Source organism: Macaca nemestrina, chromosome 1, assembly GCF_043159975.1.
Source record: "Macaca nemestrina isolate mMacNem1 chromosome 1, mMacNem.hap1, whole genome shotgun sequence".
Taxonomy (NCBI): Eukaryota; Metazoa; Chordata; class Mammalia; order Primates; family Cercopithecidae; genus Macaca; species Macaca nemestrina.
The window spans coordinates 28,778,317-29,066,674 of record NC_092125.1 but is presented as its reverse complement, the minus strand read 5'-3'; the positions used below and the strand labels follow the sequence as shown (position 1 = coordinate 29,066,674).

The 288,358-nt window shown below is 37.8% G+C and overlaps 4 protein-coding genes and 2 pseudogenes across 11 annotated transcripts in view; all 6 read right to left on the bottom strand.

The window, feature by feature from the left end:
• LOC105484401 (flavin containing dimethylaniline monoxygenase 2) overlaps nucleotides 1-7,650 on the bottom strand; it is a 22,833-nt gene extending 15,183 nt beyond the window's left edge. Inside the window, exons 1-2 of the mRNA XM_011745941.2 lie at nucleotides 7,546-7,650; nucleotides 7,059-7,196 (exon numbers count right to left, since the gene is read on the bottom strand). Of these exons, the coding sequence (XP_011744243.2) occupies nucleotides 7,059-7,190 (132 nt within the window). The 5' untranslated portion in view covers nucleotides 7,191-7,196; nucleotides 7,546-7,650. The remainder of the gene's footprint in view (nucleotides 1-7,058; nucleotides 7,197-7,545) is intronic.
• A 3,996-nt stretch (nucleotides 7,651-11,646) lies between these two features.
• Nucleotides 11,647-12,650, bottom strand: LOC105484400 (peroxisomal membrane protein PMP34 pseudogene; annotated as a pseudogene).
• A 30,205-nt stretch (nucleotides 12,651-42,855) lies between these two features.
• Nucleotides 42,856-67,880, bottom strand: LOC105484399 (putative dimethylaniline monooxygenase [N-oxide-forming] 6). Its single transcript, XM_011745939.3, has 8 exons — nucleotides 65,858-67,880; nucleotides 60,804-60,992; nucleotides 57,974-58,136; nucleotides 56,755-56,897; nucleotides 54,762-54,961; nucleotides 52,282-52,637; nucleotides 50,331-50,403; nucleotides 42,856-43,820 (listed from the first exon to the last, which is right to left on the bottom strand). Exons 1-8 carry the CDS (start codon nucleotides 65,987-65,989, stop codon nucleotides 43,478-43,480), a joined length of 1,599 nt encoding a protein of 532 aa, XP_011744241.2. The 5' UTR covers nucleotides 65,990-67,880; the 3' UTR covers nucleotides 42,856-43,477.
• Nucleotides 67,881-86,740: 18,860 nt separating this feature from the next.
• Nucleotides 86,741-110,373, bottom strand: LOC105484398 (flavin containing dimethylaniline monoxygenase 3). 5 transcript variants are annotated; one of them, XM_011745936.3, is made up of 10 exons: nucleotides 110,270-110,355; nucleotides 108,692-108,821; nucleotides 108,452-108,589; nucleotides 100,323-100,511; nucleotides 96,869-97,031; nucleotides 96,485-96,627; nucleotides 93,373-93,572; nucleotides 89,903-90,258; nucleotides 87,992-88,064; nucleotides 86,741-87,172 (listed from the first exon to the last, which is right to left on the bottom strand). In XM_011745936.3, the coding sequence occupies exons 3-10, from the start codon at nucleotides 108,581-108,583 to the stop codon at nucleotides 86,830-86,832; spliced, it is 1,599 nt and encodes a 532-aa protein (XP_011744238.1). In that variant the 5' UTR covers nucleotides 108,584-108,589; nucleotides 108,692-108,821; nucleotides 110,270-110,355; the 3' UTR covers nucleotides 86,741-86,829. The 5 variants fall into 5 exon arrangements, with proteins under 5 accessions (XP_011744238.1, XP_070931667.1, XP_011744239.1 ...); XM_071075566.1 differs by having other exon boundaries at nucleotides 110,287-110,311; XM_011745937.3 differs by lacking the exon at nucleotides 108,692-108,821 and having other exon boundaries at nucleotides 110,287-110,373.
• Nucleotides 110,374-116,151: 5,778 nt separating this feature from the next.
• LOC105484925 (tRNA (carboxymethyluridine(34)-5-O)-methyltransferase ALKBH8-like) lies at nucleotides 116,152-126,013 on the bottom strand (annotated as a pseudogene).
• An 8,225-nt stretch (nucleotides 126,014-134,238) lies between these two features.
• On the bottom strand, nucleotides 134,239-265,994 carry LOC105484396 (maestro heat like repeat family member 9). Of its 4 annotated transcripts, none has more exons than XM_071075536.1 (23): nucleotides 265,872-265,994; nucleotides 256,499-256,560; nucleotides 254,505-254,551; nucleotides 243,655-243,734; nucleotides 242,598-242,733; nucleotides 239,717-239,803; nucleotides 236,511-236,615; nucleotides 229,913-230,048; nucleotides 218,148-218,263; nucleotides 214,906-215,055; nucleotides 211,610-211,758; nucleotides 209,295-209,460; nucleotides 206,138-206,280; nucleotides 205,024-205,161; nucleotides 203,376-203,496; nucleotides 186,275-186,412; nucleotides 184,194-184,367; nucleotides 175,255-175,407; nucleotides 175,037-175,153; nucleotides 174,778-174,810; nucleotides 174,065-174,167; nucleotides 136,472-136,534; nucleotides 134,239-134,540 (listed from the first exon to the last, which is right to left on the bottom strand). In XM_071075536.1, the coding sequence occupies exons 2-23, from the start codon at nucleotides 256,521-256,523 to the stop codon at nucleotides 134,299-134,301; spliced, it is 2,622 nt and encodes an 873-aa protein (XP_070931637.1). In that variant the 5' UTR covers nucleotides 256,524-256,560; nucleotides 265,872-265,994; the 3' UTR covers nucleotides 134,239-134,298. The 4 variants fall into 4 exon arrangements, 3 of the variants coding, with proteins under 3 accessions (XP_070931637.1, XP_070931641.1, XP_024649411.2); XM_071075540.1 differs by lacking the exon at nucleotides 265,872-265,994 and adding an exon at nucleotides 259,875-259,931; XM_024793643.2 differs by lacking the exon at nucleotides 174,778-174,810.
• Nucleotides 265,995-288,358: the final 22,364 nt, after the last annotated feature.

Below are 288,358 nucleotides of genomic sequence, written 5' to 3'. Positions count from 1 at the left end.
TACACACTCAAATTTTTTGTTTGTTTTTTACTCTTCCTATATCTAACCCCTGGGTGATGCAATTGTCTTTGGTTGCTGTGGTGTGATGACAATGTTTAGGTGATGAGTGCAGTCTATGTGTTCCATCAATCATTCTGTGATGACACCAGTTTGTTGCCTGCCTGTAACACTCACTGTGAGGGGTAGGAGTGATGTGGCAATGGTGAGGTTGGGCACAGGGACAATTATTTTGGCACATTGCAAGATATTAGGATCCTGGGTCTCTATCTATTTAATGCCAGTCTTTGGGACAACCAGCTTACTTCCTGAATTCCCCTTGGGGAGGCTGTATACACCCACCAGCTCTTTAGAAACCAGTAAACCCTGGGACACTGGGCAGAGAACATAATAGAGAATTTCAGTATTCTAAAATGAATACTTTTGGAGGAAGGGAGTTTGCACATTTTGACACATTTTGATTTGAATCCCTTTACACAAATCAATCATTGTCAAGTGATAAAGGTGAGTAGCACTGATATCTTATTTATTTATTTATTTATTTTTGAGACAGGGTCTCACTCTGTGGCCCAAGCTGGAATGCAGTGGCATGATCATGGCTTACAGCAGCATCAACCTCCTGGGCTTAAGTGATCTTCCCACCTCAACCTCCCAGGTAGCTGGGACCACAGGCATGTGCCACTACACGGGCTATTTTTTTTTTTTTTTTGTAGAGATGAGGTCTTAACCATGTTGCCCAGGCAGGTCTAAACTCCTGAGCTCAAGCAATCCACCCACCTCGACCCCTAAAAGTGCTGGGATTACAGGCATGAGCCACTGCGCCCAGCCCCAAGACCAAATAATTTTACAAGTAGCATAGAGTAGAGATAAATAGGAGGGTTCTGGAGTCAGACTGACTGTGTTGATGTCCTAATTCTGCCACTCATGGCTTCGTGACCATGAGCAAGTTACATAGGTCAGTTTCCTCATTTTCCTCTATAAAATGGGGCTCACTAATAACTTAAACATGCAACAATTGTTCCAAGGCTTTAATGAGAGTGAATAAAGTACTTAGCAGAATGTCAGGCTCGAAATACATACTTAAGAATATTGATCTCTTTTCTATTATTATTGGCCACTAGAGTTAAATTTACTAAGCCAACCACAGTTTTGAATCAGTTAAACTAAGACGGTTATACTACAGCCAAAATGCTAGTTTTTAAAAGACCCAACAATTTGGCTTGAAAATGTGGTTGGCTCCTCTATCAGGTCAATTTTAAGGGAATTTTGAGTGATGAGAAGAGCTGATTTGATGTCTGAGGCCCTACAGTAATCTTAGGGCCGGGGCAAAACTTTGGGAGGTTTTATTTTGCTTGTGTAGTCTGTCAGCAAACAATAATGACCTCACAATTCTTTCTCTGAAGATCAAGTGATAATCCTTTCTTTTTTTTTTTTGAGACAGGATTTTGCTCTTGTTGCCTAGGCTGGAGTGCAATGGCATGATTTCGGTTCACCGCAACCTCCCACTCCTGGGTTCAAGTGACTCTCTTGCCTCAGTCTCCTGAGTAGCTTGGATTACAGGCATGCGCCACCATGCCCAGCTAATTTTGTATTTTTAGTAGAGGCAGGGTTTTTCCAAGTTGGTCAGGTGGGTCTGGAACTCCCAACTTCAAGTGATCCCCACCTGCATCAGCCTCCCAAAGTGCTGGGATTACAGGCATGAGCCACTGCGCCCTGGCCAAGTGATAAACTTTCATTGTTGGGTTAATTGGTAAATAGCAGCTAAAAAAAGAAACCCTTGTCTTTATATGTACTTCTTTCTACATTTAGTTTGCTAAAGTAGGTGTCTGTGTATTTAGAGAAATCTGGGTAAAATTGGCCTAGTTTTCCTAGTTATGAAGAGATGATTAACATTGATTTAATAGACAAGTATGTATCAAATGCTTATCCTGACCAGGGCCTGGGCTTGGAGTTAGGGATAAGATGCTAACCGTACAAACATAGTTTATATCTTTATGGAGCTTATTGTTGTATTGAATTAAAATGCACTTGAACTTAGAGACGTGAAAGTGGAGATAGAGGATTTATTGTCAATCAAGAGGAGGACAGAGACAGTTTTCAAAACCGATATATTTAACTCACATATTTACTTAAGTACTCGTACTGCCTGGATAACATTTAAGCATAAATATAGATAGTCTGAATTTCCTTATATATAGAATTTGCCATAATTTTTTTAAACATAAATGATCATATAATAAAGAATTCTTCTAATATAGAATTTTCAGAATGTCAGAAAACTCTAGCAAACCAAGTTAATTCAGATAGCACTTATTTAGAATTTATGATCTTTTGATCACGATCTGAATTGAAGTTTGTGTTTGACTTCATGACAATGAAAAGGTTGTAAACTAAGTTTAAAGAAGATTATAAGGGTAATATTTAATCTACTCAAGGGAGCAAATTTATAAAGCAGAAACAGATTCACTTATTATAAATGTGAATTACAAAAACTTACAAATTAAACTTTTTGTTTATGAAACATCATTATATTGACCCTTACCAATCAATAATTTTGCTTTCATGGGTAGTTATCATAAACAGTTAGAAGTAATAAAATGCTTTTCTTTAAAAATACTCTGTGATTCTGTCATTTCAGTCTTTTAGATGGACCTTACATCTATGTGCTCCATTACTCGAATTGAATATGTTTGAAACTCTTCTTACTTCCTTGTCCTATAGTTAGAGGCAAAATTACAATTCTCAAATGCCAGTCAGTGGACCAGTTGCATTAGAAGATGGGTCCAGATGTGTGGTGGCACAAGGCTGTAATCCCAGCTACTCAGGAGGCTGAGGTAGGAGAATTGCTTGAAGCCGGAGAGTGGAGGTTGCAGTGGGCAGAGATTGCACCAGAGTCCTCCAGACTGGGTGACAGAGTGAGACTCCATCTCAAAAAAAAAAAAAAAAAAAAAAAAAAAAAAAAAAAAAAAAAAAAAAAAGGCCCAGATTTCTGTATTTTAGAAGTGCTCCCTAGCTGCTTCTGCACAATGAACTTTGTGAACCACATCTCTGTTAGAGTATTGCTATCTTCTGTCATCTTTCATTAGGCTGGTGTCCCCCTTGATCACTGGCCTTGATCACTGATAGAGACCCCTAATTAAGCTCCCTGGCTCAGGTATTTCCCACCTTTTTTTCTGCTGCTTTCAGGGTAAAGGGTATACACTCATTGGCAATATGTTTGGAATATTGGATCTTGGGGGAGCCGTATTTTAAGAGAGAAAATGATATTTCAGATTGAACTTAGAGGAAGAAAATCAAGATTGAGATATGTCTAGAGAGTATTACGTGAAAATTAAAATAACTAAACATATACATCTGGAAAAGGAGGAGATCAAAATCCAAATATTAAAAGAAAACCCAAAGAAAAAAAAATGTACATGGTAACTCCCACGTGACTACAAGGTATTAGGAACAATAAAGGAAGCAGCAAAGGTTAGTGGCTGAAAGATGATCATGTTTTCCTCTATCAATACTTCAGCAAGGTTATTAAGTGTGAGAGCTCCAAAATTATAAACCCTCATTTTTTTTCCCCACCACCTATGTTCCCATGAGCAAATTCTTTATCTGAAAACTGTTTCTTCTTCATATGTAAATAAAGATAATTATACGTACTTCCTAGCAGTATTGCGAAGAAAAGAAGGTGATGCTTGCCAAGAGCTTCCCATTGCTAGAAAGAGCTAAAAATACCTACCTGTCCCACGGTCCATATGTGCCACTAGGGGGTGCTGGAGAGTTTGGAAGAATTCTGTGTTGTCTGGGTTGGGCATAGGACAAGGATTCTTAAATTTACTTATTTATTGTTAATTTGTCACCACCAAATATGTTAAGTAATCTCAGAAGGATTTGTATAAATATAAAAATTAATAACCCATTTTAAACATTGCTTCTGGATGGTAGAGTAGTGAAGAGGCAGTTTCCCAGGGAAGAGCATGGGGCTCCCAGCATCCTTCCTGAAACTCAGTCACCTGGTAACCAAAACCCTCACATAGCCCTACTGCAGGCAGCCTGTGAAATTTTGCTTATTTTATGTTTCACTTTGAAGGGAGACTCTTTGGACTCTTTGACTTCGTTGAGTGGAGACAATAGTTTACATTCCTCTATTGGATATAGTTTTAAGAGGAATTTGAAATGTGATACTGTTACAAGTTCCACAGTTATATACTTAAACTTTAATATTCAATAAAGTCTAATTAGGTTTTAATCCAGTTTTTCTAGTGAATAGGAAGGTATCTCTAATCTGAAATTTTAGATACTGGCAATAGGATAGTTGGAGAAGTATTTTACTGAAGAAAATACCTTCCTAGAATTCATCAAATCATATTATTGGCAGACTATTCAAGCTCACTCTCATCTCTTTTGCTGACAATAAGTCCGTGGGATGTGAGCTTGCAAGGATTTTGGTATACTGGGGGAGGGAGGTTGTGGAGCCAATCTCCTGCATATACCAAGGAACAACTGTAATTTCTACATTTCTTGTTTAGGTTAAGAATCTACCGGCTGGGTGCCGTGGCTCATGCCTGTAATCCCAGCACTTTGGGAGGCTGAGGCGGGAGGATTACAAGGTCAGGAGATCGAGACCATCCTGGCTAACACGGTGAAACCCTGTCTCTACTAAAAATACAAAAAATTAGCCGGGCATGGTAGCAGGCGCCTGTAGTCCCAGCTACTCGGAGGCTGAGGCAGGAGAATGGTGTGAACCCGGGAGGCGGAGTCTGCGGTGAGCGGAGATAGAGTCACTGCACTCCAGTCTGGGCCACAGAGGGAGACTCTGTCTCAAAACAAAAACAAAAACAAAAAACTCCCAACTGAAATCTACATGTGAACCTAGAGTGGACAAAAATATCTTTGGTTAAGACAGGAATGACCAGCACATTATATCACCATCCCAGGAAAAGCTAAAATGATGTTAATCACCAGGTTTTAATAAGAAATGAATGTGATTTAAGCTGTTTTCCTTTTTGCAAAGCTACCTGTTTTACAGAAGAATACATTTCTCACTTCTCCATTATTAACTCTGAGTGTGTTTAGATAGTAGAATGATCAGATTTTTAAATTAGGTGTTTGTGTAACAATTACCAAACTTAAAGGATTCATTTGAGATGTTTATTAAAAACCCCCAGAAGATTTTGATTCAGTAGGTCTGGGATGGTGCCCACGAATCAATTTTTTTTTTTTTTTGGTGGCAGGTTTGTTTAACCAAAGGAGTCAATATCTTTAAGAAACTCTGCATGGCTGGGAATGGTAGCCTGGGCGATAGAGTAGGACCCTGTCTCAAAAAAATATTAAAAAGAAAAGAAACCCTCTAGGTGTGGTTTATGGTCATATGTACTTGAGAAGCCTAATGTTGAATGTTAAAAAAGATCCCTGTTGGCATGAGATTAAATTTGAACTGACAAAGCACGTGCAGGTCCTGGATCACCTTGCTATCCTCCTAACTAATCAGCCTGCAGGGAGAACCCTTTGTGCGGTCTCTGCTGATATGAGTTTGATTTTCATGCAGTCAAACCTTTTGCTCCCATCTGGAATATTCTTACGTGTTTTAATATCTCAGAGATACCTGATTACATAATTAAACTTTTGAACATAAACTTTTGTTTAATCTTTTACATATGTGTTTTAATATCTTACACATGTGTTTTAATATCTCAGAGATACCTGATTACATAATTCTAAAGTCATTGCTTTTGGAGTCTGAACGTAAACTTTTTGTTTAATGGTTGTAAGTCAGGGCTTATCTGTTTAGAAGTCATAGAGGCCCTGGTTTGAAGGCCAGTTCCTCCAGTTGTGTGGCCCTGGCCATCTCACTTAACCTCCCTCACTTTCAGTTTGCTCATCTATAAAATATATAGTTATTGTTAGTAGCTAACATTTATTGAATATTATGAGTCCCAAACTTATGTAAGTTCTTTATATGAATTATCTCCCTTAATCTTCAAAATAGCACTATGAGATAATCACACTTTCCTGTTGTTATATCCATTTATAATTGAGTAAACTGAAACACAGGATGTAAATAACTTGCTCAAGATCTCACAGTTAGAAGGTGGTAAGCTACTACCTATTGAGAAGTTGTGGGAAGGAATAATTATAAATCCTTAGAGCTGTCTATGCAACTTTCTAATTTTTATACAAATTGTGAAGGACAGCGATATGGTTCAGCTCTGTGTCCCCAACCAAATCTCATCGTGAATTGTAGTTCCCACAATCCCCACGTGTCATGGGAAGGACCCGGTGGGAGGTAATTGAATCAAGGGGGCAGCTACCCTCATGCTGTTCTCACAACAGTGAGTGTGTTCTAATGATATGATGGTTTCATAAGGGGCTTTTCCACCTTTGCTCAGCACCTCTCTCCCCCATTGCTATGACTGTAAGTTTCCTGAGTTCCTCCCCAGCCATGTGGAATTGTGAGTCAATTCAACCTGTTTCCTTTATAAATCACCCAGTCTCAGTATTTCTTCGTAGCAGCATGAGAATGGACTAATACATACAACTAGCATTATCAATATTTGGTTTGATTAATAGAATACATTTTAATTAATAAAACATATTTAACAAAGAGTTTCACAGCAGTTATACTAGACTGTCTTTGATAAAGCTCAGTAAACAAACATGGTTCATTTGTCAGAGAAAAATACTAATGATAAGAACATGTTCTCTAAAGAAGAATTTGGTTCAATAATTGAAGCAGAAGTGATATCTTGAAGAATCCCTGTTACTTCTATTTTTGTAAAATGTTCTCTAATATTAGTGTATTACAGAATGACAAAAGTATGGGCTCTAAGACAATTGCTGAATCCAAAAGAAGACATATTTTACATGCCTGGGTCAGCTACCTGGGATGGGTTAGTATTGACCAGGGGAGAGATGCCAGCCTATGACTTCAGTTCCATTATGGCCACGTCAATAAATAGAAATAAAATCTGATCAAAGTTGTTTAATAACTTCTCAATATGGCCCATCAGTAACCAAGATTCACCCTGAAATAACACAGCCTGTTCAAGACCCAAGAAAATCTCACTTACTTTGAACCTCCACACTCCTCCAATATCTTCAGTTCTCTCAAAGCAAGTGGGCTCAAGTCCCTCATCCACACAGCACTTCAGAGAAATCAGGCCACTGACCCCAGCTCCGATCACAGCTACTTTCTTTGCCATCAGTTCCTGTCAAGGAGTTGATCAATCGGCATTAGTTAACTAGGACAACAGGTAAGAGAATCCTTATGATGTGGTCAGGTAATTGGCTTTAAACATTGTAGCAGTGGTAATTTAATAAGCAGCACTATTGAAGAAAGAGCCAGTCAAAAATCCTGCTCTCTTCTTGCCTTTGAGAAAAGCTGAGTTGTCTTATGGACTTTGTTGCACACCTTGCTTACATCTAGCTTTAACATTTAAAAGCGACGCATTCAACAAAGCCAGACTATGCAGTAACATACTAGGTATGTGAGCCAAATTTCCAGCTAGAGTTCTGAGCTTTTCCTTTTCAGCTGCTTTCCCCAGCGATCAACCTTACCTTTGTTTTTGCCTTTTGGCACCGTCTCTTGACAGAATAGTTTTCTCCCTTGGTTGTGTGCTGGGAGGCAGTTGGAAGCGTTTTTAAGAGTAGGAGGTGGCTGTGAGAAATGGGAGGAGCTCCGTCTCCTCCAGCATTCTTCCAGTTGAAGCTCCAACGACTTAGCTAGAAGTCCTAGAATTAGGCAATAGGTGCATGCTCTGAGGTCAACAGTAGTGATGCAATATCTTTACAGTAACAGCATATACTCTTACACAGTAGCAACATATACTCTTACAGATAGTTTAAAATCCTTACCGATAGATACTCATACAGATAGTTTAAAAATCCTTTTTATAATGATGTAATAAATATTCACAAATGAACATACAGGGATAAATAACCAGAAGGTTAAGATTACTCCTAACCTCACCACCCAGAGGTAACTGCTGTTGATGTTTTGGTATATCCTTCCACCTATTTATAGATATACACACACACAAACAAAAGTGCAACAGCAGTCTAATTTCCAACTTGATTTTTTAACTTTCTAGTATATCAATATTGTGCACCTATAGCAGGATTTTTCATGGTTGCATGAATCTCATTTAGTTGGTGGTTTAATTATCTAACAAATATTCAGTTCTTATAGTTAAGCACTATTTCTGGCAGATTACCATGCCTGGATGAACAAGACAGATTATGTCCCTGATCTTATGGAATTCACATTTCTGTTCTGGCTTAGTTTTCATAGACTTGATGATTTCTGGGTCCTAGCATACTGTGTTCATCTTTTCCTAGATTGCTCACCCTGTTCAGACTCATACCTTATTTTGATTTTTCTGCCTGTGTGTTTGGTGGCTTAGATGAACCTAGTGGGACTTCTAAGATCTTTCTATCCACTGCTCTCTTTTTGCCTTGATATAGAACTGAATAAATTACCTTTGCTAACAATTTCAGTTATTAGCATGCTAAGGAGACTAGCAAGCCCTTGTATACCTTACGAGTCTAACTGATGAGGTAAAGAACTTTATTTTCCAAACCGAAAGACCAGTTTCTCTAAGGACCCTGAGACATTTTACATAAATTTATTCAACAAATATTTACTGAACGCTTCCTACATACCAGAAACTTTCTAAGTACTGCAGGTACAGCAATGAATAAAAGAGACAAAACACTGCCCTTGTGAAGTTTACTTTGCAGTTGAGGGAGCCAGACAGTCCATCAATAAAATAAAACAAGTGGTGATGACCACTATGGAGAAAAAGAAAACTGGAAAGGGAGGTCTGGAGTGCAAGAGCAAAGAGTTGTTTTATAATGTCAAATAAGATGTTCTAGAAAAACATTTTCCCTGAAATTTCCCAAAATAAATTTGGTCGTGATAAAAGGCCTTCTCTCTGTAATAAGTGCAGCAACTCTAAGACAACACTAACAGATACAACAAAAGTGATGATCAATGACTAAGGAACAGAAGAGCTGAACACATTTCTCAGTTAAAATGAAAAAAGGCAAGAACAGTGGCTCATGCCTGTAATCCCAGCAGTTTGGGAGGCCAGGGTGGGGTATTGTTTGAGCCTAGAAGTTCAAGGTCAGCCTGGGCAACACAGTGAGACCTCATCTCTACAAAAAACAAAACAAAATCAGCCAGCCATGGCAGCATACACTTGTAGTCTCAGCTACTTGGGAGGTTGAGGTGGGAGGATTGCTCAAGGCTCTGGAGGTCGAGACTGCAGCAAGCTATGATTGTGCCATTGCACTCCAGCCTGGGTAACAGTAAGACCCTGTCTCTAAAAAATAAGTACAAAGGATACAAAAGAAAAATTTTAAAAAAAGAAAAAAATCAAGCAACTTCATTGACAGTTGGGTACACATTTTGTTAATAACCTGTTAACAATTCTCCAACTTTATCTTTGCAGTGTCTTCTCTAGTTAGTTATGTTGATGGAAGCCCTGTTAAAAATAATTGTGCCTGACCATCATACAGAGAAAAGAAAATACCGAGGTATAGAAGCAAATTTTAAACTGACTGAACCCTTAAAAGATGATTGAGGCAGATGGCTCAGTTCTCCTCCAGGGATAACTGATGTGGGGATATTAACGCCCTTTTGTGTCAAGTAAACATACACCTGTGTTCATGGTAGCATGCATCAACTGAGGAGCAGGCATCTTCTAGGCACTAGCACCAGTTGAGAAGAACCAGTTTGCTTTATAGAGTTAGCCTTGGCTGGCAAATGGTGTATCCATAGATGAACCATAAAGCACCTTGGCCAATTTTCTATTAGTAGACCTTTAAGTTCTTTGTAAGCTTTTGCTGTTATAAAAATGCTGTGTACGTAACCTAATCATTTTCTCAGGATAAATACCTAAAAACGAGGACTGCTTAATGAAAGTGTTTGCACATTTTTAAGCTTACAAAGCTCCTCAGACTTTAATGTGCAAACAAAACACTTGGAGATCTTGTCAAAATGCAGGTGGGATTTAATGGATACGAGGTGGGCCGGAAATTGTTTCTTGCAAGCTTCCAAGTGATGCCAGGTGTATCCTTAGACCATATTTTGAGTTGCAAGTTTCTAATATGCTTTGCTAAGTTGCCTTCTATGAAGTAGATATGTTTTAACAGTATCTTATGTTTACAAAGTGTTTTAAGTTGTAAAAATACTTTCACATATGTTAATTCATTTACTAGTTCAGGACCATAGGCCTTACCACCCATCCATCTTTTTTGCATGTGGAAATAAACTTGGCTTGGCTACCAGAGAATTTAAGAATAACCAAGATGGCCATGAACTTCTTAAAGCCATGTCACATAAGGGACCACTGAAGAAACTTCTGATGCTTAGCCTAGAGGAGATGTTGAAAAATCCATGATAATTGCCTTCAAGAAGGTTACTATGTGGAAAAGGTCATAAAAGCCTATTTTGGGTAGAAACAAAAGTCTCTCTAGGACTACATATGTCAATGTTACAGAAAAACTGAGTTTGTCTCAATGTGAGGAAGAATTTTCTAGCCAACCATGCTGCACAAATATAGAGTGAGATGTTTTGTAAGGTAGTGAACTCCCTATCACTGTTAAGTATTGAAACAGAGGTTAGATGACCACTTGTTAGTGGATAAGAGAGGAATTCAGGCAGCATGTGAAAGAGGAGTAATGTCACTAACTGCAAGAATCTAGAGTCTGAGATGTGAAATCTTATCAATTAAAGTTTTAAGATAGGCGTAAAAATGCTGAGCAGTCTTTGGATTTGAAAGTACTCTGGTTACTATAGGAGAATAAGAGGGTTTTGGCCCCCTTCACCCCTCTACATGTTAGAGGTCCCATAGTCACCCCGCTGAAACATTCTTGGATGAGTCCAAGCTCCCTTAATTGTGTATACTATTATGAGAACAATATACATATCAGCCCTGGTATCTCCTCCTCCTTTTTTTTTTTTTTTGTGCTGACCATTTACTGGGACTTGACTGACCAGGGCTTGTAAGGATGGACACAAAACTTCAAGTCTTTCGTAATGACAGGATTGATTCAAAGTAAATATTCTAAAAATTATGTCAAACACTAATGAATAAGTGACATTTACCAATAGTTTATAAGAGAATCATTTTGGATGAGCAATTTTCATTTCACAAAATAAATCTCTCATATCCTAAAAAGACACCTCTCCTTAAGCAGGAAAACAAAAGCCCAACAAAAGTCAAGCCATGCCCATGGCACAGCCCTAATGTTAGTTTTAGGGAGGAAAACACCAACACTGAGACATACAAAAGTATTTGAGGAGAATTACATGTTATTAAATTGTCCTAGAACCTGGGGGAGGGTTCAGGGAAAGAAAACAGCTGGTATATTTAAGAAAAATTTAAATAGAAAATATTACACATGAGAGCAAAATAGTCCATTTCTCTTAAGAAAACCAATAAACACAAACTTTCATTTTTAGGTTTTCAACAAGGTTTTTTTTTCATATTCGTACAACTGCCACCCCAAAATCCAACCAGTCAGCATGACAAGGTGACAACAGGTCCAGTTGGCCAAGCTCCCTGTTCACCCTTGGATGCTTTTCAAGCCAATGAGGGTAACATTTGTGGTGGCAGGAGCCAGAGTCAAAGGAGAATCACTTCTCTTCACTCACGAGGAAACCTCCCTCTTGAGAATCTTCGGAATTTTTCATGGGAAGGAGTCTCAGTGTTTGTGTGCACGCTTCAGCCCCACAACTGTGAAGGTGGCAGCTGTCAGTTTCTCATAAACAAGGAACATGAGAGCAGCAGTGAGGACTGTCTGTAGCAGTTTGGCTTCCAGGCCTTTGTAGAGTCCCAGTATTCCAAAGCGCCTTACTCGTTCGTGAAGAAGATAGAGAGTATTCCAAAGATTTCCCAATGTTCTGTTTTCTGGGTTTAGTCTATGACGCCCAAACCTCAGAATTGACTGTACTGTGTGCATGGGATAGGTGAGCCTGGTGGCAGTCGCTTTGGCTACTGCACCAATGATGAACACATCCAAGGAAGAAGCTTCATCCGTTTCTTTAAAAGCTGCTGTTTTAAACCTTCATAAAACATGAACTGGATGGCAAGATTGAAGACCAACAGCAATGAGGGAAATGTGCCATTTCATAAAGCCGAGATTCCTTCATCTGGAATGATCTGATGAAAAGCATCAATGATACCTTTGTAGTTCGTTGGTACAATGTCTTCATTCCTAAATTTTGCCCCTTGCAGCTTCAGTCTGGTGTTTACCACCCAGAGTGGAGTTGTTAGTAACACCTTAACTACTCCTGCAACAAACTCAACTACCAGATCTTTTCCAGTGGTAGAACGTTGACCTTTGACCCAGACTGCTTTGAGGCTATTAAAAGTGTAGAAATAGACAAAATTGGAGCAGCAGAGACTGGAAATCACTGGAAACCACCCTCGATAGGGTGCCAGGAGTCCTTCTTCTTTAATGATCTCCAGGAGCACCATGTGTGTAGTTTTGGATTTTCTTTTCTCATCAACCTGAAGTCGAAGTCTAGCTGTATCCAGGGGAAAAAACTGTCATTGCTGTCACGGCGTGGACCAGGCTTTCGTAGGACAGCACGGAGGCCATTGGTGCGGCTCCTCCAAGACCCAGCCACACTTTTCCCACAGATGCCATAGCCAGTGGAGTTAGGAAAGGCTCCTCCTTCATTTTTAACTTTCTGTTACATATTTCAACAGAAAACTTTAAAACCATGTTGTACTTTTTGAGAAGCACAGAGTTGTGAGGACAAGTTTTCTCATTAAGTTATCTTACGCCTTAGAGAAATAACAAACCAACAAGTTCTCATTAAGTTGCCTTACACCTTAGAGAAATAACAAACCAAACTGGTTTTCTTTTCCCTCACCCGTGACTCAAGCTTTTTTTTTTTTTTTTTGTATGAACTCATCTGCATTTCCTGTGTGACGTATATAGTTCAATAACTTCTGTGTGTCCTCGGTACGTTTTTGGGGCAGTTCTTTTTAAAAATAATCCCTCCAAAGCTTCTGAATCAAGAGTGGACTGAGCAAGCACATTTGCTACGCCTTTCAAAAATCTCATTAAAGTGGTAAGAAAGTTATACAAAAGGACTAAATCCATGACAGCCCTGAGAAAGGGGAAGTGTTCTGTGCATCAGATTTTTAAAAAGCAGTTTGATTGTGATATAATTCATATACTATAAAATACATCAATTTGAAATGTAAAATCCAGTGGTTTGGAGTATATTCACAGAGTTGTACAATTATCATCACAATCAACATTAGAACATTTTTATCACCACCCCCACACCCCCCAAAAAAACCTCCTGTATCTGTCAGCAGTCTCTCACCATTTTGCTTCAAGCTCCCCTCACTCCCAGCCCCTGTCAACCACCAATTTACTTTCCACCTCTATAGATTTGCCTATTCTGAAATTGTATATAAATGAAATTATACAATTTTTTAAAAAACTGTATTCTCTCAGTGTAATGTTTCCAAGGTTCACACATAGTACAGCGTGTATCAGTGGTTCATTCTGTTTTTATTGTTCAATAGTATTTTATTGTACGAATACCACATTTTATTTATCCAGTCATCAGTTGATAGACATTTGGGTTGTTTCTGCTTTCTGGCTGTCATGAATAACGTTTTTATCTAAGTTTGTATGCAAGTTTTTGTGTGGACATATGTTTTCATTTATCTTGGGTATATATTTAGTGGGATTGCTGGGTCATATGGTAATTGTATCTTTGGCATTTTGAGTAACTGCCAAACTGTTTATAAAGCACATTTAACAATTTTTATTCTCACCAGTAATGTAGGAGGGATCCAGTTTCTTGACATCCTCTCCAACTCTCTTTTTGGTTATACCCCTTCTAGTAGATATGAAGTGGTATCTCATTGTGGTTTTGCTTACATTTTCCTATTATTGACCATCTGGCTAATGATACTGACCACCTTTTAATATACCCATTGGCCATTTGTATATTTTCTTTGGATAAATCTATTTAGATCCTTTGCCCATTTCGTGTTCCTACTGAGCTGTGAGAATTCTTTATATATTCTATATACAATTCTCTTATCAGAAAAATGAGTTGTAAATATTTTCTGTCTTTCAAGGCATTGTCTTTTAACTTTCTTGACGGTTTCCTCTGAAGTAGAAAAGTTTTAATTTTGATAAAGTACATTTTATTGTTTTTATTTTGTTTGTGCTTTTGGTATCATATCTAAGAGGTCTTCACCTACCCGTGGACTAGATTTCAATGAAATTTCTGAAATACGGAATTTGCATGGGAGCGTCTTGAAAAACCAGAGTAGAAACCATGCCCCAGAACAGATGAGAGAAGCCTGGAGCAGAGATGGGAGGTATTCTTCTTACCAGTAGAAACTGTGAGAGGCTCCATAATCACTACCATTTATGTAGTACTTATTTACCAGGCACTAAGTTTTACCTAGATTAAGTTGCTTATTACCACAATGTTAATGAAAAGTAAATCTTGTTAACTGCATTTTTTTTCAGTGAGAAAGTTGATACCCAGAATAATTAAGTAAAATGCTGAAAACACAAGAAGGGCTTTAAATCTAGGCCATCTATGCACGACATGCTCTTAATCACTGTATCAAACAAACTCAGAGGAAGCATGTGTGGGAAAAGGAGTAGGTTGTGGGATGTTAATCCAATTAATTAACTAAATGAGAGCTTATGTAACAGCGGGGATTATTTTTCTTCCTTCATGCTTCCACCCATCACCTCCCAGCACGGGGAATGGGAGCAGGAGTATTTGCCTCCAGAATACGTTCTCATTAACAGAGGAAAATTCCAAGTCATATATATGATTCAAGACATTATATTATCACAACAATTTATTGAAGCATATGCATTGCTGTTCAGCTTGCTTTTTTGTTCATAGTTGTTTTTGTGAGATCTGTTTTCTAATTTAAACAACTTTATTTTATTCTTATTATCTTATTCTTATTATTTGAAAATGTCCCTCATATAAATACATTATAATTCATTTAGCTCTTTTCCACTGATAGTTATATTCTCTCCATTTTTTTCTAATACAAACAACACAAAAACATTCTTGTACTTGTTTACTTGTGTACCAATTCAAGAGTTTCTCCAGAGTACATGCCCAGCTGTGGAATGGCTAGGTTGTAGAATATGCATATTCTCAACATTACTAGATGGTGATAAATTGTTTTCTAAAACGTTAGTACCAATTTATGCTCCCTGCAACAGCGAAGGATTCTTTTTGCTTCTCATTCTATCTGACATTATATTGTCAGACTTTTATAATTTGTTTGCTGATTTTAAGATGTGAAAATATATTTTATTGTGGTTTTAAGTTGCATTTCCTTGATTACTAGTCAATGCTATGAATTAAGAGAAACTTGGAGATAGCAGTACAATCAGAGAGTAACTTACAATTGATACAAGAATTGATAGAATGGCTTCTCTCTCTCTCTTTTTTTTTTTTTTTGGAGACAAGACTCACTCTGTTGCCTGGGCTAGAGTGTAGTGCTGCAATCACAGCTTATTGCAGCCTTGACCTCCTAGGCTCAAGTGATCCTCCAACCTCAGTTTCCTGAGTAGCTAGGACCACAGGCACATGCCACCCTGCCTGGCTAATTAAAACAAAAATTATTTGTAGATACAAGGTCTCCCCATGTTGCCCAGGCTGGTCTTGAACTCCTGGTGTCAAGTGACCCTTCTGCTTCAGTGTTCGGATTACTGTGCCTGGCCAGAATTGGTTGCTGCTGCTGCATTTTTTTTTTTTTAGACGAAGTCTTGCTCTGTTGCCCAGGCTGGAATGCAAGGGCATGAACTTGGCTCACTGCAACCTTGGCCTCCAAGGTTCAAGTGATTCTCCTGCCTCAGCCTCCTGTGTAGCTGGAGATCCAGGTGCATGCCACCACTCCCAGCTAATTTTTGTATCTTTAGTAGAGGCAGGTTTCACCATGTAGGCCAGGCTGGTCTTGAACTCCCGACCTCAGGTGATCCATCTTCCTCAGCCTCCCAATGTGCTGGGATTACAGGCATGAGCCACAGGGCCCAGCCCAGAATTGGCTTCTCTTATAGCCCATATACTTAACTTAGACCTTAGAGTCCCTCACCAACTTTTCCCTTAGCTTCTAGGAGGCACTAACCTTGAAGTGAAGGCCAAATTGCCTGTAAAATGCAGGCAATTTCCAATGTCCACCTCATGTGCTGCCTGAGGATTATCCCATTCTCCATTCTGCTGATAATGAGAATTTAATATTCTCCAGGGAAAATCCATTCTCATAAAGAAGAATATCTTTGGTCTCTATGGTCAGGGCAGAACATAATAATAGGTTAATAGAATGAGAATATAATAGAATAACAGTACACCAGCCATGGTGGCTCATACCTGTTATTCTAGCACTTTCAGAGGCTTAGGCAGGAGGATTGCTTGAGTTCAGGAGTTTGAGACCACCCTGGGCAACATAGTGAGAGCCTATCTCTACAAAACACACAAAGTGAAGCAAAACAAAAAACGGGTAGACTGTTAGAATGACAGTAGAGATATCCCAAAGTTGAAGTTAGAAAGCCTCAGCACCATGTGGGTGACTCCAACAGTTGGTGCATACTGTGCTGCCAAGGCTGATATCATTCTACCCCATTCTTTTCTCTCGGAGGACTTCCTGCATATTTCTTTAGCTGTGTTCTCAATTCTACTTTGGTCTCCCGGAGGTTAAATTATAAGTAAACACAAACTCACAGAAGTTACTAAAAAACTGGTTTTAAGCATACATTGGTCTAGCTCCAGATTTATGAAAAAATAAAACAGAAAAACAAGGCTAAACATTTTACCGGGTCTGCATGATTATAGTTTTGCTAAAACACTCAATTTTTATTCCTAAATGAAATATTTGCCTTTTACAAATACAGTTGAATGTGTGTGAACTGGTTCATGTCTGAGGTTATTCATTGAAGCAAAATAATAAAATTGAAAATGTTGGGACTTAGAAACCAATACCCCAAAATATGGCACTTTAACATGCTGAACTGAAGACGACGACTTAGGATCTCTCTGACCTTCCCTCTCTTCCTGTATCTCAATCCTCTGTATCCCCCAAAGCTCTCCCAAAAAATAGGGTGAAGTTGTTCTCTGCAGTTGCCTTATCTGCCTGAAGTCTAGATTTGCCAAAGAAGAAATCAATTACCTTTGGCCCCTTCCCTGAGTTTTCATTAACTGAACTCATACTGCAGGAAGAAAGACAGAAGTCTGTCAACACACCTAGACAGATTTGTCATAAGCCATTGTTTGCACTGTGGGCCCAACATACTTTATTCCAGGCGATTGTATGTTCTTCAAGCCCACTGGGTCCCCCTAGAGATCATTTCATAGTCACCCTAAAATCCACACTTTCTCATCTCCCTGTCACCTAAGAAAAGGGTATACAAGCATCTGTACCTCATTGCATGCTGGGATAAGCATTATGTGATTTTTACCCCCACTCCTGTGGAAGTTAATAAATTTGTGTACATTTTCTTCTGTTAATATTCCTTTTGTCAGTAGATTTTTAGCAAATCTTTAGAGAGCAGAGGGGAATTTTCCGTCAACCGTCCAAAAATTAACAAAATGTCCATCGATAGAATATTGGTCGCATATCTTATGGTATATCTCTATGACTGAATAACATGTAGCTTTGAAAAAAATGACACAGCTCTCCATATATTAGTTGTCAAGGTATATTATTAAATAAGCAAGATACAGAACAGCATGTACTCAATGCTATGCTTTGTGTAAAAAAAAGGGAAAATACATTTTAATTTTCTCATATCTACATAAATTTGGAAAAATATTGCAGAAATCAGTAAGAGTGGACACTTGAGAGGATCAGGGGGTGGGAACTGAAGAGAAGAGTGCAGTGTTTAGGCAGGTAGCGGCTGGGAGTCAAAGTAAGATTTTTTTAAAATCTTTTATATTTTATTTTATTTTATTTTATTATACTTTAAGTTCTAGGGTACATGTGCAAAACGTGCAGGTTTGTTACATATGTATACATGTGCCATGTTGGTGTGCTGCACCCATCAACTCGTCAGCACCTATCAACTCGTCATTTACATCAGGTATAACTCCTAATGCCATCCTTGCCCCCTCCCACCTTCCCACAATAGGCCCCAGTGTGTAATGTTCCCCTTCCCGAGTCCAAGTGATCTCATTGTTCAGTTCCCACCTATGAGTGAGAACATGCAGTGTTTGGTTTTCTGTTCTTGTGATAGTTTGCTGAGAATGATGGTTTCCAGCTGCATCCATGTCCCTACAAAGGACATGAACTCATCCTTTTTTGTGGCTGCATTGTATTCCATGATGTATATGTGCCACATTTTCTTAATCCAGTCTATCACTGATGGACATTTGGGTTGATTCCAAGTCTTTGCTTTTGTGAATAGTGCTGCAATAAACATACTTGTGCATGTGTCTTCATAGCAGCATGATTTATAATCCTTTGGGTATATACCCAGTAATGGGATGGCTGGGTCATATGGTATTTCTAGTTCTAGATGCTTGAGGAATCGCCATCCTATTTTCCAAAATGGTTGAACTAGTTTATAATCCCACCAACAGTGTAAAAGTGTTCCTATTTCTCCACATCCTCTCCAGCATCTGTTGTTTCCTGACTTTTTAATGATTGCCATTCTAACTGGTGTGAGATGGTATCTCATTGTGGTTTTGGTTTGCATTTCTCTGATGGCCAGTGATGATGAGCATTTTTTCATGTGTCTGTTGGCTGTATGAATGTCTTCTTTTGAGAACTGTCTGTTCATATCCTTTGCCCACTTTTTGATGGGGTTGTTTGTTTTTTTCTTGTAAATTTGTTTGAGTTCTTTGTAGATTCTGGATATTAGCCCTTTGTCAGATGAGTAGATTGCAAAATTTTTCTCCCATTCTATAGGTTGCCTGTTCACTCTGATGATAGTTTCTTTTGCTGTGCAGAAGCTCTTTAATTAGATCCCATTTGTCAATTTTGGATTTTGTTGCCGTTGCTTTTGGTGTTTTAGACATGAAGCCTTTGCCCATGCCTATGTCCTGAATAGTGTTATCTAGGTTTTCTTCTAGGGTTTTTATGGTATTAGGTCTAACATTTAAGTCTCTAATCCATCTTGAATTAATTTTTGTATAAGGAGTAAGGAAACAATCCAGTTTCAACTTTCTACTTATGGCTAGCCAGTTTTCCCAGCACCATTTATTAAATAGGGAATCCTTTCCCCATTTCTTGTTTTTGTCAGGTGTCAAAGATCAGATGGCTGTAGATGTGTGGTATTATTTCTGAGGGTTCTGTTCTGTTCCATTGGTCTCTATCTCTGTTTTGGTACCAGTACCATGCTGTTTTGGTTACTGCAGTCTTGTAATATAGATTGAAGTCAGATAGCGTGATGCCTCCAGCTTTGTTCTTTTGACTTAGGATTGTCTTGGCAATGCGGGGTCTTTTTTGGTCCCATATAAACTTTAAAGCAGTTTTTTCCAATTCTGTGAAGAAAGTCATTGGTAGCTTGATGGGGATGGCATTGAATCTACAAATTACCTTGGGCAGTATGGCCATTTTCATGATATTGATTCTTCCTATCCATGAACATGGTATGTTCTTCGATTTGTTTGTGTCCTCTTTTATTTCACTGAGCAGTGGTTTGTAGTTCTTCTTGAAGAGGTCCTTTATATCCCATGTAAGTTGGATTCCTAGGTATTTTATTCTCTTTGAAGCTATTGTGAATAGGAGTTCATTCATGATTTGGCTCTCTGTTTGTCTGTTACTGGTGTATAAGAATGCTTGTGATTTTTGCACATTGATTTTGTATCCTGAGACTTTGCTGAAGTTGCTTATCAGCTTAAGGAGATTTTGGACTGAACAATGGGGTTTTCTAAATATACAATCATGTCATCTGCAAACAGGGACAATTTGACTTCTTCTTTTCCTAACTGAATACCTTTTATTTCTTTCTCTTGCCTGATTGCCTTAGCCAGAACTTCCAACACTATGTTGAATAGGAGTGATGAGAGAGGGCATCCCTGTCTTGTGCCAGTTTTCAAAGGGAATGCTTCCAGTTTTTGGCCATTCAGTATGATATTGGCTGTGGGTTTGTCATAAATAGCTCTTATGATTTTGAGATACGTTCCATCAATACCTCATTTATTGAGAGTTTTAGCATGAAGGGCTGTTGAATTTTGTCAAAGGCCTTTTCTGCATCTATTGAGATAATCATGTGGTTTTTGTCTTTGGTTCTGTTTATATGCTGGATTACATTTATTGATTTGCATATATAGAACCAGCCTTGCATTCCAGGGATGAAGCCCACTTGATTATGGTGGATAAGCTTTTTGATGTGCTGCTGGATTTGGTTTGCCAGTATTTTATTGAGGATTTTTGCATCAATGTTCATCAGGGATATTGGTCTAAAATTCTCTTTTTTTGTTGTGTCTCTGCCAGGCTTTGGTATCAGGATGATGTTGGCCTCATAAAATGAGTGAGGGAGGATTCCCTCTTTTTCTATTAATTGGAATAGTTTTAGAAGGAATGGTACCAGCTTCTCCTTGTACCTCTGGTAGATTTCGGCTGTGAATCTGTCTGGTCCTGGACTTTTTTTTTGGTTGGTAGGCTATTAATTATTGCCCCAATTTCAGAGCCTGCTATTGGTCTATTCAGGGATTCAATTTCTTCCTGGTTTAATCTTGGGAGAGTGTAAGTGTCCAGGAAATTATCCATTTCTTCTAGGTTTTCTAGTTTATTTGTGTAGAGGTGTTTATAGTATTCTCTGATGGTAGTTTGTATTTCTGTGGGGTCAGTGGTGATATACCCTTTATCATTTTTTATTGCATCTATTTGATTCCTCTCTCTTTTCTTCTTTATTAGTCTTGCTAGCAGTCTATCAATTTTGTTGATCTTTTCCAAAAACCAGCTCCTGGATTCATTGATTTTTTGGAGGGTTTTTTGTTTTTTTTTTTTTTTTTTTGAGACGGAGTCTCGCTCTGTCGCCCAGGCTGGAGTGCAGTGGCGCGATCTCGGCTCACTGCAAGCTCCGCCTCCCGGGTTCACGCCATTCTCCTGCCTCAGCCTCCCGAGTAGCTGGGACTACAGGCGCCCACAACCGCGCCCGGCTAATTTTTTGTATTTTTAGTAGAGACGGGGTTTCACCGTGGTCTCGATCTCCTGACCTTGTAATCCGCCCGCCTCGGCCTCCCAAAGTGCTGGGATTACAGGCGTGAGCCACCGCGCCCGGCCTTTTTGGAGGGTTTTTTGTGTCTCTATCTCCTTCAGTTCTGCTCTGATCTTAGTTATTTCTTGCTTTTGCTAGCTTTTGAATGTGTTTGCTCTTCCTTCTCTAGTTCTTTTAATTGTGATGTTAGGGTGTCAATTTTAGATCTTTCCTGCTTTCTCTTGTGGGCATTTAGTGCTATAAATTTCCCTCTACACACTGCTTTAAATGTGTCCCAGAGATTCTGGTATGTTGTATCTTTGTTATCATTGGTTTGAAAGAACATCTTTATTTCTGCCTTCATTTTGTTATGTACCCAGTAGTCATTCAGGAGCAGGTTGTTCAGTTTCCATGTAGTTGCACAGTTTTGATTGAGTTTCTTAGTCCTGAGTTCTAGTTTGATTGCAGTGTGGTCTGAGAGACAGTTTGTTATAATTTCTGTTCTTGTACATTTGCTGAGGAGTGCTTTATTTCCAACTACGTGGTCAATTTTGGAATAAGTGCGATGTGGTGCTGAGAAGAATGTGTATTATGTTGATTTGGGGTGGAGAGTTCTGTAGATGTCTATTAGGTCCGCTTGGTGCAGAGTTGAGTTCAATTCCTGGATATCCTTGTTAACTTTCTGTCTTGTTGATCTGTCTAATGTTGACAGTGGGATGTTAAAGTCTCCCATTTTTATTCAATGGGAGTCTAAGCCTCTTTGTAAGTCTCTAAGGACTTGCTTTATGAATCTGGGTGCTCCTGTATTGGGTGCATATATATTTAGGATAGTTAGCTCTTCCTGTTGAATTGATCCCTTTACCATTATGTAATGGCCTTCTTTGTCTCTTTTGATCTTTGATGATTTAAAGTCTGTTTTATCAGAGACTAGGATTGCAACCCCTGCTTTTTTTTATTTTCCATTTTCTTGGTAGATCCTCCTCCATGCCTTTGTTTTGAGCCTATGTGTGTCTCTGCATGTGAGATGGGTCTCTTGAATATAGGAAACTGATGAGTCTTGAGTCTATCCAATTTGCCAGTCTGTGTCTTTTAATTGGACCGTTTAGTCCATTTACATTTAAGGTTAATATTTTTATGTGTGAACTTAATCCTGTCATTGTGATATTAGCTGGTTATTTTGCTCGCTAGTTGATGCAGTTTCTTACTAGCATCAATGGACTTTACATTTTGACATGATTTTGCAATGGCTGGTACCGGTTGTTCCTTTCCATGTTTAGTGCTTCCTTCAGGGTCTCTTGTATGGCAGGCCTGGTGGTGACAAAATCTCTCAGCATTTGCTTGTTTGTAAAGGATTTAATTTCTCCTTCACTTATGAAACTTAGTTTGGCTGGATATGAAATTCTGGGTTGAAAATTCTTTTTTTTTTTTTAAGAATGTTGAATATGGGCCCCCATTCTCTTCTGGCTTGTAGAGTTTCTGCCGAGAGATCTGCTGTTAGTCTGATGGGCTTCCCTTTGTGGGTAACCTGACCTTTCTCTCTGGCTGCCCTTAACATTTTTTCCTTCATTTCAACTTTGGTGAATCTGACAATTATGTGTCTTGTAGTTGCTCTTCCCAAGGGGTATCTTTGTGGCATTCTCTGTATTTCTTGAATTTGAATGTTGGCCTGCCTTACTAGGTTGGGGAAGTTCTCCTGGATGATATCCTGAAGAGTGTTTTCCAACTTGGTTCCATTTTCCCCATCACTTTCAGGCACACCAATCAGACATAGATTTGGTCTTTTCACATAATCCCATATTTCTTGGTGGCTTTGTTCATTTCCTTTTCCTCTTTTTTCTCTAGACTTCTCTTCTCACTTCATTTCATTCATTTGGTCTTCAATCATTGATACTCTTTCTTCCAGTTGATCAAGTCGGTTACTGAAGCTTGTGCATTCATCACGTAATTCTCGTGTCATAGTTTTCATCTCTGTCAGTTTGTTTATGGCCTTCTCTGCATTGATTAGTCTAGTTATCCATTCTTCCATTCTTTTTTCAAGATTTTTAGTTTCTTTGCTCTGGGTACATAGTTCCTCCTTTAGCTCTGAGAAGTTTAATCGACTGAAGCCTTCTTCTCTCAACTTGTCAAAGTTATTCTCCATCCAGCTTTGATCTGTTGCTGGTGATGAGCTGCATTCCTTTGGAGGGGGAGATGCGCTCTGATTTTTTGAATTTCCAGCTTTTCTGCACTGCTTTTTCCCCATCTTTGTGGTTTTATCTCCCTTTGGTCTTTGATGATGGTGATGAACTGATGGGGTTTGGTTTGGGTGTCCTTTCTGTTTGTTAGTTTTCCTTCTAACAGTCAGGACCCTTAGCTGCAGGTCTGTTGGAGTATTCTTGAGGTCTACTCCAGACCCTGTTTGCCTGGGTATCAGCAGTGGAGGCTGCAGAAGATAGAATATTGCTGAACAGCGAGTGTTGCTGTCTGATTCTCGCTCTGGAAACTTCGTCTCAGAGGTGTGCCCAGCCGTGTGAGGTGTGAGGTGTTGGTCTGCACCTAGTGTGGGATGTCTCCCAGGTAGGCTACTCAAGGGTCAGGGACCCACTTGAGCATGCAATCTGTCTGTTCTCTGATCTCAACCTCTGTGCTGGGAGACCTACTTCTCTCTTCAAAGCTGTCAGACAGGGTCATTTACATCTGCAGAGGTTTCTGCTGCTTTTTGTTTAGCTATGCCCTGTCCCCAGAGGTGGAGTCTACAGAGACAGGCAGGCCTCCTTGAACTGTGGTGGGTTCCACCCAGTTCGCGCTTCCTGGTGGCTTTGTTTACCTACTTAAGCCTCAGCAATGGTGGGTGCCCCTCCCCCAGCCTCGCTGCCACCTTGCAGTTAGATCTCAGACTGCTGTGGTAGCAATGAGGGAGGCTCCATGGGTGTGGGGACCTCCAGGCCAGGTGTGGGATATAATCTCCTGGTATGCCGTTTGCTAAGACCCTTGGTAAAGTGCAGTATTAGGGTGGAGTTACCCGATTTTCCAAGTGTTGTGTGTCTCATTTTCCCTTGGCTAGGAAAAGGCATTCCCGTCTTTTGGAACCTTGCACTTCCCAGGTGAGGCAATGCTTCGCCCTGCTTCAGCTCTCGCTGGTCGGGCTGCACCGGCTGACCAGCACCAATTGTCTGGCAGTCCCCAGTGAGATGAACCCGGTACCTCAGTTGAAAATGCAGAAATCACCCATCTTCTGTGTCGCTTGCACTGGGAGCTGGAGGCTGGAGATGTTCCTATTCAGCCGTCTTGTTCAGGAGCAAGATTTTTTCACTTAAATTTTTTTTTGAATCGTGAGAACATATAACTGTTAAAACAACAGCACAAACACAACACTTATTGTTAGCCCATGATAAATAAAGCATTGATATTTGGGTTTATTCTGATTTCAGGTTTGGCTAAGTAAAATATCTGAGCACTTGTCTTACATGGTCATTACTGAAATGATAGAGGAATGAGCAAAGGGAACAAAGGGAAGATATGCCCCAAAGGCAAATCACAGTTCCCTCTTCAGGAAGACACATACTAATTGTGCTTGTCAAAGCAACAGTTTTTCAATTTCAGAATATTCTAAGTTCTAGCCTTCATAAAACACTTGTTATGAATAAATGCTCATGATTAATTATCTAACTTACAATGCCCTGCCTCCATCTCCACCTATCAAATTTCACCCATTTTTTTTTCCAATTACCCCAGCCAGGAGTTAAAGCTCACTGTTGCTACTATTGAAATATAACCTACACAAATTACTCTTATGTGCTGTACCTCTTGGACTTCTTTCCAACACTTACCAACTCCAGTTGCTTCTATCAATGTAGTTTGTCTCAAATTTGTCCTCTTATCTCTCTTTTTCCTGCCACTATTGTGGTTCAGATACTCATCACTTCTTACTAAAAGTCTTGTCTCCTCACTCTCAGTCTTGACTTACCACCACCTCCCCACTCCAACCACTTCTACTCCTCCCCCTGCCAATTCATTCTTTACACTATAGCTGAAGTTGAGAGAACTTCAGATTAATTATGGTGGACTGAACACATATTTGCCTCTGCTTCCTCTTGAAATCTCACTAAAATAAGAGTATTTTTAAAAGACATAAACTTAGAGGATAAATGAAGTAAGAGATTGAGATTACAGTAGAAAAGAATTGTCAACACACTATTTGAAGGTGAGAAGTGAGTTGATGAATTATCAGAAAAGAGAAAGCTAACACCAAGGGCTTGCAAATGGGATGCCAACATGAAAAAAGTGAATGCATGCCAGATGATTTTAAGATAGCTTAGTGAGTGATTGTAGGCATCAGGAACTGCAAAGATGTTGGTAATGGGACATGACAGAGGAATTAGTTGAAGGTCTGTTTATGAAACAGATATTTCTCATCCCCATTCTGCAAACAACTATGAGACTGACCTTCCTTCATCCTGGATGGAGACTGGAGGTTTGATCTTTGTGACAATTGAACTGGTAAAGTTCCAGATCTGATAATATAAAAAGGACTCAAAACCAGGGCACTTCACCATGATATTTCAGAACCCCAGAGATAAAGAGATTCCACAACCTTTCAGAAAAGCAAATACAAGTCACATATAAAGGACAGGAAGTAGAATGAACAATGGGCTTTTAACAATACTGAAGCTTGAAGGCAATGGGGCAATGACTTTAAAAGTCTAAGTTAGTATCATTTTCAGCTTATACTTTTACATTTAGCTGAATTACTAATAAAGCATGAGCATGGAAGTAATGTATTTCAGTTATAGAAGAGATATGACACATACCGTTTATTGGTTACCCAAAAGTTTTCAAGTTCACTTTTCTCTTTTTACCTTCCACTAGAGGCTGGAAAAAGTATTTATCATTATTTCAGGTGCCCTTGTACTTAGAAGTCACCATGCAATCTCCATTCTGACCAATGAGGTATAAATAGAATTCTCCCAGTGGATCTCTAGAAAACCTTTTGATTCCTCCCTCCCTTAACTCCCTCCCTCCTCCCTCCCTCCTTTCCTCCCTTCTTCCCTCCCTCCCTCCTTCCTTCCTTCCTTGCTTCCTTCCTTTCTTTGTTTTCATCTCTCTCTCTCTCTCTCCTATCTCTCTGGACATAGCTTATCTTTATCTTATTTGTTTTTATGAAATTAGGATATTTTACTAGATTCCTAATTTAGTGGTGCCCTCTTCTGAAAAAGTAGAAAAGTTCAGATATTTAGCAGTTTTCCTTTTGCTTGTTTTAATGATGATGATTGGGGAAGGGTTTTGAATCCTCCAATTTTATGGTTCTTTTTTGTCTTATAGGACCCTAATTTTTTTCTTCCCTTTTTTCTTCTTCCTCCCTTCACTGCCAAATTGCCACAGGGTTTGTCTTCCTTCCTTTTACCTTTTCTTTTCTCACTCAGAGCTATGCGTTTCAAAGACCAACTTTTAAAATGTAGTCTATCCTTTTAAATCTCACCTGTCTCTTTAAATTGCTTCAATCCTTTTCAATGGCACCTGGTCCTTTAAATAGCTAGTATTTGAAATTACTTTCTAGTAGCCTTTATTAAATGCTTTTTTATAGTTTCTAATGTAAACTAGTTTTAATTTGTGACTTTTTGAATTGAATGTAAAGAGACTCTAGTCTGGCCAACATGGCGAAACCCTGTTTCTACTAATACAAAAATTATCCAGGTGTGGTGGCTCATGCCTATAATCCCAGCACTTTGAGAGGCCAAGGCGGGAGGATCACTTAAGGCCAGGAGTTCAAGACCAGCCTGACCCACATGGTGAAACACTGTCTCTACTAAAAATATAAAATTTTGCCCAATGTGGTGGTGAACGCCTGTAGTCCTAGCTACTTAGGAAACTGAGGCAGGAGAATCGCTTGAACCTGGGAGGTGGAGGTTGCAGTGAGCTGAGATTACACCACTGCACTCCAGCCTGGGTAACAGATAAAGACTCCATCTCAAACAAACAAAATGTAAAGAGATTGACTAGTATTTACCTTTTAGGATGTCAGTGAAAATTAGTGAAAACTTTGAATAATGATTTATTTAAAAATAAATGCAGTATGATTACTTCCTGGTGTGGTGAGGACCTTGGGGAGCACTCTCTTTGCAAATAAGTAATTGTTTATAATTGTTATATTTCCTAAGTTTATGGATTTTATGTTACAATAGTACCTGATTGCATTTTGTTTTCTTCAGTAGTCTGTTTTCCCATTGAAATATTTTTCACTTAATTTATTTACTTTGCAAACTTAAAAACAGAAGTCATAGTTAGCAGAAGTAAATTTTAGCTCAAACTATACCCATGACATTATGAATTTTACATAGAAATTTACTGAGACTTATAAGGAGTTAGTATGTTTATAAAGCTTCCTAGAGAGGGAGATGCTGAATTTCTTTTTATCACTCATTCTTCTTTTAGGTGTCCTCACCACCAGGAAGTTCTTTACTGTGTTTAATCAAATCCTTTAAATCACATGAACAACTGTTAAAACAAACTAAAATTGGCCCAAGGAGGCCTATGTGTGAGTTCCTAAATGCAGCCCAACTCAGCACTTAAACAAACTGAAAACCTAACTTAGGAACAGAATCTCAGCCAATTACAGGCGGCCAATTGTTCAAATCATGTTCAAATAAGACAGATGTGAGCTATGACCAATTGGGCTATCTCTGTACCTCACTGCAGTTTTCTGTATGTCACTTCCTTTACTCTAGTTACGAATATAACCTACACATTTGGTGGGGTGGAACATTCTGGGCCATTTTTGGACTGAACTGCTGCTCAGTTCTAAAGTCACAAATAAAGGACAATTAACGTCTGTAAAACTAGATTTGTTGTAATTTTGTCTTTTAACACAACACATTTCCAATATGACTAGTGTTTAGGAAAACAAACAACTTGAATTTTTGCTGGCTTTCTTCTCTGCAGACATATTCCTAACTTTTAATCCTACTATATTTTGTGTGATTTAAAATTATGTTGTTTAATTTTATAAGTCAAAGATAATTTCTAGTCTATTTTCAAATATTTACATGCTAGGATTGTAGCTCATATTCTATGAGAATATGCTATGGATAAAAGACATTTTTTCCATAGTAACTGGAGGCGGGATGGTAGGTGGAGGTGGTAAAGCCAGTAAATAGGTGTGGTATCTGAATGGGGTGGTATTTTTAAAGAAATGATGAATGTATGTATGTATTTAGTAAATATTTATTGAGTACATATTGTGTGCCAGGTATTGTACACACTTGAACTACTGGACAAATTCTTGCCCAGTGAAAGTTTTTTAAGAATATACTTTCAAAAGCACGTAATGGTTTATAACTAGTACATTAATTGTGGGAATGTGATTGCTTCCACAGTATTTAAAATATTTTGTGTTGTATAATAGTTTAAGCTTTCTCTTACAAAAGTGTTTATGAAATATTCCTTTTATAGATAATGGGACACTTCAGCCATATTCTTGTCAAAATTGTCATAACTTCTGAATTGCTGAAATCAGGCCTGGATTGTTGCAGTGGCTTTTCAATGGGTGTTCTTGTTTGTAGTCTTTCCCATTTACAACACGTTCTCTGCCTTGAAGTAAAATTATTTTCCTATACTGTTAAATCAATTTTTGCTACTTCCCTGCTTAAACACCTCATTGGTTTCCTATTTAAATGTTGTTTTGAGTCATTTAATGAGCTGCAGGTGAAGAAACATGATTTTTCTCTCTACCCTGCATGAGTTCTCAGTTGGGACAGACCTTTGCAATAAAAGATTAATAAGAGAAAAAAACACAGGAGTTTAATCACATGTATATCTTATCTATATATTTTCAGGGAAAAATGAGGAGTTCCCTGGAGTAGATCTGAAACAGGTGGCTTTGACTTCGAGCTTAAATACCATGGTTCCCCAATACAAAGAAGTATGTGAGAGAGACTCAGTTATGACAAGAAAAAAATTACACCGAGTAAAGCCTGTTAAACAAGAACAAGGTTTATTATGCAGATTTTTGCTGATGACTTTTCCCCTGATAAGAATTTCTAATAATTAAGTAATCCTTCTCTTCCTGGTACAGAGAGGGAGATACCCTTACAAATTAAGATTTCCTTTAAAGATACAAATTTTCCTTACAAAAATATCTTCTGTTTTTAAAGCTTCTCTTGTGTCTGCTGTTTCTCAAAATAATCAACTTTAAATAATTTTTGTGCCAAAGAGGCATTCTTAAGGTGGCATATTCTGGTCTCCTACAGTTACATTGGGGTGGTGTGTCCTGAATTTCCTCAATATGTTATAAATATTTTGAAGCAATCACATTTTTGTTGTGTGTAACACATTTACAAAACAAAACCATTATAATATATATGAGTGAAACAGGGAGTCTGATCAACAACAAGCTTTGTCACAACCAGATATTTAAAAGCAATGCAAATACCTGTTGTTCTGCCTATGTTAAAAGTTTTGAGATGAGGGTATAGAATTATAATCTATCCAGAGAAGAGATGTGGGGAAAATCTCCAAATTTTAGAATAAAATCCAATTTTCTAACTATAGTTTTCTTGGCTCTAACTGCAGAGAAAGCAAAATAGCTGTCTTTTTTCTTCTTTTCTACAACCTCTTTCTGATTGCAGATGCTTCTTTATGGCTTCTTTTACCTTTCAAGCCCGTACTGGATGTACTTGTCACAGGACAAAAAATTATGACACATGAGGAAAAGTAGTTGTGTGGACCATTCCCAGATGTTTTCAAAGGATAATCCTTTGTTAACTGGGATAAGAGATGTTAGGGTACTGAGTTGAAAAAGCCGGAGAGAACGGAATTGTTCTAATGAGAAAAGAGTGGAAGCTTGGTGGTGATGGGATTGAGAATACATTGTTTCAAAATGTGACAGCTTGGCATTTGAGAAAACAGCACAAGCAGAAAGTACTCCTTGACTTTCTTGCTGTCTTTTTTCCCTGAAACAGGCCATAAAATAATTCTTTGACCTTCCTCTGAATAAGTCCCTCATTTTGAGGTACCCTCCCTATATTCAGAGGAAAGGAGCATCCTTATCTCTGAAGACACAGGGACACAGAGAATAATCTGAACAAACCAGCCTTGCTAAGTTGCCCACAGTCTATTTCCATTATGTTACCAGCAATGAGTATGGGCAGGGTTCACAGTCCTGGGTTCTTGCCTTCGTGGAAGAAAGAATTTGGCCAAGAGACAGAAGTAGATTTAAAGCAGAAGTGAAGGTTTATTGAAGTAAAGTATACTTGGAACGGATCACGTGGGTAACCTGAAAGACTGAGTGCCCCGCCTGATTGTTGGCTGAGGAATCTTATAGTTACGATTTCATGTTTCTTCTTAGTTTCCTCCCCTCATCCTTCCCCTTGGGCAGGCTGTTGGCTAATCGCAGCATAAGTAGTGACTTGCCAGCGTTTGGGAAGCGCCACATGCGCTATTTGCTAGTTGAAGTCATGTGTATGCTCTTTTAAGGTAATTTCCCCTTACCAGTCTAGTGCATACAGAGAAAGGTTATGTACCAGTCAAACTCTCCTGTTTTGCCCCTCACTGTGCATGCCTGGACATGTCCTCAGAAGAAGGTGAAATGTTGCCATTTTGTCCCTTACTGTGCATGCCTAGACACGTTTGCTATTTTTAAGTTCTTATTGGGAAGTTGTTGCCCACAAGCTCAAGATATTTCCTGTTTGATAGGAAATTTTCCGCTCCCTGGTACTGGCTGTGACCACTTATCACTCCTGAGGAGATGGCCTGACAATTGCCTGACAGTTACCTGACATTGTTTGGGGCCCCATCCTGCCCTATTCATATCTGCCTGTCTACCTACTCTGACGATTGCAGCATGCGCCTTTTGTCTGATCATACTTTTCCTCAACTATCTACTTCATCAAACTTAGCTAAAAAGTACGTGTTTCCCTGTTTCTTTGGATCTTTATTTCTGAAGGCCCTTGTGTCATGTGAAACTTGTATTAAATAGATGTGTATGCTTTTCTCTTTTTTCTGTTTTATTGTTTGTTTTGAGTTTTTTTGGAGACAGGGTCTTACTCTCACCCAGGCTGGAGTGCAGTGGTGTAATCATGGCTCACTGCAACTGACCTCTTAGGCTTAAGCAATCCTCCCACCTCAGCCTCCCAAGTAGCTAGGATTACAGGCACACACTGCCACACCTGGCTTATTTTTGTAGATGTAGTCTTGCTACATCGACTAGGCTTGTCTTGTACTCCTGGCCTTAAGCAGCCCTCTTGCCTTGGCCTCCCTAAATGCTGAGATTATAGGCATGAGCCAGCATGCCTGGCCTTTTTTCTTGTTAATCTGTCTTTTGTTATAGGGATCTCAGCTATGAACCTTGCAATGTGTGAACAATCTTTTCTTTCCTCCAGTGTGTAGATGGTGGGGGAGGCAGTTAGTTTGGAACCAAGGATGGAGAAGCTCCCGGGAGGAAGGGTTGATAAAAGGGTGGGGATGACAAGTAATCTGAGAAGAATTTGAGAGGAAACAGATCTAATGAGGAATTTTTATTAATATTTGCCTTTTGGTGTCAGGTGTATTCCTTTGTCTTCCTATAGAAAAATTGGAATTATTTGCTAACATTTCATTGAATTGGATGTACTTTTAGGGAATAGTTGAGTAAAGTGGGAACAAGAACAGGTTGCCAACAGAATTAACTTATTTACTTTAAGCCCAATGTATTTCATGTTCAAATCTATGTGTGTGTGTGTGTGTGTGTGCGTGCATGCATGTGCATGTGCACAAGTGCAGGTGCACAAATGCTCACATAGGGAGAAGTTCAGGAAGAATATAGATATCTTGTGGTTTGACTTTGCCTCTTCTATTCTCATAGATGTGTCTATTTTCAGATCTTGGTGACCTAATAACTACAAATAGCTAAGAGGACAGAGACAATAAAGGTTATTTGTAAGATTTTAAGCTTGGTGGATCATGATATACTAGTGTCAGTTGAAGAATGACAAGGTTCATAAGTTTGTAAAGGAGAGCTTTATTTCTCGTAAATGGTTATAGCCTGAAGGGTGGCCCTTCTGATCAGCTGGGAAGCATGGCCTTTGGCCAGAAGCTAGAAGCAGACACTTTTGTGAGTAGGGGAGAGGTGGGGCAAAGGGAACATGAACTTATGTTGAGCAGGGTGGCTAAATATGCAAATTCAATATACTATAGAAGGAATCATAAGTGTTTATGAAATGAGAAACATTTACGTGCACAAGTGAACTTCATCTTCCTTCATGGGACCCATGTTCAAAAAATGGCAGGATTAGTATGACCCAAGGGTGGCATTTTTGGCCCTCTGATGTCAAAAGGTGAAGCAGAGGACACAAAACCCTCACTGCACCTTCTCTGCAGACTGGCCAGAACCACTCCGTGGTTGTCAGTGATCTCTTATCAGTCAGGCAGTTGGTTGAAATCAGGCATGGAATCTTTTGAAAGGGCTGGTTTCTACACACACACACACACACACAGACACACACACACACACACAGAAATATTATTCAGCCTTAGAAAGGAAGGAGATCCTGCCATTTGCAGCATGATGATCCTAGAGGACATTATGCTAAGTGAAATAAGCCACAGAAAAAAAGTACTCCACATCTTTCTTACATGCAGCATCTTAAAAAATGCGGAATACACACAAACAGAGTAGAAAGGTGGTTACCAGAGGTAGGGGGAGATCAGGAGATGTAGATAAAAAGAAACAAAGTTACAGTTTTGTCAGATGAAAAAATCTAGAGGTCTGATATACAGCATGTGGACTATAGTTAATAGTTTCACTGACAGAGGATTTTTCTCAGTCACTTTTGCCAGCTGGAAGTGTCTGGCTGGTGATGCCCCAACCTGGGCCTGACTCGGCCCCAGGTCTGCTGCAGTAGGTACTCTACCCGTTTGACAGTGACTTGCACACTGGCTCACCCCATGACTGGCCCAGGAGTGCCCCAGCCCACCTGTATTACAGTTCATACCCGTGTTCAGCAATTCTTGTGTTCTTGTCATGCATCCAAGAGGAATGAGGTTACATTGACAATTGAAGGGTGAGAAGGGCAGAGAAGAGCTTTATTAAGTGACAGAACAGCTCTCAGCAAACAGGGGCCATGAGGGTGGTCCACCACATGAAGTCTGGTGGTCTCCCCTTCAGTGTGGCTGGGTCCAGGGCTTTTATGGGCTCAGATTGGGGGAGTGGTGATTGGTTTGTGAGTATGCAAAAAAGGTTAAAACAAAGGCACAACTCAGTGGGCATGGCAGTGTAAAAAACCAATTAGGGAAGGGTAGGTATATGTAAAATAGGTGAAGGGTAGGGATCATTCAGAGTAAAGTGCACCAAATGGGAAGAGAGGTTCTCAATCCAGTCTGTAGATTTGACTTGTAGCTTGGCTTTCAGGCTTTAAACTGTCTTTGGCTTAAAGGTGGGGTTTCACCAGAGACCTGCCCCTGTCTGCCTATGCGTTTGCCTGCCTCTTGCAGATATCATTGTATTGTACACTAGAAATTTGCTAAGAGAGTAGATTTTTGGTGCTCTTACCACATACACACACACACACGCACACCAATTAGGGAAGGGTGAGATGATGGAAATGTTAATTACCTTGACTGTAGTAATCATTTCAACATGTATATGTAAGGATAGTTATGGGCAAAGAGGAATGAAGACAATGGTCCCCAGGAAAACCACTGTGCAGAAAGAGTACAGATAAATAACAAAGAGCAGGAGTTGTCCAAGGCTGTGGTGGTAGAGATGTGTGTGGGATGATGGAAGATATCTGTGACCAGGGAAACAGCATGAATTGGACAAAAGAGGTGAGGATCATTATGGTATGAGTTTAGGAAATATCACCAGTCCAATGCTACCAGAGTATTAAGAGGGAGCAAGGAAGAGGTAAAAATGATAAACAGTAGAGCCAGATCACAGAGGACCTCAGTTGCTGTTAAGTTTGGGCATTATCCAAAAGGTGACGAGAAGCCTTTGAAGGGTTTTGAGCAGGACATGCTGTGGCCAGACTTGCAGCAGAGCGGAGGATAGATGGGGAGGTGGCAAGGCATTATCACAACCTATGGTCATCTCTTTCCAGATCTCAGCATTGATCTGGGTGATGCATTATGAAAAAAATTACATATATTACCTGGGGACTTTTGTGATTCCACTATTCTTCCCTTGCTCATGTGCAGGGCAAAGAGGCTGAGATCCATAGGCTGAGATCTTTGAACTCCCTTTGAACGTTGAGAATGGTGACTGGAAGATGACAATTCATGTTGTTTTCAGGAAAGGTAAGGAGAAGTTCACAACTTGGACTCAATCTTTTGTTGGCTTATCTACAACTGTGTATTCTGCTAAAGTACATTCTAATGAGTGTATACCTCATTAGTCACAGTCCTCTCTGGCAGTAGCACAATTAATATTGTTATATAATGCACAAACACAATCATCTGAATGCAGGGAGTGGTAACATGACACACAGGACAAAGTAGCGTCATTGAGAACGCAGAAAAGTAGTTTGCAGTTGAGACTAAAATTCATACACAAAAATCTTTCATTTTTCTCTTGTCTTCACAAGGTTCACCAATTGCTTTCTAGACTAAATGATACCTATTTAAAAAATTATTTTCTTAAATATAAAACAAGTCATGTATGAAAACGTCTTCCTTGAAAAAACTCAAACAATACAAAAGTATGTAGAAACAAAAGCACAAAGTTCATACTCCTTCCTCCCATTTCCAGCCCCAATCTAATTTTCAGAGAAAACTACTGATGACAGTTGGCTTTCAGACATTTCCTTTTGTGTATACATAACATTGATATACACATAGACACATGGACTTTACATAAATGAAGAAATACTGTCTATTTTATTACCTGCTTTTTTCATTAAACAATATATTTTGAAAAGAGTTCCATGTCAGTATATGTAGGTTGATCTCAATGTTTTACTGTATATTATTTTATACTGTTATAGATATTTGAATTGTTTCCAGGTTTTCATGATTACAAGTGAGACTGCAATGATTTTCCTTGTTCATCCATCTTTGTGCATTTATGCAAAAATATCTATATAACAAATTCCTAGAAATATTCCTTTTTAAATATTCTATTAAGTTATGAAGACTCTAGTTTGGAATCAGTTTAGTGTTTTGCTTTGAGTTGTTGAGCAGGTAGCTGTGACTTCCGCATTTGAACCTCTTTCTATGTCACAGGGCTGGTGTCCACCACTATGAATGATTCGTGGCTGTACTGGGTAAATGCCAGAGGCAGTCAGTTATCTGAAGGCTGCTCTAGAGGGTAATGAATGAATTTTGTGTCCAAAGAGGTGTTAAAGAGGAGGCTGGATATTGTAGAGAGAACACAAATATCAACCAAGGGTTAAATTAGGAGAGCTTTAAACTCCCTCTGAACCTTGAAAATGGTGGCTGGAAGATGGCAATACATATTTTTTCCAGAGAAGGTAAGGAGAAGGTCTTGAATTGCAGGTTCTTCGGCTGAAATCTGCCCTTACTGAGTTTTCTCCAGCCCATCTAAGACTTACAAATCTTTTTTAAAAAGTTGTTGCTAAACATTAAAAATCCAGAAAATTACAGATGAAAATATCAATACAAGGCTTCTCTAAAAAGTTTAGAAAATCTGGTTGTTGTCCTGGGCCTGCAAATATCTTTGTGGAAGTAAAGGATGATTTCTCTATGTTTAATGTGCCAACAGAATGATTAATATGCAATCTGTCTGCTTTACTCACTTATTTTTTCAGTCTAGTCCCCAGAGGTATCTGGGTTTGGATGTCTCATTTGTGGCCAAAGCTTAATGGAGCTTAAGGATTTTCTTAATACATTAAGAAGGCAGGTATATAACATGAGTTGGTTCTTAGCTACGAAACTCATTTGATGATTAGTTGGGTGGGGTGGTGATGAATCTGTGACATATTAGTAAACCAAATACCTGAAGATTACGTTGTCTTATTTCAGAGAGGAGAAATTAATGAATGTAGTCATAAAGGCTCTCACGATACTTCTTTTATTGTAAGAAAAGGTAATCTGTGAAGCTATCTACACCTTATTAAATCTAAGGAGAGGGCAGTTGAAGGCACCTAGGTCACTGCAGTTCAATGTAAGATGTAAATTTTAAATATATGCATAGAAATTTCAGCTATCATTTCCTTGTGGCTTAAATATCAGCTATCATTTCCTTGTAACTTAAATTTTTTTATCTAATATTCATTTTGCCTTCAAGTACTTTTTACTAAAAAGCCATATTATGACATTGCATCCAGATATACATTTGTTAATTATCAAAGTATTATAATCATCAAAGTAATGTATAAACCAGATTGTGGTTTATGTCCTTAAAGAGATTGGTAGATACAGAGCAAGGTGCCATGTCTAACTGGCCTGCCTGTTGATCTGTGTGGCTGCCCAGTAAGGCCCAGACCCCTGCTGAGTATTTAGTATAAGAATCTCCCTTATCACTAGAGGCATTGCCTTCCTCTCCAGCCTCATTTCTAGCCTTTTCCCTCCCAACTCTGTTCGAAACCATAAAGGATTTTCCCCATTTCTTCAAATGCGCCGTGTTTTTTCTTGTCTCCAGAACTTTGCAGATAGGGGCCTCTCAGTAGGGAGCACTCTTCCCGCCACTTCCCCTTCCCTTTGGCTTTCTTTTACTCATCACCATTCGAGAAAGACTACTTTTTATCATACCCTGCCAGCTTTGCTAATTTTCTATTAAATCTGTTTTCCTAATCTTATGGGTTAAAATGGCATTTTATTGTTTGAATTTGCATTTTTATGTTAATTGAGATTGAAATTTCAAAAATATGTTTATGTTTCATGTTTTCATCCCGTGACAATTTTTTTTTGTTTAAATCCTTTGCCATTTTTCTCCTATCTCCTCTTCCTCATAATTCTTTCAGATGGATTTTGGAATTGTCCTGTTGATGGGCAATTTGTTGGGTTTACTAACTCCTTGAAACTCCTTTTACTATACCCCTGCACATTACTCTCTCCTGATTTCCTTTTCTACCTTTCTAATTATTCCTTCTTAATTCTGTTTTTTCCCTTTCCCAACTAGGGTTCTTTTCTTATTTTCTTCTACAGTTCTTTCTTTCGTTTACTTCTTTCTTTTCCTATTTGGTTCTACACCCTCTCCCTGGCTGGTTTCATCCCTGTCTGTGGCTCCAGTGGCTATTTTTAACCATACTAATCTGAAATCTCTCTTTTCTGCCTTCCAGATTCAGATTTCCAGTTTTCTTGGGGGCATCTTCACAGGCATCTCAAATTTAGCTCATCCTAATTTTTGTCACTATTTTGTACTCAAGACCTAGTCCTTTGGGATTACATAGTACTCAAGACCTAGTCCTTTGGGATTACTTAGTTCAGATGGAAGAGTTGTGATCTACTCAGTTTCTCAATGGAAACAGTAATGTTTTCCTTGATTCTACCGTTCCATTTACCCTGTACATTCAGGTAGACACTTGTCCATCCTCCACACTACTGCCAGAGCTCTCTTCCTACAAAATTCAGGTCATATCATCGCCATTTCCTTAAGATCTCTGTGGTAGACATCATCAGTTACAAACTCAGCATGACATGTTAAGCTCTTTATTGTCTGACCTAGGCTTCCTATTCATCCTTATTTTCTACCACTTGCCTGTTTACATTCTTCACTCTTAGCACTGAACTTGTTTTACCACGTCTTTGAAGAATGTACTCTTTCTGCTGAGAATACTCTTTTTCATCTTCTCCTGCATATTCATAGTCCAGATCAAATGGCACCTCCTCTGGGAAGCCTTTCTTGCGATACCAGGACAAATTTCTCTCGCTCTCTACATTAGTCCCTTCACATCTCCTTTATGATTTTGGACACACACACACACACACACATGTCATATTACTCATTATGAAGTGGGTAATATTCTTTGTAGGTATGATTAAATGCATTGTGCCCATTTTATATACATATGCATATATAGTATATACATATATATTGTGCCCATTTTATATACATACATGCATATTTGTGTGTATTAGATACACATATAGATCAATAAAATAGGCACAATGCATTTAATTATATTTATGAAGAGTACCGCCTATTTCATATATGAAAAATATTGCATAAGTAGTGATATAACTATGTCCTTTTGGCTCTCAATTCTCTCATGTGCTGTTTAGAGAAAATAATAGCCAAATAGTTCTTGGAGAGAACCTTGGATTGGAAAGCAGGAGGCTTAGCTTTGCCTCTATACTACCTCAAAGTTTCAATTTCCTCATTATAAAATATGGCAGAGTGACATTAACAGAGGAAATGCCATATAAATTAATAGATAAATGTTTGTAAAAGATTCAGATGTGACACTATACAAATATAAGAGAGAGAAGAGAATCAACATTAGTGAATTCCTATTACTACAATGCTGTATCTATTATTTTTATTATTTTATTTTTTTTAGTTTTTAGAGACAGAGTCTTGCTGTTACCCAGGCTCTAGTGTACACTGGTGTGACCATTGCTCACTATAACCTTGAACTCCTGGGCTCAAGTAATCCTCCCACCTTAGCCTCCCAAGTAGCTAGGACTACAGTTGCATGCCACCACACCTAATGTATCAGTCCATTTCTAACCAAGCAGCTTGGGTTCAAAGTGCATTTTAAAACTTTGTTTTCTTTCCTCCTTTCTCCCCAGTTTCAAGATATAACTTGGAGAAATCCAGCCTTAGAATGTGCTGTGAACCTCCACTCCCTTTCTTTTCCCATTCTATGCTCCCATGCCTTATGCACATTTATTAACTCAGATGCTTGTTAAGTGCTCACCAGTCTCACTTACCTGGTTATATATTTCCTTAGAAGCTTTGGGAGCCAGATCCTGACAGGGACAAAATAATTCTGGAATTCTCTTCTCAGTCAAGGCCAAAACTCACCCTTGGCTAGAAATTAATTGCAAGATGGACTGCAATTAATTTGTAACCTGGTTGGGTCCAGGATGGCACTGGCCCCTTCACCAAATGGAACAATAATTCAAGATAAGCCACTGGAGCACATCATGCCACTCGACACCTCTAAGCCCTCTTCCCCTCCTGCATTCCAAACCCTTGTCACTTAAAAACAAACAAACAAAACAAAACAAAACAAAACAAAAAGCCCTGCGTTCCTTCCACAAATTGAAGAGTGGAAATTTTGGGGAAAGAATTCTGCCCACTCTTCTTGCTAACACGGATCATAAAACTCACTCTTTCTCTGTCACACTTTGCTCTTGTTATGTTGGCATCTTTCTACAAGCGGCAAGCAGCAGGACCCTTTTGCCAGTTACACATTTTGTGTTGCTATAAAGAAATACCTGAGACTGGGTAATTTATAAAGAAAAGGGGTTTATTTTGGTTCATCATTCTGCAGACAGTACAAGAAGCATGGCACCCACATCTGCTTCTGGTGAGGCCTCAAGATTCTTACAATCATGGCAGAAGGTGAAGGGGTAGCAGGCATGTCACACGGTGTGAAAGGGAGCACTAGAATTGGAGCAAGAGAGAGGAGAGGAGGTACCAGTCTCTTTTAAACAACTATAATAGCTCTCATGTGAACTAATAGAATGAGAACTCACTCATTACCCTGGGGAGGGCACCAAGCCATTTATGAGAGAATCACTTCCCACAAGGCCCCACTTCCAACACTGGGGATCACATTTCAACATGAGATTTGGAGGGGACACACATCTGAATCATATAACCTGGCTAATTTTTTAATGTTAATTTTTTTTTTTTTTTTGTAGGACAGGGTTTTGCTATGTTGCTTAATCTGGTCTCAAATTCCTGTGCTTAAGCAATCTTTGTGCCTGGGCCTCCTAAAATGCTGGGATTCCAGGTATAAACCACTTTTATTAACCCTATTTTAAAAATATGTTAATTTATGCTAGGATTTTAGAGGCAAAGTGAAACATTAAAAATATGGTTTCTTCTGTATCTCATGATGTAAAACAGTAGTTTTTTAACTGTGAGATTTGCTATCAATTTGATTGAAAAGCTGTAATTGTCTTTGGGAATCACCTGGTAAAAGAGTTTTATTTAGTGAGTTTATTAATGGGTTTGTCTGGCATAGTCCTTACACTAGATTCAGTCACAGATTGTATATACACACAAACATAGATTTCACGGATGAGCAGGCTGCCCAATCAGAAGAATGAGGTGCATGAGTTAGCTTTGAGTTGGCATTCTCCCTCGCCTTTTGTCACTCCTTAATGGCTCTTTGTTCTCATTTTATTTTGCATAGTTGGTAAAGACGATGGGAAGAACCATACTTCTGTCTACTTACTACACAGGACCAAATACACAGAGGTTATAAGCAGCATTCCATCAAATTCAATTTAGTGCAAAGTAATATAATCCGTATGATTGAATAAAATATCAAGAAGTCTGAATTACAAAAACGTTTCTAGTTGGCCCAAATAAACTAAGTCTGAAGGGCTCAGCAGTCCACTTAGCCACACTTTCACCACAGTCTTGATTGAGGAGAGCATCCCTCTAGTACCAGGTCTGAGGAGGAAACGAGACTCTCACACCCTGAAACATGTTCCAGAAACAGAGACCCCCACTCAAAATATTATTTTTCTTGTTCTTCCCAAGTGTCTCTCTCCAAGATTCCAGATTAGTCTTCATTGGTAGTCCCCAGATTGAACAGAGGACTCAGAGATATTTGCATAGGATATTTGGAAAATCAGCTTATAATTCTTACAGACTCTTTCTGTTATACAATCTAGCATCATACTAAACACAACACAACACTAGCATGTGTGTTCACATACACACATGTACATGAGAATACTTTGGAGACACATCTGTTTTGAGCCAATTTTGATTAGGATAAATTATATATATTCTAAAAACTAACTGAGATAGTTTGGTATACATTTTTCTTTTCAAGTCTGAACTTCCTCTACTATGTCTTATCCATCTCTCCAATTAGACAAATTGAGTTAGAATGTTCATCCTGCTTTTATTAGATACAAATAATATGGATGTCATAAGCATCAATGTACTTACTATATTCTTTCCTAAGGGAATATTAGAATTGTTCTTAATTTTGACGAAATCCAATTTACACAGTTTTTAAAATGAATATTGTGCATTTAGTAGTGTATGTAAGACATTTTTGCCTAACTCAAAGATTTTCATTTTCTGCTGGATGTTTTAGGGTTTTAGTTCTGTAATACTCTTTCAGTTACTTTTTATATATAGTGCGAAGTATTGACTGAAGGTTTTTTTTTCATATCGCATGATATCCAATGATTCCAGCACCATTTGTTGAAAAGACTCTCCTGTCTTTACTGAATTTTCACCTTTGTCTATATCGTGTGATTCTATTTCCAGACATTCCATTCTTTTTTATTGACCTATTGTTTATCTTCACAACATAACATACTGACTTGATTATTGTAGCTTCATAAAATAAGAAATTTTGAAATCAGAAGTCAGGTAGTATTAGTGCTCCAGATTTTTTTGTTTTCTTTTTGAGACAGAGTTTCACTGTTGTTTCCCAGGCTCGAGTGCAATGGCACTATCTCTGCTCACCACAACCTCCACTTCAAGCGATACTCCTGTCTCAGCCTTCCAAGTAGCTGGGATTACAGGAATGTACCACCACATCTGGTTGATTTTGTATTTTTAGTAGAGATGGGGTTTCTCCATGTTGGCCAGGCTGGTCTCGAACTCCTGACCTCAGGTGATCCGCCTGCCTCAGCCTCCCAAAGTACCGGGGTTACCAGCGTGAGCCATTGTGCCCGGGCTTTTCAAAGTTATTTTTAACAATTCTAGGTCCTTTAAATACCTCATTAATTTTAGAATAAACTTCTATAAAAAAGTATGTTAGGAGTATTGCATTGAAACTATGGATCAATTTGGGGATAATTGACATCACCACAATATTGATGGTCCAACCCAAGATAAGTGTATCTCTCCATTTATTTTGACCTTTAATTTCTCTCTGCTATGTTTTCTAGCTTTCAGTGTATAGATTTTACCTTTCTTATGCTGGCTTATCCTAAATATTTCATATTTTTGGATGTTATAAATAATAGTTTACAATTTTCTATTTTTCCATTTACTGTTAGTATACAGAAATACAATTATTCTAGTAATTTTTGTGTACAGTTCAAAATTTCTGCATAGACAATCATGTTGTCTAAGAATAAAGAAAGTTCTACTTCCATTCCACTTTTGATATCTTTTCTCTTTTTTTTTCTTTATTGCCCTGGCTAGAAACCCCAGTAGGATGCTGACTAGAAGTGGTGAGAACCAAGACCTTTATATTATTCCTGATCTTAGAAATACTGCAGTTAGTTTTTCACCATTGAGTATGATGTTAGTTGTAGGTTTATCATAGATGCTCTTTTTCATGTTGAAGTTTCCTTCTATCACTTTGTTGTTTTCTTCAGGAATGGATGTTGGCTTTTGTCAGATGCTTTTTATGCATCTATTGAGATGATCATATGGTTTTTCATTTTTAGTTTACAAATGTGGTGAATTACATTGACTATTAAACCAACATTGCTTTCCCAGAATAATTCTTACTTGGTTATGTGATTTATTTTATATACTGTTGGATTATATTAACATTTGTTAAGAATTTTTGCATATATCTTCATGAAGGATATTGATCTATATTTTACATTTTTAGATTGTGTTTGTCTTGTTTAGGTGTCAGGGCTTTGATGACCTCGTACAATGAGCTGAGGTTTATTCTGTCCTCTTTAATCTTCTGGAAAATTTTGTGTATAATTGGTCTACTGCCTTCTTAAATGTTTGACAGAATTAACCAGTGAAGCCATCTTGGCCTGTTGTTCTTTGTGGAAGAGTTTTTAAACTACAAATTCAAGTACTTTAATAGATTTAGGTCTATTCAGGTTATATGTTTCTTCTTGGGAGAGCTTTGGCAGTATGTATCTTTTAAGCAATGTGTTCATTTTATCTTTGTTGTTGTCTTGGTATGAACTTAACTCTCTATGTTGATTTAATGTCAAGAACTTCAGTTAATGTGAAAAATACATTTGGTTGATATACTATAATGGACAAAATAAAATGCCTTTACATTTTATTAAACTTTGTTCAGCCTGAAAATCCATGCTCATGCATATTCAACTTCCTGTCTTGTCTTAAGCATCCCCAAATTTGCCAATTCAGCATGTGAAAAGCCTTTTAGAGAACAGATTCCCAACAGAGAGAGAGGCTGAGTATTTTCCATTTTACTTATACTTTAATTCAAATGGGCCAAGACTGATTTTCATATCTTCAGGAAAGGAGAGAGGAACTATGTTGTGATTGTGTGTGTGTGTTGTATTGTGTGATTACACTTCTACTCTGAACTTTGAGACCTCAAAGACTTTCTCATTAATAAAATGTAAGTGTAGCAGCCAGAAGGAGTAATGGGAATGAAAGCATTTTAAGCAAATTGTAAAAGGGGTGGGGTCGCTGAGCTTCACTGACAACTGTTGTCCTGGTTGGCTTCACTGTCCGGTTCCATTGGGTCAGGATGGCATTTCTGGCCCCATCCCACTTCCCTGGTCCCATCAGTCGAAACTGATATGGGCTGCAAGGGCCAAAGTACACCTCCAGGGCCAGGCGGAGATCTGTCAGGAAGAGCCATGGTATGTTAGGCTTGGCCCCTATGAAAGAGCCCAGCTCATCCATATATGTGATGTAATCTGTCTGCAAAGTCTGGCTCTGGCCAAACCTGAGGAAAGAAGAGAACATACTGCAATAAGTGTTACAGTTGCAATTAAGACCATTAATTTCTTATGTTTTCTTTCAGAAAAATAATATTTTAAATGGCAATTCCATTTATACCCCCCTTTTCTACAAAATTGAATTTATTGCTTTTCCTTTGGCTAAGCGAGCTGCTTTTCTCCTCCTTCCTAATCTCTATCTGAGTTTGATGTAATGTTGGACTTTTGCCTTTGGCCATGTGGTGTGGAGTAAACTGACCCTCTGGTTTAAGGAGACCAATTAACTTAGTTTACTCATTAACACATTATTCTTTATAATACATTGCTTAGAATCTGCCCCAATGTTAGACTTTCAGATTAGTTTGTTTAAAAGTGGGATCATGGATGGTTTTAATGCTTCTATAATCTAATAATATACATTGTTTCATACTAAAGAAAACAAAAAATATTTTACTGCAAAATATATACTTCCTCGAAAGATTTTGAGATGGCCATTCAGAGGGCCTGCAGACAGAAATAGCCCTGAAAAGCTGCCTTTGTGAAGGAGATTTTTATCTGTGGGGAAAATAAAGGGAAGTAAACAGAAGATGGAAACTACGTTTCTCGGAGGCCTCCCTTGCCCACTCGAGGAAATATTAACTCGCAGGAGAGAGAGCCTGAGAGTCAGGCACCGCTGAATGTCTGACAGAGAAACTTTCATCATAGGCTACTGACTCTGAGAGCTGCTCTCTGTGAGGTTTCATCTGCAGAACAGGACAGCCTTTGTTTGACATGCTTTCCTCCCTTCAGTCTCCTATATCCTGTGATGTTACCTCTGAAATCACCTTTAAAAATATCATGACTGTGAAAAAAATGTAATCACTCCATCTTTCTTCTAATCTCCAAGTTTCCGTTATTCATTCCTGAGCATAGGCCAAGCTAACTATGGGAGAAATTTAGTTTATAGTTTAACTTTGAAACAAAGATGGTAACAGCCCTTTCCAGAAACAAACCCCCTCCTTGCTTGGGGGTCAGACTGCTCTTGTAGAACTAACAAATTAGCCACAAGGTAAGAAATTAGGGCTCAGGAGTCATGCAGTCAGAAGTCTCCAATTGCTCCTGTGGATAACATCACCATTGTACAACCTAAGATTGGTGCTCAAGATATTTTTCAGACCCTGCATTCTGATGGGCCAGCTGGCACTACCCGGACTGGTAAACTGGTTCATCTTGTCATGTGGTCTCCTCCCAGGAAGACCAGAAGACAAGCTTTGACTCCTTGTGGTTTCATCCCTGATCCAACCAATCAACATTCCCCATTCCCTAGCCCCAGACTACCAAGCTATCCTTAAAAAAACCTAGCCTCTGAATTTTCATGGAGGCTGATTTGAGTAGTAATAAACTCCTGTCCTTCTGTTTAGCTGGCCAGACCCCAAAAGAGGGTTCTTGGACCTCTCACAAGAAGGAATTCAGGGCCAGTCCGTAAAGTCAAAGCAAGTTTATTAAGAAAGTAAAGAAATAAAAGAATGGCTACTTCATAGGCAGAGCAGTGGCATGGGCTGCTCAACTGAGTATGCTTATAGTTACTTCTTGATTACATTTTAAACAAGGGGTGGATTATTCATGAGTTTTCCAGGAAAGAAATGGGCAGTTCCCAGAATTGAGGGTTCCTCCACTTTTTAGACTAGATAGGGTAACTTCCTGATATCGCCATGGCATTTGTAAACTGTCATGGTGCTGGTGGGAGTGTCTTCTAGCATGCTAATTCATTAGAATCAGCATATAATAAGTAGTGAGGATGACCAGAGGTCACTTTTTTCATCATCTTGGTTTTGGTGGGTTTTGGCCAGCTTCATTACTGAATCATGTTTTATCAGCAAGGTCTTTGTGACCTGAATCTTGTGCTGCCCTCCTATCTCGTCCTGTGTCTAAGAATGCCTAACCTCCTGGGAATGCAGCCTAGAGGTCTCAGCCTCATTTTACCCAACCCCTATTCAAGATGGAGTCACTCTGGTTCAAATGCCTCTGACAGCTGTGTGTTTATTAAACTCTCCCTATTGGAAAAACCTGCTGTTCTCAGTGCATCAGCTTTTCTGGGCAGTGAGCAAGATGAATCTGTTGGGTGATTACACCTCCCCCAAAGCACAGAGAAACTTGGTCTGGGCTGCTGTTCTTTGGACTCATTAATTTCCTCTGAAAAATCATTTACTTTTACACTTCCATCTCCCCTATCCCCAGTGAAGAGAATATTTAAACATGAACGAACTGGCCCTCCTTTGAGTTCATGTTTTCTAAGGCTCTTATGCACACATGTGCACATAATAAATCTGTTATGTTTTTCTCTTGTAACCTGTCTTTTGTTATAGGGGTGTTGGCCATTACCTTTTATGACAGAAAAGAGATCACTCCCTTTCTGCCTCTATAGTTCTTTTAGTTGGAACGTGGCCTAATTTGCTTTTTGAAACTCTGAAGAGCAGCTTATCATTTAAGCAATAAGATGAACATTTTAACCTGTTTCCTCATCTTTATTCCTACTGGGCTCTAAAGGAAAAGGTATCAAACTGCATGAATTGTTAGCACATAAAAGTGCCCAGCTCTGAGAGGTGTTCTGTGAACTGGATGAAGTTGAGCAGAGGAGGTTTTGTTGAATCTGAGGATTCCATTTCTTTTCTTCTCTAGGCCTTGAGTGGGTGACTACATTGTGGCATTCAATGTGAGAGAAGAAAAATAGCTCAGAGTAGTCTGCGCTATGTGGGGTATGCAAAATTTATCAAGCTCAGATAGCCAGGCGTATGGGACTTGTCATGCTGCCCTCTACCAATGTCTGGGGGCAATTGTTAAAAGGCATTTTGATTCCTGACTAGCTGTCTCACCCATCATCTTCATGTTCCTGGAATTTGTGATACAAAGAACAGTGTATAGCCAATCAATAGCTTATATAATTTTAATGTAAGTTCTTGGTAAACAACTTAGAAGTTGACTCTTGTTTTTCCTTTAAAAACCTACTTGTAACTGCTGCTAATGGAGTGTATATTCAGGGCAATTTGACTGTGCTCCTGGGTTGCAGTCCTCAAACTTGGCCCAAATCAGTTCTTTTTATATTAAATTTGTCTCTGTGTTTTCCTTTAGGTTGACATATCAACGCCATGTTAAATGTTTGAAAAAGTAAAGAAACTCCCTATATTCAGTTGACTTTGGAAGAACTCAGGGGTTAGGGGCATTGAGTCCTCTTGCAGTCAAAAATCCATGTGTAACTTTTGACTCCCCAAATGCTTAACTCTTATTAACCTACTGTTGACTGGAAGCCTTACCAATAACACAAACAGTTGATTAACACATATTTTATATATCATATGTATTAAATGCTATTCTTACAATAAAGTAAGCTGGACAAAAGAAAATGTTATTAAGAAAATTATGAGGAAGAAAAAATATGTTTACTATTCATTAAGTGGAAGTGACTTATAAATATCTTCATCCTCATCATCTTTATGTTGAGTAGGCTGAGGAGGAGGAGGAGGAGAAACAGAAGGGGTTGGTCTTGCTGTTTTAGGGGTGGCAGAAGTGGAAGAGATGAAGGAGGTAGAATTGGGGGCAGGAGAGGCAGACACTTTGGTGTAATTATGGAAATACATTATAATTTCCGTCTGACTTTTGCTTTTTTATTTCTATAAAGATTTTCTATATAGTAGTAATCCTTCCTCTATCATTTGCTTTAGTTTCAGTGCCTGTATCATAGAAGGGTCTATGTTATAAAAGAAGTCAAAAGCAGTCTTGAATAACTGGAACCCGTCTGCCAGATTATCTAATGTCAATTTATTTCTGGCATGGCTTTTTCTATATCTTCTTTCTCATATGGCACTGCTTTGGAAGCACTCATCTCCATCAAGTCATCTTTTAGTTCCTCTAGTGTGGAATTAAAAGTGTCTATTAGTGGTGTCTATTAGCTCTTGAATTTCTCCATGATCCATATCTTGAAACCCTTCATCCTCGCCTTTTTATTTTGCCATATCCACAATCTTTTTCAAGATTGGCTCTGTTGTAAATCCTCTGAAGTCATATATAACATCTGGACATAGTTTTCTCCAGGATAAATATGTTGTTTTAGGATTGATGGCTTTCATGGCTTTTTCTGTAATAATTAGGACATCTTCGGTGGTATAATCCTTCCAGACTTTCATGATGTTCTCTCTATTGGGGTTATCTTCCACAGCATTGACAATCTTTTCCATAGAGTACGGTATGTGATGAGCCTTAAAGATCCATATGACTCCCTGATATAAAGACTGAATTAGAATGTTGCGTTTGGGGGAAATTAGACCACTTAGATGCCTTCGATGTTGAACGCATGGGGTTCTGGGTGGTCAGGGGCATTGTCTATATCAAAAAAAAACTTTAAAAGGCAGTCTCTTATTGGCAAGGACTTTCTGACTTCAGGGACAAAGCATTGACAGAACTAATCCAGAAAAAGGGTCTTGTATAACCAAAAGAGAGGAAGCTGATATTCATCTTTTCCCTTCAAGGCTTGAGGGGGTAGCTTCATAGATAGGGGTTGTCCTGATCATAAATCTGACTGCATTTGCACAAAACAGTAGTTAGCTTATTATTTCCCTCCCTAATCCTCGTGCTCACTTCTCCTCCTTATTAATAAATGGCCTTTGTGACTTGCTTTTTTTTTTTTTTTTTTTCCAGAATAAGGCACTTTTGTCTGCATTAAAAATCTGTTCAGGCAGATATCCTTCCTCCTCAATGATTTTCATAATGGCATCTGGGAATTCATCTCCTCCTTCTTGGTTGTTAGCAAGCACGTCTCCTGTTATCTTGACATTTTTTAAGCCAAAGCTCTTTCTAATATAATCAAATCATCCTTTGCTGGCATTAAATTTTCCAGCTTTAGATCCTTCACCTTCCTTTTGCTTTGTCATATAATGACTTCACTTTTTCTCAAATTATATTAGAATCTATATGTATACTTTCTTATAGCAATCCTGAACCCACACAAAAAGCCGCATTTTCAATACAAAATAAAAATATATTTTACAAAAAGTGCAAGATGTCATGGCTGCTGGCATAGCTGCACTAGATTCATTTATCTTGAAATGGTGGGTAACTATAGCTGCAGAACTCAATGTATAGTATATATTAAGCAACTCAATTTTTTTCTTATAATGTCATAACTTTTCTCTGCTTCTTGGGAGCACTTCCAACATCATTAATGACACTTCATATGGAGCCCATGGTGTTATTAAAGGCTTAAGGTATTGCACTAAATGTGATAAAAATATGTGAGAACCTTAAGAGATCACTTTTTACTGTGATGCAGAATTTACTGGAGCTATGAGCTGCTCAGGTGAAAATAATTAATGTCACACAGAATTTTAAGTAGATACTCAAAACACTTGAGCTCACTGCAATACCAACAGGAGGTGGCTACAAAATTATTATACTAGTATATCATGTACTACCATTAATTTTATGCAATTATGACAATATTGCATCTTTGTTTGTTTACATTTCTGTTGGCTATGAATGGTGCCATGTATAGTCTGTTAGAGTTTGTATGCATTAAGTTTTGATAAATTTTAATTTTTTAACAATAGATTTGTGTATATTTCATGGTAGTAAATGATGAAACAGACTAGTATCTACATATATTTTATACATGCCATCTTTTTCTTAATTTATTCAATATTTCTAGGCTACACAATTCATCTTTGAGGTTTTTAAATTGCTGCAAATCTCCAAAAAATTGCAATTTTTTTTTTTTTTTCGAGATGGAGTCTCACTCTGTCACCTAGGCTAGAGTGCAGTGGTGCGATCTCGGCTCACTGCAACCTCCACCTCCCTGATTCAAGTAATTCCCCTGCCTCAGCCTCCTGAGTAGCTGGGATTATAGACGCACGCCACCGTGCCCAGCTAATTTTTTTTGTATTTTTAGTAGAGACAGGGTTTTACCATGTTGGCCAGACTGGTCTCGAACTCCTGACCTCAGGGAAATCTGCCTGCCTTAGCCTCCCAAAGTGTTGGGATTACAGGCACGAGCCACCGTGCCCAGCCTGTCATATGTTAATTGAAAAAAATTCATGTATAAGTGGACCCATATAATTCAAATCTGTGTTGTTCAAAGGTCAACTGTAGTCATTTATAGAGTCGTTTCTTAACCTCAGCACTATTGACATTTTGAGCCAGATAATTATTTGTTTTGGTGGACGGTGCTCTGCATTGCTGGATGGTTAGCAGAATCCCTGTTATCTACCCATAAGATGCTGGTAGCATGCCCTCTCCACTCACAATGACCAAAAGTGTCTCCAGATTTTGCCATATGTCCTCTGGAGGGCAAAATTATCACTGATAGAAAACCTCTATTCTTGAGTTACACAAAAGAAGTGTAATGACTGTTTACTCTCTAAATATTGTTTGATTATTGCACGTGTTCGAAAAATGTAAACTCTAATGACAATATTTAGAGCATATAAATGTTTTTCTGCATATAAAGGCACATTTTAGGACTTGCTCTATTAGCAAGTACAATTGCTTACCACTTGAGTTTTTTCCCCATTTTCTCATCAATGTCATCCATCATTTCATTCATAGTTGGCAGGGTACATGAGTCTAGAAAAGAAATGAAGAGAAAAATATTGAAAAACACAAAGACATCAGAAATGCATAATGACATATGATGGAATTCATTTGGTTTTTATGAACTGTATTCCTGAAAATTTTTGTATCAAGAGGAGCTGTCTTTGATATTTTTAGCAAAATACCAGTTCATAGAAACAAAGACCTGAAAAGTTAATGGACCTTCTTTGGGAATGGCAAAGCTGGCCTGTAGTGAGATAGGGACAGTAGAGACAGTCGTAGCTTCAAGTCACTCAGTCTCTTATTTCTGTAACATTATGGAGGACCTAATCCTCAACATATGTGCTCAGTACACTTCATGCATATAATAGCTTAATAATTTCTTCCTTTTTTTTTTTTTCTATATCTTCTTCCTAAAACTTCTCTGAAGAAAGAATCTGGTAAAACAGTTCCCTTTAAGGTTTCTGGCATTTTGGAAGGAAGCATAGGATTTTAAAGATCTTCTGCAGCTATTTAAAGTGTTTTAAGGGGCAGTAGACACTTTTTTAGCTTTTTGCAAATTTCACTACATCAATGCAACTTCTTTTAACTGATGATGGTAACTTATTTGCCTTTGTAACAATGGATGAAAGTTGCTCTAAAATTTGCAATGCATGAACACTTCACAGTCATCGTTAGGCTCTTATGTCAGCCTGGTAGTACCCTATGATTGATATTGGCTGGACACCCTGCTAGAAAGTACGAGGCCAGATTTTTGTTCTGCTTCATTTGTTGTTGTGTCCTAAATGCCAGGTTAGAGTCTAACACATAGCAGGTGTTCAGTAAATATTTGTGGAATAAATAAATGATACCATTTGCTTCATGAAAATGTCCTAGGTTTATGAACTGTATCCAGTCTTCTCATAATACCTCAGGCTCTTGGCATTGTTGTGCCTTTCAAAGGAAAAAGGCAATGGAAGTATTTTGCAGGGAGCACGTTTACAAAATATTTAATGATGGGGTTTATTTAAATAATGATATTTCATGGTATATGTGAAATAGAAATTTATCCACAAAAATTTTAGATAATAGATATATATTTCATGATTGTTATGTTTTACTAATTACCAATAGTGTAAGTTTTTATAGATTAGTTATGTTGGGTAAGTTATACCTATATTGTTCAATATTTTGGAGAATACTTGAGTAAAAGAACATTTTTAGTAATAATGATAATAATAGTATGACTGGAGTAAATTAAATCAATATATTTGAGACATTGCCTTTCTCTATGTCATCCTCATATTCTTGATTTCCTCACATAAGCCTACTTGTAGTCCCTGGAGACCATGAGGTCTAGAGTAGAGGGAGGGAAGAAGACGATTGTCACGAGAATCAGAGTGGCCTGACTTTGTTATTCTGACAGAAGTTGACACCAGTGAGGTTTCTGGCATACCTCCAACACTCACCAGGGCCCTTCCAACCTTCATAATGTAGCCTGACATTGCAGTTATCCTCTGCTAGTTTTTTCTTGCTTAAAATCTTGCAAAGTCCTTCTAAATCCCTATGAGAAGTTTAAGCTCTTTAACATGACTTATAAACCTGTATTTCTTGCCACTCCCTGCCTCTGCTTTATATTCCCTTCCCACCAAAATGTTTCTGGGTCCTTACACATTTCATGCTTTTCCTCACCTTTATGACTTCCTGCATGCTGTTTGCTCTGTGTAAAATAACTCACTGTCCAACTCCTCTCGCTAGAACCCCCCAAATTTCCCTATTATGGCATCCTCCACAACCCGTTTTAAGCTCTGAGAGGTCAAGGAACATGATTGTCTTGTTCTCTTTGTATCGCTAGCACAGTGCTTTGCATATAGCACATGTTCAATAAATGTTCATTGATAAAATGAATGAAAGATAGAATGGCCCGCCTACTTGCAAATACTTTAGCAGCCCAGCAGGCTTGCAGGTCTGCTGTGGGGATGGCAGCTCCAAGGGACTGAACCAAGCCAATCACAGCTAAGGTTGGCTTCTCCATTAGTGGGGGAAAGATGCCTTTAAACAAGGTGACCTCGTTGTTTCTGCTTTTTATGATGGTCTCATCAAGGAAGGGGTAGGAATAATCATAGCCTGTTGCAAAGATGACAGAGTCGATAGCCTCAAACACGGTCCCATCCTCAAACACAGCTGAGGTTTCTGTGAACTCCTTCACACTGGGCTTGATGGACACAAGGCCACACAGGATGCGGGACGGGAGCTCATCATTGAACACAGACTCTTTTCTCAGGGAACTACAGAAATGAGAGGCAAACATCCTTGCTGTAAATAGCTCATTTCCAAGACATACCTGCAATAGCCCATAACATTGAAATGACATCGAGCAGTTAAACATCAGCATGAGTGCTATTGAACTCTCTCCTCTCATGGCAATTCCTTTCCTAAATGAGAATAAAACTAATTTACAGACATAAAGTGGTTAAGAATGCCAACTCTGGAAGCAAATGGCCCAGGTTCATAACCTAGCTCCATCTCTTACTAGTTGTTACTTTTCTGTATTTGTTTCTTTATGTGTAAAATTGGGGATGGTGATGGAATCTTCCTCATAGGTTGTTGTGAAAATTAAATGACCAATTATCCTTAAAGTACTTAAAACAGTTCCTGGTACATGCAAGCACTGTTGTTATAAGTGCACTATTATCATAACTTTAAGGTCTTGCTTACATGGGGGAAGTCAAACTTGCAGTGGTGGGAAGTTTTATTGCCATGTTTGGTTTTCTTTCATCAGCTGTGTCCACAAAAAAAGTATAACAACGTTGATATTGCATTTTAGTTGCCAAAATTCTAGGAATAATATTTTTCAGGACGATATATTTCATTTTGATTTAAGTTTCCTTTGAGATTCTGGAATTTCCTGCAAGTATCTCAGACACAAACTTTGCAAATCCTGAAATGTGTCTCTACTTCCATATCATTTTCTGTCTATCTAATCCTGCAACCTCTTCTTTTACCTTACAAGGTAGCAAAACATAGATCGCAATGAAACCTGTTTTTTCTCCCCCTTTCTCCCTCCAGAAACTTTGGGTAATTGGAATCCTTTCCAAAAGGAAGCTTAGTTTTTAGAATGAATGAATCTCCAAAACTATGTTTTAATTGTCGAAATGGAAAGGCCAAAATATAATTTATAGATACTCTTACAAGATAAAAAAATCTTAACCAGCTCAAGCTATGGGACTTATATTAAGCATAATTTTTAAAAACTTTTATTTTAGGTTTGGGGGTCCATGGTTTGTTATATAAGTAAACTGTGTCACAGGGGTTTGGTGTACAGATAATTTCGTCGCCTGGGTAGTAAGCATAGTACCTGATAAGTATTTTTTCTAATCCTCTCCTTCCTCCCACCCTCTACCCTCAAGCAGGCCCCAGTGTTAAATGCACAAAATCAACATTTTTTTTAAGAGTTATAGCAGTCTGCATGCCTTGGTAGAATAAGTGCTTTGGATTGACAGTTTAGCTCCTAAATCCGGCATTTGTTCTTTTGATTTGCAGTTCCTCCTTTTTCTTAACCTTTCTCTAAACACAATGAAACTTTTGGCTAGCATGGGCTAGGAGATAAAATTTCTCAGTTCTTTCTTTTCTTATCAACTTAAATATTCTTTTTTTCTATTGATATGCTGGTTCTTCTGCCTGGAGTAACCTTCCTAATTAGTAAGTGTTGGGCCTTGTCTCTATAAAGAAGTAAATAAATGAACTGACTAATCTTACGGGCCGTGTTAGTTCTGTGACTCTCCATTGCTTTACGTGTTCCATGCCTCCTTACGGTTCTGCAAAAATGTCAGCATTTCGGGGTGGAAGAAGTGTGCACTTTTGTTTTGAGATGTCCTACTTGCTGAGACATGTTGATTAACACCGTTTTGTTATTTGCTCCTTTGAAGCACATTAAAAAATTTGAGACTAAGAAGAACCAATTTTTTTAAAGCTTTATCATTTTCAAAGCAATTTTTATATTTTTGTATTACTGAATACCACAACCATCTTGAGAAGCAGGTATTATTATTGATATCCCCTTTCACCCATAAGCATGGACAAGATATTCTTCCAAAAAACCAATTTAAGTTTGTTCAGCCCTCAAAGTTCTATGTGTTAGCTTGTAGCTACCACAAATGAATCATGCATGGCAGGGTGATTTATCTGCCAGCATTATCTCCATTTCAGGTTTTTCTATACCCTTTCTGTACTGGACTAATTTCAATAAGGTTTCCAAGCCATGCATGGTCTCTGGGTATATCCTGTCACCTGTGAAACCTTTAGTTTAATGTTACTAGGCTCAATGAGACAACAAAAGTAAGTTCTAGAGAGAATAAATTCACTTAAATGAGTGCCCCCATTTTTGAAAAAAAAATTCTATTTTTAAGTACCCATTTAAAGGTATCAGGCCATAGTTCTCATGCTTAAACCACGTGTTCATCTTCTGGACATATAACCAGTCAGAGACGAATGAAGGAAGGACATTCTGGAGAAAGGATGCAAAGCGGGTAACGTACACCATATCCCAAGGATAGCCATCATCCCAGACCCGACTCATGACCCAGGAACCACTTCTGGTACTGATAATGACCTGGTGGGGAAAGGCAACACAGATTTCAGTATCACTCTGTAAGAAATAAGCAAACACAACACACTTCTTTGGGCACTTCCATGCATTTTCCTCAATATCCAAGTAGGAACACTTTTAAAAGGTGGGTCTAAATAAATTGATTAGCAACCATAAAAAAGAATGAGTTCATGTCCTTTGCAGACACATAGATGAAGCTATAAAAACCATCATCCTCAGCAAACTAACACAGGAACAGAAAACCAAACACCGCATGTTCTCACTCATAAGTGGGAGTTGAACAATGAGAAAACATGGACACAGGGGGGGGAACAACACACACCGGGGCCTGTCGGGAGAGTGGGTGGCTAGGGGAGGGAGAGCATTAAGACAAATACCTAATGCATGCGGGGCTTAAACTCTGGATGAAGGATTGATAGGCACAGCAAACCACCATGGCATATGCATACCTATGCATGGTCTGTACGTGTATCCCAGAACTTAAAATAAAAAAAAAATTTTTTTAAGTCTAAAATTTAAACTAGTAGAGACAGGACTCTCTCACCACCCCTGAGGGCTGGTGTGTAGTTGTTGAAAGGATTAGAACCATACCTCTAAGAGCAATAGGGTTCTGTGTTCAACTGTGATGGTTTAATCTTCACGTACTCATAGACTAACATGGCAAGTCTGGTAGGGACCAGATGATCCAGTGAGCCCCAGTGGCTGTGGCCGGTGATAGTGGGCTAGGTGGGGGAAAAATGTAGCTAAATCTCTAGCTGAAATTAGGCTGATAAGATGTCAAGGATTTAATTCTGTTCTCTGTCCCTGGTTGTCTTTTCCAGTTCTCCCTATACACATACCCCAAGGACTTCTCCTGAGCAACCCAAACCATGGCAACCGCCTCAGCCCTGAGACAAGTCTGGCTGCTTATCTATTTTACCATCTTTGCAAAATAGACTTTAACTTTGTGATAACTGAAGGAAATTTTTAGTTTAAAAAATTTAGGTTTTATTTATATCCCTTTAAGAATTTATTTATTGAGAGCCTATTTTCTTAAAAATATGTTGTTTCTTTAGGGTCTATCGGTGATACATGATTCAGCTTGGAGTCCTCTGGGAAGTCTTCCTTGACCTTATCCAGGCTAAGTTGGATTCTCTTTTCCCTGTGTTGCTATTGCCACACCTAATTCTACTGGAAGACTCACTACCTCCTTTGGTAATAGTCTGTGTGTACCTGCGAACCTCATCTCCATCCATTGACTCTTCCTTGAAGTCAGGAACTAGCTTAACTTATTTATGCATTTATTTTTAGTTTTTCATAGTTCTGACACATAGTAAGCATAGTAAGTGCCCAATATTTGTTAAGCACCTGCTGTTGATTGAATTAATGTTAGTAAATACCAAATCATGCATATCTTTCAGAACTTCAGGGTGGTAAACACAGTGCTTTTTGCATGATAGGTTGTAATTAATACTGTTAAATAAATAAAGATTAAGTCTGACCAGGAACTAGTCTATTTGGAGGTGATCAGAATATAAAATGAAAGCAAGAAATAGACACATACACACTCACCTATACATACACACACTCATGCACTTATCTTTGGATTCAATGGAATGTACTTCCTTACTAGCATGGGCCACATTACCTGGCTTCACATGGAGGATGTCTCAAGTCCTCCTTGATTTAAAGGGCCACATACAAAAAGTGGATCTCTTGTGATGTGACATGTAAGTACCATCTTTAGTGCCTTGGCTGCTGACTTAGTAGCACAGCCCTACCTTAGGTTTATTTCCCAAAACCTTTATGTCATGTACCTGTGTAGCCAGACGGCTGAGCTCAACAGCAATATCAGATCCCGAATTCCCCAGACCGATCACGAGGACCCTCTTCCCCTTGAAGGCTTCTGGATTCTTATAATCCCAGCTATGGAGGTAGTTGCCTCGAAACCGATCCAGGCCTAAGTGGAACATGGTGAGTGGTTTGAACTGATTTTCAGAAATTATGAAGATGTTTTCTTTGTGTCTTTTTAAACCTATTATTGGTTTTAATTAAAAAATTCCCCAGTTGAAGTGTATTTATCCATTTAACATTTTTTGACATTAAGCCCCCTAAAACTTACTTATAGTGTCTTAAAAAGTCTTAAGGCATGAGAATTTATGTTTCGATAATAATAATGGTTAATATTTATTGAGTTAACTCTGTGGGCTAGATCCTCTGCTAAATGCTTTACGTGTTTTAGCCATTTGATCTTGATAACATCCCTGCATGGTAGGCTATTGTCCCTATTTTAAAAGATGAGGAAATTGAGACAAGTTAAGTGGTAAGGAACTAGTGGAATAATAAGTTGAACCCAGGTGTTCTGATCCCATGCTCATAAACATTAAATATACTGCCTGTTAACATTAAGAATTTTAATCTTATTTTCCTTCTGAACCTTCACTCTTTAATTTGCCTTGGCCTACAGACATCATACCTAGATATGGGAACTCTAATATCTTTGAGTAGACTGTGTTCCTGTGGCATGGAAGGCACCTATATGTTGTATTTATTTGAGGTTTGCCACTTTTGGATGGTAACGAAGCGTGCTGCTATACACACACCCATGCGTGTACCCACACACAAATCACTGAGATTTCTAAAGTTTATTTGCAAATTGTGGATGAAGATGAAATTAGAAACTTAGGAGTCTCCTATAAATAACATAAGCCATTTGGCAGTTGGACTCCTTTTTTTGAATGTAACTGTGCTCGGAGATCCCGTGTGCTGTCAGAACTTATATTTCAGTTACTGTCTGTAAAATAGGAACTTGTGTTTGTCTGATCTCTGGCTTGCAGGTCCTTGATTATTTTAATATAAGGACTTGTGAAACTATTTATTACTACATCTATCCTATCATTAAACTTAATTTTTTTTCTTTTGAAATCTTTGGGACTTTAAGAATAATCATTATATAATATCTATAGAAATATATGTTTCTAACTCTTGAGGTTTGCATATAAAGTCCCCAGATTATTATATATTTTTCAAACTTACCAGGAAAGGAATCAGTTGGCAGATTGGGGTATACGTGATGTCCTGAACAAATCATTACAGCATCAAAAATAGTAGATTCCTGTTTCCCATCCTTTTCAGTAACAACAACCCATTGGCCCGTGACTAAGAAGCTGGTACATTTCTTTATACTGGAAACCAGGGTCTTAAAGAAAACCAGAAAATTTATTTTTCTATTTACAATTCTGTATGTGAAAATTTTTTTCCTTTTTGCCTTGTTTCTGTGGAAGAAATAACTGTTATGAGCTCTCTTGGTCATTCAGAGATGTATAGAAAGATATTAAAATTGGAGTCACAGTGAATCTTCAGTGAGTATTTGAATCTCACAAGAAAAATTACTCACTGGAGTACATTTACTTTTTGACATCAAGTTAGTAGATTTAGGGGTAAATCACACTGAATATTTTTGTGAAAGATGTCATCTAACAAATCTGTGTTACTTTCTTATGGCTACCCTCTACTGACTTCCTCCTTTTCTGACCTCGTGTTCCATCTACTCAATAAATATGGGACTATCTCAAGGTTTGATCGTTGGCATCTCTTTTGCTCTGCATAAATACTCTACCTTAGAAATATTAGCAACTTTCATGGTATGAATATACAAATACATCTATCCTTGGTTTCTCTTCTATCCAGTTTAGCTTGACCTTTCCATCTGGAGGGCCACCTAATACTTCCTCATATGTAGCAGGTTTTGATTGACCTACTTAAATTTCCTTTGAAACTGGCTTCTGACTTTATTTCTTTGAATGATGACATGAACCTCCCAGCCACTTATGCTTCAAATCCATGACTTCTTTTCCTTGTTATTTCTCCATCCTTGCCTTATGTTTAAACAATAATTTCTCTCCCAATCTCACGCTTTCTTTCCATGATTGCTAACACTGCCTTCATTCAAGTTCTTATCACTCCCTTGCATGGACTATGGCAAAAACCTATAACTAGCCTGTCTTCAACCTCCCATTTCCTACAAGCCATCCTTTGTCCTGCTTGTCAGATTAATCTTTCTAAAGGACCATATTCATTTCATGTCTCCTGCTCAATTTCTGTTACTTCACAGCCTCTAAAACTTATTCTACATTTCAAATGCGATTACTATTAAGTCCATGCAATTTTGTTCCAATGTACTCTTTTGGTTTTATTTTCTGTTATTCCCACAGACTTTTCTGGAACATATGCTGCAGAGTGCTTCCCTAATGTCCATTCTCCCTTCATTCTTACTAACAGAACCCTGATTTTGTTTGGAGTGACAACATACCCAGCAAAGGGATGCCTTTTCCAGGTTCCTGTGCAACTAGGGTGGCCTGTGAGATATAAGCAGACAATGTTGGACAGGTTTTTCAGGAGAATTTGTAAAAGGGGAGCTGATTCAGCTGGGAGAACATCCGTTTGCCCTTCATTCTTTCCTTTTTTTTTTTTTGGCCTAGAAGGCAGATGTGATGACTCCAGCTTCAGCAACTGTTTTGGACCACAAGGCAAACCTCATGATGTAGGCCTCATGCTAAGAAGGGTGAAGCTGAATCTTTGATGACTTTGGTGCCATCACAGAAGCTCTGGGTGTCCCATCTTTGGACTTGTTTTACATGGTTGCAAAATAATCCTCTGTTTTTCAAAATCACAGTATTTACACACTAGTTTACTGATATATGTGGCCATATCTCATCTTAGCAGATATATCTCCCTCCTAGCCAACTTGGTTTGCCCACTGTTCTCCAAATGAGCAGGGCATTTTCCCACCTCTCTAATTGTACTCATGCCACTCATTTATCTAAAACACCTACTAAATACAACTAAATTTTACCTCCTGTAGAAAATACCTTCCCCCAAAGTGTTGCCTCTTGCTTCATGATCTCCATAGCATTGTTTTATTTATAAACAAATCATAGATAGCTTTAAAAAGTTTTCTCTTTGTTTGAAATTGTTACTGGAATCTTATTACTTACCCTTTATATATTTATTTTGAAATAACTTCTTGAGAGCTGAGTCTTAGACCTCTTTTTCTTTTACATGTAGCACATAGCACAATCCTAGCACACAGTAGGAACTTCATTAATGTTTGTTGATATTAATACTGTGATGGAAGCAAATGAATGTAATGAATGAATGGAATAAAATGACTATTGGAAAATTTTATTTTCACTATACATTTGGGACTACTCCAGGTAAAAGAATGATGCAAATATCATCACAGTTCATAATTCTGCTGATTGTTTTTCCCACTATATGCACGTGTTCTGCATTTAACAGCAGTTAATTGAGTTCCAAACATATGGACAGAAATGCTCAATAAAGAGTCCCAAACAAATGTAAAACATTATTCTCACAGAAACAATGCTGAAATCTTAAGTCTTTTTAGTAAAAAAAAACTTACGAACCGAGTGGGTAAAAATGGGGGCAATGACTATATTTCCCATTTAAGTTGTTAACCTTTTCATAATGTAATGGGAGAATTCCTACCAAATGCTGTGGTTTTTTGAACCACAACTCGTTGGCATTGAACTGACAAAATTCCTAATATATACTAAAGAATTTTGGATTATTTCCAAAACATCAGAGCATGAGGGTGGAAAGTGGACAATGACAGGATAGTTGCCTCCATTTTCTAAGGTAGTCTGAAAGCTCTCAGGGAGTAGTGGACTAATAAGTCTAGTAGAAAAAAAAATTCAATGCATGAATGCTTTATAATCAGAGCCAACCTTTGATTACTGAGGTGCCCAAACATTTGGCTCTAATTTTTATAATAGTTTGCTGTCTCCTTTTCTCTAATCTACACGTATATTAATTTCAACAGTACAAGTTATGACGCCCCTACCTCAAACTGTATGTATCTTAAAAGATCCTTCTTTTGAGCAAATGTCTTTATATATTCCTGGAGCTTGCTGTGGTGCATATAGTTTGGGTAATCATCTGGGTAAGGGAAGTCTGGAAAGCACATCATTTCTTTGGAAGAGTTCGTGAACACAGACTGGTAAATGCTGGCTCTGCCTTCTTCTGTGTGGTCCTAGGGAGAATAAGAAAGCTTAAAGAGAAAGCCAAGAATTGTGTTCCCTTCAGCGAACACAGCGGTTTAATTCTTGGTTGACTAAAGAACCTGTTAATATTTAAAAGCATAAACAAAAATTAAAAGCTCTCAGTAAGATATGGAATGGAAAGCCCTTCGCGTAGCACCTGGCACAGAACTGGAGATCTTTCTACGTGAATCCTCTTGCTGTAATTACACTAGTGTTAGCTCTGTCTTTATAGTCACTTAGTGGTTTTTGCTTTTTCCTGTGCCACCACTGGTTCTGACCTTATACTCAGGTTAAAACAAACAAACAAAAAACAAAACAGTTTACAGGAGGCTTTGACTTCCAGCCTATATATTTGCTATTGGAGTTTAGCAAACTCTTCGTTGGCAACAACCCGATATTGAAGTGGTTTCCCAACTTTGGCATAATCAGAATCACCTGGAGGGCTCCTTAGACCATAGATTCTTGGGCTCTATTCTTAGAATTTCAGATTCAATCTGTCTCGGGTAGAGTCTGGGGTGGTTTGCATTTCTAAGAAGTTCCTGGTGATGCTGATGCAGCTGGTTTAGGAACCACACTTTGACAACCACTGCTCTGTTGTAAATGAACCCTGTTCTTTGGCTCACCAGTTGCTGGCCTTCACTCCTCACCAAAGAAACACAGGAAACCAGAGCCCTTAGAACATGTGTTAGATCTTGGCACTTCATTGTAAAGCCTCTGTGTAATTGAAAAGTGGCTTATCTTTTAGAGGCAGTCAAAGGCTACATTGAAAATAAACATTTCCTCTCAGTCGTGAGGGGAGGGTAAAAGTGCACACAATGTGCTGCCTTGAACATACATTTCAGAGCTGGCAGCTTCTGCTTCCGAGGTCCCGAAGGGACTCTTGTGCAATGGGGGAAAGAGATGGAATGTCACGTTGCTGATGGATTCAAGATGTGTATCTCCCTCTCACACCAGATGACCTCTGGAAGAGGGAGACAAAAAGTGCTGGAAAGGGTTGAGAGGATTGTGTCCCAGTGGGGAAGCAGGCGGCTGCCCGAAGCCTCAGTATTTTTTCTGAAGTTGAAAACCCAATCTTCCTCTATTCATGGTTGCTGTATTTCTCATAAGCATGGAAGCACAGGAATTTAAACTTTTAAAAGTGTCTGTGGAGGTCAGGAAAAGGGTGAAGGCTCAGGCCCAGCAGTTTGGCAGGCTGAGTGCTTCCCTTTCACCCACAACTAGTGCCTTTTACTGATGGTTGTGAGGAGGAGGAGAGGTTGGAAGGCGTTTTTTTTCAGCTGCCCATTGAAAGGAGGCAGGGCTGAACTGTGGGATGGAGCCTGGTTAAAGAATGTGAGACTCTGTTCTGGGAAACAGATGCTAAGGCCTTGGACTATTTCCATCTTGAAATATTTTTATGCCCCTTGACCCCAGGCAATTATAACACAAGGAGAGAAGAGTATGTACACTACAGCTCCTTGGAATTTTTCCTAAAACACTGTTCTCCAAACAAACACAGAAAACAAATGTATTATATAACAAGTCAGTTGCTCCAGGGAGCATGCATTTTTATTATTTCAATATGAGGTGTGGTTTGAGCCAGTAAGGAGGAAATTCAACTTAGGCTCTGCCTCTAGCTGAGGGAGCTTGCCCTAGAACCAGAGATCTAAGCAGCTGTGGGCACCATCTGTCTTAGATGATAACTGTGTTCATCTCTTATCTTTCCCACGAGAACATAAGTAACTTGAGGGCAAAGGCAGAGGTTAATTTCAGAATGTTGTACATGCATCTGAGCAGTCTACCTTGATCTTCTTTCCTATTCCAGCTCTGCTTATGAGTCCCATATCTCCTTGTCTAAATATGCCCTTGAAATACGCTCAAAAGTTGCCTTCAACTTTCTCATGCCTTTCCTTACCTTCCCTCTCAGCTACTGCCAAATCATCTTTAGCTTTACTAAGCTCCCATTATCCTTACTGCCCTCATTATATAGTCACTTATAGTTATTCTAATACTTGTTTTCTCACTGCTTTTACAGTGCTGACTGGTCTCTTATCTGCAGTTATGCTTAACATAGTACCCTACACATAATGTACTCAGTATGTATTCATCGAATGAATAAATGAATAAATGAGTGGGAAAAAGTTCAAATAGTCCTGGTTACAGCTGTTGCAATCAAAATGCTACTAACCTATTGTTAAGCTTTTTTTTTTTTTTTTTTGAAATGGTGTCTTTCTTTGTTGCCCAGGCTGGAGTGCGGTGGCATGATCTCAGCTCACTGCAACTTCTGCCTCCTGGGTTCAAGAGATTCTCCTGCCTCAGCCTCCTGAGTAGCTGGGATTACAGACACCCACCACCACACCTGACTAATTTTTGTGTTTTTAGTAGAGATGGGGTTTTTTCGTGTTGGCCAGGCTGGAACTCCTGACCTCAGGTGATCCACTTGCTTCAGCCTCCCAAAGTGCTGGGATAATGGGCGTGAGTCTTCACACTTGGCTGTTAAGCAGCTTGTTATTAAGGCAGTAATAAAATCTTTTGAGGACATGAGGCCCTATTTAGGAGTGGATGAAACTGAAGACACACTCACATTCAGCCTGCTAGTATGTAAATCCCATTTGGTTTTCATTTCTCAGAAAAAGCAAATAGTGAAAAGTTCAGAATTATCAGGTTTCTGTCTGCTAGAACACCTTCTAAAAAAGGCTTGCAAGATAAAGTCTTATGTAACACGTTAAAAAAAATTCCTCTCATTATATATTGTGCCAAGCAACTTTTCTAACAAAAGAAGGAAGGGTTGGGGTGTGTGGAGGGGGCTAAAGTTTTCAGTATTTGTATGGGTCCATCTCCTCACCAGGCCTTTGAGTAGAATATTGCTTACAGACATGACCTTATGGAAAAGAGGAATTTCCTCTTGTGGATAACTCAGAATCCAACTTTGCATCTTATTGATAACTCAGAATCCAACTTTGTATGTTATTGATCTTTGTATCATATTATTGCTTCCTTAAATAAAAACTTTCTGATCTGGCTATATTAGCTAACTCATGGATCCCTCTCTGCACACACCATATTCATTGTCTTTTCTGTGCCTCCTGATTGTTAGTCTCTATTACCTGGTGCTGGTACACAGCCAATGCCTTCATAGGTCTATGGAGTGCCATTCGCAGACTCTGTTGGGAAATGCACTCTCTAGGAGTTGTGTCACAGGGTGTCCTCTATTTTGCTTGTCTGGGGTTATCCTTCAAGGCTAAGTGTCATCCCTGTGGGAGGTTTACTTTGACCTACTAAGATTTCCGTAGTCCACCCTCTTCTAAAAGCTCGAGGTACTTGTCCATTGAATTGATGGTGACAAGGTCTATCTTGTTGTCGTGATTATGTAATCTCTTATTTAAAAGTCTTAGGCCAGATATATTTTGGAACGTGTACATTTTTGGATTTCGCTCCATAACACTCCTAGACAGATCTGGGGCAGCAATCTGTCAAATGCAATAAAATTTCTGCTGTACAACAGAAAGTGAGCCTTAGCCTCATGTTGATCCAATTCACGTTTTTTTAACCTTATGATTTCAGAAGAGATTCTGCTATCAAATGAATTTTTGCCAATTTGCTATCAAAGGATTGTGGAATTATATTATGGTTTGCTTAATCAAATGAAATGGAACAATTTACAAAGAGTGATTGTATTCCATATTTGTCATTCCAGTACTTAGCACAAACTACCAGAATAGATGCTCAAGCATAATTTAATTGTTACTAGGGAGATGGTAGAAAGCCGTTTTATGATTTAGTCTAAGCTGTCCACATTTCCCTGAGCAAATGTAAATAAGGAAAATTAAATTCTTGAAAAATATTAACTCTTGATTACCCCCTACTGGGAAATAAAAATTAATGACCTTATATCTCATGGAGTGCTTTAAGGGTTACAAAACCAATTTTTTTTTTTAAAAAAAAAGCTTGGAGAAGAATAAAGATGTGTTCTAAGTTAGCACTAATATACTCTGTTGGAGGAGGCTATTGGTGCAGGCAGGGCAATAACTGAGACCAGGACAGGAAGTAGTTACAAGACGAATGATGTGAATATAATGTTTTCAAGCCAAATATGTATCATCTACAACTGATTACAATGACTGGGAAATTCAGGACAGAAGAACTAGAAGTTTCTCCAAACTTGGCTTTGAAATTTAAAAAAAAAAATGTGTTTACAAGGACTATTTCCTAATTATATTATTTCTACGGTGAGTCCAAATGACAAAGACCATAAATTTTCTCTTTGGATTTGGAGCCGATAGACTATTCAACAACTGCACGCACATCACACACAATCATCATCTATAATAATTTCTATCTGCTCAATAGACGTAAGTTAATTATAGAATCATATCCTCTGCATTTGACAAATGGGCATTTGAGGTCCAGGGAAACAAAAGCAACTGGCCTGAAATCTATCTGCCTAGAAAACCTACAAGTTGAAATTAGAACTCAGGACTTCTGACCTCAGGATCTCAGTCCAGGTTTGTTTGCCTCTTTTCCAACCATGTTCCTAGCATTTAAGAGCAATAAAGAATAGAATCGTTTCAGTTACCTGGGAAGGCCATGGTACATTTTTAACTAATTACTAACATTAGTGCCCTTTACAGCTTGGAGATCTGGACTTCACCATGCAGGTGATGATGTTTTATGAGCTGAAGATGTCCTTGTCAGGACACATTTTGCTGGTGTGAAATAGTTTTTTGGGCATTAGTATGATGGGAGAGGTAAGATTTTACTTTCCAGATCTGGAGCTTTTGTGACCTGCCTCCTAAATCTGAATTAGAATTGACCAAATTTGATTTGCACTGGAACCCATCTCCTTTCACTGGTGTTCCAATGATGTGCCACTCACCGAGAATTTCCACAGGCCTCCAACATCATTGCTCCTTTCAAAGCAAGTGGGCTCCAGCCCCTCCTCCAGACAGCACCGTATGGCAGCCAAGCCACTGACTCCAGCTCCGATGATGCCAACCCTCTTGCTCATGATTACCTGTAGGAGAGTCTGGAGAGAACACCTTCAGAAGAGTGTCTTTAATACTTACGATTTTTTCAGTAGAAACTATCAGCCAAGGTTTATGTATCAGGAACCTCACTCAAACATAAGAAGACATAGATGCACATTGATAGTACATGCTCATTATTTTTACCACTTTTGCTATAATAAGATACTAAAACTAGCTGCTTCTGATTATTCAATATGTCAAAAATAGCAGAGTCAGTGAATGCTAGAGCAGGAAGGACCTTGAAGATCATCAATCCAATGCTCTCAATTGCAGATGAAGCTTTGGCATGCCGAGACTAGAAACTACTTCTTCAAGGTCTCAGAGGTAACAAATAAAGGAATGAGAAATAGACGTTTAGCCTACTGCATGACATCCTCTGTACAAAATCACTTCTTATTTTGAATGCTCTAAGATGCTTCACCTCTTAAGTAATCACCTTTCTCTCTGCAGAGAATTTGCAGTTCTCTAAATGTGGAAGAGAATGGCATTTAACAATATCTTTTGATGTAAAAATTGGGAAAGGGGGAGGAGTTATTCTTAAAGTAAAAATTCCTTTTTTTCCTTGTATTTTTAATGGTATAGGGCCCTCGTAAAATCTGAAAGCGAAGGACTGAGTGTGGTAGGGATAAGAGAACAGGGGAGGGGTGGGTGGAGTAAAAAGAAGAAAGGGGGTAGGAAAAGGGCAAGACTGAAGTCCCTGGTTCTTGTTACAAAAAGTATAAAACAGTGATTGCCATGGCCACTGGAGCTGTAAGGTGAAACTCCTGGGAGATTAGGGGAACAATGATTATTTTATTTATTTTTGCTTTGGAAATATAGAATATATAAACAAAGGCTATGCACCTGGACTATAATGAAACGTTTTGTTGTGCCAACAGTGAAAAGTAGCTCAGATTTCTGGAAACTTAGGAGGGCCTGATCTGAGTTGCTGATCTAACTCTAGTAGAGGAGCTTGTAAAACTAGTGAACTCAAAAGATAGAATTGTGGTCTTTGAAGCTTGTCTCTGGCTCCCTCACGTTTCTATACCTGTGCTTCCCGCTTCTGTTTCCCTCCTTCCCTTCCTCTGGCCATTCCTTTTACTGTACTGACAGCCTTCTATATGTCAAGCATTATAATAGTCTTTTGGGGGATTCAAAGATGAGAAAACACAGTGCTTTCCATCCAGAACCATGAAGTCTAGTGGCGAGACAGATGATAAATGTCACAGTGGAAGTATGGTTCAGTGTAATGCTAGCATGTAGGAAGAAAAATCTAAGTCCACCTGGAGGAAGAATAAGAGAGGCTTCAAGGAGCGTGAGAAGAGCGCACTAAATCATGCACTTCTATCATTCTTCCTTCAAGCTGAGTCTTGAAGTAAGAATAGATGCTTTCCAGACAGATAAGGGACAAGAAATAGAAAACAGGCAGAGAGAAAAATATGTGCAAATGCATAGAAAAGTAAGAACACATGACGGGGGAACTATAATTAGTTCAGTTTTGCTGGACCATAGGTGATGGGAATAGCAGAATATGGGTTAAACATGCAGGACCCAGGTTATGAAGGATACTGAAGTGCCGCAATCACAGGTTTGGATACCACCTTCTGGATCATGATTGTCCATTCGAGAATTTTGAACAAGGAAGTGACAACATCAGACCAGATCAGATTCACATGGAGACTGGAGCAGATGGTGACTAGAATCAAGGAGACCAAAAACCCAAGATGTTATTTCAACAATCTAGGCCAGAGAGGCTGAGGACTTAAATTAGAGTAGCATCAGAGAAATGGATAATAGAGACAGGATATATGAGATATTCAGGAATTAGATGTTTGGGGACCTGCTGACTGATTATATGCTTAATGCTTCAGCAAAAGTACTCCTGTTTTTTAAGATTTCATATTATGATTTATATGCATATGCTCATGATTTAGTGCAGGAGATAAAAAACACTATATTTCCTGAAGAAAGGTGTATAATACAGGGAATTCGGTGCTTGCAAAAGGTCGAAGAGCTGAAATAAGCAGAAACTAGGAGATTGCTGCAGGAACCTCCTAGACCTACACCACTAGAGCTACTATCCAGAGGGCAGGAAACTGCTTCTATCACTGCAGATGCCTCCAACATACAAACTGGGGGGCTAAAGTGTGGAACATGGAGTTCAGCTGATGAAAGCACACCTGTTGGACTATATTTGCCCATCAACATTGTAACAAAAATTTAGCTTTAGCTTCCCTTTGCCTTCTGAGCCTAGATGACTATCTCACTGGCAAAACTAATTGCATCCAAGCCCTAACTGTAACAGAGTCTTAGAAATGTGGTTTTTAGCTTTCCAATTCTTGTAATACATATATTAAATGAAAGCCAGTTCTGCCTTCTTATAAATTTAAGAAATATTCATACTATTATCTAATATTATAGTTAAAAACTCAGTTATTCATCTCTTTGTATATTTTCTGATAATTCTTGCAGGAATTTAGATCTCCTGTAAAATAAGCAAATAGGATTAATTAATTACTAATGTCCCTTCAACATTTTGTGAGTCTCTTAACTTCCTGCATATACCTCAGTCAAGCTTTTCAAATATAGAAAATATAATTTTCTGAAAGGGTTAGAAACTTTTCCATCAACATCATGGGGAGGAGGAGTGAAAGCATAAGGCGATAAAGGAGAAAAGCCTCATGCTTCCTTTCCAGGACCTCAGGCTTCCCCTAGCTGCAGACTCAGCTGGAGGTAATACCGAAAAGATTACAACTGAAAGGAAAGCCCAAGGTTTTGATTATCACATATGATGGGATCTATTTTCTGGATTGAGACTGTGTGTGTGATTTAATGAGATCACAGAAAGGCCTGTTACTCAAAAATGATCAGGAAAATCCGACCTTGTGGGTCTTCTGCCTCCCCCTGCATTCTCACAACTCGGCAGTGTCTTTAGAGCTATAAGAATGTGGTATCCCAGGTACTTAATCAACTAAAAGTTGATTTGATAGGAGTTATTTGAGAGGCCAAAGTGAGCAAGACCATGAAACAAAGGGAGAACATTGTCCACAGTGTCTTGTTCTTCTTCCTCAGTGCCAGGAGCTCTCTACCGGTGAACCCTTTCTGGGCTGGTCCTGAGCACCATGGAGGACCCAGGAGGAAGAGACATGTTAAGGTCAGGGAGAAAGGTGGTCATTTCCAGAGCTCCTCTACCTCCCCCTCGGCTGGGAGTTCTACCTCTCTGTGGTGTTTCCATGTCTCCTTGTACTTAAAGTTCCATGCTTTTCCCTTACAGCTCAGGGCTCTCTAGGCCATACCACTGAGGCTGGCAGCCCCCAGTGGTTCACATTAGCCACTCCAAGAACAGGATTAAGAATAGGTTGAGATTAATGAACATCTTCAGAATGCTGACAAGAATTTGGAAAGTGCTTTTTCATGTATTTTCTTCCATTAACCTTGTAAGGCAGGGATTATTATTATCCTCAATATACTAATGAAAAACTGAACTGTTCAAATTTGCTAAACCAGCAAAAAATGATGACTTGATGCTATGTTTTTTCCAATACCCTATAAACGGGAATAGTGAGAAGACATACTTCAGAGAGTATGAAGAAGATATTCTTACTTTAGAGAGTATGGAACCTTCAGAGGGTTATTCAACAAGTATTAATTGAGCATTTACTGCATGCCAGGCATTGTTTGCAATATTAGAGATACAGTGGCAACAAAAAAGGACAGAGTACCATCCCCTAGGAAGCTAAGTTCTAGTACAGACTCTGGCACATGGTATATAAAATGCTTCAGGCTGTGCCTCACAGTCAGAAAATGATGGGAGAAATACCACTAAAAATAATCACTTTAGAATGTGCATTCACTGGGTGCCAGGCACTAAGCTAAGCACTTTAGATGCATTATGTTATTTGTTTTCAAAAGTACCTTATAAGGCAAATATTACTGTGGCCATTTTTCTGAAGAAAGACTGGGACTTAGCAGGTTAACCTGGCACAGTGATACAACTAACATGTGGCAGGCTATGAAGATGCGCTGCTTCCCCTTAAGAGAAAGAAAAGAAAAGAAAAGGAAAATGAATTATTATGTACCAAATATTTAATAGGTATCAGTCACAGCATTAGGTCAGATAGATGGGAGGAAGACACATACATTGTTAACTATGCTACAGCTTTGACCATGATTCACATAGTAACAAAGCTTAAAAGGAGCTATTTAAACCTAGAAGAGTGAGAAATTTACTCTGTGGGAGGGGACTGGAGGAAGATTTGCAGCTGCATCAGTGTTTGAAAAAGGACTTGAAGAATGAAGAAAAATGTGTGGTTTGAAATGGGGGCAACGTGTTGTCAGCTACAGGGACCATGGGAGCAAGAGCACATACCCGAGAGTGCACACAGAGAGTTGGGCAGAGGGCAGAATGCAAACCATGAGGTGGGGTGTATGACAAAAACTGTACATATTTAAGGCACAAAACATGGTAGATATGTGTATGTGTGTATATATATATATATCCCCATTGTGAAATGATAAGCTATTTAACGTATTCATCACCTACCATAGTTACCATTATTTTTGAGTGAGAACATTTAAGATCTACTCTTTTAGCAAATTTGAAGCGTACAATACAGTATTTTAACCATAGTCACCATATTGTATATTACATCTGCAGAACTTATTCATCCTGCATGACTAAAACTTTGTACCATTTGACCATGATTACTCAATTTCCCCCACCCTCAAGCCCCTGGCAACCACCCTACTACTCTTTGCTTCTGTGAGTTTATCTTTTTTAGATTCTTCACGTAAGTGAGAATGATCAGTATTTGTCTTTCTGGGCTTGGGTTAATTTACATAGCAAAATATCTGTCAGGTTCATCCATATTGTTGCAACAGGATGTTTTCCATTTTCAAGCCTGAGTAATACTCCACTGAAGGTAAGCACCACATTTTCTTTATCCATTTGTTGATGAGCGCTTAGGTTGATTCTATATTTTGGTCATTGTGAATAATGTTGCAGTGAACATGGGAGTGCAGAAATGTCTTTGACTTACTGATTTCATGTCCTGTGGATATATACCCAGAAGCAGGATTGCAGAATCATAGGTAGTTCTATTCTACTTTTTTGAGGAAACTTCATACTGTTCTCCATAATGGCTATTCTAATTTACATTCCCATGAACAGTGTTCAAGGATTCCCCTTACTCCACATCCTCACCAACACTTGTTATCTTTCATCTTTTTGATAATAGCCATCCTAATAGGTGTGAGGTGATATCTCATTGTTGTTTTGATTAGTGTTTTCCTGACGATTAATGACATTGAGCATTTTTTCATATGGCCATTTTTTTTGAGATCTTTATTCAGGTCCTTTACCCATTTTCAAATCAGGTTATTTGTTTTCTTGCTGTTGACATGTTTATGTTTCTTATATATTTCGATATTAACCCCTTATCACATGTATGGTTTGCAAATCTTTTCTGTCATTCTATAGGTTGTCTCTTCACTCTGTTGTTTCCTTTCCTGTACAGAAGCCTTTTATTTTGAAGCAATCACATTTGTCTCTTTTTGCTTTTGTTACCTATGGTTTTGGGGTTATATCTGAAAAAAATCATTGCCCAGACAAATCTCAAAAAGCTTTGTCTCCATGTTTTTTTCCAGTAGTTTTACAGTTTCATGTTTTATATACATGTTATACTTACAGTTTAAGTCTTTAATATATTTTGAGTTAATTTTTGCATATTGTGTGAACTAAGGATCCAATTTCATTCTTTTGCATGTGGATACCCAGTTTTTTCCAACACCATTTATTGAAGAAACTATCCTTTTCTCATTGTGTGTCCTTGGCACTTTTGTCAAAGATTAGTTTGCTGTATAAGTGTGGGGTAATTACTTGGCTCTCTATACTGTTTCATCGGTCTGTGTCTGTTTTGGTGCCAGTATATTACTGTTTTGAATACTATAGCTTTGTAATATATTTTGAAATCGGGTAGTCTGATGTTTCCAGCTTTGTTCTTTTTGCTCAAGACTGCTTTGGCTATCTGGGATATTTTTGGTTGCATATACATTTTAGGAATGCTTTTTTCTATTTATGTGAAAAATGCCATTTATATTTTGAAAGGAATTGCATTAAATATGTAAATTGTTTTGGGTTATATGGACATTTTAACAATATTCTTTCAATTAATGAATGCAAAATGTCTTTGCATTCTTTAGTGTCTTCCTTAATTTCCTTAAGGATTATGGTTTTCAATGTCCAGATTTTTCACCGTATTGGCTAATTGTATTCCTAAGTATTTTTTTCTTTTTGATGCTATTTTAAATGGAATTTCTTTCTTAATTTCTTTTTTGGATAGTTTGTTGTTGATGTATGGAAATGCAATCAATTTTTTAGTGTTGATTTTGTATCCTGCAACTCTACTGAATGTGTTTATTAGTTATAAAAGTTTTTGGTGAAGTCTTTAGGGCTTTCTATATAAAATATGTCAGCTGCAAACAAAGACAATTTACTGTTTTCCTTTCTGATTTGATTTTTTTTTTTTCTCACTTGATTGCTCTGGCTAGGACTTTCAGTTCTACACTGCATAGAAGGGGTAAGAGTTAGCTTTCTTGGTTTGTTTCTGATCTTAGAAGAAAAGCTTTCAGCTTTTTACCATTTTGCATGAAGTTAGCTGTAAGCTTATCATATATGGTCTTATTATATTGAGGTATATTCCTTGTATATGTAATTGTTGAGAGTTTTCATCTTGAAAGGATGCTGAATTGTCAAACACTTTCTCTGCATTGATTGAGATTATCTTTTTTGTCTTTCTTTTTTGTTAATTTGATGTATCACATTTACTGATTTGCATACGTTAAACCTTCCTTCTATCCCAAGGATGAATCGCATTTGGTCATAATGTATAATCATTATAATGTGTTGTAAACTCAGTTTGCTAGCATTTTGTTAAGGATTTTTGTATCTATGTTCATTAGGGATATTGGCCTAGAATTTTCTTTTCTTATAGTATCCTTGTCTGGTTTTGTTTTGAAGATAACACTGGCCTTATAAAATGAGTTTGATTTCCTCTGGTTCAATTTTTTGGAAGAGTTTAAGAAGGATTGATATTATTTATTTGAATGTTTTCTAGACTGTAGCTATGCAGTCATCTTTTCCTGGGCTTTTTTTTTCTTTATTTTCTTTATTTTTTTGAGACCGGATCTAGCTCTGTTGCCCAGGCTGCAGTGCAGTGGGGCTATCTCTGCTCACCACAACCTCCACGTCCCTGGCTCAAGCTATTCCTCCCACCTCAGCCTCCTAAGTAGCTGGGACTACTGGTGCACACCACCTCACCTGGCTAATTTTGTATTTTTTGTAGAGATGGTGTTTTACCATGTTTCTCAGGCTGGTCTCAAACTCCTGGGCTCAAGCAATCCACCTACCTCAGCCTCCCAAACTGCTGGGATTATAGGCATGAACCACCATACTCAGCCTGGTCCTGGGCTTTTCTTTATTGGAAGATTCGAAATTACTACTTAAATTTTTTTTGTTTATCTGTTCAGGTTTTTATTTCTTCTTGACTCAATTTTGGTTTGTTACATGTTTCTAGTAATTCATATATTTCCTCTAGGTTATTCAATTTGTTGGTATATAATTGTTCATAATAGTCTCCTATGATCATTTTGTTTCTGAGGCATCCATTATAATGTCTCTTCTTTCATTTATTTAAAAATGTAGGCATTTATCTCTGTAAGCTTTGCTCTTAGAACTGCTTGTGCTGCATCCCTCAGTTTTGGTATTTTTTTTTCTCTCAGGATATTTTAAAATGTTCTTTTTGATTTCTTCTTTGTCCCAGTGATTGCTCAGCAGAATATTATTTAATTTACATATATTTGTGAATTTTCCAAAGTTATTTCTGTCATCGACTTCTGATTTAATATCATTGTGGTCAGTAAAGATACTTGATATTATTTCAGTCTTCTTAAATTTGTTAAGACTTGTTTTGTGGCCTAACATATTCTCTATCCTGGAGAATAGTCTATGTGCACTTGAGACAAATGTGGGCTCATAGGTGGAAAGGATTAATCTCCAGATAAGATGTTGGACTTGAGACTCGGAACTTGGGACTTTTAAGTTCATACTAGAATGAGTTAAGACTTTGGGGGACTATTGGGTAGGGCTAATTTTGCAATGTGAGAAGGACATGAGATTTGGGGGCTGGGGTGGGGGAACGATGTAGTTTCGGTGTTTGTGCCCTCCAAATCTTATGTTGAAATGTAATCCCCAATATTGGAAGTGGGACCTGGTGGGAGATGCTTGGATCATGGGGTCATATTGCTCATGAATGGCTTATTGGCATCCCCTTGGTCATGAGTAATTTCTTGCTCTGGTAGTTCACTCAAGATCTGAGTGGCCACCTCCTCTCTTTCTCTCTTGATCCCTCTCTGGCTATGTAACATGCTTGCTTTTCTTCAGTTTCTGTCATAATTGCAAGTTTCCCAAGGCCTTTACCAAAGGCAGATGCTGGCACTATGCTTCCTATACAACCTGAAGAACTGTGTGTGAAAAATAAAACTTCTTTTCTTTATAAATCACCCAGCATCAGGTATTCCTTTATAGAAATGCAAGAACAGACTAACAACACACCATGTATAGTATTCTTGTTTGGCATTTTATTTTTCTTTCAGCATGTTGAGTTTATCATTCCATTTTTGCCTACATAGTTTCTACTGGAAATCTACTGATTGTTTTATCAGTGTTCTCTTGTATGTGATGAATCACATTTTTATTGGTGCCTTTAAACTTGTCTGTCTTTGACTTTTGTTAATTTGATTATGTGTCACAGTGAAGATCTCTTTATGTTTAATCTAACTGAGTTCTTTGGGATTTATGGATCTGGATGTGTAGTTCCCTTTCTAGATTTGGAAAGTCTGCTGTCATTATTTCTTTATATAAGCTTTCTACCTCTATTTCTTTGTTCTTCGTGGGGTTCCCATAATGCATACATTGGTTCACTTGATGGTTTTCCACTTGTTTTGTAGACTTCCTTTACTATCTGTCATTCTTTTTTCTTTTTATTTCTCTCACTGGGTAATTTCAACTGATCTGTCTTAAAGTTTGCTGATTTATTTTTCTGCTTGATCAAGTCTGCTGTGGAAGTTCTCTATTGAATCTTTCAGTTCTGTAATTGTGTTTTTCAGCTTCAGATTTTTTTGTGTGTGTATTTTTTGAATCATTTTTATGTCTTTGTTAAACTCGTCATTTTGTTTGTGTATTTTCCCCCTGATTTCATTTAGTTGCCTATCTGTATTCTATTTTAGCTCACTGGAGTTCTTTAAGGCAATTACTTTACATTCTTTTTCAGGGAGTTTCTAGATCTTCATTTCTTTAGTGTTGGTTTACTGGTGCTTTATTCTGTTCCTTTGGTGGTGTCACATTTCCCAGATTATTTGTGATCTTGTGGTCTTGAACTGCTGTCTACAGATTTTAAAAAGTAGGGACCTCTTCTAGTTGTTAGAGACAGGTTTTGGCAGGGAGATCCCTTTACAGTCAGACTGGGCAGAGATTCTTGGCAGTCTGACATGCAAGGTCTGTGACAGGTTTGCTACTGAAGTCCTCAGGTGAGTTGGCTTGGTGCCTAAGTTAGCAGGTGAGCAGGTCTGATGCCTAGGTTCACAGAGGTCAGCTTGATGCATAGGTCCATGGGAAAGACTTGGAGTCTGGGTCCGCCGGGCTTGGCCTGAACCTGCAGCCATGTGGACAGTCCTGGTGCTTGCATTCACAGGGGCCAGCATGGCTCTGTGGTCAACTGGGGTGGGCTTGGTGACTGTCCATGGGGATGGGCTTGAAGCTTGTGTCTACAGGACCTATCCTGGCACTGGGGCAGTTCTTAGGCCCAAGTCCACAGGGGCTGGCCTGGTACTGGGGTGGGCCTAAAACCCGGGTTCTCAGTGGTCAGTCTGGTGTCTGGGGTCATGACGGCTGCTTACCTTAAATCACAATCAGGCCTGAAAAACTAGGTTCATAGGAGTTCTCCTGCAGCCTAGGACCATTAGATATGGCCTGACACCTGGAGTCTGGGTCTGTGAGGACTCACCTGGCCCTGGGGTTTAGTAGGGCAGGCCTGGTAATAGGATCCAGAGTAAAGTTGCATACTCATTTTCTTCTCCTTACTTAAAAGGAGGGCATCTGTCTCCAGACTGTGTTGCCTAGGCATAGGGGAGAGGTGATGCAGGTAGTGTGAAACTGTCTCTCCTATCCTCTTCTATGTGTTTTTTTCTTATTTCTGTGCTCCATTCAGGTGCTATAATCTCTCACCTGGATTCCTTTGGTCTTGTGCAGCTATTTTTGTTGTGGATGGTTATAAAATTGATATTACTGTGAGAGAATGAGCACTGAAAATTCCTGTTCCACCAGCTGACACTCTCTAGTGTTTTCTTATTAATAACACAGAAAAGTGATTAAATTTATCTGCCAGGGGATTTTAGGCTCTCTGGTACCCTGGGATTTGGAACAGACTTTATTTCTTACCACAGGAATGCTAAGAGCCATTTTTCCTTTGTTTTGAATATAATATGCTATGTTTATCTTTTCAGGCAAGTCTATGTCAAATACATTTTTTGGTCATTACTACTGGTTGCAAAACACATTCTCTACATTTGTTGTGTTATGGGAACCGCTTCAGGTTTGGATCCACTTAAATCTTTCTTTTGACATGGTCAAGGGGAGGAGTGAAGGAAGACAGTGAATTAGATGCTGAGAAGTTTTTCAAGTTTGAGATTAGGTTAATCACTATAAAAAGAAAATATTTTATTTTATTTCCTCAAGTGGGCATTACTGTTTAATTGAAGCATTCCCATATTCAGAATCCCCTATTATCATTCAAGTCTGACTTCCTGGACTGACATTCAATTCAGTTACATTTATTCACTAAATAATTTAATCATTCATTTTCACACAAATACACACATACACATACGTATGTGATGTATTATACTCTAGGTCTAGTTCTAAGCACTGGGGATTCAGCAGTGAACTAGTTCAACAACTAGCTATTGAGAAGTCAGAGGCAATATGGAAATAAATGAAATACTGTTCTAGCATTCATTGATTTTTTTCTAATATGTATGTATTTGTGTATGGAGAAAGATGACAACGAAAAGGGGAGAGATTAAGACAGCTATAGGGATAACTGTAGTACATGGCAAAATATAAGTGACCCCAAAAGGCATATAAGTTGCTGTAGAGATTCTAGGGAGAGAGAAAAACACATATGTAGAGAGTAAATTAAGAAAGCCTCAAAGGACGAGGATTTAAACCCATTTGAGATGGGTTTAAAGAAGTCTTCCCGATTAAGTTACTTTCTCTCAACTTCAAACGTTCTTTTATGCTGTGCTTTATGTTGCTGGGGCTGGGACTCTGCAAACCTCATTCCTTTTCGCTCCTTCCTGGTTGCTTCCTGTTCATGTTAGTATTGTTGCAGAAAAAGGTCTTCACCTCTGCAGCCATGCTGGTGCTGTAGCTAGTTCCGATTTATAGTTGTTCTCAAACTCTTAGAACAAGTTTCTTCATGTGACTTCAGGGAGAGCAACACCAGCCAGCTGGCACCCTCTTTGGAGATGAGATTCCAGCTCTGCAAGTTCCTCCTAAGTCTCTAAGTTTTAATAATACCAACCTGTTTCTGTTTTCTCTTCAGGCATAGGAGAGGCAGCTCCTTCTGTAGAAACTATCTGTGTGATACTCTTAGTTCTCTTTTTGCCTTTAAGACTCTCTGATACCTTGCTAATGCTTTTAAATATTATATTTGTATTAGTCCATTTTCACATTGCTGATAAAGACATAGCAGAGACTGGGCCATTTACAAAACAAAAAGGTTTATTGGACTTACAGTTCCATGTGTCTGGGAAGGCCTCAAAATCATGGCAGAAGGTGAAAGGCACATCTCTCATGGCAGCAGACAAGAGAAGAGAGCTTGTGCAGGGAAGCTCCCCTCTTTAAAACCATCAGATCTCATGAGACTTATTCACTATCATGAGAACAGCACAGGAAAGACCTGCTTCCATGATTCAATTATCTCCCACTGGGTCTCGTCCACAACACGTGGGAATTCAAGATGAGATTTGGTTGGGGACACAGCAAAATGATATCAATATTCTCTTGTTAAAATTATTGAAAAGGTTTCTCTTTCCTGAAAGCATCCTAACTGATACAGAAGTTGGCGCCAGGAATGGTCCAAGAAAATGGGCACTTAAAAATAAGATACTGGGATTGGTTTGGTCATGTCCTTGGACTTGAATGCAGTGCTGAGCTCCTTAAAAATTGTGAATTGTGATACAGTAATCCATGCAAGCAATCAATGGCATCACAATTAACCAGATTATCACCTGTCTTTGATTGTGAGGAAGTGCCTACTGAAGCAAGTCCATTGGTGGGGCAGTGACGGGGTAGGGCAGATGACAAGTGGCTGCTACATTTACCTGCATGATGACAGTAATGACCACAAGATCAAGGGTAGGGATGTAACTTCTGAGTGCACTGAAGCACTTAAGAAAGAAGATGACAGGCATAGGTTTTTCAACTCTTGGCTCAAGTCGTGCCAGACAGCCAGAGTGCTCCTGTGGTGGATTTAAAATAACCTTTTATTTGTTGCAACAAAGGTTCAACTTGTCTGAAAATCAGAATAAATTTTAATTTTGCAGGTTTCAGAATGACAACTTATGCTGAATACCCAGCCCCATCAAGTCTTTTAATGAAGCTGAGAATCTCAAACCTTTGAATCACTTTGAGCTTCTCTTTCTAGTGGAAGCAGCCCACCACCCCAAGTCTGAGGATGCTGAAAAATCCTATAATAACCTCATCAGTGGCAATTGCTTTGCGAAAGGATGGCTATTCTCAAGATGTACCCCAATCCAGTGTCTGCTGCCCTTAGATTCATGACTAGAGTTAGATCTCAGCATACTCCAGGGAAACAAGTACAAAGTCTGACCCCAAAGGAAATAATTTAGATTTAAGATGGGTTTGACAAATGCCTGGATTTCAGGCATTTTTATATGGTTATACATTTCATGTATTACCATAAATATATACATGAAGGTGGGTTTATTCAGGGAGAAAACTCTAAATAGTATAGTTTGTCTGTCACATACTTACAAATAAGACTGGAAAAGTAGCTTTAGTCATATTGGGAGGCCCCTTGCATGAGATTTAAATGGGGAGAAAGAACCAGTAAAGGATTTTATGCAAGTGTAAGGTGTTTTAGAGGCTCACTTCGGGAAGATGAATCTGGCAGTAGTATACAGGATAAACTATGACAGGGAAACTAAAGTCTAACTGGCAAGTTAGAGGCCTATTCCAACAGTCTCAGAAATTATGATAGCTGGGATGGGGCGATATGTTCCATGTACTTGGGAGGCTCAGATGGGAGGATTGCTTGAGCCCAGGAGTTCCAGGCCAGCTTGGACAACATAACACAAACTTGCCTCTAAAAACAACAACAACAACAACAAAATAAAACATGAACAAAAATAAATAAATAAATAGAACCCCAGGCAGCAAAAGCAAAATAGACAAATAATACTATATCAAAATTTAAAAATGATAGCCAGATCTAATTTACTGGAGTGGGACTTATAAGATTGAAAGAGGCAAAAGACATGTAGAAAGTAGACTTTATAGAACCTATCCTTAGATTGCAAATAGGGATTCAAGCCAGGGGAAGAGAGAATGAGGCTGAAATATTGAGTCTGGGTATGGGTAGCATAAAAATCAGAAAGGGAGAGAGAGAGATAAGAAATGATGAAATGATGAAATGAATTGGTTGAAGGCAAAGTGGGGTGGCAACAATGAATGAAGATGCCAAAAAGGAGCATTCTGCTGACTTAGAATGAGATCTTAGTAGGATAAAATAGAAGGAATTGCAGCTGGATTTCTGCACTAGAGATTAGGGAAATATAGAACTTCAGAATATTGAAAAATTGACTAGAAATCCATCAGGTTAGGGCTGATACACTGTAAGTAATATCGTTTCAGTAACTCAAGAAAAAGTACACCTGGGACTCAAAGGGAGTTGGTAAACATTGGCCTCACGTGTTTCCTGGGTCGCTTTGCTTTACAACTAGAGGACTGGACTAGATAACTTTTAAGGCCATTTATTTTCTATTATTCGATGTCATGATATGTTCTTCTCTAATAATTTTAATTTTTATTTTTTTTGAGACGGAGTCATGCTCTGTCACCAGGCACCAAGCTGGAGCACGGTGGCATGATCTTGGCTCACTGCAACCTCTGCCTCCCATGTTCAAGCAATTCTCCTGCCTCAGCCAGCCGAATAGCTGGGACTACAGGTGCATGTCACCACACCCGGCTAATTTTTGTATTTTTAGTAGAGACAAGTCTTCACCATGTTGACCAGGATGGTCTTGATCTCTTGACCTTGTGATCCACCTGTCTCAGCCTCCCAAAGTGCTGGGATTATAGGCGTGAGCTACAGTGCCTGGCCCGTGTATTTTTAAATAAAGTATTTTCCCCTGATAGAATGTGACTTTCTTAAAAGTGGTATCATTTTAATCTAATATCCTGTTGAATCACCAGGTCCTAGAATATACCCTAGTATATAACTAGTACAAAAACTGTTGGTAGAAAGCATGAATTCTGTTTGCCCTTTACTATTATCATTTTTATGGAAACTTTTGCACTGGGAAACATTATTCTGGAGCTGAAAATACTGTGCTATGATTTGGATATACTTTGCTTGGCCCTGTTAAGTCCCAGGTTGATATTGGATCTCAATGTTGGAGGTGGGTCCTTGTGGGAGGTATTTGGATCTTGAGGGTGGACCTCTCATGAACTACTTGGTGTCATTCTCACAGGAGTGAGTTCTCACTCTTAGTTCTGTGAGAACTGGTTGTTAAAAAGAGTCTGACACCTCCTCCTCTCTCTACTGCTTCCTGCCTTACCATGTAATTTCTGCAAATATCAGTTCCCCTTTCCCTTTCATCATGAGTGGAAGCAGCCTGAGGCCCTCATCAGAAGCAGATGCTACTGCAATGCTTCTTGTACAGCGTGCAGAACCATGAGCCAAAGAAACCTTTTTCCTTTATAAATTATCCAGCCTCAGATGTTCCTTTATAGCAGCACATATGGGCTGAGACCCAGTGGCACTGGAAAGCTATTTGCAGTAGAGCAGCAGTCTAAAAATAAGCAGATCATGTGACCCCCACTATTATCTGTCTGTTTTATGTTCCACAGGAAGAAAACTGCTTGAAAACAGGCTGGGGCAACAACATAAAACACTGACAGGAGTAGCGTTATCTGACAGGATGCAAATGACATAGTGAAATTTAGATAACCATTTGCCATTATCTTGCTGGAAAATTTTCAAAAGTTTAACACTTATCTTTGAAGGCCCTGAGCTGCAATTCATAGCTTAGAGCCCCTCCTTAATTTACTCAAGCTTGGGAGAGGAGGATTAATAATTGCCAGTTGTGCCTTCACACAGAAGCACATTTTCACCTAAACACAGAGAAATTTCAGTCTGCTAAGTCTGCTATTCCTGATCACTAAGCCAATCAGCACCAAGGTGGAAGGTGAACAATGGTCAGCTGCAGGGTCTGGAATTAGTCTTGCTTTGGTAATATTAGTGTCTGGTATAAGCTCTGCACCTGTTCCCTCACCAAGCCTTTGGTAAATCCTATTGAGCTGGCTCCTTCTGGTGGTCATGAGAAGTTGCAGATCTCCAACTACAGGGACCATAATGACCAATGGACCCAAACTACAGGGAGCATAATTGACTAATGGATCCAAGCTGCTCATTGAATGCTGCCTTTGAACTGAGGTTATACTTATTCAGGCTGTTCCCAGCCAATGACTCAGTATGGCAGAGATACCTAGGCAGGCCTCTTCCTTATAGACACAGGACTCCTCTGATGCCCAACTTTGGTCAGGCATTCCCTTACAGCATTGCCAAACCATTCCTAGACTGCTTGGCAGTCTGGAATGTTTTCACCCAACTCTCCTCCCCTCACTTCTTTACTTGGGGTCATACTTGCATCCTTGTCTGACAGCTCCCCCTGTCTTTTCCAACTCCTTTCCTATTATCTTTCACAGGTATTCTCCTGATCAATTCCTTGCATGTTTAGTGCTATGTTGTCATATGCTCCTTGGAGGACCATTCTTAGAGAATATACCCATGCTCTATGACTTGACTTACTGGAGCCTTATTCTGACCTCCAGGCCACTTGATTGGGACTCTGGTATTTGCTCTGGTTCTTAGGAGTATCCCTTACCTGTAATTAGGAGCTAAATCTTTTCTTCATGTCATTTACTTCTGGCTGGAGTCTTATTCCACCAATGTGTGGGCTATCTAGAATGACATTGGTCTTCTGGAACCATTTGTAAGACTTTGACTCTTGTTACAACTGACGAACTCATCCTGTCCTCATTGTAGCTATGACTGAGAAACCAAGAAACTCACTAGCTCGTCCTCTTGGATGCCGGCTATAAATTGAATCAAGTTGGACCCTGGAATTTTGATCACTTGCTACCTTTCTGTCATTGTCAGATAAGTTGCATAAGCCTGTGGTATGCATGGCTTTGGACTATGTTCCTTTTCACACTGGCCTACAGTTGAGGTACCAGATTCTCATACATCAGTAATTAGAGTAGTAATCACTTATATGAGATGTTGAAATGTACTCCCTTCAAGAAAGGTGACATTTTCAGCTATTTTCTTAATGGGAAAACATTCTTAGTGGGAACAAATTACAGATCCTTTAATGAGATTAGTATGAAAGCAGAAGAAATGTGAAGGCAGTGGCTATTTGAGTGACATGAAAATATTCCAAGGGGCACAAAAGCACCAAGGGAAAGCTGGTAACTTCACAGTAAACCTCATTGCCTCCATAGTTTTTCCCAATATCAGGAAGTGCCTTTCTACAAACATGTGTCACAAACTTAACACAGAGAGAATTGAAATTTCTACTTGTTGGATAACTATACAGTTACACAACAAACAGGAGGCTATGCATTTCCATGCGGAGACTGATATTACAACTTAATCCTTTTGGCAATCAGAGATGGGCAATTATCCTAACCAACTTATGTTTCCAACTTAGAAGGCTCTCTAATTTCAGGGCTTTATCCATACTTAAATCTGGTAACCAAGCCTATGAAAAGAAGTTTCAAATACAGCAGGTATAAATGTCTATAGGAAAAGGCTTGAGCAGTGTAGGAACCATCTCAGAATTATAAGAGCATGGACAGAACTTCTTTTGTTAAATACTATTATCTTAACCCAAGAGAACTGTTAATAGAGAGCTGAGTTCCTGCATTATGGGTGCTTCCCTCCTATGTCTTAAGATTAGCCAGCAGCATGCAAGGAATTGGAAGCATGTCCTTACATGACACAGCAAGAAGGATGACAAGATCCTATTTGTGTTTGAAAAAGTTTACTCTTGCTGCTGCATACAAAATGAAATGTTAAGATGCAAGAATGGAATCAAGTAGGAGGCTCTTAGAATAATGGGTAAGATTTAATGGTGGATTTGACCCAAGTGGAGGCTATGGAGGCAGACAGAAGTGAGAACATTTGCTGATGCTGTAGGTAGGGGAATGGTGAGGTGTTATGGACTGAGTTGTGTCACCCTCAAATTTATATGTTGAAGTTCTAACCCCTAGTACCTTAGAATGTTACTATATTTGAAGAGAGCATTCTTAAAAAGGCTATTAAGTTAAAATGAGGTCATAGGGTGGTCCCTAATCCAATATGATAGGTTTCTTCACGAGAAGAGGAGATTCAGTCACAGGCACATACAGAAGAAGACTGTGTGAAGACACAGGGAGAACTTATCCACAAATGAATGAGAGAGGCCTCAGAAAAAACCAACATTGCTGACACTCTGATCTTGGATTTCTAGACTCAGGAATTGTGAGAAAATAAATTTTTATTGTTTAAGCCACCCAGTCTGTGATACTTTCTTATGGCATCCCTGGCTAACAAATATAGGAGGCAGCTAAAGAAATTGAGGATTATGCCTAGTTTTGTGGCTTGAGAAATGGCATATTTAGAAGTCTCATTACCAGAATAAGTAAGATTGAGGAAAGAACATGTTTGGGATCCACATGGGAACATTGTTGGTGGGGAGAATTGAGAGGTAAATGTAGCAGTTTATGTATGAGATGCCTATGCACATACAAGAAAAGATATCAAGGAGGCAGTGGTATGTGCAAATCTAGAAATTTTATAAATTCTTATGCAGATGATTTAAATAAATAAATCTGAACCCTCTCGTCCATTCTCAATCCCTTCTGGATTTCAACAAAAAGGGCTGGTTATATGGGGCTAGCATCATATATCAATGTCAGTAAGTTAGATTGTCCATTATTTTGTATTGAGTAGAACTACGTGCTACATGATTTCTGTGTCTCTAAAAGTCAACAGACCTTGGACAGACCCAAAGGGTTAAATGTCACCCTAAAAACCACTCTAAATTAGGAGGCAGTTGCAACATTCTAAACAAATTTACTAGAATACATATCAAGAGATATGGCTTTGGGTTCAAACTCTTTTTAGATTAGTGTTCTTGGATCATAATCTCGGAGACTTAGATTTTTCATTCATTTTATGGTGACTCTCATTAGGGGTACTTCACTTGATTTAGGGTATTTTTGGAATTTTCAGGGTCAGTTTTTGTTGTTGCATGATTGAGAAGTTCTAGTTATTAGAAGCTCTGTGAAGTCCTGCAAAATGATTGGACACAAAGTCCTCTTGGATGTGTACTTACAGTTGCACAACTTGAAAAGATTCTATACTTTACAATTGGGCTACAGTGACACACACACACACACACATTTAACACATCTGTGTATTAATTTTACTTCAGGACTGTAGATAAAGTGTTAAAAAATTCTAGCTATTAAAAGGGGGCATTGCACTAAGTTGTGTTGTGTTGAGAACCACTCACCTATAATATCTTTTTACGGCATTTATTATTTTGAATGGACACATAATAATTGTACAATTTATGGGGTACATGTGATATTTAGATGCATGTATATCATGAATAGTGATCAAATCAGGGTAACTAGCATATCTGTCACCTCGACCATTTGTTATTTCTTTGTACGTGGATAAAGAAAATGTGCTGTGTGCATTTGTCCATTGATGAACACTTAGGTTGATTCCATAACTTGGCCATTGTGGATAGTACTGCAATAACCATGGGAGTGCAGATGTCTCTTCATATTGCTTTCCTTTCAATATGGTATATAGCAATATATATATACTCACACACACACACACACACATATATGGGGGATATAGAAATGGAAGAAAGGAAGAAGATCACGTTTTTATCTAATGCTTTCTTCTTTTCTATTGTTACTTTCTTTATATTTTTATCTTTGAAGCTCAGATTTATCATAAATGCTATATACAATTTTAAATATTTTCCTTTTCCTAATTGTTTATGGTAGCAAAGTAACATTCTGCTTTTAAGGTCTTCTTACCAGATGTGAAATATTCCCAAATATTCCCAAATGAAGCAAAACTTTTCTTGAAAACTTGTGCCCTAAATGGAATGAAGTAACTAAAAATTAAACACAGCCCATAAATTTTTTTTTACTTCATGTTATAAATGCCAGTACAAAAAATGGAAGATTAAGTTGCTATAATCCAATTTTTAATATCCTTTTTTTGTATGATGCAATGGTTTGAATGTTTTTTTCTCTCCAGATCTCATGTTGAAAACTAATCCCCATTGTAGCAGTGTCGAAAGGAGAGGCCTTTAAGAGGTGATTGGGTTATGAGGACTCTGCCTAAATAAATGGAAGCATCATTTATGGATTAATGAATTAATGGATTATCACAGGAATGGGACTGGCAGACCTTTAAGAGGAATATATATATACACACGTATATTTCCTCCATTGATCTAAGTTGGAAGTGAAGGTTTAGTAAGAAATACGTAATATAATAACTGGTGGAGCCCTCTGACGACTGATGATTCTGACAGATGGTTTTATCTGCCTATGATGTCAAAATTTAAAAATTATAATTATGAAAATTTTAATTATAAAATGTAATACGTTATAAAATATAATTTTAGATTTATTCTGGTACCTCAGAAGTTTAATCTATTGGGGTAGACTATATAAGACTATAAGTCTGTATAAGCATTAGATTTTGATCACAGTTTTGGCTAAATATTTAATTTTTTAAAAGATTTAGCTAAAAAGGTGTATTTGGTACTAAACTCATTATTATTGTTGTTATTCTTTTGCTGCTAGAAGTTGAAAAGTTTGTTTCCTTGTTGAGAATATAAATGAAACAAATTACTTTGTGTTAACTTTCAGTATAGACTAGGTCCTTATGCTATGTTTCTTGGGCAGAGGAGAGGAGGTCTTACCTGGATTATGTTGCACAAAACAAACAAATGAAAAATAATATAATAGCCAAACTCCCCCCTTGACCCTGCAAATAGCTTATAGAAGTAGCCTGAGAATATCATAATTATTCTGCTTAATTTGCTCTTTGTTTAGATTTAAAATACATCTTTCAAACATTGTTTAAAGGGAAAAAGGAATCATGTCAAAATGTTTCAGGAAATGATTTAAGTTAAATATAAAGAACATAGTTCTGATTTTGAAGTGTTAGTGGAACCCAAACAGAAATGATTAGTACTCTCTCAAGATTATGATATGATTCTTAAAGTGGCTATTTCAAAGCCTAGAAATAACACTGTGCTACTGACTAATGTCTACAGAGTACTGCAAAAGATGCTGAATAGAAAAGTAGATGGTGTGAAAATTTTAATTTTTAAATAGCAAAGTCGTTGTCTGGGTATTGTCAGCAACTTTCAGAAATCCTAGAGAAAATGGTGATTACGTCAATACAAGGAAAACAGCAATTAACAGAATAGGAATTGCAAAGAGCTTCAGCCAATGGAAAAAGAAGCGAGGCTTCTGAAGACTCCCGACAACTCGTGTCTGCAAGGGTTTCAACGACCGGTCCCACTGGGTCAGGATGGCATTTCTGGCTCCTGGCCACTTCCCTGGGCCCACCAGCCTAAACTGGTAGGAACTACAAGGGCCAAAATAAACTTCCATGGCCAATTTGGGATCTGTGAGAAACAGCCATGGGATGTTGGGCTTTACCCCAATGAAGGAGGAGAGTTCATCCATATAAACAATGTAATCTGTCTGTAAGGTCTCGCTTTTGCCATACCTAGAGATGGGAGAGAAAACACCACAGTGGATACCCAAACTCTGTGTAGAAACAGAACAGACAAAATGGCTCACAACTTTATATCAGTGAGAATTAACATCGATCTCTCTCTCTCTTTAAAAAAACTTCCCACACTACCCTGACATAAAACATCAATTTCTTGTGTAAGGAGAGTATCATTTGTTTATCCTGTACTTTGTAGTTTTTTAAAGAACTTTCATATTGGTTTCATTTGGAAATACCCCAACACTGCAATGTAGCTGAGAAAGACATTTTTTATCCTTATTTACAAATGGATAGATTGTCTCTTGCTCAAGTGACGCTTCTATAATAGTTCATGGCCACTGAGCTAATTAGTGACAACTAGAAATGAAGCCCAGTTCTCCAGATTCATTCTCACTTTTCTGAGTCATTTTCATTAGAGGTATACCTTTGAAATATCGTCTACATCTTAGAGGATTTATGGTCTAGAGAATGGAAGCCCACATCCATGTATTCCCAAACTCTTCCAATTTCAAATCCTTTTTAGGTCTTCTTTCTATGATATATTACAGGAGGCATGGAGGGCTAAAACTGACTATGTAATGTAGATTCTCAATCCTATTATTCACTCTGTGCCTTGCACTAAAAATAACTTAATACAATGTCAGAAGCAACGTAGGTCTTCAATTAATATTTGTTGAATGGATGAATATAGCTTGTAGCTGTCATTTCAATGACGTCATTCAGGATCATTTAAGGTTAAAACAGTTCCAAGCATTCACAAATTCTCACTTTTCTATGGAAATTCTACACTCCTATTACAATAGGTACTCTTACCATTTGCGCTTTCTCTCCATTTTCTCATTAATATCATTCATCATGTCTTCCATAGAAGGCAAAGTACAAGTTCCTGAAAAAGAAGGAAAGACATGATGGTAGTTAAATGAGTCTGGCATAGGACCAGCCTACAATTTTTCCTTTTTAATAATGAGTTATGAATCACATTAATTGGTGATCATTTTCAGACAGACATCAAATTCAGTTCTAGTCTTCTCAGAACTCATATTTTTCATAAAAATTAAAAAAACATTACCTAAATAGCTTTGCTCTTAAACTGGTTACAAGGTGTTTAAACTCAATTTCATAGATATATTTTAATCTCTCAGTCATATTTTAAGAATGTTATATTTTAAATTATAGCCAGAGGTGAATTGGCATCACTTTTCCAAGATTTATGAAGAAAAAACTTCATAGACATTAATCCTGCTTTGCCAGAAAATGGAATTTCCAGAATATAGAGAATTTGGTGAAGGGCTAAGTTTTTCTATGGAAAGCCAATAGTTCTTGAATGTGACTGAGGATATGGACTGTCCACAAGTCAGAAAGGACATAAGGGAGACCCAGGAGACTAGCCCTGGCTTGGGGCTGCCCCAGGATCCAGGTTTACATAGGTTTGCAGAGTTCCCTGAAACCCAGACCAAAACAGGCTTTGTGTCCAGAAATTCTTCATATTTAGGATGATTTCTTTGGCAGTCTTGGAATTAACTTGAAAGAGAATAAAACTCTCAGCCCAGATATGATTGCTCAAAACCTATAATGGCTTGCTTAATTTCCCATTTCTACACTTCTTACAGGGAGGGTCACTTGAACAGCTTTTGTAGATGTGGCCTGGTTGCAGGCCTTGGAACTTGTCATGCTTTTCAGGGGAAGAGAATGAAAAGAAAGAGACTGCTTTTTAGCCCACCAACTATTGCCATTGGGTTGTTGTAACTAGCCCCTCTTGTCTTGGTACTTTGGTTTTCCAAACCTAGGTTGTTCGCCTTGTCTCTCATTTCCCTTAAGACAGCCTGTGCCTTGTACATCAATTTTCCCCATAAATTGCCTTGTTTCCTTTCTTCAGAGCCCAAGTTACAACTCTTGTCCTCAGACAGAGTGAGGGTCCCACCCTTCCTTTAATGCCAGCCTCTCTGGGTCTGAACCCTAAGTGGAACGCTGAGTGAAATTTCATGCCTTTACCTTCCTGGCTACCTGGTCATATGATCTGCATCTTCCCACAACCATATTCCAACCTGCTGCTGGGAGATGCTGCCTGCCTTTCTTGCCTGACCCCAATCAAGTTTGTTGTTTCCTTTGTAAAATATAAGGACTTAGCATTCTTATGTATTACAGACTGATCATCTACCACACTTAGCACTTTCTGCCTCTATTGATCCACTGTTTGTTCTTAGCACTTCCTGCTTCTATTGATCCACTGTTTGTCCTTATTTTGTCAGGGAAGAAACGGTAGTAGAAAAGCCATTGCCTTCCAGCAATCATATTTTCCATGACTGTGGACATTCGAAGTTGGCTAGATATTGGCTTGTAAACATATTTTCTTACGAACTTTTCAAGCAATGTAACTCTACTGAGTTTTGCAATCATAATTTTTTAAAGTTGTCATTCACTTAGTCTTAAGTGGATGCAAGCTTTGGTGGTCTCAAATCTAATGAATGATCTTGGGTAATTATCAGCTGTAAGAAGTTATAAGTCACAAAATACCTCCTCTAATAATATCTTGTACTATTGCATATAATAATCCAAACTGGTATACTTTAAATTGCTTACAAAATATAGCACCAAAGAATATAGAATTCTAAATTTTCAAAACTGAAGGGGACCCTGTAACTAGGATTATTGTTTTCACAAATATACAAAGTTATTGTCACTGGCATTCATCTTCCCAATCCATGAGCCTTTTTATTGACTTACCCTTTATTACTCGTGCTGCCCAGCGGGACTGGAGGTCAACTGTGGGAATGGCAGCCCCAAGGGACTGGACAAAGCCAATCACTGCTATGGTTGACTTCTCAAGTAGAGGAGGAAAGACTCCTTTAAATAAAATGATCTCATTGTTTCTGTTTTTGATGATAGACTCATCAAGGAACGTGTAGGCATAACTATAGCCTGTTGCAAAGATTACACAGTCAATGCCCTCAAATGTGGTCCCATCCTCAAAAATGGCCGAAGTCTCTGTGAATTTCTTCACATTAGGCTTTATGGACACAATGCCACACAGAATGCAAGCTGGGAGCTCATCATTAAATACAGGTTCTTTCCTCAGGACTCTGTATGGAAAACAGAGATAATTATTAGAAGTGTAATATTTCCCTCTTGTTTTATTGGTCCATATATAAATGGATAAGCAAAAAGTGGCCCATTTTTTTTTTCTGAGCCATAGAGTATCTCCAATATGGCTGAAGAACAAAATTGATGGGAGGCAACATTGGGAAGTAAGAGAAGTTGCCGTTTGCTGGCCCCATCTCTATTTTCTGTGATCCTTCTCTTCCATGGAGCTCTTTCCAAATCCCAGAATAAAGACTTATGCCCAGTTCCCTGTTAAAGCCTGTTTCAGGAAAAACTCTGAAGTGAGGGTTCTTCAGTGTTTACATTTTTTAAATTTGCTACTTATTCAGTGGGAACTTTGATAAGATTGTTTTTTAAATTCTTGGTGTCTCATATTTCTCATCTGGAATGTCAGTAATGTTTGTACTACCTCAGAAGTTCCCTAAATTATATAAAGAGTTTTGCACAGTCTCTAGCATGTGCATAGAGCTTGAAAATGTTAACTGCTATTCTTAATTCCGTATACTCCAAGTTGGTCATCATAATGTGGAGAAGATCAAATAGGAGGAGGAAAGTCAAAGGTGTGAAAGCTGCAGCTGGGCTCTTGAGGGATGAAGTTTGAGCCCTGTGCAGACAGAGGCACCAGTCAGGTGAAGGAGGGAGCACCCAGGAATTTAAATAAGGCCAGAGGGAGGGTGCCAGTTTGAGGTTTTGGCGACTGCAAATCTGAAAAGAAAGAGCTTTGGACTACTTTTTATTGAATAATATCTGTAGTGGGAGCAGAGAAATCTGAACTCGGGAATGAACGTGAATACAGTTGAAGGAAAGAGTGTTGTTCTTGTATGGCTGTGGGAGCTGTGAGAGAGTGCTACAGGCAAATTCCACTGGAGAACAAACTGAGTTGGACAACGAGATTGGTTGGAATCTTGGAAGAAGGCTTGACTCACTTGCACTTACTACCTGCCATGTATGTTAAACCTGTGGCCATCAGGTTTTCACCTCCACCACCACCACACTGAAACGGCTCTTGTCAAGGCCGTCAGAATCAGGCTCTCAGATCCAGTGGTCCACCCTCACTTTCACTTTTACTCAACTTAGCATTTAACACAGTTGATGGTTTTTTCTTTCTTGAAACACTGTATTCATTTTGTTTCCAGGTCATCACTCTCTCTCAGTTCCTTTCCTACTTTCCTGGCTATTCTTTCTCTGTCTCCCACAGATGTCTTCTCCTCTTCTCCTCTTCCTGATTTCTGACAGTGGCATACCTCAGGACTCAGGCCTCAGATCTTTAGTCTCCTCCATTTACACACATTCAAGAGATGTCATCTAGTTTCATTTCTTCAGGAAAAATTTTCACATGACTCCAAAGTTTTAACTTCTGGTTTGAGCCTCAAAGTCAGTGTTTCCCACTGCTGGTCAACATTCTTCTACCTGAATGTCTAATAGGCATTCTAATTTTAATATGTCTAAAACTGAACTTCTGTTCCTCCTGTAGTTTTTCACATTTTAGTAGATGTCAATGTCGTCCTTTTTCAAGTGTCTTGAAAGACATTCTTACCCCCTCCTTGCTCTCTCATCCACTATCCAGTCCACAGGAAATCCTATTCGGGTCTACCTTCAAGCTATCCAGAAATCTGCCCTATTCTGACCACTCACTGCTAACAATTTTGGTCCAGACCAACATCCCCTCTTATTCAGGTTTTTGAGAGTAGCTTTTTAACTGGTCATTTCGTTTCCTTCCTTGCCCTGCCCTTACATTGAATGATGACCACAGCAGCTGATCAATCTCTGCAATGCTAACTTAGGTCTTGTCATTCATTTGCTCAGATGCCTGCTGTGGTTTCCCATTGCTTTCAGCATAAAAGCCAGAGTCCTTACAATGATCTACAAGGCCCATGCCATCCAACAATTTTTACGTCTCTGGTTTTATCTCCTGGCGCTCTCCCCTCATTCTCTTTTCTCCAGGAAGAGAAGCCCCATTGTTGTTTGTTGATCATGCCAGCTCCGCCTGTGAAGAGACAATGCCCTGGCTGTGTCCTCAGTCTGGAATATCCTTCCCCAGAGACCCTCATGACTCATTCCCTCAACTCCTTCAGAGGTTTTTAAAGTCTCCTTCTCTCTGAGACATACTCTGACGACTCTGTTGGAAATTGTCCTGACAGCACTTGCCATTACCTTTATCTGCTTTGTTTTCTTCCCCAAAGCACACATCGCCATATCTTATGCTATTGTTTGTTGTCTGTTTCCCATCACTTAGAATAGAGATTCCATGAGGACAGGGATTTTTGCCTGTTTTGTTCACTGCTATATCCTCAGGGCTAAACACAGGACCTGGCATATAATAAACGTGTAATAAATGTTTGTCAAATTAATGAATTCACTTTGTTGTAAACAGCTCATAACTTGGGTTTTTCAACTCGTGTCAAAGTCATTTCTTGTTATGTTGCTGGCTTGGAGGATCTTATAGGAGAAGATGGGAAGGAGACTGAAGATGCAAGCATTGGCATGTATGTGTTTAGTGAGAGGGGTCCATTAAGGAGTGGGTAATGAAATGGAAAGGGAAAGGTAGGACAGGAAAAATTCTCTTGCTGTGCTTAACTTTACCATTAAATGACAGGCAGTAGAGCAAGTGGCCAAGAGTGAGAGGCTCTGGAATCAGCAGATCTGGGTTTGTTTTGAATGCTGCTTCTACTTTCTAGCTGTGGGACCCTAGTAAAGTTATTAACTACACTGAAACTCAGTTATCTCATCTCTAAAATGGAGATACTAATAGAGCTCTCTTCATAGTTGTTGTAAGGATAAAACAAAATAATATATGCCAGAGCCTTAGCAGAGTCTTGCTAAATCTCTGACATGTATAAAATGCTTAAAAGAGGTTAACTTTGATTATCATTACTCCCGGGACTAATTCTTGAGGCATTATATAATTTTCCAGCTGTGTAAATATAGCAAGGATTGTAAAATAGGAAATCACTCTTAATTTTTGCAGTTCTTTATCTTCTGATAGATGAGATGTGATTGCTAATATTTTTATTTGTTTTGGAGTTACAGGACATTAAGGGTTGTTGACACTGAACTAAAGGCCAGCAGGCATATCACGTTTAACTCTGCATTACCCATTTAAAGGCATCAAGCCATAGTTTTCATGCTTGAATCTTGCATTCATCTGCTTCATGTACAACCAGTCAGAGATGGCTGTCGGTAAATTGTTCTTGAGGAAGGTTCCAAATCGAGTGATAAGCACCATGTCCCAGGGATAACCATTGTCCCAGACGCGGCTCATCACCCAGGAGCCACTTCTGGAGCTGATCACGACCTTAAAAAACACCATTTCAACCATGAAATTAGTGACCATTTGTAGTGGATATTCTGATGAGCTCCCCAGATCCTTCTTGAGGAATGGATCTATTACCCCAGCTGCAGAAAGTGGTGTCAGAAGGCATCTGTCATCTGTCAGTCCTCTTTGACAGTTGTTTTGGCTGAAGAGAGGGGCCTCACCCAACATCTTCTATTCTTTCTGAGTTTCCTCCATCTAGTGACTGGTCAATGCAGGCATATAAAGGCCCAGTCCCTCACCTCAAATTGGGGCAATGCCCAAGGACTATCCCAGCTTCAAAGTAAACAGAAGCTTTCTTCCCTTCCTGCAGAAGTACTGATCCTGAGACTGCTCCCAAATAAACTTCTGAACTTGACCTCTGCATCTTAGGGTCAGCCACCCTGTCATAGTGCTACAGGCAAATTTTCATATTTTAATCAATCCCTGCTACAGGTGACTGATAACTTAATTCTAGTCATGTTTTCCCTAGTGCTTATCTAACTATTGCTGTCTACAAATAAGCAATTATGATCTCAAAATAGGCATTTAAAAATAAGATGCCTGCTACTACCTGGAAAGAAGGTGAGAAATTTGGAATCAGAAAGCCACACGCTCAAACATTGACTCTCCTACTTATTAATGATGTGATTTGAAAAAATTCCTTTAACTTCTCTAATCTTGTTCCCTCATTCCTAAAATGGAGAGAATCGAATTTGCCTCATCAAATTTGTGTAAGGGTTGATTTGATGTGAAAAACTATGTCACACCGCTAATGTTACCTGGCAGATAGTATGTGCTCAGTAAATGTCAGTTTCCTCTCCTTCCCCTTCTGTTATGCTAATCCCTTATAGTGTAGTTTTCAGGCTTTCTTTGTCTTTTTTAAAACCAATTTTTATATACCATATCACTTCAAGGCATTTGTTATAAGAGGAACTAGACAAATAAGAAGAGACTAAAGGAGTCTGGGCATGGTGGCTCACGCCTATAATCCCAGCACTTTGGGAGGGCCGAGGCGGGCAGATCATCTGAGGTCAGGAGTTCGAGACCAGCCTGGCCAACATAGTGAAACCCCATCTGTACTAAAAATACAAAAATTAACTGGGTGTGGGGTGTGGTGGCAGGTGCCTGTAATCCCAGCTACTCGGGCTGAGACGGGAGGATTGCTTGAACCTGGGAGATGGAGGCTGCAGTGAGCCGAGATTGTGCCACTACACTCGAGCCTGGGCAACAGAGTGAGACTCTGGAAAAAAAAAAAAAAAAAGACTAAAGGATCAATTAATTAAATAGAGAGCCTCTGAAATTGGTCTTCCCTCTAATTTAACACATACGCAAATAATCACATATACAGATACAAATCTCTTAAAACTGTGAGTTCATCATAAATTTCCTGAACCCAAGAAGCTGAAATAATGATTTACCTTTATTTATGCAGAAATCTAATTATTTTATCCTGTCATTCAAGTCCTTAAAATATGTGATATAACCTGATTCCAATCTTTCTTTCCTGCAACTCAATCCTATATCTACTGTTCCCTGGATTCAGAAGCTTTGGCTTTCAGTTCTGTAACCCTTCAGTGGCTCAAACATTAATTTTCTCGATGACTTTCAAGAAGACAATTGACATTTCTGGTCCTCATTTATCCTTTCTGCAATAAAACTACCTTCTTCCCAAAAGCAAAGGAGCTCATTTACAGGAAAGTATTTGAGTACCATAATGCATCATACAAATTGTTAGCATTAAGAACCTCCATTCGGCCGGGGGCGGTGGCTCACGCCTGTCATCCCAGCACTTTGGGAGGCCAAGGCAGGCAGATCACAAGGTCAGGAGATCGAGACCATCCTGGCTAACATGGTGAAACCCCGTCTCTACTAAAAATACAAAAAATTAGCCAGACGTGGTGGCGGGTGCCCGTAGTCCCAGCTACTCCGGAGGCTGAGGCAGGAGAATGGCGTGAACCGGGGAGGTGGAGATTGTAGTGAGCTGAGATCGCGCCACTGCACTCCAGCCTGGGTGACAGAGTGAGTTTCCTTCTCAAAAAAGAAAGAAAAAAAGAAAACAAAAACAAAAACAAAAACAAAAACAACCTCCATTACAGCAAGATGAAACTATAACCTACAATAGTCAAATATACAGCGCTCATTTTCTTGTCTTCATGCCTCTGCTCAAGGCATTTCTAATTCTAAGAACAGCCTCTGTTGCCTCTTCAGTCACATGATTTATATTTATTGTTCAAGGACTGGCTCAGTTCTGCCTCCTTTGTGAAGCATCCAGTTGTGGAATCATAGCATTTAGTGCCTGAATCACTTGTTTATCCTTTATTCCAGTGACAGCTCTTATTCCAGAGCAGGGATCATGCCTGTTATGTTCACCACTCTCTTCAGCACCCAAGCCAGTGCCTGGCACATAGTAGGCTCTCAATAAGTAGTCATGAAATAAATGTATGCATGCATGCATAAATGAATGAATAAATGAGCCACTCTATATTGCTTAAATCCTGTTCAAAAGCTTTAACTTTATCACAAGCCCCAGAAGTAGGTTCTATTTTTGTCTGTTTCACCATTGAGAAAACTGCCTCAGAGAGATTGAAGGACTTGCCTGAGTCTCAGAATCATAACCTTAACCCTAAATCTGTGCTAGTTTTAGAGAAATTGATCAGAGACATTAGGCACCAAATGTCCTGAAGAAGGAGATTGTTGAATGACAGTATTACTCCTTGCTGATGTTCTGCCTTTGTCTATGAAGTGATTTAAAACCTCAGCTGTTACTTGGGGAAGCTCAGCTATGTGAAATACCACTTAGTCTTTACATCAGATACTCTTCCCTCCTCCCCAACATTTCCTATCACACCTTTCCAACGATAATAACTCTTCTGTCAGTAAAGAGAGTCGCCTGAGTACCCGGGGAGTAGTACCTGTTCTGCTGTGTGGCTGAGTTCTGTGGCAATATCACAGCCCGAATTCCCCAGGCCAACCACCAGGACACGCTTTCCTTTGAATACACCTGGTTCTTTGTAGTCCCTGCTGTGGAAGCATTTGCCTTTAAAGTGGTTTAGTCCTGAGTGAAAAGCGAGAAATATATGACAATTTGAGTCATATATTTAAACAAAGACTTTAACAGAAGCAACCTTGTGAATAGATGCAGTCACAATAATGCGCTATTTTAACACACCAAGTGTATTGGATATAACAGAAGTATATTTTAATTTAACCTGCTTGTACCTTTAGAAAAAAGAAGACATTATCGAGATACTCATTTTTGTCGGTTACGTGGCTAGCAGCTTAAATTGTGGCCTTACCTGGAAAGGACTCTTTTGGTAGGTTGGGATAGACATGATGTCCAGAACAAACCATCACAGCATCAAAGACAGCCGATTCTCTTTTACCATCCCTTTCAGTGGTAACATCCCATTGGCCAGTAGTTGCAAAATCAGGACGTTTATTTACACTGGATACAAATGTCTAAGAGAAATACAGAAAGAAACCCCCCTTTTCTATGCTAGCAAATGGATTAGGTAGAAACAGTATGAAAAAAGAGAAAGTGGGTTAGCAAAAATATTTAACTAATTATTAAGATACATATTACAAATTTAAAATTCCCTCAGAATAAATCAAAACACTAAATGGTATCTGTCTATCTATTTGTCCCTGCATGATTTCTTGTGCATAACCAGTATTTTCTGGAGTACAAGAGTGACACCCCTTGGAGATATGGCAGTGACTTCAATTACAATTTACAAGAGGTATACGTCACGTATACTAGAAAATCTGATGGCCAATAATGTTCTGGATCACATTCCCATATGTTCTGGTTCAGTACATCAAAGATAGCTCAAAGATAGACGTACTGAACCAGAACATATGAAAATGTGATCCAAAAAATTATTGAATTTGTTAAATTAAAATTAAAACTATTAAATTCAAATTTCTAACACGCTCCTGGGTGATGCTGATGTCACTTGGACTATAACTGAGTAGCTTTGACTAGATTATCAATAAATATTTGTTCACAGTTAAATGGCTGCCTGTTGGTGTGCTCCCTGTTTTAAAAAAATCTTGATTATATTGGAAAAAGAATCTCTATTTGGTATTAATTGTTCTTAAAAAGTTTATTATATACTATTTCATACATATAGAAGAATGTACACACAAACACATATGTAACATTTTTGTTAGTTATGAAATATAATGAGAACTTATGGACCCATAAGACCTAATACATCATTTGTTTAGAATAACTCTGGGATTATTTAGTTAATTAGTTACGCTATTGCATATGTTAACATTTTTTTGTATGGGTTTCTGTTTGCTGCTGGTTTACAGAAATGCAATCTATTTTTATATATTGATCTTATATACCATCATCTTGCCTAACTTTTTTTGTATTGCTATGAATTCTAGTAATTCATCTATTCTTTTAGAATACATAGACAATCACATTATCTTCAGTAACTGTGTTTTACTTTCTTTTGAGTTGTCATTCATTTATTTTTCTTTACTTACTGCACTGTTTCTTAAATTTCTTAAGACTATTGAAAAGAAGTAATTACTATTGAAAATAGTAATTAGGAATTCTTACCTTGTTCTGAAACTTTACAGTGAATGCTTCTAATTTTTCAGGCTTTAGCACAGCACCGACCAGTACCAATATAGTATGAGCAACATATGCAATTTAAAAATTTCTAAAACCGAGCACGGTGGCTCACACCTATAATCCCAGCACTTTGGCAGGCCAAGGCGGGTAGATCACCTGAGATGGGGAGTTCGAGAACAGCCTAACAACATGGAGAAACCCCATCTCTACTAAAAATACAAAATTAGTCGGGCATGATGGCGCATGCCTGTATTCTCAGCTACTTGGGAGGTTGAGGCAGGAGAATCATTTGAACCTGGGAGGCGGAGGTTGCGGTGAGCCGAGATCGCACCACTGCATTCCAGCCTGGGTAGCAAGAACAAAACTCCGTCTCAAAAAAAAAAAAAAAAAAAAAAAAATTCTAATAGTCACATTAGAAAGTGAAAAAAATGTATAATTTAAATCTGTCTGATATGTTAGCATTTCAAAATGTAATTAAAATTTATTAATGAGGTATTTTACTTTCCTTTTTAATAATAAGACTTAGAAAGTTAGTGTATATTTTATACTTATTCCACATCTCAGTTTTGTGGCTAGTGGCTACTATATTGAACAGTGCAGATTTAAGATAAATTAAGATAAAGATTAAGATAATATTTGTGTATGTTTTGCTGGTTCAAGACAATTCTGCTCTAAGTTTGGCAAAAGTTTTCTTTTGATTTTCTTTTTTTTCCTTTCAAGCACAAATAGCTGTTAAATTGATTTTTGAAGGATTTTTGCACTGACTTTCATGAAGGAGATTGACCTGTAATTTTCCTATTTCATATGATCTGGTCTGCCTTTGATGTAAAGGTAATAATGTCATAAAATAACTTTGGAAATCATATCTCATTTTCAAATCTCTGAAAGTTTATAAACCTTTGAAGTAATTTGTTCACTGCAAATTTGGAAGTACTCACCCATGGAACTGCTTATTTTCTTTATGGGAAGATTTTTAATTTCTAGGTCAAAAGAACTATACATCACCAAATGACAATTCAGGCTTTCTACTTATTATTGAGTGAGTTTTGAAAAGTTTTTGTTAAAAAATTGAGAAAATTTAACTCACTTAAAATATTACTTGGCAAACACTTTTATAGTATTCTCGTTATATTTTTTATTTCATCTGTATCCATTTTGTCTACCCTTTCCTTCTCAATATTATTTATTTGTGCTTTTGATTTTTTTTCCTTAAACTGCCAGCTACTTATCTATTGTTTATTTATTTTTTGAGACAGGGTCTCACTCTTGTCACCCAGGCTGGAATGCAGTGGCGTGATCTCAGCTCACTGCAACCTCTACCTCCTGAGCTCAAGCAATCCTCCCACCTCAGCCTCCTGAGTAGCTGGGACCACAGGCATGCGCCACCACATCTAGCTAATTTTTGGATTTTTTGTAGAGACGAGGTTTCTCCATGTCATCCAGGCTAGTTTCCAACTCCTGGACTCAAGCGATCTGCCTGCCTTGTCCTCCCAAAGTGCTGGGACTATAAGCATGGGCCATTGCACTTGGCCACTGTTCTTTATTTTATTAGTCTTTTCAAATAATTAACTTTCAATTGTGTACATATGCTTCATTTTATATTTCATAAATTTCTTTTTATATCCCCTTCATTCTATGTTCTTTGAGTTTATTCTGCCTTTCTTTTACTAATTTCTTAAACTTTCTTACCTTGTTTTTAAACTTTTTTATTTTCTAATATAAGCATTTAGCATTTACATTTATAATTTTCATGAAAATATAGCTTCCTGTTTCCCACAAGTATTGATACATAGACTAAATTAACATTCAGTTATCGATATTTTTAAATTCCCATTGAAATTTCTTCTTTGACCTATATGTTGTTTAGAAAAAAAGAGTTTTTAATTTCCAAATGCACAGGTATTTTACATTTATTTCTTTGGTATTGATTTCTAAATTAGTAGTGATTTGGTCTAAGAACTATAGGTGGTCAAATTTTGTGAATTTTCCATGTATCCTTGAGAAGAAGATAATTCTCTAAACCTAGCGTTAGAGAGGCCACACTGGTAAAAACGTTGACAGATTAGTAAGGGATACTGAAAGGAACAAGTGAGAATCCAGTAGCAGACATAGACTTCTTCAGCGTTATGATAAGAGCTAAACTGTTGATAACATCTTACCTTAAATTGTATGTACTTCAGGAGGCTCTTTTCTTTGGCGAATGCAGTGAGATATTCCTGGATCTTGCTGTTGTGCATAAAGTTGGGGAAGTCATCAGGATATGGGAAGTCTGGGAAACACATCATCTCTTTGGAAGAGTTGGTAAAGACTGATTTGTAAATGCTAGCCCTGCCCTCCTCTGCATGGTCCTGTGAATGTATAGTTTCAAATGGAAGAGAATTGGTAAATGAGTATACTGATCATGGTCCGGGCTAGTTCCAAGTAATTACAGTCATCCCTTGGTATCTGTGGAGGGTTCCAGGACCTCTGTGGTTACCAAAATCTGCGATTGCTCAAGTCCCCTATATAAAATGATATAGTATTTTCATATAACCTATATACATAAACTCTGAATCATCTCTAGGTTACTTATAATATCGAATGCAGTGTAAATGCTAAATGAATAGTTGTAGTGTATTTTTTATTTTTATTTTTATTTTTTATTAGTTTTTTTTGGATTTTTTTTTATCAACAGTTGGTTGAATCTGTGGATATAGAACTTGCAAAAACAGATGGCCAACTGTATACTTATTTGAGTCATCCTTTATTCACAGTAAATTCAGTAAGACACACATAGATTAACTTCACTTCAACAATTGATGCTAGTCATGGAAACTTATTAAATTAACTTAGGATATGGAAGAATACCTTTCTGAATATCCTTTAAGAAAATAAATCTTAATCTTTTCTAAGGGAAACAAATTTTAAATTTCATTATGTCCTTTAGGCCTATGCAACTAGAATCCTTTCATTCCCTTGAACTGTTTAATATGGTGACAGAGATTTTTTAAAATTCCACTTTGTGTAATTTCGGTGTGTCAACTCATGAGCACGAGCATCTGATGGTCAATTTATAAAAGCAAACAGTAACAGGAGGTTGCAACTATTGATCAGATTTGTAAACGTAAGCATTTTAAGACTTAATTTTTAAAAAATTAACCTTAGAATTTCTACAATGTATAAAATAAGGTTAACTATTTTGAATCTAACACAGAATTTATGGGCATCACATGCCTTTTGAGTACTTATGTAAGTAACAAAGTTTTAGCTTTCAATGATGTAAAAATATCTGAATTTGCTTTAACTCTAAGGAACTATAGAACCATGCTAATAAAGCCTTAAGTGATGGTGAATAAAGAAAAAGGACATTGAAGGAAGAATGATCAGCAATGAGAAGGTTAGGACATTGTGTTGTGGTTCTTTAGCCACACACTGAAACAAACTGGGAGCTTTAAAAAAACACTGAGCATTAGGTCCCACTCTCAGAGAATTCAATTTAATTGACAAAATGTTTTAAAAGCTCTTCAGGTAATCCTAAGGTGCAGCCAAGTTTGCAGTCACAATGTAGAGTTCAACAAATAGAAGCTCATGACCAACAAGCTACAGTTACTGTGGAAGAGCTTACCATAGGACACATCTGTTACAGCTGTGAGCTCTGCAAAGCAAGCTGTTGAATGAATAAAAGGCATTAAGTTAAAAAAAAGTACTGGTAGGAGCATGATTTGGAAGAGGTGGAGCCTTGGTTTAGCTCTGTTGAAGCACCAAGGTATTCACATCTCAAGTTTCATGATGAAAGATCAGATTGTAGATCACTATGCGTAGTTGCTATTTCATAGTGGAAAGTACTGAGCACTAGAAATTTCTAATTAGAGCTTATCTAACTCAAAGTTGTCAGGGCCCCCAGAACATGAAATTTTAGTATAATATTGGAATATTACAATCACATCAAAAGCCAATGTGGCTGCAGTTTCATTATTGACAAGTAATTAATTGGCAGATTAGTTGCCATGTTCACTTCAGAAAGCAGTGTGTTCTTGAAATAGGGCATGAGTTTTCTGCTGCTCACATGGTTTGTTGACCCTGCTATAGGCAAGTGGGATGGGGAAGTGAAAGAATTTGTAGCTTTCTGTGAGTTGGGTAAGTTTAAAGAGATGATAATCAGCATAAAGAGAGAAGAAACATTAAAGGAAAAAATTGATATATAGTCTAGAAAAAAATCAGAAGTTAAAAAAGGGTGGTATGCCCAGATGAAAGCCTCTATTCATAAAACATGCAAAATTTCATATAATTTGCTGATTTATTGTTTGAGGAGCTCCTGAGAAAAGAGGACATTTTACCCAGATCCGTGGCCTAATCAGAAATGTGGCCTGTGATTAGGCCACAGATCTGGGTGAAATGTCCTCCTTCTGTGACCAAAGAAGGTGAGAGAAATATATCATTGTGGTTCTAGATCAGGGTTAGAAGTCAGAACTAGAATGGCATAGGAAAGTGCTATAGTAAACAGCTCCAAAAGTTACAACTATATGCACCCTTAGTGTTAGTTAAGTTTTAACCAATGTTTGGATTTCTCTGAAATTTAAAAAATGATAATGTAAAATGATGATGTTAGAAACCAAAGGTAAGGCAAATACAAAATTAACACAATTTTAAAACAATCTCTAATGTGAATACTCAGCCTATTGCTGTACACTTCTAGTGATCTGAGAAACACTGCTGTTTACTCCATCGTTTGCAATCCATACGCCCCCTCACAGTAGTAAAATAGGAAACACTGAAAAACCAAAGGTATTTGTTTCTTACGGCTGCTGTAATAAATTACTGCAAACTTAATGGCTTAAAATAATAGCAATTGATTCACAGTTCTAGAAGTCAGTAGTCGGGAATCACTATAAGTGGGCTGAAAACAAGGTGTGACAATGCCAGGTTCGTTTCAAGAGGCTCCAGGAGGGAATCCATTCCTTGCCTCTTCTGGCTTCTGGTGGATGCTGGTATTTCTTTTTTTTTTTCAGTGGCAAGAGCCCACTTGTATGCCTTCACTCATGGCCGCTGTGGCCATCTTCAAAGATACAGCATAGCATCTTCAAATTTCTCTCTTTCTGTTGAGGTCATCACATCACCTTCTCTCTTCTCTTTGTGTTAAATCTCCCTCTGCCTCTCTCTTTTAAGGAGGCATTTGTTATAGCATTTGGGGCTCACCCACATAATACAGAAAAATCTGTCCATCTTAAGATTTTTAACTTAATTATATTTGCAAATATCCTTTTCTCTTTTAAGGTAAGTATGATAACATTTACAGTTCCAGGAATTTGGATGCGATATCTTTGAGGAGGGGCATTGTTCAATCATTCAGCCTATTACAGGACATCCTCTGGTTCCCAAGGATTCACATCTATCCCATCTGTAAAATACATTAATCCAATCCAACATCCTCTAAGTCTCAACCCATAGCAGCATGAAATCAACTTTCAACTCTCATTTATATATTTTCAATTCAAAAGTCCCAAATCTATACCCAAAGGATTATAAATCATGCTGCTATAAAGACACATGCACACGTATGTTTATTGCGGCACTATTCACAATAGCAAAGACTTGGAATCAACCCAGATGTCCATCAGTGACAGACGGGATTAAGAAAATGGCACATATACACCATGGAATACTATGCAGCCATAAAAAAGGATGAGTTTGTGTCCTTTGTAGGGACATAGATGCAGCTGGAAACCATCATTCTCAGCAAACTATCGCAAGAACAGAAAACCAAACACTGCATGTTCTCACTCATAGATGGGAACTGAACAATGAGATCACCTGGACTCGGGAAGGGGAACATCACACACCGGGGCCTATCATGGGGAGCGGGGAGGGGGGAGGGATTGCATTGGGAGTTATACCTGATGTAAATGACGAGTTGACGGGTGCTGACGAGTTGATGGGTACAGCACACCAACATGGCACAAGTATACATATGTAACAAACCTGCACAATATGCACATGTACCCTAGAACTTAAAGTAGAAAAAAAAGAAAAAAAAAGTCCCAAATCTCATCATCATATAAATTATCCAAATCAGGTATAAATGAGACTCTGGGTATGGACCAGGATGAGGCAAAATTTCTATCTGTGAATCTGTGAAACTAGAAAACAAGTTATCTTCTTCCAAAATACAATGGTGGGACAAGCATGGGTAACACTTATAGACATTCCCATTTAGCCAGGGAGGAAAAAGGAGGAAAGAAAAGAATCACTAATCCCAAACAATTTGAAATCCAGCAGGACAAATTCCATTAGGCTTGAAGGCTGTGGCTCAAGCCTCTGCCCTCAGGGCCTGAGGCTCTACCCTCTGGGCTATCCTTTCTTTTTCTTGAAGGGTAGCACATGTTGCAGTTCAGTTTTATCAACGTATGATGCCAGCTTCAAATTTTAAAGTCTTCCTCGAGCAGCAAGAAAGGCAAATTAGCTGTCTTTAGTTGTGTTCCTCTCAATAGCCATATCAGCTATTGTTGTGTGAACACACATATCAGTGTGTTCTATCTTCAGCAACATCTTGCAAAATAAGTTTGAGTATAAGGCTTTGGTTAAGATCACTGTGTCTAAAATATGGCAGGCCAGACACGGTGGCTCATGCCTGTAATTCCAGCGCTTTGGGAGGCTGAGGTGGGTGGATCACCTGAGGTCGGGAGTTCGAGACCATCCTGGCCAACATAGCGAAATCCCATCTCTACTAAAAATACAAAAATTAGTGGGTGTGGTGGTGCACACATGTAACTACTTGGGAGGCTGAGGCGGGAGAATCCCTTGATCCCAGGAGGCAGAGGTTTTAGTGAGCTGAGATTATGCCATTGTACTCCAGCCTGGGCAACAAACTCCGTTTCAAAAAAAAAAAAAAAAAAAAAAAAGACATGGTCAGCTCAATAGACCACTTGGTGAAATGGCAACCAGCAATTCAGCAATTTACAAAGGAGTCAAGAATAGGATGGAGAGAAAGGCAACCTTGAATTGGGATCTTTTCTCCAACATTATCAGCTGTATGATTTTTTTTTCTTTTCTTTTTAAGCCTCAAATTCATTTGTAAAAGGAAAAAAATATACCTAGCTTATAGGATTATTATAAATATTTAATTAAATAGAAAAAGTCATGTATCATATAGAACGTGCTTGATAAAATAGCCCTAAGTTTGATCACAAAGAAACGAAAATAACAACAACCAAAAAGCCCTAAGAATCACCAGTGTGTTAATCTGTAGCCCTGTCAACACATTCCAATAACATATAGTAGGCTCCACAACATTGTATAAGATGCTGGGTAGTTTCAAGAGTTTTTTGCACTTTGCAAAGTATCTATATTAATAAGAATGATATCTCATGTCTTTATAATATTTAAAGAGCCGTTATAGACACTGTTTCATTAAATACAACTTCTTCATTGAGGTAAATGATATAATACTGATTTTGCATTTGAGGAGGAAATAGTGGTTTAAAAGGGTTATTGATCTTCCTAAATTTGCATATATACTAATGGGTTTATCAGGACAAGAAAAATAAGACTTAGGCAATAAGGCTGGAAGACTGTACTGCTTGAGTGGAGAACATAGGGAAGCCCCATTCCTGCTGCTGTTTGGCAACACATGAAGTGATTTAATGATGTCCGCTGTAGAACCCTTATTATAAATGCATGGGACAAAGGGGCATTGAAGAACTTCAAAGCAATTCTCAATTATGTAGTTTCACAAGACCAAAGTCAGCACCTGAAACTTTAAAATCCATGGTCCGACTCACTTTGGTAACCTCACCAAATGAATGGGAAAAGCCAACAACAATAAAAAATTATCTAGGAACCCATTTAACCAGAGGTGAAAGATCTCTATGGGGAAAACCACAAAACATGAATAAAAGAAATTGTAGCTGACACAAACAAATGGTAAAACATCTCCTGCTCATGGATTGGAAGGGCCAATATCATTAAAATAACCATATGCCCAAAAGACTTAATGCAATTCCTAACAAAATATCAATGTTATTTTTACAGAATTAGAACAATTCTAAAAATTCATACGGAACCAAAAAAAAAAAAAAAAAAAGCCAAATAACCTAAGCAATTCTAAGCAAAAAGAATGAAGCTGGAGGCATCATATTACCTGACTTCAAATTACAGTACAAGGCTATAGTAATTCAAATAGCATGGTACTGGTATAAAAATAGACACATAGATCAGTGGAACAGAATAGATAACTAAGAAAGAAAACCTCATCCCTATAGCCAACTGATCTTCAGTAAAGTTGACAACAGCATTCACTGGGGAAAGGACACCCTATTCAGTAAATTGTGTTTGGAAAATGAATTGCCATATGCAGAACAAAAGTGAACCGCTGTCTCTTACCATATACAAAAATTAACTCAACATAGATTAAAGACTTAAATGTAAGACCCGAAACTACAAAAATTCTAGAAAAAAACAAGTAAAACTCTTTCACCTAGGCTATGACTAAGAATTTATGACTAAGGCCTCAAAAGCAAATGTAATGAAAACAAAAATAGACAATCTAAAAATATTTTTCACATAAAAAGAAATAGTTAACAGAGTGAACAGACTACCTTCAGAATGGGAGAAAATATTTGCGAACTATGCATCTAACAAAGGACAAATATCCATAATTTATAAGGAACTCAAGCAACTCAATTTTTAAAGAAGCACAGATAACACCATTAAAAAGTGGGAAAAGGAGATAAATAAGCATTTTTCAAAAAAAGACATACCAATGGCCAATAAACATGTGAGAAAATGCTTAACGTTATGAATTACAGAGAAAATGCAAATTAAAAGTAAAATACTATCTTATACCACAGCAAAATACTATCTTACACCAGTGAGAATGGCTGTTATTAAAAAGTCAAAAAGGCCAGGCACGGTGGCTTATGCCTATAATCCCGGCACTTTGGGAGTCCGAGGCCAGAGGATTACCTGAGGTCAGGAGTTTGAGACCAGCCTGACCAACATGGTGAAACTCTGTCTCTATTAAAAATACAAAAATTAGCTGGGTGTGGTGGCGGGTGCCTGTAATCCCAGCTACTCGGGAGGCTGAGGTAGGAGAATTGTTTGAACCCAGGAGGTGGAGGTTGCAGTGAACTGAGATGGTGCCACTGCACTCCAGCCTGGGAGACAGATTGAGACTCCAACTCAAAAAAAAAAAAAAAAAAAAAGAGAGAGTAAAAAAATAACAGATATTGGTGAGTATGTGGAGAAAAAGAAACACTGTTGGTCAGAATGTAAACTATAGAAAACAGTATGGAGATTTCTCAAAGAATTAAAAATAGATTTACCATTTGATCCAACAATGCCCCTACTAGATATCTACCCAAAGGAAAAGAAGTCGTTATATAAAAGATTCCTGCACCCATATGTTTATCACAGCACCATTCACAGTAGCAAAGAAATAGAATCAACCTTGTCCAACAAGGATGATTGAATAAAGAAAATGAGGTATATTCATACATACATGTATGCATACACACAGTTACATATACATATATACGTATGTATATATGCACACACCATGGAATATTATCCAGCAATAATACAGAGTGAATTATGTCTTCTGCAGCAACATGGATGGAACTGGAGGCCATTATCTTAAGTGAAATAACTCAGAAACAGAAAGTCAAATACCACATGTCCTCTCACTTATGATTGGGAGCTACATAATGTATACACATTGACATAGAGTATGGGAATAATAGACATTGGAAACTTGAAAGGGTAGGAGAGTGGGAAGGGGTTGAGGTATGAGAAATTACTTAATAGGTACTATGTACATTATTCGGGTGATGGCTACACAAAAAGCCCAGACTTAACTACTACACATTATATCCATGTAATAAAACTGCACTTGTACCCCCTAAATCTGTAAAAAAAAAGAAAAAAAAGAAAGATGTGAAAAGTTATTGTGTTTTAAACGAGTAAATAACTTAATTATAACTACATAAACCTAACTAATATTTACCATGAATTTTATGTCCAAGTGGCTCTTATTAATGATCTATCAAGGGAGAATTTTGTAATGGAGAATTTCAAAGCCATCGTCTAATTTACTTCTGACTTGCAAGAAGGTTATTTTCCAACTTGTACTGTACTTAGTGGATTCCATTGTGGATCCACTGTACTTAGTGGATGACACTGTACTTAGTGGATTCCAATTCTGACAGATATGATAACTGCCATGGTAGCAGGTTTAGAAACCTGTGTGCACAGAGCATGTTCTTATACACTTCCCAACCTATTTCCCTGTCTATTACAACAACATGCTACTCACTGAAAATTTCCACAGGCCCCCAATGTCATTGCTCTTCTCAAAGCAGGTGGGCTCCAGCCCCTCTTCCAGACAGCTCCTGATGGAGGCCAAGCCACTCACTCCAGCTCCAATGATGGCCACTTTCTTCCCCATGGTCACCTGTGCAAAGGCCCAGAGAACATTTCCAGTAACAACATTGCTGGAAATTTATTCACTTATTTATCTGTTTTGATTTTACTCTTTGGCTTAATAAAAACTTACTTCTTAAGAAACACTGGCTGAGTATGGTAGCTCATGCCTGTAATCCCAGCACTTCGGGAGGCTGAGGTGGGAGGATCACTTGAGCCCAGGAGTTTGAGACCAGTCTGGGTAACAGAGTGAGACCCTGTCTCTACAAAACAAACCAAAACAAAACAACAACAACAACAACAACAAAAATCAGCTGGATGTGGTGGTGCGCGCCTGTACTCCCAGCTACTCAGGAGGCTGAGGCAGGAGAATTCAGGAGTTCCAGGCTGCAGTGAGCCGTGATTGTACCATTGCACTCCAGCCTGGGTGACACAGTAAGACCTTGTCTCTAGAAAACAAATTCCTTTTAGTGATCTAACTACATTTTCATTTCTCTCTAATTTCTAAAGAGAAAATTTTCTTCTGAAAAAAAAAATAAATAAACACTTTGTTTTTAGTCATCAGCTCTCCAAAAGTAAGAGACTGATGACCCAGCATACATATTTGTCTTTTTTGCTTTTGGACTTTGTAATTTACTGTCTACCGAAAAGAGTAAGCAGAAGAAATAAAAGAAGATTCACAACTAAAACACATGTAGACATATCCACCTACCCACCCACATACATATGCCTGTATTTGGGAATGAAGAAACATATATGTATATGTACACACACACACACACACAATCTGTATCCTCTTTCTACTTTGATACAGATAATGAGGAGCAAAGTCTGAAGATGTCTGTATTTCAGTGTGCCAGGTAGTCACCCCTTCTCCCCACCAACAATGTTCTTCACCTTCTCAATTAAAAAGACAAGTAAATGGTGCATACCTATAGTCCCAGCTACTCTGGGACTGTATATTCCTGTTGAGCAGGGATACCGCTTGAGCCCAAGAGTTTGAGGCTGCAGTGAGCTATGGTTGTGGCACTGCACTCTAGCCTAGGCGACAGAGTGAGACCTTCTCCCAGGGAGGAGGCGGGGGGGGGAAACAAAAGTCATGTTCTTACCTAAAAACAATTTTTTCCCACTATCTTCAACCTTCATTCTCCTCTAAGAAAATTACATTTCCTAACTTATTTTTTTCTTCTGTTCCTGACACTGTCTCTAGGCTCTACCACTACTTCTTTCACTATTTTTTTTTCTTTTTAGACAAAATCACATAGCTATGCAGGGAAATAGACTTGGATGATAAAAATCATGATCCGTGATTTCTAGAAACAAACTGCCTGAATTATATCATTCTCATTCTAGCCATATTTGGTATAAAACTACAGCATGCTCCTTCTTCGTTTACCCATCCCACCCTCAACCCTTTACCATATCACCCTTTTTTTCTTTTTTCTTTTCTTTTCATTTCATTTTTTTTTGAAACGAAGTTTCGCTCTTGTCCAGGTTGGAGTGCAATGGCACAGTCTTAGCTCACTGCAACCTCCGCCTCCCGGGTTCAAGTGATTCTCCTGCCTCAGCCTCCCAAGTAGCTGGGATTACAGGCATGCACCACTATGCCTGGCTAATTTTTGTATTTTTAGTAGAGATTGGGTTTCACCATATTGGCCAGGCTGGTCTCAAACTCCTGACCTCAGGTGATCCACCCACCTTGGTCTCCTACCTTTTTAATTTTTCTACCTGTTCTTTTCTTCTCTTCTTCTGTATGTCTATGTCCTGTCCAACGTCTGGGCAGTTTGAAAGAGAAAATGTTCTAGTGAGCCCAAATATTAGGAAGATTGTTGGAAAATGGGAGGAGCTGCTCTTAAAGAGATAGTCAATTCTTGGTCCTTGAATGAGTGAGCACACACCAGCTCTGTGATGGATGGGACTCTAGGCCAGTCTCCCATAGCCACCCAGTTTCTGTTTTTCCTTTGATTATAGTAAACACAAGCTGCTGGTTATACTCTTGGACCCTCGGCCTGGGAGTCAAGCAGTTTCTCCCACGTGACTTTGCAGTTCTCTACTCCACTTCATTATGTGTTATTTCAAAGTTTACCTTTTTTTCCTTATTCCTAGTTCTTTTGTGGGTACCTCATAGTAGTCCTCCAAATACTGTAGAAACTTAGCTACTTAATTAAGATAGCCCAGTAAGGAGGATAACTTTGCTCTCTCTTTTCATGTCCTGTCTTGGAATTTTGGGGTCAAAGGCCTATATTTCTCAAACTTGTATTTACTTGTTTCTGAGTACAGTGTGTGGTCACAGAAAAGATCAAAATTCCACAAATTGAACTATTAGTACCAGGAACCAGGTAAAATTAGTACCGGGTAAAATTATGTTGGCAGTAAGACAAAATAAACTGCACTTAACTCCCAGTCATGAAATATAGTAAAATTTCAAAAAAAGTTTTCCTATCAACTATATTTCGATGTCACTTAGAATTATAACATCTCACTCATTTTATCTAGTTAACCCCTTCATTAAGCGAGCGATACTTAGCATAAACTGGTATATGTCTAATTTTGAGGAATTACCCTTCATGCCTTTTGAAGACAGTACTCTTCATCTCTGAAATGTGAGTATGATAGATTTCAAATCACTTGTATAGCTCTGTGGCCTTGGGCAAGTCACTTAACCTTTCCAATTCTTGGTTTACTCATTAATAAAATAGGGATAAATACACTATTACTATCTGTCTGGCTTTTTTTTAAAAAAACAAGAATTAGAGGATTAAAGGGCATGTACACATAAATACGTTTATACATGTGTACCTATAAAATGTGGCATGTAGTTAAAAATGAGCAAACTGACTTGTAGATAAAAATTAAGTCATAGGTTCATGAAGTTTTCTAGGGCTGCAATTCAGATGATATGATTTTCTCTGCTCTCATTTTACATAGAACTCCTTTTCAGTTTTTAATGCTACATAAATAGCATTAAAATAATGCAAAGAAAAGATTGTGGATACTTTAGGAAGCAATACGATTCCTACAGCCTTATTCATTTAAAGACGCAGGACACACCCAATTCTACCTTGGCTTCCGATGTTTTATCTCTCTAGGAGGTGAAAAGGCCACCTATTCTTTGCTGTCCTTCACAAGAATATATCTATAGTAGACACATTTATTAGTCCTGTCTCTCTTTAGCCTATCCTTTGCTTGCCACAGCTTTCTGCAGAGCCCCTTTTAATTTTCTATTTATTATTATTGTTTTTTTTTTAGAGAGGGAGTCCCATTCTGTCACCCAGGCTGGAGAGCAGTGGCGATATCTCGGCTCACTGCAACCTCCATCCCCCGGGTTCAAGCGATTCTCCTGTCTCAGCCTCCTGAGTAGCTGGGATTACAGGCGCCTGCCACTGCACCCAGCTAATTTTTTGTATTTTTAGTAGAGACAGGGTTTCAACATCTTGGCTAGGCTGGTCTTGAACTCCTGGCCTCGTGATCCACTCGCCTTGGCCTCCCAAAGTGCTGGGATTACAGACGTGAGCCACCATGCCCAGACTGGAGCCCCTTTTTAAATCTTCAGAATCTCAAATGCCCAGGCTCTGGTTGGGGGAGTGGATATTCTCTATTGTCCCTTCTGAATCACAAAACTGCTAAGAAGAAACTTTCATCCCTGGATGGTTACTAGATTATTGTTGCTGTTGGAAGATATGAGTGGAAGACTTCACATTCTGCTGTCTTGTTCTACATTTTCTTTATATTTTAAAAAAATTTTTGTTTTATTCTAATTGACTTACTGGAGGCAAGACGTATATCTCTTGTGACACATGTTGTCATGTCTGATGATGCACAATGGTTGAAATATTTCTATAAAATGACAGTGGCTTTTGGAGACCCAGACTTGATCATCAAAGCTATGATGGAACATTCCAAAGATGTGGATTCTTTAGGGTCCATATTCTGAAGCTAATATCTCGTAAAGAGTCGAGTGAACAACAATTAGTGCAGGCAGTGCTAAATGAAGCTGACAGTCTGTTGCACCTTCTGCTACAAGTTCAAAAAGTGTCCCAAACTTTTTTAGTTTCACAGCCAGAGGAATTCTGTGTTTATTTCCAAAGATATATATTTTTTCATATGTTTTTAGCTATCTTTGTCATGTATGTGTGGGCTCTAAGTCAGTGATGTAAAATTATGTAAAATGTTTTCTTTAATGGGCTTGTCAATTGTTAACTTCAAAAATGATGATGGTGATGATAAAAATAAAGTACTTTCAGTTTTTCTTGAGATAAAAAATATATGCTGTTTGATCAGGTGATTTTACTCTTGGAAATATATTTTATAAAAATACAAATATAAGCATGCTTGAACAAATTGTATAAAAAAGTTTATTTCAGTTTTGTTCAAAGTATCAAAAATGAGATAGAATGAATGCTTTTTGTTAGAGAAATGAATAAATCATTCTGTGTAAATTAGAGCTAACAGATAGCTTGGAGAAATACCCCATTAAAGTACTGGAAAGGAAAAAAGCAACACGCAAAAAAGTGCTTATAATGTGATCCTTGTTTCAAAAATGAATGTTGATTTTTAAAAATTCTGTATAAATGTGAACACAAACACACATAGACATATGATCTGTAATGGATTTTGATCAGGGAGAAAAATATGAATCCATATATAAGAAGTTGTTAGTATGCCTTACCTTTGGGGGTCGTCATATGTGAGTAGATGAAAGAGCTTAGACTAAATAAATAGGAAAACTAAACTAAAAAATTTGTGATAGGGAAAAAAATAAAACCAAAACATTTTAGAACTTAGGTAATAAAAGACTGTCTATTTAATCCTGGAACTAACAAGCAAGTGCAAACAATGTTTCTCTGTGACCACTCGCTGTGGTTTTTGACATTTGGTTGCACTGTTGAGAAACACCGAGTTAAAGTCAGGTCCAATGATAGGTCCAGAGTGGTCACCCCACTTGTTCCTTTACAAAGGGGCAAGGTCTCTGCTCCTCACATTGCCCCTATTGCCCCAGGGGCAGGAAAACCAAGACAGCCATAATTAAGGAAAATAAATGAAGGAGAGCTTATCTTACAACTCTGAGTTCCCATCTGAGAGCCTTCCGTGGCAGCTGCTGAAGTTATAAATAACCCTAAGTTACCAGGAAAATGGCAGCCATTACCAGAGCCTTCCAGAGCAGGAGCCTTATGGAATAAGAAAGACCACTTTTAAGGCTCATTAGAGGAAGAACCCTCGTGTTGGTTGCTTTGGTGATTGTGAGCGAGTAGAGGTGAGGGGATAAGATAGCCTTTTAGGCTCCATTCCATTTCTCATATTCTATCAGCTGGAACTGGGTTGCTGTATAAGGGCCAAAAAGACTTTCCAGGCTAGTTTTGGACCCATGACGAACGAGGACAGTAGTCTGAGTTTCACATCAGAGAATCTGACCATTTCATTCATAGAGCCCACATACTGCACCTGCGAGTGATGGGCCAGCCAGGAACACACATGAAGGCCAAAGAAGCAGCAAAACAGAAACCCTATTGGCTGGTGTTAGCCCGATACTCATGTCTGCATTGTAAAACAATAATTTTCAAACTGTACTTTCCACTTAGAATCATATAATTTTAGAACTTGAAAGAACTTTAAGGATTAAATTTATGAATGATCTCACTATGACATTTTGGGCCAGGCAATTTTTCTTTTTCTTTCTTTATTTTTTGAGTTGGAGTCTTGTTCTGTCACCCAGGCTGGAATGCTGTGGTGCGATCATGGCTCACTGCACCCTCCCGACTCTCTCGACTTCAGAATACCATCAAGAGGAGGATACCCATCATTTATTGGCCCATAAGTAATATAGAAGCCACTGAGACAGTATAATTAAAAAATGAGGAATGAGGGCAGTAGTTTGAGTTTCACACCAGAGAATCTGACCATTTCATTCTTAGAGTCACATACTGCACCTGAGAGTGATGGACCACCCAGGAACACACAGGAAGGCAAAAGAAGCAGCAAAACAGGCACCCTACTGGCTGATGTTAGTGTGATATTCATGTCTGCCTTAGAGTTTATGAAAATGTTACATATTACAATAAAAAATGTTACAGTGATGAGTAGTATGGCTTTTATAGATAGATTAATCAAGTTAATTTGAAGATTAGCATGTATTTGTTTTTTATTAACCAGGAATATTTCCTTTATTAAAATATAATAGAATTACTTCACTAAGCTCCTACATAATTTAGTACATTCAGTAACACTTTATAACAAAAGGTTATCTTTGAAACGGTGGACTCTTACCCAAGAATTACAAGCACTGCACAAATTACTTTAATCGCTTTTAGAAACCATCTTTTGTAGGAAAGTTGTGGGAGCCTACATTTATGAGGTCAGCCAACAGCAGCCAACTGAATGTTTCCTAATGAATCTCTACTTCCAAATTTTTCTCAAGAGCTCTCCTTTGGTAGTTTCTTATAAGTTTTCTCTTTAATTAAAATGATAATTAATTTATTCTTTTTTTGAAACAAAATGAGCATTTCTTTTTTATATATGATATATTCAGGTACATAATCAAACCTTTTGAAGAATCACACACACATTTTCTTGGACATAGTAGCTTTGCAGAATGCTGACATCACTCACAGTCCTGCAGGCGACTTCCTATCCTCCCTCACAGAACATGTCAGTAACGATGAAATACCGGACTTGGGCCATGCGATCATATGGGACCAAATGGCTCAACAGGTTCGTCTTTATCAGGGTTTCCCGTAAAGTACCAGGGAACCAATACATCCCGAGAACAAAAAGAAGTCCTGTTAATATGAATAGGCAGCTCGGAATTAGTAACTTGCCTTGAATTATATCCTCCCTCCTAAGAGTCATTAATGGAGGGGACAGAAGATGCTGAGTCTTGACTGCCCACATCAGGCATCTGCTTCACAAGCATCCCCTGCACTGAGGTATAACTGCTTATCTCCTCTCTCTTTCCTTGGCTAGTTCTGTTTCCTGTAAGCTACTTGGACTTCTGTTTATTATCATATATTCTTGTTCCATTGCCCAGACGTAAATGAGTGCCTTCCCACTAGGTTTCAGGAGTCCAACACCTGCTTGAAGAGCTGTCACTCTATGTTCTGTTGTTGCAAAATGGGGAATAACAGCAATGGAGGTTCGGGCATACCAAACCCACTGTGGACTGGTACTGACAATACATCACAAACAAAAGCCTGGAATTGTCTCACTCTACAAATGTCCACAAGGTTTTGACTCTGATCACAACCAATCAAATCTAACTCCTTATTGATGCCAAGGTGCTTTCTCCATTACCATATCCTGTATGAGCCACTATTAAACCACTTGGCAAAGCCTTCAAAAACTCAATGATGTGTGGCCAAGCAGTATGTCTCATGCTGCTGAAGTGCCCAGCAACCTATTCATAAACTTGATGGACGTACTCTTGCTCTAGTTGTCAGGTTTCTTTGTCACTCTCTGGAAATGAGGGAGGAGTCTCTTTCCTCTGGCTATCACAAGCCAAAGGGTAACCCATGGGTCCAAAGGTATCTAGATTCTCCTGTCATCACCAGCCAACTCCAACAAGGCAACATAACTGGCACTGTGATACCATCTGGGTACTTAAAATCCATGGCAGTCATGCCCAGCTTAATATTGATTTATGGTCAATTGTTCAGGTTTATGTTTAATGTTACCCTCCCTCAGCTATTTCTCCAAAAAGCTATCACAAACATCAGGAAGAGCCCCAGGCAAAGACTTATCTTTATCTACATTGTTGTTGTCACAGTGGAACTCATAACCAAAATGCTTTACTCTTCTGTGTTTCAAGCATTTTTGAAAATTTTGATGGTCCATCTCTTTCGTTCAATCAACACTTTCCAAAAGAATTTTCTCATCCTCAGAAGAAATTATTTCTTCTACTACTATGAGGCCTGGTAGTAAGACTTGAGGCCCCAATTCCTTCCATTGTGCTTTTTCCACAAAATTCAAATACAGAATAATATTTCGTCCTAAATCATCCACTATTTCTTTCCCATTGAGGGTAACATAGGCTCTCTTAGATTCTTCTGTAGTTTTGTATCTTTCAAATGAGAAGGGCTTGTTAGGTGGCATTAAGAGAGCATCCACCAGTCCACATTTCTCTAAAACCAGGAGCAGTTGGTTTCTACTCACACCATTACCTAAACCACCATTGGCAACAACTAGCCTCTCCTCTTCAGCTCAGGCTGGATTCAGATTCTCACCCTGCAAGTGCTTTGTTCTTCGCTACCCTCTCCACTGTAGAGCCAGAAAACTGTCATGGATACTTGCACAACGCCTCCTTTGGGCTTGGCCATGTTGGAGAAAAGCAGCATATGTTTGTTTATAGGAGACCTGGAATATTTGTAAGTTAGTTTTGTTGGTTCGACCTATGAGGTGCCGGAAGAGATTCAAATGTTCTTTGATCTTTTCACCAGAGAACAACAACAAAAAACTTGTTCAAGCACATAACTTAGCATTTTCTGTTGTGATGAAAATTAAAGTTGTTATATAATCTCTACTTTATAGTAAAATGGTATTTTTCTCTTTTATTCTTAGGAATTACTTCAACTCCATTCCCTGTTTACTTTGGCATCTGAACTTTCACTTTATCCATTAGCTACAATTCCTTGGTTATCATTATCATTGCATAATATTTTCTTTCTGAAGATGGATGATAGTTCTTACAGAGTGTAGGAGTCATGTCTTGCAGTCTAACTTGGATTTTCCTCAGCACTCAGCATGATGCCCTTTGCATACATAGTTTATCACAAAATTATTTACTGAATGGTCAGAGGTTTTAAAAATGAGCCTATTTTAGAATAGGAAGCCTAGTACAGAGGAGAAGACTATGGTTTTTAGTAGTTTCTCCACAGTTAAGCCCACTTAAATTCATAAAACATTGACAAATACTGTTTTACTGCTTATCATTGACCTTTACCTATTGGTAACATTAACCCGTATATCTTTGCTGGGATTATGACGAGATCTGGAAAAAATGATAACAAAACTATTTTCTTTTCAAGCAGAGACCTCATATTCCTGGCAAATAAATTGACCTTGACAATCAAACACAGGCATTAAACAATGAGATGAATGAATAAGGAGTAGAAAAAATTTATGTGTAATCTTCACAATGAAACTTGAAATTATCAGAAAACAATCTTGTTGGTCCTTTTAGTGGGCACCAAACCAATGAATTATTCAGAAAATTCATACATGAACCGAACGTCCAGTTTAAAACCTACCTAGTGCCAAGGTTGACAACTTCCTCAATACTAAGAGCCAGGAATAAGACTGAGGTATGCTTGTGGGTAACAGGATGGGACTTAATACAGGGGCAAGGGATAAGGCAGGAGAGAAAATGAAGACAGAGAAAAGTCAAAGGAGAATAATTTAGCATCAGGCAGACCTAATTTGAAACTCAACCCCCAGTGGGTATCAGCTGCATGAACTTGAGAAAGTTATTTCCTTTCTTAAATTTGCTTTTTAAAAAATCTGTAAAATAGGGATACTGTAAAAGGTGGTCACAGGAATAAATTAGCTGATGAATATGAAACAGCAAGTTTCTACTTGACAGAGAGTATTTTTGCACACAGGCTCGTTTAGTGGCAAAGCACCATCTCCCTGGAAGAAAGCACAGCTGGTAAGAAAAATATTGGCACAAAAATACACACTTCTGTTTCAGAGAAGCTTTTGTAGGTTAAAGTGGTACGTTTCGCAGCTTTTAGCAGAGGTAAGCACAGCGGCTCTAGAAAGTAAGAGATGAATTACTTAAAGTGGACTTTGTTCAGTCACTTAAACTAAGCTAAACCAAATCTGTGTTGCCCTGAAACATGCTTGAGAGCAATGGCTCTTAAATAGTGAACAGCAAGCTGATGTGAATGGATTACAAATCAAAATAAAACAGATTACCAGGCCTCATCCTGAGCCTACTGGGTCAAAAATGAAGGGTGAAGCCTAGAAAGGAGTCACTTCCCCTGAAACACTCTCCCTACCTACCACCACTCAAAGAAAGCAAAAAACTTCCCTCACTGTGAGAATTGCTGAGTTTACAAATGAAGAGAGCCCAGTGTGCAAACTAGACCAAATTATACCAGATTTGGTACCCTTGATCACATGGGCTAGGGGTTTAGACTACACTGGTCAATTCCGCAACAAAGAGTAACTGGACATTTATATCAGCTTCCTGCTTCACGTTTTTTAGATCAGTGCTACTTATATTTATCTTAACTTAGCTATAGTGAAGGCCATCTGGTTTTTATCCCAGAGCGTGTGTTTGAGATACTCTTAAAAACTTGTGTGACTTGCATGAAGTTTAGGATTTGAAAGTTGCTTCTGCCACCTACTGGATGTTTGACCTTAGGTAACTTATTTAATCTTTCTGAGCTTCAATTTTCTCTTTTATCAAATGAAGATATTAATATGATTGTGTTATAGTAGTAAATTCCTACATTAAATGAATCCTTTCTATTACACTCAGGATCCAGAAATCTCAAATAGACAAAACACAGGGAAACAACATTTATATAATGCTGATTAACAAAGCCTGTTTCCATCTAGAAATGCAATAATCTATAAAACCACTTTTACAGAACTTGTCATAAAATAGGTTCTCAGAAATGCCAGTTTTTTTCTCTCTCTCTCCCTAACTTATGGCCACTTTTTATGTACTACCTTGCTTGTTATTTCCCATTGCATTATTATGATCTCTTGTATTATTACTTAATTTTCAATGTGTGCCTTGTTTTTCCAATTGCCTTTTAAACTCTTTGAAGAAAGCAAATACATCTTACATTCATGGTACTATTCCTAATGCCAAGCACGGAGCATTCCTGGTGCCAATCACATAAAAGTGCTCAATAAAAATTTCAATTGATTGAGGGTGGAAATACTAAAAGATTGATGAAGAGAAGAGATAGGAGTTTATGGTGGGCAGAGTTAATGAGATACAGAGTAGCACTAATGCTAGGGATGTTTAGTCTCCCCCACAGTTGGGTTTTGGCTTCTGTGACATCCCATCTTCGTTACTCAATCTTCGTTTATATCATAATTTGAATGTATATATATATATTTTTGAATGTGTATTTGAAAAAAATTTATATAATGAAAGTATTTTTGAGTGATACATATTTGAAGCTAAAAGTAAGCTATACAGATTGGACCTAGGGTGTGTAGACTGGTAGATACCTCTCAATATCCCCCAGCAATTGAGTGCCATAAAAGTGTATAAGGGAGCTGAATCAAATACCTTATTTCAGAAATAGAGGGAGACCATGACTCTGATAAAATTTGTGTATGAAATTGGATTGTAAAGAATAAGTAGACTTATGGCTAAGAATTTTAATTTTTGAAATGTCTTTTTGTTTTAGTCAGACTACCACAACAGATAGCTGAAAAGAAAAAAAAAAGTATCAGGTTAGTATACGTAATTCTTGGTTGGTATTTCTATTTTCTGGCCTTCTCTGGTTCTCATATCTCTGGTCCTAACCCATTTCTGGGATATCGAAATAAAACTTCTCTCCAACCACAATTGTTGACTTTCTAACTTATAAGAATAAACGGTAGACCTGATCCAGATATTCCATTGGGGGTTTAGAGTCTAGAGCTATGCTACCCTTTATTATTTAACAATGTGCCAGTTAAAGATATCACCTCAATGAAAAATAATAATTATAATACATTTCAAATTAGAGGTATATTAATGTAGTTGACCGAATACTGGAAGTTAGAGTTGAAAGACCTAACTCTCCCCACTAGCTATTTTGCTGACCATGAACAAGTCACTTGGAATCTCTAGACTTCAGGTTCCTCCTCACTTTCAATGTGCCTTGGGCTAATGTTATAAGAATAAAATAAGATATCACATGTAAGGTATTTAAAATGGAAAGGCACTAGGGGCAGTGCGGTTGTATTAGCCTGAGGAATCTGCATGTGGGGTCCTGGGATAACTGTGACAGGTGTGGAAGAACCATTTGAGATATTTCTTCTGGGTTTTTAATACTCTTTGACAGGGCTGCAGCCTTGAAAATAAACACAGAATATGTCCATGTTGAAGAGAAATGAATAGAAAGAACTTTCAGGATGAAAAAAATCAATAAAAAAATGTAAACATCTAAGGGATATTGACATTGACCTCAGAAAGCATGCCAGATTTTTCATAAGTTAGTGATACAAAGATCTGCAATAATGTATGATTACCATTTAAAAACGAATATCTTTTTTTGGTTGTGAAGATTTTTGCATTATAAATACATACAAGAGATTGATAAAACACCACATATGCAATCTAAAAACTCCTCCACGTTTGCAGCTAAACTTCTGATTTTAAAATTTTCTAACATAATGGTTTAGTTAAATTATTTCATGTCTACATCCTTAAGCTGCTGTCTATACTGCAGATAAAATGTGATTCATATGTGATCACTACTGAGAAAAACTGAGTACAAGGAACTATTGAATATAAGAATGAATTATTTTTATAAGTTTAAGAAAAGTTAGGAACTGGATAAAGAGTTGAAAAAGGAAGGGCCTTGAAGAATGTGCTAGGAAGGCCTTGAATCTTCATCCAAGCTTCGCACAATTGATACTTAGTCTAATAGGCTTGGACCTTGGAACTGAAAATGATTCTTCTGGGGCAGCCACCAAGTAGACATCTGTTTCAAGTGCATATGATGGATAACTTATGCCCCTCCCCCGATCCCCCGCTGCCTCTCATTGCTCAATTCCTTAAGATACGCTTTAGTTTTTTAAATTTCACTTGTAACTTTTGTAAGAACTTCTGATAGCCTCTTAGGAAAGAAGAAACCTACATATTTTAATAAAGCTTGATGGGATATAATTTTATACTAAAATTTTATAAAGCAAAATTAATAAATACAAGTGTATTAGTCTGTTTTCATGTTGCTGATAAAGACATACCTGAGACTGGGCAATTTACAAAAGAAAGATGTTTAATAGACTTCCACGTGGCTGAGGAAGCCTCCTAATCATGGCACTAGACAAAGAGCTTGTGCAGGGAAACTTCCCCTTATAGAACCATCAGATCTCGTGGGATTTATTCACTATAATGAGGACAGCATGGGAAAGACCTGCCCCCATGATTCAATTACCTCCCACTGGGCCCCTCCCACAACACATGAGAATTCAAGATGAGATTTGGGTGGCGACACAGCAAAACCGTATCAATCAGACTTTGAGTTAAAATAACACATTTTATGTAATTTTTATGCTTGACTATGTATCAGAAAGAATTATTTTGCTAGCTTCCCCTTTCTCCCCATTTCCTGCTGCCTCTGCCATGCCCATCCCCAATATAAATAGAACACATGAATTTTGTAATCAAATAGATCTCCAGTCTGATAGAATAGGTAGTAAGAAAGGGAGTAGAGGCAAATATGGGTGGGCTGGGTTTAAAGAAAGAGGCATGGTAGAGTTGAGGAATTTCCTGGATGATGGCTTCTATTTTTGTCTATTATATAGGGAGCAAAGTCATCTGTTGAGAATGAGTGGGCAAGTGGTCAAGTAGTAGATTTCAGGAGTGTTAAATAAAGGCAGGAACTACCTATAAGGCTTGCCTAGGGTATCAAAGTCTGGTTGGGGTTGAGGAACACAGATTTCTAATAGACCATGACTTCTTCATGGGCAGTAGCAGCATTCTACATGCACGTGTAATGTTTCTCGGGGAGCAGTGTAATCTAGGAGCAGAGAAGAAAGTAAAATAGGTGAATTCATCTAAGGTTACGGTTTTCCTAGATAGGTTCAAAGGAAGGGGGATGGTGGGGTAGCAGCTTTTGTTCTGAGGGTGGCAGCTGAAGTGAAAGACAAGAGTCCTATGCTGTGAAAAGAAGGCAATGAAGATTTGAGAACGGGGTTTAAGGGTCTGAATCTTCCCAGTAAAGTGAAAGATGAGATGTGATAGGAATGAAGGTGTCATGAGCTGAACTGTGCCCCCACCAAACTCCTATGTTGAAGTCCTAACCCCTAGTACAGCAGAAGATGACTGCATTTGGAGATAGGGTATTTAAAGGGGTAACTATGATTAAGTGAGTTCATTAGGGTGGGTTCTAATTTGGACTGACTAGTATCCTAATAAGACGAGGAAATCAAGACACAGAGGAAAGATCGTGAGAGGACACAGAGAGGATGGCCATCTCTAAGCCAAGGATAGAGGTCTTAGAAGAAACCAGATCTGGGGCCAGGCACGGTGGCTCACACCTGTAATCCCAGCACTTTGGGAGGCTGAGGCAGGCGGATAACCTGAGATCAGGAGTTTGAGACTAGCCTGGCCAACATGGTGAAATCTGTCTCTACTAAAAATATAAAAAAATTAGCAGGGCATGGTGGTGGGCACCTGTAATCCCAGCTACTTGTGAGGCTGAAGCAGGAGAATTGCTTGAACCCAGAAGACGGAGGTTGCAGTGAACTGACATGGTGCCAATGCACTCCAGCCTGGGTGACAGAGTAAGACTCTGTCTCAAAAAAAAAAAAAAAAAAAAAAAAAAGAAGAAGAAGAAACCAGATCTGCCAGCAAATTGATCTTAGATGTTTAGCCTTCAGAATTGTAAGAAAATGAATTTCTGTTGGTTAAGCAGGATTACTTGAATTTAAGATATCGGTAGTGGAGTAATTCTGCATGGTTCAGGGTGTGGCTATGGAAGTGGAGGTTGAAGTGGTAAGGATGTGAACATCACTAGATGCAAAGACAGTAAAGCATGCAATATAAAGACAAATAATTTAAAACCAATTTTACAGTGTTATAAAAAACAAATTTAACAGTTTTGGTGGCAGTTGCGAGGTCAGTTTACAATGTACTCTGTACATATCTTTTAGAACAAAAACTATCACGTGAAATAATAAATGTGAAAGTGCCTTTTAATTTCAAGCCATAAAATAAAATCTCTGAAGCCTGAGGTGCATAAATATAGGCCTATATAAGCCTATTAAGAAAAAAAAAAAACATGTGAAACATCTGATTTATATGCCCTACAAAACACTATCTTCCTGTGACTTTTCCTTCCTTACATTTTGATGTGGCAATCAAACGCTATAGCAGTTAAATTATAGGATATATGTAGAATGCTTAGCTCTTTGGAAGAGCTCAGTGAAAGTTAACTACTATGTACAAATTAGACATAGAAACCTACCATATCTGGGGAAGGGAATGGGGAAACGTTGGAGCTGCAGAACTAGGGAGGTGTCTGGTACTTTCTAATTGTGGCTAAATAAATTAAAACATTGCAAAGAATTTTTACAAGTCAATGCTTTGACAGAATAATATTTTAAAAAAATATTTCTTCATTTGGTAAAGAGTTAATCCATGTTTGAAATTCCTCTAAGTTCTTCTGAATGCGTGGGTTCTATTTACTGGAAACTCTTCTAGAGTAATTAGAGAATATTTCATGGTCAAGGTTACTCTATGAATTGTTTTAGTAAATATATCTGTAAAGTGATAGACATTTTATTATCAAGAAATGAATTAAAATACTCATGATTTATGCCATTAATTTGGGTAGATGCCAGGCCCTATTGATTTATATCCTCTGTATCTTGTTGAAGTACACTGTGAAACCCCTTCCCTAGCTCATTTACTGCAATGAACATCTTGTTCATTTAAAGCCACTGCCAGCCCAGACAACTTCTATTGCTTAGAATTTTTCTTCCAGCCACCCATTACCCTCTATTAAAAAGGCTTTTTCCCTCTCTTTTTAGAAAACTACTCTTGACTACAGTTATAACTCCCTGATGTGAGGCTTCCCTCTATAACTGATGTCATGAAGGAAAATTTTACCTTGAGACGTTTTTCATATACATAAGTGTTAAAAAAAAAAGAATAAAAGGAAGGGAAAAAAGGCAGTAACAGAAATCGAGTTGTAAATAAATGGCACACCTAAATATCAGGAATTAAATTCTCTGACGTTGTGGAATAACTTAGTAACTCTTGGCCTCGTTAAATATATTTCTAAGTAGCAATTCAATTCAAACCAATATATTAATATTATAGGACTGTGGTTTCCACATTCTTTAAGAACTTCCAAAAGGAATCCCTCCCTCCCTCCCTCCCTCCCTCCCTCCCTCCCTCCCTTCCTTCCTTCCTTCCTTCCTTCCTTCCTTCCTTCCTTCCTTCCTTCCTTCCTTCCTTCCTTCCTTCCTTCCTTCCTTCTTTCCTTTCTTCCCTTCCTTTTTCTTTTTGTTTTCTTTTTCTTTTTTTAAACAAGGTTTTACCCTGTTGCCCAGGCTGGAGTGCAGTGGTGAAATCAAGGCTCACTGCAGTCTCAACCACCATGGCCTCAGGTGATCCTCCCACCTCAGCTTCCAGAGTAGCTGGGAGCACAAGCCCATGGCACCATGCCTGGCTAATTTTTGTGGTTTTTGTAGAGATAGAGTTTCACCATGTTTCCCAGGTTGGTCTTGAACTGGGCTCAAGCGATCCACCTGCCTCAGCCTCCCAAAGTGCTAGGATTATAAGTGTGAGCCACAGTGCCTGGCCTAAAAGGAATATTTCTTACCATTCTTCTTCCAAAGTGTAGTTTCAGAGTTTGACTAGGTTGATTTCAATGTCACTGTAAGGTGGTAGAGGAAGAGGTGCAGAGAAGGTCCCATTTGTAAACCAAAAAGTATATGAGACAGGACTCAATCGATTTAGAATCTTATTTTGCCAAGGTTAAGGACCACAGTCAATGATATAGCTTCAGGAGGTCCTGAGAACATGTGTCCAAGGTGATTGGGTTACAGGTTTGTTTTATACATTTTAGGGAGACAGGAATTACAGGCAAAGACATAAATCAATAAATGTAAGGTATACATTGGTTTGGCCTGAAAAGGTGGGACATCTTAAATGGGTGGGAGAGGGGGGCTTCCAGGTCATGGATTCAGAGCTTTCCTGATTGGCAACTGGGTGGAAGAGTTAAGCTCTGCCTGAAGACTTGAACTCAACATAGAGAAATGCTTGAGTTTAGATAAAGGGTTTGTGATAACCAAGGTTCTTGTCATACAGATGAAGCCCCCAAGTAGCAGGCTTCAGAGAGAATAGATGGTGAAAGTCTCTTATCAGAACTTAAAAGGTGTCAGACTCTTTAAAAAAAAAAAAAAAAAAAAAAAAAAGACCTAGTAAGGGAAAGAGAGTCTCTACAGAATGCAAGTCTTCCCCACAAGAGACAGATTTCAGGACCATTTCAGAATTTGTCAAAGAAATATATTTTGGGGTGAAATACTTGGTTTTCCTTCAGAGTCTGTTTTCTGTCATGTGATGCTATACCAGAGTCAGGTTGGAATTGTCTTATTGCTATAGAGTCTGTTTTCTTAGTCTTGAGTTTTCTGTTTCAATGTTAAATTCTAGTCCGTTGCATCTAAACTCCAAAGAGAGGAGTGAACAATGAGGCATGTCTGACCTTCCACTTTCCATCATGGCTCGAACAAGTTTTTCGGGTTTCTTTGGGGTTCCCTTGGCCAAGAGGGGGTCCATTAAGATGGTTGGGGGACTTGGAATTCTATTTTTTGTTTACACATTGAGGAGGAATCAGCAGAGTCTAGTGAAAACAGAACATTACGACAAAATTGCTAATTTTATCACAACTCTCCAGTGAGAACATTGGTAATTTAACTATTTGAGGACTGAATTTTTACAACTTATTCTATCCTTACAGGGGTTGGAGGACAGAGTGGGATATTGATTTTTGTGATAGATATAATATTGTATTTTGAAATGTTCAACATGCTGTGGAAATGCAAAGTCCCACCTGTCATTCCCATTGTCACAGTGTTGATAGAAACCTGTAGGCAACCTTGCTTTCAATATCATAGTGGCAGTGTAGCTGGCTTTCCTGACTACACCCTCCCTTCTTCTGCTGGCAACCTGCAGCAGATAGCCATCAAACCAATTTTTCCTGATAGCCTACTTTTATTAAGTCAAGATACTCCTCCAAATCACTACTTCACACTCAACGTATTTAACCTAAATTCCCGGGCATAACATGCTTTTCAAATTTTGAAAATGTTTATATAGTTCCAGTGTTTTGTGCAATGTGCTAAAGATTCAGTGACAAATATGACATAGCTCTTATTACAAAAGAGCTTGTAGATTAATGATGAAAAACCAGATGACTTCTTATTTCCTTTTCAATGACAGTGACTTGTTTAAAAGCATTTATTGAATCAGCATATACTTGAATGCCAAATGACAGGCATTGTTCTTGAATTTAGGATTACAGTGATGGACAAAATTGTACTCACTGCATAGTGCTCACATGCTGGCTTGGATTACTCATAAAACTGACACATGCTTATAATGTAATAAAAAGCAAAAAGTCAAAATAAGTATTATATCCTATACCCTTCATTTTTATTCCCCAAAGGCAATCACTATTAATGGCTTTTGTGTACATTTCCAAAATTTTCTGTCTATGCTAATATATATGTTTATTTTTTAAGCAAAGGGCTCAAATTCTAACTCTACTTAATTTATTTAATCGAACCATATCTTAATATCTCTGAAACAGGGACATGTCTTATAATCAATGTTGTATTATAGTTTTAATTGACAGAATGTTTTCTTGTCTTTGTGGTACATAAAATGAGGGTGGGTCTTAATGTTGAGCCAATGAAATGTAGTATTATAATAGTAAAGCACTTGGCTATGAGTACAGAAAACCAACACCATACCAGTTAGAGATGGTTTGGTGTTTTCAGCCTAATTACATTAGGCTGAAAGTAACAGAAATGAAAACCAACAGCTTAAAAAGGAGTGTAATTTTTCTCACATAACAGGAAATTCTGGAGTTAGGAATGCAGGGCTAACGCATGGCTTTAATGTGCCAATGGGGCTCAAGCTCCTTTGCCTTTATCCTCCTCAGGGTAGTCAGAAGATGGTTCCTTCTCTTCCTGATGGTGCTACTACATCTAGGCAGGAAGAAAAAATATTATCTACCTTTAACGCATTCAATATATAATGGCAGAAAAGAAACAGGATAAATGCAGGAAAAAACTACCATTCAGAAAAGGGGAAGATGGGAAGATGGTGATAACCGGTTCGTAGAAATCATCAAATCCTGCCAGGCAGGGATGGTGACTCTGGGCCCCAGCAGTAGAGTGAATATTTAGTTGGGCAATCTGGCAACTCCTGGTTCTGCTTTCTGGAAGAACCACCCTTGTCTACTGTCCTCTGTGGACCTGAATCTTTCCTTTTCAAGTTGGGGAGTATGAAGGATGTACTTCTAGGAGTTTGTTCAGCTGTTGGATTTTACTTCTTTTGGTGTGAATTTGGGTTCTCTGAGATTATTTTGGCAATTGCCATCTGTTGTAGGTCAGATATGGCATTTCTTTGACCAATGTATGGAATCAAAATTTAGAATGCTTGCTGTCTGTTTGCTTCCAGTCATTTCTACACATAAGAAACAGCCAAGAATTTGTAAAGACACATTCTATACCTGAAAATTCCCATTTACCTACTGATGTACTAGTTTTTGCAATAGCTTTTTAGAAGGCTTATGTTGTAAAGAAATTTGAAAAAATGACAGTACTCTTAATCCCATCTGTCATAGCAGCTTCTTGCTTTTTTTCCTTAAAAGAATGAACTTTATTCTAATGTGTTTATATTAAATATTGGATGCTAAATAATCCATCCCTATGCCATAAGATATGATGATAAAGGTATATATGGAAGAGCATTTTAAAACATTTTTAACTTTAAAATATTTAATTGATAAAGATTGCATATATTTGAGATGCATATAATTATGATTTGATATATAGATATGTTGTATAATAATGATCAGAATCAAATTACTTTGTGTTTTTGTATTACAGTAGCACTGGTTTTATCTCCTAATATACTTGGAATGCCTTCTGCTTGATGTATAGAAGCAGTTGGTTTTCTTAACTCTATAAAGCTATGAGCTGTGTACTATGGCACATAGTATTCTCTCAAGATGGGTGTAACATTATTCTTATATAATAGTCTGATGTGGATTGACATTTTGCCTGAGAAGGTGTTCTCAAGGATATCAAAACCTTTCATTTTGTGATGCCATTGTCTTTAACAAATGGCCTCTGATGCAGAAAGGGAGGAGTGAGAATATCTAGTACTTATCCACTTAGACATAGAAGTGACACTTATCACTCTCACTCACATTTGACTGCCCAGAATGAGTCACTTGGCCAACCTAACTGCAAGGCAGGCCAGTAAATCTCCTCTTCTAATGTATGACTAAAGAATAAGGAATTGCTAAAGACCTAGCCAATATCTATCACAAATGCTATTGTTAAAATGATTTCGATAATTCAACCTACTATAGAATCATCATTTTCAGCACCATAAAAAGAAATGGATCAGAATACCAGCTTGTCAGTCCAATGGAAGAATTTTGTCATTACATAGTGGGCTAGAAGTCACACCTGACTAAGGAACAGCATGTTACCCAGAGGTCACAGAATTGAAGCTGAGAACAGTAATTGGTTGAGACTGTTATCTTCCTAAGGGAAGGAGTACATTTTGGTGGTATGGAAGAGCTATGTTCTTCATGCTCTTATAAAAATGATTTATTAAAACTATATAATTCTATGTAATTATCCCATTAAAACTTCACAATACGTTTCTCTGGGGGAATAAGCATCCTCTGGGGGAATATTAACTCCATATCATAGAAAAATAAACAAAATGAATTACCTAAGGCTTCCAGCTAGTAAGCAGACAAGCCAGAACTCAAACCCATGTCTCCTCAATTCAAGTCTAGGTTTTTAAAATTATTTTCTCAAGAGGGAACCATCATAGTACTGGCCTCTGCATCAAGCCAATGTTTCTCATTTATTATGAAAATGTTATATTGGGCTACCAGGACGCTGCCCTGCCAGAATATCCATTCTCTATCAATGTGCCTTCCTATTCTACTCAAGTCATTATTGCAAGGTGCCACCCCAGGATCATGGACATGCTTCAGTATTTATCAACTTGGCATCAGTGGTTATTTAGATATTGCAAAAAGAAAAAAAAACAAAAAACTGGAAAGTAAACAAATTGATGCAAGTCTATTAAATTTCTAGTTTTTACTTTGTCAGATGCTTGGAATTTTGACTGTGTCAGTCTAAACAGCAACCCTCTTTAGAATTTAGATACCTTCTTCTTTTAATGCGGAATAGCCTCTGTTCCTCCTCTACCTCACCTATTATGGAGTATCTCATTAGAATCATGCACCTGGAAATGCTTAGTTCCTAGTACAGTGTCTCTTTCCCTAATGTCTCTGTACCCTAACTAAACTAATGTTGGTTTGTGAACAAATAAATGATTGGTTCCTATACTCAATAAGTTATAAATTTATGAAGTTTTCCCCCATATGACAAACACAGTGCTAGATGCTGATGATAGAGAAATGTCTAAACCTGATCTCAAGGACTGACTAGTACACTGACACACAATACTGACTTCTCTCTGGATCTACCAGGACTCTTAGAAAACACTAATGGCCAGGTGTAAAGCCCAAATATTCTGATATAAATGGTCTGGATTAAAGCCTGTTTATTGATATGTATTTTTAGATCAGTCTAAATGGTTCCAATATGCAAACGAGTTTATACCCAGTGGGAAAAACAAATCCCTAAAAGGGCAATTTCAGTGATATAGTGATTAAGTATCCTGTTCTGGAGTCCTTGAGTTCAAATATTCTGCACTCCTCTCCTTAAGTTATGTGACATTTACTCAATCTCTCTGAGGTTCAGATTGCTTTTCAGCAAAATGGGAGCAGTGATAATACCCAGCTGCTAAGATTGTTGGGAAGAGTAAGTCGGATATCACAAGTAAAGCACTTTGTAGTTTCTGGGATAAAGCAGCCACTAGGCCAAGTGTGCTGTGGAAACATGTGAGTTAGAGAAAGCCTCTCAGAGGCAGGATACCTCCTTCTCTGACAGGGTGCCACCATAATTTTGTGGTACAAAATGGAGGTCAGATATCCTCCTGGAATAGTGAACTCACCAGGGATCCCTTGAATCCTCTCCCCTTGCATGGATATCAAAGCCAACAGAGTCTATCAAATTGTTTCAACTATGCAATGGCAACAAAAATACCTTTTTTTTTCAGTATTATTGTGAGGATGAAATGAAATAGACACACAAAGAGTGCTTATCATGTAGTAAGTCTGCAACAAATGTGTCCCACTTCCCTATACAATGGGCCACAACAATATGCCCAATAAAGCTGAGGCTGTCTCTTCCCTTACACATATCTAGCCACCTGGTATCAGAAAGTCTGCTCACGTGTCTATTTACTCACCCATTTATCCATGTGACGAATATGTATTAAATACTACTATGGCCTGTGTGTATACAGGAGTGAATCAAGCAAACACAATTCATGATCTTGTGGAGCTGATATTTTAGCAACAGGGCCAGAGTAGAGGCAACTAACTGCAGATGAATTACCTTTCCATTAATTTATTCTATCATTAATTATCCTAGTTATTGTGGTAAGTGCTACAAAGGTATATGGGGGTCAAAGATGCTTCCCGTGGAAATAACTTCTGAGTTGGGTTTTGAAGGATGGGTAGGAACTGACTGTGTGAGGGAAAAGGAAGAGTGCTTCTGGCACAGGAAGAACATGAGTGAAGGCCCTAATTCATGGGGAGAATGGGGAGTTGAGGAAGCTAGTGTTTCTGGAACACGAAGAGTGAGCAAGAGAGTGTTCCATGAGGCTGGCAAGGGGGGCCAGATCCTACATGGCCTTAAAGGCCATGTTGACTATTTCTCTCTTACTCCAGCAAACAATGGAGAAGCTTTCAAGGATTATTATATTTTTCAAAAATGGGAATAACAGCCATGTGCCAAGAAGAAAGGTATTCATAACCACAACTATTTCCTAAAGAAGGTGAAATCTATTGAAGGGATACTCTTATGTCTTCAGAGCATATGGAAGACCTGCATATCCAAGTGGGAGGTGAAGCCTCTGGAGAGTTGAGTGTTTTACCAAGTAAAGTGAAAACAACTCAGAGATCCTGAAGAAATCGGGAAAATGTGGGGTGAAGAGAAGATACGGAAAGGAGAAGGAGGAGAGGGAACCAGGAGATGATGAAGATCATGTCTAATAGGATTATCAGACCCTAAAGAAATATCAACCTTTGTGTAAGGCCTAATATATCAATTGCTGTCTGGTTGATTGATGGGTATTGGTTGAATTGATTTTCTTTGTTTTGCAGAAATGTAGCTATGTTAAATTCCTTTTGCTGCTCTAGCAAATTACCACAAACAGGGCCTTAAAACAACATGAATTTATTTCATACAATTCTGGATGTCAGGTGTCCCAAGTGGGTTTCACTGGGCCAAAGTCAAGATGTATGTAGGGCCGGGTGCGGTGGCTCATGCCCGTAATCCCAGCGCTTTGGGAGGCCAAGGAGGGCGGATCACGAGGTCAGGAGATCGAGACCATCCTGGCTAGCACGGTGAAAACCCATCTCTACTAAAAATACAAAAAAAAAATTAGCTGGGCGTGGTGGCGGATGCCTGTAGTCCCAGCCACTGGGGAGGCTGAGGCAGGAGAATGGCGTGAACCCAGGAGGCAGAGCTTGCAGTGAGCCGAGATCGCGCCGCTGCACTCCAGCCTGGGTGACAGAGCGAGACTCCGTCTCAAAAAAAAAAAAAAAGATGTGTGTAGGACCTTGCTCACTGGAAATTCTATAGAAATCTATTTCCTTGCCTTTTTCAGCTCCTAGACCTGTATTCCTTGCATTTTTTGGCTCATGGACCCTACCTCCACCTTCAGAAAGAAGTGTAGCATCTCATGAATCCCCTTTCTCACTGACCTCCCATATTCCTCTTATAAAGAATCTATGATTACATTGGGCCCACCTAGATAATCCAAAATAATCTCCCCATCTCAAGATTCTTAATCACATCTGTTAAGTTCCTTTTGCCGCATAAAGCAAAATATCTGCAGATTTCACGGATTAGGAAGTGGATATTTTGGGGGAGGTCATTATTCAGCCTACCTCTTTAGGTATTCTGCTAGTTCATTATGTGGGAATGAAAATTTGCCCTAATTTTGAAAGGTGAGATCTGGGACACCTGGATATATAAAATAATACAGGTTAAGGTATAAATTAAAATTATGTATTCTTTATTTCTAGTCATTTTTTATTACTCCACATTTCATAAATATGTAAAAACTTTTACTGAAGTGTGAAGGTAATATGTCTTGTTAACATTTCATTCATTTGGCAAGTATTCATTGAGCATTTACAAGTGCCAGGCATTGAGCCCAAGAGCACACAACCAAGTGTAAGACATGACAGTTGCTTTCATGAAACTTCCATTTTATGAGGCAGAAGGAGAAGGAAATAGATAATTTTATTACAGTGTGATTAAAAACGATGAAAGGTATAATCATAGGGTGTTAAGGCAAAATATAGGACCAAACCCACCCAACTTGATCAAAGAGGGAAAAAAATGGATCCCAGATACATCCATCAGGATTCAACTAGAGAAGCAGAACTGGGGATTTGACCATATGAAATTGTGGGAGCAGGATAAGTAGTCTAGTCTCTGAGTCTATCATTTTCACATCTGATCCTGGAACTTGAAATATGCAGGGCAGGCAGTTGGGAGGGAAGGTGTATGTGAAATGGGAAGAGCAAGGACAAAGTAGAACCCACAAGCTCAAAACTGTGTCCATCTCTTACTGCTTCCAATATTGATGTTGATGATGTGGGTATTCTGCAGGAGAAGCTGGAATCCTTTGTCAATAAAACTAAACTCACCTGGCCCAGAAGTCAGAGAAGCTGAAGGAGAATGTAGGGGAAGCTGGAATGGCTGCCATACAATACTAGAGAGGTGACCCAGCAAAGAAAGGAAAACATACTTGAACTGGAAGTTGACACATTACAAATTCAGATGCCACTACATCTGAATCAACAGAGAAAAAGTGCTTTCATCTAATTACAAGTAGTTTACTGTGGCTAGAATGGCTTATGCTCAGGTGGGGATATGGGGATCCAGAGAAGGTAAGGTAGGAGGAGTGAAGGATAAGCCTTAGCCTTAAGTTGAGCAAGATCATTGATGAGGTTTTATAATTCTGATGGCAATGGGAGCACTGACTATGATGGACTGTCCAATCTTTCTTTTAAGAAGCTCAAACCAATTAGCATAAAGTAGTCTTCGCTTGGGTTTCAGCTCTTCTCATTCTTCTTTCCTCCTCATAGTTGTACCCACAAACTCCTCCACTTTCCCCTACACTCTTATTGCTCAATACCTGTACCCAGAATATATTTCCTTCTCCCCTTTTTCAAGTTCCACATCTTTTTTGTTAACACTGCCCTAGGCAATATTTCTCCCAGCAGGATAGAAATGACCACACTATGTGTCACTAGACTGTGCCCATCCTGAGGTCAGGAACCTTGTCTATATCATCCAAATGTCTCCACTGCCTAACACAGTATCTGGCACTTAGAAGGTGCTCAGTAGACGCTTATGGACTGAATCAAGTTCCAAGAGCTTCTCATCAAACACTTTGCTTATGTTATTTTCAATTATTAGTGGTTTTGAGGAAATAGGGCTTCTGATCACTGTCAGAGACACCAGGTCTTTCAGATTTCTATATTTGAATAGAGAATTAAGAAGAAACAGTAAAAGCTTCCAGCATTTTTCAGAAAAGCATCTACAAACAGACTCAAGTTGTCAGGAGGGAAAGAAAAATCATTCTTCTTCTAAGGTCAGCTCCAAGACATTGTTGACTTCCCATTGTTTATGAATGATGAATGTCATCATCATTCTCTTCTATAAGGTCTTATCATTCTTGATATCTTTACTGTCTGTGGGACTGTCTATCTGGTCCTTGAGTGAGTTATAATTGTAAAGAGGGCTCAATTTTTTGATGTAGAAGAATTTAAGCAATTTTTGGAAGTTTTGATTAAGAGTTGCAGAGGTCAGTTTATTGGCTATTTTCTTAAAAATATCGTAGGTTATTTCAGCCAACTCTTTGGTCACAGGGTCTTCATCTCGGAGCAGTCGTTCAATAACTGTAATATCAGAAGAGACTTTAGTTCAAGTTATCTCTTTCTTAGAGGCCATGAAACTTTAATTCTAAACAGCCCTGCCACCTTTCACAGAGTGCCCCCTTCTCTCCATCTCTCCTCTTCATTCCCTCTGCATTTTGTAACTTTGACTGATAGCATTCAGGAAGTTTTATCATCTATCCCCACCAGACCCCATTAAAAGAAAAATGGGAATATTCACTAAAAATTACCGAGGACCTTTTATGTGTTGAGCATTTTTCTAGATAACATAAACAGGTATTTGTATGTTGAGGAAGAGGTTCATATTGGTCATAATGAAAAAGTTAAAATCAGTCTAAATGTTCATTAATAGGGAACTGCTTAAAAGTTAGGAATATAAAATGAAATACTACATATGTATTAACATATTGTAGGCCCCTATTTCTTGGCATAGAAAGATGTTTATATTATACAGCTAAGTGAAAAAAGTTATAAAACAGTTATGATAGTTAAAAATATATAATAGCTTTTATTCTTTAAAAATATCCTGGATAGGCAGGGCATGGTGGCTCATGCCTGTAATCCCAGCACTTTGGGAGACCAAGGCAGGCGGATCTTGAGGTCAGGAGATCAAGACCATCCTGGCTAACACGGTGAACCCTGTCCCTACTAAAAATACAAAAAATTAGCCAGGCGTGGTGGCCCACGCCTGTAGTACCAGTTACTCTGGAGGCTGAGGCAGCAGAATTGCTGGAACCTGGGAGGCGGAGCTTTCACTGAGCAGAGATCACGCCACTGCACTCCAGCTGGGTGACAGAGGGAGACTCCGTCTCAAAAAAAAAAAAAAAAAAAGAAAAAAGAAAAAAAAACCGGGATAATACATAGACCAAAATGCTAATATCATTATACAAAATGCTAATATCATTATATCCAGATAGTGGACTATGAGAAATTACTATTTTATTTCTTGATAAAAGCAATAGAAACAAAGGGGGGAGATTTAGAAAACAGAGAGATGAGAAGGAGTAGGAGAGAGGGGAGTGAAAGAAGAAAATGATTGTAAGAAAGATGGAAAATTCTAGTGTTTGGCATTTAGCAGGTAGTCAAATATGTGTTGAATGAATGAGTGAGTGAGTGAATGAATGAATGGATGAATGAATGAATAAGGAAGGAAGGTAATGACGTATAAATGTAGGTCCGTGAATTATAATAAATGTAACACTCTGATGGGGGATGTCGATAATGGGGGAGGCTAAGCATTGGTGAAGAGAGAAGGCACTTGGGAAATCTTTGTACCTGCAGCTCAATATTGCTGTGAACCTGAAACTGTTCTAAAAAAAATAGTCTAGTAAGAAAGAAAGAGGAAGGAAGGCAGCCAACTTGTTTTTATAACTCACTGTTTGTAATTCTGACCCTGATGGGACAACAGACAGAGGCTAAGGGAGATTCCTAAGACCCAAACATTTTGATAGACTAATATTACCCTTTTTTAATTCCCTCCTCTGCAAATATATTGTACAATACTATCTACTAAAATGTGAATTCTCTGAGGGAAGAGACTGCTTTATTTGCAACTCTGTCGCTAGCAGTAAATAGTGCTGTCACATAAATATAAGAGATGCTAAAAAACATTTGTTAGATGAATGAGTAAATGAATTTTCAACTTTCCGAAGTTCCCAACGGCTCTAGGATGACAGTTCTCAGACAATCAGTGGAATACATGGAGTGACTGAAACAGGGAAAGAGAGTAAGAGAAAATAGAATAGAAAGAGAAAAAACATACATACCTCTTAGCCCAGTCCTTTCATTGATTCTTCCTTAATTATCCAACCACTACTGCCACCCTCTTCCTATCTGGCCTGGCACCCTAACAGAAATCATATGTGACTAGAATCACAAATAGTAAATGTACTTAGATTTATGCATAAAGATTTTGTTATAACCTCAATACTCACCATCAAGCATGACTTCAATTTCAACTCTAAGCAGTAAATGACCACCAGATTTTGCCAAATATCCTATGCACACAATAAAAATTAAAGTTACTGCAACATGCATTATGAAAATAAATTTTCTGATGTTATCTGGCTACCTTCTTTGCTTTTTTCAAAGCAAAGCATCTCTAGATTATCCTTGAGTCATCTTTTAGTACTTTTAACTATTGTCTCATAAAATTGTTTATCGAAAGATATATGAGAGTATAAATGTGCACGAATCATACTCAACAGCTCGGTGAATGACCACAAAAGGAACACACCAGGCTACCACTTACATTATTAAATAGAGTATTAGCAGCATCCTGGAAGCCTCCTTAAAGCCTCTCCCAGTCTCCTCCTCCACCTTTCAGAATATATTCTTTTGTGTCTGCCTTCTTTTGCTTCACATGACATTTTAAGATTCATCCATGTTCTTTCATGTAGCAATAGTTTGTTCATTTCCATTGCTACATGGCAGAGGCTAGCAAACAAAGTTTTCTTGAGATACAGCCATTCACATTGGCTCATTTGTTTACATATCTATGACTGTTTTCACCCTACCACAGCAGAGTTGAAAAGTTGCAACAGAGACTATATGGTGCTCAAAGTCTAAAATATTTACTATTGGGCCTTTAACAGAAATAATTTGCTGAACCTGCTATATACTAGTGTATCTTATGAATGCATCATTTTTCAAAAATCCATTCTGCTGTTGATGGGCATTTGTGGTGTTTCCAGTTTGGGGCCATGATGAATAATGAAGTTATGGGCATTCTTGTACATGAATTTTGGCATGTATTTGTATAACTGCTGTTTAGTATATAACTAGTGGATTTACTGGGCATGCTTATGTTCAACTTTAGCAGTGGGGCTAAACAGTTATCCAAAGTGGCTGTACCAGTTTTCACTCCTACCAATAGTATGCTAACATTTTCATTGCTCTATGTCCTCCAAGCAATTGATATTGTTAAAATTTTTCCTTTCAGTCATCCTCATAGGTTTGGTGATAATATCACATTGTAACTTTAATTTTCATTTTTTGTTGTTGATTAATAAGATCATATGTGTATTTACTGGCTATTTGGATGTCTTCTTTTCTGAAATGCTTATTCAGATAAGTCTCTTGCCTGCTTATATATTGAGTTATCTTTTTCTTTGTCACTTGTAGGCATTTTAAAGTTCTGAGCACTAATCTTTTTTAAATGGTGCATGTCTTACAATATCTTCTCCTATCTCATGGCTAAACTTCTCCATTTGCATTTGTGTTTTAACTAACAGAAATCCCTAATTTCAATGTAGTTTAATTTATCATCTTTACATTTATGGTTAGTTAATTTTGAGGTCCTGTTTAGGAAATGTTTGCTTGTCTCAAGCCATAAAGATATTCTCCTATATTTACTTCTGGAAGCTTTACTATTTTACCCTTTATGCTTATATCTACCATCCAGCTGGAGTTATACAGCATGAAGTTGGGGTCAAGATATTTTTATATACCTGTATAGTTGATCCTGCACCGTTAAGAGAAAAACTGCTCTTACTTTACTGCTTGGCAGTGTCACCTAGATCATAAATTGTGTGTGGTCAATGTCTTGGCTCCATTCTGTCTGTCTATCATTGTGTCACTACTGCATGACCTTAATGTGTAATGCATCTTGATATCCCATGGTATAAGTCCTTCAACTCTAGTTTCTCTTTAAATTATCTTGGCTATTCTCAAACACTTAAGTTTTAATATAAAGTTTATAATCAGCTTGTCATGTTTCACACACACACCCAAAATCCTCAATGAGATTTTGTTTGGGAATATACTGAATCTATATAGATCAATTTGGGGAGAACTGACATCATCATAATATTTAATCTTTCAATAAATGAGCATAATATATCCTTGTATGGAACTCTTTTAAAAATTTTCTGTATGTTTTCCAGTTTTCTGTGCATTCATTTTGTGTATCATTTCTTTTAAGGTATTTGATGATTTTTGGTGCTATTGTATTGGTATTTTTTAAATTTTTATTTTTATTTCAATAGGCTTTGGGGGAAGACGTGGTATTTGATTACATGGTTGAGTCCTTTAGCAGTGATTTCTGAGATTTTGGTGCACCCATCACCTGAGCAGTGTACACAGTACCCAATATGTAGTCTTTTAAAAAAAAATTGTAGAGGGAAACTTTCTTTTTTTCTTTCCATTATTTTTTAAAATATGTGAATGCATATATAACCTTTCATTTCTTTTAAAAAACTTTTTGCACCTATTGACCCATCCTCTAAGTTTCTTCCCCTCACCTCCCACCCCCAAACAGGCCCTAGTGTGTGTTATTCCCCTCCCTGTGTCCATGTGTTCTCATTGTTCAACTCCCACTTATAAGTGAGAACATGTGGTGTTTGGTTTTCTGTTCCTGTGTTACTTAGCTGAGGATGATGGCTTCCAGCTTCATCCATGTCCCTGAAAAGGACATGATCTCATTTCTTTTTTATGGCTAGATAGTATTCCATGGTATATATGTACCACATTTTCTTTATCCAGTCTATCATTGATGGGCATTTGGATTGGTTCCATGACTTTGCTATTGTAAATAGTGCTGCAGTAAACATATGTGTGCATGTGTCTTTATAAAATGATTTGTATTCCTTTGGGTATATACCCAGTAATTGGATTTCTGGGTCAAATGGTATTTCTGGTTCTAGATCCTTGAGGAATTGCCACACTGTCTTCTACAATTGTTGAACTAACTTAAATTCCCACTAACAGTGTAAAAACATTCCCATTTCTCCACAGCCTCGCCAGCATCTATTGTTTCTTGACTTTTTAATAATCACCATTCTTACTGGTGTGAGATGGTATCTGATTGTGGTTTTGATTTGCATTTCTCTAATGATCAGTGATGTTGAGCTTTTTTTCATAAGTTTGTTGGCCATGTAAAAGTCTTCTTTTGAGAAGTGTCTGTTCATATCCTTTGCCCACTTTTGCTACTTTGACCACTTCAGACTCTGATATTCTTTCTTCCACTTGGTTGATTCAGCTATTGATACTTGTTTTTTTTCCTTGTAAATTTATTTAAGTTTCATGTAGATTCTGGATGCTAGACCTTTCTCAGATGGGTAGACTGCAAAAATTTTCTCCCATTCTGTAGGTTGCCTATTCACTCTAATGATAGTTTCTTTTGCCGTGTAGAAGCTCTTTAGTTTAATTAGATCCCATTTGTCAATTTTGGCTTTTGTTGCTATTGCTTTTGGCATTTTTGTCATGAAGTCTTTGTCCATGTCTATGTCCTGAATGGTGTTGCTTAGGTTTTCTTGTAGGGTTTTTGTGGTTTGGGGTTTACATTTAAGTATTTAAGCCATATTGAGTTAACTTTTGTATAAGGTGTCAGGAAGGGGTCCAGTTTCAGTTTTCTGCATATGGCTAGCCAGTTTTCCCAGCACCATTTATTAAATAGGGAATCCTTTCCCCATTGCTTGTTTTCGGCAGGTTTGTCGAAGGACAGATAGTTGTAGATATGGTGTTATTTCTGAGGTCTCTTTTCTGTTCCATTGGTCTATATGTCTGTTTTTTTTTTTTTTTTTTTTTTTTTTTAACCAGTACTGTGTTGTCATGGTTACTGTAGCCTTGTAGTATAAAGTCAGGTAGCGTGATGCCTCCAGCTTTGTTCTTCCTGATTAGGATTGTTTTGGCTATATGGGATCTTTTTTGATCCTATATGAAATTTAAACTAGCTTTTTTCTAATTTTGTGAAGAATGTCAATAGTAGTATGTTGGGAATAACATTGAATTTATAAATTACTTTGGGCAGTATGACCGTTTTCATGATATGGATTCTTCTTATTCATGAGGATGGAATGTTTTTCCTTTTTTTTTTTTTTTTTTTTTTTTTTTTTTTCTGTCCTCTCTTATTTCCTTGACCCGTGGTTTGTAGTTCTCCTTGAAGAGGTCCTTTACATCCCTTGTTATCTGTATTCCAAGGTATTTTATTCTCTTCGTAGTAATTGTGAGTGGGAATTTATTCATAATTTGGCTCTCTGTTTGTCTATTGTTGGTGTAAAGAAAAGCTTGTAATATTTGCACATTGATTTTGTATCCTGATACTTTGCTAAAGTTGCTTATCAGCTTAAGGAGTTTTGGGGCTGAGATGATGTTGTTTTCTAAATATAAAATCATGTCATCTGCAAACAGAAACAATATGACTTGCTCTCTTCCTATTTGAATATGCTTTATTTGTTTCTCTTAACTGAAAGAATATATTTTGGTGTGTTTTCCCCCCCATATTTAGTGCTTCTTTCAGGTAGGCCTGGTGGTAACAAAATTCCTCAACATTTGCTTGTGTGGAAATGATTTTATTTCTCCTTCACTTATGAAGCTTATTTTGGCTGGATATGAAATTCTGGGTTGGAAATTCTTTTCTTTAAGAATGTTGAATTTGGCCCTCAATCTGTTCTGGTTTGCAGAGTTTCTGCTGAGTGGTTCACTCTTAGTCTGATTAGCTTCCCTTTGTAGGTGACCTGGCCTTTCTCTCTGGCTGCCCTTAACACTTTTTCCCTTATTTTGACCTTGGAGAATATGATGATTATGTATCTTGGGGTTTGTCTTCTTGTGGAGTGTCTTAATGGTGTTCCCTCTCTTTTCCTGGATTTGCATGTTGGCATGTATTGCTAGGTTGGGGAAATCCTCCTGGGTAATATCCTGAAGTGTGTTTTCCAGCTTGTTTCTATTCGCCCCATGTCCTTCAGGTATTCCAGTCTATCACCGGTTCCATCTTTTCACAAAGTCCCGTTTCCTGGAGGCTTTGTTTGTTACTTTTCATTCTTTTTTCTCTAACCTTGCTTGCATGCCTTATTTCAATAAAGTGGTCTTCAAACTCTGATATTCTTTCTTCCACTTGGCTGATTTAGTTATTGACACTTGTGTATGCTTCACGAAGTTCCTGTGCTGTTTTTCAGCTCCATTAGGTCATTTCTGTTCCTCTCTAAACTGTTTATTCTAGTTAGCAGTTCCTCTAACCTTTTATCAAGGTGTTTAGCTTCTTTGCATTGGGTTAGAACATACTTCTTTAGCTCAGCATAGTTTTTTATTACCCATCTTGTGAAGCCTACTTCTGTCAATTCGCCCGTCTCATCCTCCGTGCAGTGCTGTGCCCTTGCTGGAGAGACATTGCAAACATTTGGAGAAGAGGCACTCTAGCTTTTTGGGTTTTCAGCATTTTGTCATTGATTCTTTCTCATCTTTCTGAATTTGCCTAGTTTTGATCTTTGAGGCTGCTGACCCCTGGATGAGGTATTTGTGAGGACTTTTTTGTTGTTGTTGCTTTTTGTTTGTTTTTCTTTCAATGGTCAGGTCCCTCTTCTGTAGGGCTGCTGCCATTTGCTGGGGGTCCATTTCACGCCCTATTCATCTGGTTCACTTCTGCATCTGGAGATGTCACTCAAGGAGGCTAGAAAACAGCAAAGATGGGTGCCTGCTCCATCTTCTGGCAGGGGCACTGACCTGATGCCAATTGGATCGCTCCTGTGTAGGGTTTCTGACAACCCCTGTTGGAGGGTCTCACCCAGTTGGGTGGCATGGGGAACAGGATCCATTTAATGAAGCACTTTGACCCTTGATGCAGGGGTGTGATTTGCTAGGGGGAAACCCACTCATCTGGGCTCCTGGATTCCTCAGAACTATCAGGAGGAAAGGCTATGTCTGCTGATTCACAGAGACTGCAGCTATCCCTCCCGCTAGAGGCTCAGGCCCAGAGAGATATGGGTTCTGTCCCTGAGCCTCTGGTTAGAGTTGTTGGATTTCCTGCAGGAAGCCCCACCCAGTGAGGAAGGATGAGTCAGGGTCAGGCCTGAAGAGATCCTCTGGCTGCAGTCTTCCACAGCTGGTGTGTTGGGCTGTTGGGGACACCTTTTGGGACCAAGCTGTCCAGTCCTACTGGTTCCAGCAGGGGAAAAGCACAGCCTGGAGCTATAGAGATGGATGCCACACTTCCCCTGCCCGGGGAACTTGACATGTTAGGCAGTTGTGAGTCCCAGTACTGGCTGCTGCCCCTTTCCCAAGAAGCTCAAATGGCTTAGACAGCAGGCAGCTGTAGCTGTGATGCTGGTCACCCCTCCTCCCCAGGGTCTTGATGGGTTTAAGCAGAATCCAGCTGAGACGCTATTGAGAATCTGCATGGCTCTGGGGTTAAGGCCCTAGGGCCCGGTGGTGTGGGTTCATGAGTGGGATCCTCTAATCTGTGGGTTTCATAGTTCCATGGAAAAATCACGGTCCCCCCCTAGCTGGGAAGGATGCCTCCCTTGGCTGAGGGGTGGGGGTTCCTCTACCCATGTGGCTCTCAGATGGGCCACTGCACCACACTGCTTGCTCTTCCTTTCTCTCCATGGATCACACCAGCTGCCTAGTCAGTTCTGATGAGAGAACCTGGATACCTTGGTTGCCAGTGAAAGATTAATGCACTTATTATGGTTCTTTTCGATGGGAGCCTCCGATTGCCACTGTTTCTAGTTGGACATCTTGGCCAGTCAGTATGTTGTCTTTTATCCCTCATCCCTTCCCACCCTTTCCCCTGAGTGCCCAAAGTCCACTGTATCTTTTTTTTTTTTTTTTAAGTCTCATACTGTTGCACAAGCTGAAGTGCAGTGGAGCAACCTCGGTTCACTGCACCCTCCGACTCCCAGGTTCTAGCGGTTCTACTGCCTCAGCCTCCCAATTAGCTGGAACTATAGGCACACGCCACCATGCCTGGCTAATTTCTTTTGTATTAGAGATGGGGTTTCACCATGTTGGCCAGGCTGGTCTTGAACTCCTGACCTCGTGATCTGCCCACCTCAGCCTCCCAAAGTGCTGGGATTACAGGCGTGAGCCACCGCACCTGGCCCATTGTATCATTCTTATGCCCTTGCATCCTCATAGCCTAGCTCCCACTTATGAGTGAGAACACAAGATGTTTGGTTTTCCATTCTTGAGTTACTTCACTTAGAGTAATGATCTCCAGTTACATCCAGGTTGCTGCAAATGCCATTATTTCATTCCTTTTTAATGGCTGAGTAATATTTCACGGCATATATACACCACATTTTCTTTATCCATTCATTGATTGATGGATATTTAGGTCAGTTTTATATTTTTGCAGTTGCAAATTGTACTGCCGTAAACATGCATATGCAAGTGTCTTTTTTTGTATAATGACTTCTTTCCCTCTGGGTAGATACCCAGTAGTGGGATTGCTGGATCAAATGAACTTAACTTTTAGTTCAAATGAAGTTAAAGAACTTTTAGCTCAAGTGAACTTAAAGAACTTTTAGCTCAAGTGAACTTAAAGAACTTTTAGTTCAAGTGAACTTAAAGAACTTTTAGTTCTTTATGGACTCTCCACGTCATTTTCTGTAATGGCTGTACTAGTTTGCAATCCCACCAGCAGTGTAAAAGTGTTCCCTTTTCACCACATCCACACCAACATCTATGATTTTTTTTTATTTTTAAATTATGGCTATTCTTGCAGAAGTAAGGTGGTATCACATTGTGGTTCTGATTTGCATTTTCCTGATAATTAGTGGTGTAGAGCATATTTTCATAGGTTTGTTGGCCATTTGTATATTTTCTTTTGAGAATTATCTATTCATGTTCTTAGCCCACTTTTTGATAGGATTGTTTCTTGTCGATTTGAGTTCCTTGTAGATTCTGGATATTAGTCTTTTGTTGGATGCATAGTTTGTGAAGATTCTCTCCCACTCTGTGGTTATTGCTCTACGCTGCTGATTATTTCCTTTGCTGTGCAGAAGCTTTTTAGTTTAATTAAGTCCCATCTGTTTATCTTATTTTTGTTGCATTTGCTTTTGGGTTCCTGGTCATGAAGTCTTTGCCTAAGCCAACGCCTAGAAAGGTTTCTTCTGATGCTATTTTTCTGGAATTTTTATGTTTCAGGTCTTAGAGTTAAGTATTTGATCCATCTTGAGTTAGTTTTTGTATAAGGTGAGAGATGAGAATCAACTTTTCATTCTTCTACATGTGGCTTGCCAATTATCCCAGCACAATTTGTTGAATAGGGTGTCATGTCCCCACTTTATATTTTTGTTTGTCGAAGATCAGTTGGCTGCACTTTATTTCTGGATTCTCTATTCTGCTTCATTGGTCTAAAAATTAAGCTTCTAATTATTTGTTGTTTATGTATAGAAATCCAATTGATCTTTGTATACTGATGTTGTATCTAGAAACTTGCTAAACAGGTTAATTTGAGAACTTTTTTCTGAATTTCTGGAATGTTTAAAATATGCAATTATTTATTTGCTAATTTTGAATGTTTCAAATGTTTCATTTCCTTCTGTCCAAACTTAGTCATTTGTTTTGCCTTATTTTAGTTTTGGAAAATTCTTGGCCATCCTCTCTTACAGTGGTTCTTCTGCCTCATTCTTTCTCCTCTCTCTTTTTAAAATCTATATGTTAGACCATTTTGCCGTGTCTCATATTATCTTACACTCTTTTTATATTTTTCATTTTTATTTCTTCAAACTTTAATCTTTAGTTTGAATATTTTATTCTGACATATCCAATTCTATTTTAAGCTTTTTCTAATATGCTGCTGATTTCATCCATTGAGTTCTGCATTCCATTTCATTATTTAATCTTCTGAATACATTAATCATATTTATTTTAAAGGTATATCTAATAACTGCAATAATGATATATTCTTCATTCTATCTCTATTGTTTGTTTTCTCTTGTAATTAAAAAAGTCTACTTCTGGTTGTTTTTGATTAACTGTCAGCTATTGTGTATGAAATTCTGTGTAGAAAATTTGAGTCTCTGGGTAATTTATCTTCTTTCAGAGGGGATTTATTTTTGCTTCTGCCAGGCAGTTAAGCTAAAGGTATATCTTCTTTATCCAACCAGGGATTTAGATGTTCAAGGCTTTGTTCATTGTGAGGGCTGGTCTATTTCCAGTTTACTCTTTCTCCTAGGATGAATCCATCACAGATCCCCATTGAAAGTCTGGGAGTATTTGGGATCAAGACGAGGGCAACATTTTCAAACTGGGCTCATACAAAGTCAATCATTGTTTGGTGATCTGGCTGTGATGGCTACCATGAGCATTTGTCTTGGGCCTCAGAGCACTTGCTTTGAAGTGGGTGAAGGGTTCCCACAGCAAGCAGTGGATGTGGAGTGCACTCCAGAGATAGGCATTGAAATTGGGATCTTTCTTGTTGCAGGACAGGAGCAGAAGGAGAGTTTCTGAAGCTGCAGGAAGCTTTACAGCCAGGGATGCCTTTGAGACCTGAGATGACAGCTCTTATATGTCGTTGCTAGGTGCCTCAACCTGTTCCCTTGGTCAGTCAGGAGAATGAGCCCTACTAGTTCCAAGGAGTAGTAGAGAGAATCCCATTCCTGCTCACCTGAATTAGAAGCATGGGCCGCCCTTCTCTTCCTATGCAAAGAATTTCGTATGGCAGTGCTCCCTGCACTCCACACTAAGGCGTATTTTCAGGCATTTGATGCACCTATTCACCTGCATTAGGAGCCTGCACCACCCCTTGCTTTCTGTGCAGAGATCTTGGTGCTGTAGCATTTTCTTTGCTCCATGCCCAGGGCACATTTCCAGGCATTTGGCTCACCCACTCCCTTGGATTAGGAGCCTGAGCTACCCCTGCCTTTCCCTGTGCAGTAGTGATTTCTCTGCTCCTTTCTGGGGCATTTCTAGGCATTTTTATGTACTCGCTTGCCTGGATTAGGAGCGTAAGCCACCCTTCCCTTTCTGAGTAGAGAACTTGGTGCAGCCAACTTGATGGTCTCTTCACTCTACACCTGGACATATCTCCTGGCATTTGGAGTACCCATTCTTCTAGATTAGGAGTTCTGGCTGTCTCTCCCTTCCCATGCAGAGAGCTTAGGGCAGTGGAGGTTCCTCTGCTCCGCACACAGGCACATCACTGGGTGCTTACTCCCTGGGTTCCCATAAGAGCTGGTGCTTATGACTGCCACTGGAGGAGTATGGATGGTCCTGCCTGGCCTGGCTCCACCCAGCTTGGTCCCCAACTCTGAGACTCAAATAACTGCAACAATGTGCTCAAATAAGCACAGTCAGAAATGATAATAATGACAAACAACTGATTCCACAGGAATACAAAAGATCATCAGAGACTACTATGAGCATCTCTGTGCACACAAACTATGAAATCTAGAAGAAATGTGTAAATTATTGGAAACATAAATCTCCCAAGATTGCACCAAGAATAAATAGAAGTCCTGAACAGATCAATAACAAGTAGAAAAATTGAATCAGTAATTAATAAAAAGAAAAGAAAAGAAAAGAAAAAAGGTCCACGACCAGACTGATCCACAGTTGAATTCTACCAGACGTACAAGGAATAACTGATACCAATTCTATTAAAATTGCTCCAATTCCTATGAAGCCATCATTACCCTAATATCAAAGCATGGCAAAGGCACAAAACAAACTGAGGAGGAGGGAACCCTCCCTAACTCATTCTATGAAGCCATCACCGCAATATCAAAGAATGACAAGGGTACAAAACAGAAAATGACAGGCCGCTATCCCTGATGAAAATATAAGAAAACTTTTTAAAAATTTAATTTAATTTGATTTTAAGTTCTGGGATACATGAGCAGGATGTGCAGGTTTATTACATTAGGTAAATGTGTGCTATGGTGGTTTGCTGCACCTATCAACCCATCACCTAGGTGTTAAGCCTCACATGCATTGGCTATTTATCCTGTTGCTTTCCCTCCTCCCTGCCTCTGCCAGGTCCCAGTTTGTGTTGTTCCCTTCCCTTTTTCCATGTGTTCTCATTGTTCAGCTCCCATTTATAAGTGAGAATATGTGATGTTTGGTTTTCTGTTTCTGCATTAGTTTGCTGAGGATAATGGCTTCCAGCTTCATCCATGTCTGTGCAAATGACATGATCTCATTCCCTTTTACGGATGCATAGTATTCCATGGCATAGACATACCACATTTTCTTTATCTAATCTAGTATTGATGGATGTTTAGGCTTATTCTATGTCTTTGTTATTGTGTATAGTGCTGCCATGATCATACATGTTCATAGATCTTTATAATATAATGATTTATGCTCCTTTGGGTATATACCCAGTAATGAGATTGTTGGGTCAAATGGTATTTCTGGTTTTAGGTCTTTGAGGAAATGCCACACTGTCTTCCACAATGTTTGAACTAATTTACATTCCCACCAACAGTGTAAAAGCTTTCTATTTCTCCACAATCTCACTGGTATCTTTTATTGAAGAAAACATTTTCAACAAAATACTGGCAAATCAAATCCAACAGAACATGAAAAAGATAATATACCCCAATCAAGTAGGTTTCATTCCAAGGATGTAAGGATGATTCGACATAAAAAAATCAATAAATGTGATTCACCACATAAACAAAACTAAAAACAATAATCATCGCAATAAATGTACAAAAAGCATTTGATAAAATCCAGCTTTCCTTCATGAGAAAAACCCTTAAGTAGGCACATAAGGAACATACCTCAAAATAATAAAAGCCTGTTTATTGCGGCACTATTCACAATAGCAAAGACTTGGAATCAACCCAAATGTCCATCAATGACAGACTGGATTAAGAAAATGTGGCACATATACACCATGGAATACTATGCAGCCATAAAAAAGGATGAGTTCATGTTGTTTGCAGGGACATGGATGCAGCTGGAAACCATCATTCTCAGCAAACTTTCACAAGAAGAGAAAACAAACACTGCATGTTCTCACTCATAGGTGGGAATTGAACAATGAGCACACTTGGACACAGGAAGGGGAACATCACACACTGGGGCCTGTTGTGGGGTGGGGGGAGGGGGGAGGGATAGCATTAGGAGATATACCTAATGTAAATGACGAGTTAATGGGTGCAGCACACCAACATGGCACATGTATACATATATAACCTGCATGTTGTGCACATGTACCCTAGAACATAGAGTATAATAAATTAATAATAAAAGCTATATATGACAAACCCACAACCAATATCTTACTGAATGGGGAAAAGATGAAACCACTCCTCCTAAGAACTAGAACAAGGCAATGTTGTCCACTCTCACCACTTCTATTCAATGCAGTACTGGAAGACTTAACTAGAGCAATCAGACAACAGAAATAAATAAAGGGCATCCAAACCGGAAAAGAGGATGTCAAATCATCCCTCTTCACTGATGATGTGATATACCTGCAGAAACCCTAAAGACTCCTCCAAAAGACTCCTATATTTGATAAATGACTTCAGTAAAGTTTTAGGATATAAAACCAACATACTGAAATCAGTAGCATTTTCATATGCCAACAAGGATAAAGCCAAGAGCCAAATCAAGAACTAAATCCCATCTACAATAGCTACAAAAAACCAAAATACTTAGAAATACATTTAACCAAGGAGGTGAGATATCTGTATAAGAAGAACTATAAAACACTGATGAAAGAAATTGTAGATGACACAAATTTTTAAAATCCCTGTTTCTTACTATATACAAAAATTAAGAGAGATTAAAGACTTAAATATAAGACCCAAAACTATAAAATTATAAAAGAGAAACTAGGAAAAACTCTTCTGCACATTGGCTTGGGTAAAGAAATTTTACTAAGTATTCAAAAGAAAACACAACAGAAACAAAAACAGACAAATGGAACTTTATTAAACTAAAGTTTCTGCACAGTGAACGAAATAATCAGCTGAGTAAACAGACAGTCCACAGGATGAGAGAAAGTATTTGCATAGTATGCATTTGACAAAGAACTAATATTCAGAATCTACAAAAAAATTCAAACAACTCAATAAGAAAGAAAATAGCCCAGGCATGGTGACTCATGCCTGTAATCCTAGCACATTGGGAGGCCAAGGCAGGCAGATTGCTTGAGCCCAAGAGTTTGAGACCAGCCTGGGCAACATGGCAAAGCCACATTTTTACAAAAAAATAAAAAAATAAAAATACAAAAATTAGTCTGGTGTGGTAGTACAGGCCTATAGTTCCAGCTACTTAGGGGACTGAGTTGGGAAGACCACTTGAACTTGGGAGGTTGAGGCTGCATGAGCTGTGTTCACACCACTGCACTCTAGCCTGGTCTGCAGAGGAGACCACGTCTCAAAAAAAAAAAAAAAAAAAAAGAAAGAAAAAACTCATTAAAGAATGGGTAAAGAACATGAACAGATGAACAGACATTTTTCCAAAAGAAGACATGTAAGCGGCCAAGGAAAATAAAGAAATGGGGGATGTACCAAGGTGGTGGAATAGAAAGCTCCACTGATCATTACCCAGATCCCTGACTCCCCTCTGACTAGGGTTGGTTTAAATGCTCCCTCTGTGGGTTGGCATTGGCTGAGTTTTATCTGGTTTTCCTTCCTGCTCTAACAGGGCAGCACTGAGTTTAGTGCCTCACAATTGCTGTGTTCTCCCTCACTCAGCACCCAGAGATCCTCTTAGCACCACACTGCTGCCACTGGGAATGGGGGTGGGGGGAGTGGAGTCAGTGATTCAGGACTGTTTTTTTTCTATCTCTGCAGTACCTCTTTCAGAGATACGAAGTTAAAACCAGGTACTATGCATGTTCACCTGACTTTGGGTTCTTATGAAGGCGTTTCTTCTGTGTAGGTGGTTTTTTACATGTCAGCAGGGGTGGGTAATGATCAGCCAAGGCAGTGCTGGCATCAGCTCTCCCCTAACCCCAAACTACACAGCTTGTGGCTCCAAAAAAGACACTTTCCTTCCCCTTGAGGAGAGGAGAGGGAAAAGTGGGGAGGACTTTGTCTTGCATGTTGGATGCCAGCTCAGCCACAGCAGGATAGGTCACCAGTCAGAATCATGAGGCCCTGTTCCGGGTCCTAGCTCCCAGACATTTCTAAACATACCCTGGGCCAAAAGGGAACCCACTGCCTTGAAGGAAAAGACCTGACCTGGCAGCATTCATTACCTGCTAACGGAAGAGCCCTTGGTCCTTGAATAACCAGCAGCAATACCCAGGTACTACATTGTGGGCATTGGGTGAACCTCTGAGACTTGCTGGCTTCAGCTGAGACTCAGTACATTACCAGCTGTGGTGGCTATGGGACAAAACTCCTTCTGCTTGAGGAAAGCAGAGGAAAAAGTAAAGGGGACTTTCTTTTGCACCTTAGATCCCAGCATAGTTACAGGGGGCAGAGCATCAAGTGGGCTCTTGGGATCCTGGATTCCAGGACTTGACTTTTGGATGGGATTTTTTAGACCTGCCTTAGGCCAAGGGGAACCCACTGCCTTGAAGAGTGAATTGTGGGCCTGGTAGCATTCACCACAAGCTGACTTCAGAGTCCTTGGGCCTTAAGGGAACATCAGTGGTAGTTTGGCAGTACTCCTCATGACCTGGGATTATTGTGTCTACAAGGTGAGGCTCCTCTGCCTTTGGAAAGGGGAAGGAAGAGTGGAAAGGATTGCATCTCAGTTTGAGGGCCAGCTAAGCTGCAATACAATGGAACACCAGGTAGACTTCCAAGGTTTTTGACCCTAGTCCCTGACTCCTGGACAGTCCTTCTGGACCCACCCATGTCCTAGGGGACCTCACTGTTCTGAAGGGAGGAACACAGGCCTGGCTGGCTTTGCCACATGCTAATCGTAGAGCTCCACAGGCTTTGAGGAACATGGGCCAAGGAGTGGTCACAGTAGGTCTTGGGTGAAACTCAGTGCTGTACTGGCTTCAGGTCGACCCAGTGCAGTCATAGTGGTGGTGGCCGCAGGGATGCTTGTGTAACTCTACCCCCAGCTTTAGGTGGTTCACAACAGAGAGACAGAGAGAATATGTTTGTTTGGCAGAAAGTAAGAGAAGAAACAAGAGTCCCTTCTTGATAATCCAGAGAATTCTCACAGATCTTGTCCAAGACGATCAAGGCAGTACCTCTATGAGTCTGCAAGAACCACAATGTTACTTGGCTTGGGGATACAAAGTGGATACAACTTACGTTACAACACCTAAGTCCTTTCAAATCTCTGCAAAGCCTTCCCGAGAAGGACAGCTACAAATAACCAAGATAATGAAGACTACAATAAATACCTAAGTCTTCAATGCCCAGACACTGAAGAACATCTGCTATCATCAACACCATTCAGGAAAACATGACCTCACCAAATGAAGTAAATAAGGCACCACGGACCAATCATAGAGAAATAGAGATATGTGACCTTTCAGAGAATTTGAAATAGCTATGTTGAGTAAACTCAAAGAAATTCAATATAACACCAAGAAGGGATTCAGAATTCTGTCAGATAAATTTAACAAAGAGATGAATGAAAAAGAATCAAGCAGAAATTCTGAGAGATGAAAAATGCAATAAGCATACTGTAGAATGCATTGGAGTACTTTAATGGCAGAATTCATCAAGCAAAAGAGAATTAGTGAGACTGAAGGCAGTGTATTTGAAAATAGAGCTGACAAAAGGAATAAAAAACAATGAAGCATGCCTACAAGATCTAGAAAATAGCCTCAAGAGGGCAAATCTAAGAGTCACTGGCCTTAAAGAGGGCACGGAGAAAGAGATAGGGGTTGAAAGTTTATTCACAGGGATAATAACAGAAGCCTTCCCAAATCTAGAGAAAGATATCAATATCCAAGTACAAAAAGGTTGTGGAACACCAAGCAGATTTAACCCAAAGAAGACTACCTAAGGCATTTAACAATCAAACTCCCAAAAGTCAAGGATAAGAAAAGGATCCTAAAATCAGCTAGAAAAAAGAAACAAATAATATACAATGGAATTCCAATACATCTGGCAGCAGACTTTTAGTGGAACCCTTACAGGCCTTGAGAGAGTGACACGACATATTCAAAGTGCTGAAGGGAAAACTATGTTACACTAGAATAGTATATCTGATGAAAATATCCTTCAAACATGAAGGAGAAATAAAGGCTTTTCCAAATAAACAAAAGCTGAGGGATTTCATCAATATCAGACCTGTCCTACAAGAAATGCTAAAGGGAGTAACTCAATCAGAAAGAAAAGGATATTAATGAGCAATAAAATAGTCACCTGAAGGCACAAAACTCACTGGTAATAGTAAGTACACAGAAAAACACAGAATATTATAATACTGTAACTGTGGTATATAACCTATTCTTATCCTAAGCAGAAAGACTAAATGATGAGCCAGTCAATAATAATAACTACAACAACTTTTCAAGACATAGACAGTATAATAACATATAAATAGAAGCAACAAAAAGTTAAAAAGCAGAGGGATGAAAATAAGGCATCTTTTTTGTTTATGCAAATAGTATTAAGTTGTTAACAGGTTAACGTAATGGTTTATAAGATTGTATTTGCAAGCCCCGTGGTAGCCACAAACCAAAAACATACAATAAATACACAAAAAATAAAAATAAACTAAATTATAATGCCAGAGAAAATTACCTTGACTAGAGGAAGACAGGAAGGAAAGAAAGAAGAAAGAAACCATAACACAACTAGAATACAAATAATAAAACGACAGGAGTAAGTTCTTATAAATAATAACATTGAATGTAAATGGACTAAACTCCCCAATCAAAAGACATAAACTCTCTGAATGGAAGAAAAAGTAAGATTAATTGATCTGTTCAGCCTACAGAAAACACACTTCACCTATAAAGACACATATAGAGTGAAAATAAACTGGTAGAAAAGGATATTTCATACCCATGGAAACCAAAAAAATTGGAAGAGTCACTATACTTATATCAGAAAAGATAGATTTCAAGACAAAAACTATAATAAAGGACAAGAAGGTCACTATAGAATGATAAAGGGGTCAATTCAGCAAGAGGATATAACAATTTAAAATATATATGCATTCAACACAGGAGCACTCAGATACATAAAGGAAATACTATTAGAGTGAAAGAGAGAGATGGACTTCAATATAATAATAACTGGAGACTTCAACACCCCACTTTAGCATTGAAAAGATCTTCCAGATAGAAAATCAACAAACATCAGATTTAATCTTCACTATACATGAAATGGATCTAATATATATTTAGGGAACATTTCATTCAAGAGCTGCAGAATACACATTCTTTTCCTCAGCACATGGATTATTTTTACAGATAGACCATATGTTAGGTCACTGAACAGTCTTAAAACATTCAGAATAAAGGGAAACAATATCAAGTATCTTCTTTGATCACAATGGAATAAAACTAAAAACTAATAACATGAGGAATTTTGGAAACTATACAAAATATGTGGAAATTTAACAATATACTTCCAAATGACCAGTGAGTCAATCAATAAATTAGGAAGAAATTGAAAAATTTCTTGAAACAAAATAATGGAAACACAACATACTAAAACCTATGGGATACAGCAAAAGCAGTACTAGGAATTTTGTAGCTGTAAGTGCCTATATCAAAAAAGAGGAAAAACTTCAAATGAGCATTTTAATGATGTATCTTAAAGAATTAGAGAAGCAAGAGCAAACCAAACCCAAAATTAGTGAAAGAAAAGAAATAATAAAGATCAGGGCAGAAATAAATGGAATTGAACTGAAAACAACAATACAAATTATCAGTGAAACAAAAAGTTGACTTTTTTGAAAAGTTAAACAAAATTGACATACCTTTAGCCAGACTAAGAAAAAAAGGGAGAAAATCTAAATAAAATAAAAAATGAAAAAGGAGACATTAAAACTGTTACTGAAGAAATTCAAGGGATCATTAGTGGCTAGTATGAGCAACTACACGCCAATAAATTGGAAGATATAGAAGAAATGGACAAATTCCTAGATACATACAACCTACTAAGATTGAACCAGGAAGAAATACAAAATCTGAAAAGACCAATAACAAGTAGTGAGATCAAAGCAATAATACAAAGTCTCCCAGTGAAGAAAAGCCCAGAACCTAATGGTTTTACTGTTGAATTCTACCAAACATTTAAAGAAGAATGAATACAAATCTTAATCAAAATGTTCTGAAAATTAGAGGAGGAGGGAATACATCCAATATCATTCTATGAGGCTAGTGTTACCCTGATATCAAAACCAGACAAATACACATCAAAAGAAGAAAACTATGGGCCAATATCTCTGATGAATATTAATGCAAAAATCCTCAAGAAAATACTAGAAAGTGAAATCAACAATGCATTAGAAAGATCATCCATCATGAGTTAGTGGGATTTATCCCTGGGATGCAAAGATAGTTCAACAGGTAAATCAATCACTGTAATACATTATATCAACAGAATGTAGGATAAAACCATATGATCATTTCAATTGATGCTGAAGAAGCATTTGATAAAATATAATATCCCTTCATGATAAAAACCCTTAAAAAACTGGATAGATGGAATATACCTCAACATAATAAAAACCATATATGACAGACCCACAGGTGGTATCATACTGAATGGGGAAAAACTGAAAGCCTTTTCTCTAAAATGTGAAACATGACAAGAATGTCCACTGTCATCACTCTTGTTCAACATAGTACTAGAAGTCTGAGCTAGAGCAATCAGACAAGAGAAAGATATAAAGGATATCTAAATTGGAAAGGAAGAAGTCAAATTATCCTTGTTTGCAGATAATATGATCTTATATTTGGAAAAACCTCAAGACTTCACAAGAAAACTATTAGAACTGATAAATACAGTGAAGTTACAAAATACAAAATCAACATACAAAAATCAGTAACATTTCTATATGCCAAGTGAACAATGTGAAAAAATGTAAATCCCCTTTCTAATAGCCACATATAAAATTAAAGACCTAGTAATTAATTTAACCAAATAAGTGAAAGATTTTTATAATGAATATTATAAAACACTGATGAAAGAAATTGAAGACACTAGGAAATGAAAAAAATATTCCAAGTTCATGGATTGGAGAATCAATTTTGTTAAAATGTCCATACTACACAAAGCAATCTACAAATTAAATGCAATCCCTATCAAAATAAATACCAATGGCATTCTTCATATAAATAGAAAAAACTGTTCTAAAATGTATATGAAACCACAAAAGATCCAGAATAGCCAAAGCTATCCTAAACCAAAAAAACAAAACTGGAGGAATCACATTACCTGACTTCAAATTAAACTACAGAGCTATAGTAACCAAAACAGCATGGTACTGGCATAAAAACAGACACGCAGACCAATGGAACAGAATAGAGAACCCAGAAATAAATCCACACACCCACAGTAAACTCATTTTTGACAAAGATGCCAAGAACATAAAGACAGCCTCTTCAATAAATGGTGCTGAAAAAACTGGATATCCATATGCAGGAGAATGAATCTAGACCCTCATCTATTGTCATATACAAAAATCAAGCCAAAATGGATTAAAGGCTTAAATCTAGGACCTCAAAATATACATCTATTACAAGAAAACATTTGGGAAAACCTCCAGGACATTGGTCTGGGCAAAGATTTCTTGACCAATACCTCACAAGCACGAACAACCAAAGCAAAAACGGACAAATAGGATTACCTCAAGTTAAAAAGCTTTTGTATAGCAAAGGAAGCAATCAACAAAGTGAAGAGACAACCCACACAATGGGAGAAAATATTTGCAAACTACTCATCTGACAAGAGTGTAATAACCAGAATATATAAGAAGTTCAAACAACTCTATAGGTTAAAAAAAAAAATCTAATAATCAGATCAAAAGATGAGCAAAAGATTTGAATAGACATTTCTAAAAAGAAGACATACAAATGGCAAACAGGTATATGAAATGATGTTCAACATCACTGATAATTAGAGAAATGCAAATCAAAACTACAATGACATATCCTCTCACCCCAGTTAAAATGGCTTATACCAAAAAGGTGATAACAAATGCTGGTGAGGATGTGGTGAAAAGGGGACCCTCTACACTGTTGGTGAGAGGAGAAGAGTTTGGAGGTTCCTCAAAAAAACTAAAAATTGAACTACCATATAATTCAGCAATTCCACTGCTGGGTATATACCCAAAAGAAAGAAAATCAGTGTATCAAAGAGATATCTGCATTTCTTTGTTTGTTGCAGCACTGTTTACAATAGCGAAAATTTGGAAGCAACCTAAATGTCCATCAACAGATTAATGCATAAAGAAAATGTGGTGCATACACATACACAATGGAATACTATTCTGCCACGAAAAGAGTGAGATCCAGTCATTTGCAACAACATGAGTGAGACTGAAGATCATTATTTTAAGTGAAATAAGCTAGGAACAGAAAGACAAACTTTGCATGTTCTCACTTATTTGTGGGATTTAAAAATCAAAATAATTGAACTCATGGACATAGAGAGTAGAAGGATGGCTACCAGAGGCTAGAAAGGGTAATGGGGGGTTGTGGGGGTTGTGGGGATGGTTAATGGGTACAGAATAATAGTTAGAAAGAATGAGTAAGACTTACTATTTGATAGCACAATAGAATGACTGTAGCCAATAATAACTTAATTGTACATTTTTAAATAGTGTGATTGGATTGTTTATAATTCAAAGGATAGAGGTTTGAGGGGATGAATACCCCATTTTCCACGACATGCTTATTTCACATTGCATGCTTGTATCAAAGCATTCCATGTACCCATAAATATATACACATACTATGTACCCACAAAAATAAAAATATTAAAAAATGAAAAAATGTTGAATGTCACTAATCATCAGTGAAATACAAATTAAAACTACAGTGAGATACCATCTTGCACTAGTCAGAATGGCTATTACTAAAAAGACCAAAAGAACAAATGTTGATGAAGTTACAGAGAAAAATGAATGCATATACATTGTTGGTGAGAATACAATTTAGTATATCCTTTATGGAAAACATTATGTTGATTTCTCAAATAATTAAAAATAGAACTACCATTTGATCCACCAGTCTCACACTAGGTATCTAATCAAAGGAAAACAAATAAAATAATTGTATCAAAAAGACACTTGCATTCCTGTGTTTGTCACAGCACTGTTTACAGTAGCAAAGTCATGCAATCAACATAAGTTACCATCAGGGATGACTGGAGAAAGAAAATGTGACATATATGTGTGTGTATGTGTGTGTGTGTGTAGATTTCTTGACCAATGCATACACACACACACACCATGGAATACTACTCAGCCATAATAAATAATTGAATCATGTATCTTACAGCAACATGGATGCAACTGGAAGCCATTAGCCTCAGTGAAATGACTCAGAAATATAAAGTCAAAAACCATATTTTCTCACTTACCAATGGGAGCTAAACAGTGGGTACACATGGACATACAGAGTGGAATAATAGATACTGGAGACTTCAAAAGGTGGGAGGGTGGAAAGAGAATGAGGGATAAAATACTACCTATTGGGTACAATGTACATTGTTTGGGTAATGGGTACACTGAATGCCCAGCGTTCCACCGTTATGCAATATATCCATGTAACACAACTGTACTTGTATCCCCAAATCTATTAAATAAAGAAAAAAATTTATATCAGCTTTATAACTGACAGAGATATATATTATAACAGAGCCCTTCATTTCAGTGGATAATCATGTAATTTTTCAGAATCTTCGAATAGTTATTCTTCAGTCAGCCAAAATATTCAATTGATAAATGCCATGCTATGTGATCATTAAATAAACTAAAAAATAAAATGATTTTAAATATCACAACCAGATGAAAAATAATGCTACAAAGGATTGAACAATTGCTATATGCTAGACACTCTCCTGGGTGCTTTGTTTCAATTACTACTCACACCCATTTTGTGAAGCTATTCTTATTATTCTCATTTTACAGACAGTAAAACTAAAGTTCATAGAGATTAAGTAACTTGGTAAAGGTCACATGGCTAGAGGGTGTTCATTCTGAGGTTTAAATGCAAGATTATCTATTTTTTACTTCAGTAATCAGAACTAAAATTTGTTTTTCTGTTGCGTAGACTTAAGGTATACAACATAACGTTTTGATATATATGTACCTAGTGAAATGAATACAACACTCAAGCAAGTTAACATATCTATCATCTCACATAGTTACCCTTTTTGTGTGTAACACACAAATGTGTTGTATTTATTTTAAGTGTTCTTTTAGCTAAAAAGACCTAAGATCTACTCTCTTAGAAAATGTACAGTATGTAAGTATGTCATACAATATTATTAACTACAGTTTTCATGCTATACGTTAGCTCTCTAGATTTATCTTACATGACTGCAACTTTGCACCCTTTGACTTATGTACCCCTTGATTTACATCTTCCCATTTCTTGTGCCCTTGCTCCTGGTAACCACCATTATACTTTATATTTCTATATATTTGACTTTTTAAAAAAGATTTCACATATAAGTGAGATTATGCAGTATGTTTCTGTCTTTGGCTTATTTCACTTATTATAATGTAATCTAGGTTCATCTATGTTGTGTCTTGTTTTCCCCTTTTTTCAGGATGGATCATTTATATTGTCTCAAAGGAGGATTTCCTTTGCTTATCAAACCAATATTTTATATTTTTTCTTTGCTTTAGTCAAAATAGTGACCACAAAAATCACATGATCATTTTCTTTTTCTTTTTTTTGTTTATTATTATTATACTTTAAGTTATAGGGTACATGTGCATAACGTGCAGGTTTGTTACATATGTATACTTGTGCCATGTTGGTGTGCTGCACCCATCAACTCGTCAGCCCCCATCGACTCATCATTTACATCAGGTATAACTCCCAGTGCAATCCCTCCCCCCTCCCACTCCCCATGATAGGCCCCTGTGTGTGATGTTCCCCTTCCTGAGTCCAAGTGATCTCATTGTTCAGTTCCCACCTATGAGTGAGAAGATCATTTTCATAATACAGTCAACTGGCAGTAAAGCTCAAGATACTCTTACTGGCAGGTGGAGCATGAGCCTAGCAATTGAAGAATAATGCTTAAAAAAAAACCTGTTTTGTGGGATGTCCTTTATTACTGTGCTTTTCTATCTGTTTGATTTTGTATTCTAACGCATTTCCTTTTAAGATTAGGTAGATAAATGAATGAAAATTTCTCATGCTAACAAGTATTAATTCCCCCAATGTCAAATGTCTTTTTTTTTTTTTAGTGCTTTTACTAAAATTACTGAGATTTAGCTGGCCACCCAGCTAACAACCAGATATTTAAGACTTCTTTACAGCTAGGCGGGAGGATACGTCTATGATCTGGGCTACTGATAATTTAGCAGAAGTTATATTTGCTCTTCAGAGGAGTGTGTGTGACCTGTTGATATTTTTGTTTCTTTCCAACCAACTGGAATGTAGAAGTGGCTGCAGAAGCTGGAGCAAACATTTTGGAGCTGCTGTGGGAAACTATGTGATGAGAATGTTAGAGCAGCAAAAGAGCTGGCCCTAGTTTACGTATCCTTGGACTATTGCATGAGAGAGAAATAAATTACTATCTTGTTAAACATAGTTATATTTGGATTGTTCTTACAACTGCAGATACTTATTTCATAAATACAATGTTACCACCAAATGAACAAAATAGGTGGAAAAATTGTGCAAAAAGACCTACAAATTGAATGGCTCTACGGAAACTGTGTTTTTGAAAGTCACAAATGAACTTTCAAACAGAATTTGATTCTTTGGACATTATGTCAAATTAACCAAAATGCCAAGGTCTAGGTAGGTAACCATGTGATCCCAACTGTGTGGAAGAATGCATTTGGTGGTGGTGGGGAGTGTGGTTAACAGAGAGTACAGGCTTTATCCACAAGTGAAGCTAATGGTCAGCTACATCCGGTTGCTACCATGCAGAAATGCAGGTTCAGTATAGCTTCGTCTTGCTTTTTTTTTTTTTTTCTTCGTGAATAACTAGAATCCCAGAAACTTATATGAGAACTCTCACATTTTAAATATTGACAGCTGTGACATACTACTCCATATTAATATCATGGTCCCTTTCTTGACCATTTAAATAACTATATTTCCAAGCATCTCTTGAACTAATGGCGTCACTATGACAGTTCTGGTCATTGTGACTGTAAGATAAATCACAGGTTGGGGACTTTGAAGACAGCCTTGTAAAACTGGGCTGACCCAGTTGGAAAGCACATCTTTTGTCTTTTACTTTTTGTTTCCTTCTTGGTGTAACACTTTTAAAATGTGAAGGTAATCAGAAAATACAAGGATAAAAGCCACATGCTAAGGTCAGATGGCAGTGTACAATGATGCAATAAATATCTATGTACACACATCATTTCTCCCCTGTGTGAGTGTATCTGAGAATATATTCTCTTGAGAGGAAATTACTGAGTCAAAATAATATGCATTTCACATTTTGATAGATTTTACCAAATTGTTCTTCTTAGAGAAAGTAATGATTTACAGTCTCAACAGTAATGTAAGTGATGGCTCACTTCCTGCAACCTGGCCAAAATAGGGTCCTACAAAACTTTTCATCTTTGTCAGCTCAATGGATAGAAACATTGTTGGCATCACTTTTGGATAAATTTGTGAACATTTTAATGTTTAAGAGCCAAATGATTTTTTTCGGTGTGTTCTTCATCCATTTTTCTATTGTTACTTTTCCTTGTGGGTTAGTAAAGATTCTATAGACAGCGAGAATTCATGCTTTGTCTTGATAAATGTAAATATTTCATCAAAATTTGGCTTTTGACTTTGTTTATAGTGCTTTTGCCTTGCCAATACCGTTTCACTTTTACATAGTTATCAATCTTTTCTTTATGGCTTCTTTTGACTCTTAGAAAGATCTTCCCCACCTCATGACTGTAAAGCCCATTTTTCCAATTTATTTAATTTAATTTTATTTATTATTATAGTTTCCTTTTTAACATTTGAACTTGTGATCATCTGGATTTTATTTCGTGTAAGAAATGAAATGGGTGTAAAATTATTCTAAAAATTCCAGATGGCTCAGCAGGTGTCCCAACATCATTTAAGGAACATTCCATATTTTCATCACTGTTAGTTAAGGTCAATGATTCACTTTCTAAAACACTGCATATTTAGGGGGTTATTTCTGGATGGTATTATGTCCTATTTATCTGTCTATTCATTCCATGTGATTTTAATTACTAAAGCTATATTGACATATGATAGGGCTAGTCCTCTCTCATTATTCTTTTCAGTTAGAGTTTCCATTATTCTTGCATGCTAACTTTTCTACTTTAATTTTAGAATCAGTATGCCAATGTTGAAAAAAATCCTATTGATATTTTAATTGGCATTTCATTCCATGCATAGATTCATTTAGAAAAAAATTGACACTTTTAAAATTTTTATTCTTTTTTTCCTAAAATAGGGTTTATACCTTTCTATTTTCAGTCTCTGTGTCCTTCAGTAATGTTTGCAATTTTCTTCATACAAATATTGCATATATTTTAAAGTTTATTTTTGGACCTCCCTTCCTTCCTTCTGTCTATCCTTCCTCCTTTTCTTATTCCTCTCCCTATCTCCCATCTCTCTTCTTACCTTCTTCCAAAAGTCTTCCTTCCTTCCTTCTTTTGCTCCCTCCTTCTTTTTCTCCTCTCTCCCTCCCTCATTCTTCCCTTCCTCCTTTCTCCTTTACTTCCTCATTTTTTATTTCCTTCTTCAATTTTTACCTACTATAAATGGGATATTTTCTTTCACTGTATTTTTTTAATGAGTTAGTTGCTTTGAGATTAGCATAATTTAAAGCATGTATTTTTAAATTGAAAGTATATAAAAGAATATATATAATATCCTACCTATGGACTTAAACAATACTGGTGCTCTTGAAGCTTCTTGTGTGTCCTTTCATAAACACTTTTTTCCCTCCTTCTCCTCCTATACAAAAACTAGTATATTGAATTTTGTGTTGACCATTTCCATGATCTTTCTTACTGTTTTCCAGAAAATTAATGTGAATTCTCAAATAATGTTTTAGTAGTGTCTGCTTTCATCAGTACATAAGTAGTATGTATTCTTTGGGTTTTGTTTTTTGTTTTTATTCATTTTACTCAAAGTTTTTTTTTTTATGTGTTCATCTATTCTGGTGAAAGTAAAGATAGCATTTATTTACTTATTATTTATTTATTGTTTGTAATAAACTTCCTTGCTATTTACTGTTGCATTTGTGACAATACAAAAATTATTTATTCATTCTACTTGTGACAGACATTTGGATTATTTTTAATTTATCTGATATTACAAATAATACAGCAATAAACTTACATGTCTCCAGATGCACCTATGTGAGAGAGTCTAAGGTACATAGTTAAAAATGGTATTACTGACTTATAGGAACATTATGCTCAACTTTAGCTAATAAGATGATGTCAAATTATTTTCTGAGTGTTTGTATCAATTTCTGTTCCCACTACAAGCAACAAAAATTCCCACCACTCCACACACTTTTCAACTCTTGATATATATATATATACACACACACACACACACACACACACACAAATCTAGGTATACATGCTTTATACTTAGATTTTTTAAATTAAAGTTATATATATACACACACATATATATACACACATGTATATATATAAAATATATGTGTGTATATATGTGTATATATATATCTTTAATTTTAAAAATCTAGGTATAATGCATATATGAAAAAGTGCACATATAAATGTATAGCTCATGGAATATTCACACAGTGACCACATCTAAAGTCAAGACACAAGACATTACCAGTAATCCAGAAACTCTTTCTGAGGCTCCCTTTTAGTTTCTCCCAAGTGTAAACACTACCCTGAGTGTAATAACTCTTTAGTTCTAGCTGTTTTTGTGTTTTACATCAATGGAATTGTACAATATGTACTTTTTGTGACTAGCTTTCATTTCAACATTGTAAACTTCCTCTCCACTGTGAATGCAGTTGATTTTTTTTTCATTGGTACGTAGTATTTCACCGTGTGAATCTACATCAATATATTCATCTAACTGTTGATTTGCAGGATTGGGTTATAACTAGTAATGCTGCTTTGAATATTCTAGTACATATATTTGTGAACACATGTATGTATTTCTGTGAGATTTTATAGAATTCCTGAGTCATAGGATATGTATGTGTTTGGTTTTATCACATATAGCTAAACAGCTTTCCAAAGTGGTTTAAGAATTTTCAGTGCCAACAGCATATAAGAGAGTTCTGTTTGCTCCATATCCTTGACAACAGTTGAGCTTGTTAGTCTTTATTCTACACTTTATGTTCGATGTATAATGGTACCTTATGTTTTCAATTTGCATTTTCCAAATGAACAATAGACTCAAATATCTTTTTATATGTTTATTGGTCATTTGTCTATCCTTTTCTGAAAAGTGTCATTTATTACTCATTTTTCTATTAGGTGTTTTTTTTCTTATAAATTTATATGAATTCTTTATATATTCTAATGTGATTCTTTGCCAGATATATGTGTCGTATATATCTTCTTCCATTTGGTGGTTGCCTTTTAACATCATTTGGTGAAGAGAAGCTTTCAATTTTAACATCAGTTTTTATTTTTTTATATTTTAAGAAGCGTTGCTACTTTATTGGTGTGAAATGGGGTGTTATTGTTCTAATTTGTATGTTTCTGATTATTAATATTATTGGACATCTTTTTACATGATTATTTGTATTTATGTTTTCTCTTTTGTGAACTTCCTCTTCATATTTATTATTATTTTTTGCACCTTTTATATTTTGGTCTATGGATTTTTTTGTCTTTTTCTATGTTATAATTAATATAATATCAAAATCAATATGTTTTAGTTACACATGTACAAATATTTTTCTCAGCTTATTGCTTGATTTTTATATTTTTATCTTTAGAAATATTTTGGTAATCTTCAGTTATGAAGATATTATCCTACATTTTCTTCTAAAAGTTTTAAAATATTTGTGTTTTATGTTTACATTGTTTGATTCTTCTAGAATTAACTTTTGTGTAGGGCGCCAGGAGTCCTTGTGTATTTCCAATTTTCTTTGCAACTTTTATTAGGCAGCCCATCATTTGCCGGTCTGATATACACTGCCAGTTCTGATATATATTAGGTATATGTGTGGATCGGCTTTCTATTTTGTTCCACAGGTCTGTCTTTCCTTGAGTGAGTAACAGACTGTTTAAAATTCTGTAGCTTTATAATAAATCTTTATATCTGGTGAAAGTAGTAGTCCCAATTTTTTTTCCTTCAGGAGTATCTTGGCCTTTTGCTATTCCACAACCATTTAGAATCAATTTATCAAGATCTATGAAATTATCTGATAGTATATTCATGACACTTGAACTGAGCCTGTTGATCAGTATTTTTCAACAGATGCTCAGTAAGGATTCTAGATGGGACAAGCATTTGTGAATAGCACTGTCATAATTATTTCTGAATATTAAGCATATCTCTGCTCATTAAATGCATTAGTGGACATTAAGTGTTGTACCCATCAGGAAGCAAGCTGGCAAGGGAGCTTGGGAGATATAGAATGCAGAGGTCAGCCTTCCGAGACATAGAGAAAAATAAAAAGTGGTAGAGACTTGATTGAAAGATGAGAGCCCTACAGGTAAATAGATACTAGATGTCTTTTTGCAATAGTTCATCCATTCATTCTTTAGTTAGATGAATTCCATGCTCTAATAATTTCTTCAAGAAGAACTCATGATGATGATTTCATCCTGAGTTCTTGTGTTTTTGAAAATAATGTTCTGTCATCTGTATAGTTGGATAAAATTGTGCTGAATATAAAATTCTCCAGTCACAGTTTTCGCTTCACTTAGGAATTTGTAGGCAATATTCCACATTTTATAGTTGAATACTATAAAAATATGTTTTTATAGTATTCAAAATATGTTTTTATAGTATTCAATATTCTATATTTTATACTTGAATTCTATAAAAAAGTACTTTTTAGTATTCAACTATAAAATATAGAATATTGAAGTAAAGAAGTTTAATGACAGTTTCTCTATTTTTAAAATCTATAGGTAATTTTTTTTGTCTGAATGCATAAAGAATTCTTGAAGAATTCTTACAGAACTGTGCAGTTCCATAACTTTATTACAAAATGCCTTAATGTTGCGTTCTGTATAAAATATTTCTTGAAAAAATGTTTTCCTCTCTCAGTATATTTAATCTAGTCATCTTTATTTCTTAAATTTTATATTCAAAGACTTTTGTTCTGTTGTAGTTTTTCATTTCTCTTCTTCAGGGATATCACTTGCACATATTTGCATTTCTTTTTTCTATCATCTATGTCTACTATTGTTCCCTAATTTTAAGAATTTTGTGGGGGTGCCAAATAGATGGTGGAATAGAAACAGCAGAGTTCAGAGGCTCCCATCATGGAAAAAAACAGACAGACAAACAAACAAACAAACAAACAAAAACCATACTAAGCATGTGAATCCTTCACCAGCAGCCAAGGTATTCAGGTTTTCTCATCAGAACTGCCTAGGAGGCTGGTGCGAGAGAGAGAAGGAAGAACAGTGTGGTGTGGCGACCTGCCTGAGAGCCACATGGGGCAGGGGAGCCCCTCCTCCAAAACCAAGGGAGGCAGTGAGTGAGCGTGCTAGCCAGCCAGGAATCTGTGCTTTTTTGATGAAACTGTGCAACCCACAGATTGGAAGATCCCACTCGTGAACCCACGCCACTGAGGCTTAGTGTCCCAACCGCAGAATGTGCAGACTCTTTAGAGCCTCTCATCTGGAATCGGCTTAAGATTACCGAACTCTCTAAGCCATTTGAACTCCTTGAGGGAAGGGCAGCAGCCAGCACTGGGGCTCACAACTGCCTAACACGCTAAGCTCCCTGGGCAGATGAACACCCAGAAAAGGGTGGCACCCATTTCTAAAGCCCCAGGCTGTGCTTTTCCCCTGCCAGAGCCAGGGAGGCTGGATAGCTTGGTTCCAAGACTTGTCACTCCGCAGCCCAACACACTGGCTGTGGCAGTCTGTGGCCTGAGTGCCTCTGCAGGCCTGACTTAACCATCCTTCCTCATTGGGTGGGACTTCCCTGCAGGGACTCCAATAACTCCAGCCAGGGGCTCAGGGACAGAACCTGAATCCCGCAGGACCTAAGCCCCTAAGGAGAGGGAGGCCACAGTCTCTGCAGACCAGCAGATTTAGCCTTTCTTCCTGGTAGTTCTAAGGAATCCAGGCAGCCCAGACAAGTGGGTTTCCCCCCAGTGAGGCACACCCCCTCTACCAAGGGATAAAGTGCTTTGTTAAATGGGTATTGTTCTCCATGGTACCCAACTGTGTGAGACCCTCCAACGGGGTTGTCAGAAACCCTATACAAGAGCAATCCTACTGGCATCAGGTTGGTGCCCCTAGAGCTCAGAGGTCCTAGAGGAAGGAGAAGGCACCCAGCCTCCTTGAGTGACATCTCCAGGCATGGGAGTGAATCAGATGAATAGGGCCTGAAGTGAACCCCCAGCAAACTGCAGCAGCCCTACAGAAGAGGGACCTGACCACTGAAAGAAAAACAAGCAGAAAGAAACAATAAAAGCAGCAACAAAAAAGCCCCCAAAAAACCCCATCCATGGGTCAGAGCCTCAAAGACCGACTCTAGACAAACTCAGGAAGATAAGAAAGAATCAACAAAAAAATCCTGAAAACCCAAAAGGCCAGAGTGCCTCTTCTCCTCCAAATAATTGCAACATCTTTCCATCAAGGACACAGAACTGGACAGAGGATCAGATGGGTGAATTGACAGTAGTAGCCTTCAGAAGATGGGTAATAAAAAACTATGCTGCACTAAAGGAGCATGTTCTAACCCAATGCAAAGAAACTAAGAACCTTGATAAAAGCTTACAGGAGCTGCTAACTGAATGACCAGTTTAGAGAGGAACATAAATGATCTGATGGAGTTGAAAACCCCAGCATTAGAAGTTTGTAAAACATATACAGGTATCAATAGCCAAATTGACCAAGTGGAAGAAAGGATATCAGAGTTTGAAAACCACCTTGCTGAAATAAGGCATGCAGCCAAGACTAGAGATAAAAGAATGAAAAGGAATGAACAAAGCCTCCAAAAAATATGGGGCTTCATAAAAAAGACCAAACCTATGATTGCTTAGAGTACCAGAAGGAGATGAGGAGAATGGAAACAAGCTGGAAAACACACTTATATTTATGGATATATTAAGAATATTATTATCCAGGAGGACTTTCCCAACCTAGCAAGACAGCCCAACATGCAAATTCAGGAAATACAGAGAACACCACTAAGATACTCCATGAGAAGATCAACCCCAAGACACATAATCATCCAATTATTCAAGCTTAAAATAAAGGAAAAATTGTTAAGGGCAATCAGAGAGAAAGGCTAGGTCACCTACAAAGAGAAGCCCATAAGACTAAAAGTACACCTCTCAATAGAAACCCTGCAAGCCAGAAGAGATTGGGGGCCAAATTCAACATTGTTAAAGAAAAGAATTTTCAACCCAGAATTTCATATCCAGCCAAATTAAGCTTCATAAGCAAAGGAGAAATAAAATCATTTTGAGACAAATGTTGAGGGATTTCATTATCACCAGGCCTGCCTTGCAAGAGCTCCTGAGAGAAGCACTAAATATGGAAAAAAAGCACCTAGAACCAGTCACTGCAAAACACACCAAAATGTAATGACCAATGACACTATGAAGAAACTGCACCAACTAGTATGCAAAATAACCAGCTAGTATCATGATGACAGGACCAAATTCACACATAAAAATATTAACCTTAAATGTAAATGGGCTAAATGCCCCAATTAAAAGACAGAGACTGGCAAACTGGATAGAGTCAAGACCCATTGGTGTGCTGTATTCAGGAGACCCATCCAATGTGCAAAGACACACATAGGCTCAAAATAAAGGGATGGAGGAAAATTTACCAAGCAAATGGAAAGCAAAACAAAAACAAAAACAAAACAAAACAAACAACAACAACAACAACAAAAAAACAAAAACCCAAAAAACAAAACAAACAAACAAACAAAAACCCACAGGGATTTCAATCCTAGTCTCTGACAAAACAGACTTTAAAACAAACAAAGATCAAAAAAGAATAAAAAGGGCATTACATTGTGGAAGAGGGAACAATTCAGTAAGAAGAGCTAACTATTCTAAATATACATGCACTCAATACAGGCACACCCAGATTCATAAAACAAGTTTATAAGACAAACAAAGAGACTTAGACTTCCACACAATAATGGTAGGAAATTTTAACACCTCACTGTCAGTATTAGACAGAACTAGACAGAAAATTAATAAGGATATTCAGGACTTGAACTCAGCTCTGGATCAAGTGGGCCCAGTAGACATATGCAGAACTCTCCAACCCAAATCAACAGAATATACATTCTTCTCAGTGCCACATGACACTGATTCTAAAATAGACCACGTAATTGGAAGTAAAACACTCCTCAGCAAATGTAAAATAACTGAAATCATAACAAACAGTCTTTCAGAACACAGTGCAATCAAATTAGAACTCAGGATTAAAAAACTCACTCAAAAACACAGAATTGCACAGAAATTGAACAACCTGCTTCTGAATGACTCCTGGGTAAACAATGAAATTAAGGCAGAAATCAAGAAGTTCTTTGAAACCAATGAGAACATGGAGACAATGCACCAGAATCTCTGGGACACAGCTAAAGCAGTGTTAAGAGGGAAATTTATAGCACTAAGTGCCCACATCAGAAAGCTTGGAAGATCTCAAATTGACGCTCTAGAATCACAGTTTAAAAAGCTAGAGCATCAAGAACAAACTAATCCAAAAGCTAGCATAAGACAATAAGTAACTAAGATCAGAAAAGAATTGAACTAGATAGAGACATGAAAAGCCCTCCAAAAAAATCAATAAATCCAGGAGCTGGTTTTTAAAAAAAAAAATTAACAAAATAGACCACTAGCTAAACTAATATAGAAAAAAAGAGAAGAATTAAATAGATACAATAAAAAATGATAAGGAAATATCACCACTGACCCCACAGAAATACAAACTGCCATCAGAGAATACTATAAACACCTCTACGCAAATAAACTAGACAATCTAGAAGAAATGGGTAAATTCCTGGACACATACACACTCCCAAGTCTAAACAATTAAGAAGTTGAATCCCTGAATAGACCAATAACAAGTTCTGAACATGAGGCAGTAATTAATAGCCTACCAACCAAAAAAAAGCCCAGGACCAGATGGACTCACAGTTGAATTCTACCAGAAACACAAAGAAGAATGGTACTATTCCTTCCGAAACTATTCTAAACAATTGAAAAGGAGGGACTCCTCCCTAATTCATTTTATGAAGCCAGCATCATTCTGATACCAAAATCAGGAAGAGATACAACAAAAAAGGAAAAGTCCAGGCCAATATTTCTGATGAACATCGATGCAAAAATCCTCAATAAAATCCTGACAAATCAAATCTAGCAGCAAATAAAAAAAACTTACTCACCATGATCAGGTTGGCTTCATCCCTGCGATGCAAGGCTGATTCAACGTAAGCATATCAATAAACATAATCCATCACATTAAACAGAACTGAAGACAAAAACCACATGATTATCTCCACAGATGCAGAAAAGGCCTTTGATAAAATTCAACATCCCTTCATGTTAAAAACTCTTAACAATCCCAGCACTTTAGGAGGCTGAGGCAGGTAGATCACGAGGTCAGGAGTTCAAGACCAGCCTGACCAACATGGTAAAACCTCGTCTTTACTAAAAATACAAAAATTAGCTGGGCATGGTGGCATGTGCCTGTAACCCTAGCTACTCAGGAGGCTGAGGCAGGAGAATCGCTGGAACCTGGGAGAGGAGGTTGCAGTGAGCCAAGATTGCGCCACTGCACTCCAGCCTGGGCAACAAGAGCAAGACTCCATCAAAAAACAACAAACAAAACAAAAAAACCACCTCTTAATGACAAACCCACAGCTAATATCGTATCGATATCATATTGAATGGGCAAAAGCTGGAAGCATTTCCTTTGAAAACTCGTACAAGACAAGGATGGCTTCTCACACTACTCATATTCAACATAGTATTGGAAGTTCTGGCCAGGGCAATCAGGCAAGAGAAAAAAACAAAGGGTATTCAAATAGGAAGAGAGGAAGTCAAATTGTCTCTGCAGACTGCATGATTCTACATTTAGAAAACTCCATCACCTCAGCCCCAAAACTCTTTAAACTGATAAGCACCTTCAGCAAAGTCTCAGGATACAAAATCAATGTGCAAAAGTTATGAGTGTTCATTTACACCAATGATAGACACCCAGAGAGCCAAATCATGAATGAACTCCCATTCATAATTGCTAAGAAGAAAATAAAATACCTAGGAATACAGGTAACAAGAAATGTGAAGGACCTCTTCAAGGAGAACTACAAACCACTGCTCAAAGAAATCAGAGAGGACACAAACAAAGAGAAAGACATTCCATCCTCATGGATAGGAAGAATCAATATTGTGAAAATGGCCATAATGCCTAAGGTAATTTATAGATTCAGTACTATTCCCATCAAACTACCATTGATATTCTTCACAGAATTAGGAAAAACTATTTTGGATTTCACATGTAATCAAAGAAGACCCCACATAGCCACAACAATCCTAAGCACAAAGAACAAAGGTGGAGGCATTGTGGTACCTGGCTTCAAACTATACTACAAGGCTACAGTAACCAAAACAACATGGTACTGGTACCAAAGCAGATACATAGACCAATGGAACAGAACAGAGACCTCAGAAATAACACCACACAGCTATAATCATCTGCTAAATACAAGCAATGGGGAAAGGATCTTCTATTCAGTAAATGATACTGCGAAAACTGGCTAGCCATATGCAGGAAACTGAAACTAGATGCTTTCCTTACACCTTATACAAAAATTAACAAGGATTAAAGACTTAAATGTAAAACCCCAAACCCTAAAACCCTAGAAGAAAACCTAGGCAATACCATTCAGGACATGGGCATGGGCAAAGATTTCATGACAAAAACACCAAAAGCAATTGCAACAAAAGCCAAAATTGATAAATAGGATCTAATTAAATTAAATAGCTTCTGCACAGCAAAAGAAACTATAAGACTGAACAGGCAACCTACAGAATGGGAGAAAATTTTTGCAATCTACCCATCTGACAAAGGTCTAATATCCAGAATCCACAAGAAACTTAAACAAATTTACAGGAAAAAACAACCCCCTCAAAAAGTGGGCAAAGGATATGAACAGACACTTCTGAAAAGAAGACATTTACATAGCCAACAAACATACGGAAAAAAGCTCAACGTCACTGTTCATTAGAGAAATGCAAATCAAAACTACAATGAGACACCATCTCACACAGGTCAGAGTGGTGATTATTAAAAAGTCAAGAAACAATAGATGCTGGCAAGGCTGTGGAGAAATAGGAACGCTTTTACACTGTTGGTGGGAATGTAAATTAGTTCAACTGTTGTGGAATACAGTATGACAATTCCTTAAGGATCTAGGACCAGAAATACCATTTGACCCAGCAATCCCATTACTATGTATACACTCAAAGGAATACAAATCATTTTACTATAAAGACAAGTGCACATGTATGTTTATTGCAGCATTATTTAAAATGGCAAAGACATGGAACCAATCCAAATGCCCATCAATGATACACTGGATAAAGAAAATGTGGTATATATGCACCACAGAATATTATGCAGCCATAAAAAGGAATGAGATCATGTTCTTTGCAGGGACATGGATGAAGCTGAAAGCCATTCTTCTCAGCAAACTAACACAGGAACAGAAAACGAAATACCACATGTTCTCACTCATAAGTGGGAGCTGAACAACAAGAACACATGTACACAGAGAGGGGAACAACACACACCAGAGCCTGTTGGGAGGTGGGAGGTGAGGGGAGGGAACTTTGAGGGCCAGTCAATAGGTGCAGCGAACCACCATGGCACATGTATAGGTATGTAACAAACTTGCATGTTCTGCACATGTATTCCATTTTTTTTAGTAGAAAGAATAAAAAGAATTTTTCATTGATGGTTTTTGTTTGATTTTGCTAACATTTCTCAACCCTGTACTCCTTGTCCCTTACTGAGTTCTCAACAAATATTTTCTCTTTTGCTGGTTGTAATTTAATTTGCATTTTTGGTGATATGTTTTTTCTCACTTTTTCCCCCTTGTACTTTGAAAGTTTATTTTTCATGTGCTCCCATTATCCCATCATATATTCCCTATATGCTTGTGTCTATACTTTAGATCTTCATTTTAAAATGTTTTGGATTCATGGAAATATTTATCATGACTTTCATCTGCTCTATAGACATATTTTCTAAGGTGTGTTTTTCTTCATTCTTTTGTCTCTTTTTTCCCTTGAAGTACCACTGTAGAAAGATAATGCTGTTTCTTTTTTAAAACTACTTATTTACTAATCTTGCAATAGTTATATACAGAGGTTTATTTGTGGGAACTTCCAAGGTAGAACTCAGGATAGCAGAGATTAATTCTGGTTTGAAATAAAGTTATTATTGGCTGAGCACGGTGGCTCACGCCTGTAATTTCAGCACTTTGGGAGGCGGAGGCAGGCAGATCACTTTAGGTCAGGAGTTCAAGACCAGCCTGGCCAACATAGTGAAACTCTGTCTCTATTAAAAATAGAAAAATTAGCCAGGCGTGGTAGCACATGCCTATAATCCCAGCTACTCTAGAGGCTGAAGCAGGAGAGTCGCTTGAACCTGGAAGGTGGAGGCTGCAGTGAGCCAAAATTGTGCACTGCACTCCAGCGTAGGCGACAGAGTAAAAGTCTGTCTCAAAAAACAAACAAACGAACAAACAACCAACAAAAAAAAAAAAAAGAAAGAAAAACAAAAGAAAAGAAAATGACAGAAAGTTATAACAGGGTTTTTCTTTGTGTGTGTGTGTGCGCGCACACACACGTGTGCGTGCCTGTGTCTGTGTGTGTTCTGCCACTCCTCTCTGATTAAAACAGATCAAGGGCTTCAGTGCTGATCATAATTCATTTTGTCATCTACCCTGACTGAGAGCCTCCTCTCTATATGTATGATGTGACTGTGTATTTCCTTATTCTTTGCTGCTCCTATTACTCCGTGATGCTAACTGGGGTCAAGGGAAGATCCTACTGCCAAGTTGGAGACTCACTACCAAGTTGGGAATTCCAAAATACAGAATAATTCATTTTCATTTTCACAGTGAGAGCTAGTAGGGGAAAACTGTTTGGTCAGGTTTGTCCAATATTAAAAAACTGTCTAGTCTTAGAGTCTTCCTGGGTCGCCCCTGCCTGTTTCCACTTTTTAAAAACTTTAGTGGATTTGGTAGTTCTTCCTCATCTATTGTAGTCTGTGGTTACAGATGTCTAAGTTTGGTTGAAGATGATGTTTTTATATTTTTAAAAATTATTCGTATTCTTTGGGTAGTGATTTTTAAGTGATGAAGGGGAATAATGAACGATGGTATGTCACCATCTTAAATTTTGAAATCCATTTTGCTGAATACACTTTGCATAAAAATTAATTATACAGCTATATTCTCTGTGTACTATAAAATAGAACTCTATTCTCATCACATGTATCAACCTCTATTCATCACCATGACAGGTGCTGTCCCTCATAAACAGAGATTTAAAAAATGTAAGGAAAACTTTTAGCTTCTTCTCCATTTAAGACAAATTAGAAATTGAGAATTGAATTATATTTACCTATCAAAATAACCGATGCCCTCTTAAGATATGTTCTGGAGCTCCACAGGAATCCTAAGGTATCAGATATCAAATCTGTAATGTAGTTCCTATGAGAAATAATCTGAGAATAAAAAGGAGAAAAAAGCACCTCTCTCAATTGTTGAAATAGAACATTTGCTTCCTCCAGAAAGGTTTCAACATACCAAATCAGGACCAAATTAGAAGCTGGGGATGTTTTTGTGGGAACTCTATTCTTGTTCCCAAACTCAACTCTCTTTTTCCATTCTTTGGTTAGCATTCATCCATCCCTACTTGTCTTTTTTTTTTTTTTTTTTATGAGACGGAGTCTCGCTCTGTCTCCCGGGCTGGAGTGCAGTGGCCGGATCTCAGCTCACTGCAAGCTCCGCCTCCCGCATTCACGCCATTCTCCTGCCTCAGCCTCCCGAGTAGCTGGGACTACAGGCGCCCGCCACCTCGCCCGGCTAGTTTTTTGTATTTTTTTAGTAGAGACGGGGTTTCACCGTGTTAGCCAGGCTAGTCTCGAAATCCTGACCTCATGATCCGCCCGTCTCGGCCTCCCAAAGTGCTGGGATTACAGGCTTGAGCCACCGCGCCCGGCCATCCCTACTTGTCTATCATTGCTATTCATGCTGGGTTTCAGAGGACTAGCTCAAGAGGCAGTGGCAAAGTATTCTAGTTTTCTTTTTCGTGATCTGGGATGTTCTTCCTACCTTAATACCCATCCATAGCTCAAAATGGGTGGGCTGGAGGAAGAAGATAAGATGGATGATCAATGTTGAGAAAGGGGAAGTGGAAAATTCTAATTCCTCTCGGCTCAAGCTCCAGTTATAATCATTTATTGAAGATTTTTTCTTCCATTTCTTTTTCTCCAAGATCTTCTCTTATCCCCATTACAGTTTTTATCACTTTGGATATCCTGTAAGTTTTGTCTATAACTCTTACAGCAGTAAAAATGGAAGAGCCACTTACAAGATTGTTACAGATATTGAGCACCACCATCTCAAAACTGTAATTTTCATCTTTGAGAAAACGTGATGTTGACCACTTTAATTGTGATGTACAGATTTTTAATGTATATTTACATGCCTGTGAGACAGAAAAGGGTCAGTGGAGATCTATTCATCTGTTGTTAGATAAAACATTGTAATTCTTGGTAAATTTATGAAAAAGAAGATCAAATGACTTACTTTAGCTACTCTTTCCTCGTCATCCTCCAAAAACAGGATTAGGGGCACCAAGCCTTCTAGAATCACATCATTCAGCATCCATGTGTACTGTCTCATATCCCTAACTAATTCACCAAAGTGTCGAATTGCCATGCTTCGAATGCCTCCATTAATCTGTAAAAGAGAAAGGTCTTATTTGAGGATAATATTAGGGCTTTTTTCTTCAATCAGTAATCTACACATGCACACACACACACACACACACACGATATAAATATACTATATATGTATATGTCTATACATACACTATGTGAAATTTTATTTATTTTTTAAAAAATTCACCTTGGGTTAAAGTAGTTAGGGTGTCTTTTAATTTTAAAATAATATTTGCTTACTTATTATTTACAATAACCAAGATATGGAATTAACCTGTGTCCATCAATGGAATAATTGAAATACTTTTCAGCCTTAAAAAGAATAAAATCCTGTCACGTATGACGTGGATGAACTTGGAGGACATCATGCTACTTGAAATCAGTCAGGGACAGAAAGACAAATATTGCATGATCTCACTCATATATGGAATACTAAAAGGTTGAACTCATAGAAGAGGAGAGTGGGACTAGGTTGCCAGTAGCTGAAGGGTGGTGGGAGGCACTAGGGGAGATGTTGGTTAAAGGATACAAAGTTTCTGTTAGACGGGATGAATAAATTCTAGAGATCTAACGTAAGTCTAGCTACATTAGACTATAGTTAATAATGTAATGTATACTTAAAAATTGCAAAGAGATTAGATCTTAAATGTTCTCACCACACACACAAAAAAAGATATATGAGGTAATGGCAATGTTAATTTTGTTTGATTTAATCATTTCACAATGTATAAATATATGAAAACATATTGGATTCTATAAACATATACAATTTTAATTTATTAATTATGCCTTAATAAAGCTGAAAAAAATATCAACTAGTAAAAAAATTACTTACCAAAATTCAGATTGCATTACAAAAAACTCCTGTGAAAAATTAGTTTCTTAAATTCAGGAAGATGATTAGTATTTAATAGCATCCTAAAAGTATAAATTGAAATAGTATGTATAACTTGGAGATAATTTTTACAAGGATACTTATAATAATGTAACCATGCTGTGTTCAAAGGCTGGAGGACTTTGCTGAGTTGCCACTGAGTAGCAATGGAAGCTCTATGCATACTGGCACACAACCAGGTTTTCAAGGGCTACTTAGGCCAAATAGGAAGGTAATTGGATAAAAATGATTCTAGAAAGGAAAAATTGCAAGTAAGAAGAGGTTAATTTTTTAATTTAATTTATTTATATTTTATTAGAGATAGGGTCTAACTCTGTTGCCCAGGCCAGAGTGCAGGGGCAGGATCATAGCTCACTGCAGCTTTTAACTCCTGGGTTCCAACAACCCTCCTGCTGGTCTCAAAATCTTGGGCTCAAGCAATCCTTCCGTGTCAGTCTTGGAAAGTGTTGGGATTACAGGCGTGAGCCACTGCACTTGGCCCAAATTTTAAAAATATAATAACACTTTCTGGTTTTCAGGAAATGTTTATAATCTCATACTGATGTTTTTTTATGTGAGCATTCTGACTACTTTATCACATATATGACCTTGGCCAAATATTGCCTTCTCTTTGCCTTAGTTTCTTTACATGAAAATTGGATGATAGTAATATAGTTGCTTAGAGATTTATGTAAGATAGCTCGTGTAAATCATTTAGAATAGCCCCTGGTATATATTAAGTGTTCAATAAATTAAGCCACTTTTTTTTTTCTTTTTTTTTTTTACTTTAAGTTCTGGGGTACAAGTCCAGAAAGTTTAGGTATGTTACAAAGGTCTATGTGTGCCATGGTGGTTTGCTGCACCTATCACCCCATCATCTAGGTTTTAAGCCCCATATGCATTAGCAATTTCTCCTAATGTTCTCCCTCCCCTTGCTACCCGCCCCCCAAGTGGCCCTGGTGTATGTTGTTCCCCTCCCTGTGTCCATGTGTTTTCATTGTTCAACTCCCACTTACGAGTCAGAACACGAGGTGCTTCATTTTCTGTTCCTGTGTTAGTTTGCTGAGAATAATGGCTTCCAGCTTCATCCATGTCCCTGCAAAGGACATAATCTTTATTCCCTTTTATGGCTGCATAGTAGTCCATGGTGTATATATATCACATTTTCTTTATCCAGTCTAACATTGATGGGCATTTGGGTTGGTTCCATGACTTTGCTACTGTAAGTAGTGCTGCAATAAATATACGTGTGCATATGTCTTTATAGCAGAATGATTTATAATCTTTTGGGTATATACCCAGAAATGGGATTGCTGGGTCAAATCGTATTTCTGGTTCTAGATTCTTAGGAATCACCATAATGTATTCCACAATGGTTGACCTAATTACATTCTCACCAACAGTGTAAAAGCGTTCCTATTTCTCCACAGCCTCATCAGCATCTATTATTTTTTGACTTTTTAATAATCACCACTCTGACTGGCATGAGATGGTATCTCACTGTGGTTTTGATTTGCATTTCTCTAATGATCAGTGATGTTGAACTTTTTTCTTTTTTCTTTTTTTGAGACAGAGTCTCGCTCTGTTGCCCAGGCTGGAGTGCAGTGGCCAGATCTCGACTCACTGCAAGCTCTGCCTCCTGGGTTCACGCCATTCTCCTGCCTCAGCCTCCCAAGTAGTTGGGACTACAGGCGCCCACCACCTCGCCCAGCTAGTTTTTTGTATTTTTTTAGTAGAGACGGGGTTTCACTGGTTAGCCGGGATGGTCTCGATCTCCTGACCTCGTGATCCACCCATCTCAGCCTCCCAAAGTGCTAGGATTACAGGCTTGAGCCACCGCGCCTGGCTTGAACTTTTTTTCATATGTGTTTTGGCCATGTAAATATTTTCTTTTGATAAGTGTCTGTTCATATGCTTTGCCCACTTTTTGATGGGGTCTTTTTTTTTTTTCTTGTAAATTTAAGTTTCTTGTAGATTCTGGATATTAGATCTTTATCAGATGGGTAGATCGCAAAAATTTTCTCCCATTCGGTAGGTTACCTATTCACTCTGATAATAGTCTGTTTTGCTGTGCAAAAGCTCTTTGGTTTAGTTAGATTCTATTTGTGAATTTTGCTTTTGTTGCAATTGCTTTTGGCATTTTTATAATGAAATCTTTGCCCATGCATATGTCCTGAATGGTATTGCCTAGGTTTTCTTTGAGGGTTTTTATGGTTTGGGGTCCTACATTTAAGTTTTTAAGCCATGTTGAGTTAATTTTTGTATAATGTATGAGGAGGGGTCCAGTTTCAGTTTTCTGCATATGGCTAGCCAGTTTTCCCAGACCATTTATTAAATAGGGAATCTTTTCTCCATTGCTTGTTTTTGGCAGGATTGTTGAAGATCAGATGATTGTAGATGTGCGGTGTTATTTCTGAGGTCTCTGTTCTGTTTCATTGGTCTATATATCTGTTTTGGTACCAGTAGCATGTTGTTTTGGTTACTGTAGCCTTGTAGTATAGTTTGAAGTCAGGTAGCATGATGTCTTCAGCTTTGTTCTTTGTGCTTAGGATTGTCTTGGCTATATGGGCTCTTTTTTGGTTCCATATGAAATTTAAAGTAGGTTTTTCTAATTCCGTGAAGAATGTCAATGGTAGTTTGATGGGAATAGCACCGAACCTGTAAATTACTTTGGGAAATATGGCCATTTTAATAATATTGATTCTTTTTATCCATGAGGATGGAATGTTTTTCCATTTGTTTGTGTCCTCACTGACTTCCTTGAGCAGTGGTTTGTAGTTCTCCTTGAAGATGTCCTTCACATCCCTTGTTAGCTGTATTCCTGGGTATTTTATTCTTTGTAGCAATTGTGAATGAGTGTTCATTCATGATTTGGCTCTCTGCTTGTCTATTGTTGGTGTATAGAAATGCTTGTGATTTTTGCACATTGACTTTGTATCCTGAGATTTTGTGAAGTTGCTTATCAGCTTAAGGAGTTTTGGGGCTGAGGTGATGGGGTTTTCTAAATATAGAATCATGTCCATAAACAGAGATAATTTGACTTCTTCTCTTCCTATGTGAGTACCCTTTACTTGTTTCCCTTGCCTGATTGCCCTGACCAGAACTTCCAATACTTTGATGCATAGGAGTGGTGAGAGAGGGCATCCTTGTCTTGTGCTGGTTTTCAAAGGGAATGTTTCCAGCTTTTGCCCATTCAGTATGATATTGGCTGTGTGTTTGTCATAAATAGCTCTTATTATTTTGAAATATGTTCCAATAATACCAGGTTTATTGAGAGTTTTTAACATGAAGGAATGTTGAATTTTATCGAAGGCCTTTTCGGCATCTATTGAGATGATCGTGTGGTTTTTGTCATTGGTTCTCTTTATGTGATGGATTACATTTGTTGATTTGTATATGTTGAACCAGGCTTGCATCCCAGGGATGAAGCTGACCTGATCGGGGTGGATAAGCTTTTGAATGTGCTGCTGGATTTGTTTTCCCAGTATTTTATTGAGGATTTTCTCATCAATGTTCATCAGGGATATTGGCCTAAAGTTTTCTTTTTCGTTGTGTCTCTGACAGGTTTTGGAATCAGAATGATGCTGGACTCATAAAATGAATTAGGGAGAAGTCCCTGCTTTTCAGTTGTTTGGAATAGTTTCAGAAGGAATGGGACCAGCTCCTCTTTGTATGTCTGGTAGAATTCGACTGTGAAATGGTCTGGTCCTGGGCTTTTGTTTATTGGTAGACGGCTATTAATTACTGCCACAATTTCAGAACTTGTTATTCGTCTATTCAAGGATTCAGTTTCTTCCTGGCTTAGTCTTGGGAGGGTGTATGTGTCTAGGAATTTACCCATTTCTTCTAGATTTTACCTTTTATTTGTGTATAGATGTTTATAGCGTTCTCTGATAGTAGTTTGCAGTTCTGGGGGGTCAGTTGTGATTTCCCCCTTATCATTTTTTATTGCGTCTATTTAATTCTTCATTCTATTTTTCTGTATTAGTCTAGCTAGTGGTCTATTTTGTTAATTTTTTCGACAAACCAGCTCTTGGATTCGTTGACTTTTTGAAGGGCTTTTCGTGTCTTTACTTTCTTCAGTTCTGCTCTGATTTTAGTTATTTCTTGTTTTCTGCTAGCTTTTGAATTTGTTTGTTCCTGCTTCTCTAGCTCTTTTAATTGTGATGTTAGGGTGTCGATTTGAGATATTGCTAGCCTTTTTTTTTTTTTTGACAGAGTCTCACTCTGTCGCCCAGGCTGGAGTGCAGTGGTGCAATCTCGGCTCACTGCAACCTCCGCCTCCTGGGTTTAAGCAATTCTCTGCCTCAGCCTTCCAAGTAGCTGGGATTACAGGCACGTGCCACCATGGCAGGCTAATTTTTGTATTTTTAACAGAGACGGGGTTTCACCATCTTGGCCATGCTGGTCTTGAACTCCTGACCTCGTGATCCACCCACCTCAGCCTTCCAAAGTTCTGGGATTACAGGCGTCAGCCACTGCTCCTGGCCGATATTTCTAACTTTATGACATGGACATCCAGTGCCATAAATTTCCCTCTCAACACTGCTTTCGCTGTGTCCCACAGATTCTCATACATAGTCTCTTCTTATTGGTTTCAAAAGACTTCTTGATTTCTGTCTTAATTTCATTATTTACCCAGGAGTCATTCAGGAGCAGGTTGCTCAATTTCCACGTAATTGTGGGCTTTTGAGTGAGTTTCTTAATCCTGAGTTCTAATGTGATTGCACTGTTTTTAGAGAGTGTGCTATGATTTCAGTTCTTGTGAATTTGCTGAGGAGTGTTTTGCCTCCAATTACGTGGTCTATTTTAGAATCAGTGCCATGTGGCACTGAGAGGAATGTATATTCTGTTGATTTGGGTTGGAGAGTTCTGTATATGTCTATGGGGCCCACTTGATCCATAGCTGAGCTTAAGTCCTGAATATCCTGTTAATTTTTTGTCTCGTTGATCTGTCCCTTGTTTCTCAGAGGTTTTGCTCATTCCCTTTTCTTCTTTTTTCTCTAATATTGTCTGCATGCCTGATTTCACCAAGATAGTCTTCAAACTCTGATATCATTTCTTCTGCTTGGTCGAGTCAGTCATTGATACTTGTGTATGCTTCACAAAGTTCTTGTGCTGTGTTTTTCAGCTCCATCAGGTCATTTATTTTCCTCTCTAAACTGGTTATTCTAGTTAGCAGCTCCTCTAACCTTTTATCAAGGTTCTTAGCTTCTTTGCATTGGGTTAGAACACGCTCCCTTAGCTCAGAGGAGTTTGTTATTACCCACCTTCTGAAGCCTACTTCTGTCAATTCATCTATCTCATCCTCCATCCAGTTCTACGTCTTTGCTGGAGGAGGTGCTGTGACCATTTGAAGGAGAAGAGGCACTCTGGCCTTTTGGGCCTGCAGCGTTGTTTTGTTGATTTTTCTCTCATTTTCATGAGTTTGTCCAGTATTGATCTTTGAGGCTGCTGACCTTTGAATCGGGTTTTTGTGGAGACTTTTTTTGTCGGTGGTGTTGTTGCTTTCTGTTTCTTTGTTTCTCTTGCAATGGTCAGGTACCTCTTCTGTAGGGTTGCCACAGTTTTCTAGGGGTTCATTTTAGGCCTTATTCATCTGATTTGCTCCCATGTCTGGAGATGCCACTCGAGGAATCTGGAGAACAGCAAAGATGGGTGCCTGCTCTTTTGTCTGGAATCTTGAGGGGCACCAACCTGATGCTTGTAGGATCGCTCCTGTATAGGGTTTCTGATGACCCCTTTTGGAGGGTTTCACCCGGCTGGGTTTTATGGGGAGCAGGATCCACTTACCGAAGCACTTTGGCTGTCCCTTGGTGGAGGGGGGAAAGCCCACTTGTCTGGGCTGCCCCCTTTGGCTGTCCCTTCGCTGGGGGGAAAGCCCACTTGTCTGGGCTGCCCTGCTTCCTTCAAACTAGGAGGAGGAAAGACTGTGTCTGCTAGTGTGCAGAGACTGTGGCCACCCCTCCCCCCAGGGGTTCAGGCCTAGAAAGATCAGAGTTCTGTCCCTGAGCCCCTGGCTGGAGTAGTCGGACTATCTGCAGGAAGACCTCAGCGAGGAGGGATGGGTCTAGGTCAGGCCTGAAGAGGCACTCATCAGCAGTCTGCCACAACTGGTGTGTTGGGCTGTGGGGGATACCTCTTGGGATCAAGCCATCCAGCCTCACTGGCTCCAGCAGGGAAAAATCATAGCCTGGAGCTATAGAGACGGCTGCTGCCCTTCCCCCACCCTGAGGGCTTTGTGTCTTAGGTGGCTATCAGTCTGAGTGCTGGCTGTCACCCCTCCCCCAAGAAGTTTAAAGGGCTTAGACAGCAGGCAGCCATAGCTGTTGTGCTAGTCACCACTCCCGCCCCACCCCCCACCCTCCACCGCCTCCCCACCCTCCACCCCCCCCCACCCTCCACTACCCCCCGCCCCAGGAGCTCAGCAGTCTTAAACAGATTCTAGCTTAGTGGCTGTTGAGAATCTGTACAGTTCGGTGTTTGGGACCCTAGACCCTGGTGGCATGGGCTCATGAGTGGGATCTTCATGGAAAAAACACGTTTTCCCAGGCTGGGTAGCACGCTCACTCACTGCCTCCTTTGGCTGGGTGTAGGGGTTCCCCTGGCCTGTGTGGCTCTCAGAGAGGCCACAACACTACACTGCTCTGCCTTCCTCTCCATGGGTCACGCCCACTGCCTACTCAGTTGTGATGACAGAACCTGGATACCTCAGTTGCCGGCACAGGATTTGCATGCTGTTAGGGTTCTTTTTGATGGGAACCTCTGAAGGCTGCCGCTGCTTCTAGTTGACCATCTTGGCCCTGCCCCTTCAAGTCACTATTATTATTACTATTCTAAAGTGTTTATGTGTTTATAAAATTCATTTTTGCCACTACATTTGTTTTTTCCATAATTTAATAATACTGTGCTCTTCTTCATTGAAATGTAAGTGATTAAAAACTTAGAAGTTTTGGTAGGATAATTTGTTGTGAAATAATTCTCTGGTTTACAAATAATTTATCATGGAGTTCTTTAAAAATACATAGATTCCCCCATGGCATACCAAAGTTTTCATTCAACTTTTCTGAAACATGTTTACCATGTAAAATGAGAATTTTCAGAAGGAATAACTTTCTGATCAAATACTTTAAAATTCAAATTTTATATGATAATAAACCTTTATTTGGGGCATGGCAAATAACAAATCTGATTCTTATAATAAACCTAATACTGTTTATGTTACCATTGCTGTTTTATCAATGGGGAGAAAGTGATACACCAAAAGACTGAAGAAATCACTCACTCGGTGTTTGATAGCCAATAAGAGGCGGAAGAGGGATTTGAACCTAGGCAGTCCAGATATAGGGTTAACCAGTACATAGCCACAAAGCTACAATTTCATCCAAGGATAGAGGCCATTCCTTGATGATTATTCTTTTTTTCCCCAGGTTCTCACAGTGTACTTAAAAAAAAAAAAAAAAGCCTGGGCACAGTGGCTCACGCCTGTAATCCCAGCACTTTGGGAGGCCGAGGTGGGCAGATCACAAGCTCAGGAGATCGAGACCATCCTGGCTACACAGTGAAACCCCGTCTCTACTAAAAAATACAAAAAATTAGCCGGGTGTGGTGGCGGGCACCTGTAGTCCCAGCTACTCCGGAGGCTGAGGCAGGAGAATGGCGTGAACCCAGGAGGTGGAGCTTGCAGTGAGCCGAGATGGCGCCACTGCCCTCCAGCCTGGGCCACAGAGCGAGACTCTGTCAAAAAAAAAAAAAAAAAAATACCAGTACTTACCTAACTAATATTGTTATCTCTGGAAAAGAAATAGTGACTTCTTACAAAATAACTATTTTCTATTGACTTATTCTGTGCCCTAACATCATTGCTTCAACTTGAGTTTCAGCTGAACCACAAAACCTAATGATCTTACATATCTAACTGTGTCACTCACATGATCCATCAGAGGACAGTAGCTGGAACCAATTCTGGTACCCAAAGAATAAGTCATTGTGTCCAGTTTGTTTAAAAGCCTTCTAAGGGTGATCAAGGCCCGAAGTACAACAGTATCGTCTTTGGAAAGGAAGGCATCCAGGATGGCTATTAATATACTGCTGACATTTTCTATCTACATATAAAAGGAAAAAATGGTGGGATTTAGGAACTAGCAGAAGACTTGAGCTGACATTTAGTATGGATACCTCGAGTCTGGGTGGCACATCATGGTGTGCGGAAGCCGACTCACAAAAGTCTCTTGTCAAATTTTCAAAAATGTTGACTTTTTGCAAAAAAAAAATTACTGAAAATTAAATTATATAAATTTAACATTAAATAGAAACTGATAATAAATACTAAAAAATTGTCACTCCCTAATTCTTTTGCTACATTTTACCATTATCTGTGCTCTTGAGATTATTCATGGGCATTGCATCTAATTGGCAGGAATATTAAATAATGATGTGCTATTGTGCATCTTTTGCCAGTTCCCTGGTTAGTCATGTCCCTTTGAAAGTTTCAGATTAGCCATCATAGGGATCTTTACACCAGGGAATTGGCCTTATTTTCAGAGAGCTGGCTGTCAAACATTTACTAACACACTACTGGCAGAATGACCTCTAAATATGACAGTGACCCATTTGGACATGAGAGCTACTGAGACACTCAGGCAAGTCATGGGAGTCAATGGAGATCAGAACCAAACAGAATAGAAGGCAAGGAGGAACATGCAAAAGAGACACCAGAGAGAAAGAAAGGCAAGAAGAAAAAGACTAAAGGAAATTAATGAATATTATTTTGCCAAAATAATAGCTTTACGGAGAAAAAAGTAGAGCTAAGGACTATGTCAATGCCAGAGGCCATTTTTGTCTTTACAAACAATATATGCAATCTCAACCCAGATCACTTTCCACTACTTTTCTTTCACTCTTCTAGGAAGCCTTGACAGAATTTTCCTTTCAGTTGTTAATAACATTAGGAAGAGCTCTGGGTAAAGCAATAAATAATTTGCTGCTTACTAAGAGAGTATACACTACTGGTAAATCCATTAATTTATATTATTCATTTAAAGTAAACAGACCATGGCTTATGTCAGTATAAATGCACAGTGGGTGTCCACTGATAGGCTTAAGTTTTCAGAGGCCATGCTCAATAAATGAACAAGGATTTATTATTGGATGTATTATAAAAGTAATGATTTATAGAACATTTACACTCTCAGCATTTTGCAAGATACTTTGGAGTGTAGAATTACAGAACATGGAACATGCTTAAATTCAGTCGACCAGGAAGGCAAGAATTATTCATGTGAGTCAGTGGGAAACAATATAAGTCTGTTGTTCTCAGCTTTAACTTGAATAACAGTTACCTGGAGGACCTTTAAAACACAGATTGGTGGGCCTACCCCAGAATTTCTGATTCCATAGGACTGGGGTGGGGCCTCACAATTTGCATTTCTAGCAAGTCTCCAGTTGATGCTGATACTGCTGGTTCAAGAACTGTGCTTTGATGGCCACTGGTATAAAATATGAGTGCTCATAATTGATATGGTTCTGAGAGGGATGAGGCTGCTAGAGATAAGAATTTTCAGTGCAGTTTGACTTGGGCCGATCATTGAAAAAGGAGAAAAATGTAAATATGTATAGGTAAAGTAGGAAAATTATGAGTAGAAGAAAAAGCTTGAACAAGTGCTCTGAGATAGGAATTAACGTGTACACGTGTGTATGTTGGAGGAGAAATTATGTGTGTATGGTTTAGACTGTAAGACAAGTCTAGGGCAATGAGGATAAATACATTCTGAGTGCAATGAATGATTTTCTGTAACAACAAAAAAGTAAGGCAATAAAGCCACTAAATGGACTTAATACATCCTTTCTATTCAACTCAGTTTCCTTGTTAATAAAACAGCAGGCTTTGATATGTATTAGTTATATAGAGACTGAAAAATATCACTGCTTTACTAGTGAGGATGTTAAGTAACATCAAAATCTCATATTATGGTTTTGATGATGCTGGCAGATACAAATAACATACACATACCTTATTGACAACTGGTGACATATGGGCAATTCTCTGAAGGATCAGTTTGCTAACTATAGGATTGGAATCATTGATCCAGTTTGTGAAGAGGACCAAAAATTCTTCTGGGAAAGGGTCCCTGAAGAAGTTATTCAGAAGCTGAAAGAAAATAGTTAATAAGTTTATAAGGAAAGTAGAGGCCAAATTGCATGATTTCTGTCATAAAAATCAAGATATTGTAGGTAAAACTAGAATGCAAATCTCACTAAAACATCAAACACATATATTTCAGTGCTCACAGCAGTGGGGAGAGACAGAAACCAGGATAGAAAAATAGATGCTTTTGTGTGTGTGTGTGTGTGTGTGTGTGTGTATTTTACATTTTCCTCCATTGTTGGAAACTCAGTGACCCAATTTAAATTTCCCCATCATACTGATTGTAGTCAGGTGGTGAGTTTCTTGACAGTGTATGTCTACATATGCTAAGAGGTGATAACCTACTGCCGGCCAGGCACTGCACTAATAAATAGAGATACAATGGTGAGCAAAACGGTAGCACCCTGTGACCCTGTGGAGCTTCCAGGCAAGCTAGAAAGACTGATACTATACTAGGTACTACTCTAATGAGACAGAATTTCTAATTGTAGTCAGTACTAGGAAAGAAAGCTACCAGCTGTCACAATACATCTGCACCTACAGCAGCAGTCCCCAAACTTTTTGGCACCAGGGACCAGTTTTTTAAAGACTTTTTTTTTCCAGGAATGGCTGGGGAGGTGGGGTGTGAAACTCTTCTACCTCAGATCATCAGGCATTAGTTTAGATTCTTATAAAGAGCCTACAACCTAGATCCCATGCATGCATAGTTCACAGTAAGGTTTGTGCTCCTATGAAAATCGAATACCGCCGCTGATCTGACAGGAGGCAGAGCTCAGGTGGTAATGCTCGCATGCTGCTCACTTCCTGCTGTGCAACCCAGTTCCAAACAGGCTATCAACCCATACCAATATGTGGCCCAGGGAGCTGGGGACCCCTGATCTATGGGACTGTTTAATTTACATTGTGTAATGTAGATTCAAGTTAGAATGAAGAGTGATATTTAGATTTAGAGTTGTGAGTTGGCATTAGCTAGAAAAAGTGTTTAGAGAGGTTACCTTCAAGGATGATGAACCATGTGCAAAGGCCCTGAGGGAGATGAAGCAGGGCGTGTTTGAGCACCTGAAAGATGAGTGAGAGGAGGGGAGAGGTAATAGAAAACTGGACAGCAGTAAAGCCGTGGGACAGAACCTACAGGCCAGTTTGAGGAAGTTTAGTTTTTAAGAGCTAATACTCAAAGTGAAGACATGAGTATCATGAGCCTTTATACATTTAATAACTGACAAATATGCTGATTAAAATCTCTTAAAAACACAATGACAGTTTTGGCCAGGTGCGGTGGCTCACGCCTGTAATCCCAGCACTTTGGGAGGCCGAGGCGGGCAGATTACCAGGTCAGAAGATTGAGACCATCCCAGCTAACACGGTGAAACCCCATCTCTACTAAAAAAAACCCAAAACATTAGCCAGGCATGGTGGCGGATGCCTGTAGTCCCAGCTACTTGGGAGGCTGAGGCAGGAGAATGGCCTCAACCCGGGAGGCAGAGTTTGCAGTGAGCTGAGATCGAACCACTGCACTCCAGCCTGGGTGACAGAGCAAGACTCCGTCTCAAAAACAAAAACAAAAACAAACAGTTTTATAAAATCATGTTTTCCTTGGAAGAATTTAAAATATCTTTAGATCAGGTACACAGAAAGATAGGGAGTGGCAGAGCAAGAGAGCGAGAGTGAGACAGACAGTGAATGAGAGAGAAAGACAGATCACATCTTCTTTTCAAACTTTCAAAGAACCTTCACAAAAATTAGATACCATGTCAAAAAGTATTATTAACATCTCTAAAGCAAAAAAGTTAAAAAGCACTTCAAAAATTTGTGATATAATAAAAGAAGAAACCAAAAAGAAAGTTTAAATAAAATAAAAAGAAAGCCTATAAAGCACTTGTAAACTTAAGAGAAATCTCTCCTAATTTGTGGATCAAAATCTTAAACCACAGAGGAACTCAAACACTCAATAAGGATGACAACAAAATAAAAAACAATAAAAATTATACATAACATATATTTATACTATAGTTGGAAGTAAATGCATAATTTGACTTTAAATATTTTACTTAAAAAGAAATGTTAACATAAATTATTTATATCCTGAAATTAAGAGAAACAATATCACAAAATAGAAAACAGTACTAAAGAAAGCTGGTGTAAGAAAATAATAAAGGCAGAAATCATTGTATTAGGAAACAGAAAAACAATAGAATAAGCCTATTGCCTTTTGCACAGGAAAAAAAATCCTATTAAGATAAACAGATTTTTCATCAACATTGTACAAAAAAGAAAAAAATGAGCAGTGAGAAAAAAAGTGTGGAGTAGATAAAAAATTTTAAAAGACTATCTGCATTAGTAGTTCTTAGGCAAGGATGAGCGCAGGATCTTCTGCCGGCAGCTTTTATACATTACACATGTCTGGGCTTCATCCTAGTAGGTTTTCTGATGGCAGACCCTGGCTTATATACTTAAAAAATATTTCTTGGTGACTTTAATATGCCCATCTAGTAGAGACCCAGTGATTATGGCAGTAATTTAAAATTCTGAGTGAAATAAATTATTTTCTGGAAAAATATAAATCTCCAAACATAAGTCAAGGAAAACTAGATCATTGAAACAGACGAAAAATAATGGGAAACTGGTAATAATCAATGTGTTATTTCCCAACAGGATCAAGGGTAATTCTTTTTGAGTGATAACCACACATAAAAATGTAAAGTCATATTTTCCCTTTGAGATTCCAGTAAGTAATCTATAGCATGGTAATTTGGTGTTATGTGAATATTCCATTCTCCAACAACTTTTCACTTAATTTTTTTAACATCTATTGATGATTTTTCTGGATTTAGTTATCAAATTAGGGCTTGCAGAAATTGTGATTTGCCACTTCTAGCATTCCTTCTACATTTAGTGGCTGGCATCTGTCTCTCTGTCTGTCTCTATTCCTGTCTCTGTCTGTCTTCTCATTCTCTCATTTTGAGAACCACCAAAGATTCATGAAATAAAAAAAAACCTCAATGTTACTAAAAATCCTAGAAGAAAACCTGGGCGGCACCATTCAGGATGTACGCATGGGCAAAGCTTCATGTTTAAAACACCAAAAGCAATGGTAACAAAAGCCAAAATTGACAAATGGGATCAATTAAACTAAAGAGCTTCTGCACAGCAAAAGAAACTATCATCAGAGTGAACCGGCAACCTTCAGAATGGGAGAAAATTTTTGCAGTCTATCCATCTGACAAAGGGTTAACATCCAGAATCTACAAAGAACTTGAACAAATTTACAAGAAAAAAACAACCTCATGAAAAAGTGGGCAAATAATATGAACAGACACTTCTCAAAAGAAGACATTTATGCAGCCAACAGACATATGAAAAAATGCTCATCATCACTGGTCATTAGAGAAATGCAAATCAAAACCACAGTCAGATACCATCTCACACTAGTTAGAATGGTGATCATTAAAAAGTCAGGAAAAAACAGATGATGGAGAGGATGTGGAGAAATAGGAACACTTTTACACTGTTGGTGGGAGTGTAAATTAGTTCAACCATTATGGAAGACTGGTGATTTCCCAAGAATCTAGAACTAGAATTACCATTTGACCCAGCAATCCCATTACTGGGTATATACCCAAAGGATTATAAGTCATTCTACTCTAAAGACACATGCACACATATGTTTATTGTGCCACTATTCACAATAACAAAGACTTGGAACCAACCCAAATGTCCATCAGTAATAGACTGGATAAAGAAAATGTGGCACATATCCACCATGGAATACTATGCAGCCATAAAAATGGACGAGTTCATGTCCTTTGAGGGACATGGATAAAGCAGGAAACCATCATTCTCGGCAAACTATCACAAGAACAGAAAACCAAACACCGCATGTTCTCACTCATAAGTGGGAGTTGAACAATGAGAACACATGGACATAGGGAGGGGAACATCACACACTGGGGCCTCTCAGGGAGTGGGGAGCTAGGGGAGGGATAACATTAGGAGATATACCTAATGTAGGTGATGGGTTGATGGGTGCAGCAAACCACCATGGCACGTGTATACCTATGTAACAAAACTGCACATTCTGCACATGTACCCCAGAACTTAAAGTATAATAATTTTAAAAAGGGGAAAAAATGTTACAATTATTTAGGTACTATTTATTTTGATACTCTAAGTTGGCTAGTAGAAGCCACTTTGAGTTGACTCTTGTGTCCTTTTGATATGGCCCCATGGGCCTTTAGCTCTTCTTTGGGTTGTGGAAAAATTAGATGTCCCTGACTCATCTATTTTTCTTGACCTCTGAAACCAGCCATTTTATCAAGGAGACATCCTTTTGGTGAGTAATAGCACTTAGAAACCATTAGAAGTCGATGCTAAAGTACGACTGGCTGTCAGAATATCATGTTTTCTTGGCTTTTACTCGGAGCTTGGAAATAGTTATTCTTTAAATCGTGAGTTTATACTAATAATGTTGATATTTTAGTTCAAAGCTAACATAAGAGTTTATATTACCTTTTTGCAGCTTCATGTTTTTATTGCCTTCCTTTTACTTGGAAAACCCTGGTGTTTAATAGGATTAATATATTTACTTATTTGCTTTCTGATAAATAATACATACCTTAGTCTTAAAATGATAATATCAATATACAATACCAATAAACCTTCTGACTAAAAGTGAATATTTCTTTATACATATTTTCATTCTTGGAACATATCTAAATCAAAGCACTATGTTCATAAGCTGCATGGAGTAATTATGTGTGGTTATTAATTTGGTATACAAATAAATTCATTTGCATGAGTTTAAATTTGGCTTTTTTCTTTTTTTCTTTCTTTTTTTTTTTTTTTTTTTGAGACAGAGTCTTGCTCTGTCGCCCAGGCTGGAGTGCAGTGGAGCGATGTCGGCTCACTGCAAGCTCCGCCTCCTGGGTTCCCGCCATTCTCCTGCCTCAGCCTCCCGAATAGCTGGGACTACAGGCGCCTGCCACCACGCCCAGCTAGTTTTTTGTATTTTTGTAGTAGAGACGGGGTTTCACCGTGTTAGCTAGGATGGTCTCAATCTCTTGACCTCGTGATCCGCCCGCCTCGGCCTCCCAAAGTGCTGGGATTACAGGAAATTTGGCTTTTTTCTACTTCTTGATTTAATTTTATTCTTTCAACAATAATTTTATGAGTCAAAACTACACAAGAAGGGGTACTTGGAGAGTCTCATTCCCATCCCTGTCCATTCTTCCCTTTTACTCCCATGTCGTTTAAAGTAACCAGTTTCTTTAATATCTAGTTTATCTTTTCGTTTTCTCTCCAAAAGGCAAGTACATATTTTAAAATCCTTATAGTTTATAATATATAATAAAACTATATAGAATTATATATAATATATAAAACATGTATTTAATGTGTGCATATGTATATATTTCCCAAAGAATAAGTCTACATTTTATATACTTCTATAGTGTATAATACATTTCTTTTTCTCTCTTATGCAAAAGGTAGCATCTGTGCTGCTCTGCAGTTTGTTTGATTTTTACTTAACAACATCTCCTGGAAATTACTCTGCATCAGTACAAAGAGATCTTTCTCATTCTTTTTAAAAAATAGATAAGGTCTTGCTATGTTGCCCAAGCTGGAATGCACTGGTTATTCACAAGCACAATCACAGCTCACGACAGCCTCAAACTCCTGGCTTCAAGTGATCCTTCTGTCTCAGTATCCTGAGTAGCTGTGACTACAGGTGTGTGGCTTCTCATTCATTTCTATGGCAACATAGTACTAAAATATGTGTGGATCACAGCAGATGATTTTAACCACAGGCTTCTTCCAAAATTTTAAGAAATAGATGATTTGCAAGATTCATAAGTAATTCCATTGTGCAGAGGAGTATTTAAAATTACTGAATTGATTTTTACAATTGAATGTAAATCTCACACAAAAATATGAGAGAGACAACACATAATAAGTAACTACAGAACAAAATCACCTCTGAGTAAGATATAAAAATTTTTAATAAAATTCTAATAAGTCAAGTCCCAGCTATATCGAGTTTGTAGAATATTACAATGATAGTTTTAATGTTAGGCTATCTGTGACTATTATATAGTATTAATAAGATATGTAAAAAATTATATTTTTCGCTATCAAAGTCAATAAAATTTAACATTTCAAATGTAACTATGAATAGAACAATGGCTAATAACAGTGTATTTCCAATAAAAATTAACCATCTTAATAGTGAAATAGAAGCATTTCTATGAAAATCCATAATAAAGCAAGAATGGAATATTATTCACCACGATTATCCCCCAGAGAAGCAATAATTTTGCAGTCATTCCCAAGCAAAAGTACCTTGCTGGAGATTATTTGGGTTTATGTAGAAGGTTGCAAAAACATGGTGGATTCTAAAATTAAGGAGAGCTGTTTTGAGACTGTAAATCAATACTTGGATGGTAGGCTTGCTGACTGTGGTCCTGGTTCTAAACCTAGAAATGACCCGGTCTCTCTGCAGACTTGGCTACAGTTACATTTGGTGTTGGTTCTGCCACCAAAACCATCCACCAAGGAAACCAGGGTAACAGGCCTGCTGACCTTGGTTATGTCTTTGTGCCCTGAAACAGCCCTGTAACTCATCTCTATATCTTCTCAGCAGTGGCCTGAGAGCTGTCCTGCCTGCTGAGAAAGCTGCCAAAAGACAAGCCTATATGTGATTTTGCAGGCTGGACTGCTAACTTTGGACCCACAGCAGATCCTGGAAAGGTCCTGTACCTTGACTCCAGCCCCTTTTAGCTGCAGTTTGGGAGCAGTTCTTCCTGTCTAGTGACCAGCTTAGGAACATACCTATCCTGCAGACCATGTTCTGGCTGTAAACACTAAAGCAGCCTTGTGACTGGGTTCTATCCTTGCTAGTCATGGTCTGGAGCCAGTCCTGCCCTGGGACCCACCCACTTACACAATAGGAGCCCTCTCATAGACCCAAAGGGAGCTACACCAATCTTTGTACTTGGTAATAGGTCTGTTGTTTCTGCACCCTGTAGTGGACCTTGATTCCAGAGACAACACTACTGATCAAGGTCCTAGAGGTAGGCCAGTTCACTCAGGAACCAGAGAAGAGGCACACCTTCTTGAACCATGGTAACAGACCAGCCAACCACAAGTCCCAGGAGCAGCCAGGTGCCCTAGCTCCAACTCCACCCAACCACAATTCTGGAGGTAATCTCATTAGCCCAGGCATGAAAAGGAAAAGGTGTTTACCTGCCAAAGCCACTCTGTAAAAGTGGGAAAAAGTGTTTACATTTTCAAATGCATGAAACCAATGCAAAGCTATACAGATAATGAAGAATGAGGCAAATATGACATCACAAAAGAAAACTTACAAAGCTCCAGTAGTTGACCACAAAAAATGGAGATCTACAAACTGCCTGACAAAGAGGTCAAAATAATCATCTTAAAGAAGCTCAATGAGATGCAAGAAAACACTGATAGACAACTAAATAAAATTAGAAAAGCAATGCATGAACAGAAAGATACACTTAATTAAAAAAAGAAACCATAAAAAATAACAAAACAGAAATCCTGGAGCTGAAGATTATAACAATAGGCTGAAGAATTCAATTGAGAACTTTGATAGCAGACTTGATCACACACAAGAAAGAATTAGCAAACTTGAAGACAAGTCATTTGAAATTAGCCAAAATAATAATAATAATAATAATAATAATAATAATAATAAAAGAATGAAAGAGAGTAAAGACAGGGATGTAAGGGACACTATTAAATATCTGAATGTTTAAATTATGGGAGTTCCAGAAATTGGGGGAGGAGAGAGAAGGAAGAAAGAGGTAGGGGGAGGGAGGAAGGAGCAGAGAGACAGAGAGAAAACATTTAAAGAAATTCTGGCTGAAAACTGAATCTTGTGAGGGTTATAAACATCCAGATTCATAAAGCTCAAGACTCCAAGGAAGATCAACTCAAAGAAGAACTATCTGAGACACATTATAATCTAATTATTAAAAGTCAAAAAAACAAAAAAAAGAATCTTGAAAGCAGCAAAGGCAAAGAGACTTCTCACACACAAAGAAACTAGCATAAGGCTATCAGCAGATAACAGAAACCTCACAACTGAGGGAGTGGGGTATATTCAAAGAAAAAACCTGACAACTAAGAATACTATACCTGACAAAGTTGTCCTTCAGAATTAAGTAGAGATAAAGACATCCCCAGACAAACAAAAACTGAGGGAGTTTACAACCATGAGACCTAACTTGCAAGAAATGCTAAAGGGAGTTCTTCAATTTGAAATAAAAGGACACTGAGTAACAACATTAAAATATGTGAATGTATAAAACTCACTTTGAAAGATAAATATATAGTCAAAATTAGAATATTTTAATATGGGATGGTGGTGTGTAAATCACATTTAACTCTAATGTAAAAGTTAAAAGACAAATGTATTAAAATATAGCTTCAATAATTTGTTAATGAATATTAAGTCCTGGACAGACATTCAGACAAGAAACACAAGTCATCCAAATCAGAAAGGAAGAAGTAAAATGTTCTGTCTTTGCAGATGACATGATCTTGTATATATAGAAAGCCCTAATGACTCCATAAAATGCCTCTTGGATGTAATAAATTCAGTAAAGCTGCAGAATTCAAAATCAACATACAAAAGTCAGTTGCATTTCTATACACTAACAATAAACTATATGAAAAAATTAAGAAAACAATTCTATTTACAATAGCTATAAAAATTAGAATATTTAGGAATATATTTAACCAAGGATGTTAAAGACTTGTACACTGAAAACTATAAAATGCCGATGAAGGAAATTGAAGACACACATAAATGGAAAGATATCCAGTGTTCATATATTGAAAGAGTTAAAAGTGTTAAAATGTCTATACTGGCCAGGCATGATGGCTCATGCCTGTAATCCCAGCACTTTGGGAAGCCAAGTTGGGTGGATCACTTGAGCTCAGGAGTTTGAGATCAACCTGGGCAACATGGTGAAACCCAAAATCCATCTCTACTAAAAATACAAAAATTAGCCAAGCATGGTGGCACGCACCTGTAGTCCCAGCTACTCTGGAGGCTAAGGTGGAAGGATTGCTTGAGCCTAGAGGACAAGGTTGCAGTAAGTCAAGATCGTGTGACTGCACTCCAGCCTGGGAAACAGAGTGAGACCTGTCTCAAAAAAATAAAAATGTCTATACCACCCAAAGTTATTTACACATTCAATGTAATCTTTCTCAAAAGTCCAATGGCTTGTTTTACAGAAGTAGGAAAAAAATAAGGTTTGTATGAGACCAATGAACACCCCAAATAGTCAAAACAATCTTGGAAAAACAAAGTTGGAATACTACACTTCCTGATTTCAAAATATATTACAAAGCTATAGTAGTCAAAACAGTACGGTCCTGGTATGAAAACAGACATATTGACCAATAGAACAGAACAGAGTGCTCAGAGATAAACCCACCTGGTGACTAGGAGAGATCATGGCAGATGGGAAGCAGGATTAGATTGCAGCTCCAGACAGAGCAGCATGCAGAGGCTGCATTGTGTATTTTAGCTCCAGATTGATTGTAAGGACAAACCAGTAATCCTGAGAGGACCCACAGACCCTCTGAAGGAAGTAGACGCTCCTGCAGGACCCGGAAGAAAGCCCAAATACTGTGAGTGCCCCAACTGTGGAAGTAAGAAAGGGAGACAGTCCTCTCCCGAACACACAACCTGACTGGAGAAGCTGAAGGTCTGTTTGCTGGAGAAGTTTCTGACTTTACCTGAAGCTGAGTCAAGTCAGAGAGCTGAGCCAAGTGAAATATAGGGGTTAGGGGAAGTAGCAGAAAGGCCCTGGGGAGTTCACTGGGTCCCCAAGCAGCCCATTCCTGCCTGGCACCACAGGGATCCATCAGGAAGAGATCCATCAGAAGGAGGATCCATCCATCCTGGCCAGAGGAGCAGGGGGTAAAACTATGCAGGGAGAAGGAATTCTCGAGCTGAACTTTGTAACAATTTGAATAGAGCAAGAAGCCTCTTGGCCAGAACTCAGGAGAGGGCATGAATCTGACTTGCAGACTTAGACTTCACAGGCAGCGGAGGAACTAAAGCCTTTTTCTTTTGCAGCTGGGAGGTGAAAAGCCTTGGGCAAGTTTTCAAGCCTGCCTTGCCCTCTGCCTGGAAACAGACTCAGGGCTGTTGCAGGGGACATGATGGGAGTGAGACCGCCCCTTTAGTTTGTGTGGAAGCTGGGTGAAGCCTGTGACTGCCACTTTCCCCCACTTCCCTGACAACCTGCATGACTCAGCAGAGGCAGCCATAATCCTCGTAGGTACACAACTCCAGTGACTTGGGACTCTCACTCCCATCCCCCACAGCAGCCACGGCAAGACCCACGCAAGGGGACTCTGAGCCCAGACACACTTAGCCCCACCCCCACCTGATGATCCTTCCCTACCCACCCTGAAAGCAGAAGACAAATGGCATATAATCTTGGGAGTTCTAGGGCTCCACCCACCACCTGTCCCCCTCCACACTACTATAGCTGATGCTTTCTGGAAATCACCATCTCCTGCCAGGATGCCAACCAGCACAAAAACAGAGCATTAAACCACCAAAGCTAAGGATCCTCACAGAGTCCATTGCACCCTCTACCACCTCCACTGGAATAGGCATTGTTATCCACTTCTGAGAGACCCATAAATGGTTCACATTACAGGACTCTGTGTAGACAACCTCCAGTACCAGCCCAGACGCTGGTATAGTCACGGGGTGGCTAGACCCAGAAAAGAGACAACAATCACTGCAGTTTGACTCATAGGAAGCCACATATACAGGAAAAGGGGAAGAGTACTATATCAAGGGAACACCCTGTTGGACAAAAAAAATTGAATAACAACCTTCAGCCCTAGACCTTCCCTCTGACAGAGCCTACCCAAATGAGAAGGAACCAGAAAACCAAACCTGGGAATATCACAAAACAAGGTTCATTGACACCCCTCAAAAATAATACTAGTTCACCAGCAATGATTCCAAACCAAGAAGAAATCCCTGATTTTCCTGGAAAAGAATTCAGGAGGTTGGTTATTAAGCTAATCAGGAGGGACCAGAGAAAGGCAAAGCCCAGTGCAAGGAAATCCAAAAAATGATACAAGAAGTGAAGGGAAAAATATTCAAGGAAATATATAGCTTAAAGAAAAAACAATAAAAATTTCAGAAAATTTTCAGAGACACTTTTAGAAATGCAAAACGCTCCAGAAAGTCTCAGCAATAGAACTGAACAAGTAGAAGAAAACAATTCAGAGCTCAAAGACAAGGTCTTCAAATTAACCCAATCCAACAAAGACAAAAAGAGTAAGAAAATACGAACAAAGCCTCTAAGAAGTATGGGATTATGTTAAACAACTAAACCTAAAAATAATTGGTGTTCCTGAGAAAGAAGACAATTCTAAAAGCTCAGAAAATACATTTGGGGGAATAATTGAGGAAAACTTCCCCAGTCTTGCTAGAGATCTAGACATACAGATACAAGAAGCTCAAAGAACATCTGGGAAATTCATCAACAAAAGATCTTCACCTAAGCACATTGTCATCAGGTTACCCAAAGTTAAGAGGAAGGAAAGAATCTTAAGAGCTGTTAGACAGAAGCACCAGGTACCCTAACAAGAAAAACCTATCAGATTAACAGCAGACTTCTCAGCATAAACTCTATAAGCTAGAAGGGATTGCAGCCCTATCTTCAGCTTCCTCAAATAAAATTATCTGCCAAGAATTTTGTAGTCAGTGAAACTAAGCATCATATACGAAGGAAAGATATAGTTGTTTTCAGACAAACTAATTCTGAGAGAATTTGCCATTACCAAGCCACCACTACAAGAACTGCTAAAAGGGGCTCTAACCCTTAAAACAAATCATGAAAACAGAACCTCTTTAAAGCATAAATGACACAGGACCTATACAACAAAATACAAGTTAAAAAGCAAAAACAAAAAAACAAGTACACAGGCAAAAAAGAGCATGACAAATGCAATAGTACCTCACATTTCAGCACTAACATTGAATGTAAATGGCCTAAACACTCCACTTAAAAGATACAGAACTGCGGAATGGGTAAGAACTCACCAACCAACTATCTGCTGCCTTCAAGAGACCAACCTAATGCATAAGGACTCAAATAAACTTAAAGTAAAGGCATGGAAAAGGGGATTTCATGCAAATGAACACTGCAAGTGAGCAGGAGTAGCTATTCTTATATCAGACAAAATAAAATTTAAAGCACCAGTGGTTAAAAGAGACAAAGAGCGACATTATATGATGGTAAAAGGCCTTGTCCAACAGGAAAATATCACAATCCTAAACATATTTGCACCTAATACTAGAGCTCCCAAATTTATAAAACAATTACTAATAGACCTAAAAAATGAGATAGACAGCAACACAATAATAGTGGGGGACTTCATACTCCACTGGCAGCACTAAACAGGTCATCAAGACAAAGTCAACAAAGAAACAATGAATTTAAACTATACCTTGGAGCAAATGGACTTAACAGATATATACAGAGCATTTCATCCAACAACCACAGAATACACATTCTATTCAACAGCACATGGAACTTTTTCCAAGATAGAATATATGATAGGCCAAAAAATGAACCTCAATAAATTTAAGAAAACTGAAATTATATCAAGCACTCTCCCAGACCACAGTGAAATAAAACTGGAAATCAACTCCATAAGAAACCTTCAAAACCATGCAAATACATTGAAATTAAATCCTGCTCCTGAATGAGCATTGGGTCAAAAATGAAATCAAGATGGAAATTTTAAAAAATTTTTGAACTGAATTACAATAATGACACAACCTATCAAAACCTCTGGGATACAGCTAAGACAGTGCTAAGAGAAAAGTTCATAGCCCTAAATTCCTACATAAAAAAGTCTGAAAGAGCACAAATAGACAACCTAAGATCACACCTCAAGGAACTAGAAAAACAAGAACAAGCCAAACCCAAACAAAGCCAAAGAAAGAAAATAACCAAGATCACAGCAGAACTGAATGAAATTGAAACAAATAAACAAAAATACAAAAGGTAAATGAAACAAAAAACTGGTTCTTTGTAAAGATAAACAAAATTGATACATGATTAGAAAGATTAACCAAGAAAAGAAGACAGGAAATCCAAATAACCTCACTAAGAAATGAAACAGGAGATATTACAACAGACACCATTGAAATACAAAAGATCCTTCAAGGCTACTATGAACACCTTTATGCACATAAACTAGAAAATCTAGAAAAGATGTATGAATTCCTGGAAAAATGTAAACCCCCTAGCTTAAATCAGGAAGAATTTGATACCCTGAACAGACCAATAATAAGCAGAGGGATTGAAACAGTAATTAAAAAATTATCAACAAAAAAAGTACAGGACCAGATGGATTCACAGCAGAATTCTACCAAACATTCAAAAAAGAATTGGTACCAATCCTTTTGACACTATTCCACAAGATTGAGAAAGAAGGAACCCTCCCTAATTCATTCTACGAAGCCAGCATCACCCTAATACCAAAACCAGGTGAGGACACAACCAAAAAAGAAAACTACAGACCGATATCCTTGATGAGCAAAGATGCTAAAATCCTTAACAAAATACTAGCTCAATGAATTCAACAACAAGTCAGAAAGATAATCCACTATGATCAAGTGGGTTTCATACCAGGTATGCAGGGATGGTTCAACATACGCAAGTCAATAAATGTGATAAACCACAGAAACAGAGCTAAAAACAAAAATCACATGATCATCTCAATAGATGCAGAAAAAGCAATTGGCAAAGTCCAGCATCCCTTTGTGATTAAAACCCTCAGCAAAATCGGCATAGAAGGGATATAGCTTAATGTAAAAAAGCCATCTATGAAAATCCCACAGCCAACATAATACTGAATAGGGAAAGGTCGAAAGCATTCCCTCTGAGAATTGTAACAATACAAGGAACAATGCACTCTCACCACTCCTCTTCAACATAGTACTTGAAGTCCTAGCCAGAGCAATCAGACAAGAGAAGGAAATGAAAGGCATCCAAATTGGTAAAGAAGAAGTCAAAGTGTTCCTGTTTGCTGATGATATGATCATTTACCTTGAAAACCCTAATAACTCCTCCAGAAAGCTCCTAGAACTGATGAAAGAATTTGGCAAAGTTTCCAGATACAAGATTAATGTTCATAAATCAGTAGCTCTTCTCTACACCAATAGCGACCAAGCAGAGAATTAAATCAAGAACTCAACCTCTTTTACAATAGCTGCAAAAAAAATAAAATAAAATACTTAGGAATATATCTAACAAAGGAGTTGAAAGACTTCTACAAAGAAAACTACAAAACACTGCTAAAATAAATCATAGATGACACAAACAAAAGGAAACACATCCCAAGCTTATGGATTAGTAGAATCAACATTGTGAAAATGACCATACTGCCAAAAATAATCTACAAATTCAGCAAAATCCACATCAAAATCCACCAATATTCTTCACAGAACTAGAAAAAACAATTCTAAAATTCATATGGAACCAAAAAAGAGTCCGCATAGCCAAAGCAAGACTAAGCAAAAAGAACAAATCTGGAGGCATCACATTGCCTGATTTCAAGCTATACTATAAGGCCATAGTCACCAAAACAGCATGGTACTGGTACAAAAATAGGCACATAGACCAATGGAACACAAGAGAGAACTCAGAAATAAACCCAAATACTTACAGCCCATTGATCTTCAACAAAGCAAACAAAATTATAAAGCGGGGAAAGGACATCCTTTTCAACAAATGGTGCTGGGTTAATTGGCTAGCTACATATAGGAGAATGAAACTGGATCCTCATTTCTCACCTTATACAATTATCAACTCAAGATGGATTCAGGACTTAAACCTAGGACATGAAACTATAAAAATTCTAAAATATAACATTGGAAAAAAAACTTCTAGACATTGGCTTAGACAAGGATTTCATGACCAAGAACCCAAAAGCAAATGCAACAACAACAAAAATAAATAGCTGGGACCTAATTAAACTAAAGATCTTTCGCATGACAAAAGGAACAGTCAGCAGAGTAAACAGACAGCCCACAGAGTGGGAGAAAATCTTCACAATCTATACATCTGACAAAAGACTAATATCCAGGGTCTACTACGAACTCAAACAAATCAGTAAGAAAAAAACAATCCCATCAAAAAGTGGGCTAAGCACATAAATAGACAATTCCCAAAAGAGGATATACAAATGGCCAATAAACATATGAAAAAATGCTCAACATCACTAATGATCAGGGAATGCAAATAAAAACCACAATGCAATACCACCTTACTCCTGTAAGAATGATGGTAATCAAGAATCAAAAAACAGTAGATGTTGGTGTGGATGTGGTGATCAGGGAACATTTCTACACTGCTGGTGGGAATGTAAAGTAGTACAGCCGCTATGGAAAACAGTGTGGAGATTCCTTAAAGGACTAAAAGTAGAACTACCATTTGATCCAGCAATCTCACTACTGGATATCTACCCAGAGGAAAAGAAGACATTATTTGAAAAAGAAACTTGCACACACATTATAGTAGCACAATTCCCAATTGCAAAATCATGGAACCAACCCAAATGCCATCAATCAACAAGTGGATAAAGAAATGATTATGTATATATATGATGGAATACTACTCAGCCATAAAAAGGAATGAACTACCAGCATTTGCAGTGACCTGGATGAGATTGGAAACTATTATTCTAAGTGAAGTAACTCAGGAATGTAAAACTAAACATGGTATATTCTATGTGATATGTGGGAGCTAAGCTATGAGGATGCAAAGGCACAAGAATGATACAATGGACTTTGGGGACTTGGGGGGAAGAGTGGGAGAGAACTGAGGGATAACAGACTACAAATATTGTACAGTGTATGCTGCTTGGGTGATGGGTGCACCAAAATCTCACAAATCACCACTAAAGAATTTACTCATGTAACCAAATATCACCTGTGCCCTAATAACTTTTGGGGGAAAAAAAGAAATAAATCCACCTATAAATAGTCAACTAGAGATTGATAAGCCAATAATAGACACTGGGCAAAGCATAGTCAATTCAATAAAAATAATGAGTCACATAGTAAAATTAATGAGAGGTCAAAATAGACTAAGCATATTTGAAATCATTGATGACTATTGCAATGTTCAGTTAAATTTATGCATACTTTTGAAAGCTTTAGAAGTAGATGGTATAGTATAATAGTACACTTTTCATAATTAATTAACCATTTTACTATGATGTTTGAAATCACCTCAAATTTTGAAAATATTGGGCACTTCACCTTAGGTAATACATGCCTATTATATTACTATTTTTATGAAAAATATTAGATTTGACTCTGATAATTTCAGGTTATAAAGCCTTTATTTTTTGTAAACAAGAGTTTGTCAATTTGCTTGATTCCATTATAGTATTACAATACATGGCACAATATTCATATACAAAGTAATATGGTTCTACATCTTCATTTTACCCAGTTACTCAGCCAGTTCCTTTCTCCCCCTAGATGGTCGGAAGTACTGCCTAGATCCCCGATGTTAACTACCATCTTTATTAAACCCAATTATCCCTCAATATACTTTAACAATCATGCAGAAATATATAAAGTGGTACTAAAATATAATTAGTGTTTGTAAAAATTCACACCCCTAGAAACAGAGAAAAACCAACTGCTGGTGAAAGCTGAAGGGACAACTCTTCCATAACCCAGATCTAACCCCACACCTCTCCCCATCCAACTTCAGATATCATTCATGATCTTAAGTCTTGGTAAGGACGTTCATGATCTTAAGTCTTGGTAAGGACCAACATTCAGAGGGAGAAATATGAGAAACTGGAATTTTGATTTAAATTTGGGTAAGAAAAGGAAATGAGAACACAGCTGTTCACAGTCTACAAAACTCACTTCGGTGAGGAATATTACTACGATGACACTGTCTTCTGACCTTCTAGGACCTTCTACTGAGAGCTTATAGAGATAACGCAGAGTCTCCGGAAACTGTGGAAAGTTATATTCACTGAGAGTTCTGTAAAAGAGAATAAGGCACTGAATTAGCAAAGAAGAAAACACTATGCTAATAGTGGCAAAGAGAGAAACATTATTCTATTTTGTACCTCCCAGATAGAAAGAAAGATACTCTTTAATAGTCCCTAAATAAATTGTAGTCCCACTATGAATTCTACACATACTCTGGAGAATTACATATAACTGGATCCCTGTCAACATCTCTTTCCTTAATGTCACTTCTCTTTCCTGTCTCTCCCATCCTTTGCCACAGAACAGAATGCTCTATTTTAGTGTGAGCTCCCACCAATTCTTGACTAAAGGGAGAGGAAATAAAAATTTAGTGCTCAGTCCAAGATGGCTGCATACAGGTCATCTTTGTGGTTTTGGACCAAGCTTTTTCTTTAAATGCTGTAATGCCAATGAGAGTTTGGGACCGCCCTGGATTACTCAGGAAAAGAGGTGGTTATCTCTGATTCACTATGCCATTCACATTCTCCAAAACACATTTGGGTGGTGGACAGCCTCACACTTGTCCTGACATGGTGGACTGGATCAGATCAGTAAGGGCAGAATGGCTAAGGATAACATGAGAAAGTTTCCATTTTAAGATTCCTGGTTGGTCTTCGAAACCAGTGCTTCTAAAACTGCAACGTGCAAACAGATCACCCTGGGGATATTGGGAAAATACAGATTCTGATTCAGTAGGTCTAAGGTGGGCCATGGATTCTGAATTTTTAACTCTCAGGTGATGCTGTTGCTGCTTGTCTGTGGACCCCACTTTGTTTGAGTAAGAAGATCCAAAGTTACTTCTTAGATATCCTTAGAGTGACTTGTGACAGCTTGTGACAACTTGCAGGGTACAGATGTACTACACTTTTACACAAAATGTGCCCCTGAAATCTATTTGCAAATGAGATTCTGTTATAAAAGCACCAAGGCCCCATAGACCACAAAGAGTGTAGTTTCTGGGTCAGTCGCAACTTGAAGTAGTCTTAGTCTGTCATGTTGTCAACAGCCCATATTTTGATTCTTGATCAGAAAATCTGATCCCCACAATCAGAAACTTGCTGTTCACTAAAGGGTTAACTAGAAAACCCCCTTTCTAGTACAAGAAAAATAAAAGTGTTCTTCTACTATTCTTTTCCAAATTTATTTGGCTTATTCAGTATAGGTTTTTATTGGACCTCTTTCAACTGGAAACACATTTAAAACTGATGCCTGCAGTGCAGGAATCAGCTAAAATCAGAGGGAAAAAACCAAACTCACTTCTAGTTTTCTGTATCTGTAAAAAAAGAAACCTGTTCTGTGGAGGGAGGAAAATGGGGCATCTATATTATCAGGTAAGAGGGCAAGAAAAAGGAAAAAAATCACAAATAAAAACCCTTCAAAATAACTGAAGAAGTAGAAATCAAATAGCAACTCATATCATTAAGAGAGATCTGGAAATTGGAATAGATGCCTATTTTGTTCCCTCATGGCTTATTGAAGGAAGTTGGAGAAGGTGGGATAGAGACCAAGAATCCTACACAGAGACCCCTGTCCTTACTTAGCAATAAAGTAGACTCCATAATAGTAACACAGCTCTTCAGATAACTGGTCCCAGAAATTCACCTTCGTTAGAGTAATATCCACCTGTTGCAGTCCAGAACAATTCAGCAGAACTCTCAGGGCATCCTGAGCATATCTAAAGCCCCAAAAGAGAGCAAGATCATCACATGTCAGTGATAGTCAAAAAACTAAATACACATTACCTGCCTTTTCATCCCATCTTGGGCAGAATATAGGTTTTGAGAAAGGGAATGTCTCAAAGGAAAAAGATTGCTAAATGTCCTTCATCTTCCCTGATTAACAATACATGGGATAGGGGTTAAATTAAAATTGTGGCACATAAAATCTAGCATCAATCGCAGAACAGCTTATTTGTTTATTATTACTAGCTTATTTGCGATAGATTAATTTGAAAGAGATGTTCAATGATGCAATGACTTGCTAAAGGTATCCATTTTCTTCTATTAAATGAATAGGATATATTTTCATCTAGTTGAGATGCTTTGATATATGTCTTCTTATAGAATAGGGTAAATAGTAGACAGTTGGGTTGAGATTTCTCTGCTGGGTAGCAAAATCAACTGTACTCTCTTGAGCAAAAAGGAATTGCCAAACTTCTCTGTGGACAGACAACTGCATGTAGTCATAAACCCATATATCCCATCTCCAACCATGAATTAACTTTACGGTTCACAAAGTACATTTGAGCACATCATTTTTAATCTTATATGTAGAATAACCCTGAGAGGTTACTAGCAGAAAGTAAGTAAATGGCAGAGCAAAAACGTATCTGACTTTGGATTTAATGCTCTGCTGTCTTTTCTGTGGTAGTCTCTTACTGATCTGATAGGGAGTGTGGTAGAAATCAACAGAGTTCTGTGGTCATGGCTCTTTATATGCTACACATGCTCAGGGGAGGTGAGCTAACTTTTAGATACTCAGGCTGGTTACTTTTCTGAATGCATTCTACCATTCAGAGAAGAGAAAACTGTAATAAATGAACACACTGCACATGGGACTGTAAAGAATCCCATATGAACCCAAGGGGGTAGAAGTATTGACAGCTGGATGCTTATCTCTTATTTAATCTGAAATAACCAGTATTATCTCACAAAGCATTGTCCCTGGGTGTCAGTTTCAGCTCATTGCTGTAGAAGACTTGGAACATAAGGGTCATCAAGAGCTGGGGGAAAAACTGGGCCACCGCTTTCTTGTAGGAACCAAGAGGCAGAAAGGTGCACAGGGCCTGGGATGCCTACAAGGGAAGGAAATAGGAGGTAGAAATGTAAACATTTTTCTCTAAACCCACTCGACCTTACTGAGGGGAGCAAGGGAGTGACTCTGCAACCCCTCCTTCAGCCTCCTTGAAAAAAACCTAAAGCATATATGGGTATCCATTCATTCAATAACAGCTGCTACATCAATTGTGAGCTGGGAACTGTGCCAAGCCTACTATGGTAAGGGACTCCTCAAGGCACTATACAAACACCCTGGATACCAAACCAGTGGGATGCAGGCTGGTTTCCAAGGTGGGCTTCCTTCCTAAGATCCCCTTCCTATGTGGCCATGAAGAGCAGTCATACTAATAACCTAGGTCCTTCCTGTGCTCAAACAATACAAGGAAGTGAGATATTTAAGGGGAAGGCAGGTCAGGTCACCAACAGATCATTTGGCATACTGACCACTGCAATAACCACCACATCAGAAGTATGGGTTTGGGCTATAATCTTAAAAGACACATTCCTAACTGCCATAATCCTGAATATTGAAATCCTGGGAGACCAAACTCCCAAAAATATAACTCAGGAAACATAATTTAAAATTTTTAAAGACGTGTTTATATTCTTAAAAATGAGATTTATTGGTTACCAGAGGCTGGGAAAGGCTAGTGGGATGGGGGAGGTGAGGATGGCTAATGGGTATAAAACAATAGTTAGAAAGAATAAATAAGACTATTTAATAGCATGACAGGGTGACTACTGTCAATAATAATAATACATTTTTAAATAGTGTAATTGGATTGTTTATAATTCAAATAAATGGTTGAGGGGATGGGTACCCCATTCTCTTTGATGTATGTATTTTACATTACATGCTGGTATTAAAACATCTCATGTGCCCCATAAAAATATACACCTACTCTGTACCTACAAAAATGGAAGTTTTTTTAAAAAATTAAAATGACATTTGAGAAACATGAAAACGTGACAGAAAACTTCATAGGTCATTTTACACAATAAATTGGGCAATAATATATGCATTTTTCCAAACATAAACACTTAGGTATACTAACAACAGTCACATGGGTAACAGTTATGGGCAGACAAACCACATTCATAAAGAAATAGCTTATATAACCGTGGTCATCTGAAATCCCTTGGTGGACAACCTAAGTCTTTTGACAAGACAGACCAATGGATCACCACCACACATGCAGTCACCCAAAGAGCCGAGATCTCAATAAATTTTATCTTTCTCAGAAAAAGCAAATATACAAAAATGCATTACTTCATTTATTGAGGAAGTTTCAACATTTTTATGTGTAAGTGCAATGCTTACACACAAAGTCAATATAGTGACAATGCATCTTCATGGAGACAAATTTGCAAAAAAAAATGCATAAAAATAATTAGAACCCTCTAAAAGTCTTTACACCATTTTTATCTCCAATATAGGAAATGAAATATGTAGTACAGCAAATTGGAAAAAATAATGCTGACAACTTAAAGTAGTGAGAAAAATACATTAAAAAGAAAAAACACACTAAAAAGAAAATTCAACATAAAAACAATAGGAATAAATTATGGGCAGCTGCATCGAGGTGGTTCATAAGAGCTGGTCAACTTTTACGATCCTTAATTATATTTTGAAGTCCTTTATTATGATGAATGGCTGTAGGGCATGACTCTCCCTGGAGAGTATGTTCGCATTCATTTCATATGTGATGCTACTCTTTTTGAAATTCTTTTGTGGTTTGACATACACTAATTCGAGCATTCCCTGTTCAATTTTCCCATCTTCTGTGCCATGCTTTTATGTTGTTTTGGCATGCAGAAATCTATTTCACATGCACTCATAGAAAGACCACAGATTTGAAGAAAACAGTACTAGTGATTGAACAGCAACACCATTGCGTGTCTTCTCCTACTGTACACATAATTAATTTCAAACCAGTCAGTAACTTTTCTGACTTATTCAAGGCAAATGTGGCTTTAATTTATCAAAAGCTCCTGGAATTTCATCAGCTGGAAGGAATGTCAATGCAAACAAATGACATATTTTACCACTAAAGTTTTCATCATTGTCATATTGCCTGGCTAATCTCCTCATCTGAATTTTTCTAGAAATGCTTTGGACTGAATGGAAAAAAACAAACTTTATTAGTGACAACTTGAAATTCACTTTTAGAAGCCTTGATTGCACCTAATTCCAAACATGTCATTACAGTTTGGGAATTCAATTAGATGATAGAAATTTTAGACTTTTGGGATTTTGATATTTTGGAATTTCAGTATTCAGGATTATGGTGTTCAGGATTTTGCCTTTAGGGATTGTAATTGGCATTGTAGAAATACATGTTCCAACATATCACATTTTTGAAGCAATGCCAACTTTATAATACCCTGTCTCTGTAAGACTTTACTCCCCGGAGTGGTGATTTTGGTTTTCAGGAGAATAAAATGATGGACACAAATGAGATTCGGTCTTTACATGGCTACAAATGCCTATATGATGTAGCCAGTGGCTACTTCTCTCATATCTCCTATGCTCTCATCTCCCTTGCCCAATTCACTCAGATTCTTTGGCCTCCTTGTATTCGCTGACATACTAGGTAAGTGTCCATCAATACGAGACTTTTCCCTTCTCTCAGTCTAGAACTCTCTAACTCAGATATATGTAAGGATCACATCCTCACCTGATTCAGGTCTCTGATTAGATGCCAGCTCAGCAGAGAGGTCTGCCCTGACCAACTCACCTAAACCTTGCCAGTCCCTTTCTTTCCTCCACACCACTATATATCTCTTTTAAGCTTTATACCATCTGACTTACATGACATTTATTTGTTCATTGTCTGTGTTTCTTACCAAAATGTAAACTCCATAATAGGGCACAGCACATAATAGACACTCAATAAATATGTGTTGCATGAATGGATGCATGAGAAGAGGACTGTGTTAAGAAAGTATGATTGAGTCTGTGGGCAGATAGGGATTTTTCACAATCAGGAAAACAATACTGAGAAGAAGAAATACTCATCGTGTTATTTACCGCCAAAGGCATTAAGTTGGTAACATCAAGAGAGAAACGTTTTCCTTTCGTTAGGGTGTCCTCCATTTCCCCAGGTTTTCCTTTCAGTATCAATAAGATGGTCTTCAGCACATGAGGGGCCACGCTTGCCTCAGAACCCGCCGCCTGCCACATCTGTATCAGAGTGCTGCAAACACAGCCCCGCCCCACACAATGAGAATCGTGTTTGTTATGTCCTACTTGATAGAATAACAAGAATCAGGAAAAGAGTCTGGGTTTTACATTTTTATATAGCAAAGACACTGCAGACCTGTCCAAAGCAAACTGAGATTCCTATTTCCAAATGATCCCATAAGCCTCTTATCCTAGAAAACAGAGAAAGGATTTAAATAAAACCTTATGGAAAATACCAGTCTGGTCTGCAAATTCATTTCTACTGCTATTTAAATATCTGTCTAGCTCACTGTCAAGAACTGATCAGCTTTCTGCACTCTATACTTCCTCTGCTACTCCTGCCTTATGACTTTGTTTGTTCAGAAATAATAGAATATTTAAAAACTGGCATGGGAATACAAATTAATAAGTAGATCAATATAAAAATTAAAAAACCCTAAATAAAAAATGAACTAATTAAATAACAAAAATAAAAACAAAACTGAGCACAGAAGAGTAAGCCATCTTGTCAAATGTCACACAATGAGTGACACAGATGCTATTAAAATCCTGGCTTCTCAATCTCCAGTCCCCTGGCTCCTTTTCCTATGTACTCGACACTCTTCAAGATTAGTCTTACTGTTGCTTATCTTACAAACTGCTGTACACCTCTTCACCGATGTATTTCTGAGACCTTGCCAATTCATGCTGGGTTCTGACACTTATTGCCCAGTCTTTCTGTGTTCAGGTTCATCATTTGGGTGCCTGATCGCTTGGAATATGGAAATACCCAGCTCTGTAGCACCCACTACCCACCTGCTCCAGGTCCCACTTAGAATCACATGGACGTCAACTCTCATATGCCGTGTCTCCTTGTCTTATTTCTTGTTCATACCTCTTGGCTGAGCAAATGTTCCATGTGTTTCTTTGGTTTAGTTTCACTCCATGTCCTGGCCTTTTCTACCTCGGTCCTCAGATAGAATTAGACCTGCTGGTAGCAGCTTTGGTTAAGTTCACCTAAAAAATTATGCCTGCTTTCTGTACTTCCTGAGCACATATTGCTTGTACCAGATTTATTGGCAATTTTTATCTTGTATGCATGTGAATATATTCCCTCTCCTCAACAAAATGCTTCAGGGCCAGTAATACTTTATACAAAGTGGGTGCTTAGTTCCTGAATGAGTAAATTGTCTTATGAAGATCTTTCTAGGAACTTTATGAATAGTAAAATACTTTGTGAGTTAAAGCTTCCTAAATAAATACAATCTTTCAGTCTGAAAAATAAAGTTATGTGATTTATTTAGACTTTTGTTTATTTCAGTGCCCTTTCACAGACATTAACTAACCTACATAACACATTTATAGATAGAACTCTCCTCATTTTCTAGATGAGGAAATTTAGCCTCTGGGAGTTTTATCGAACTTCCACAATGTCACATAAAATGTAAGTGTCAAAGTTGATGGAAACAGATTCATTTGTTTCCAAAGCCCAAGTCCTCTTCATAATAAAACTCTCCGCCTTTTACACTGTTCATGGTAGGAAGTAGTACCTTGATTTCCAATGTTTATGCAAATTGTAGAAATGGAGTGGTGTGATTTTTCTAAACTCTTCTAATGTGCCTGTTAGGTTCATATTGTCCCATAAGCTCGCATTTGTATTTTTTTCTTCTTAAACTTTTCCTGTGATCCTGGATCATAAATTTCAGTCTAACAGTTAAAGGACACAGGACTCCCAATTTTAATGCTTATTATTGGGATGTAGAAATATCTTATGTCTGTCCTTCATAAACAAGAAAAAACACTACATGTACAAATTTATTTTCTCAACAAAAATGAGTAAATTCACAAATGGGAATAAAAATCCATTATCACATTGAGGAGAGGTTTGTTCCTCTGGGATATGCAACATAATACAATTTAAAACCTCAGATAAATAATAGTGACATTGGTCATTTCTTGTGGGCCTACTGTGTTTTAGGTATTATACAAAGATATGCATAACACATATGATATTATTTAAGTCTTACAATCATCCCACATGATGCACAAATACATTTTTCTCTTTCAGAAAAAAGAAACCAGACCTGACTATGGTAGGTTGAGAGTTTAAACCCAGGTCCATCTGACAGTGGAGCCTGTGAACAAGTCCTCATGGAAGGGGACAAAGGGTTGGGGGGCCTTACTCGTCTGCTGGAACTGAGTAGTCCATAAGTTGAAAGATGACCTTCTTGGGTGAAGTACATGTTAACAAAGTGATAACCCGCAACATAACATCCTTCATACAATTGTTATCACGCAATTGCCTATAAATAGTATCCACAATCTTAGACACCTGGAAGAGAAATTCCACAGGTAAACAAGAATCTCCTGTTCCATGGTCACCTCTAAACCAAGGCATTTCTTGGATATAAGAATTCACTTTTTCTCAGAATTATCAAGGCAGCAACTAACACACAAATAAGCACTAGTAGAAAGCATATTTATATGTGTTACTACACAATGCAAAATATTCATTTGGATGAAGACTAAATCTGTGCATTTACGAATAGCAGGAAAATGCCCATTTCTTTCAAAGTTTATTTTGGGAGGGTTGAACTCATTATATAAGAAATATAAACTCAGTATAGGAAACATACATATAATTCAAGTACTTAAAGAAGAAAATCAAAATAATGGAACAGAATAGCAATGGAACTACAGTGTATACTTCAAAGAAACGTTTGAAAGTTAAAGATGATTTGAATCCACATATTGAAGGGATGAATGATGTGTCGGAGGAATGACCCAGAATGGTAAACACCAACCCATAATCTTGCAAACTCTACTCATAGTCCCATGTTAATTTCATTTTTCCGCCTTTTTACTTATTCTTGAACAAGGAGAGTTCTAGCTGGATCTGAAATTTGTCTCAAATCAGTGGTTGTGTATTCAATATCAAATTTAATCCACCCAGATCATCTCACTTCTTATCTTGAAAATAATCCTTTGCATTTTTTTCTTCTTAAATATTTCTTGTGATCCTGGATCATAAATTTTAGACTAACAGAGATTATTAGCTGAAAAATTAGTTAATGCAAATTTACATTACCCTGCAGTTACATCATATACAGTTCAGTTATCTGTACAACTTTCTATGGCAAACCAAAGAAAAAATTATAAATAAAATGTTAAAAAGTGCAGGGTACTTTTCCAACCACATAGGTTCCAATGTGAGCAAGAAATGAGAGATATCAAACTACTCTTTTCCATAGACCTTTTTAACTATAGGATTTAGAGCTTCTTCTAGTTGTCCTCTTCTTATTTTAAATGCAGATACCTCTAAAGCAAGCCACCTATGTCACTGGGTGCTTAATTATAGAAATTTGTGCCAATTTATGTCCAGTTGTAAAAATGATAGTCTGTTTCAATTTTGATGAAATATTTGATGTGTTAGGATTATTTAGAGATTATAAGCCCATATACTATATATGGAATTTAGGGGATTTTTAGGGATATTTTTAGCCTTATAACTCTTGTTAGAACCCAACCCCATCTAAGACAAGAATCCACTGTGTTCAGTAGTCCAGTTGCTTGTGGGAGCTGGGGTTGGGTCATAAATTGAGGAGCCCATTTTGTTCATTTTTTTTTCTGTGGTTAGAGATTTCACTGTAGCAGAGGCTAGTTTTACACATCTAGTTTTCTGTTTGGTCTCTCTTCCTCTCAGGGACTTGGTAAGGCTTCATCTCGCCTTCCTTCAAGTGCTCTTTCCCACTTCACTAGAAGAGAACTCTATTTTGTAAGATGACTTTTGCCCTTCACCTTTCCCTGTGATTGTGTTTGCCCTACAGAATGCTCCCATCTGCAGCAGCATTGACAGTTCTATATAAAGCATCGCCTCCCCTTTCCTGCTCTAGGAATTTGAGTAAGACTTCTCAGATTATTTTCAGTCACCTTGCACTCCTGTGTCAGGAGAGGGAGCTGGAGGTTCATTCCTCATGTCACCATCAGGGCTAGTTTCATGGGCCTGTGACCTATGTGTTTGCGCAAGGCTCCATGCTGAGAAGGTACCCTTACTTTGTTTAAAGCTCTGCCACTATCACCTTGAACTTTTAAACAATTTTATCTTTGTATTTTGTAAATCAAATCCCATGGGACAGTGGAGCAGAGGAGATACAATAAGTGAGCCTGCCATTGTTCCTATGGTCCCCTTCACATATGGTGTTCACAAAATTCCAGGGGACCCAGGATGTGAAGCTCAGTGGGAAAACAAGATAAGCATCTTACTAAAACTGTAACCTACTTTAAAAATTCCCACTTAGTCTGAAAATGACATAGAAGGAAACAGAAAGGGTAGCCCATAAATTATTTTCCTTTCAGGCTTTCCTTACTCATCAATAAGCTGAGGGTAGAGAACGTTGGTAGGATATGTGAATGATAAAAAGTGAAATTTTAGAAGTTGAGCTAGTTTTATGGAGTGTTTCCATCCTTTCGGAAAGAATTTAATACATATGCATGTGTGAGCTGTGAAACACAAATAGCATTATTTTGGTGATTCTGCACATGAGCTAAATGCTCCTATGTTTACCTTTGTAACTGGCATTGCACAATATATGTATGGATAGTAAAATCTGCTCACAACTAAAAAATGTTAACTGTTTTTTTGCTTAGAAAGACATTAAATAGCAAATAAAACCAGCATGAAGAATTGAGAGAGAGAGACTGTGGAGGAAAGGCAAACACTGCATGTGCTTACACATTTAATGACATTATTTCCTATGTTGTGAGGAAGCAGTCCCAGATTTCATTCTGCACTGAGCCCCACAAATTATGTAGCCAGCTCTACGGCAAGCTGAGGGTCTTTGAAATCTTTCCTTAAGGGATACACAGGGGATTTCTATTACAGCTATACTATTTTATTGCATTAATGTATTTCTTTAAAAATTTGAAAGCAAATATGGCAAAATATTATGAGGTAATATGATTGGTGGATAAGCATTCATTACCTACTCTCTAAAATTGTTCGTATGCTTGAAATATTTCACACAAAAAATCCTCAGGCCAGCATGGTGGCTCATGCCTGTGACCTTCGTGCTTTGGGAGGCCAAGGTGGGAGGGTTGTTTGAACCCAGGAATTTGAGACCAGCCTGGGCAACATAGCAAGACCTCCATCTCTACAAAAATTCATTTAAAAAGTTAGCTGGGTGTGGTGGTACATGCCTGTAGCCCTAGCTGCTTAGGAGGCTGAGGTGGGAGGATTGCTTAAGCCCAGGAGTTTGAGGCTGCCATGAGCCAAGGTTTCACCACTGCACTCCAGCCTGAGCCACAGAACAAGACCCTATCTCTAAGTAAAATTTAAAAAACCTAAAGCCTCATTATATTAAAGTGATATAATGAACAATGACAAGAAGTACATATAAAAAGAAGTAGACATACAACAAAGGCAAAAATGCACATTAGAGAGTAAACCCTGTGCTCTCCTGTTTATTGTCAAGTATCTTACCATGATGACCTTCTCGGCATGAAATTCCAGAGTAAATTTCAGTATGGATGCTGCATCAGATGCGATTTTATCATCAGGTGAAGAGAGTTTCATCAGGAGACTCCACACAAAGTCAGTCAGCAGGGAAGGCAGTAAGGTTTGCCCTACTCTCTGCAACCACAAAGGATAGTCATGACCTCAGGGCTTACTCACACCAACATAAAACAGCTAAACTCAGACATGGTGGCAGATGCTCAAGAGCCAGGCAGCGCCACAAGACTTCCATGGTCCATATACATCTCATTGGAGTCTCCTTCCTCCATGAAAAAAATATTAAAAATTATATTTTACAACAATGTTGGTACAAAAATGACTATAATCCAAGTGAAATTATATTTAATTTTTTTCTTCTGATTTTAAAGCAATTCAGCTGTTCAAATATTATCATGAATTTCTTCAGTTTTGGAAATGAGTTTACTCAGATCAGAAAAAAGTATGAAGAAAGCAGAAGATGCAGGAGGGGACAGGGTAAGGAAGTCAAGCGAACTCAAAGGCATGGACTTTCCTCTTTTACAGAAAGGGATCAGGAAGCAGAAAGAAATAAAAGGCCTTTATGTCCATGATCGAGGTGCAAGAACTACAATTCAAATAATCCCTTGTTAAAGTTAGAGGACTCTCGGTGGATTGTAAAATTTGAACAAAATCACATTGATTATAGATTTCTCAATTAAAGAAAGATAAACGAGCCAAATTTTCTCCTTTTGCCTTTATACGGGGAAAAAATAGTCATTCTCCCAAGTACAGAGGATACCCAATCTCATCAATAAAAGTTTTTCTGCACTGTCTTTAAAGGGATGGAGTATTGCTTTTTGGTCATAAGGCAGAACTAAGACTAAGGTCTGAGTGAGAACTGATGATCACTAGCGCCTTTCCCACTGGGCAGAGGGGTGACGGATGGGAATCTTGGAAAGCTATGGAAGAAAATTAGAGGAGGTTAACCAAGGATTGGAGAGGTGGGATGAATATCACAAATAGTTTGCCACACTTTAAGAAAGCCAGATTTAATTATATGACACTGGATTTTTTTTTTAAATGGTGGAAGGCAGAATATTCTCTTTTTGAATATTTGCTTGCTCAACAAAAAATTTACTTTAGTATCTATCTAAAAAGTTGTAGAAGAAGCAATTCCCAGTGAAACTCAGAGCCAGTGTTAGAAGTTTCTGTCATGTACAGGTGAAGCTGTGATAGTAGATTATATAAAATGATAGGTTTGCTTTGTAAAATATTATCTACACCTAACTCTCCAGAAATACACCAATCACACAGGATCAGCTGGGCTTTTCAGGGGTCATTTTTATCTCCTCCTGCTTCTTACTGCTACACTGTTACACCATGTTATTACATGTTCTTGATGCCACTTGCTTGAACGTTTGCATAACATACTATTAACAGTCCACAGATTTTCATTTATTCCTCTATGTTTCGCATATACTTTAAAAAATCTGTGAAGAAGCTCTCACAAATAGTGGTGTTGTTTTGAGTTATTTCTTTCTATAAATTCCCATGAATGAGACTACTAGTTTATTTGGTATGAACATATATATATTTTAGTTAATGACACTTTGTGGCTCTCTGTGGATCCTTTGCAAAACAGTGTCCTCTCTTACAACCAACCACTATATAAAACGAGAGTGCCATGGTTTGGGAATTGTCTTTTGTTTTGGTTTTCTATCCAGCCTTCCCATTTAATGGTGTTTTGCTTCCAGCTTCCATGGTTAGCAATCTTGCTGCTTCTACTCCTATTTGCATGCTTTGAACTTTGTCTTTGGCTATGGTCCTCTTGGTCTTGTTTCTACAATCTTGTATTCTCTCAATTTACCTATTCCATCTACTACTGGAAGTCCCAGTTCCAGGTTTTCCAGCTACTGCTCCTGCATGTAGTGCTGGACTTGCTTTGGTCTCACAATTGGGAAATTAATAACAGGTCATAAACACAGGGACCCAGGGCACCTCCCCCAAGCCCAAGGATTTTTACATCCGATGGATATTAAACTCCGATGAGCAAGGACACCAACCTAGAGGCTGTGATGATAAGTTTCATGAACAGCTTAGAAGAGACCCCAACAGACTGCTGGTCCTAGGTTCACTAGCCTAGTCATGGTACTCAGGATTTCAATTCCAGGATACTTAAGTGGAGGATGGAAGAATGAGGGAAGACTTGCTAGTAAACTTAAACAGATGCCTGGTTTCTTTATGTAAATGAACATGGTCAACCAGGCTTGAAAATTTTGAGAGGAGGTGGGAAAGCATAACTTTTGGTTTTGGAAAGATGTACCATAGGGCTTCTACATATTTAAGACATCTATGCAGTATTTTTGACCATATCATGTTAGATGTATTGCTTCTGCGTATCCTCAGCCTCCCACAATTCCACCCATCTCAGCCATGGAAGAAGACACTGCTTTATACATATAGTTTTAAGAGGAACCCCTAGATCCTCCTACCCCAAGAGATGAGCTGGCCTAAAGGGCTTCCCCAAAAGTTTTGCTGAGCCACTGGCTCAATGCGTGTGGATGGAAGGTGCTGGAAAGCCCAGCCTGGGCCCCAGTGCTGTGCAACTTCTGGAGCCTATAACTAAAACTATCTGGAAGGTGCTGGAAAGCCCAGCCTGGGCCCCAGTGCTGTGCAACTTCTGGAGCCTATGGCTAAACCTATGTAGTTTGAATAAGGTGAGGGAGCATATATAGCTATAGAGCCTCACGGTTCTCCCAAGGGTTGAGACAGTGTAAACACAACTTACTTGGTACTGAGATTTATCATGTAGGCTTTTAAAATTTTTATTTCTCATTTAATAACACTTTTAAACAAATCAAAATCACAGTGTCATTATGTTTGCAGAGCAAATTATGATAGTATTGGAAAGTCTGTTAACTGCTTTGTTAATTTTTCTAAATAATCAGAAGTTCTCCATTTTTAGTGAACTATTTGTTGGCCAAACAAAAAGAAGTGTAACTAGGAAAACCTCATTTGCTTTCTATAAGGATTAAGTAATACAAATTACTATATTTGGGAATAATTGGCATAATTATTAATAGAGATGAAAATCAGAAAACCAAATGGTCTATAATCATTTACATTTTACCGCACTGAGTTTTAAAAAAATGAAAAACTACTAACAACATAAACTTTGTTCAAATAAATTGCTACTAAGAGTAATAATACATATAAACAAAAGCCCTTGGCAAAAGTGGGGGCTAAATTACCCGAGCAATTTTGCTTTTGTCTTGTCGAAACTCCTTGGGTAGAAATTCTACATCAGAAGAAGGAAACTGGAGGCTGTAACTTTTATCGTTTGTAGGCTTATTTGTTCTAATATCCGCTGTGTTAAGAAAAATGGTTTAAGGTTATTTGATCACTGGTTTGTTTGATGACATTACTATTTCCAATTTTCTTTTCCTGCCCAGTTCAGGAGATCTGACGTTTTCTGAATATTTAACTCTCTGCTCATAGTTTAGTCTCATAAAATATTATGGCACTCACACAGAATTCATAAAGTGTTTAAGAGAGTCCATGTGACATATGAATGAAGGACAAATACTTTTAATAATAGCCTGACAAGATAACAAATACATATAGACCATCAAATGCATGGTTCAGTGTGCTGGAAAAGCTAATGCTAAGCTGGAGGGTCTATTGGCAGGGAGAGTAGACTCGGAGGCATCTGAAATGAGCTGAGTGGTAGACCAGAGAATCCAGAAGTACTCAGGAAAAACTTTAGGTGCAGAAAATTTCAGTTCCGGAGAAGGTGAGCTTTAAATGATTTTGTTTGTTTTTAAATAGCTCTATAGAGATATAATTGACATTTATTTACTGATTTTGTTTTTGATTTTTGTCTTTTTTGAGCCAGGATCTTGCTCTGTCACCCAGGTTGAAGTCCAGTGGTAAAAACAGGGTTCACTGGAGCCTTGACCTCCTGAGCTCAAGTGATCTTCTCACCTCAGCCTTCCCAGTAACTGGGATTGCAGGCACATGCCACAGTGCCCAGCTAATTAAAAATACACATATTTTGTAGAGATAGGGTCACACTATGTTGCCCAGGCTGGTCTCCAACTCCTGGGCTCAAGTAATCTGCCCGCCCAGGCCTCCCAAATTGCTGGGATTACAGGTGTGAGCAACCATGCCCAGCCCATATAACATATCTAAGGTGAACAACTTGGTAAGTTTTTGTGTATCTATAAACTCAATAATAATAAACCACAGGGAAAAAATGAACATATCTATTGCCTCCAAAAGTTTCCTCATGCCCTTTTGTAACCCCTCACACTTACTCCCTGTACCCATCCTCTGACTCCAAGTCAACCACTGATCCACTTCCTGTCATCTGCTCTCTGTCAAGTTGGTACTTTCTAATTTTATATAAGTGGATCATACAGTATGTACTCATTTTTGGGGGTGGAGGGGGGTTGGCTTCTTTCACTCAGCAAAACTACTGAGATTCATCCATGTTTTTGTACATATTAATAGTTTGTTCCTTTTTACAGTGAATAATACTATTCTATTATATGTACATACCCAAATCTCTTTATCTATTTGCCTGTTAATGGACATCTAGGTTGTTTCTGGTTTGAGGCTATTACAAATAATGGTGTTATGAACATTCATGTACCATTAAGTGTTTGTATGAACAACTACTTTCATTTTTCTCAGGTAAATATAAAGTTGTGGAATGACTGAATCATATGATAGCTATATGTTTATCTTTTTAGGATAGTGCCTAATTATTTTCCAAAGTTGTTATACTATTTTACAGTTTGCCCACAATGTATGTGAGCTCAAGTGACTATACATCCTTAATAACACATGGTAGAATCAGTCTTTTCAGTTTTAGAAATTCTAATGGGTGTGTAGTGGCATCTCATTATAGTTTTAATTTACATTTCTTTAATAAGTATATATAGAACGTTATTTGATTTGCTTCTTTGCTATGTGTTCTTCTTTGGTAAAATGGCTATTTAAATCCATTTTTATTTTTTAATTTGGTTGTCTTTTTTCTTAGAGAGTTTTTTTTTTTTATTTCTTCTAAAAAAAGGGGGGTGGATACATGTGCAGTACGTGCAGGTTTGTTACATAGGTACACGTGTGCCATGGTGGTTTGCTGCACCTATTGACCCACCTTCTAAGTTCCTTGCCCTCACCCCCCACCCCCCCACCCCCAACAGGCCCTGGTGTGTGTTGTTCCCCTCTCTGTGTCCATGTGTTCTCAATGCTCAACTCCCACTTAAGAGTGAGAACACACAGTATTTCATTTTCTGTTCCTGTGCTAGTTTGCTGAAGATGATGGCTTCCGGCTTCATCCATCTCCCTGCAAAGGACATGATCTCATTCCTTTTTATGCCTGCATACTACTCCAGTGTATATATGCACCACATTTTCTTTGTCCAGTCTATCATGGATAGGCATTTGGGTTGGTTCCATGTCTTTGTCATTGTAAACAGTGCTGCAGTAAACATATGTGTGCACATGTCTTTATAGTAGAATGATTTATATTCCTTTGGGTATATACCCAGTAGTGGGATTGCTGGTCAAATGGTATTCCGGCTCTAGAACCTTGAGGAATTGCCATACTGTTTTCCACAATGGTTGAATTAATTTACATTCCCACCAACAGTGTAAAAGCGTCCCTATTGCTCCACATCCTCTCCAGCATCTATTGTTTCCTGACTTTTGAATAATCACCATTCTGACTGGCATGAGATGTTATCTCATTGTGGTTTTAATTTGCATTTATCTGATGATCAGTGATGTTGAGGTTTTCTTCATATGTCTGTTAGCTGTGTAAATGTCTTCTTTTGAGAAGTCTCCGCTCATATCCTTTGCCCACTTTTTGATGGGGTTGTTTTTTTTTTTTTTTTTTTCTTGTAAATTTGTTTAAGTTCCCTGTAAATTCTGCATATTAGACCTCTATCAGATGGATAAATTGCAAACATTTTCTCCCATTCTGTAGGTTGCCTGTTCACTCTGACAGTAGTTTCTTTTGCTGTGCAGAAGCTCTTCAGTTGAATTAGATCCCATTTGTCAATTTGGGCTTTTCTTGCAATTCCTTTTGGTGTTTTATTCATGAAGTCTTTTCCCATGCTTATGTCCTGAATGGTATTGCCTAGGTTTTCTTCTAGGATTTTCATGGTTTTGAGTTTTACATTTAAATCTTAATCCATTTTGAGTTAATTTTTGTATAAGGTGTAAGGCAGGGGTCCAGTTTCAGTTTCTGCATATGGCTAGCCAGTTTTTCAAGCACCATTTATTAAATAGGGAATTCTTTCCCCATTACTTGTTTTTGTCAGGTTTGTCAAAGATCAAATAGTTGTGGATGTGAGGTGTTATTTCTGAGGTCTCTGTTATGCTCCATTTGTCTATATGTCTGTTTTGGTACCAGTGCCATGTTGTTTTGGTTACTGTAGCCTTGTAGTATAGTTTGAAGTCAGGTAGCATGATGCCTTCAGCTTTCTTCTTTTTGCTTAGGATTGTCTTGGCTGTACGGGGCCTTTTTTGATTCCATATGAAATTTAAAATATTTTTTTTAATCATGTGAAGAATGTAAATGGTAGTTTGATAGGAATAGCATTGAATCTATAAATTACTTTAGGCAGTATGGCCATTTTCACAATATTGATTCTTTCTATCCATAAGGATGGAATGTTTTTCCATTTGTTTGTGTCCTCTCTTATTTCCTTGAGCAGTGGTTTGCAGTTCTCCTTGAAGAGATCACATCCCTTGTTAGCTGTATTCCTAGGTATTTTATTCTCTTTGTAGCAATTGTAAATGGGAGTCCATTCATGATTTGGCTCTTTGCTTGCCTATTGTTGGTGTAAAGGAATGCTTGTGATTTCTGCACATTGATTTTGTATTCTGAAACTTTGCTAAAGTTGCTTATCAGTTCAAGAAGTTTGTGGACTGAGATGATGGGGTTTTCTAAATATAAAATCATGTAATCTGTAAGCAGAGACAACTTCCTCTCTTCCTCTTACAGAGTTTTGAGTGTCCTTTATGAACTTTGAATATGGGTCTTTTATCAGATATGTAGTTTGCAAATATTTTCTCCCAGTCTGTGGCTTAACTATTAACAGTATCTTTCAAAGAGCAGAAATACCTAATTTATCATTTATTTTCATTTATACTTTGATTATTGTATCTAAGAAATCTTTAGCTAATCCAAGGCCCCCAAATTTCTTTGAGTTTTATAGTTGTAGATTTTACATTTAGTTCTATTACTCACTTTGGATTAATTTTTGAATATATATGAAGTATGGATCAAAGTTGTTTTTCTGCCTATACATATTCATTTTTTCCAAACACAATTTATTGAAAAGTTTGTGCTCACTCCTTTAAATTGCCTTTGAAACTTCATAAAAAATCAGCTGACTATATATATGGATTTATTTCTGGACTCTCAATTCTATTCTGCACAATGTTGAATAGAATAGAAGTAGTGATAATACACATCCTTGTCTTGTTTCTGATGTTTCAGGGAAATCATTCAGTATTTTACCATTACGTGCAGACATACCTCAAAAGATACTACAGGTTTGGTTTCAGATCATTGCAATAAAGTGATTATCACAATAAAGTAAGCCACATTAATTTTGTTGGTTTCCCAATGCCTATAGAATGTATGTTTACACTATGCTATATTCTAGTAAGTATGCAATAGCATTATGTCTAAAAACATACATATCTTACTTAAAAACATTTTATTGCTACAAAATGCTAACAATCATTTAAGCTTTCACTGAATAGGTTCTCCTGGCTTGGATCTCCAGCAATCCCTCACCAGCACTATTGAGCCAGTAGCATCTCTGCAACTCTCTGGGACAGAGCTCCCTGGGAGGGTGAGTTGCCATCTTTGCTGTCTTATAACCCTTACTGTCTCCAGGCTCTTGAGAGTCTGTGGGGACCAAAGACTGGTCTGAATTCCCAGCACAGAGCATTCCCGACATGAAAAAGTGGCTGGGCTATTTTCCACCCAGGTCTCAGTCCTTCTCCTCACTGGACACGGTCTCTTGACCTTGGACTCCAGCACAACCACCCTGCCCCCATCTGACCCTTCAATCAGAGGCAGCCCAGCATCTCTCTGAGTAGAAAATCCCAGAGTCAACCCACAACACCTCCACCACTGCAATTGCCGTGGTACTCCCCTAACAGCCCTTGGGCTGGGGGAAGGAACAAAGGGCCTAATCACTATGCGGGCACCTCCAACACACTCCAGCCACAAGAGGAAAAGGAGTCTAACCCTTATTCCCTGGAAATACCCAACCCCCACTCCTCACCAGGCAGGGCCCCTGGCTCATAACTGCAGAATGGTCACCCACAACCATGGCTGAACATGACCATTGGTAAGTGGCCTGGAGTCTCCCTGGGGAAAGGCTCCCAGAGGTATTTGACAACCCCTCTGCCATTGCCACAGCAGAGTTCTATCCCTGCTGCCCTCAATTTGGGGAAGAAATGAGCCTGAGGGCTACACCAGAGCTTATAGCACACCACAGTCACCATAGGAAGAGGAGACCAATCTTTCCACCTGGAGAGTCCTTGAACCCCTGCTCTCCAACAAGCACAACCCCAAGCTCATACCAGCAATTTAGCTGTCCTACCCTACTGGCTGAACAATCTCAGTAACAGCAGCTCCGTGTTTCTTGGAAGTAGAGCTCATGGGAGCAACTGAAAACTCCTCTACCACTGCCTCTGCAGTGGTACTACCCCTGCTACCCTTGGACTAAAGAAGGAGCAAAGACTGTAAGTACCTAATCTGCACCTCCAGCAAGCTACAATCAACCCAAAGAGAGGGGACCAGTCTGTCTCCCAAGGGTTCTACTTGATGCTCCCTGCTTATCACCAGGCCGGGAACTCCTAGCTTGGGCCCACAGCACAGACCTTCAATCCTGGGTTGATTACACTAAGCAATTACTGACCTGCATCTCTCTGGTGTGGAGTCTCCAGAAGTCAAGCAAAAGACTGTTGGCCAAAATCACTGCCGAGGTTCCTTTCTCTGCTGCCTCCAAGTTAGGGAGGAAATATAAACCTTGAAATCACCCCAGAGTTGTGATAGGCATCCCGGAAGTGCCAAGCCATGATCTATAGCCAACACTCAAGTGGGAAAGGAGCCCATGGTTTCAGGGTACTGAGAAGGAGCATAGCTGCTACTGTAAGGAAATATAGGGGAGCCACAACTGAGCAAGAGTCTACCAACTGACCACTGTGCCTAAGTGCCATTGACCAGATCACACCCTAAAACCTCAACACCAAAATATTTCACTAACATACCCTACCATGAAACCAAAGATGAGAAGTCAGATACAAATACAGACCCTGCACAAAGCTCAGCCCTGTGAAGACATCCCAAAAAGAAGTCTGCTGACTATACTCAATCTCCACTGCAGTTAAAGGAATACCCTCATGCAGAGCTGAGAAAGAACCAGTAACTCAAATAGCTAGAGTGTTTTATGTCCTCCAGATGACTGAAATAGTTCTCCAACAAGTGTTCTTAACCAGGTTGGATTGATGGAAATGACAGAAATATAATTCAGAATATGGCTAGGGATGAAGATTACTGAGATTCAGAATAGCAAAACCCAATCCAAGGAAACTAAGACTCACAATAAAATGATACAGGAGCTGACAGATGAAAGAACCAGATTGAAAAAACCTAACTGGCCCGATAGAGCTGAAAAACACACTATAAGAATTTCACAATGCAAATGCGAGTATTAACAGCAGAACAGACCAAGCTGAGGAAAAATATCATGAAACTTGAAGCCTGGCTCTCAGAATTAAGGTAGTCAGAAAAAAAAAAAAAAAAAAAGAAAATAGAATGTAAAGTAAAGAACAAAACCTCCAGGAAATACAAGATTATATAAAGAGGACAATTCTATATGTTATTGGCATCCCTGCTGTAGATGGGGAGAAAGCAAACAACTTGGAAAACATTTCAGGATTTCATCCATGAAAACTTCTCCAACTTTGCTAGAGAGGTCAACAGTCAAATTCAGGAAATACAGACAATCCCTGCACAATTATACATCCCCAAAACACATAATCGTCAGATTCTCCAAGGTCAAAATGAAAAAAGAAAAAAATGTTATCATTTTTTAATATGCCTCAGCTTCCTGAGTAGCTGGGATTACAGGCATACACCACCATGCCTGACTAATTTTTGTATTTTTAGTAGAGACGAGGTTTGACCATGTTGGCCAGGCTGTTCTCAAACTCCTGACCTCAATTGATCCACCAACCTCAGCTTCCCAAAGTGCTGGGATTTATAAGCCACCATGCCTGGCCTCAACATTCTTAAAAAAAAAAAAAAAAAAAAAAAATTCCAACCAAGAATTTCATATCTGGCTCAGCTAAACTTCCTAAGCGAAGGAGAAATAAGACCCTTTTTAGACAAGCAAATGCCAAAGAAATTCATTACCACTGATCTGCCTGATAAGAGCTCTTGAAAAGAACACTAAATATGGAAAGGAAAGACCAGTACTAGTCACAGCAAAAACACACTGAAGTACACAGACCAGTAATACATAAAGCAATCACATGAACAAGTCTGCATAATTAATCAGCTAACATCATGACAGGATCAAATCCATAAATAACACTAACCTTGAAGGTAAATGGGCTAAATGCTCCAATTAAAAGGCACAGAGTGGCAAGCTTAATAAAGAACAAAGATGCAATGGTATGCTGTCTTCAAGAGACCCATGTCACATGTAATGACACTTATAGCCTCAAAATAAAGAAATGGAGAAACACTACCAAGCAAATGGAAAACAGAAAAAGGCTGGGGTTGCAATCCTAATCTCAGGCAAAACAGACTTTAAGCCAGCAAAGATCAAAAAAGACAAAAAGGGCATTTACATAAATGGTAAAGGATTCAATTCAATGGGAAGACCTAACCATCCTAAATAAATATGCACCCAAGACAGGAGCACCCAGATTCATACAGCAAGTTCTTAGAGATCGTCAAAGAAACTTAGACTCCCACACAATAATAGTGAGAGATTTCAACATCCCACACAATAATGGAGTCTTCAATATCCTGCTGACAGTATTAGACAGATCATTGAGGCAAAAAAGGTCACAATCTTAAGTGAAATAACTCAAAACAGAAAGTCAGATACCACAGGTTCTCACTACATAATGTGTACGCATGGGCATACAGAGCATATTAATAGGCATCAGAGACTCACAAAGGTAGGAAGATGAAAGGTGGGGTGAGGGATGAGAAAGGACCTAATGGGTAAAATGTACACTATTTAGGTGATGCTTACTAGTCAATATATCCAAGCAACAAATCAGCATTTGTACCTCCTAAATCTATTCAAAAAAATTATTATGTCCCCCTAATTAATTGATCCCTTTATCATTATGAAATGACTTTTTTTTTTTCCTTGGAGGCATTCTTATCTCTAAAATATATCTTTTTATAGCAATATAATGTAGCCACTCTAATTTTCTTTTTATTATTGTTAACATCATTTTCTAACATTTAACATTTAATTCATGTGTGTTTTATATTTAAAGTGAGTTTCTTGTAGGCAGCATATAGTTGAGGCTTGCTTTTTATTCAGTCTGACAATCTCTGTCTCTTTACTTCGGATATTTAGAACATTTACATTTATTATGATTGGGTTAAAAAATTTTTTTGATTATTTGTTTACTATTTTTTCTTATTTTTTTCCCTATTCTTTTTGCTTCATTTTAAATTATTTTCCATGATTCCATTTTAGCTCCATTTTGGCTCATTATATATAACTTTTTGCTATGTTATCTTAGTGGTGGCTTTAGGGTTTAGATGATACATCCTTAACTTATTACAGTTTACTTTCAAGTGTTATTTTATAGCTTTGTGCATAGGAGAAAAATTTTAAAACACATTTATACATTTTCCCCTTTAAGTTTTTGTGTTATTGTTTTTATACATTTTACTTTTGTTATTATTTTTGCTTTAAAGAGCTGGCTATCATTTAAAGAGATTTAAATAAGAGAGAGAAATGAATACTTATCTATATTGTTGAAGTTTTCCAGTGCTCTTCATTCCTTTTTGTAGATCTAGATTTTCATCTGGTATAATTTCCTTTTCTAAAAGAATTTTCTTTAACATTTCTTGCAGTTAAAGATCTGATGGTAATTAATTCTAGCAACTCTTGTATATCTAAAATGTCTTTATTTTATTTTTTTGAAATATATTTCTACTCATTTAAGGATTCTAGATTGACACTTTTTTTCTTCTTTTCTGTATTTTTTTATGTTGGCTTCATTGCCTATAACTTGTGTCATTTCTGATGAGAAATCTGCTGTCACCCTTACCTTTGTTTCTCTATATATAATGTCCTTTCTCCTCTTTGGCTCCTTTTAAGATTTTTTTCTTTATCACTTGTAAGCAATTTAATTATGATGTGCCTTGATGTTCTTTTCTTCACATTTCCTGTTCTCTGCCATGTTTTTTGGTGTGTGAGTTTATAGCTTTTATTACACTCGAAAATTTTTCAGTCATTATTCTTTAATTTGTTTTTCTGTCCTGACTTTCTCACTTTCAGAGACTCAAATAAGATATGTATTAAGCTCTTCAGAGACTCAAATTAGACATGCCTCATAGTTCATTGATGCTCTATTTGTCTCAGTTGTTTATTTCTCTGTTTAAATTTTGATAATTACTATGTCTGCAAGCTCATGAATCTTTTCTTCTGCAATGTTGTTAATCCATGCCAGAGAATTTTTCTTCTCAGATACTGTCATTTTTATCTCCAGAGGTTCAATATAGGTCTTTTAGGAGTTTTTCTATGTCTCTACTTAAGATGTTTTTATCTTAAATAAGTGGAATATAGTTATAATAATTCTTTTAATGTCACACTCTACTCATTCTATCATTCGTGCCTTTTCTCTATTGCCCAGGCTGGAGTGCAGTGGCGTGATCCTGGCTCACTGCAACCTCCGCCTCACAGGTTCAAGCAATTCTCCTGTCTCAGCCTGAGTAGCTGGGATTATAGGCACATACCACCACGTCCAGCTAATTTTGTATTTTTAGTAGAGATGGGATTTCACCATTTTAGCCAGGCTGATCATGAACTCCTGACCTCAGGTGATCTGCCCGCCTCAGCCTCTAAAAGTGCTAGGATTACAGGCGTGAGCCACCATGTCCGGCCTAATAATTTTTTTTTTTTAATTGGACTTCAGACATGTTCATTTTAACTTGTTGAGTGCAGGAATTTTTTTATTTCTAGGGGTATTCTTCAGCTTTGTTTTGGTAAATAATTAAATTATTTGGAGATAGTGATACTTTTAGATCTTGTTTTTAGGCCTTTTTAGGTAGCACTAAAACAGTTTGGTCTGGGGATGATTTTTTTCTCCTAATGAGACAAAACCCATCTGAGTACTCTACCTCAGTACTTGTGAATTATAAGCTTTTAAATTCTGGCTTACAGGCATAGGTATTATCACCAGCCTTTGTTGAGCACTGGATCTTTTTCTGTAATCATTTTTGTTGTTTCCCACCCTTCGAACTCAGGCAGTTTACTCACATGCATATTCTCATTAGTACTCAGCTAAATACTTAAAGGGGGCTCTCTTTAGATCTCTGAAGATCTCGAGTTTGTGGGTTTGTGCGTGTGTGTGTGTGTATGTGTGTGCATGTACTCATGTACCCTGTTCTGGTACCCTGGCCTTTCAACTCTAGATATTGACCTATCTGGACTCCCATTTCTTTTTAACTTGATGAGACCACTGGCTTATCTCTTTTTGTGTTGGCTCCTAGAAATGTACTCTAGGTGGTAAGCTTAGGCAATTACAAACCCCACCTCATTTGTTCTTATCTTCTCATCTTTCAAGAGTCATTATCCTTTGTTATTTAATGTTCAATGAATTGAAAACTATATGTGTGTGTGTGTATATATATATACACACATATATATAATACATATATATACATATATATACACACACACATATATATACATATATATACACATATATATAAACACACACACACACACATATATATGTATACACACACACACACACACACACACACACACACATATATATTTTTTGAGATGGAGTTCCGCTCTGTCACCGCTCTGTCACCCAAGCTGGAGTGCAGTGGTGTGATCTTGGCTCACTGCAAGCTCCGCCTCCCGGATTCATGTCATTCTCCTACCTCAGCCTCCTGAGTAGCTGGGACTACAGGCACCTGCCACCATGCCCGGCTAATTTTTTTGTATTTTTTAGTAGAGACGGGGTTTCACCGTTTTAGCCAATAGTCTCAATCTCCTGACTTTGTGATCCACCCGCCTTGGCCTCCCAAAGTGCTGGGATTACAGGCGTGAGCCACTGCGCCTGGCCAAAAACTATACATATATTAAGGTTGCTTATTATAGGAGGGTAAATGGAGTAAATCTGTTCTCTGTTATTATATCCTGGACAGAAGCAGAGGCATAGGCTCCATAGACAGAGGCTCCACCTCTTACAAATATACAAGTATTTTTAAGCTTTGTTCTAAAATGCAATTAAATTACTTGGAAATAGTTTAATACTTTCAGGTCTTGCTTTTATGTTTTGTTAGACAAGTCATAGCAACATTTATTTTAATCCTAGGCTGATTTTTCTCCACCATTGAAGCAAGAATCTTCTGAGTAGTCTATCAGATGCTCAATTAGATAGAAAAAATACCTCATTTTTAAAGTCCCATTGGTAAACTCTCTCCTTCTCCGTCCTTCCTGGTTCTACCCAGCATTCCTCTCCCCACCATTAATACTCAAGTAATCTAAGAACAGTACTTTATAAATCTTGAAGAACCAACCACACTATTACCAGAATTTCTTGACAATGTGAAAAAGATTCAAAGATACATTTTAGAAAGTATAGCTATGACTCTTGGGACAGGATTTAGAAATTAACAGACATAGAGCCTTCCCAGGACCCATAAATTGCATAACGAGGGATATATTCTTAGTAACCCTGAGAAAAGATAGTGAACCATTCTTACCATTCTGACACTGTGCAATGTAGAGGAGGTGACACATTCCCAATGACGCTTGTTGTACAATCGAGGGATCTTCATGGGAACACAAAAGAGACAGCTCTGCTGCTAGGAGACCCAAACATGGAGCATCAACACTTGTCTAATGGAGAAACAAAGGAGAACATTCATTTGCTATGCATAGCCAACATGAAAATGTCTGCATGCATCTGATCCTGTTATAAATCAGACTAGGATTCTAAGATAAGCTTCAGAGTTTACAATATCTGTAATCAAATCCTGGCCCCGTTACTGACTCTCAATTTCCTCATCTGTGAAATGAAGATAATAAATTCCACTTTGTAACAGTTATTGTGGAGAGTAAGGGGTAACACTGATGACAAGAAGAAAAAATCCTAACAAAGTACTTGGAAATAATGGTGACTCAACTAATGTTAGTTTCTGTGCCATGAAGTGGGTAGCCATTTGCGGGTAGCAAATTCCCAGGATGTGGAAAAGTAAGGTGGGATGTGTATTTCCAAAACGTTTAGTGTTTCCTTTTCCACATATGAAACACTATAAGTCACTGAGGAGGTATGCTACTTTTCCTCTTGAAGTTGTTCTGATTCCTCCCAGGGAAATTTTTTAAAATGCAGAGCATTTGCTTTTGATGTCAAAGCTACTACCAAAATATTTCTGTATTTCCTTCTACAACTTCTTCAACACTTCGACTAGTCAAATATTTAGATTTTCATCTTAATGGACCTGTTTGGCTAGAGAATATCCACATAGAGAAGAGAGTAGAGATAGAAAAGAGGGAAGATAGAGAAGGCATTTGCTTTTATGAAATTATGGGTGCCCTTTACCAATTGTGTGTGCCTTTTTTTAAAACAAAGAAGGGCTCTGATTAAATGTAGATTTGGCGAACTAGCAGCATGGCTTGCAGATAGTTCTTGCCCCCAAGACAAGTGATTACTTTTCCTAGGTAGAGGCTTTGATGATTGGAGCAATTGTTGATGGTAAACTCCTGAGGGATCGCAAGGCCTGCTTCTGCTTCTGTTGACCTTTTTCATGCCCCATTTTCCCTGCCCTTTACGTGACTTACCTCACCACTTCCTGCCCACTCTGTCTCTCTCTCTCTCACACACACACAGAAATTCCTAAGGAAGAAATATGAAGTGGCCTGGGTCATCTGGGTCACGGGCCAAGGCCATAATTGAATTGTGATGTGGGGAGTGAAGGTCTCAGTAGGAGAACAGAGATTATAAATATCTTTTTTTCCGTGGATATTCTGCTTGTATTCTTTTCCACCCATACAAAGACTGGCCTGGTCCTTCCCCTTTTAGGAGCTCTGTGGCTTTGGAGAGTCTGGGAGCAGACAGTAGCAGCTGCCTCTGCTCTAGGCCCTAGGGAGAAATGCTCTCTTTCCCTGGAAGTCCTTTTCTTTGGGTTTATATTCCAAGGTTTTTTTTCCCCCACTCGATGGCAAGATCTTAAAAACCATCGTTGTGTATGGGCATGAGAAAAAGGAGCAAGTTTTCTCTCTCTACAGGGCATGAGAGAAGAGTAGTACTTCTCACAGCTTAACTCACTGAAGCTGAGCACCACTTACAGGGGACTGGCCTCACAGTCATCTTATATTACAGGTTTTGCCTCAAATGTCCTCCCTGATTATCCCTGCTCAGGAACTTGTTAAATGTGTAGTTCTTAGTGGATGTTTTTGTAAATGAAACTCCTCGTGGTTTCCTTCTCTTCTGTTTGCCAGTTAGGATCTATCTAACTGTATATGTTAGGTGGATGCCTCTAGCAGAGTATGTGTGGTCATGCCTAGATTGCATTTCCACTTACTGTCACCAACTAAAAAGGCATGTTTAGGGAGTGGGACATGACCCAAGGTAGGCCGAGAGAGGAGTAAGGCAGCGTGGATCATGGAGCACACTGATGTATATCCTGCACAGCCATTCAGAAGTGTGACAACCACAGCTACCCCTCCTCTAAGACAAGACTTTGAGAGCTTTCAATATGATATATCCTGGCTTTATAGAAAATCTACCCAAGTACTAAAAAGAAGCAAATATTTAAAAAATGGAGAAAAGTAGCTTCTCGGTATTCACTCCTAAACCTAAGTATTCCTGCTTAGTTTTCTGGCCCTTTTAACTGTGCCCTTTCTTTGTAGATCTGGCCTCTCCAGTCGCTTATCTTAACAATAATGATAGTTTTAAGTGCTAGGTTCCAGAAGCAACCACTTCCGTGGTTTTCAGCTGCTTCTTCTGGAAGTCATCCTTGTTTCTATAAACAATGCATCTTCACTTCTAACATCAGTTTGAGACATTGTCTATCTCAATTCCATTCTTCCACTTCCCCACAATTCTCTCAATAGAGAACATTACTCATCATAGTATATTATTTTTAATTCTTCTACTTTTGTGTTTTACTACTATATTAATACTTTTATTTCTTGTTTCATAGAACAGAAAAACAGAATAGGAATATAACAGGATAAAACGTAATAACAGAATAGGAACATAAGTAGAATCATCCAGAATGTAGCCTTTTGTGCCTGGCTTCTTTCACTTAGTGTAATGTTTTCAAGGTTTATGCATGTTGTAGCATGTATACAACTTTATACCTTTTTATGAGTGAATAATATGCCATATGAGTATGTTACATTTTACTTGTTCATTTGCCTGTTGATGGACATTTAGATTGCCCTTTTCAGCTATTGTGAATTTTGCTGCAATGAACACTTTGTAAAAGTTTTTGTTTGAACAACTGTTAAATTCTTTTAGGTATATACCTAATATTTCTGTGTCAAATGGCAATTCTATGTTTAACTTGTTGGAGAACCACTAAACTATTCTCTGCACTTTAATTTTTGCACTTTTGAGCTCGTAGCATTTACATTGTGTTCAGTAACTCATTTAAGTTTTTCTGTGCTGGGTTTATAGATTAATTCTAAAAGTTAAAAATCAATAATATGGTCTCACCATGACTAGGTAAAATTACTCAATGTATAGGCTAAGCTCACTTTAGTTATATTTCCTTTTGGCATGTACCTATGTCTTTCTCATCTGTACCCTGCATTATCTCTTTATTTTATTTTTTAAATTATTTTTATTTTTAATTTTTTTGGAGATGAGGTCTCACTCTGTCACTCAGGCTGGACTGCAGTGGTGTGATCATAGCTCACTGCAGCCTAGAACTCCTGGGCTCAAGAGGTCCTCCCATCTCAGGCTCTCAAAGCACTGGGATTATAGGCATAAGCCACAAAGCCCAGCTGTCTCTCTATCGTTAATAGTATTTTTTTCTTTATTTACCTTTGTCTGTCTCTTTTATTTGCAGAGTTTCCCCAAATTTCACAAAGTGTGGTTGCTGCTTAATATTTAAGGATGTAATGCCTGTTGATGGGGTTTTGTGTGTGAGCAAGGGTTGCCACCTGTTGTACTTTGTTTTAGAGCAGCTAGGAGGGGGGCTAGAGTCATGCTGTAGTATATCTAGATAGAATGCAAGACTCTTTTCTCAGGGAACTTAACAATGGTTTTTGCAAAAGAAAAATTCTCAACTTCTGTCTGCCAATGTGTGTCAAGAGGAATGCGGGACAACATAGGTTCTTCTGTACATGCTTTCATTAATACTTTGAATTAATGCATATGTTTCCAGCCTGCCTTGACTCCCACCCCTTATCATTATTTGGCCTTTCATAACTCACCCTCTAGGGTTCTACAGGGAAAACTGCTTTTCTTTCAGCTAACCCCTATCCTATGCTCATGGTCTCCCACCACTCAGTTCCCCTGCCAGGTTTTATCTTCTAACTAATCTGTCTTCCAGAAATTTGTTGGCATGACTAGCCCATTGAAAACACTTCATTAATTCTCTTTGTTGCTGTGTATTTATACTTTTAAAATATTTTATTACCATCATTTTGTGGGGACTCTGGAGAAGAAAGAGATATATACATGTGGACAATTTGTTAGATTTAGCTGGAAATCCACCATCCATTTTTAAATGCTGATGTACCAAAGGGACAAAGCTAGGGAAAAAACATCTCAGTGCTATAAGCTGACATGCTTAACTCACATTTCTTTGCCTGTTGAAAGTTGAATCATTTAATTGAAGGAACATGTGCTTTGAGTGTAGGAGTTTCTCTATCCTGATGGGCACATGGGTCATGTGAGACAAATCATCACTTTAAAAATGTTTATGACAAGATAAAAATGATAGAATTGTTCAATAGGACAAGAATCTCTGACACTCTGGAGGACCTAGGCTAGGGTTATTACGAAGAAAAAAGTCTATCCAATGTAGGAACAGTACCAGACAACAAATGAGGTGGATGCACTTAGAGAAGGGTAGAACAAATATTCATTGATGATCTACAATGTGTCAGATACAGATATGCACAGACCGGGGCTGTGGGAATCTCAGATTTTAATTTATCAACAATGTGTTTTGATTTTTTTGTTTTGTATATTTGCCTCCCCAATTAATTTCACTGGCTTAATCATCTTTACAAGACATTATTTTAAAGAGAAAGCAAACTTAGTGAAGTTTTATGCTTCCCTGATAGTGATGAGCTGGTTGATTCTAGCTCTAGTTTCAATGTCCAGGAAAATGCTGAAGTACTTCCACCTGGTGGCACTTAGTGAACATTGCAGAACAGAGTAATAGGTTACTCCATCGGTTTTCTCAAACAAATCTGAGTTATAGCTAGAAACTCTCAACTAACAATTTATGAGAACCTTCCGCTTCACATGTGAATTTACATATTTATTCCTTTGCAGTTGAAGGATGGGATGTATGCAAAGGAGAATGAATTCTACTACAGTAATGGAAAGAGGTGACAGAAGATGAAACTCCAAAATGTCTATCTGCTACTTGAGTGGAATTCACTAGAATATATCAAATGAAGAGAGAAACATGTGACTAGGCTCTAGTCAAACAATTGTCATCAAATACTTGCTGAGTATATAACACATTTTAGGAACTGCGCAGAAAACAGTCTTGAGTGGTGAGATACACTTACTGTCAAGCTTCACTTGCAAAATTTTCAGTGGTGAACCTTCTGGACACCCGATGTATAACTCAAGCTATTTTAGAAATTAGAGAAAGGCTGCCTTCCCAGGTCAGAGAATCAGAAGATTGAAATAAGCCACTCACTCTCTTTTTTTGGGCACTGAAATAGGGAATCAGCATGATACAAAGAACATCCTGGACTGTATCCCCCGTCTAAGTAAATTGTATTATGTTCCAAAGCTGAGTTTAAACACAATAGTAAAAATTCAAATGTATTACAAAGCTCATCTAGATTCTTCATCTCAATAAATCTGGGGACTGCTTGTACAAGCAGTAGAAAATGAATAAAGATAACATCATGAATGCGTGTTTCTCACCCTCTTTACTTTTATCTCCTCCTGAAGTGACTCCAGCAATCAGATAAGTAATTAGCAGAGTATGTTTAAAAATCGCTGTAAAGGATGGGTTGGGAAACAGAGGCTGAATATACAGTATCCACAAAAGAGAAATATTCATAGGTAGTATGACGTTTTTTAGAAGGCAGGCCATGATGGCATTCAAAGTATAGACAAACTCAGTAAATATTGGTGATTATGACATACCTATTTGTTCTCCATCTGAAATGCAAAAATTAAAGTCTGATTATATCCCAGTATTTGTGAAGGTGTGGGGAAATGGGCAGTTTAATATTTATAAGAATGCAAATTGGTGGACAATTTTGTGTTACTAAACTTTAACCTATCATATTTCTTTATCTGACCATCACCTTTCTAAGCCTTTCCAGGTACACACTCATGTACTTGCACAAAGATGCCCATTTTGTATTGTTTGAAGCAGAAAAAATTAAATGATACTTTAATGTCCATCAACTGAAAAATAGCTAAATGGATCATAATATGTTAAAACTATGGGCTATAAACTGTATTTAAAATAATAAAATGAATCTACATATGTTGACATGAAAATATCTGTAGGATGTATTGTTTCAGTGAAAAAAGCAAATTGTAGAACCATATGTAAATACAACTTTAGTAAAGAAACAATAAGTAATAAAGCTATGTATTTCAGTGTGTGTTTTATATGTGGGTATGCACATTGAAAGTGGTTTGGTAGGACACACATTATGCTGACATGGCTAAGGACAGGGTTGGTGTGGAGAGGATAGTAAAGGGAGACTTATGCTCTACCTCTAGCATGTTTCACAATGAAAGAACTTGAGGATTACTTGTATAAATTTAAAATAAATAAATAAATAACAGCTTTCAAATTATTTTAGGAAGTAATACATAAGAAGACAGGTAAGGTTGGAAGAATTTTAAAAATTACAAATTGTGGTCTACAGAGGAAATTTCAGAGTCAGCAAGAATCTGGTTTTAACACCTTCATGTTCTTTGCATAAAGCATGATGCATCTTAACCAATTGTTTGAGAAACTGTTCTGATTGACAAAAAGTCATGTAGGATATTGACCCCTTTTCTGATATCCCAACCAACCTACCAGTACAATAATACCAAGGACCTGTCAAGTACTGTTAGGACCCAAGACACGGAAAGCAGCACTATAGAAATGCAGTCTTCAGAATCAGGTGGCATTGTTATACTCTGTGACTTACATATTTTCTAACTTTCCTGACTGTAAATCTTAACACCTTGTTGATGATCACCATGATTCTCTCTTGCAGATACGAGCTATCTTTACTCATCCACACGAGCATTTCCTGTTGGAAACACAAAGTCATCCTTGAACCATGCAATTTCCATTTTCCAAGAACCTTTCCTCTATTCTCCAACGTCACCAATTCAGGCATTCCTACAGTCTCCTGGTTATTTCACACTTAACCTACATTTATCTCAAAAACCCAGACAATAAGCACCTAGTATACTACTTCATCTACTATAGAAACTGTTTCTGGGTTTTATTTTATTCTATTCAACAAGTATTTACTAATATCCACTATAATAGTCACTTTGTTAGCACCATGAATAGTTCAGCACGAGGCTACGATATGATTATCAGCTGCTTTGCCTCCTCTTTTTCTTTCAACGTATGTATTCTCTCTTTTATTTTTAAATGACAAGCTGCATTTCAGATTTAAAAGACATTCCAGAATTCCTCTGCCAATTCACCACTCAAATATTCTGGCTTATGGTTAGAGAGTACATTACTGGAGGCAGGTTTGTTAGAAAGTTCTTGCAAATTTTGATTCAAATCTGTCTTAGCTGCACCTTCTAGCTGTTCTTAATCCTCAGAGGGATTAATTCTTCTCTTGAGAAGGGAAGAATACTGCATATGCCTCATATACTAACCACCATTAATAGTTTTCTTTAAGGCAATCTGTCAGGGTCTACTATATTTATGTCAATGGTTGGCCAAACCTCTTCACCTGCTCTTGCTCCCATTGTGAAAAATGTTTGAAGTCTATTTCCTAAGGTGAAAGAGTTTCTAAATCTCAGAGAGGTCAGCCTCTGCCTTGGCCTTTTCAGGAGTGAAGTTTCAGCCCTTTTCGAGAATCAGGGAAGATTTTAGGCAAGGTAGGTATAAGAACAAAGTGGTTAAGTAACAGGTTCCCAAGATAGAGGGGCTCCTCCACACATTAGCATTATATATATTATTGCTCCTTTCTCTGTTTTCATTTTTTTTTATCGTGAAATGGAAGAAATTACAGTAACCCCCTCACGAGATTATGTTAAGGATTATATGAGATAACTCACATATTCAATTTAGTGTCTGACATGGAGTCAATGCTTAACTCAATAAATGGAAACTATTGATAATTTCATGGGGTGAATAAAAGAGCATGCACGGGCACGGAAGGGGAGGATTCATAATCACCGTGAAGGGTCGTGAGGATAACAACTTTTTTTAACTTTTATTTTAAGTTCAGGGGTACATGTGCAGGTTTTTATATAGATAAACTTGTGGTATTAGCCTAGTACCCACTAATTATTTTTCCTGATTCTCTCCCTCTTCCCAACCTCCACCCTTTGTTACGCCCCAGTATCTGTTGTTCCCCAATAAGTGTCCATGTTTTCTCATCACTTAGCTCTCACTAATAAGTGAGAACATGCAGTATTTGGTTTTCTGTTTCTGTGTTAGTTTGTCAAGGATAATGGCTTCCAGCTCCATCCAAATTCCTGCAAATCACATAATCTCATTCTTTTGTATGGCTGCATAGTATCCTATGGTGTATGTGTACTACCGTTTCTTTGTCCAGTCTACCATTGGTGGTTATTTAGGTTGATTCCATGTCTTTGCTATTGTGAATAGTGTTGCAACATGTGTGCATATGTCTTTATGACAGAACAATTTATATTCCTCTGGATATATCATATCCAGTAATGGAATTGCTGGGTCAAATGGTATTTCTGTTTTTAGGTCTTTGAGGAATCACTATGCTGTTTTGTACAATGGTTGTACTAATTTACACTCCCATCAACAGTGTATAAGCATTTATTTTTCTCCACAACCCTGCCAGCATCTGCTGTTTTTTGACTTTTTATGGATAGCCATTCTGACTGGTGTTAGTTGATATCTCATTGTGGTTTTGATTTGCATTTCTTTAATGATCAGTGAGGTTGAGCTTTTTTTTTCATATTCTTGTTGGTCACATGTATGTCTTCTTTTGAAAAGTGTCTGTTCATGTCCTTTGCCCACTTTGTAATGGATTTTTTTTTCTTGTAAATTTAAGTTCCTTTTAGATGCTGGATATTAGACCTTTGTCAGATGCATAGTTTGCAAAAATTTTCTCCCATTCTGTAGGTTGTCTGTTTACTCTATTGATAGTTTCTTACGATGGGCAAAACTCTTCAGTTTAATTAGATCCCATTTGTCAATTTTTGCTTTTGTTGCACTGCTTTTGGTGCCTTTTTCATGAAATTTTTGCTTGCTCCTATGTCCAGAATGGTATTGCATAGGTTGTCTTCTAGGATTTTTATAGTTTTGGGGTTTACATTTAAGTCTTTAATCCATCTTGAGTTAATTTTTGTATATGGTGTAAGGAAGGGGTCCAATATCAATCTTCTGCATGTGGCTAGCTAGTGGACAACATTTGTTAAATGAATAATTAAAAAAAAACAGTTGGCTCAAATTAGGCACAAATTAGCCTAATACATTTTATTTTTCTTCAAATTCCTTTTTGTCCTCATAAATACCAATACTGCTTCTTTACTTGTGTGTATTTATGATTTATACAGCTCATAGATGCTCCCAGTAGGATAAATTGATCTGTTTTTCCAGTACTTCTACACAGTTGGCCTCTGATGCCAACATGTTAGGAATGCAAAATTGAAGACCATAAGACATGCAGTGCAGTATTCTGTCTCTGGTTTAGACATTAAAAAATTAAGTTGTGAAAAATAGGTTTTGAATTGTCATTAGGCCTTCTTTAGGTACAGTAGTATCCATGAAGATAGAATGCTCAGCATTTTCTTTAGTACCTGAGTTGATGAAGAAGCAGCATGCATACAGACATACACAGCATGGTTTCATAGCTATGTGAACTTGAGGATAGTTTAGGCTAACACTGCTCTCTAATACTTTCTCTGCCACTCCAAATTGTGTTCACCCATATAGCACCACATGAGACCTGGTTTTTCAAGTGCCTGTTGATGCTGTCCTTCCCAAATTAAATTCCTAAAAGTGTGCCTCTGTAATTCAAACAAAGGGAAGTGACTACATTTCCCTTTTTTGTGGTAAAGAAAAACTTTCAGTCATCAAATACTTGAAGGAGACACAAATATAGCAAGTGAAAAGACAGCGAAGCATAGTGAGCATACTAGATTTATGACAAGAAAATTAAACTACTTATTTCCCCTTTACCTTTAAGATTTGTAGTTTGTAGAGGTCTTTAGACACCAAGGTCAGAAGAATGTTCTCATATATATTTAAAATATTGTGGTATAAATTCTGAAACACAAAAACATTGCACAGCCAGTCTTAGAGAAACTTTTACCTAGTGTCTACAGCTTTTTTCTTGCTTAAAAGTTACTTTTAATTGGGTTTCAATTCCTTGAACATAAATCAGTGACACAGAAAATACTTAACATCAAATTGTAAAATGCCACACATATTTAAAGACTTCTAGCATTATCTCAGATATTAAAAAATATACGAAGAAAAAAGACAAAGGAAAACATAAAAATGTAATTCCCTTTGAGAAATAGAATGAGTATTTTTTATTTAGTGACTTTCTATAATCTTTAAATTTTCTATAATAAGCATCTACCATGTTGTTTTTCTTTCTTTCTTTCTTTATTATTATTATTAATATTTTGAGATGGAGTGTCACTCTCTCGCCCAGGCTGGAGTGCAGTGGTGCCATCTCGGTTTGCTGCAAGCTCCACCTCCCAGTTTCACGCCATTCTCCTGCCTCAGCCTCCTGAGTAGCTGGGACTACAGGTGCCCGCCACCACGCCCGGCTAATTTTTTGTATTTTTCTAGTAGAGACGGGGTTTCGCCGTGTTAGCCAGGATGGTCTCGATCTCCTGACCTCATGATCCACCCGCCTGGGCCTCCCAAAGTGCTGGGATTACAGGCGTGAGCCACAGCGCCTGGCCTGCATCTACCATGTTTATAGGAGGAAAAGCTGTAAATTTAATTTTATAAAAACTTACTTCTCCGTGTTTATGAATGCTGCATTTTCTCAATATTCTTTGTGCTTAAATGTGATTTTGCTTGAGAATTCAATATGTTGGATTTATTTTCACTGGATGCATGATTTTGGGTTCATTTTTTTCTTTATTTATTATTATTATTATGATTATACTTTAAGTTCTAGGGTACACGTGTACAACGTGCAGGTTCCTTACATATATATACATGTGCCATGTTGGTGTGTTGCACCCATTAACTCGTCATTTACATTAGGTATGAGTTAATTTTCAAAAAGAACATAGCCCTGGCTAATAGTTTTGTCCCCCTATTTATAAAAAGTTTTATTTCCTATTCTAATGATGAAGATTTAGAAAAATTCTCACATCTAAAATTTTAAATTTTCTCTTGCCTTAGCTGTTTATAGATTATCTTTCTAGTGCTTGTTTCGGGATACTCTTGTACATATACTTTTCAATTTTCCATCGTCTTTTAGAATGTAATAACATGAATATATTTTATTCTAACTGTTGCTTTAAGTTCATTGAAAGCATTAATTTGTGAATATCCACCTGAGTAGTTGTGATGGAGGTAGACAGTAATTGCTATTTTAAGTGCTGACACTTACTACTATCTATGTAAAAAAATAGACTTTTATGCCTTTGTGATTTGAAATAGGTTGGAGAAGATTCCAGCATGATGTGACTTGGTTCTTATTTTAACTGACACCTACAAGTTACCCAAACGTCATATTTAAATATAATTCAGGCCAGGCACAGTGGCTCACACCTATAATCCCAGCAATTTGGGAGGCTAAGGTGGGAGGATTACTAGAGTTCAGGAGTTTGAGACCAGCTTGGACAACGTAGTGAGAACTCATCTCTATAAAACAAAACAAAACAAAACAAAAATTAACCAGGTATGGTGGTGCATGTCTGTAGTCCTAGCTACTTGAGAGGCTGAGATGGAAGGATTGCTTGAGCCCAGAAGGTGGAGACTGCAGTGAGCCAAGATAGTGCCACTGCACTCTAGTTTGGGTGACGGCACAAGACCCTGTCTCAAAAAAAAAAAAAAAAAAAAAAATCCAATATTGAATACATTTTATATGTAAATAGATGGAAACAGTAAGATTTATTGTTCCACACACTATGTAGGTACTAGAAATTGTATGCTATGTAGGTATTGGAAATTTCCATGTGTGAGTAGCTGACATATAAAATACATGGAACATTAATAAACATGGGGCATTTGGATGTTGAAATGCTATATAACAACACATTTTTTTTTCTTTCTTGCTAGTATTGGAAGAAGAGTTTCATTTAACTCAGAAAGTTATTTTTCTTCTTCCAACTACCAGAGTGGTCCTCACCAGTAAAAAGTAAAAGTATCTCTGAGTATTCTCAGGTAGCCATTCAGAAATATTTGGAAGAGGTCAAGTTGGAAAAGAATGGCACATTTGGGAAAATTAGCAGCCTAAAAATCTGTGTTAGGGATATAGGAATATAGCTGAGAAAGTTTCTACATTAAAGTCACCTTGCATCAATTGCAGAAGAGGCTGAAATTATCTGATATTTGTATAGAAGCTCTTATAAAAGGAAATAATTGGCCTGATAGTTTTGCATCTGAGTGTTCTAGGTTCTCTCCACAAACTGAAGAAAGGAGAGAGGTGGCTATGCTGAGACCTCACGTTATACCATAAGCCACGAATTTCTTCTCTAGCTTATAGAGCGAGTTCACTGTATAGCAATGCTGAGGAAATGGAGACCACAGATGTTTGCTAATCTTACTATATGATTCTTTCTACTTCCATCTTTCTATGTTCCTATTCCATTCTTTGAAACATTTGCCAGCAAACTCCCTATTCTTGCTAAACCAATTACCCAAAAATATCTTCACTTATTTGCTCCTACAAATCCTACAGAATCCACTAAAATCCCATGGGTTGTAGAACTCACAAGGAGTCCAGGGGTATAGATAAGTGCACTGACTGTTACAACTAAAAAGAGTGAAGAGGAGGACTCTCAAGATTATCACCTGCTGAGACACATTCTGCAGGATTGCTGTGATGTGTAATAATATCCTACAATGATTAAAGGAAGAAAAATTTTACCTCCATGTCCTCAAAGTCCTCATTACTGCTCCCCATTTCTTTTACTTTGTCAAGACTTGGCATGACAACTATCATTCCAAAGGATAACTCTATTATCTTCAGCTGAGATTCAAACTGCAGTAAGGGATCCACAAAGCTGACAAGAAAAAGGCATAATTATTAATGATGAGATAACAAATAATATAACAGAAATTTGGTGGCCATTTCTTTTTTTTTTTTTTTTTTTTTGAGACGGAGTCTTGCTCTGTCACCCAGGCTGGAGTGCAGAGGCGCCATCTCGGTTCACTGCAAGCTCTGCCTCCCGGGTTCATGCCATTCCCCTGCTTCAGCCTCCCGAGTAGCTGGGACTACCAGCGCCTACCACCTCGCCTGGCTAATTTTTTGTATTTTCAGTAGAGATGGGGTTTTGCCATGTTAGCTAGGATGGTCTCGATCTCCTGACCTTGTGATCCGCCCACCTCGGCCTCCCAAAGGGCTGGGATTGCAGGCATGAGCCATGTGCCTGGCCCAGCCATTTCTTAGTGATAAACAAAAATGAGGTTCAGCTTTTGGCTTTATATGACAGATGAGTCTTAAGTATTATCTTAAAAATGATAATGTTTTAAATATAAAGGAATTAATTTCTTTGTAAATATTATCTATAAACAATTATTTAGAAATCAGAATATATTTCTCCATAAACATAATAATGCGAAGAGTGGTTACATTCCCAGCCAAGTCCACAAAGCCATGCTAAGCTTTAAACAGTTGAACTATATTACTACCACAATTTCTGTAATCAATGATAATATGTTTTTCATATCTTAGTATTTCTTACATTGAGATGCATCTTCAAACTGATGGCAAATGAAGCTTGCATAAGCAGCTAGAAAGATTATCTGCCTGTCTATACAATACAGAAAGACTGGAAAAGAGTATGAGAAAGAAATAGTAGTTGCCAAATTATAATGGTGGAATTTGGAGTAATTTCCTAATTTTTCACAATTACATGTTTAAAGAGATAACATTTTAAATACATCCAATTAGGGAAATAAAAGAGCATGATAGCTTATCATACCTGGAGTTCACAGCCAGGATCACGGATTCATTACTTAAGAGGCCTGAGTATGCATCCAATAGGCTGCTAACTTTATGTGCCTAAGTACCATGTTAAAAAAAAAAAAAAGAAGAATAATTAATGATTACAGAACAGTGAGACTCATAATAGCATGTGTACTTCTCCCTTTTACAGAGACTAAAGGAACCAAATCAGGCTGGAAAACACGCTCAAAAGTTCATAGAAGTGTTAAGACCAGACAAACTGTAATTTAAATTTACAATAGTATGTTTGCCTAACTGGAGGTCTTTTACAGTCAACAACTATGCTTATATAATTTGTATTTCCAGACAGCATTTTGTAAGGTGTGCTCTTTACCAGATGCACTTCTGTACACCACTATAACTATTAAGTCCCACCTATACGGTGTGGAGTCTGCCTATAAAAATGCCAGCAGGGCCGGGCGCGGTGGCTCACGCCTATAATCCCAGCACTTTGGGAGGCTGAGGTGGGCAGATCATGAGGTCAGCAGGTTGAGACCATCCTAGTTAACACGGTGAAACCCCACCTCTACTAAAAATACAAAAAAATTAGCCGGACGTGGTGGCTGGTGCCTGTAGTCCCAGCTACTCGGGAGGCTGAGGCAGGAGAATGGCAGTAACCCGGAAGGCAGAGCTTGAAGTGAGCCAAGATGGCTCCATTGCACGCCAGCCTGGGCAACAGAGCGGGACTCTTGTCCCCCCCAAAAAAAAAAAATAGCAGGGCAACTTAAGTCAGGTATTATTAAAGACTGACTAAACTTACACTATGGACTGAGAACCACTACAGGGCAATGTGCAGCTGTTGAATACAACAATTTAGGCTTTAAAAGTGATAATTAAAGGGATTCCACTAAGAATTTATCATTCTTTCTTTTCCAAGAAACTGGAGAACTAGACCTCCAATAGCCAAAACAATCTTAAGAAAGAACATGGAGGTATTACAGTTATGATTTCAAGCTATAATACAAAATTAAGTAATTAAAAGTGTATGGACTGCTGTAAAAACAGACTCATAGACAAATTGAATGAAATTAAAAGCCCAGACATAAACCCATTAATATATGGTCAACTAATCTTTGATAAGGGAGCCAAGAATTCACACTGGGCAAAGGACAGTCTCTTCAATAAATGGTGTTGGGAAAACTGAATATCCACAAGCAAATAAATGAAATGGGACCCTTATCTTATACCATATACAAAAATTGATTTGAAATGGATTAAAGACAAATGTAAAGATGTGAAACTGTAAAACTCCTAGAAGAAAACATAGGGAAAGAGCTTCTTTACATTGGTCTTGGCAAAGATTTTTTGGGTAGGACGTAAAAAGCACAGGCAACAAAAGCAAAATTAAACAAGTGGGACTACATCAAACTAACAAGCTTCTCACAGCAAAGAGAGCAATTAACAAAATTAAAATGACAACCTATGGAATGGGATAAAATATTTGTAAAACATAAATCAGATAAGGGGTTAATATCCAAAATGTAAAAGAAACTCATACAATTCAATGGCAAAAAAAAAAAAAAAAAAAAAAAAAAAAGCAGATAACCCAATTACAAATGAGCAAAGACCTAAATAAAAATTTTTCCAAAGAAGACATACAAAAAGCAGTCCCTCTGAGAACTGGAACAAGACAAGGATGCCCACTCTCACCACTCCTCTTCAACATAGTACTGGAAGTCCTAGCCAGAGAAATCAGACAAGAGAAAGAAATAAAGGACATCCCAATCCATAAAGAAGTCAAATGGTCACTGTTTGCTAATAATGTGATAGTTTACCTTGAAAACCCTAAAGACTCCTCCAGAAAGCTCCTAGAACTGATAAAAGAATTCAGCAAAGTTTCCAGATACAAGATTGATGTACACAAATCAGTAGCTCTTCTATATACCAACAGCGACCAAGTGGAGAATCAAATCAAGAACTCAACCCCTTTTACAATAGCTGCAGAAAAAAAAAGACAAAACAAAAACAAAACAACAACAACTTAGGAATAGACTAACCAAGTAGTCAAAAGACCACTGCAAGAAAAACTACAAAACACTGCTGAAAGAAATCATAGACGACACGAACAAAAGGAAACACATCCCATGCTCATGGATGGGTAGAATCAAGATTGTGAAAATGACCATACTGCCAAAAGCAATCTACAAATTCAACGCAATCCCCATAAAAATACCACTGCCATTCTTCACAGAATTAGAAAAAAAAAATTCTAAAATTCATATGGAACCAAAAAAGAGCCCGCATAGCCAAAGCAAGACTAAGCCAAAAGAGCAAATCTGGAGGCATCACACTATCTGATTTCAACCTATACTATAAGGCCATAGTCACCAAAACAGCATGGTACTGGTATAAAAATAGGCACATTGACCAATGGAACAGAATAGAGAATCCAGAAATAAACCCAAATGCTTACAGCCAACTGATCTTTGACAAAGCAAATAAAAACATAAAGTGGGGAAAGGATACCCTTTTCAACAAATGGTGCTCGGATAATTGACTAGCCACATGTAGGAGAATGAAACTGGATCCCCATCTCTTACCTTATACAAAAATCAACACCAGATGGATTAAGGACTTAAATCTAAGACCTGAAACTGTAAAAATTCTAGAAAATAACATTGGAAAAACCCTTCTAGACATTGGCTTAGGCAAAGATTTCATGACCAAGAACCCAAAAGCAAATGCAATAAAAACAAAGATAAATAGCTGGGACTTAATTAAACCAAAGAGTTTTTGCATGACAAAAGGAACAGTCAGCAGAGTAAACAGACAACCCACAGAATGGGAGAAAATCTTCACAATCTATACATCTGACAAAGAACTAATATGCAGAATCTACAACAAACTCAAACAAATCAGTAAGAAAAAAACAAACAATCCCATCAAAAAGTGGGCCAAGGACATGAATAGACAGTTCTCAAAAGAAGATACACAAATGGCCAACAAACATATGAAAAAATGTTCAACATCACTAATGATTAGAGAAATGCAAATCAAAATTACAATGCAATACCACCTTACTCCTGCAAGAATGACGGTAATCAAAAAGTCAAAAAACAGTAGATGTTGGCATGGATGTGGTGATCAGGGAACACTTCTACACTGCTGGTGGGAATGTAAAGTAGTACAGCCACTAGGGAAAACAGCATGGAGATTCCTTAAAGAACTAAAAGTAGAACTACCATTTGATCCAGCAATCCACACTACTGGGTATCTACCCAGATGAAAAGAAGTCATTATTTGAAAAAGAAACTGGCACACATATGTTTATAGCAGCATAATTCACAATTGCAAAATCGTGGAACCAACCCAAATGCCCATCAATCAACGAGTGAATAAACTGTGATATATATATGAATATATATCATATATATGACATTTATATATATGAATATATATCATATATATGACATTTATATATATGAATATATATCATATATATGACATACATATATGTGATAGAATACTACTCAGCCATAAAAAGAAATGAATTAACAGCATTTGCAATGACCTGGATGAGACTAGAGAATATTCTTCTTTTTTTTTTCATATATTTTAAGTTCTAGGGTACATGTGCACAACGTGCAGGTTTGTTACAGATGTATACATGTACCATGTTGGTGTGCTACACCCATTAACTCATCATTTACATTAGGTATATCTCCTAATGCTATCCCTCCCCCGCCCCCCCTTCCCCACAATAGGCCCCAGTGTGTGATGTTTCCCTTCCTGTGTCCAAGTGATCTCATTGTTCAATTCCCACCTATGAGTGAGAACATGCAGTGTTTGGTTTTCTGTTCTTGCGATAGGTTGCTGAGAATGATGATTTCCAGCTGCATCCATGTCCCTACAAAGGACATGAACTCATCCTTTTTTATGGCTGCATAGTAGTCCATGGTGTATATGTGCCACATTTTCTTAATCCAGTCTGTCACTAATGGACATTTGGGTTGATTCCAAGTCTTTACTATTGTGAATAGTGCTGCAATAAACATACGTGTGCATATGTCTTTATAGCAGAATGATTTATAATCCTTTGGGTATATACCCAGTAATGGGATGGCTGGGTCAAATGGTATTTCTAGTTCTGGATCCTTGAGGAATCGCCACTGTCTTCCACAATGATTGAACTAGTTTACAGTCCCACCAACAGTGTAAAAGTGTTCCTATTTCGATTGGAGAATATTATTCTAAGTGAAGTAACTCAGGAATAGAAAACCAAACATTGTATGTTCTGTTATATGTGGGAGCTAAGCTATGAGGACACAAAGGCATAAGAATGATACGATGGACTTCGGGGACTTGGGGGAAAGAGTGGGAGGGGGGTAGGGATAAAGGCTACAAATATGTTTCAGGGTATACTGCTCAGATGATGGGTGCACCGGTCTCACAAATTACTGCTAAAGAATTTACTCTGTAACCAAATACCACCTGTACCCCAATAACTTATGGGAAAAAAAGACATAAATGGTGAATAGGAACATGAAAAATGCTCAATATTATCAATATAATAATATTAATTATCAAGGAAATGCAAATTAAAATCACAGTGAGACATTGCCTCACACCTGTTAGGATGAGTATTATCAAAAAGATGAAAGATAATAAGAGTTGGTGAGAGTATGGAAAAAAGGAAACCCTTGGATGCATGTAAACCCTTGGCATGAATGTAAATTGGCATGAAACCAACCACATGGAAAACAGTATGGAGATTTCTAAAAAACTAAAAATAGAACTACCATATGATTCAGTAATCCTCTTTATGGTTATTTATCCAAAGAAAATAAAAGCAGGATAGCAAAGAGATCTCTTTACTCCCATGTTCATTGCTGCGTATTCACAATAGTCAAGATACGGAATCAACCTAAGTGTCCTCTGATAGATGAATTGATACAGAAAATATAATATCAGATATTGAAGAGTTCCAAAATTCAAAGCTGTCAAATTGTCAAATTTCTTAAGAATTTACAATTCAATATGTAGCTAATAGGAGTCTCATAACGAATGGAGAAAACATGAAGAGAAAAATTATCCAATCAATAGTGTAGTATAATTTCTCAGAGATAAATGGCTGGAGCCTTTAGATTGGAAACGTGTGAGTGCCCAGTATATTTGAATTAAAAAAAAATACCAGAGACATTTTTATAAAATTCCAGTTTACCAGAAATAAAGATAAATCTTAAAGGCTTCGACAGAAAGAATCCAGGTGACAAAGGCTAGAGAATCAGACCACCATCATGTTTTCATCAGTCATAATGGATGCCACAAAACAATGTAAGTTATGTGTTCAATTTTTTTTAAGAGAAAATGACTTGTGACCTAGAGATATGGCTGAAGTAGTAATTGCTGATGACTCTTTTCACGGTGCTAGTTTCTTTCTTTCTTTCCTTTCTTTCTTTCTCTCTCTCTCTCTCACACTCTTCTGTCCCCCTCCCCCCTCCCTCCCTACTTCTTCCTTTCTTTCCTTTCCTTTCCTTTCATTTCTTTTTCTTTTCCTTTTTCCTTTCTTTCCTATTCCTTCCCCCCTCCTTTCTTTTCTTTCTTTTCTTTTCTTTCTTTCCCTAATCTACATTGCATGACTTTTAAAAATAAGAGCATACCATTTTTGTAAAACTATAAAAGCATTTGAAATTGATCATATATTCACTTCATGAAGAAAATCTCCTTAAGCTCTGAAAGTTAGAAACTGTATGGGCCAATGCTGCAAGACTTTATGTTACAAACATAAGAATGGGACAAAAGATGTTTAACACAGTTAGATGAACTCATACTTTACCTTGCACCTACACAAAATGGATCATAAATATAAATGTAAGGCTAAAACTATAAAACCCTTAGAAGAAAACACTCATTTTTGGTTAGGAAAAGTTTTTTTTCTTTTTAGATGCAACACTAAAACCATGGCCCACAAAATAGAAAAAAATGATAAATTGGACTCGATCAAAACTAAAACCTCTTGCTCTTCAAAAGATACCATTAAGAAAAATAAGACAAACCATATACTGAGAGAATATATTTGCAAATCATACATTTTACACTCAATACTGTTTATAAAATACTTCTAAAGATATTGTATGAAGTCCGTATGAAGAAAAAACTTTACTAAATATTCAGAGAAGCAGAAAGAAAACATGTTTCTAATGATAAGACAATAGTTTAAGGAAGTATTCATAAATTAATCTGTAAATTCAGTGTTTCAACTCAAAATGCCAAGAGAAATTCTGGAAGGAATTTGACAAGTATATATCAAAGTTCCTCTGAAAGTGTAAATAATTAAAATTAGCTAATACATTTTTGAAAAAAAAATAAGTGGATAGATTACAAAAGATTTTGTGTTTTACATCTGAGCTATCTGAAGTAATTAAAGATTTGTCTTATACCTCCTTTACTGCTATAATTTGATGTGTTGGCATTGCCTACCTCTGCTGAAGTTAAAAGCTGCTGCTTGCTGCTGCTGCTGCCTCTGCCATCTATCAAAGGCATTGATACTGTTGCTAGTGCTTCTTGATTACAGCCCCATGGCTGTGGTAACCCATTAGCAAAAGAGCCAGGTTCTGCACAAAAGGTGCTCTCACTTTATAGCTAAAGTCACAGGTGACTGAATTCACTCTCATCATTTTCAGATGGTCATTATTGCTCTTTTACAACAGCCCTGTCTTTGTAGGACTTAGCAGCTGGGACTGTGCTATTAATATAGTGAGAAGCACTCATCAACCTCTCATACTAGCCCACTGTCTTTGAATCACTTTCACACACTTTGATAATCTTCAGCTAGGAGGTGTCTTTCCCTGCAGGCTCTTCCATCCTGCTAGTCCTGCCTTATCTTGAGTGGCCCATGCCTCGATGGTAGCAAGAACTCAGTTTCTACATCAAGCAAGTTTATGTTTTGTTTCCAACAAGCCATTTGATTGTCTCCTTCTCTCTTCTTGCAACTCCTATTTCCAACCTAAGTCTGTGTCATTCTTTTGAATATAATTGGGTTTCTGAAGTTGGCCTTTTCCACAGCTAAGAGAAATGTAGATTCTGTTGCTGAAAAACAAATTAAGACCTGGAATGGTAGTCCAGCTTTTGCTTTCTTAGAACCACAGTTTTACTATGCATGCTTAGGAGTTGGTTCACTAAACTCCTGTTATTCATCAATAGAGACAAATTGATGGAGTTGATTAATTTGTTTCTGTAATTGGAATGCCATAATTAACTATTTGCACTTTCTAAATTTTCTGTGCACTTTATATTTTCAACAAAACTCCTTATCACACTATTGGCAATAATTGTGTTTGGACTATTGTGCTTCTCTAATAGTATATACATGTAACTAGATCAAAATTTAGTGTGATCATCTCTAACTGATGGCAAATCTCTATTTTAAAATTCCTTCAAATCCACATAGGAAGATATCTTTCCATTTTTTCATCAGGACCCCCTCCCACACTAGGGGAAAAAAAGAGGAATTTTCAGTGGCTTAGAGACAAAGAAAAACAATTTGATGATATAAAAATAAAGGCTAAAACAAAATAAAGAATAAAAATTAGACAAAATGGAGGATTTAAGGCTGAGGGACATTTACAAACATGCATAGTAAACAGCCCCTTTACAAGAGCAAAAGATGGATTGTAAATATAGACTATATCAAAATATAGATATAGTTTGATCCAGCAATAAAACTTAGATTATTCATAGAAGCATGTTTTTGAATGGACTTTTAAAGTAATATACCTTATTTATTTATTTATTTGAACATGTGAAAAGGTAATACACATGCATGTGCAGTACAGTACAAAAGCGTAAACAGTGAACAATGTTTTCAAGTCTTCCCCTTCTCTAGCTCCCATCCTCTAATTTCCATCCCCAGAATCTACAGTTGTTACTGCTTTCCTGTGCATTCTCCTAGCAATAGAATATGCAGATATAAGAATGTTAATGATACTCTTTTGTGAGCAGTTTTAGCCTCTAAGGTATATATATAGGAATTGGTTCTATGTTTTCCTGTAACTGCTGCCACTGTGCTCTGTTCTTCTCTGCCAACTCCCTTGCCCTATCTTTCCCTGATAGATGGCTGTCTCCCTTATGGACTATTCTAAGTCTGATTTCATTAATTCTCCATCTCGTTTTGGTTATTAATACAGTCTCATCATTATTGTTAGTACTAAATCCTGTTTATTTAAAATCTTCAACTTTATTGTTTGTTCAAAAGTCTTCCTTGATACCCAGAGCAGGCAAGGATTTTGGTTTTAGGGTAAACACAGTATAGCTTAGTGCTTAGACCAGCAACTCTGCAGCCACTTGCTAGCTATGTGACTATGAGCCGGTGACTTTCTGCCTATGTTTCCCCATTTTCAAGGTAGTACTTACCCCACAGGGCTGTTGTGGGGATTAAATGAGTTATTCATTTAAAGCACTTAGAGTCTGCCTAACATGTCATTGGTACTATGTAAGTTTTAGCTATTTTTACTATCATTGGAATGGGGAAGGGATTTCCCTCTCTCACACCTCTCAGTACTCTGTTCCCTTTCTCATATTCCCTGTCTTTGTATCTCTGGAGTTGTGGGTGGCTGAGGAATTAGGGGAAATATGTTTCCTTTTTGGTCCATCCATGCAATAATTTATTGTCCCCTTCCCGTTGGTGATTCGTTCTGGCATAGCAGGTGGTGCCCCCAACAGCCCTGCTGATGAAGAACTCAATCTACTAGGGGAGTGTCACTTTCAAGGTCCAGCTACATGTTCTGGAAGATCCCCACTGTGCTGTGTTTTGGTTTTTTGTTTTTGAATTTTGAAGCACCAGCCCACTTGACCCAGGTGCAGGAGTTCCCAACAGCCATCAGCCCTCAAGTATACACTGCAACTCAGATGTCTGTTATTACTTATAATGAGTATCTTTGTGTTTCATCATCTATAATTTTGATAGAGCAACACCACTCTCCTGATTAAATAAGTCACCAAGGTTTTGAACTTTTTAGCAAAGCTTAAAGGAACTTTCATGACTAAGTCTGTGCTTACCCCTCTATCCACAACTCCTATCATTTCCTCTTGACCAGTCTTCATTCTAGATACACCTTTTGTCTTAGATGGATGCTACAGGGTGCTGTTTAGACCACCCCTCTCCATTTCAGTATTGAAATACTCTTTCCACAACTTGTGGAAGTGTTGGCAGCTGAGAGCTCTTAGATAAGTATTCTTGAGAATTCTCTTAGCCAAAGAGCCTTCCTACCTAAGATCACATCCCCTCTCTGGGAGCAACCTACATCTAATGACTAGTTGACATGGGGAAAAAAAGACCAAACCTCCTTGCCTCAAAGAGGGTCAACTTTGAAAGGTCATCCCAGTTACAGAGCACCCTGCAGAAGTACCTGAGACCTATTTTGCAAGTGCATTGCAGTTCAACACCTCCTTGTACTTAATCCTGCTTCCTTCACTTTGCCTCTACTACTAATCCCCAAGTATTGATCCAAAGAGCACATCCACTGTTACTTTAGAGTCTACTTCCTGGGGAACCATAGCTAAAATCTATAATTCTACAAATGTATGTTGCTTTTTCTTTCTCCATGCCTTTACAGGTGCTGTTTCCTCTTCTTGGAATGTACTTCACCTTCATCTAGGCATTCTACTCATCCTTCAAAGTCCAGCTCAAATCTTCTCTGGCCCAAAGTCATATTTGAATGTCCCTCCAAATGTACTTCTATCATTTCCTGAATATTGTAACTTCTTCATAACTTGTAGCAGTTTCTAACTACTGAAGTTTTTGTAAATCTCTCCCATTGGACTATAAGGAATTTGGGGCTAGTGTTTGAGTTTTATTCTACTTTGTTTCTCAAAAAGATAGCATAATATTTAATGCATAGCAGATTATCAATAAATATTTATTGAATGAATGAATGAGTGATTGAGTGTAATTCTAAACTGCCTCTTTCTGACTCTATGAACTATACAAATGGGAAAGGATTAAATGACCCTGTGTAATAGAATATGATTTTATTAACAACTCTCCTCATGTCTTGGCTGGAAAAGTCAATTTGTCCACCAAATGTTATCAATGTTTTGCTTTAATTATCAGCAACTTTGACCTATGGATTATGAAGGAAGTCTATAAAAGTTTTAATATCCACACTGAAGTATTTCTTTTCTAAAGGTAGAAGATTACATATTTTCTTATGGTAGCCCTCCCCTATTTCTTCTGTATTAATTTGGATGTGGATTAAAATGATGGTAGGGTCTATTAGAGGTTCAGAATTTTAATACGATTTTGAAAAATGACTGAGTGAATATCCACTAAGACAATACCATGCTACACACTGCAGAGAACACAAAGATGAATAGTCACAATCTCTGCTCTCAAAAGATCAAAGACAAGAAATTTGCAAAAGATCTAGAAAACAATAAGATAAATGGAAAAGGAAAGACGCAAACTAGAATGGCTCTCAAATAAGGAAATAATATCATTCAATAGAGACTAGGTAGAAAGGGCTTCAGTTTGACCGGAAGGGTTTCCACAGTGATGATGGAAGGTAAAATATGAGTGAGGAGACTATCCTAGAGACCAGTCAGTTGTTGGAGGATGGGTGGGATAAATAGTAGCATGGGTAAAGAGTTTCATCCTTTTAAATTAGTACTGAAGGTCATTTTCAGGAGCATGAGAGAGTGAAGAAGAAATGACGCTGCAGGGACATACAGGTAAAAACAATTTTTAACCAAATTGCCTTTTTTTCCCTTTCTACCCCAACACATGTACTTTAAACATTACTTGTAACATCCTTGTAATGGAAACAGTTAAAAAGTTATTTTTTCTAAGAGATTTCAATTACATTGATATCCTTATAGAATATCACTTACCATGTGGTGCCATTTCACACTGTATTGCAGAATCTGGAGACTACTCACTAGCCAGAAAGAAGGAGATTAGTTAAAAAGGAATGAACATAGCCTCTTATCATCTTAGTGGAGCCTGATTTCCAAATCTGAAGCTACTATGACCTTAATGTCAAAGCCCAACAAGGACATCCACACACACACTAAAACTACAGACAAATTTACTGTGAGTATTACTGGACAACACTTAACACAAAGATTAGCAGGCAGAATATGGCAGCACATTAAAAGAATGAAACACTATGCCCTAGTAGTATTTATTACATAGAGGATGGTTCAATAAAAGAGAATCTATAATACAATTCTCAACATTAATTGCTAAAGAAGAAATTCTACACAATAATTTTTGAGTTCCAAATTTATAAGATTTTAAATATAAACTTGATAACATTTTTAAATAAAATGACTATGTAGTTCCTGTCTTAATGTGACAGATAAAAAAGAGGGTACCAGGTATAATTAGAAAATAAATAGAGCATTCTTATTAAGGTAAAGAATAAAACAAAGATTACCATTACTACCACCATCATTTACCATTTCTGGAAGTACCATCAAATATTATTTTTAAATAGAAATAAATGCATATATTAAAATTGGAAAGAAAAATATAATTTTGTTTGAATTATAACTTCTTGGGAAAAAGTATGAGGGGCTTTTAAATTTTCAATGTTATCAAAATAATTTAATTATAAGTAGAGTTATCAGTTACTGAAATGATTGATAAAATTGCCTTATGAAATTTTTAGAACCTGTTATGTTTTCCTTTGCTTGCTTGGAGGAGGTAGCACTTTGATAATTATTTTATGTCTTCTATTTTAATTGGTATATTTAGATTTTCTAGATCTTCTTTGATTCTTTTTTTAAAAATAAACTTTTTATTTCAGAGCTATAGGAAAGTTACAAAGACAGTAATTTCTCATGTATCCTTCAACCAGTTCCCCCCAGTGTTAACCAAAATCTTACATAATCATGGCACATTTTTCAAAACTAAGAAATTAACATTATTACAATTACATTAACTAAAATTCAGACTTTATTTGGATTTCACCTATTTTTCCACTAATATCCTTTTCTTGTTATAGGATCCAGTCCAGGATTCCATGCTGCATTTAGTCAGCATATCTCCCTAGTTTCCTCTGATCTCTAAAAGTTTAGCAATCTTTCCTTGTTTATGACCTTGACAGTTTTGAAGAGTACTGGTTAGGTATTTTGTAAAATGTACCTCTATTTGTATTTATCTGACTTTTTTCCCACATAATTAGACTGGGAATATAGCTTTGAGGAAAAAATATTACAGAGTGAATGCCTGCCTGTCTCATCATGAAAAAAATATACAAGATTTGAATTTATTTATTAGTACTACTATTTTTCTCTTCCTGAATTCAAATATTCAACTTCATCTTTATATGGGTCATTTTCTTTCTGCCATCCTTAGATTTATTTTGTTTTATTTGTATAACTTCTTGCTTTCAATACTTGATTTCATTATTCTCATTTTTTTCTGGTTTATTTTTCTAAGTATTAAAGGCTGTAAATTTTTCTCTGTGACCCCTTTGGCTGTATACTATAGAGTTTGATATGTAGTATTATCAATACTTTGTAGTTTCCTATTAATTTCCTCTTTGACCCAACAATTGTTTAAAATAGAAAGTTTACTTGACAAGTGATAGGTTGTTTTTCGCTTGTTTCATAAATTCATTGTTAGTTTATAATTTTTTGCACTGTAATCAGAGAATATGTCTTCTATTTCTACTTTTTGGAATTTATACAGAAATTTCTAGCCTAATACATGGTTACGTTTGTGAATGTTCTATGGTCATTAGGGAAAAAAAGGTACATTTTTTGTTATCATGGATACAGAATAATGTAAAGTTTTCTCTCTGTCATCTGCCACTCATACACACACATACACAAAAATGCCTCCTCCTATCTCTATCTATTATGTCCTAAAGACTTACTTGCTTTTGGATTCTTTGCCGACATGCTGACAGAGGTGAATTAAAGTCTTCTACTACTAATGCTGCAAAAGAGTATCATGTATTAATACATAAACCAGAAACTTTCCTACAGTTTTTTTTTGCTCTATCAATTTAGATGGTACTATGATATATAGTATATGGATTGTGTTAATTTTCTATAGCGATACATCAATTTATCAAAATTTAATGGCTTAAAAATACCTAGTTATTATAGTGTCTTAGGTCAGAAGGTTCAGTCTCAGTTTAGCTGTAGTCTGCTCAGGGTCTCACACAGATGGACTCAGGATGTCAACTGGGAGTGCTATCTCATTTGAGGCTCAGAGTTCTCTTTCAAGGTCAGTTAGATTGTTGGGAAAATTCAATTGTTTGAGGCTGTCAGATTAAAGACCCTATTACTTTGTTGGCTGTGGCTGAGGGCAATACTCAGCATCTAGAAGCCGTGTATGGTTTCTTGCCATATGACCTGTTCCAGAGGCCATCTCATGCTACCAGTCTCCAACTTCTGTCTCCAACCTCCAGACCCAGACTTAAAAGGGTCATGTGATTAGGACAGGCCACTCAAATACTCTTCCTTTTAACTCAAAGATAACTGATTAGTAACCTTAATTATAGCTGTACAATTCCTTCTTCCACATTATATAACATAATCATGAGAATGATTTCCCATCATATTCAGAGCTTCATCCCATACCCTTCCTTAATATTTCAGCTTCAAGTGGAGGGATTGATATAAGACATGGATACTAGGGGACACGAATATTGGGAGCCATCTTAAAATTCTTCTTACTACATAGATTTTCATAATTATTTTATCATCATAATGGATTATGAACTTTTTCATAATGTGATACATTTAAAAAATCACCTTTACTGCCTTAAAGCTTATTTTAAAGCTTGAAATTCAAGTTTGTCTGAATTATGATCCCAACACCTACTTTGTGGTTGTTTACACTTTTTTGGTATTCCTTTCTTCCATCTTTTTATTTGCAACCTTTTTGAGATACTTTGTTTTATAAATGCCTCTAGTATGTAACATATTGCTGGACTCTGTTAGTGATTTAACTATATTTCTTTCTCTTTCTACGTAAGTTCAATCTCTTGTCATTTATTCCATAACAGATTTTGTCACTGTATTTTATATGTGCTTTTATTGTTGTTGTCGTTACCTTGAAATATCTTATTATTTGATGTTTTTCTCCTCACTTTGTATGTGTGTGATGTGGTGTTTTTGTGTATTTTTTTAATATGAAAGGTTTATATTCCTGTGGTGATGATGTTTAGGATTACAATAACTTCTTATATTTATTCCTCAAAACTTTAGACAGAATCTGTTGATTTCCAACTATGAGCAAAGATGAAATTGGTTCATTTCTATTTTCTCTGTCACTCCTCTTAAAATTTTAGTTGATTTTATTAGTGAAACCTTTATGCATTTGTGTTTATATTGCTTATTTACTTTAATAACCCCTAGGTTTTAAAAATGAAATCAATGTGTTTATTAACTTTCTCCTTATCTTTTTTGTTATAATTGTTATTAGCAATATCACTTTTATACTTTCAAGATGTATAATATTTACATTCAGTTATGTAACAATAATCCTACTTCCTTTATGTCTTAGCCCTTCATGTAACAGATTCTGTGCATACTGCCAGACTTTCCCCATTCATTTCTTGTTGAGCTAAAGTTCATTTTCTTTGACTTTATTTAAGAGAGACTCATGAGAATCACATTCCTTGTTTTTTTTTCACATTAAAACTGTTACACTGAGTTAAAGTTTGGCTGCATATAATATTCTTGAGCTATAATGTTTTCATAAGCGTTTTACAGACATTGTTCCATTGTCATCTAGCACTGTTGTGGAAAAGGCTAAGGTTAGCTACTTTTTTTGTCTCCTATATAGATCAAATGAACCTTTTTCTCCCTCTCTGGATTTCCAAAGGATTCCTTGTTTATTTTTGAAATTAAGTAACTTTACAAGGAAAGAGCTCATCATTGACTGACTTAATTTTTCTAGGGACATAGTCTGCTTTTGAATCTATATGTTCATAAAACATTTTATTAAATTTTATTTACGTATTTCCTTCTCCTCTGTTATTTTGGTTCTCTTCTTTAGTGATACCAGTTATGCTTATATTTTGTCTCATTTCTGAAGTCTTTCTAGCTTACCTCAGTCTGGTCCTTAATTCTCCTTAGCACGTTTTTACCAATATTCATTTTCTTTGCACTGTTTCCAACATTGCTTTTGGCCTTTTCAGAGTATTTTTAACATTCCATTTTTTTCCTGAGCTTCCCTATGTCTTTCCTAAATTCTTATATATCTACTTTGAGATCACATTTTATAGATAAAATCACTCCATTAAATTAAAACAGTTTTTCATCTGCCATTTGATATCTTTCCAGTTTTAATTGTCATTGATTATTTTTTACTTTTCTACTTTTTTCTTGTAAAATATTTGTTTAGAACCTGTATTGATTCTTTTAAAATTATTGCCTATTAGAATAAATTGGGCTACTTCCAAATCAAATATTTTCAGGACTTTCACCTTGAGGAATGTTCCTCTTGATCCAGCATAGTATGTATAAATTTGCTCTTTTAGCTTTACTTTTCCCCAACTATTTCACCCTGGCAGCATTAGAGCTTCTGCAGAATTGGCCTCCTTTACCCTGGCCCACCTGCAGGCAACAACAGCTTGTTTGTGTGATTTCTTGTTTAGTTCAGCTTCACCAGCTTATCCTTGGTTCAAAACCAGAACCAAAGAAGGTTTACTTAGTGTATGCATTCCATTCCCCTTTCTCTGTCTAAGCTACTCACCTTGCTTTCCTCACATCCCTATCACCCAGGAAAAGCATCGGTCATCTATCCAGGGAGGTATCTCTGGGTCCAAACATGTGAACAAAAGCCCTATTCCAGGCGTGTCATATTTCCATACAATTCAGCTGTTACTCCATAACTGGAGTGCTTTCCTTGCTGTTTTTGAATATCCCATATTTTAGTAAATGTATGTTACTGGCCTCTACCCTATCAGAGACTTTGCTTTAACAAAAGTTTCTTAAAATTTATCACAGGATTAAAGACATACAGAAAGAAACTTTAGGAAAGATCTAAAATTTTACCCTTGATAAAATTATTGGTATTCATCCCCCCCCCAACTTTGTGTATGTGTGTGTGTTTGTGTGTGTGTGTCTACTCTACATTGCTGGAGGAAACTGTAATTGCCTCCCCTGAGGCAGTTGCCAAGCAAGATAATGCTGAGTCTTCTCAGGGGACCCACTCCCACCACTCTTCTTTGCTTCTAGACCCGTAACTAGACTCAAGTTCCAGAGGGTCCCTAAAGTCAAGGTACAAGGTGTTACCCATGAGGAAATGTGCTATATTCCAAAAGAATGACTGAGTTTTCTTCTTTCTACAAGCAGAAATCCAGGGAACCTGTGCAGAAATAAATAATAAAGCTGTGGGATAATGGAGGAAGACACAAAAAGTTGAATTAGGCCATGTTTATTGATATGGGCTCACTAAGCAGAGATTCTGCATTTAATGGTGCAGCTCAGGGAATTAGAAGTGGCTCTAACTACTTGTTTTGTTGATTGGCTAAAACATGGACCAAAAAGTGGCCCATGAGGAGAAAGTTAGAAATGCCAGACCTGTAGAGCTTAAGGCAGAAAAGGGATTCAAAGGCTTAGGGAGATTGGAATGTTAGAGTGAATTTGTCATTTACAACCTAGTCCCTCATGCTGGGAGTGTCCAGAAGGCACATCTTTCACCACTACAGCAAGCAATTTGTGAGGGAAGTCCCAGCATCCTTGAGGAGCTCTGTGTTTGCTCTTTTCTGTAGATCAGACCCTACTATGGTGGAAACTGCAGCCATTGAATGGAGAAATATAAATGTGATGAGGATAATTGGATTTCAGAGTGGCAGGGGCAAAAGGGCAAGCTCAACAGCCAATGGAAAGATGAGTGTGGTTGACTTAATGAATAACAAAAACTCAAAGCAGCAGTCAAAATAGTCTGCCTCTTGTGAACCTATGGTATTGGCTAGTTGATCATGGTGTTCCTAGAAGTTAAACAGATAGGAGGCCTATTAAATTCTTATTTGATTTGTGTAAGCATAAAAGTTCTAGGTCAAGTAAACAAAAATCTAACCTAAATAAAAAATTAAGTCATGATTCCTCAATCATTTCCCAGACTTAAGCTGGCTTATAAAGCCCAGAATTCCTTGAGTGAAGGGGAGGCAGGGTCCCTTTGAAGAAGGACCTTAGTATACTACCAAAATTTATACTGTGAATCTTTCTCCCGGACTGCCACAAAGGGACCTATGGCCTTTTCCAGGATAAGTGTGCCTTGGGGAAAGGAGATAATCAGAACTTTTGGGAAGTACTAGACAATGGTTCTGAACTGACAATAATTCCAGGAAACCCAAAATGTCATTCTGGCCGTCCAGTCAGAATAGGGAATTAGGGAGGTCAGCAGTTCAATGGAGTGTAGCTCAGGTCCTTCTAACAGTGGGTCCAGTGTGTCCCCAAATCCATCCTCGGTTAGTACAGAGTTATTTGTTATAACTGAGGTTATTTCCTCAGTTCTGGAATGCATAATTGGAATAGACATGCTGAGTAGCTAGTGGAATCCCCATGCTGCTTGCTGGAGCTGTAAAGTGAGGGATATTATGGTGAGAAAAGCCACATGGAAGCCACAAGAACTGCCTCTACCTAGGAACATAGTAAGCTGGAATCTATACTGCATTCCCGGAGGGATTGCGGAGATTAGTGCCATCATCAAGGACTTGAATGATTCAGAGGTGGTCATTCCCACCACATCCCTATTTAAATTATCTATTTGGACTGTGAAGAAGATAGATCTTAGAGACTGACAGTGGATTACTGTAAACTTAACCAGGTGGTAACTCCAAATACAGTTTCTGTCCCAGGTGTGATTTCATTGCTTGAGCAAATTGACATATTCCCTGGTACCTGGTATGCAGCTATCAATCTGGCAAATGCTTTTTTTCTCCATCCCTTTCAGTAAGGTGCACATGAAGTAGTTTGTCTTCAGCTGGCAAGACCAGCAATACACCTTCACTGTTCTACCACAGGGGCATGTCAACTCTCCAGCTCTATGTTATAATTTAGTTTTCAGGAGTCTTGATCACTTGCCCATCCATAAACATCACACTGGTTCATTATATTGATGATATTGTGCTTACTGGACTTTCTGAACAAGAAGTAGCAATACTCTAAACTTATGGCAGGACCCCTGTGTGCCAGAGGGTGGGAAATAAATCTGACAAAAATTCAGGGGCCTTCTATCTCAGTGAAATTTCTTGGAGTCCAGTAGTGTGGAGCATGTTGAGAAATCCCTTCTAAGGTTAAAGGTAACTTGTTGTATCTGGCACCTCCTAAAACCAAAAAAGAAGCAGAATGCCCAATGGACCTCTACAGATTTTGGGCAACATATTTCTCATCTGGGTGTGTTACTCCAGCACATTCACCAAGTGTTCTAAAAAGCTGCTAATTTAAATGGAGCCCATAATAAAAGAAGACTCTGAAACAGGTCCAGGCTGCTGTACAATCTGCTCTGGTACTTGGACAATAGGATCCAGCAGATCCAATGGTGCTTGATGTATCAGTGGCAGATAATGATGCTTTTTAGAGCCTTTGGCAGTGAATTGAAGTGCAAGCCCCCAGGATTTTGGAGCAAAGCCTTACTCTCCTCTGCAGATAATTAGTCATCTTTTGAGAGACAGCCTTTGACATGCTACTAGGCCTTAGTAGAGACTGAATGCTTGACCATGTGGCACCAAGTTACCATGTGACCTGAGCTGCTTATCATGAACTTGGTGTTATCCAACCCACCAAGCCATAAAGTTGGGTGTGCACAGAAGTATTCCATCATCAAATGGAAGTGATATACATGTGATCAGGCATGAGCAGGTCTTGAAGGCACAAGTAAATTACATAAAGAAGTGGTCAAAAGCCCATGATCCTTCCTCCTGCTACCCTGCCTTCTCTTTATTTGCCTGCAACTATGGCCTCATGGGGAGCTCCCTATGATCAATTGACAGAGGAAGAAAACAGCCTGGTTTACAGATGGTTCTACATGATATACAGATACAACTTGAAAGTGGATGACTGTATCCCGATAGCCCCCTTTTGGGACATCTCTGAAGGACAATGATCAAGAGAAATATTCCCAGTGGGCAAAACTCCAAGCAGTGCAATCCTCCCTGTAGGCAGAACTTCGAGCCCTGAATCTGTTTTTTTACTTTGATTGGAAGGAGAAATAGCCAGATGTGTGATTATATACTGATTCATCCACTGTGGCCAATGATATTTCTAGATGGTCAGAAACTTGGAAGGAACATGATTGGAAAATTGATGAAGAAATTTGAGGGAGAGATATGTGGATAGACATCTCTGAATTAGCAAAAAGTTTAAAGATATTTGTGTTTTCTGTAAATAGTCACCAAAGGGCGATCTCAGCTGAGGATTATTTAATAATCAAGTAGATAGGATGATACATTCTGTAGATACCAATTGGGCTATTTCTTCAGCTACTATTGTCATTACCCAATAATCTCATGATCAAAGTAGCCATAGTGTCAGGGATGTAAGTTATGTATGGGTCCAGCAACAAGGACTTTCATTTGTCAAGGATAACCTAACTATAGCCACTACTGAGTGGCCAATATGCCAGTAGCAGAGAAAAACACTGAGTCCTTGATATGGCCCAGAGTGATCAGCCAGCTACCTGGTGCCAGGTTGATTACATTGGACTGCTTCCATCATAGAAGAGGAAGCATTTTGTTCTTACTGAAATAGACACTCTGGATACGGATTTGCCTTCCAGGTATGCAATGCTTCTGCCAAAACTACCATTTGTGGACTTATAGAATGTCTTATCCACCATCATGTTATTCCACACAGCATTGCTTCCGATCAAGGAACTCACTTCACAGCAAAAGAAGTGGGGCAATCGGCTTATGCTCATGGAATTCACTAGTCTTATCATGTTCCCCACCATCCTAAGCTACTTGTTTGATAGAATGGTGGAATGACCTTTTGAAGACTCAGTTACATCACCAGCTAGATATCAATACCTAGAAGGGCTGGGGCAAGATTCTCCGGAAAACTGAATATGCTCTGAATGTGTTCAATTTATAGTGCTGTTTCTTCTATAACCAGGATTCCTGGGTCTATGGATCAAGGGGTGAAAATAGGAGTTGCACCACTCACTATTATCCTTAGTGACCCACTAGCTTCCTGTTCTTGTGACATTATGCTCTGCTGTCTTAGAGATCTCAGTTCTGGAGGGAAGAATTATTCCATCAGGGGACACAACAAGAATTCCATTGAACTGGAAGTTAAGACTGCCACCTGGCCACCTTGGTCTCCTTGTGCTTCTGAGTCAACAGGCTAAGAAGGGAGTTATGGTGCTGCTTGGACTGACTGATCCACACTACCAAAGAGAAATTGGACTACTATTCCATAATGGAGGGAAGGAAGAGTATATCTGCAATACAAAAGATCTCTTAGTGTGTCTCTTAGTATTGCCTCTTAATTTTGTTCTGAATACATATCTGTGTGTATATATCAGCAAATATTTTTTCTTTTCTTATTCTCTTATCACATAATATAAAATGTAATGACTTCATATTCTAGTATTTAATATTGTTAATGTTACATCATATTATTTAAGTTACAGGACATCAAGGAAGAGAGTAAACGTCACTGAAGGACTTTATCTCCTCCTCTGAGGAGGGTTTAGTGCATTTTCATTTGTATGCAGGACATATGTTGGAACAGGAATTGAAAGAAATTAAAGAATGTGTAAGCAGAAACTCAGTTGTATGTAAGAAAACCCAATTCTCCCTGAGAAAGAGAAAGAGCTGAAGCCCTTCAAAATTAACTGCCTGCTTTTCTGTGGCTAGTGAGATTTATCTTGTCTCCTTTCCCAGGCATTGTGAAGACCCTGTTTCTCTAGCTGTGCAGGTGCAAGGTCACTAGACAGATAAACTCAAGTCATAAAACATGTTTTTTCCTAGAAAAGTAAGAAATGATGTGATGCATGTCTCAATTAATTGAATAACTGTCTTTGTTTCTCGCTTCTCTAATATGCTTCCCCCTGCACAGATCTCCCCCTGCCCCACGGAATGCTTAAAAGGTAACTTAAATCTTTGCTCAGGGTTCAGTCCTTTGGATGTTAATCCGACTGGGCCGGTGCACCTAAATAATAAATATCCTCCTCAACCCCATCAGTCTCTCTGATTCCTTATCAATCGTGCTACATTTCAACATGTTAAATGGAATTATGAGCTTGTTATTGACTTTATTTGGAGATTAAATATGGCTTAAGGATATGTATATGGGTTCCAAATTTTCAGTGTGGGAACTCATTATAGTTAGTTAATATTATGTGTCAAACTGAGTGAGCCATAGGTTGCCCAGATATCTGGTAAACATTATTTTGGGGTATGTCTGTGAGGGTATTTCCAAAAGAGATTAGCATTTAAATTAGTGTTCTGAGTATAGGAAATGACACTCCCTAATGTGGGTCAATATCTTCCAATCCTTTGAGGGCTGGAATAAAACAAGAAGGCAGAAGAATGCTTAGTTGTCTCTTTGCCTGACTACTTGAGTTGGGACACAAATCTGCTGCCCTCAGTGCTCTGGTTCTGAATCCTCAGAACCAGGCTGGACTTTTTATCATCAATTCTCTTGCTCTCAGGCCTTCAAACTGCACCACTGGATCTCCTCGGTCTCTGTCTTGCAGAAAGCAGAATCTAGGACTTCCTAGCTTCTATTATTGTGTAAACCAATACCTTATAATAAATATATTTATCCATATAGTTGTGTTTTCTCTTATCCTTACTAATAAGAGAACCCTTACTAATAAGGCATGAAGTTAGGAGATTAATTAATAAAGATGAATTCTTCCAATTGGCAAATTTGGTAAGATTTCTGGATGAGGGCTCTTAGTAATATAATTTTCTTTCTTTCTTTTTTTTTTTGCAACCTCCACCTCCTGGATTCAAGTGTTTCTCCTGCCTCAGCCTCCTGAGTAGCTGGGATTACAGGCACCCGCCACCACACCCGGCTAATTTTTGTATTTTTAGTAGAGACGAGGTTTCACCAAGTTGCCCAGGATGATCTCGATCTCCTGACCTCATGATCCACCTGCCTCGGCCTTTCCAAAGTGCCGGGATTACTGGCGTGGGTCACCATACCCGGTCAGTAATGTAATTTTCTAATGTATTAATAATTCTTTCTCTTAAGAGAACAAAAATTAAGAAAAATAGTCAGGATTAGAAAAAAAGATAAGCTTTTGACTGACCGAAATATTAATAGGAATTCACTTACATATTTGTAACTTCTCTGTAATCACTGATGAGACAAAGTAGTGAAGAGAAACTCTAGTATATTACCTCTTAGCCAAAGATAAAATACCTAGATAGTTACCAAGCAAGCAAATTCTTTGAAATGTTGACACTTGTCATGGCAACCATATATTTCAAAGATTCCATTCTGGAATGAATGTGGTAGAATGTACTGGCATGCCCAAGTGGCTACGAATACTCACCTGTCATTATTGAGGGGTGGGGAAGTTTCTGGTTTCTATGTTACCAGCACTGAAAGGTAGTTCTGCAGACCAACAGTCCAGTAGAAGCTGGGCAAAGGATAAGAATAGAAAATTCACAGAAAAGGAAAACTGAATGGCCAATAAACATTTTAAAAGATTTGTAATCTCACTTGAAGTTATGAAAAAACAAACCACTGAAATATTATTTCTCAGCTAATAAGTTAAAAAATACTAAAATACAAGTAAAAATAATAAAAAATGATAATTTCAAATATTGGCAAAGATAAAAGAAACTTGAACTTTCTCACATGACTGGTGGGATTATAAATAGATATAACTAGTTTGTAGAGAAGTTTGTCAAGTTCTAGCAAAACCAAAAATCTACAACCCAGAATTTCCAGCTGTTGGTCCATAGAGTGTATAAATATGTATACAATTGATGCTCTGAGAGACATGGGGAAGGATGTTTATTGTAGCACTTTTTATAATAGATTTATTAAGATATAATTCACATACCATAAAATTTATCATCTTAAAGTATATAATTCAATCATTTTAAATATATTTACAGAGGTATACAACCATCATTACTATCTAATTTTAGAACATTTTCATTTAGAACAACCTCCAAAGAAACCCTGTACCTGTTAGCAGATATTCTCCCTCCCTCTCCCCCAAGTACCTGGCAACCACTAGTCTTCTTTCTGTCTTTTGGATATTTTATGTATGACTTTTTCTGATTAGGTTGTTTGGTTTTATTGAGTTGTGATATTTTATATATTCTAGATGCTAGTCTCTTATCAGATACATAATTTGCAGATATTTCTACCTTTTCTATGGGCTGCCTTTACATTTTCTTGACAGTGTCTCTTGAAGCACAAAAGTTTTAAATTTAAGTGAAATTTAATTTGCCATTCTTTTTCTTTTGTTGCCTGTGTTTTTGATATCATAACTAAAAAAAAAAAAAAAAAAAAAAAAAAAAAAAAGAACATTGCCTGCATTCCCTGGCCCAACTTCACAGAGATTAGATTTAGAACTTTTCTAAGAGTTTTATAGTTTTATGCCTTACATTTAGGTACTTGGTTCATTTTGAATTAGTTTTAGTATATAGTGTGAGGTAGGGGTCTAATTTTATTTTTTGCATCTGGATATTCAGTTGTCTCAGTACAATTTGTTAACAAGTTGATTCTTTTCCTGATTAATTGTCTTCACATCTTTGTAAAAAATGAATTGACTAAAATGGTTTATTTCTGAACTCAATTTTATCCCATTGATCTATATGTTTTTCCTATACCGGTAGCACACTGTCTTGATTACTGTGTCTTCATAGTAAGTTTTGAAATCAGGAAGTGTGAATTGTCAAACTTTGTTTGTTCTGGGCTTACAATTACAACATTAGTCTAAAACAATGTAGTTTGAATCAATACTAATTTAGTTTCAATAACATACAAAGGTTTTGCTCCAGTATACCTGGTTTCCTCCTTCATCCTTTCTGCTATTATTGTGATGCACACTATATATATATATACACACACACACATACACACACACACATATACATGTTATACATACATATATTTAAATATTATAATCCCACCAACTCAGTTTTATAATTATTGCTTTATGCTGTTTTCTTTTAAACATAATAGGAGAACAAAACCAAATACTTTTAAACTACCTCTGTAGTTTATGAGTGTGCTCTCTGTGTAGACTTGAGTTACTATCTAGTATTCTTTTATTTCAGCGTGAGACAATATCTTCAGTATTTCTCATAGGGCAGATCAGATAGAAAAACAATCTTACTTTATTTGTGAATACTTAATTTTTTCTTTCTTTTTTTTTTTCTGAAGCATAGTTTGGCCAAGTATAGAATTCTCAGTTGGTAATATACTTTTTTTTTCTTTTTTGAGATGGAGTCTGGCTATGTTGCCTAGGCTGGAGTGCAGTGGCTCAATCTTGGCTTACTGCAAGCTCCACCTCCCAGGTTCACACCATTCTCCTGCCTCAGCCTCCTGAGTAGCTGGGAGTACAGGCGCGTGCCACCACACTCAGCTAATTTTTTTGTCTTATCATAGTGACGGGGTTTCACAGTGCTAGCCAGGATGTTCTCGATCTCCTGACCTCATGATCTACCTGCCTTAGCCTCCCAAAGTGTTGGGATTACAGGCATGAGCCACTGGGCCCAGCCCAGTAATTTATTTTTATGGTTCTTTATTGTCATCTGACTTCCTTCTAGCCTCCCTCTTCTCTCTCTTCCTCCTGCTTTGGCCATGTAAGATGTGCCTGCTTCCCCTTCAGCCATGATTTAAAGTTTCCTGAGGCCTCCCCAGCCATACTTTCTGTAGAACCTGTGGAACAGTGAGCCAGTTAAACCTTATTTATAAATTACCCAGTCTCAGATATTTCTTTAAAGCAGTGTGAGAACAGACTACTACAGAAAATTAATACCTAGGAGTGGTGCTGCAGCGGGATAATTAAGGAATCAGAGAGACGGAGGGGTTGAGGAGGAATTATTTAATTATTTAGGTGCACCGTCCCAGTCGGACTAACATCCAACGGACTGAGCCCTCAACAAACAGTCCGGTTACCTTTTAAGTATTTTGTGGGGCGGGGGGAGATATGAACAGGGGAAGCATATTACAGAAGCGAGAAACAAAGACAGTTATTCAATTAAGACATGTGTTACGTTATTTCTTACTTTTCAAGGAACAACATGTTTTATAACTTGAGATTATCTGTTTAGTGACCGTGGAGCCACACAGCTAGAGAAATAGGGTCTTCACAATGCCTGGGAATGGGAGAGATAAGACTCACTAGCTGCAGAAAAGCAGGCAGTTAATTTTAAAGGACCTCAGCTCTTTCTCTTCTTCAGGGGGAATTGGGTTTTCTTACATACAACTGAGTTTTTGCTTACACATTTTTAATTTCTTTTAATTCCTGTTCCAGTGCATTGTTATAAAGATGCCTGAAAATGTGGAAGCAGCTTTGGAGCTGGGTAAGGAGCAGAGGTTGGAACAGTCTTGTTGGCTCAGAAAAAAACAGGAAGATGAGAGAAAGTTTGGAACATCCTAGAGACTTGAATGATTTTGACCGAAATGCTGACAGTGGGACAGAGATGGCCAGGCTGAGGAGGTCTCAGGTGGACATGAGGACCTTACTGGGATTGAATTTGAGAGTGATGATTTAGGGAATTTGGTGCAAGAAATTTCTAAGCAGCAAAACATTTAAGATGTAACCTGGCTGCTTCTAACAGTATATACCCATATGCCTAAGCAAAGAGATGGTCTGAAGCTAGAACTTAGAAAGAGAAGCAGAGCATAAACGTTGGGAAAATTTGCAGCCTGACCATGTGGTACAAAAGAAAAACCAATCTTCTGGGGAGGAATTCAAGCCAACTGCAGAAATTTACATAAGTAAAGAGGAACCAAATGTTAATAGCCAAGACAATGGGGGAAATGCCTTGAAGGCATTTCAGAGATCTTCAGGGCAGTCCCTCCCATTACAGACCTAGAGTCCTAGGAAAGAAGAATGGTTTTAAGGGCCAGGTTTAGGGCCCCACTACCCTGAGCAACCTTGAGACACTGTTTTTTCTGTCCCAGCTGTTACAGCTACCACTGTGGCTAAAAGAGCCCCAGGTACATCTCAGGCCACTGCTTCAAAATATGCAAGCCATAAGCCTTGCTGGCTTCCACATGGTGTTAAGCCTGCAGGGTCGCAGGGGACAAGGGTTAAGGCTTGGGAGCCAATGCCTAGATTTCAGATAATATATGGAAATGCCTGGATGTTCAGCAGTCTCCTGTGGCAGCACAGCTCTCATGGAGAACCTCTACTAGAGCAGGGTAGAGAGAAAATGTGGGGTTGGAACCTTCACATAGAGTCCTCACTGGGGCACTGCCTAGTGGAGCTGTGAGAAGAGGGCCACTGTCCTCCAGATCCCAGAATGGTAGATCTGCCAACAGCTTGTACTGTGCACCTGGAAAGGCTGCAGGCACTCAATACAAACTTGGGAAAGCAGCCACGAGGGCAACACCCTGCAGAACCACAGGGGCAAAGCTGTCCAAGGCCTTGGGAGCCCACCCCTTGTGTCATTGTTTTCTGGATTTGAGACATGGAGTCAAAGGAGATTATTTTGGAGCTTTAAGATTTAAAGACTGCCCTGCTGGGTTTCAGACTTGCATGGCACCTGTAGCCCCTTTGTGTTGTCCGATCTCTCCCTTTTGGAAAGGGAATATTTAGCTAATGCCTGTACTACCATTGTATCTTGGAAGTTACTGACTTACTGTTTTTGTAACTTGGAAGTTACTAACTTACTAACTGTTTTTGATTTTTCAGGCTCATAGACAGAAGGCACTAGACTTGTCTCAGATGAGACTTTGGACTTTTGAGTTAATGTTGAAACGAGTTAAGACTTTGGAGAACTGTTGAGAAGAGATGATTGTATTTTGCAGTATGAGAAGGACATGAGATTGGGGAGGGGCCAAGGGCAGAATGATATGGTTTGGATTTGTGTTCCCACCCAAATCTCATGACAAGTTGTAATTCCCAGTGTTGGAGGAGGGGTGTGGTGGGAGGCGATTGGGTCACTGGGGTGGGTTTCCCCCCTTGCTGCTCTCATGATAGTGAGTGAGTTCCCATGAGATCTGGTTGTTTGAAAGTGAGTAGCACCTTCCCCTTCTATCTCTTTTCTCTCTCTTCTTCCTCCTCCAGCTATGTAAGATGTGCCTGCTTCCCCTTCTGCCATGAAGGAAAGTTTCCTGAGGCCTCTGCAGCCATGCTTTCTGTACAGCAGAATTCCTTATCCCACCATTCTAAAAATACTTTCACTGCTTTGTTTTGATAGAAAAAAATTGAAAAAAAAATTTCTAACATTAAACAAATTGTGATCTCTTCATACAATGGAAATAGCAATTAAAATAATGGACTAACATTGTATATCTAAACATGGATAGCTGTAAAAAAATTATGAAAAAATTGCAGAATGATATGTATGGTGTGACAGTTATATAATAACATACTGAATTGTATTTTTATTGGGTGCAAAACAGTATTTTTGATATGAAGTAAATTTTGTAAAACAATTGGATAGGAGGATAAATGCATCATAGTGATGGTGAATAAAACTAGAATGAAAAAAAATTGGATCAACATTTTCCATAATATTTTCTTTTTCTATTAAAGAAAATCTGGGCACATGAAAGTTTGCTATATTATTTTCTGTGCTTTTATGAATATAAAATTTAAGAAGAAAGTCATAATGAATTAGTTCCGTCTGTTCTCTGGGAATTCCTTTGACTCTATTCAATATTTTATAATCTGAGGGTGGAGAGAAAACAAAAGACAAGAGTAAGATAAATAACTGCTGAACCACAATCAAGTCTGTTATATAATGATTTTGAAATGGGTTTCAAATCTGGAATGTCAAATTCTGGTTTTCATTTTGCTTTTAAATAAGCACAAGTTGAAAACAGACAGAAAAAAGTATGAATCATTGGCTTCTTACTATCTAAAAATCTCCATGGTTTTCTCTGCTCTGGCCAGAGAATGAGAACTTTGGACATTGTTTCTCTTCTTTCCCCTTCACTGTTCGTTTGTAACACCTCCACAGTTTCCAAAGAAAGGAAAGAAACTGCTTTATAGTCATGCCCACTTGAAAGAACATAGCACCTCTCTTCCAGAGATTTTTAACATTCCAGCAATGAAGTGCGAGCACAAATATAAATTCCGTTTTACAAGTAGGAAGTGGGACAGTCTGAATTGCCGTGATCTCTAAATCATTTTTCTCACATGACTATTTGACCAGGGTAAAGACGCAAAAGAAGCTTAAACCTCGCCCCTCTGGCCTGCTAGCCAGAGCTTCCAAGTCTCCTCCGTGTTCTCATTACAACATGAAACCACTAGGTGTCACTCAAGATAAAACTTGCAGGCATCATACTAGAAATTACAAGTGGGGGAATTCAAGGTGTTAATAGAGGAAACTGAAATTTGCACACTTACATGACGCAATGGAAAGTGGCCTCTTTCCAGCCCAGTACCCTCAGGAGAAGGTCTCAGATCCTCTGTATCATATCTGTGTAGTGTGTGGACTCATTTAGGTTGGAATCAGCTTTCAACAGAAAAATAACTAAATGAGTTCACAAAACTCAAGAGGCATGTTATAGTGATGCCTCTGTCAGTAAAATGGAGTTGAAATTCCAAGCCTTAAGTCTTCTAGCATCTCTCCTGGGAATTGTGTCTAAAATTTCAGCAGTTGCCCTCGGGTGGTAGTGAACCAAATAATTAGGATTTTCATATCTCATGAGATATGATTTTAAAATATCCATTTGTACTATTTCCTATGATTTTTCCCATTGTATGTCTTGTATAAACCATAGCTAGCAAATAGTGTGAAGTTAATAAATATTTTTTCAGTGAATCAGATGAATCAAGAGAAAGACACTAAATTTGTTTTGTGCCACTCTATGCCCTGTTCTCTACGGCTTTCTTTCATTCTTCTTTTTTTTTTTTTTAATAACTTCACGAAAGGCCTGAGAGGTGGTTATTGTAGCCATCACTTTGTACAAGCATTACTCACAGGATATAATCACAAGTGATTTTTACTTTTATTTCTCCCTGTATTTTTAAACATTATTAAGTAGGAAAGCTTTTGTCCTGTTCCAGCACAAATGTCAGGCACACTTATGACATTTCTGATTTCTTATTGCTATAAAAAGTCCTATAGTCACTGCACATAGCAGAATAATCACAATTTAATAATTTTCACAGCCCACTTTTGTATAATAACACAATTTATTTCACTCAAAATTACATTTTCCTTGTCCAAGCGAAGCATGGCTGCCGTCAGACAGCCTCCAGAAGTGGATGAGGTGTGTTTGTCTTCTTTTTCTTATTTGGTTCCTCTGCACTCCCTAACTGGGGTTGAAGAGGGTAAGAAAGAAGGAGAGATGAGAAGGGCAGTGACGTTTCTTTCTTAGAATGGTGCTTTTGAGATATTCACACATCCCTACTGGAATCTTTTGACTGCACTTCCCGAGAACGAGCTAAGCATGTTTCTTCTAGCTGGCCATTCTCTTGCAGTTTTTCATATAGTTTGACCTTCTTTAATGAAGAAGATTTATTAACTACCGTGGTGTTTTCTCCTTCTTCTACATTATAGAGCCCCCAGTTTTTAGCTGAGTATATAACTGCTTGGAATAAGCCTCTGTTACCATGGCTCATGTGGAAATCCTTGGACGCCTCCTTGCTTTGTTTTCCTTTTCCTCTATCCCTTTTCCCGTTAGCTGCAGCAGACAGACAAAATTGCGGCCTGGATGATGAGGTAGAAGCCCTGTGCTGAGGGCCTTAATGATCATGAAATGACTTGCCGGCCTTGCTCAACCTTGCTCCTCCTGGTCCAACCTTGCTCAGTCTGGACTTTATTCGCCTGAGATAAATAAATTTCTAATCTGCCACGTTAAGCTTTTAGCACTTGCAGACAAGCATAAGCCTAACTGATAGAACTGTGGAACTACACTAGATTTAATTTTAGTGGAACTTCTGATGTAAATGAAGTCAAAATTAGAAAAATAACCTTTACTGATGCATTCTAATGTTTGATCACCTTGCATATAGGAATGACATTGCGTGAAGTTCTGGAAGAGGAGGATACTGAAGTGAAATAAGGGCGGTCCTGCCCACAAGAGGTCACTCTCTTCCCCTCCTACTAGAAACATTTACCTGTGCTTCCCCAAGTGCAAGCTAAGAATTTTCTTTGAGCTGGCCATTCTCCCTCAGTTCTTACATAATTATTCTTATATACTTGTATATACTTTTATATCATATACTTCTATATTTATACACTCACATACATGTATTTACGTGCATACACTCCGTTTTTCATATACCTCATGCTTTCCGCATAGTAAATTGGATCTATAGCCTATGGCTGATTCCTTCTCTTCCAACACTTCATAGCTACTGCTTCTCTATTCTCTGGTGGCAAATCTCACTATTTGCTTACTGAACTCCAACAATATATACTGACATAAGAGAAAATAAATAATTAAATAAATAATGTTGCCATGATTTTTTCATGCTTAACTTCCTAGAATTCTATTTCTCTCAGATGAATGTGGGTGTAATGTGTTATGACAAGTTGTAATAGGAAATCAGAGTTTTCTTTTTTCCCCAAATGGTCCAATTCTGATGTGATTAGAGAAAATTTCCCTATGTGACTTCCAGTTTCAAAATATGCTCCATGAACAAAGGAGATTCTACGGTCACTGCCTCTTTTTGCAAATTCATATTGAAAATTAGCATATGAAAGTTGCACAGTATCCCTGTGGTAAACAAATGTATTTAACTTTCCTTAACCTAGTATTTTCCAGTCTCATTTGATTATGGAAGCCTTTTGTCCTATAGCATCTACTAATGTATATTAGCAGAACACCATGTGTCCTGAGGTATCACAGATCAGTGAGCTCTTCTTGCTTTCTGCAGCAATGATCCATGAGGTTGATCACTGACATAATTAAATAATGATGACCTCTCCTAATTAGCAGATGAAAGGCAACCAGAATTCCTTAGTTTAAAATTATACTTTCATTAGTTTTGCTTAAATCTTTGGTGTCATGATTATCTGCTTTACAAAATAAATGAGCAAGTAACAAGCATTATTACTGGAAAAAAATTTAAAAAGAGAAGATCATATTTAGATTTACAGCTTATTTTTCCGAAGTAACCATCTCTATGGCTGTGATTTTACATAATACACATACAGTATTATACATTCATTAGAAAATTGTTTCCAGATCTCATGATAAAATACTTTTTGATGCACTTTCATGGTGAATCTCAAGAGTGTACTGAGGATCTAGAGAGGCAACACTCTTTGGACTCAATGGTGGGCACTTGAGGGAGCAGGAAAGCACTGGGGGAGAGCACAAGGCAGGAAGGACGAGGAACGGGAAATGGAGCATTGCTTTCTATTTATTTGAAACTGTTAAGATGTCAACATTTTCCAAGCTTATAAACTGCCCCCACAAAAACGTGTGTCCTCTCCTCTCAAGTTCCCCCATTGTTTTCTCTTTATTTTTTAAAATCATGTATCAAAATGGAAAGGACATGTCTAAGACGAGTAGAAACCATTCTGATTCTTTCCTACCTAGTATTTAGTATAGAAATGGTAAGTATGTGATGCTGAAAAAGCAATTCTTTTTTGGATTATTTCTTGTTTAAAAATTAATTTCAACTTTTATTTTAGATCCAGGGGGTCTATGTGCAGGTTTGTTACATGAGTATATTATGTGATGCTGAAGTTTGGGCTATGACTGAGATTGATCTGATCGTCTGGGTAGTAAGCACAGTACCCAGCAATTAGTTTTTCAACTTTTACTCTTCCCTCCCTACCCTCTGTAGTGGTTCAGAGTGCCTATTGTTTTCATCTTTATGTCCATGAGCACTCAATATTTACCTCCAACTGATAAGCAAGAACATGCAGTATTTGATTTTCTGTTCCTGTGCTAGTTCACTTAGGATAGTGGTCTACCACTGCATCCATGTTGCTGCAAGGGACATGGTTTTGTTCTTTGTTATGGCCATGTAGTATTTCATGGTGTATATGTAGTATATGTACCATATTTTCTTTACCCAATCCACCATCAGTGGGCACCTAGGTTGACCCCATGTCTTTCCTGTTGTGAATAATGCTGTGATAAACATGTGAATGCACATGCCCTTTTGGTAGAATGATTTATTTTCTGCTGAAAACAATTCCTAATAGAAAACAGTATCTAATAGAAAAACCAACTAAAAAGCAAGACATTGACCATATCCCCAGCATGTGCATTATAGTATAGTTCTATTGTATTTGATTTTTATATTTAGTTATTTTTACAGTTTCATTAATAATTAACAAGAATATTTCTTTAAAACTACAACTAAATAATTATGCCTAATTTTGTAAAAAAAAAAAAAATACATCCTACCCTCACATTAAATAAAACTCCCCAAGTAATAGGCTATTATTCCCTACATTATCCTTCCAGAGATGTGGAAATTTGGCAGGAGGGATACTAGTTATGTTGTATTTTCATTTAGACATGGTGAATGTTAGAAAAGATTAAGAATTTAGAATGAAATCCTTTTAGTGAGAAACAGAACAAAAAAGTCCATAAAATATTATCATACAGTAGTTCCACCTTATCTGTGAGAGATATGTTCCAAGATCTCCGCAGTGGGTATCTGAAACCATGGATAGTACTGAATCGTACATATACCATGTTTTTTTCCTATACATACTTACCTTCAATAAAGTTTAATTTATAAATTAGGCACAGTAAGAGATCAACAACAACAAATGATAAAATAGCACAAATATACCAATATACTGAAATAAAACTTATGTAAACATGGTCTCTCCATCTCTCTGTCTCTCTCTCTCAAAGTATCTTATTATACAGTAGTTAATTATTTTTGAACCACAAATAACCACAGGCAACTGAAACTACAGAAAAGCAAAACTGTGGAAAATTGTAAATGGGATTACTGCTTTTATTTCTTTTTCAAGTTGGTTGCTGGTAGTGTGTATAAATGTAACTGATTTTTGATGTTGTATCCTGCAACTTTACCAATTTCATTTAACTAAGAGTTCAATAAATTCTCTACAAGTTTTTTGGTTTTTCTAAATATAAGATCACGTTGTCTACCAAGAATGATAATTTGACTTCTTTCTTTTTAATTTGGATGTCCTTTATTTATTTCTTGTATTAGTCCATTTTCAAGCTGCTGATAAAGACATACATGAGCTTGGGCAATTTGCAAAAGAAAGAGGTTTAATGGACTCACAGTTCCACGTGGCTGGGAAGGCCTCACAATCATGGCAGAAGATGAAAGTCACATCTGACATGGTGGCAGAAAAGAGGAGAATGAGAGCCAAGTGAGAGGGGTTTCCCCTTATAAAATCATCAGATCTTGTGAGACTTACTCACTACCACAAGAACAGTATGGGGGAAACCCATGACTCAATTATCTTCCACTGGGTCCCTCCCACAACAGGAGGGAATTATGGGAGCTACAATTCAAGATGAGATTTGGGTGGGGACACAGCCAAACCATATCATTTATCTTGCCTAAATGCTGGCTAGGACTTCCAGTAGTATGTTGAATAGAAGTGGTAAAAGTGGGCATCTTTGTCCCATTCCATATATTACTCGAAAGGCTTTCAATTTTTCTCTGCCTAGTATGATATTAGCTGTGGATTTGTCATAAATGGCCTTTATCATGTTGAGGTATGTTCCTTCTATACTCAACTTGTTGAGAATTTTTATAATAAAGGAATGTTGAATTTTATTGAATGTCTTTTCAGCATCTATTGCAATGATCATATGGTTTTTGTCCTTCATTCTGTTAATATGGTGTATCTTGTTTATTGATTTGCACATGTTGAACCATCCTTGTATCCCTAAGATAAATCTCACTTGATCATGATAAGTGATCTTTTTTCTTAACTTTTAAGTTCAGGAGTACAAGTACGGGTTTGTGACATAGGTGAACTTGTGTCACAGGGGTTTCTTGTACAGATTATTTCATCCCCCAGGTATTAACCCCAGCACCCATTAGTTGTTCTTCCTGATCCTCTCCCTCTTCCCATTCTCCACCCTCCCAAAGGCCCCAGTGTGTGTTGTTCCTTTCTATGTGTCCATGTGTTGACAAGTGATCTTTTTAAAGTGTTGTTGAACTTCGTTTGCTAATATTCTGTTGAGAATTTTTGCATCTGTGCTCAACGGGATGTTGGCCTCTAGTGTTTTGTGTGTTTTTTGTTTGTTTGTCTTGGGGGATGTTCTTGTCTGGCTTTGGTATCACGGTAATGCTGACCTCATAGAATGAGTTTGGAAACAGTCCCTCCTCTACAATTTTTGAAATGATTAAAGTATAATTGATACTAATTCTTTACATGTTTGGTAGCATTCAGCAATGAATCCATTAGGTCCTAGGGTTTTCTTTGATTGGATACTGTTTTGCTCTTGTTGCTCATTATTGGTCTGTCCATATTTTCTATTTTTAAATGATTCAGTCTTGGTAGTTTGTAAGTATCCAGGAATTTATCAATTTCTCCTAGGTTTCTGATTTGGTGATGTGTAGTTGTTCATAGTAGTCTATAATTATCCTTTGTATTTCATAGTAGTCTATAATTATCCTTCGCATTTCTGTAGTACCAGTTGTAATGTTTCCTTTTTAATCTCTGACTTTATTTGGGTTTTCTCTCTTTTGCTCTTAGTCTAGCTAAAGATTTGTCAATTTTGTTTATCTTTTCAAAAAAAAACAACTTTATGTTTCATTGATCTTTTATATTTTTTCTCAATTTCATTTGTTTCTGCATTGAACTTACTTACTTTTTCTTACTAAAACTGGGTTTTTTTTTTTGTTGTTGCTTTTCTATGTCCTTGAGGTTCATTACTTGAAGCCTTTCTGGTTTTTTTAATGTATGTATTTATTGCTATAAACTTCCCTCTTAGTGTTGCTTTTGCTGTGCCCCATAGATTCTGTTTCCATTTGCATTTGTGTGAAGAAATTTTCTGGTATCCTTTTAATTTCTTCATTGACCATTGGACATTCAGAAGCATATTCTTTAATTTCCATGTAGTTGTACAGTTTCCAAAATTCCCTCTTGTTAATGTATTTTTTATTTTATTCTGTGGTGGTGAGAGAATATACTCAATATAATTTTGACTGTTTTGAATTGTTGAGGCTTGTTTTATGGCCTAACATGTGGTTTGTCTTGGAGAATGTTTCATGTACTGATGAGAAGAATGTGTGTTCTTCAGCAGTTGGATGAAATGTTCTGTAAATGTGTGTTATGCCCATTTGGTCTAAAGTGCAGTTTAACTCTCATATTTATTTGTTGATTTTCTGCCTGAATTATCTGTCCATTGCCAAAAGTGGGGTGTCCATTATTATTATTATTATTATTATTATTATTTTGAGACAGAGTCTCACTCTGTCACCCAGGCTGGAGTTGGGTGGCACAGTCTTGGCTCACTGCAACCTCCGCCTCCTGGGTTTAAGCAATTCTCCTGCCTCAGCCTCCCAAGTAGCTGGAACTACAGGTGTGCACCACCATGCCCAGCTAATTTTTGTATTTTTAGTAGAGACAGAGTTTCACCATGTTGGCCAGGCTGGTCTCAAACTCCTGACCTCAGGTAGGCCACCTGCCTAGGCTTCCCAGAGTGCTGGGATTACAGGCATGAGTCACCATTCCCAGCTGGTGTCCCCTATTATTATTGTACTGTAGCCTATCTTTCTCTTTATATCATTAATATTTGCTTATATATTTGGGTGCTCCATTGTTGGGTATACATATATTTACGACTGTTATATGTTCTTGCTGAGTTTACCCCTTTACACTATATAATGACCTTCTTTTTCTCTTTTTACTCCTTTTTACCTAAAGTCTGTAGAACTATAGCTACTCCTGCCCTTTTTTAGTTTCCATTTACATGGAATATATTTTTCCATCCCTTCACTTTCGATCTTTTTGTCTTTATAGGTGAACTAAGTTTCTTGTAGGCAGCATAGAACTGGGTCTTGTTTTTTAATCTATTCAGCCACTATATGTCTTTTAATTGATAATTTAATCAATTTGCATTCAATGTTATTGATAGGTGAGGACTTACTACTGCCATTTTTTTACTTGTATTCTAGTTGTTTTATAACTCATCTCTTGCTTTCTTCCTTTCTTACTGTCTTCCTTTCTGGTTAAATGAATTTCTATGGTAGTATGTTTTAATTTGTTACATTTTATTTTTAATATGTCTATTATAGGTTTTTGCTTTGTGGTTATCATGAGGCTTACACAAAAGTCCTATAATAACAAGTTATTTAAAAGTGATACTAACTTAACTTTGATCACAAAAAAAGAAAAGAAACAACCATATAAAATCCTTACACACTAACTCCCTTCTTTCTCCACATTATGAGTATCTATCTCTTAACAAATTGTCGTAGCCATTATTTTTAATAGTTTTCTCTTTTAGTCTTCTTAGTTAAGATATAAGTGGCTTATACAGCACAATTACAACATTAGTTTAACAGTCAAATTAGCATTCTTCTCCTTCAGTTTGAAGAACTTGCTTTAGCATTTCTTGTTGGACCAGTCTGGTAGCTACAAACTCTCTGAGCTTCTGTTTGTCTGGGAAAGTGTTGATCTCTCCTTAATTTCTGAGTGATAGGTTTGTTGAATACAGTATTCTTGGTTGACAGTATTTTTCTTTCAGCTCTGTTAATATATCATTTCACTCTCTCTGGCCTGTAACGATTTTGCCAAGAAGTCTGTTGCCAGGCACATTGGCTTTTTTTTTTTTTTTTTTAATGTTACTTGCTTTTCTCTCACTGCTTTCAGAATCCTCTTTTTGTCATTGATCTTTACAGTTTTCTTATTTGGGCTGAATTTGATTGGTGACCTTTAATGTTTCTGTTCCTGCATATTTGTATCTTTCTCCACATTGGAAAAGTTTTTGGTTATTATTTCTTCGAATAAGCTTTCTCTTTCTTTTTCTTTCTCAGTTCCTTCTTTAATTCCAATAACCCAAATATTTGCTTTTTGATGTTGTATCACAGAGCACATAAACTTTCTTCATTTCCTTTTATTCTTTGTTATTTTTTCTCCTCTGACTGTGTGTATTCAAATAATCTTTCAGCTCCCTGATTCTTTCGTCTGTTTGATCAGCTCTGCTATTGATTGCATTTTTTATTTCATTTACTGTGTTTTTCAGCTCCAGGATTTCTGTTTTATTTTTTAAAAAGTATTTAAATCTCTCTGATTAATTTATCTGATAGATGTCTGGATTCTCTGTGTTTCCTTGAAGTTTGCTGAACTTCTTTAAAACAACTATTTTGAATTCTTTGTCTAAAAGATCACACATCTCCATCATTGTCTCAGAAGGTCTTTGCACAATCAAGGTAATTACTTGACTGCAACAGAAGAGGCTAGAGCTGAAACTGGGCCTTTTTGGATCTGCTGTGGGACAGAGGCTGGGCAATCTAATACATTGGCTCAGATAGGCATGCATCTACCAGCAGGTCCCTGCACAGAGGGGATAGTTTCCTGACTGCAGCAGGAGGACTGGAGCTGAGACTGGTCCCTGTTGGGATCCACTGTAGGACAGAGGCTAAAGAGCCCAGTCTCATTGCCTTAGAGGGTGTGTCTCTCCCAGAAGGAACTTGGCAGCCCTTCATGCAGCATGAGGAACTGGAGCTAAGAATGGGTCCCATTGGGATCTGTTGTGGGACAGAGGCTGGAGAGTCCAGAGTCACTGGCTGAGAGGGTGTGCATCTCCCAGAAGGAACACACAAGCCCTTCATGTGGCATGAAGGTATAGAGCTGAAACTGGGCCCCTTTGGGATCTATTGTGGGACAGAATCTGAGGTTCCCATCTTGCAAATTTAAATAATATAGGTAGCCAATGCTGTACCAAGAAAGTGACATTTAAGCAAACCTAAAGGAAGTGAGGATGAATGCTATACATACACGTGGTGGAAAGGCATTTCAGGTACAGAAAACAGGAGATAAAGGCTCTGATGTCAGAGCATGCTTGAACTTCTCAAAGATGGTCACAAAGACCATTGTAGTTGGACATAAAGGGTGATGTATTGTATTAGTCTGTAGTCAAGCTGCTGATAAAGACATACCCAAAACTGAGCAATTTACAAAAGAAAGAGGTTTAACAGATTTACAGTTCCACATGGCTGGAGAGGCCTCACAATCATGGCAGAAGGCAAAGAGGAGCAAGTCACATCTTACATGGACGGCAGCAGGCAAAGAGAGAGAGCTTGTGCAAGGGAGCTCCTCTTTACAAAACCATCACATCTTGCAATGCTTATTCACTTTCACAAGAACGGCATGGGAAACACTTGCCCCCATGATTCAATTACCTCCCACTGGGTTCCTCCCATAATACGTGGGAATTGAAGATGAGATTTGGGTGGGAACACAGCCAAACCGTATCAAGTGTTAAGAAAGGAAGTGAGAGTGGAACCTCATAGACTATTATATGTACTTCACTGTTATTACGGGTAAAAAGTGAAATTGTTGAGGACTTCAGATGGAGGAAATATGTAATCTTACATATAATTCTATTTCTCTCTTAAGAATAATCTGAAACTGACCTAATGCAGAAGTACATAGACCAGTTGAAGTGATTATAATAATTCAGGCAAGAGGTGATGGTGATGGACCAGAGTAGAAGTAGTGCAGGTGGGCACAATGGTCAGATTCTAACTTTATTTTGAAAGTAGAGCTTTAGTTGGTAGATCAGATATGAACATGTGAGAAAAGAAGAGATCATGAGAAAATCAAAGGATAGATATTCCATTCCTGTGTGGGGAGCAAGGATTATGTAGAAAGTAAGAAATTTAGTTTTATATGTTAATCACATAGATGCCTTTAGAGATGCTGAGAGGACAGCTGGATATAAGAAATTATTTTATAATACGAGATACATTCTAAGACCCTGGAGAATGTATGGATTAGTCTATAAAGAGTATGGAACAAACTAATTATTTAGGGGGAAAATCAGCTTGCAGCTTGCAATTACATAGCAACTGAAATTACATCTAGCAACTGAAATTCAAGTTGGATGAAAGAAATAAGTAGTTTTTAAAAACAGTAGAAAACATGAGTAAATTCCTGATCTCTGAATGAATAAAGTTACTTCTGAGTATTAGAATAATGGAAAAGTCAAAAGGGAAAATATTGGTAGATTTATGCACACACAAATTTGAAATATGATAAAAACATAAAAGGTTAATAATATACTGGAAGAAAATGTACCACAGATATGAGAAACAAGGTTAACAGTCTTTTATAAGAAGCCTTACAAATTAGTGATATCAAAGAGTAACATCTAATATGAAAATGTTAAAGGTCATATAGATATAATTTTCAAATAAAAGAAAGGCCAATAAGTATATTTTAAAATGTTCAACCTGACCAACAATCAAAATGATGAGAATTAAAACAAAGAAAACTCCCTTCTCCTTTTTTTCTCTTTTTTTGCTCATCACAATGTGTGTTCATAGCAGTGCTATAGGAGAGCTCTCTCTATGTGGTTCATACTCGGACTCTCCCTCATGCGAACACATTTCATTCTTCCTGAATTTGGAAATATAAATCAAGAGTCCTGGGAGAGTTCACACCCTGTGACTCAATAATTACATTTCAAGAAACTAGAAGAGAGATTCAAATTTTTTTTTAATAATGACATTTAAAACAGTATTATTTATATTGTGAAACATAGGAACAATAGAAATATCAACAAAATAATTGATTACCTCAATTATGAAGCATACTTAAAGACTATAATGCAGGCATTAAAATTAGGTTTTGGAGAATTTTTGGTCTCCATCTGTTTTGTGCTACCATAACAAAATAACTGAGATTGGGTATTTTTGAAAGAACAGAAATTTATTTTCTTGTAGTTCTGGAGGTTGAGAAGTCCAAGATCAAGGCTCTGGCATCTGGTGTCTAGTGAGGGCCTTCTTGCTATATCCTCACATGGCAGAAAGTAGAAGGGCCAAAAGGAATGGACTACCTCCATTAAGCCCTTTTAATGGCACTCATTCATTCATGAAGGCAGAGTCTTCATGACTTAAACACTTTCCAAAAGACCCCAGCTCCCAACAATGTTGCATTGGGAATTAAGTTTCTAATATAAGAATTTTGAGGGACAGGTTCAGACCACAGAAATTTTTAAGATGGGGGAAACTCTAATGATGTAACTTTTACTAAATAGAATCACAATATAAAACTGTGTACATCACGAATCTAATTATAAAGTATTAAAAGAAAATACATAAAATTAGCTTCTTGTAAAAAAGAATACTTACAAAAAGATATTTAATATACATAATTTGGAACATATTGAAAAGTAAGAAAAAAACAATAAAATCACCCATAATGCAGAGTTATAAGGCCATCCTAAACCATCAAGCCCCTAATCAACCAGCCCAAACCTAAAAAACCTACCAGGCAACCCATGGGATAGTGAAAAACAATCTTTATTGCTTTAAGGTACTAAATTTTGGTGTGGTTTGTTACACCACAAAAGCTAACTGATGTACTTCATTACCCAAGCCCAGGCACCAAATGTTTCTTTTTCCCTTATTACAATATCTGGGAAAGGAAGGGTTTGACTTTTAATAAAACAAATACTAGTGAACCAGCAGGCAATACTGTGTCCCCTTCCCTTCCCTTCCCTACTCACCCACACATTTTTGCCTCCAGAAAAGCAAGCTTCATAATGGTTAGAAAGTTCTTCCTGTTAACTTTGAGTGGTAACATAATCTCATATGAACCCTGTGAGAAGCCGCTGAGCAGAGCTCATTAGAGCTCATTTGTACTTTGTAAGCATTGCTTTTCGCCCATTGCTCCATCAATTCTTCTTGTAAGACTCTGTATGCCCCTCTAGTTTACAAAATGAGAAGAAATACTGGACATTAGTTAATTGAATTAATAAAGTCACACTTCAGGGTGGAGGAAGCAATTGAGTATCAAATATTTTTTATTATGTGCCTGAAAAAGAAAGGCAGGGAATAGGAATGGTATTTGAATGCTGGAAAAACAGATTATCATTTCTTGGCATCACCCCTCTCTTTACTTATCATCCCATGTGTATTTCCAGGGAAATACAATCCTTGTGTTTCTGATTCATTTACACTTAACTCATTATAATGTTTTTCAAGAACTTTTTCTAATGGGCCTTTAAAATATGAGACTATTTATTGGGAGAATGAGTTTATAATCCTGCCTAGCCCAGATGGACACATATTAAGAGAAAGTGACATCCTCTAGAAAAAGTATTGGAATGCAGATTCATTCCAATAAGACTCTGGGTAAATAAGAATTACCTGGATAATATACTTTAATGCTCCCCATACTTGACAGAACTAAATGAAGGAAACAATAATTCCTGTTTTTTTAAGCAACTAGGTATTAGTTTGCCAGGGAGGAAGGCCAGAATCATCCCAGAAATGACGACAGACTCTAGGCCTAGAGATTCTAGGAAGATTCACCCATACTCACTCCGTCCATGCTTTGAATCTCAGTTGCTGCTCAGCTCCCGAAATCTGTCTCTTACCTCTATTATTAACTTTAAAATTCACTTGCTAAGTTTGGCCAAATATCTCTGTAATTAGTGTATCCAAAGGAAGGGGATATGTTGCACTGCACATCATTCTTGACGCCTCTTTTGCATTAAACACTATGGAAGCATATTCCTTCATAAAGCTTATTTGTCCTTTTCCCCCAGCTCTCTTCTGACTTCTCTGCCTGTGTGGTCTCCTGCAGTGACTCCTTTTTCTCTCCCTACCTCTTAAATATTCACTTTTCTCAGGGATCTATCTATACACATTATTATCAGAGTCTCCAAAATGAGGAGCTGTAATCAGAGACAATTGGTCTCTTTTCATTTCACATCAGAACACGAGAGTCTGCTTGCTCCCTCTTTCTTCCTTGCATTCAAGCTTCAGAGTGAGGGGTCTTTGTTCACTGAGTCAGATCAGATAAATATTCAGAGAAGACCACAAATTACTATAAACAGAACTCCAAGTCATCATTTCCAGTTAGGTACATCCTCTCAGGAAATATTAATTACTGAGAGCCACCCTGGGAAATTTCCCTACAGATCCCATAAAAATTTGAACCATGTCAAAAATTTGTCCTGAGCCGACTTATCTACTAACCTGTTAGAGAGAGCCTCTACTAAAGCAAGACTTTACAAAGACTGTTAAACTGGATGGATAATGGGGTGTCTCTTCCCAGGCATAGACACAGGCCTTTCCAATGTGCCTATGGCTATGTAGCTATTTGTTTTCAGTGTGACATGCTCTAAGTTATGTGTGCTCATAGCAACACATTAGGCTAATTTACCCTTTGCTTACAAAGAGGATCTGTAGGGCACATTCATCAATAACCCTGCTTTCCAGGTGTACAAAAACTTGTGATATTAAAAATGAATGCCGAAGACCAAGCTCTAAGCCTCTTCTCAACATGGGGAGAAGCCTATTGTTGATTCAAGCTAGGAATTTCTCCTCATCTGTGGAGAATTCATCACCTTTCCTGGGGCAGTGCAGATTTGCTGTGCTAGAGTTTTTTGCCTGCATCTGGAATGATGGGCCCATATCTGGCCAGTATTGGTAGTGGTTCTGGCTGGTGAGGATGTCAGCATAATTCCCAGAAAAGTCCAGAGCCAGATATCTCTGAAATGAACTAGAAAAACTCTTATATTAGATGGTATTTATAGTCAAAAATCCCATATTCTGCTGCCATGTAAAGTTAAAACTTCAGAGAAAACCATTGGCAACTTATTTCTCAGAGTTTACACACACACACACATGCACACACACCATATATACATACATCATACACACACACCCCATATGTCCACACATCATACATACGCACACACATTTGGCTTAACACAGATTTTTTTTCCAGAAAATAACACCAATTGACTTACTTCCCACAACTGAATATCCCAAAGCCTAACAGATAAACACGTGCCTACTGCAAAGCAATTCTGAAGCTAAAAACCCATAATTAATGCAGACTTCACAGATTAAGGGCACAGACCCCACAGGTATCCTCACATCAGACATTGGCTGCCAAGTCTGTGATTCCCAGGATACTGGCACTTCTGATGAGCTGGCTACAAATTTGGAGCTTCCTACTAGTCCCTCAAGTTCTATAATTCACTAGAATGACCCACAGCACTGAGGAAACTGTTATGCCCATGGTTACAGTTTTATTATAAAGGATAAAAATCAGGAAAAACCAAAAGAATGAAGCTATAAGATGAGGTTTGAGAGGGTCTCAAATGTAAAATTTCCATATCCTCTGGATATATCATCCATCTGACACATCGATGTGTATTGCCAACTAGGAATCTCACTTGACCATCATTGTCTAGAGTTTCTATTGGGGGTTTTATTTAATAGATAGAATCATTGACTATATGATTAAACTCATTCTCTAACCCCCTTGCCTCCTTGGAAGTCAAGCTGATATGATGTGGCTCAAAACTGTAACACTCTAATGGCATAGTTAGTGTTTCTGGTATGGCTAGCCCCTATCCTGAAACTAGGAGCCCACCATGAGTCATCTCATTGGCATAAACTCAATGTGTTCTCTGGTGCCCATCCTGGATAACAAATGCACTTTTATCACTTGGGACATTTCAAGGGTTTAGAAGCTCCTTTCCAGAAACCAAGGTCAAAGGCCAGACATATTTTTTTATTATACGACATTCAATCTGAACCATTGCAGCCAAATTGAAATTCTATAGGGAAGTAGTCATGCATAGAAGGGAACGATAGGGTTTCATTACAGCTTGAGTATGCCCTGTTTAAACAAAATCTGATGTATGAAAGTCAGATTTATAAAACAAAGTTATTCCAACAGTGAAGAGAAATTATAAAGTAATCATATGATAGATGGCATAATATGTAGTTATTGGTGCTCATAAAAAGGTTAAAGGCATGAGAAAAGTACTTAGATAATATTAAGATATACTCTATATAGAGAGATCAAACAAGAGCAACAGCATAGCGAAAGAATATTAGCAGTGACTGTAGTTGGGTAGTGGTAGAAAAGAGTGAAGGAGAAGAAGCTGCAGGGAATGACTCTTCAGGAGACTCTAGGTCCTGTGTTCATCTGGTAAGCCCTGGTGACAGCAGGCTTCAGTGTCTACATAGCTGTGAGTTTAACATGGCGAAGCTTTTGTCCTCTCCTATATATCAGTATCAGATAGAAAATAAAGCTTCTACCTGGCCTACTTGAAGGCAATGATTACAACAACAAATGACTATTTTATGTTTTTATTTCCATTGACGGTTTAACTGGTTTAATGAGAGAAAGAGAGAGAGGGAGGGAAAGAGAGAGAGAGAGAGAGACAGAAATTTTATCACATTTTATGATTTCTTTTTCTTATGTCAGTTTTTACTTGAATATTTCCCAAATTTTCTACTGTAAATGTGTATTTTTCTCTAATAATCCATAACATACAAAATGGTAGCATGGGATTAAGAATGTTTTATTGTCCTTTTTCCCCTTTTTCTTATAGAAAAAAAAAATAAAATGACTGCTATGTTTTCTACGAGAAAAATTCTTTACTATACATTTATAAAAGAACACCAGTAAAAGGTTTAAAAAATAGAAAGTAACTACAAGGTTGACAAAGGTTCAGCTTAGAATTCCCTTCAAAACCAAGCATTTTAAATTAATATTACATGTGTCAAT

Coding starts and splice junctions, on each gene's coding strand:
- LOC105484399 (XM_011745939.3), bottom strand. CDS start 65,989: ATGAGCAAGAGGGTTGGCATCATCGGAGCTGGAGTCAGTGGCTTGGCT. Junction 60,993..65,857: donor GAGGCCTGTGGAAATTCTCG/GTGAGTGGCACA, acceptor TATTCTCCCTAG/GACCACACAGAAGAAGGCAG. Junction 50,404..52,281: donor GGCTGCTAAAGTATTTGCAA/GTAGGCGGGCCA, acceptor TTTCTTTTCTAG/ACTCATGTACCCTGCCAACT.
- LOC105484398 (XM_011745937.3), bottom strand. CDS start 108,583: ATGGGGAAGAAAGTGGCCATCATTGGAGCTGGAGTGAGTGGCTTGGCC. Junction 90,259..93,372: donor GGCTTGATGCCTTTAAATGG/GTAATGCAGAGT, acceptor TTTTCCATACAG/AGTCCTGAGGAAAGAACCTG. Junction 88,065..89,902: donor GGCAGCACGAGTAATAAAGG/GTAAGTCAATAA, acceptor CTTCTTTTTCAG/GAACTTGTACTTTGCCTTCT.
- LOC105484396 (XM_071075536.1), bottom strand. CDS start 256,523: ATGTCGGCAAAGAATCCAAAAGCAA. Junction 205,162..206,137: donor ACACCCAGGGACAATGCTTT/GTGAGATAATAC, acceptor TTGGGGCTTTAG/ATATGCTCAGGATGCCCTGA. Junction 175,408..184,193: donor ACTGTCCTCTGATGGATCAT/GTGAGTGACACA, acceptor TCTCTTTTACAG/ATTAATGGAGGCATTCGAAG.